Source organism: Semicossyphus pulcher, unplaced genomic scaffold (assembly GCF_022749685.1).
Source record: "Semicossyphus pulcher isolate SPU_LCO1_2020_fin unplaced genomic scaffold, fSemPul1.0.p SCAF_18, whole genome shotgun sequence".
NCBI classification, from domain to species: Eukaryota; Metazoa; Chordata; class Actinopteri; order Labriformes; family Labridae; genus Semicossyphus; species Semicossyphus pulcher.
Genome location: NW_027211691.1, coordinates 13,867,821 through 14,152,028, shown reverse-complemented (window position 1 = coordinate 14,152,028; position 284,208 = coordinate 13,867,821). Strand labels below are relative to the sequence as shown.

The window sequence follows — 284,208 nt, the reverse complement described above, 5'->3', positions numbered from 1 at the left end:
GTGAATGGGTGAATGTGACTTGTAGTGTAAAAGCAGCTTTGAGTGGTCGCAAAGACTAGAAAAGCACTATGTAAGTACAGTCCATTTACTATTTCAGCTTCCTTTTCCGTGCCTTGAATTGTTTGCAGTCCGACCAGCAACTTGAGAAGCAAGAAGCAATGTGGAGTTAAGACACAAATTGTTACCGTGGCTTCACACTGCTTGCGTGAGCAGTGCCTGACAGCTGCAGAGCGTCTTTATTTTCATTCAAATGCATGAAAACAGGTTAGAGGCTTCAGACTGTGGGCATGAGTCGTGTGTAGAAACTTTTAAAAAGGTTAAACAGTTCCATTAGGTTTCCCTGTTAACTGACAAGTGTGACATCTTTAAGAAGGCAGAGCCTAGGTCAGTAAAAATACTGTAGCATTCAATTGTAAGTCTTCTGCACTCCTAAGTGACCAGCAACACTATCATGGGCTGTTTGTAAAACATCTTTCCTCAACTTTTCTGGTAAAACAATTTGGCATATTGCCTCTGGCTGCAGTGGTCATTTATTGGCATGGCAAACCTATGACAGAGGCTCCTGCAACGAAGGATCCACTTGCTGCCGCTTGGCAGACACACTACGAGAGACAGCCAGTGGGAAAATAAGGCAACAAAAATTTAGCCTCCTGTACTTTAAAGATGTGTCCTTGTGTCACTGCACAGGATGAAAATACCTCTGTTAGACTCTGCTTAGGGTTAGTTCCCTCACCACTGGTTAAGAGGACACCTCTGGTATGCACTTCAGGCCATACACATACAGTGAAGGTCAGACTCCCATGGACACCTGCCCCTGCATTAAATCAGAAAACACCAACCAATGCAAAGGGGTAGTAGTGGGGTAATACTTGCATTCCAATTCCCCTAAACAGCATGTGGCACCCAGTGTCAGAAAAAAGGGAGAGGATCCTCTTGTTGTTTTCAATCAAAGACACAAAACCCTTACAAATGTATGGTGTGTATCACTCACATTACTTTGAGCTCAAAGGGGGCTGAGGCTGCACCTCCTGTACTGCAGACTTAACCTCGAGATAGTCCTTTGCTGTAACCAACATCAGATGAAGTTGGGGAAACCCCATGAGAAAGTGAGGAAAACTTACCATCTTTAATCAGGTCTAACCTGTAATGCTCCTGTTGAAAATCAGCTTCCCGCAAACTGGTCGTTACCTTTTACTGTTCAGTTCTTCTTCCTGGAAAAAAACCCGCTCCTCATGGGCACGGGCACTCTTTACATTCAGACTATTTCTTGTTCTGAAAAGACAAATCAAAAGACAAATCACTAATGCAGAACTTGACCTCCCCTGTATCAATTGACTGGCAGCTGCTTCCTCAGAGGCCATTACACTCCTTTTTGATATAATTGGAACTGATAAGACTGACAACACATCAAGCTGCCCTAACTGGGCCCTTAAGATGGTTCTCATAATCTACTTGAGGCTTCATCAATCCTTTATGCACAACCTGCCAACACTGTTCCAGACTGATAACTAATATCAGAAAACTTCTTAAATTGGAGGTAGTCAGCCAGGATAGTTTGGGGCATACATTTTTGCACAAGATAAACTTATCTTAGCACCAATGTCATATGACATTATTAATCAATTAAAAACTTAGGAAAAAAATAGGATCTTGCAATGTGACAGGGACTTGTTCCCCCATCCCAACTCGGTAAAACAAAATGGTGTTACTCTTGGCGCCATATTGTATTTTTTAATGGCAAGACATTCAATGCAGTATTATGACTGCTAGGGATGTAGTTGCTATCAGAATAAGTGTCAACTTGCTGGAATTTGACAAGCCAAAATGAGTTTCAATCAGGGAGAAGAAGAGGGGAAATAATGGACAATGTGCCACTCAAGTCCAATGGCGTAATTTGTTTTCTTTTATAGAGAAGTTTCCCACCCCTATTGGCTGATAGATATTCAGCTCTGCTTGGCAGTTTTTCCTTGCCCATGTGCTGAATGTTGCTTAGTGCTACTCATGGTGATTCATGTTGGGTCTCTCCCTAAATAACAAAGAGTACGGTCTAGACCTACTTTTTTTGTGTTTCGAGATAACTTTGGTTGTGATTTGGCGCCATACAAATAAAATTTGATTTGATACTTGCCTTTTCTCTTTTGGTAGAGAGACAGAATTAAAAAAAAGATGAGTCGAGAAGGAAGACGGAAATGTTTGGAGGATATATGCTGTCGCAGTCTTTGTAATGATAGAGGTCGCGTTAATGTCAGAAAGCCAAGGTTCCTTGTGGCTTGTTCACTCTCGTCTTTCTTGTCTCTCCTTTTTGTATCTTCTTTTCCAACCTTTCCACCCATTCATTTTCTTTTCTCCTTATTCTCATAGCTTTCTCTATATCTGCAGATATTGGTCGGAGGGCTTCCATAAATGTCACACTGTATCATTCATCCTGACCAGCGGCATATTCGGCAGGCATACAACTCAGAGATGGCAGAGAGGCCATCCATACTACCAAGGCCCTCCCTGTTTTACGTGGGCTTTTTATCCATTGCATTTACTCATTCTTTTACCTTGTCCATGTTACCTACTTTTCATTTTATCTCTTCTTGCCCGATGTCCTTTTCCTGTAAACTAGCTAATTACCACATATTTATCTTATTTTGCCTGTTCCATTGTTATTTCTCCACTGTCAACATTTACAGCAGCAATGTCCCTTCAAAGCATTTTGCTTCTGCAGGGCTTACTCTCCAGCCTGGGGCAAGAGGTGGCAGAAATGGTAATATTTCCAGCATGTGTGAGGGACTCACCAGGAAAGACGGAAGATATACTCCTTTGGCTTTGGGGTGATTGATGCTGAATGAATGAAGATGTCCTTGGCTTTAAAATTGCCTTTAAAATTGCACATAGTATATCATTAAGGTTGAGTGATACTTTTCTGTGCCGGCTGCAAAAAGAGTAACTACAACAGGAGTAAATGTAAAGTTAGCAGCCCCTCAAGACTGCAGTGTTCATAACACAACAGATCATTTTGTTATTCAAGCATGATAGTAGATGATCCAAAACATGCAATTTCTCTTGCAGATTTTGCAGGTCTTTTTAACAATTTGCCATGGAAGAAAGTAGTTAGATTACTGTGAGTGTGCTGATGTGAGCAATTGGCTGGACACAAAAGCTGTTCAATCTTACCTCGTCAAATGGTTTGACATACCTGGCCGTAAAAATCTGAAATTTAATTCAAAAGCAGCCAATTTATAATCAGGGATGCATTTACAGGGATGAGAAAGGTAAATGGTCTATATTGCTAGTCTTCAGACCTCTCAAAACGCTTTTTACACTACATGTCATATTCACCCTCTCACACACACATTCATACACTGATGGCAGAGGCTGATAGCAAAGTACCAAACAGCTCATCAGGATCTAACTTACAACATTCACACACACACACACACACACACAAACACATACACACGCTGATGGCTATGCCTTCCAGAGCAATTTTCGATAGACTGCAGTAGCTCGGGATCAAACCCAGTAATAATTATGTATATATTAAATGTATACTCACAATTTTCCAGCCCACATTGACATTGTGGCAACTTGCATTGAACTGACCATAGCTCACACTCCCTGCCACCCCATCACAACCTAAGCTTCAGCCTCCTCCATCTTGTTGCAAAGTTCTCATCTGTTGATACCGTTTTTTTAATGTTTCTCTGTGAAAACAAACTATAAACCAATAAAGAATGAATTGTCTTTTGTCAAAGGTTTAGACCAATGTACCCACTTGGGTTCCCTTTAACCTTCTGTCTGCTCAGTCTCACTGCTCCCCCCCCCCCTTTCTCTATCTGTCACTGAGTTGACAGGGGCCGGCCATGTTGGATGAGCACAGAATCCAGCTGTGACAACCATTTATGTGTGATTAATGGGCAAGCTATAGCCCAGTGTGAGCTGCTAGAGGGCAAAGTGACATCAAAACCCATGTAAATCACAGCAGTTATCCATGACTGATAAGACTTCCATTCATATGCCATCAATTTCCTGATGGGTCCAGGGATCATGTGCACCTACCTAGTTATGCTGGCATTTACATATGTTTTACATAGGACCTGATTTTGTGTGGGGGGTTGACACTGGCTGCACGTTTAACCCTCTTTGGACACATTTGTTGTTACAATAAGAAGTTTCTTTCCCTCTCACCTTACTCCTTCTTGATAGAACTTGATTATTTGTTGTAATATGTTTCTTATAGGAGATGGGGATAATCCTCGGTTTAATATCTTACCTTAGATGTTTGCAATAGGCTGCTGGTTGTTTAATTTTAGTTGATGTAAAAAAGTGTATTTTTCCTGCATTTTAGTTTTCAGCAAAAAAGTTTTTTTCATGTATTTATTCATGTTTTCATGTGTTGTAGTTATTTTCTTTCTTTCATTTTTTTTGTCCTTTTTCTCCATCATACATTATCCTTATAAAGCGACTTCAGCTTAAATAAATCCCATTTGTCAGCAAGAAGATGTTTATGATGTTGAAAGAAAAATATAGAGATTACTTGATGGAGAATTATTAAGTGTTAGCTCCAAACTCAGAAGAGATTGGAAAAAACAAGAGCACTACTTTTGCTTAATGTCTTTGGTGGGCTAATCGTTGCTAAGTGAAGGACGCTGAATGTGAATTTTCTGGGTATGACAACTGCACACCTCATTTGTAATTTCTGTGCTCTGATCAGTAGGCAAGTGGCTTGTTTGCTATTATGCCAATTAATATGGCAAATGTAGTGACTTTCCCAACATGTATTAACTTAAAAGCTGCAACTTTACTAAAGTCTTTGACCTTTAAAACAGGCTTTAAAAGGGATGGTTCAGCGTTGATTTTGCATAATCCTCTTCAGAAAAATGATCGGTACAGGCATGAAGCTGTCTCAGTGCTGCGCGTGGAGTGTTGATGTTTACATTTAGCTGAGCTAGCCATCGCTATCTAGCATCATTATCACTCAGCAGATCTCTGTATAATCTATAAAACAACCAGGACACTCTTTGAACAAACCGGGAGATAACAAGGAAGCACCAACGGTGATATCTTCAGAAAAGTGAAGTTTGATATCAGTCTGTGCTAGATGCGGCACTTTCTGACCCAAACAGCTGACATACACTTCACGGCATTGTGTAACAATGTCCTCTCAACCCTACTGTGAACAGCACTCCATCCTTTCCATAATCTTGTATTTTAGTGTTATCTCTTGTACAAACTGCTGACCCAAACAGCTGATCTGATGCCGTGTGCATGCGTAGGAATACAGGGCCGTTGTGCAGAGTGTGACATAGTGCCGAAGGAAAGGGCTGTCTGACGTCAATGTGAAGCAGTGACGAAAAATAAACACTGTGTACACAAAATCCTGCATATGAACAAACAACAACAACAAAGTACGTGGTACTCTTAACCCCGTCTGCAGCGGCGTTTAGCTTAGCTTCAGTGTAGAAACAGGGCTAGCTTCTCCTAATAGGGGCCGTGCTGACTGTTATCTACTGTACGTTGTACACTTACTATTGATAAGAACCTCATACAACCCCACTTCAAAAAAACTGAACTGTCCCTTTAAGGTAAAAGCTCAAGGATTGTTCACATATGCAATTTGTTTGTAAGTGCCTTTCAGTGTTCACCTCCCTCCCCTCATTTCCAAAACCTCTTAACCAGGCCCTGCCGCAAATCCAGCCCTCTTTCATGTGAGGGGGAATTACAATAATTTGTCATTGTAATCTGCTCAGTGGCAAGGGGGGGGGGGCAGTAGGGGATATGAAGACGTAATCAAATAAGAGGAGGGACTTTGGAAAGACAACAAGTGAAGGATTTTGATTCATTGCTCTGTCACAACCACAGAGATTAATATTTGAATGTAATTATTATTTCCTTGGCTATTACTGACCATACCAAATGAAATCATCTGTGCCAGGGCGAAAGATTGAGTAAGACACAGGCATTCCATTAAAGCTTCGACAGAACTGGTGGAGGTGATATCAGTTACTGGCCGAATGAAAGAATGATTTGATATGTTAAGCTGGTGAGGATAAGGAGGTACTGAGCATTCTAATGAGGACAAATATAATTATCCTGAGCAGGTGCTTTGTCTATGATTCATTTGGCCACTCTGCTGTCATTTGCCTAACATCAAAGAGGCATAAAGTAATGGCACAGTGCAAGATTGTTTCTGTGATTGAATCGGATTTTGTATAATCACATAAATCAGTTTCCCAAGATAAAAACAAATCAAAGTGATGAAAAGTGAAATATGTGTCCGTTTATCAGTCTCTCTAGAGTAACTGACAATGAGAAAAACTTAGCTATTCAGGTTTGCCATAAAAGTCAGTCATAACATACACTTCACATCTGGGGACACTGCATGTGATTATCTTGGCCTTTAAAATGAGTAAGTTCCCATTCTTGGATAATCCACAGACCACCCAAGATTCACACCCTCCAAGTGGCCCTGTTATTTTCTCTGATGAAGCTCACCAGTAGTTCTGGAAACAGTACATACTCTCCAGACCTCACTTTTTTTCTCCAAGTGTAACGTTACACTTACATGACCTTCCTATTGTTATTTGTCTCATTAAATCATTAAGGAAAAATGGCTCGTCTTGCGACTACTCAAAGCTGCTTTTACACTACAGGTCACATTCACTCTTTCACACACACTATCACACACTGATGGCAGAGGCTGCTCCGTAAAGTACCCAACTGTCACACACACACACTGTTGGCTATGTCACCGGGAGCAATTTGGGTATTAATGTCTTACCCAAGGACTCTATGACATGTGGACTGAGGGAGCTGGGGATGGAACCACCAACCTTCAGATTGAAAGATGACCGACTCTACCAACAATGACGCTTTCTTTCTAAAATGTAGAAGAACAATTGATTCACGTTTTTGTTTTGTTTTGTAACCCTAGCTACTATTGTAGTGTTAAGTGCACAAGTTCTTCATCTGCCATATTTGGCAGTTACTAAACAGCCTTAGGTGTCCTTACATTACCTTGTGGACTAAAGGAGGGACAACCCTGATTTGTTTGTAGTCTGGAAAAAACAATACAGATTGCATATTCTTCATAAGTTTACCTGTTGGATTCTGAAACTCAACTCAGAATATTGCCATAATGTCCATTGAGTGATGCAATGCTGTTGTTGCTATAATAGAGATTTGAAGTGATAATCTCGAATATTCATTTATATAAATGTCTGTTAAGTCACTATCTTTAACACAATGGTGATTGAGCTTGTGGCCCGCTGATGAAAGCCTTTGCATTTGCAGTATTACAGACTGGGTGCCTGGTGTGACTTTCACGGGAAAAATCACAAGATGCGCCTAGTTAGTGAAGCGTTTTCCATCTGCGAGAGAGGGTAGGCGGAGCTAAGTGGCTGCTTTTCAAGTCTCTGCAAGTGTTGTGCGTAAACAGTAATCTACTATGGCTGAACAAACAAAGAAAAGATCTATGACTACAGATACAACTTCAAAAATAGGTGAAAAAAAAGAAACAAATTCGATGCTCAGATTAATGCAAAAAGTCTAAAAAGGAAAGCAAACGTCAGTGAGGAGAATCAAGAATTACAACCGGAGCCAACAGTGTTTGGATATCTGGGAAGTGTGCTCCCGCAATTACCATTTATCACCACAGGTGCCGCCATAAAGAACGAAACTGAGATCTTCAAGATTACAACTTTAAGGAAGTCTGTGTTTAGAGAGTTGCAGCTACTGCAGTTGCAGAAGGGAAGCTTATGCAGAATGACAGAATAAAGACACATGTTGGGATTGTCTTTTTACTTCATGTGAAGCACAACTCACTGATGCAGAAATGTTGCATATGAAACTAATTCATAGAGGTAGACGTCACTGGGTAATGGGTTGTGTGTGTGCTTGTTTCAGGGGATGCAAGTGATGGCTGGTTGTGGTGATGACACGGTTTATGGTGGGTACTGGACACTTGAGATTAGAGCATACATGTCAGAATCAAGGCACACCAGTATTAAGAACTCGCACCTCTGATACTACAAATCTTAGAGTGCACTGCAACAGCTGACGTGCCAATCAAGACCTGCAAGCACCAGATGTGTGAGTCAGCATTTGTGTGCGTCATAACGAAGCATCTCACTGCACTTATCCTCCAGCTTCAGGGATGGGACCATGAGATCACAGATATGTATGATGCAGTGAGAGCAATCCAAGCCAAGCTGCACCTGTTGAAGACTCAGATGCAGCAAGGAAACTTGGGTCACTTTTCATGTTGTCAAACAATGACAGGAAAAGTATCCACTGCTGTGTTTCCAACTGCGGATTTGCTGGTAAACTGTGCACACATGGCACTGAGTTAACACAGCGATTTGCCGACTTTGGAGCAAGAAAAGATGCCAAGCATCTGGCTCAGGCAAATGGGCAAAAGAGGGTGTTTTCTTTTTGCACTTTTTTCTGTAATCACAATTTAGATTGTTTGTGGTAGAAATGTCATCATTTTTATCACATTGATCACATTTAAAATATTGCTTGATGGTGTTGTTAATGAAACACAGAACATTTTTTTTATTTTCTTGAGAAAAATGATAGTTTCCTGGCTGTTTGGATTGTCTGATGAAACTTTTTCTTTAGAAATGACAGTAAAAACTGCTGAAAGAGAGAGATACATAATGAAACTAATGATGATGACGTCTTTAATTTTAAATCTCACACTTGTTTTTGTTTTTTCTCTCGATACTCTTGGATTGTTCTGGATTCTGTACGATGTCTTGGGAGCAGTTAAGTTCATATTTCTGTATGAATAATACGTCCTAACAACTGAATAAAAACCAATGTCTTCAAAGCAAACATGCTGCACAACAGCCATACAGCCTCATTGAAAACTTTCCCTGCATTTGAGGAGATGAGATGTCTCACCATGACTAGAGACAACCTAGGGTGTTAAGTGCTTGAAAGGTTTAAGGATGACGATAAACCAGGGCTATCCATAGATAAAAAAAGATTTCCTTACCATCATGGAGGTGGAGGTCTGTTAAGATAAAGGAAACAGCTGGTTGGCCATTCCAGCTGGGTTTGCCATTCCACTCTCCTTGACAGCACCTATCAAGCAATAGAGAGAAAGCTTTGAAACGTCTCTGTTCACTACTTTAAAGAAAAAGACAATATGTCAATGAAGGACTACGGAGGGCTTATATGTGACTAATATGTGAAGTTCATGCAACAGATGCTGGATAATGATCAAGCTGAGCCTGCTCCAACTTAAGACAAAGATAAAGAAGACTGGTATCTGCCAATGTTTGGTGTGTACCAACCACAGCAGCCATAAGAGATTTTTGTTTTGTTTGATACAAGCTCTGAATGTGACGGAATATCCCTCATAACACTCCTTAGTGGACCAGAACAGTACCCTGTTGGGGGTTGTTTTGTAAATCAAAAAAAGAACCTGTAGCCCTTACAGCAGATGTGAAGAAATGTTTTATTGCTTTGTTGTTGAAAAAGACCACAAGGATTATCGACAGTACCTCTAGTATGAGGAGAATGACATTACCAAGAATGTGGTTGAATGCAGGATGAAGGTCCACGCATTTGGAAATAGCCCTGATGAACAAGAAAACGATTCTGATGCTAGACAGTTCACTGGGAGATTTTATGTATGGTTTTATGTAGACAAGGCACTGTAGAAGAGGCAACAGATCAAGATGTGAGAGAGGTCAAGAGAGATGTTAGCAGAATCCAACATGTGACTGCATAAAGTGGCATCAAATAGTAGAAGGATGCATACCCTGAAGTGGATCCTCTTCCTCTTCAGAGTAGCCTGGGGCTCTTCTGGAACTTAGACACTGGCATCTTTACTTACCTTGTTTCCTGCAAAGAGAAGCCAATCACAAGAAGAGCTATGTTGTCAGCACTCAACAGTTTTTATGACTCCTAAGGTTTTTTTTTAGTTCTCATAACAATGCAAGGAAAATCACTAGTCCGAGAACTGTCATCTGAACAAAGCAAATGCATTCTCTTCTCCTTTCTAAAAAGGAAGCAGAAACTATTTAAAGGCTCTTTAAAGGCTCTTGAAGACCTGCCCATATGGAGGTGCTTCATTCCAGTCCTTGAAAAGTGGTAATGTTGTGGAGGCACTGCGTACATGTGTAACAGTCGTCCAAAATGAATATTCCTGTTTCTACCACAGAAAAGGTATTCCCCAATCCTTGGCCTTCTCAGTCTGGTTATAAAAAACATCCATCCATCCAGTCTTATTATTTTGGTCACTACCCAAAGCTCATGACCGTAGTTGAGGGTGAGAACCTGCATTAACTCAGGGTCAGCTCCCTCTTCACCACATTGGTTCTGTACAAAGCCTGCTTCACTGCTGACCAGCCCCTCTCTAAAACTCACCATTAATTCTACACCTTCTCTTGAACAAGATACTAAGATACTCCTTCTCTTGAGGTGGTGACTCCATGAGAATGAAATAATCTGGCAGAGAAGCATGTTTTCAGACTTGGAGGGTTCTAACTCTCCCACAAAGGTCCCCCAACTCTCCTCCCTAACAGGATCCTGTCACTGAAAATCAAAATCAGAATCAAAAGTAAACGTGGCATAGGTCAGCATGAACTGGTAATTTGACCTGACAGCTTTACCACTGTTTTATTCAATGTTATGAAACAGACACAAGTATGAGCAGCAGACAGTGGTACTTCTGTATTACTGTAACATAATACGGAGAATAGACTGAAATCTTTCTCTACCACCTTACCCCACTCTACCCTCTAAATTGCTTTTGACCAGGTTTTGTTGGTCAATGATGCAGTCGCTTTCTAATACCCTCATAATGCCTCACCTTTTATTCATCCAGAGGTGCTGGAAGTGTAAATAGCAGCTCTGTTAGTTGGATATAGCATGGCACTTGTGCTGCGTATAAGATAGGACCCAGAGACTTTTAACTGTGTTTAAGACTGTTCTTGTGTGTTTGGCTTATGATAAATTAATGTGTGTATGCGTGCAACATCAAACGTTTTCAAGTAGAACAAACTGACAAAAGTTTATTTGGTTGTCTTGGCATCCAAATACATAACTACTGTCACTTAGAAAGACACACAAACAATGACCGTATTCACCTAACTGCTTTTAACACCTCCGCATTGCTGTGTTATAGTGGAACTGCATCCCCCTCTTCCTGCCCTTCCCGGCTAAACTCAAGTTCTGTCAGGATTAATGAGCTTGCTGAGGGTTGACTGATGGATCAGAGCAGAGCTGCAGGGAGCCTGCTAGATCTAGCTCCACTGCTTACCAGCCACTAAAGGACCTCTAAATAATGAGTTGAAACTCTCACATTTTTGTTTTATTTATGCTGAAAAACAAACCGTATGTAAATTCAAAAGAACTGTTTTGAGAAATGCGTCGATCTCAGAGTCGGTATCATACAATGTTGGAATATGTTGCTAAATATTTAGCTCTTGCCATTTGTTGTGAATGTGATTCAATAGCTTAAAGCTTCCTTGCGGTTAGCATACAATGTATTTATGTTACAGTATAAACCGTTATGTTTGTAATGCCACAGATGAAAGCACAAAATGAATGCATACCAATGCAGTTTAATTCCACAGGAACCTACATGCATTTAGTTGACCATGAAGGAAATCCCCAGATCCCCTTGTTACAATGTAAATGAAAGTAGGACCCTTGACAAACACAAAACACACGCTGGAAAAATGCAGGTATGAAATTTATTTCATTGGCTCGATGTTGAGCAGGGCGAGGCAGACCAGAGCGGCTTGAGGGCAAGAGTTGGGCATGGAGACGTTGGAGAGGCAGGAGGGGGAGGATCTGAGCACAAGAAGACAGAATGAGCAAGACAATAAAACATCAAAAAGGTTTCAAAGAAGGTTTCAAAAACTTGAGCCAAATCGATACCACACGTGGTGAACAGACGAACTGGCAAAGAGTGACTGTCTCAACCAGGCTTTTATGCAGAGCAGCGTGTAGGTGGCTTGATTGGCTGATCAGCTGCAGGTGTAAAGGCTTGCTCAGGGAATGAGGTCAACGAGGCCACACCCAGCTCCAACTGACATACACACACAAAGAGAGACAGAACATACAGACACATAAGGGAGGGGAAACACAGAGAAACAAGAGGACTAGGACCCTGACACCCCTCTGCAGTCTTTCAAACTCCCCCTTCTACGGGAACCCAAACAGAGATTAAAAAAGTAAACCTGGGTTAAAAAAAAAAACTTATATGGGTTGATGTTTTGTCCAGCCAGCTAACACAAGGAAGCCTCAGTATGTCAAACTTGCTTCATGTTACACCACTCAGACACACTGTATAGAGTATTTGTAGCAAGAGTTTAATTTGCAAATACCTGGTTCGAAGTCAAAGGTAAGTCAAAGGATTTGTAAACAGGGAGTTATGACTTAGGACTTGCTCAGATTTAGTTGCCTTTGTCAGTTCTTCTTAACTATTGTGTACCATGCATAAGCAGGCTATATTCAAACGAAAAATGTCTGTTTTGTTTGTGTTTATCATTGTTATTTTCCACTTCCTTGTAGGCTACAAACAAACTTACTTATACAACTTACCTATACCTTTTAGTAGGCTGAGAATTGCATTTATCTCCATCTCCATCTTCTGTCTCAACTCCAGATGAGAGGGAGATCTCAGAGGTTGCTACACAGGCATGTACTGACTTTACTTTCCGGTTGCCTCTGGGCTTCTTCCTGGCATGGCCTCTTCTTGGGCCAACCGTCCTATGAGCCCACAAATGTCAAACTATGGGGCAGTCTTGCCATATCAGTACTGGCACTGGTAAAGCCACAACCTCAAAGGTGCCTCTTGTGGTCTGTACCTTAATGTGGGTGGCGGGATAACTCTGTGACTCTCCAAGGACACAGGATACTGGGATAGGGGGCCCCTGGAAGCCAGTCATCACTTCCAGTCCAGTAGGGCTTCTGCATCCCGGTCTCCTATTTTAACGGGGAGCTTGGTGGCCTCCAGCCAGCCTTCTGTGGTGATTCGGTTGACTCAGCCGTAGGCATCGGCTCCTCATTAACTGGGCAGTTCCAAGCCAAATGGCTCTCTTGGCCACAGGTAAAGCACTATGACGGTCCTGATTTACCAAAGGTCGACGCTGGGGGGGTGACCTGGGCTGCCCCACCTGGGTTGCCTAGAGTTCGGTGGGTGCCTCCAGGTCACACTTCCTCAGCCTCAGCTTGTTTCCCCTGGCTTCAGAATGGCTTGGTCGTGGGCCCTCCACTGATCCGACTGCTTCGCATCAGCTCCATTGTGACCTGATGATTTTCCAACAGCATCACCAGCTCATCCACAGTCCGGGGCCCCTTTGGGAAGCACGTCGTTTGGCATCTGCCGGTAAAGTTCTAATACACTGGTCCATTACAATTCTATCAAGGGCTTGGGGTCCATCCCCTGTGGTTAGCCAGGCGCGGGTCAGACTCATTAGGGCAGCAACCTGTGGACGGTCTGGGGCGATGGAATCATAGGTCCAGGAGTGGAACCCTTTGGCCTTGTTTGGAGGTTCTGGCCATAATGAGCTAAAATGGCTGCCTTCAGTGCTTCATAATTGTTCACATCTGCAAGGGCGAGGTCCTGATAGGCTTTTTGAGCTTCCCTATTAAAAAAGGGGTGAGGATGCTGGCCAACTCTGCTTTAGGCCACTGCTCTCTCTCTGCTGTTCTCTATAGCACTGCATCTCTGTCTCTGAGTACGTTTTATTGTGAATCTGGGGATCTGTCCCCTGTGCTGGGTTGGCCTGGCTGTTTCCCCTGGTTTGCCACAGTGTGCGCGTCCATGAATATGTAAGTTAGTTTTGCACTGATGTCCGGTAAAATGACAAAACAAGGAAGAAAACCGGAAGTAAAAATCCTTGTATGTGCCCACATACTTGGCCAATAAAGCTGATACTGATTCTGAGAATGTGAGCTAACTGTTAGCTAGTTAAGAGTTGTGAAAGTTGTTTAACTTCTATTCATTGGCTATAGTTTCTGTGACTATATTTTTTCCCCAGAAAATCTACAATATTTCTGTTTCTCATCAAGCTAAATGAGAATATTTGAATTGTGAACAATCAGTCCATTGAGCCAGATGCTTGTCATCTTTTCTAGGTTGCAGGTTCATTCATGTTTATGGTCACTGGTTTCTTCGGAGATTTGTTTTTTGTGTGTTTAATAGGCATCTTATCATACACAATTTTGTGAACTTGCATGCTTGTGACTATCTTTGTATTTTTTAATGTTTTGTTTCCTGTTCCCTAAACCAGCCACAATTCTCGTCTCCCCATATCCAACAAGTCAATGTCTATTCACTGTTCCAGTGCTGATTTATGGCCTGCTATTGTTGTTCCTCTGTGATATTGTTGAATAGTGTAGACTGATTGCCTCTTCAGACCCCTTGCCACTCCGTACCCTGTACTGTCACCGCAGGCCCCCCCTGAGGACCTTACATACACTCTAATTGGTTTGGGAAGGATTTGGCAGCCTTTGAACTAAAGAGAGACAGAGAGGAAAGTGGAGAGGGGGGAGAGATGGTAAGGGAGAGAGAGAGAGAGAAAGAAACAAGGGGAGAGGTGGGGACAGTGTTTGTGTGGATGGGTGTGTATTTTCTAGTTCTTTGTCCTCAAACAAGAAAACATGCAGCGATAACACTGACATATTAAAACAGTATGCAATTTACTCTTGAATAAACAATATTGACATGCGCAGTAATGCACGTCGCATGCAAAGCAGCCCTCAAATTGGACAGACCGGGGTGGAGTGAAATGCATTCATATGCGGACACAGAAGGGGCAGATAAAATGTGTCAGCCAGTCAGAAAACTGTCAATTAAAAATGATCTGTGAAAGCCAAAGCTATTTTGAAGTCAAACCTACTACTGCCCTCTCCCAATGTGAGTCTGATGAGCAGAGTTAGTTATGAGACACAAATCTGTTTTATCAATGAAACCTTTTAAATTAATATAAAGTAACAGCATATAATAAGAACATTTGTGGAACTCAGTTACATAATAGTCTTTAGCAGTATCTAGATGAGTTCTGAATTTGAATGTAATTTCAAAGACAGGGGCGCCAACAGACAATTTGAGGGACAAAGCTGATGAAATGCCACACGGTTAAGCTCTCGCTGGGTGTGTCTCAGACAGCTCCCTGCTCCACTGAACAGTGAACTGACCATTTCTTGAATGATCCAGTGCGTAAATGCATACTGGATGTTCAGCATCTGAGAGTATTTCCACACTGCAGCCAAACTCTCTGGATGAGAACATGTTGGAGCCAGCAAGCACAGCGAGCACTTGTGCTGTAGTACAAATGAAACTGATCCTGTCACAGTCAGAATAAGTATGACTTATGTACAAAAGTTTACAATGTTGGCCGTTAGTATGAAAAGGAGAATGTACTGGGGATTTCTGTATTTGTACTAAATTACACAAGGCCACAGAGGTCAGTAACAGAGTAACTCTTGAACAGCTCTACAATGTATAATGTGAAAAGAGACATATGTTGGCCCGTCGACACCATAATGAGAGACTTACTAATTTAGTTTGCATTCGAGCATTTTTAGTAACATTAAAACTCTTATTTTGAACAGTGCTGGTACACAATACCAAGTTTGCATTTGGATTGCAACTTAAGTATTCCCACCTGATCCCTTCAACCTATTATGATTTGTTGTTACAGGAGTGATGTAATTTGCTGTGTTGGTCCTTAACTGTGTACTCTTTATATCGTTATCTCCTTAAAGCTCTCACCACAAACCCTAAATTTGGACTAAGTGGTTCAAGTACTTGTCCTTGGAGAAGAAGGTGGGATCAAGTATTAAAAAAGATATAGCATTCACAGTCTTGTGTTTGGAAACAACTAAAAGAAAAGAAAAGGCGACTGTGACCTTTCCTCTGCTTTATAGTTCCAACACGGAGCAACAACAACACTGCTTATGCCCCATCGTAACAGCTGTGCACAAAAGCAATAGGGGCTCCTTTTGGTCAATGTCATGGAACACATCCTGGAATTTGACAGTTAAGGGGGCAAAAATTCAAACATGCTCGAGATTAGATTTAAACCAGAATCAAACATAAGGCAAACATAACATTCTGTTTGCAGTAAAGATTAAAATATTATTTATAGTAATTGTACACTTACATTTAGAGGTTACAACACAATAAAACTACAAATCACGTGGCATTTTCAATAGTAGTAATAATACAAATAATACATATTGTGCTGAGCATGAAAAACTATTTTGTCCTGATTTGTAAAATGTATTTAAATACAGGATACAATATACGTTTCATTGTGCATCACATAACATATAATGTCGCCTTACAGGCATTCTCTTATGACACAGTGCAGGTTGTTTAGGTTGTTACAGGTGCCTGCCAGTCAGTTGCTCAGCCCTGAGGAAAAGGCACACTGAAGTCCACAATGCTCCAGCCACAATGTGAGGGGGGGCAGGTCTTAATGATGGATGGCAAAGCCCGGCTGAGCATATTGCTCCCTTAATAAAAGCTGCCCTGCAATCCACACGCAGCTAAAGGTGTATTTTCTCTCTTTGTCTCCCTCCACCCTCCTTACTCCACCATCATTTTTAAGAGCGAAAACTGGTTAAGGTGTCAGAAAGAATGATGCCCCTCGTCAGACTGTGACTCACCTCTGAGCAGTATCCACCACTATATTCCCACCAAGTGGCTCTCTGTTGGTGTGTGCACTTTTCTTTTTTTGTATTTTTGTTTTTACCAAGGGCCCAGAACAAACAAGAAAGACGGAAGACATCATCAAACTTCCACCGGGTGACTTCGAATCCAGAATGATGTTTCAATCTTTATTTGGCTTTTATGAGACAGACTAAAGCAACAGCACTGTCCTGAAAATAATACACAGACAGGTGTTGGTCATGGAACATGAACAAGCTGCTGTTCATAACCGTTCTTTAATGTAAATGTAGCTTTTCTGGTGTTATGTTTAAATGCTTACTGTGGTGGTTGCTATTTTTCTTGTCACCGACGGTGTTTTAAATATCAACATTGCTTGTTATTGAAAGGTTGACATTGTTACAGCTGACTTATTGGCTAACCTGATTGTGACAATACTTACACTTAAGCTTGGCTCAGACTAAAGGAGTTTAAAAATCCTTTGTGATTGAAATCAAATCAAATCAAAATCAAATCAAATCTTATTTGTATAGCGCCAAATCATAACCAGAGTTATCTCGAGACACTTAACAGAAAGAGCAGGTCTAGACCGACTCTTTGTTATGTTATTTAAAGAGAGGCCCAACATGAATCACCATGAGTAGCATTTAGCAATATTCGGCACATTGGCAAGGAAAAACTTCCTTTCAACAGGCAGAAACCTCGAGCAGAACCAGACTCATGTTGAACAGCTGTCTGCCTCGACTGGATGGGCCGAAAATGGGATAGAAGGAGATGCAGGATAGAGACAGGCAAAGAGAGCAACAACAACATAAGTCCTTGTTACATACATACTATGACATAAGAACTGCTCAAATTGCTACTAATGATGATTGAATGCACTTAAACCATTTCTCAGAATACCTTATGATTTATAAAAGTGAATGTTTTCAGTTGTTTAATTAGATATACACTTAAATCGTATGAACTTTGTACTTTTCGTGCACTATACTGTTATTCTAAATCTGGATTGGTCTTTATTAAATCTACTCAGATTTTATTTGACTGTATGTTTTACCTTATAATGGTATTTTACTCTTGTATTAAATAAATGGTGATGTCAAGGTTTGAGGTTAAACCAAAAAGGTGGAGAACCCAGGTGCAGACTAAAATGATTTATAAAACAAAAAGCAAAATCCAAAAAGCCAGAGCAAATGAAAGTACAAACCAAAAGGCAAACTCCAACAAACACTTACTCAGGGGAAACACGAAAATAATCCAAATGTAGACACACGAGGAACAACTTCACAGCAGGAAGGTCAAAGACTCAAATGAACTGGCAAAGAAGGGTAGGAACACAGAGACTTAATACACACAGGGTAATCAGGACAGGTGAGATGAATTAATACAGGTGAACACAATTAGGGCAGGGCACACAATCTGTAAAGTGTCTCGAGATAACCCTGGTTATTATTTGGCGCTATACAAATAAAATTTGTTTTTTTTTGATAGTTTGAAAAACTACTCCTGTAGTTTGAAGTTAACCACTGAAAAGCTGTAAAATCTTAAATTATCAGCCAAAAATGTGTACAATCATGAGATTGCTGATCTTTGGTTTTGAGTCTGGATTCACAATGACTTTAAGACTGCATCCCATCAGTTGCACTTAAAGACCCATGAACCAAACCATGAACAAATAGAAAATAATAATAGTTAAAGTAGTAAAAACCGGGACATCACCCGTCAAAGGATATGATTGAGAATGTATGTTTTTTTGTATGGTATGTATGACCTCAAACTAAGAACACATTAAAACTCACTAAACTTAACAATATAATATCTATCTAATATATTGACTGTGCATTTACTGCATATGGGAAAAAGTAAGACATGGATCCCATAAACACAGCAATAGCAAAACCATGCAAAAAAGTAGAAAATAACAACTTCAAAGTGACTACTCTTTATATGTTCCATCTCTCTAATCAGCCTTATATTCATCCAGTTGACACGTCAGTAGACAGTGCAGTTAGCGGAGGAGCGTTGGGTGCACAGGAAGTCACTGGTGACCTCTTTATAACCTCTGGCTTCAGTAAGACCACTTCCTGTTGAGCAAATGACAAGAGAAACAGGTGTGAGGAGCATCTGTCCACACATAAAACAGGAAGACACAGCACAGGCTTGGACAAACACAGCCCGCAAGAACAATGAAATTAGGGAACACCGTATTGAGGTGGTTGTTTTGCCTCCTCGCATCCGGGGCTGACATCTCCAAAACCCCAGTCAGGGCTCCACAAATCGGCATTAACTGAGTCCAACATTCCTCTCAGTATCCTGGTCGGAGCCGCTGTACATCTCCTGGCTTGGCTACTGAACCGTTAATGTCACTCCCTGTCACCAGACTCCAACAGCATTCCCTGCAGTCACCCTCTTCCCTGGACCAAACATCTTTGACCTCCCAGTGTTCCCAAGTTTTTGTGCTAGTAAAAATCAATCCATCGTAATTCATTTTAATGCAACCTCTGCATTAGCACTGCATTATTTGTTTTACAACACAGTAATTTTACCCAGGAGATTTCTATTCGTGTCCTGTGTGAGACCAACTGTCTTACTAGACCTAATATACTGTATAAACCATGGTTTCCTAAACCTTATAAAGTAGTTTTGGTGGCAAAACTCAGCAAAGGTTTAGGTACCAACAGTACTTGGTTAAGTTTAGGAAACGATCATGGTTTGCGTGAACACAATAAGTCAATTTTACACTAACAGTGCTGTAGGCTACATCCTGGAAAATAGTTTCCCAGCAGAAAGTAGCTTTAGCTTTGGTTACAAAGCAATGCAACGTCAACTGGCATTATGCGTAAGCCAATCAAAGCTAAATATGTACATATCAGGGAGAGTACCTTAAATAACAGTGTAATTCTACTGATTGTAAATGATTGTAATAACTCCAGTCTCACGGTGAACTACTGTGCAGTTTTTTTGACATTATACATCTTAAAACTAACTGACAGGGGCATCCTTATCCATTTCATTAGGCTTCAGGAGAAACCTATCAGTGGGAACTCAAACAGTTTGCAATAGAGTGCCACATGTTTTACCTCTACACATTTGTTAAATCTTACCTTCCATGAGGTTGTAGAGGTTGCAGTAGTTTGTGCCGTGGTCTTTGATAGCATACCAGGTTTCAGAGATGGACATGGCCTATGGAGGAACAATTATATGTGTTCATAAAAAAAGTCTACACAGAATCAGAGAGAGAGAGAGACAGTAACATGAATACGGACAGATTCCCCTTGAGGAAAAACTTCAGAGAGGAAATGGATGGTGACAGAAATAGAGAGATGAAGAAAGTAAATGAGGTGAAAAGAAAGTGGTACAGAGAGGACAGAGATTCAGACTGTGAGTATTCACTATCTGTAGCTAGTTCAGTTTTTCAGCATCTCTGAGATCATAAATTAGAGCAATGTGAAAACCCACCGAAACGTGACAGCAAGTGAAGAAGTGATAGGAGACCAGCCGGAAATTGATGTCGTCGACATATCTCTTGAAGGGAGTGGTGTGTTTGGCCGCTATGAAGTGGACAGAGGCAGACTGCAGCTGCAGAGAAACCAAATGTTTGATTAAAAGCAAAGCACAGAATACTAATTATGTTAACTTTTGGTTGTTTTTTGTTAAACTCCTTAATCAAGTAGGCCTCTTTATCATATCAAGTCATGCCCTCAGTTCTGAAATCAGCTATAGAAAATACTTATTGTATATATATATATATATGTGTGTATATATATAAGTGGGAGAGGCGCTAAATAACATTTAAAATATATCTGATAAAAATACAAATAATACACATAAATGTTGCGTAAAATTGCACATGGGTAAAAAAAAGTCAATCACATCACACATGTTCGATGATTTCAATTCGTGAGCCTGGGTTAGGGTGACCCTTGACTGCAGTTGGTTAGTTTTGGCGGAGGGAGCTCAATTTCCGCCAAGGTGTATTATGTTCTACATGTGTTGACAGTTTGATATTGTTTATGCCGTTTTAAAAAACAAAACTACACAATAAGGTGAAAGAAAAGATCATGGTATGGGCTAAGTCTAAGTCGAAAATGTAAATATATTTACATACTTATATTTTTGGTTTGTAGTTTTGCGAGCATGAAAGTGCTTTACACTACATGTCAGTATTTACCCATTCATAGGATGGCTGAGGGTGCCATGCATAATTCCAACCTGCTCATCAACCCTAAACTGTTAACATTTTTATACTAAAGCATTGGCCTTTTGTCGCAATTTGGTGTTCAGTTTGTTGTTCAAGGAAACATTGACATGGTATTTAAAGGAGCCGGGGATAAAACGACAACCGTCTCCATCTTCTTCGCAACAGCTGACCTTTAACAGTTTTGATTTTGAGTAAGACAGGTGGCAGTCTCCAAAAGCATGTCAAACCCAGTGAGTCCACACCAGACTTGTTTGCACAAGAGCAAGTTTCCTATATTCAACAACCTCTTTTAGCTTCTTCAGGCCTCATTGAGTGGGAGACACTTAATAAATATTTGATTGCCAGCAATTGCATTAGCAATTGGCATTGAATAAAGAGCTTTTGAAACGAAGTGTTTGCCAACCCCTTGATAATCTCCAGCTCCAACGCTTGTCCAAATATGGTCGCATCTTGCTCTTAAAAAAACAATGGGTGATGGCTATGATGCCAAAACTGAGGCTTCAAAATGGCAAATCACAAACCAAAGCGTGACAACATCACAGTGGCAACGTCCAGAGTGTATTTGCAAATATCATGTAAACACCCAGGTTCTTGTCTCAAGCTTTACACAATAGAGTCCCATTGGACCAAACCTCCAGTCCTGGTCCATGGGTTCAAGCCCTACGGCCCTATCGTCCATCCGGCGCAAAGTGTGCAGCGCAAGTATCATTGCTATCTTTCATCCGGCGCAGTCGTCATTTTCACGACCAGCACCTACATTGTGTAGATGGCAAATGATCTTGCGCCACGGTTAGCGCCCATGGGCGTGTTAGTTTTGAAATGAGTTGTTGTCAGGCAAACAGGTGGTGCATTGCAATCTGTGTTTGCTATTTAAAGGGTGCATTATGAGCATACATCGGAGAGTTCACAACACAAGTCTCTGCTTAAGGGACAGGCTGCAAGCTTTTGTTTTCCTGATCTCCTTAAATCGTGATACTGCTTTATAATTGTTACCGATTTGCTGTTTGAACATTACAACCTGTGGCACCGACAATCGTGCCCACAGATATTAAAACATTGTCCAGAGTCAATTACGCACGCAGGAGACAACAGCAACAATAAGGAAATAAACATTTAAAGCCTACCTTTCTTTGATGGTCAGTATGCAGAACTTTAGTAAATAAGATCCTGTCCTTCTGGAGATTTAAAAAATTAATGCTGTGCCTCGTGCGTAAATGTACACAGCATAAATGTACGTCTCTCTTCATTTTCGTTTCTGTTGGTCAGTGGGATCTTTTCACTGGCTTTTACATCAATCCGTGCTTCAACATCTATCGTACAGTGACCTGTGTTTTTTTCTGAGTGTTCAAGGACACAGTGGAAAGAAATAAGTTAAATATGCCGGTCGGGGTCTGGTTTATATAAGAAGAATGACTGAAATCCGCTGTGTAAATAGCAACACGCCTGCCTGCAGGTGCACCTGGCTCTTAAAGGGAATGACAGCCAGACAGACACTCTGATTGGTTTGATTCATGTTTTGCCGAAAACACGCCTATGAATAATCAAGGGACTTAAACCAACCTTTTTGCGCTTTGCGCCTCGGTTTGTGCCCAGATTGTGTGCCGTCTAACTAGCAAAAGTGCGTCAGACACGTCCTAATCACTTAGCGGCATGCACTTGCACTTGTGCGCCTTCCACGGTCTAAATAGGGCCCAATTTTTCAGCCTGACCCATACCCTGTTTTTCTGATGCCCATGATGACATACAAACATACAGACACACAGACAAAAACACATACACAGAACATTTAGATTTTTACTATTAGGCTTAAACATACCTACCTACCTTTTTGTTGACAAGGAGGTGGGCATTTGTTGGCTGATGGTTGAGATGCTCACAAACACACATATCTAATGTGTTGTTACCATAGTTGAACCAATGTAAGAACACTTCAACACTCTGTATATTTCTGTATAAGCTAGCTGGTGGAATAAGTGAGGTAGAATGCAACAATTTAGCGTCACCAATTAACCCGACGAGCATGTCTTTGGACTGTGGGAGGAAGCCGGAGTACTGGGGTTCAAACAAAGAACCTTCTAGCTGTGAGGCAACAGTGCTAACCTCTGTATGACCATGCAGCCCTAGGGGAAACTTATTCACATAACACAGCTCAAATTTTGGTGCATATACGAGGCACAGACAGACACAGCTTTGATTATTGTGAGGAAACAAAAAATTGTAGGAATACAGAATCCAATCCAATTGTCGACAGCAAACTGTGTGACTGCCATCAGCACTGTGTAGATAGCGCGCCCTGAAGACTTCTTAATTGTTGCTGGGCACTTTAACCAGGTTAATGTTTTGTCTCTCATCCTAAAAATTCCATCAACCAGAGGAGAACATATACTTAACCTGGTTTACATACAACACACAACTAATTTGCCAGCTAAAGAGGGTCCACATATGTCCTGACTACAAAGTGAGGTTATCACATGGACAAACATTTTTAAAAATATGTTGTACCAAAGCTCGGAAACAGATCAGTGTGGCTGGAGGGGGCCTCTGAGTTACTTTTAAACCGTTTTTTATAATACAAACTGGAGGAGGCCCAAGGAAGCAGCAATTGGTGATTAGCTTATAAATCTATGAGGTGTATTCATCTTCTGAGACAGGATACATCAGTAAATATTGATGATATAACCATTTCGTAGAAGATTAGAGGATTCTGCAACCAAAACCTTTGGTAGAACAGTGAGGTCCACAAGCTTTGTAATTCACAGAATGGTGCTTTTAAATCTGAAATCTAAACTAAGCTAATTAAGAAAAAAAACATCATGTGCACTAAGAGATGCATGGTGAAGGTAAACACAAAAAAATGTAGGTTAATTTCAGTGATGACGGCTACCAGATGTGGAAAGGCCGTTCAGAATGTTACCGACAACAAGCCCACCCCTCTATTCCACCCTGTAACAGCAATAAACAGTTTGAGGTACATAACAATGTGCCTAAAAAGATGTGGGGTTGTTTCGGGAGGTTGTTCTCCAGCACAAACCGAGGGGGCCAATAAGAAATCAGGTCTTGTGTTAAGCAACTGCGCTGACTAGCTGACAGAGGTCTTTACTTCTTTAACATCCCCCTAAGCCAGGCAGTTGTTTCAATCCATTTTAAAACCATGATTCAGCATCATCCAGGCCAGAGCCAAAAGACTGACCAACAACTTTTACCTTTAGGCTTTGAAGCTACTGAATCCTTTATTCCCCTCCTGAGCCCTTCAGAGACACAGATAAGCAGACACCCACTTGAACAACAAACTTGTGAAATGTGTGGGTTTGCCTTCTCCTAACACACTCATTTTCTTTCTGTCCCCACAGGAACCTGTTTGGTTATGTTGTAACTCTAATTCTTCTTTTGTTCTTACTTTCAATTTGACTAATAAGACCACACCATTGTGTGGTATAGAAGGTAGTTTATTCTGAATATGCAGAAGAGAGGGTAAACTGGGATGGGATGATGGGGGTTGAGAAAAAACAGGCCATCTGGTTGGTTTTATTTTGCTTGAGGTTAAACCTAGGGTGTCTTGGGAAAGGCTATGATAAGTTGAAGGTGGATGAGGTGGGGATGAACATTACTACCTTAAAATATTGTAAGCCTTTAAGTGTGGGTTGGGGTACTGCCTTCATAGGCGTTTGTCTTACAAGTTGACAGAGAGGTGAGAAATGGAAGGGCCTTCTCCTCTGGAAAGCAGTTGTTTGTTTTAGTGAGTGATTGTATTTGATGAAGCTAGTCAACACTGCACTGTTAATAAAAAAGAAAACGAAAGGCTGTGTAAAAGGTTTTAAAACTGCACCATCCAGAATAGTACATGAATGGTTTTACAGGAGCAAGACTACTCAGATATTAATGGTTGCTAAAAAGGAGGGACCAGGATAGGTGAGGGTCTAGGGCCAAAGATTGGAGTATCTGAAACAAGTAACAGTAGAGGGTGCTGCATGTGAGAGAATCTAGGTGTCATCTGGCTGATTACTGCATTCATCATAGAAAAAGCAAGTAGCAAGTAGAAAGTAGAAAGAAAGTTTCTCCACAGTCTTAGCTTCATTATGCAGATACCATCCAAGACGGTATAATCTTGGAATAGTGTGCAGACGGTGTGACGGAAAGTACAGATCTTAGGGAAATTTGCAGGAGGTGAAATTAGTTGTCCAGCTGTAGGTGAAAGAATTGAGGGTGATGCTGAGGATTTCAAGGTATGTACAAGGTCCTGCTTTTTCCCCAGCGGAAAGGGAAACACCAAGCTGGGGGAAGAAATACTTAAAGGTAGAGAGGCCATGCGATAGATGTGAGGATAATGGTATGATCTTGAGTTTGTGGTTGTTGAATAAGATCCAGTTTTGTGCTTTGAAAAGAGAATCAAAAAATTTGGGGCTGCTCTTGCACCTGAAAGTAAGATGGTCAGCAAGTAGTGTGAAGAAACGTCAAGTCGTGTGAGTACTGATAGTCGATTGAAGTGTATTATGAGTTTCTTTCCTGAGTTTTACTAAGTGATGCGGCTGATATGGTGGACCATGGTGGACTTTTGCAAGGAGTCTGTCAACTGCATCAAGATCGTCAGGGACCATGGTTAAGGAAGTGGATGAACTGGCATTTGAAAGGTGACTATAAGAGAGGCTTTCTCTCGTAGGATGGGGAATGAGGACGGCAACTTTTTTGTAGAGATGGTATCTGGTCAGAGCTACTAGAGGAGAAGTTATGGATGATGTTTCACTCTGGAAGTTTATGACGGGGCAGCGTGTAAAGTGGGGAAACTATGAACAGGAGAGATTCAAGAAAAAAACTCATACTACTACTCTCTATTCTTAAGGCGCTATTCACCCTTTCACACACACATTCATACCCTGATGGCAGAGGCTGCTTTGCAAAGTGTCAGGATGCCCATCAAGATTTAATTTAACTATTCACAGACATTCCTAAGCATAGCAATCTGTCTTTCAGTGTCTTGCCCAAGGACACTGACATGTGGACTGCACAAATTGGTAGATCGAACAACCAATCTATCGACTGGAAGAAGACCTGCTCTGTGTCTGAGCCACAGCCACCAAAATCTGGTCACTTTGGCTACTTTCAGGCTTGGGGTCAACGTGACCTAGTGCATTCAAAGCAATCTTGGAGCAACAGAAAGGAATGCAACCCCATGCTGCACATACCTCAGGCTTCAAAGATATCAAGGTGATCTTGAGCTGCACTCAGGTAACTGGCCCTATTTACATTATGGTCAACATTACCTCAATAAGAGCATATAAGCAATATTATAAGCTTACCTATAATAGGTGGCAATTCATTTTTTCAGCTATGTATTTTTGTGTCTAGTTCTCAGTTTTCATAGTCAAACCCACTGCACTGCAACCTGGTATAGTATGGATTACATTCAATAGGTCTGTCTTTGTCTTGCCACTTTGTTTGGAAGACTACTCTCTGCCACACCCCCTTAAAAATAAATAAGGACTTGTTCATGTGGTCTACTTGCCAGACTCACATTCCTCATCTTTGTTTAGCACTTGTCAATTAAATACCTGTTTGCTTGTCATAAAAAATGTCACAATGAAGTCACCCCTTATTGAGCACACCTTAAGTTCAAGCAGGAAATCTGTCAACATGCCTTGTTTATACACATCAATCTCTTTCTACTTTTCTAATCTGCTGATAAGGAGCGTTTACTTGAGTTTTGACCAACAAGATATCTCCACGATGTACATCAGCCAATTGCAGCAGTGCAAGCTTTAAATCTGCTCTCCTCTCTGCTGCTGACAGCTGTCATATCAGTGCAGGATCGTTGTGAACCTCCTCCACCCCATTCACCTCCAGTTCATATAATTCACTGTTCGGGTGCAGCTTTTCAGAAGTCCACTCTTCATTACATCCGACATCCTCCTTCAAAGCACCACAAGTGTCAAGACTCCATTCAGGGGTTTCCTATAGGCTAATCACCAAAGACTTGTCTCATTTCTTATTTTTATTATGCACTGGTCAATCTCAGAACCCATCAGCTATTGTCTGACAACGATATATCTGAGAACGATGGTCAACTTCTTGTTATTGTAGCGATAAATGGCTTTCATCCAAGACTTACTTTTCCGTGTGGTTCATTGTTTACAGTCTAATTAGCAACTTGAGAAGCGACAGATCAAAACAGAAGCGAAATGTGCCTCTCCATATACACTCACCGGTCACTTCATTAGGTACACCTGAAAAATCTAATGCAATTTACGACAACAGCAGTGTCATCGTTTCTGCTTTTATGAAGTTTAGTTTTTGTTGACCTTTGTTTTGTTGAGTCGGAAGTGTGTCAATTTAATTGTTTATTACTGAGGTCATAGTTTAAGGTGGTGTTGTACTGAACTGAATGATAATGAGAGATATACTTAAGGCTTTGTCCTATAGGTTTAAGAATTTACTGTTTCCAACTTATGAGTATTCATTTGTTACTTTCATGAGTATTTGAGTTTAGTTGGAAATGACTAATATTCAGAGAGCCATATAACTGTAGTATCTCTTATCAGTTAAAGCAATGGCAGGGGGGATGAAAGGGAGACTGGACAGATAGCCAGAAATCAAGGAAAGTCGTCCTCCTACAAGAGCCATAATTTAGCTGGCTTAATTTTTCCAAGCTGGCTCTCAAACTTGTTTGTCCTTCTCTGGGTGAGTGATCCAGGCCTAGCTGAAAAAAACACTAGTCACTTGGTTTCACATTATTGACCCAGAGGTCATGTGAACAGATTCTGGAAGAAGATTCAGTTTTGGTTAAGGAGTTAATGATTTTAATTCTTTATCATTGGATCATCAGCTACAGATGAGTCCCAGTTTCACTAGAAGGATTAAGTTTGCCAGGAGCTGACGGCAACACAGGCAGCAGAATGCCCCACACTGAAGGCGGCAGTCTTGAGCCGGTATGGTTTCAGTCTGCCAACACGTCCACTCCTGGTACTATGACCCCGCCCAGGCGGTATCGGCCCCAGGTAGCTGAACTGATTAGCCTCACTACAAACTGGCCGAAGGGGATGGACTGCTGCTACTGGAACGAGTGGAACTGGACCAATGCATCCGGGTGCTGCCTGTCGACGCTAAAAAAGTATGCTGCTCAGACTTTACCGAAGAATGTTGAAACACTAGTTGCAATACTGGAGAATCATCAGGTTGCCCAGCAGATGATGCAGTCCAGCCAAGCCGGTGCTTCCTCAGAGGGGAGGCCCAGGTGGAGCCGCAGAGACAGAGCCCCAGCCACGCCAACCCTGCAAGAGAGGCCAACCCCTCTGCTGAGGTGACGCCCCCCACTTAGCCCCAATGACCCGCAGTGCTACAACTGCGGATGGGAGGGACATCTTGCCTGTGAATGCCCTGAGAGAATCACTTCCATGCCCACAGCTGCCTCGGGCTACAGTTCATCCTGCCTTTGGGTCACGTCGTGTTGGGCCCACGAGGAGAATGAAGCCCATCGCATCCCTGTTTGAGTCGAGGGAAAAGACACAGTAGCCCTGCTGGGAAGCAATGTAAGCCTGGTGAGGCCAGAGTATGCCGGGGAGCGTGCCCCAGACCCCATGCATATGTCCTGTGTGCATGGCGACTCACTACCTTATCCCACCACCCTTGTAGAGATACAGACCCCCCGGGGACGTACCTTATTGAGAGCTGGACTTGCAGAGAATCTGTCCGTGCCAGTCCTGATAGGAAGAGACTGCCCCTTGTTTGTACTGGGGCTGGGGGGCGCAGCTCCCAGACCCCCCAGCGGACAAGAACCCATGTCCCCAAGGTCCTGTTAGGTGCCCATCTTGGGATGGAAAAGACACTGGAGAGGCTGGTCACAAGGTTCTTTTGGCCGGGCATAAGTAGAGCAGTATAGGACTACTGTCGCCACTGTGCAGAATGTCCTAAACAGAACATCAGGAGCCCACTAGTCCCACTCCCCGTTATAGACACGCCCTTTCAGTGGGTGGCCATGGATATTGTTGAACCCCAGCCAAAGACCAGCCGAGGACACTGCTTCATTCTGGTCATGGTCGACTGGGTTAAGAACTGTCCAACACATTATTAAAACCTGGAAGGATAGTGGTAAACCATCATATTCAAGGAAGAAATGTGGTTGGAAAAAATCTTGATTGATCGTGATCAGAGATCACTTAAACGTTTGGTGAAATTAAATCATAAAAAAGTTAACAGTAAAACTCATGGCTTTGTTTAATAGTGAAAGTATGAGGATTTCCACACGCACAATGCGAAGAGAACTCAAGGGATTGGGACTTAACAGCTGTGTAGCCTTAAGTAAACCACTCATCAGTGAGGCTAGTCGGAAGAATAGGCTTCAGTTTGCTAGGGAGCATAAAGATTGGACTCTGGAGCAATGGAAAAAGGTCATGTGGTCTGATGAGTCCAGATTTACCCTGTTCCAGAGTGATTGGTGTATCAGGGTAAGAAGAGAGGTGGATGCAGTGATCATGCCTAGTGCCTAGCGTACAAGCCTGTGGGGGCAGTGTTATGATCTGGGGTTGCTTTAGTTGCTCAGGTTTAAGTTCAGCAATGTTATATGCCCCAGAAATGAGGACTGATAACCCGAATGACCAGGTTTTTCCATTAATGGATTTTTTCTTCCCTGATGGCACAGGCATAATCCAAGATGACAATGCCACGATTCATCGGGCTGAAAATGGTTAAAGAGTGGTTCAGGGAGCACAAGACATCATTTTCACACATGGATGTGGACTGTGGCCACCACAGTCTAGACCTCACATCTTTGGAATGTGCTGGAGAAGACTTAACTCAGCGGCCCGACTCTGCCATCATCAATACAAGATCTTGGCAAAAATTAATGCAACTCAGGATGCAAATAAATGTTTTGACATTGCATAAGCTTATCAAAATGATGCCACAGCGAATGCGCGCCGTAATCAAAGCTAAGAAGAACCACAGGCAGCTGTGGCCCCTGAGGAACTAAAGGTTGCTATGGCAACAGAAGAACAGGTAGCTGTTGCACTCGAGGAACCGAAGCTGGACTTACCACCTGACAAACCACAGGTAGCTGTGGCAAGAAAAAAAACAACTAGCTGTGGCCCCTGAAGAACCAAAGGCAGGTGTGGAACCAGAGGAACCACAGTGTGAAATGAGGCTTCCTTTTCACCTTTATCCTCCAGAGAGAGCCTGACACAACAACACAGCAGGCTCTGAAGACGAAGGCCATGAATCCAGGGGAGGCTTTCTATCAGCAAACAGGATTGAAGATGGTAGAAGTTGCTGAGCTCAACTTTATGAGAGACAAAGATGAGCTCACAATCAAGCTGGAAAGTGAGCAGGTAGCTTTGATTACTGAGGTGAAGCATCTTAAAGAAAAGCTCCAAACTCAGACAGCTCTGGCTGATGAGGCCCACATGAAAGATAAGGATCAAGCTTCTCCAGCTGGAGTTAATTGACAGGGAGACCACCGAAAAGGAGGTTCTTCGCAAAGTCAGGAAGCTGGAGGAAGCTCTTGAAAAGGAAAAAGATTGTCAGAAAGAAGTAGAGACTTCCCTGGCCCAACAGAGGGAGGAAAACTCCAGACTTGAGGCTGCACTGGCCCAGGCAGAGGACAACCTAAAGAAGGAAGAGCTGCAGTGGCAGGAGGAACAGACCCGTCTCCAGCCAGAGATGAACATCTTGTTATGGCATCAGAAGAACAGGTGGCTGTGGCCCCTGAGGAACCACCGGCAGTGGAGGAACAAGAATAACCACAGATAGATGTGGCACAAGAAGAACCACAGGCAGCTGTGGCCCAAGAGGAGTCAATTACTGTCATACCATGTGAAGAACCACAAGCAGCTGTGGCCCAAGAGGAGTCAAATACTGTCATACCATGTGAAGAACCACAGGCAGCTGTGGCCCCAGAGGAGTCAAATACTGTCATACCATGTGAAGAACCACAGGCAGCTGTGGCCCCAGAGAAGTCAAATACTGTCATATCATGTGAAGAACCACAGGCAGCTGTGGCCCCAGAGGAGTCAAATACTGTCATACCATGTGAAGAACCACAGGCAGCTGTGGCCCCAGAGGAGTCAAATACTGTCATACCATGTGAAGAACCACAGGCAGCTGTTGCCCCAGAGAAGTCAAATACTGTCATACCATGTGAAGAACCACAGGCAGCTGTGGACAGAATGGACAATCTCACGCAGCAGAAAGCAGAGATGGAGAAGAAACCCCCCAAAAAACTCTCTCTTCAAATGACCTGGACGGAAGTCTTAAAACAAAAAATAAATAAATACATAAAATAATATATTTATTGGAAATAAAATAATAATATATTATAAAATAACATACTGTGTATATATAAACACACACACACCTATAATTGTTTAAATGTTAAGGTCGTGTGGCTGAATCTAATTTAAAACAATCCCATTTTTCTTTTTTTACTTTGAAGTCTAAATTAAGTAGCCTGTTTTATGGCATGTTAGGCTTTAAGCTTCAATAAAATCTTTAAAATGATTTTTATTTTTTACTTAAAGTGCAACACAGTTTTCCTCCACATTTTTCAGGTATTTTGTTGTTTCAACAGTACCTTTTTTTATTAAACACAAAGAAATTTACAAAACAAGTTAGTTAAACACGCACCTTGTACAGGCACCTCTGTCCTCCCATGGTGCAGCCAGCCATGGTTCTCCACTTCTTAATCTGTGAGACAAGGGATTCATAAACCACTTGGCATGGTATCCCAAAGTACCTGCAGAAAAACAAGCACACGTCACTGAAAGAGCTTTTGGGTCTGTGTTAGTACCCTGGTTGCTTTAAAACAGCACAAGTTGCTATTGAAGATGAAATGGTGCCATCTAGTGGTCATCTGCTCTAGCTGTGAGTTCCTCTCTTTGACATTTTGATCGTATTCTGTTGACTTTGAATTTAAGTCTTTTACAGACTAACTTTACATGACTTGTTACAGAAGTATTTAGGTAGCTACATAACTTATCTTTTTGTAATTTTTCCAGTGTCATCATTCATTGTTTTTTGTATCTTATTTAATTGAACTCAAAGAATAAAGTAAAGATAGAATACATCATGAGTTTGCCTGTTTTCTCTTAAGCAGGTGATACAAAAGGTTGTGAGAAGATGGCCTTAGCCAATTGAAAACACTGAAAAAGTAAGACCATGGCACTTCATTATGAAAAATACTGTCCCAGTCCAGTCCATGTTCAGGGCCTGTTGTAGCTCAGCTGAAGGAGAGAAATGACATCCCAGTTGATACTATTGTCAAGGCTGATACTATTATCAAACCACGTTCTTTCCATAGAAATTTACCAAAATATACATTGTTAGACTGACAGGAAACATCATAAATGTCTAGTTATATATTTTTTGTTTCATATGGAAATAAAATCATGTGTAAAATATGCTGCTATCCAATGCAATGGCAAGAAATTATTATTTGTGAGTACATTTAATTTTCTGTAACAGATACTTCCAGTACAGGGACATTCAGTCAAACACAAAACTTGAAGTTTTACTATAATACCCTATTAATTTTCCTCGACAGTTTTTGTTTTGAAAACCAAAGGATATTAAACAGATCTTATATCAAAGTATGTATAAAAGAAGTAAAGCATACCATTCTACTTTGCACTGGGCATGGAGCGGTCCACTACAACAAAGCTCAAAGGTACCAACAGCCAGGATTACTGCAAAGACCCAACCGGTTGGATGCATTCTGTTCCAAACTGCCTCAATAAATTTAACTATGGACTTAATACTAACGCTGACAACAGCTTCAGTGACTGAGAGACATGAAAGAAAAAAAATGAGGCAAAAAATCACAGGATGATCATGTGCTTTTCTGACAAGGAAACAGCCTAAATTCAATTTAGTCGTTTGGAGGCAACAGTAAGGAGAAGCTGCACAGATATCTGTTTAACAGAGACATCTAGCGGCAGTCTGTGATAGAGCAGAAGAAACGCACACTCCTCTCTGCCTGTCTGTTTCACCAGTGCTGCAACTATTGCTGCAACTAACTCTAAAGAGGCCCCATCAGCATGACCATGTGGGTCCAGTTCAATCCATATAGTGGCCGGACTTTTGTTATTCTGTAAATTTTGTTGTTGTAGTGTAAAGTCATTTTAAACACAATCATCCACAGTTAATCAACAATGGAAGTATAAAGAATGAAAAACTTTATTCAAATAGTCCATTAGCCCGTTTCACCCACTATGCTACCAACAGACCCTACAGCTTTATTTCTGCTTGGTTGTTCAACACTCTTGGCAGTCATGTCCCGACATAAGATGATGTGTCACTCCCCGTCTCACATTTAGCAATGGAGAAGTTACACAACATTATAGCAGAATGACCACACAATGCGCCTTTTCCAACAATACAAATCAAGACACACACTGCTGTATTTCTCTCATAGATGAACACAGACAAAATGTTCAATTTTGTATCTACATTTTCATGATGATCATATCTGTAACAGTGTTTTCCTACTTCTTCCCACCTGCTAATTACCTTTACAAAAACTAACCAATCACACTGTTATTCTTAACTGCTCTCATGAAAGTTAATGATTACACTATTTTGTACCACCCACTTGATTCATTAATAAATGTAAAATAGGTATGCAGAGGGTTTATAATCATGCAGTCAGGCTTAAAACTGGGTGAGGAACAGCCAAACTCTGCTACCAAGGTGAGGTTGTGGAAGTGAGTTTTATGTCACAGGTCATACACCGTGGCAAGACTGAGCACAGCAACAGGACACAAGGTAGTTATACTGCATCAGCAAAGTCTCTCCCAGACAAAGATTTCAAAGCAGACTGGGGTTTCAAGGTGTGCTGTTCAAGCTCTTTTGAAGAAGCACAAAGAAACGTGCAACGTTGAGGATCGTAGAAGCAGTGGTCGGCCAAGGAAACTTAGTGCAGCAGATGAAAAACAAATCAAGCTTATTTCCCTTCGAAATCGGAAGATATCCAGCAGTGCCATCAGCTCAGAACTGGCAGAAACCAGTGGGACCCAGGTACACCCATCTACTGTCTGGAGAAGTCTGGCCAGAAGTGGTCTTCATGGAAAAGTTGCAGCCAAATAGCTATACCTTCGACATGGAAACAAGGCCAAGCGACTCAACTATGCATGAAAACATAGGAACTGGGGTGCAGAAAAATGGCAGCAGGTGCTCTGGACTGATGAATCAAAATGTGAAATATTTGGCTGTAGCAGAAGGCAGTTTGTTTGCTGAAGGGCTGGAGAGCGGTACAATAATGAGTGTCTGCAGGCAACAGTGAAGCATGGTGGAGATTCCTTGCAAGTTTGGGGCTGCATTTCTGCAAATGGAGTTGGAGATTTGGTCAGGATTAATGGTGTCCTCAATGCTCAGAAATACAGGCAGATACTTATCCATCATGCAATACCATCAGGGAGGCGTATGATTGGCCCAAAATTTCTTCTTCAGCAGGACAACAACCCCAAACATACAGCCAATGTCATAAGTGTAAAGAAGAACAAGAAGTCCTGGAAGTGATGTCTGTCTGGGATTACATGAAGAGACAGAAGGCTTTGAGGAAGTCTACATCCATAGAAGATCTGTGGTTAGTTCTCCAAGATGTTTGGAACAACCTACCAGCCGAGTTCCTTCACAAACTGTGTGAAAGTGTACCTAGAAGAATTGATGCTATTTTGAAGGCAAAGGGTGGTCACACCAAATATTTCTATTCTGTTCATTCACTGCATTTTGTTAATTGATGAAAATAAACTATTAACACTTCAATTTTGGAAAGCGTTCTTAGTTTCTTAGTATTCTTATTATTATTCACACCTGCCTAAAACTTTTGCACAGTACTGTATGTGTATACCAGTTGATAGCAAAATGTATGTCATTTATTCAATCAAAGTATGGAACACGAGCCAAAGTATACCCAGCTAAGGGTGTACATGACATTGACTTTGTTATCTGGCCATGTCTCTGCGGACAAAGGGAATGTATTGTATTTGTTTTCTGCCTCTCTCTTCAGAGGATCCCTCCCTGCTCTCATTGCCTCCACCTCAATATCCATAGCCCTACACTAATGAGGGCTACACTCATCTTCTACACCGGGCTTCTTAGGCATCTCATATTCTTTTCCACCCTATCCGATGACCCTCCACTACCTTAACCTTGTGTTCTTCTATAATTTGACCCCTCTGAATGCAATAATGCCCGTGAGTCATCTGTTGTGGCTCAATCAGGCATACAGTGTGTGTCCTTGAATCATTCATCCTTAACAATGATTTCCATCATCTTAACTCCCAATCAGCCCTGTTGAGGATGTTTTTCATTTCATTATGCTTTCTCTTGTAATTGTGTCCATTCTACTGAAATCTTTATTGTGTTGAGCGGGGCAGACACCTGCATGCAAAATTCTAAACCTTAACTGAAATTCAGCCTGAGTTATGGTGACCAAGTACTGGTGGGCGATGTCTTGTAAGAAACATTAGCTAAAAAGACATAACATACATGACCTACAGCGATAATTATTTTAAGTCAGTTTTGATTTAATTTAATTTGATGTTAAATTTGAAACATATGCCTACAGACATAGGTGGAAAATGGATGAAAACAGAGCTCCAAACTCAACTGTCTTTGGGGCCATAAAGCTTTGCCATACTTTTTGCGAAGAACGATGATTAAAAGTTGAAACAGGGGACTTGATTAGCCTGAATAGGCCTTTTGATAGCTGGCATGTTTTTCATGAAATCACAGTTAATAACTGCTTTAGGCAGGTTTACTATAGTAGAGAGGAGCTTTAAAATATCTTAAAAATCTTAACATGTCATCTGTAGTTCACAGTTTTTACTTCACACTCATCATTTTACTCAGAAAATGAAGGAAAATTAGTGCTGCTGCTTATATATGATTTTGAAGCAATACAGATTCACAGTTTGGGCATTAGGAGCTTCAAAGCAACAAGAGCACCGATCAACTGCCCACTTAAAATAAATGAGACAAGGAATTTCCTAAGGATACCACCAGGGAGCACTGTTCTAAACTTATCTTACCACATTTTCCAGGACATACCAATGTAACCCCTTTTTTACACTGAAATGATTAAACTTAAGCTGGGCTACTATTAAAATTTTCTTAACAGGATTCTGAGTACTTAGCTTTTGATGTTGAACTGACTAAATTTCCCTTTACCATTAATGGTTATCAGTACAGGCTAGAATATGAATAATAAGCATATATAATATAAACAATAGATATAATAACTATATATAACATAATAACTTGTGCGGTGCCTCCACTGTGGAAGTACTTAACTCTGAGCTATACTTATATTTCCCCAGAAACAATAGCAAGTATTTTTAATACTATATTCTCAACTCAAAATCCTTACCAATCTAGTAAACCCAGACAGTTCAAAATTAATAAATAAAAATAAACAAAATATTAGGTAAGTGTTCCTATAACCTTTTAAGCTCAAATATGAATTTCACCTAGGTACCCTTTAAACTTAAACTGACCATTTGTAAAGCAAAATATTTAGGCCATATACAATGTACCTTTTAAACTTTTATACTTTGCATTCATTCTTTTAAACACAATAGGAGAGTCTCACTAAAATTATTTTTCTAATCGGTGGGGCCAAGAAATTGGTGAACATATGAAGAACGCGAGCTTTTATATCCTTTCTCAATAGAAATATTTCCCATTAGCTTATAGCAGTTACAGTTTGAACTAAAAATAAGCACTCTCTATAAGCAAATGATAGTTTTCAGCTTTTTCTCCCCTGTTTTATGACTGCTTGTAAATCTCCTCTACTGGCCCTTCTATGATCCCTAGGAGACCCAATCACCACAGCAACCGTGTGTGTGTGTGTGTGTGTGTGTGTGTGTGTGTGTCCTTCTGGCCTATGATCCTTAAATATAGAGATTGTAGGAGTTTTGCAACAGGTCTGACTGTTTGTTGCGGCTAAGATATACAAACCCCAATCAACCTTCTACAACCAAGTCCAGTGTTTGTATATTCATTCTAACTCTGAAACAACAAAGAGCACACAGGGTGCACACAGTGCACAATATAATCAAACAGTTAAAAACATCTAAAAAACAACAACTTGTTGAATAGTAATATGGTTTGTGGAGTTATTGAATATGTTGTATTTTACATTTAACAGAAAAGTACAGTGCACAATGCACAAATTGAAAAACAGAATATTAGAAAAAATGAGTTGCTTTCACACACAGAAATATACTGTCACACAATCAGCTTAATAGTGTACTTATGTTGACATTCTTGCAATAAATATTACACAAAATATGTATTATGTTTCATAGTGGTGTGCTTGCTGTTGTGTGTTGTTGTTAAGGGGCTGCTGTCTCAGCTGATGATGGAGCTCAGCTGTGCCAACTTTCCATTCAAGGGCCAGAGCAGAATAATCAGCAGCCAGTTGAGAGAGGGTCCTCCAGCTAAATGTGAGAGTCGATTTGCACTAGTGCTTACCCATTCTTTGGAAGGAGGGTGTCTTCTTCTCAGCTTTAGTGTTCCTTTAGAGTTACTTTGCTGTTTGTACTTTTGGTTAATACTGTTTCAACTCGAAAGATAGGTCAGCTTCTCTTGTTTTTTTGTGTTGTAAGCAGCCATCAACTGGGGATGTAACAGTATGTAAAGCTTAAACATTTTTTAAGTTGGGACTGTTTACGAAAACTATATATAAGATAACAGTTTTTAATTGTTCAGTTTTTACTCAATACTAAAACTACTAATGTTAACAATGTAGTTGAGTTTTTTTTTTTGTCTTCCAACAGTTTTTCTACAGAAAAATAGTCAGCTGCAGCCCGTTGAAAGGTGAGTAGTCAGTCACAATTGTCACTGTCAAAGATAAACACCATATAAACTAATTCATTGTTCTATAAAGTAAACATACACCATGTATTCATGGTATTTCAAATGCGTGTGTGTACATGTTAAATTTGTAATGAATTCATTGTTGCTGGAAAGCATGAGGGCACTTTGTGCCTGTGTAAGGCTGGGTCAATGTTCTATTAAATGAACAGCAATGGATTGTGAATGTGATTTGTAGATGGATGACCAATTCAACTGCATGTCAACATCACCATAGACGTATACCCATAAATAAAGAAATCTATCAGAAGTGTGATTTAAAAAAAGATGTACATTAAGTGTAGAGTTGTCTTAAATTAAACATAAAGGTGGAAATATATAGGGTTCTATGGAGAGTCAAATAAAGGCAGGGAGGTAGAGAGGGCTGAACAAAGGGGCCGTTTGGATGGAGGATAGTCAACAGGTTTCAGCATGGAGTGAGAATGGCCATATAGCAGACGACAGGGGAGACGGAGACACATCTGCTGCTGCTTTAGCTGTAAATGATGGAGGTAAGAGAGAAGCAGAGAGAGACAGAGTGAGAGAGCTGCAATTGTGTGTTCTCCTGCAGGATCACTATGGCCTTGAGGGATGAAGAGCACGGAGGAGGACGCAAGCATTTTTCCTGAACACAGCTGCCGAACCTCCACAGCACCTCCAGCCTCCAGCGGGAGTAAAAGCACTGCCAGGGTAACAGCCACTCAGGGGGGGGGAACAGCCTCTGGGTTCACGCCTCTCCTGGGAAACAGTGCTCTGCTCTCTACACTCATCCACAGACAGACAGACAGCAGAGGAGTGCACATCACGAGCCATGATGTCAGAACCGACATCTAAAAAACAGGGATTTAAAAAGTGTCGGAGTGCTACTTTTAGCATTGATGGCTTTAGCTTCACAATCGGTAAGAGAACCTTTGTTACAGTGTGATATGATGTGTGTGTGTGTTTGTATGTGCCTGCATCAAGAGAGGGAGGATATTGCTTGGTCCTATTGTGTTGCTGAACAGATGGTCGTCTTTACTTAAGATTTATTATGTTTAAATTGTAGGTGCTCCCTCTAGTGATACATGTTCCTTCATATGTGGCATGTAATAAGTCCTAATAAAATTTTGTGTATTTTGCAGTGTGGACAGCTTACAGCATATCAGTATTAATAACTATTTCTTTTATGTACTTTAGTAATTCTCTTCATTCACTCCATGCTGCCACGCCCATTTTTTCACTTCTGCTCCTGCTTCAATTCTGTTCATTTTTCCAGGTGTAGTCATAGTTTGCTAGCTAATGGCCCTATTAACAATGACTAAGTTTTGAGAACATTCAGCAGCTACACTGGGGCAAGTGTATGGCGTAACATTACAACAGTCATCACTGATTGTGAGGACAACATATAAAAATGACCTAAAAGTATTCTGTGGTGATGTTGGCAGCTACTTTGTTGCCCAGAACCTTTTTATATAAAGATGGTTTGCTTGTTTGATTGTTTCCCATCACCAAAGTGAAACATTATGGCCATATTAGTTGTATATTCCATTTTAATGTTTTTAGCTAGATGTTCAAAAACTATCCTGATTTCAAAAGTCACCTCTTCTTCCAGTTATGTCTTTCCTTACAGAGCAAGCTGTGATTCCTGTGGCAATTAAAGGGTGGTATGACACTAAACACTACTATCTTGCTTGTGTTCTGAATCACAAGTAAGCTTAAAAAATGTTTGCCTCTTGGCAGATCTGCATTTTCAGAGTGTTTTTTATTCTCTAGCCAAAAACATAAAAGCAAGTCTGATTTTAGTCTTGTCTTCAAAGTCCAAACAACAGTCACAACTATCTGTTTAGTTAACTTGTTAAATTGGCCAAATGTCTGTTTCTTTCAGTTCATTTGCTTCCTTGGTTTACTTCTACTCTCTGTGGCATCCGCTTCCCAGGATAGAGGAAATGAAACAGCAAGCACAAGGTTAATAAAGTTGCGTGTCCTGTGGTCCTAAGGCTGTTGTGGTGGCTTCAGTTGGTTAGGTGACATTACAGTTGATCACTTGGAAATCTTTGTCGCTATTTAGCTCTGGCCAAGGACAAATGGTTGAGGAAGTTTTAAATGTTATTAAACTCTCTTTGGTTTGAAAGGTCCATCAAGATTGGGTATATCAAATTCCCTGTGTAATGCGCTAGATGAGCATCTTAGTTGCGGAAGTCTTCAGGGAATTTAAAAATTGTAACAGCTGTGGGGAAGAGGACTCTATGTTTTTGGAGTAATACCTTAAACATGTAAAGAACATACACTTTACAATAAAAACAACTAAATTTCAATGATTAATTAATTAAAAGGTTTTTTTTATTTTTAGAAAAGCTAATTAACAAATGTTTGACCAGAAATAACCTAAAAAACATTATAACACCACCAGTGGAAAATACTAGAACTAATAAAGAGAATAAAGAAATAGAGGCGACTTGTGTAATATCCTGACTGTTTATGACAACAGGGCTGTTATCTACAGCTGGCAACCAGTTTTACACACACCTCTGCTTAATAATGTCAGGTTAGTAAAATTCTAGGTTGTACGTTTGGAGCCTTTGAAATACACTATGGTCAGAAGTGCTAAAATGGCCCCTGGCTGTGCATGTGTAGTCGTCCTTGATGTTACCTAAGCACTTGTGAACAAGATTGTTATTCCCTGTGTTGCATCTTACACTTACACACTTGGTGAGAACATCAGTGATTATAGTTCCCTCAAATTCTCTGTCAAAGAGTTCCATATAGGTTATTGTCTTGAACATGCAAAATTATGGGACCAGTTGTCTCGCACATAAACACAAATGCTTCACTCGCTTGTTTCTTCACTATATAAGAACAATGTGGGAGAACCAAACATTTTTGGATATTTGTGCAAAATTGTTGTAAGAAATGTTACACAGTAACATTAGAAAGCAATTGTAGTTTGTTGGTCACCTGGAAAAATCTACTCACTCCACTCCTGCTGCTCTTCTTACCAAGCAAGCAGCCTGTCAGAGTAACCATAGTAGCTCCCTGGTGATGTCATTCAACAGGTAAACTGCAACAAAGAGTACAGCCAAGACCTGCTCTATATGTAAAGATTTATCAGATAGCTTTTGTTGTTATTTGGTGCTATATTAATACAAATTGATTGATTAACCACAAACTAACACGACCTAATGCATCCATATGAGTCACAAAAAGATACCTTGTGCGTCTGCATGAGAAATCTAATCCTCACCCTAGTCTACCACTATTATTGGCATTGTAACCATAAGTATGTGTCTGTTGTTTTTCATGTAACAAGAACATATGTTGTTGTTGCTCTCTTTGCCTGTCTCTATCCTGCATCTCCTTCTATCCAATTTTCGGCCCATCCAGTCGAGGCAGATGGCTGTTCAACATGAGTCTGGTTCTGCTCGGGGTTTCTGCCCGTTAAAAGGAAGTTTTTCTGCCAATGTGCTGAATATTGCTAAGTGCTACTCATGGTGATTCATGTTGGGCCTCTCTTTAAATAACATTACAAAGAGTCGGTCTAGACCTGCTCTTTCTGTAAAGTGTCTCGAGATAACTCTGGTTATGATTTGGCGCTATACAAATAAAATTTGATTGATTGATTGATTGATTGAGACACTAAAGAGCTGTGACATAGAGTCTGAATTTGACAACTGGGAAAAGAATGTGTCGGTCTTTCCTTCCGTTTGCGCTGCTGTCAAGCACATTTAAACCACAGATGTACCATTGCTTAGTGTGACACAGAAATATAAATGCAATATATAGGATAGAAACAAACAATTTTTCTTCTGGAATATTTTTTTCAGAATACATGATTGTGAATAGGTTGCTCTGTATTAGTAGAATAGAAGGCCATGTACTTTTTGTGTGCATGTATCTAAGTGTTTACGGACTGCTGTCTCTATGGGAACTAGAAGAGAAGGGAAATGACTGTGACATCATTTTGACTGGTGCAAATAAATGTGTGTGTGTGTGTGTGTGTGTTGTCAGTTGTTAGGGAGCTTAGCTCAGGGAGTCATTATCACTAATGAAGTGTCCTCTGTCACAGAGCGTAATCTGGCTGCACTTTATCTCATCCTTCTCTGTCTGATTCCAGCTGTACCCCCCCCCCCCCAATTCTTGTGCGCTGAGCCCTTTTAAAATTGAGACTTACATTACCAGTGTTAATCAAAATGCATTCCAAATCTTTTCTTTACAGTTGCAAACGAGGCTGGCGAAAGCAAGCGCCGTCCACTGGCCCGCTTTGCACGTGAGTTCACCACAATTCAGCCTTTACACCAAGTTTAACTCTGAAATTTCAGGAATTATCATATGGTTGATGATACATGTAAAAGTAAGCAAAATATGTTTGTTCCTGTGAATACTCCCCAGGCTCACGGTCCCAAAATGCATTATGCACCACTGTCACAGCACATGCTGGCATCACTGAACACAAAGGGATTCTGTCTGACCCGCGCAGCAATGAGGAGATCCTGGCTGATGAGCTGCCAATCCTTGACGCACCTGACGCCATGGAGAAGACTGCTATCAGGTCATACATGCACGCAGAGATGACACACATGATTACAAACACAATTACAAATATTTACAAGACTTGTTACTTCAATCTGTTATTTAAACGCAACATTAAACCCATCATCCGTGGTTGCCATATGAAGTTGTGATAAGGGGAAATTTGCAGGAACAGACAGCTGTGAGTAAGGAAAAATGTGTGGGCTCGTGTCTTCACAATTCCCCTGTGAACTGGAATTACTACACATAAGCAAAAATCCAGTCTTATAAAGGTTATGCCTTTCTTCCATCACAAAGGAAATATATTTTCTGGATGACTACAAGCTGTTCAAAAATGGCTATACAATGACAATCCCTTCAGTGATGATCAAACATCACATTTAATCTGCTCTCAACATGGGTCTGTCTCACAACGGTATAAAAAATATATATTATAATACTAAATTTTTAATCGCTTTGCTTCTAAGGGAAATTACAGACTTTTGCTTTCCTGTGCCAACTGATTGTTGGCATTATTGGCAGGCCATTCAATCAGTCTTTTCCATTGTGTGTATTTGTGCTTCAGTCACAGTGAATAAAGTTATATTAATAATTCATATAGCATAAAACTTGAGACTACAACCGCTATTGCTGCAGGTTCTGGGTTTCATTGACCAAAGGGATGATGCATGTTACAACATTGGAATCTTATCGGAATAAAAGAGCATGTCCACATCTGCGGCATATGCTTTAGATGTTTGTCCACTTTTAACATTCAGAGGCCTGTAATATGAAGTGAGTTCAATCCAGGGTATCTTTTAGTTATCTGGCTTCAGGAACCTTGACAAAGAAGGTCACGCTAAGCGATCACGCGGGTTTCTATGAACAACTTTGGGATCAGAGCTTACAACACAATACTAACAGCTCTTGCAAAACATTAAGCACATACTTAGACCCTTGCAGAAAGCACTTTTTTATGACTGGTTCAAAAACTTTCCCTTAGTTGATACTGGATATATGGAAACCATTAAATCACTGCTCATCAGTGAACTGCGAGCCCTGGGCAGTTGACAGGCATTCACCAGTGAACCCTTTGTCACTGCATCAACAGCAACTGTAAGGAATGGTGCAGATTGTTCACCATCCAAGGGAGGTTTGACACACAGGTAATGGCTTTTAAGCAGAATATAGGCAAAACCTTATTCATTCATTGTAATGCACAGATAAATGGAACTAAACGTTATCCCAAAGTTATCCCAATCATTATAATTCCAATTTTTTTGGGGGGGTGTGTGGCATCGGGCTACATAATTTATAGGCAAGTTCTCAGAGAAACTGGTTATTAGAATTTTAGAATTAAAAATATGCCTTTAAAAAATACAGTAATGACACCTTGCTCAAAATCAGAAGATTTGTCAAAATCTTGTGATTACGTTTTTGTTTTTTTTCCTCCCTGACTTTTAATCTGCCTGCATAATCAAGCAGTTGTCATAGTTTCAATGAAGTTGTGATGCTGATGTTGGTGTGGTGGCTTTGTGTTGCAGGTTGCGATGTCTTGTAAAGCAGCTGGAGAGGGGGGAAGCATCCGTGGTAGACCTGAAGAAAAACCTGGAGTATGCAGCCTCAGTCCTGGAATCTCTATATGTTGAGGAAACGAGGCAAGGAGCTTTCATGTACTGTATGATAACAGAGAAGTTAACCTTTGTCCTACACAGATTGGAGATTTTAAATTCTGCTCTTGAATGATGCTTGGTCAAGTACAAGTCCTGCATTCCAAATTTTAGTTAAATTAAAAATCTTGTCATGCATTGTTTTAACAATCTTATTTTCTACTCTCTGTATCATTTTGCCAAGGAACATGTATAAAGGGCTCTTCCGTATGGGAAGAAATATGTGTCAGTAGAAACTGAAGTTGAATTATTCATATTTGAATTTGAAATGCTCAGCCTGAATAGTTAAAGTAATTTTAATTTCAATCACATAATCTGAAATTGAATTTATTATTTTGAAACTGAATTTCAATAAACTTGAAACTGAATGTAATAATCTGAAATTGAATTCAGATCCTGTCCGGAACTTTTCAGTTTCTTATTAAAGATGAGTTCAATCTTCAATCTGCATCAATCAATGTGCGAAGAGAAAGTGTGATAAATACAACGTACAACAGCCTGAATATGATCATTTGTTTGTTCATACATTAAGATGCCTGCAGAAGATGTACATTGTATGGCTTTTTATTTATGTGTATGTGCGCATCCTTGCAGGCGGGTGGCAGATCCTGAAGATGAGCTGAGTGACATCCAGTCAGACTCAGTGCCGTCTGAAGTTCGTGACTGGCTGGCTTCGACTTTTACGCGGCAGAGAGGTCTGATGCTGCGCCGTAACGAAGACAAGCCCCGCTTCCGCAGCATCGTCCATGCAGTACAGGCTGGCATCTTTGTTGAGAGGTTTTGTTTTTATACATTATTTCATGTTGGCTTTATTTGGTCTAATGGGGTTCTGTTTACTTGTGACAGTGCTGTAACACATTTGGCTCTTAGTATGAATCCTGAATTATTTTTGCATTAATGTAATTTTTACATTAAGAAACGGTGAAATAATATTTTTTTTAATAAGAATTCAATTATATTTATTTCTATATACTGTATATGAGAGATTATTTTAAAATATTCAGTTTCAGTAACGGTCAACATTTAGTGTTGAAAACTGGTAAATGCTACTGGAGCAAGTATTGGCGCATAATTTGCAGTACCAACAGTGATACTGCTGCTGGCCTGGGTTGCTTATTCTACCAGAACCAGGTAACGAATGTCCACTGGTGCTTGCTGATCAAACACCAGCATAACTGTCACATGCAGAATCAGAAACTAGACAATATTTTAAAGCAATCACTGCACATGAGAAAGCAAATGATTTATTTCATAGAAAAAAAATCTTTATATTATAGTCATCATAAAATTTAATTGTAGTTTCATAATATGTTTTGAAAGAGTCATACTTACTATGATAGACATTTGTCTCCCTATTTTAAGGTTAATTAACTGACATGGTACCATTTGTTAATCTAATTAAGGACACAACTTGCACATCTTTTTATTCATGGTATAGCCATCATTTAATATATTTGCATTAGGGAGGGGCTTGTACCTGCTCTGCCCTGGAGGCCTGTGCGCTCATAGATTTTTATTCAGAATTTAACTAAATATTTATTCAATCATAGAGCACCCTTTTCTGTGATATATCAGCAAGATATCCTTCTCGAATTCCCTTTTAAGGGGAAAAACGTATCACCCGTGAGAAATAGTGTGTCATGTCTTCCCTTTTAAATTGTTGTGATATTCACCAGACTTAGTGGATAATAATATTTTTAGTTTAGAAACAGGAGAGAGGAAAAGGTGGGTTGACTTTGCTCAACAGAAGTTTTTGAGTTATGTAAATAGATTTTACACACTTATAAGATTACATGAAGGATGCCAAAACCACACAACAACAAAAAAAAATTAAGTTTTCTTAGAATTGATTCTAAGTGTACTATTCCGTATGTGTTGACTTTTTGTTTGACATTTTATTGTGGTATTTTGTGTGTGTGCGTGTTTTTGTGTATTGTACTTCTGTCACAGGATGTACAGACGAACTTCCAACATGGCTGGTCTCAATTATCCTCCAAATGTTATCACTGTGCTCAAGGTATTTATGCGTGTTACTGTTTGTGTTTGATAGAAAGCTTGAAAAAGATTTTTAAGAAAATAGAATATTACGTCTGTACTTGTAAAATCTTTGTACGAAACAAACAAAGTTGAGGGATGTGATGATATGACTGTATAAGGGATTGGATAGCAAGATATGACACTGACCCCAGGTAAGCTAAATCACAAAAACATAATTTAACCGAAAAAAGTTGTCTACCCCATTACTGATGGCCAAGGTTCACAATTATACCATTTACAACATCAACTTTTCAAGTGAACGTTAAATAACAAATTCAGTGACATTAAAAAACAAACATCTGTGAAGAGTACGATAAAATCATGTCAAAGCATGTCGTAAAAAACTATAAAAAGCTTAATCTCTTGTTTTCATAAACCCTGACAGTACTGTGACAGAACAATATTCAGGAGGGCAAGCATTATAATCCTCATGATGAAATTGTATTACAATGAACCTGAGCATGGAGCTTGGACAATGCTGCGACTACGAGCTCAGATCAGTCTGAAACCCAAGGAAAGTAGTTCACAAATTCTAGTAGCAGCTTCCCGTAGCCAAGTTTCGTATTTGCATATGCTGAGAACTGCAGGTGCAGAACGCTGTATGGGCCGCAACTGCAGGTAATTCCAAAGAGCAAAACAATCCAGATTGCCCAAATCCATCCATGGCCCAAAAAGTAAGCAAAAACATATACATTCCAATAAATAAAAGCGTAGTCCTCCAAGATTCTCTAAATTCATATTCATATTCATAATTCAATATGACATGCTTTACGTAATTAAAAAAACTAGCATCAATGACCCTCTCCAGGAATCGCCACCTTAACGTGGTGGAGGGGTTTGCGTGTCCCTGTGAACCTGGGAGCTGTGTTGTCGGGGGCACTAGCCCCTGGTAGGGTCTCCCAAGGCAAATTGGTCCCAGGTGAGGGTCCAGACTAAGAGCGATTCAAAAGACCCTTATTTAACAGCCAAATCGGAAGACATGCAACATGGAGCCACTGCCCTGTGGGCTTATCACCTGCAAGGACAGGCATGGGGGTAGGGTGCAATGCAAGCCAGGTGGCAGGCAAAGGGTGTGACCTAGAAGTGCTGATCGCTAGCAGCATATACTGGCCCTAGGGACATGGAACATCACCTCCCAGATGAGGAAGGAACCAGAGCTGATACAGGAGGTGGAGCATTATCACCCAGATAATGTTGGGCTCATGTCCACACACAGCACTGGTTCTGGAACCAATCTCCTAGAGAGGGGCTGGACTATCTTCTTTTCTGGAGTTGTCCAGGGTGAGGTGCCAGACAGTTATGGGGATACTCATGAATGCTGAACCCAAGTGGTGCTTTGTTATTGGACTGTGTGCCAGTCATGGATTGTCCATAACAAACACCATGGTTAAGCATAGGTTGACTCATAAGTGTACTAAGAGCACCCTGGCCCAAAGATCGATGATCAAGTTTGTTGGTGTGTTGTTGACTTGGCCAGGAGGGCTGAGGCGTCAGTGATTGAGGAAGCAAAAACCCAAGTGTGGGATGAGTACGGGGAGGCTATGGAGAAGGACTTCAGGTTGGCCTCAAGGAAGTTCTTACAAAACCATTAGACGACTCAGGGGGGGAAAGCAGGACTTCACTCAGGCTGGATTCAGCAGGGGAATGGAACTGCTGACCTAGACTGGGGATATTGTTGCGCTATGGAAAGAACACTTTGAGGAACTCCTGAACCCAACCAATATGTCTTTCGATGTGGAGTCAGAAGAACCAGGGCAAGTATGCTCATTCAGTGTACATGCATTTTGAAGACTTGGAGAGGGCATATGATCATGTCCCCCTGGGGGTCCCGTGGGGGGTACTGCAGGAATATGTGGTTCCGAGTCTGCTACTAGGGGCCATCAGGACCCTGCATAACCAAAGTGAGAGCTGTGTCCACATCCTTGGCACATAGTCAAACATGTTTCCATTGGGTGTTGGCCCCCACCAAAGTTGCCCCTTGTCACTGATTCTGTTTGATTTTCATGGACAGGATCTCAAGGAGCAGCTGGTGGGAGGAGAGTATCCAGTTTGGGGACCTCAGAATTGCATCTTTGCTTTTTGCAGCTGATGTGGTTCCATTGGTGTCATCAAGCTGTGACCTCCTGCAGTCACTGGGGCGGTTTGCAGCCGAGCGTGAAGCAGTTGGGATGAGAGTCAGCACCTCCAAGTCTGAGGCCATGGTTCTCTGCCATAAATGGTGGATTGCACTCTTCGGGTGGGAAGAGGAGTACTGCCCCAAGCGAAGGAGTTAAAGTATCTCGGGGTCTTGTTCAATAATGAGGGTAAAATAGATTGAGATTGATGGGTTGGTGCAACGTTACCAGTATTGCAGGCATTGTACTGGACCATAGTGGGGAAGAGGGAACTGACCCATAAGGGGAAGCTCTGGGTTTACCGCTCAATCTACGTTCCAACCCTGAGCTATGGTCATGAGTTTTGGGTAGTGACCGAAAGAGTGAGATCGTGGATACAAGCGGCCCAAAATGAGTTTCCTCTGCAGGGTGGCTGGGCTCAGCCTTAGAGATGGGGTAAGGAGCTCGGACATCCAGAGGGAGCTCGTAGAAGAGCCAGCACTCCTTCGCATTGAAAGGAGGCAGTTGAGGTTGTTCGGGCATCTAATTAGGATGTCTCCTGGTCATCTCCCTGTTGAGGTTTTTAGGGCATGCTGGAGGGATTATACTGTATATCCCATCAGGCCTGGGAACGCCTCGTCATCCCCGGGAACGCCTCGTCATCGCCCAGCTAGAAAATGTTGCTAGAGAGAGGGACATCTGGGCTAACTTGCTTAGCTTGCTGCCATTGCTACCTGACCCCAATAAGCTGTCATTGATGTTCCATCCATTTTCTTCAATCACTGAACAGAGACACAGGACAACACAATGCTTCTTCTGCCATCTTGTAAAATCCATATTAAAACCAAATGCCGTAAGCCATGTAGACACTTCCTGAAGAGCACTACTTTACCCAACAATCCGGAATTATAGCACTAAATATATATTTGAAACAACTAACTCATTAAAGTATCCTCTTGAATCCACCTTGAACAGATTTTTTGTTGCTCACTTCAGAGGTAATTTTCATTTACTTTTTTTTTGTTGCTTCATTTGAAAACCACTGACTTGGAAAGCTGATCTGCAGCGTAGAACACTGTGTGGCATGCATGGAAACACAGATCTAAGTTTGAAAAATCTAGTGCCAAAGGTTGTCTGACATGAAGATGAAGCTATAAAAATATTCTCAATATAGCGTACACTCAAGCTGATATAATTTTTAATTTGGATTAAAATGTGTAATATGGCTTAAATATGTTTTGCTACAGTTACAACCATACACTGCTTAGCTTCATGTTGGTGCTGTACTTTAGCCGGATTCACGCACTGGAGGCAAAGTTGACATCAACAGTTATTGTGTTAACTGCAGTTATTGGCTAAGTACCTAAACAACCCATTTCACAACATTAAAATATCCCTTTATGAGCTGTAGTCCTTGAATGCAGGCAAGGTGCACCTGATTATTATAGACTCATGGTAACACAAATCTGCACAGAAAATTACAGACAGACTGCTATCTAATCCCAGTTCTCCTATTTGAATGTACATGGCAATATTTCAACTATAATGTCATGGGTACTTATTATGTTTACTTATCTGATACCTATAAAAAGTGACGTTCCATTTTAATGAACAGATAAAAAGGAATGCTTATAGTCTTATGCTTATGTTGTTTATATCTACCTGTTCTAGCATGTGGACACATGGTCCTTTGATGTGTTCACACTGAATGATGCTAGTGGAGACCATGCTCTGAAATTTGTCTTCTATGAGCTGCTCACAAGATATGACCTGATTAATCGTTTCAAGGTATGCCATAAAATTCTGTTTTTATTATTCAATAAATATACTTGTTTTTGTGTAATCATGCATTTGTTTGTGGATGTAGTCTATCCAATGTAGTGTTCCAGATCTTGACACAGTTCTGCACCACTGCTCACATGCTCTCACCCATTCCCTCTCACCCCTCCTCTTCTTCACTTTGCCTTCCAGCCACTCCCACCTCATCAGCCAACTCTGCTCACCTTTGCACAGAGCTGTTTTTCATCAGTAATCAAGCAGTACTTAGCCTCTTCTTCTCACACACTCTTTTCCAGATTGTTTTTTGCCAACTCCTACAAGACTCTCCAGTTCTCATTTTTGGACTGTTTGCTTGTTGCCGACCCTGTCTTGCCCCGACCTGTCTTCCTTGTTGCCGACCCTGCCTTCCCCTGACCTGCCTTCCTTGTTGTCACCTCACCTCAGCCTTCTATCCCTGACCATGAGTTCTGCCTCAGCTTTCCTGGTTTCTGCCTGCTTGTCCCCTCGGCTGTCTGGTGTTTTCCTGTGATGATGCTTATGAGCTTTCCTGTCTGCCTACCTGTGGATTACTGTAGCTCAGACTCTGAGCGTGTTGCCACACTCATCATTGTGTGTGCATTCTGGTAACTCTTACCTGCTGGCTCTTCCAATCTCTACCTGGCCCCGATTTACCTTCACCCTACCCCCTACTGGTTCATCGGCTTCTTTTGAGTGCTTAACAGGTTCTAGACCCTGACCGCGTCTCCTGCCTACTTCTTCTTGGTACTGTTACCCTGTTTTGAACTGTTGTTTAATTGTGTGTCAGCCACCACCTCTCCGCAATCACCTGTCTCCTGGTTTGGCTCACCCGGCCTGAGCCCCCAGCCTCATCCATAGACTGTTAAGACTGTTAGTCAGGTATCTGTACCTGCTGAATCCAAAAGTAAAGTTACTTACAAACCCTGCTCTGAAGTGTGCTGTATTTGAGTCTAAACCCCATTACAATACACTGCATCATAGCAGGCCTGTCTTGGGACTGTTGTAGCCATGGAGTGTCTTTTGCTGCTGGAGGACTTTCTCAGAGTTCTATCAGGTGACTGCTTCTCGGGGATCTCGTTAGGTCCAAAGTCGTGGGTCCCAGCCACTGTCTCTCTTCAGGTCCAGAGCAAAGTCAGGGGTCCCAGCCACCATCTATTGAGGTCCAGAGTCACTGTCCCAGCCACCGTATCAAGAAAACCCCATCTTCTTCCGGTCTGGCCTGACCCAGTTCCCAATCTTGGGACAGTCGAGCCTAATCCAGTTACTGATCTTATTCCTGCCTGGTCTGATCCAGTTCCAGATCTTGTTTCGGTCCGGCCTGATCAGTTCCCATGCCTGTTCTGGTCCGATCTAGTTGGCGACCCTGTTCCGATCCGATCCGGTTCCCGACAATGTTCCAGCCTGATCCAGTCCGGAGAGCAGCCGTCAGAGTCGGTGGTCCAAGCCACCACCTCTTCAGGTCCAAAATCGGGGGTGTCATGTTCCTTCCTCTCCCTTCCATTGTGTTTGTGTTTTCCCTGCTCTCTTGTTTTCCTGTGTTCTCCCTGTGTGTCAGTCTGTGTTTGTGGGCGTGGCCTATCCTGCTCCTGAGCTCTGGAAGCTGGCACAGCTGAACCTGATCCCCTAAACAACTCCTGCAGTATATCTACCCTGGCTTTCCATCCATTCTATCCCACATCGTTCCTTCTACTCCTGTGGTAGATATCCATCTCGGCTCCTGAACTTTTGAAGTTTTCAGTGTTTTTGCTAATTGGTCATTTTTGCTGTTATCTTTTAGTGCTCAGAATTCTGACTTGCCTGTCAGTCTGCCATTTTTGGATTCAACTCACCTGCCTGCTCACTCTCAGCCTGCCAGTTTGGATCATCTCAAAGAAATCTCATCCCCTGCCTTGCCCTTCTGCCACAAAATAATTCTCAAAACTTTACAATAAATCTTCTACATCTGATTTCACAATCTCTGTTATTTTTGGTTTTAAGTGAACCCAGAACACAGGACAGGGGGTCCCAGCCACCATCTCGTCAGGTCCAAAGTTGGGGGTCCCAGCTGCCATCTCTTTATGTCCAGAGTCAGGGGTCCCAGCTGCTGTCTCTTGAAGTGCAAAATCGGAGGTCCCAGTCGCCGTCTCTTCAGGTCAAGAGTCGCTGTCCCAGCAGCTGTATCATCAGATCCCGATCTTCTTCCAGTCTGGCCCAATCCAGTTCTTGGGACAGTCCAGCATGATCCAGTCACTGATCTGGTTCCAGAATTTATTCCGGTCTGGCCTGATCTAGTTCCCAAGTCAGTTCCCGATCTTGTTCCGGTCTGGCCTGATCTAGTTCCCGATCAAGTTCCTTATCTTGTTCCAGTTGACCTGATCAGTTCCTGTTCCGGTCTTACCTGATCCAGTTCCCGACCCTGTTCCCGTGTTGTCTTCCAAATTCTGTTCAGGTCCGGCCTGTTTCCAAGGCTGTTCCGGTTACTCCTGTGGCAGGTATTCTCAGGCAAGGACGAAGCGCTCCTGAAGCTGTGGCGGAGTAGGCTCACATCCAAATCTGAGTATTAGGCTCATCCAGCCTGAGCCCCAGCCTAGTCCATTGACAGTTACTGTTCTGAGCCTCATTATTTAACTCAACTGTACTATCACCTGACTGTTTGTACCTGCTGAAGCCAAAGTAATTACTTATGATCTATGCTCTGAAGTGTGCTGCATTTGAGTCCACACACCCCTCATTGCACACCTCTGCTCAGTTGAAAATCAACAATCAATAAAATCAGGTAAATCAAACATTAGACGAGCTCTACTTATTTTACACAACAAACTGTTACTTAAACAGGTCTTAGTCTTCTCCATATGTGATGAAAAGTTTTTTGAGCGTAATGCAAAGAATCTCTGACTGAACTATCAGTGGTTGATGAGGACTAAGAATGCAAATGATACAAAATATTTCTGCTGCGTCAGATTTGATCAATCAAGTAATAAAGTAATATTTAGATATATTTTCAATAGTTATTGTATTATTGTAGTTTGGGGTTTTGTTGGATTTAACAGACATATTATCCAAACTGTTATTATCTGGAGTTATCCTATCAGGTGATATAACAATGGTTAATTCATGTTTATGCTACTGTATTTGTCAAAATTATTCTTTTCTGTGTTACTTCTATTCAAGGTCCCAATATCTGCTCTGATATCATTTGTGGACTCTTTGGAGGTGGGTTACAGCAAACACAAGAACCCCTACCACAACCTGATGCATGCTGCTGATGTGACACAGACCATCCATTACTTGCTCCTTAAGACTGGCATGGTGGTAAGTTTTGGGTTGTGTTAATGCAAAACAGTGCTGTAAAAGTGTAGGTTCTCATGGGGAATAGGTGGGCAGCCTGATTGGTAGACTGGTAGGCCACATATAAGGGAAGTGGACTAGTATCCCGAAGGATGCAGGTTTAAATTCCTGGCTAGATGGCACTAAATCTGGCAACTCTTCAGTTGCTGTAATATTGCCCGAGTCTATGAAAGCTACTGCAATTGTGGCTCTCTGTACCTTGGGCGGTGTGGGAGGTTAAACTGGATAATTCACATGGAATGAATGAAGAAAAACCTAAGGGTTCAAGAATTGTTGATAAGCATTTCCTAAAGAACCACAGCAGTGAAATGGAGCAGACCCACTCTGGGCAGTCGTCGGGTCTTCAGGCTCTCATGGGATTCTGTTTTCACAGCAGTGTGGAAGAGGCTTCTTCTTTTTTATGTTTTTGGTTGTGGACCCAAATTAGGGCCACTATTAACAGACGAGATAGATACCTCTGCCTGTGCCACTCAGGTTGTGATTATTCTTTTAACTTTCATTTTCACACTGTGGGGATGCCTCAGCCCCAAGAACAGAGAAGAGTTAGTCCGTAAAAAATTTAAAATCATTGCAAAAACAAAGGTTTTGATAAAGCTTAAATCTATTTGAGATTTATTTGTAGAGTATTTAATGATTTTTAACGATTTGTCTTTTTTTTATTTTTCAAAAAAATGTCCCACTCTCTCTTTCTCTCTCTTAGCACTGGCTTACTGAATTGGAGATTTTTGCAATCATTTTTGCAGCTGCCATCCATGACTTCGAACATACAGGGACAACCAATAACTTTCATATTCAGACCAGGTAATTTCCATCCTGCATTTGTGTGATATTAATCACTGCTGTTGCTGAGAACATATAGGGCAGCTTAGAATTCTAGATTCCATGAATAAAAAAGTGCAGATGCATATTGAGGACAAATAAAAAACTTCAGAAGCTGTAGAATATTCATCACATTAATCAAGTCAAAACATCTACAAACAGTATGACCCTGGGGGTTGTTGGATATTTTTATTAATCTTATTGCATCAGTGGTCATTTCTGATAGTAACATATTGTTATGATTGTAATTCCATAGCTTTTAAAAATTTCATTCTCAGAAAAAAATTAGCTTTACAATAAATGTTTATGTGTGTGTTTTGCAGATCGGACACGGCCATGTTGTACAACGATCGCGCTGTACTAGAGAACCACCATGTCAGTGCTGCCTATCGTCTTTTACAGGATGAGGATGAAATGAACATTTTCTTAAATCTTTCCAAAGATGACTGGAGGTGAGAGAAGACTCTTTTCATTGTTTTTACAATCCACAAACAACAAGACATAAGTGTTTGAATTGCAGCCCTGTGAGGGAGCCACACTCAAATTTAAAGTTACGTCACTGCTGATGTTCAGAGAATAACAAAAAAAATCTGTGCTCTTGAATAAGTAATTTTGCCCTCCAGTTAAAGATTTGGGTGCACAATTGACCTAATTATTCAGTAACAAACAAAGCTCTAATGCCACTCCTTATCAACACCGGGCTTTTTTCTCCCACATTCCATGTTTCAGACTGTTACATAAACATTCCAATCAGGAGAAGGTTTTTTCGTGAACAGTCCTGTCCACCTCACGGGAAATTCAAATAATTGGTCTAAATCCACTATTCTCCCATTCAGTCCTAATAGCTGGAATGTGGCAGCCTACACATTAACTCACTCTCTGTGCACTGCTGAACTTCAATCCCCTCAATTGAAGACGACCTTCAAGCCTGGATGAACCTACCATTATCATTCATAGGCAGAATCACTACAATCAAAATAACTACACTACCCAAGATTAACTACCTTTTCTCAATGATTACAATCAAGCCCCTACCCTCCTCACTTGACCTCCACATCATAAAATTCTAGTGAGGAAAAAAGACACTCTGAATAAGTTTAGCAACCTTACAAAAATCCAAAAACCAAGGAGCTCTTTAAACACCAAACTTTCTCCACTTAATCTCCTCTTAATCAACATAATAATCCAGGAGAAGTGTGAGATGGTGTCTGTATCTGCAGATGATCTGCCCTTGTCTGTGTTTCTATTCTTATTATTCTGCTCTGTTTGGGGCATTCTGGACTATCTATGGACGGATCTATGGTAGCGGACTGGAGCTCAGCCAGCAGTCGGCAGGTCGGAACTCAACCAAAACGTAACATGACGGTGACATGTCTGTCTCTCTGCTCTGCTCTCTGTCTGTCTGTAGCGCTGTAACAACGTAACTTTAACATCTTTATGAGACCTGAAAGGGACTTCACAAAACGTTTTCATTTGCCGTTCTGTGAATGAGAGCAGTCCGCGCGTGTGTGTGTGTCTCACTGCTGTAAGGAGCTGCAGGTGTGACGGAGGGCGGAGTAGACAGTCGTACACACCTGGCAGCAGCGCGACGATGGCTTATTAAAACAAAACCCTGCATCTTCCTGCGGGGTTGTACGGAGGTGTAGACATGTAAGCTTGTTGTTTAGAGCGTAACCGCTGTGAAACTAGCAGACAATAAAGCTTAAAGCTCCTGTGCCTTCGTTATTATCGAACTTTACACTAACTGAGAGCCAGACTGTACACACGGGCTCTCGTCTGCGCAGTTTAGAGCTTTCTTTGGCTGATTACTGTGATTTTAATATGAGTTTGTTGTTCACAATGTTTCGTTCTGTATTGGAAAGATAATGCTTCCTAATGCTTCCCTTCGCTGTGTGTGCTGCTCCGCCCAGCTGTGACGCGCACTCTGGCAGCGATAGGGACATCCTCATTTCCCAGCATGCCTGCCGCATAGTGCTGACTGAGTAGTTTAAGTTGTTAAGTTAGCTATTTATGTTCCAAAATGCAAAAAAACATTGTGTTAGTGTTTTTAATTTGTCTGTTTAGAACATATGTTCTGCATATGTTGGTAATTGTCATTTTTGTGCTGGTTTATAGTTGTAATTAGAGATGTTTCGGTCCTGAACGATTCGTTCAAAAAGAACGAATCTTTTCAGTGAAAGGAATGATCCATTCACTTTCATGCATCAAAGTCGTTCCTTTCGTTCACTTGGCTCCGCTTGCGGCTCCCCACTTCTTGTTTTAGGAAACCAGACTGATTGATGTTAGCACGAGCCAATTGCGTTTCAGAGGAGGGCTGTTTGTATCACATCTAATGTATCAAATCACCATCATTGGTTAGGAGAACGACTGAACGTATCGCTTGACCGATCGTCTCTCTCTCTCTCTGTCTCTCCCTCGCTCTCGTTCACTGAACGAAGACCATTCTCGTTCACTGAACGAAGCGAGCGACCCGATTAGGTGCATCTGTGTATACAGGTCAATTCACAGATGTGTAAACCACTGACAGATGAACACAAACTAAACTTATTTTTCGTGAACGAGTGAGAGTGAGTGAGTTACGGGTAAACCGGAAATGTCACTGAACGACCTGGTGAACGAATGTAATGAACGAATCGTTCAGCTGAACGAGATCCGAAGATCCGGGTCACTGAAGTGAACGAGAGTTGACATCTCTAGTTGTAATGAGTGAGGTGGCGGTTTCATTTCTTGACTTGTGCTGTATTTTATGAAAAATACAGAGAGCCTGGCTCTCACATTGTCCACTGTAAAACAGCGCCCTCTGCTTGACGGGAGGTGCGACGGCTTATTCCCCGCAGCAAGAAATTACATCAAATAATATTGAGTACATTGGAGGACATATACGTCGATACTGACACATCTGCGAAGTGATTGGCCGATAAAATCGGTCGGGCTTTACTTCACAGCCTACCAACTCAAAGTTATATTCACAAATGGATCAATACCAATGAATGTGGCAACTCCTAAACAGACAGAGCAAACATTAGACACAGAAATCCATATTTCAGACCTACCATTCATGAGCCCAACCATTGCACACCATCCTTATTTTAAAAACCCTACCATAGCAACAAGTTTGACAGCCTGGGGGATATTTCACAAAATAACTAACTACTTCTTTCACCAAACACACTCCCATCTGAGAGAAAAAACCCTGACTCCTAATGATCAGAAAACCACTTCACTTCTCATCATTAGTCACTAAATGTATCATACACCTCATGCATATTCTCCATAACACGTTGTCCTTATTTGGTCTTAAGGTTTGGCATTGGGGGAACCACTTTTTAGAACATAAGCAAATACAATCTACAAAAAGACCAAAATCAACATAAACTCTTCAAATGTAGAACTTCCTCAATTAACCTTAAAACTGATCAAATCTATATCAGAAAAAATTCCAAAGGTACAAGGTAACAACTTAGTCCAAAACAACAACATGCCATTCCTTCGCAGGGGGACGGATGTTAAAAATGGTGTTCACTGATTCTGAAACATATCCGCACTGCACACACAACACTTTAGACAGCTATTTACATCCACATGAGACAGTAAAACTCAAACTTTAAAATGCACTTGCGTTGACTGATGGCAGGCATTCCCCCATAACAGCATCAGAGGACACTTCTAAATTGCACAAAGCCATGTACCGATTTTGAATTTTAACAATCCTGTGTCAGGGTTTCGAGTTAAACAAAAAGGTGGGGACCCAGATGCAGACTTAGATAGATAGGTTTAATAAACAAAAGGCAAAAACAAAATCTAAAATCCAACAAAAGACAAAAAAGGAAAATCAAAAGGCAGAGCCAAAGACTTACCACAAAACCAGGAACAGGTAATCCAAGGGACATGAGGGGTCAGGGGAAGCACAAAGAATATCCAGGGGAAACACATAAGGATCCAAACCGAGGTCAGGGACATAGACTTAACTCCAGAGAAGGACGACACAGGATAGACGCCAATGAACTGGCAACAAGACAGGGGAGCACAGAGACTAAATAAACTTAGGAGGTGAGGCTAATCAGACACAGGTGAGACAATCAAGGGGCAGGTGAAAACAATCAGGGCAGGGCACATAATCAAACAAGCGGGAAACACAAAGGCAGGAAGTGGATCAACACGAGAGACAAGGTGACAAAGTAAAACAGGAAATGATCTAACCAAAGAGACACAAGTGAAATACTTAACTAAACAAGACTAAACACTGACAAGAACACAGAATAAACTAAATACAAAACTAAATGATGAAAAACTCATGACAAGGGACAAAGTGACAAGGTAAATCAAGAAATAATAAAACAAAAACATAACTAAATTAGAATGACTCATGACATCCTGTCCCCTGCACAAGTGTGGCTCTAATGTGGAGCATGCAGTATGTAGTTAGGATCAGTGCTCACTGTGGGGAGGGCAGATCGCTGTGTAGAGTGTATAATACTGTGCCACCGGGTAAGTTCTGGTGTTATACACAAGGTGGTTTGGTTTTTATGTGTAAACTGTTAAGTAGACTGAGCCCTCAGTGTCTTGGCTCGATTTAGCAAACTATTATCATACAAGTGTAAAAAGTCATTTTCAATAAGTCCCACCCACATAAAATTTCTGCTCTGATGTTGCTGATATCATGCTGTGATTTTTAGTTACGTGTTTTTTGTAGTGAAATACAAAAAACAGTTTGAGTTCCCAGATAGACAGAGCTTGAAGGTGTAATTGGTGCATTAAGAATTATGAAATAGAAGACACAAACACTTTACCTCAGTAGAACATCCCTGTTATGAACCAAAGTATTAGACGACGTGAAACTGTGATTGTTCTAGATGAAAGCTAACAACCAAAGTTATTTAATAAAGGGAACATGAATATAAAAACAATCAATCCAATAGCTGTTCAGATATTTAACTTGTGTTTCACTGTCTTTCAGAGAACTGCGAGCTCTGGTAGTCGAGATGGTTTTGGCTACTGACATGTCCTGCCACTTCCAGCAGATCAAAGCTATGAAAAGCCTTCTGCAGCAGCCTGAAGCGTGAGTGGTGGATTTAAACGTTTTGTTGACGTCTACCCAAGTTGTAAACATGCCTTTGGTTCTTGACAAAAGGGCTGCTAATACTATTAAATCATGAGGAAAAGATGTGGTTTGGAGTTCCTTGTTGATTCAATGATGAGGAAAATGTTGTGCAGTTCACTCTACTGTCTCCCTGTGCAGACACCCTACCACTACAGTTTTTTCCCCCACCTATACTCCTATTGCAAAGATGTAAGATATAAATGTGTCATTGCTGTTTTGTTTTACTCCTTGGATTTTAAAAAACACTTTCCTGAAAACATATTTTGCATTCTGTGTCCTCTGCAGGGAAGTGTTGAGGGTTCCTTTTTATAACTCTACATTTCTTTGTAGACTGCAGAGCTACAGAATTTAGGCACTGTTTCCCTTAAGCAGCAGGTTGTGTCATTGACAGATGACTGGAATGTGTTTGCAGGATTGACAAACCAAAGGCCTTATCCCTGCTTCTGCACACTGCTGACATCAGCCATCCTGCCAAACGCTGGGAGCTCCATCACTCCTGGACGTCATCTCTGCTGGAGGAGTTCTTCAGACAGGTAGTCACTAAAGTTCTCTTCACCTACTTCCTCCTTCACTGGTCAGGGTCCTGTTAACAGAGGAGATTAGAAGGAAAGCAAGCTAACTCTTGAATTTACACAGGCTTCAAACTAACATTTTCAACCAGTGAGTGGGCTTTACTTACTGCTATGGGGTAACTAGCTTTGCATCGAGGATCAGATCAAAACATATAAACTGACAAATCAACAAAGGACAAAAAAGGTGATTATTTCCACTCCCATCTTTTACTCTATTTACAGTAATGTTAAATGTTTTTAGATCAGTTACATGGTATTCAAAAACAGAGTTATGACATAATAACATATAGAGTTGCATACTTTTCCATGTATTTCATGAGCAAAACTGGCTTGATTTACAGTCTCTGCTAGCTTTTTTTATGGGCACTCTTTGTTTAAACAAACCCAATCCTGTGTTTTTCAGTTGTTCAATGTGCAACAAAGCGGTACATTTGTTTGGTTTTAATCATCAGGTTAAGGGGTTAGTGTTATGTGCAAGTAAACCTGCCCAAGTAAACTAAGACTAACAGTACCTTGTAATGTTGATTATGTTTGTAGGGTGATAAAGAGGCCGAGTTGGGTCTACCTTTCTCCCCTCTCTGTGATCGCAAATCCACTATGGTGGCCCAGTCTCAGATCGGTAAGGTAATAATGCTGCTCAGGATGGGTTCACTAGGATTTCCTTTTAGTATATTAAGCCCAATAAATCTATTTAATTTATATGTAATCCTCCAAGTGTCTTTGTATGACACTGAACCTTACTGATTTAACAATTGCATATATTCATGCAGTCATGCTTAGGTACAGTTATCATGTTTGAGGGTTGACTGAAAATGTATCTCTTTTCTGTGGCTTGACACGATGTAGAGTGGTAAATCTCACTTAGGGCTTCTAGCCCCATGTAAATAAAACCCCACCTTTAGTATTGTTCCTGAACTGAACAGTGTATTTAAGATTTTAATGCACTCAGCAGCTGCTTGGAGCAAAGTAAAGGGAGATGTGTTAGAGACAAGCACCTGACTAACCTTCAGCAAAATGCAAACTGTAATAGTCAATGCCTTTGCTTTAAACTCAGCTGCCAGTGTTCATCCCATGGCACAGCAGATCATCATTGGAGAGATCAACATAGGCTTCTTTTTTAGAGGCGTTTTTGGTAGTAGAGAAAGTGGCACTAGCCTGTAAATCAATCAAAATCAATGGTGTAAAAAAATATGTGGCTTTTACCCTCAATCACTAAGTATGAACCAGATTTCTCTTGTTATATTTTCTGTGTGACATATTTTAACAATTAAATATATTTTAGAGGCTGTTGGCTTATCTCGTATGATTGTAATATATACCTCTTAACATTAGGAGTACCAGGGAGCACATCTGGATTTCTAACAAATGTGTAATGAAAAAAGAAAAATAGGGAGGATGGTGCATGTGAGAGAAAACAAGAAACGATCTGGTTTTACCTGGTTTTGCTTTCATTTTATATAACTGCATCATCCTCAAAATCTCATATAATGTCCTGGGTTTAACAGGAACAATCAGAGGGGAAAAAAGTGAATTTATCATGGCTCCTGTGTCCTGCAGGATTCATTGACTTCATTGTGGAGCCAACATTCACTGTGTTGACAGGAATGATTGAGAAGATTGTGACACCACTTATTGATGAGGCATCTCGCTCAGGACTGTCTGGCTTCAGGCGCTCAAGGTGACACACACCCTCATGTTCTGTGTGACACTCCTGACACTTTGCTGGATAAATCTGACATCATCTAAAAAATACAAAAAAATGACTCATTGAATTGATGATGGCTTAGACTCACATAGTCCATATATAATTTTAATTTTAATTTTTTAAGTTATCTATAGAATTGTAATATTGATAAAAACACAAAGGCATACATGCAAAGTATTATATAGTTCATACTAGTAGTATCCGCTTAAAGTATGTAGCATGGACCTGCAACTGTTACTAAGGTTCTTTTCCTTCTGACTCTTCAACATATAATATATATAATAACATATAATCTTAACACGTGTTTATCCTAACATGAGGAGGCTGGAATAGGAGACACTCACTTTATTAAAGAATTTATGCGAGTCCTGCCTTGAAACATAAACACTGCCTTGTTTTTGTGATCATGCAGTTCCTCAAAGACTATCTTGTAGAAAAGAAATCACTGATCAGATCTGGTGATATAACATGACACCTTTGTAGCTGAAAGGGTGAGAGGCCAGATTGAGGTACATTAAGACTACCAAGACTGTGTTTTTGAAGTCCTCACAGAAACAGTATAAGTTGGTCCTAATTTTAAGTATAGTAGATCTAAATATATATTCTGGCCCATTATTTTCTCTCGGTGCTCAAAATAGCATCAAAGGAGAAAAAACATCACGCCCTGCATCACAACAAACTGTCACGTTCAGACAGACAACAGGACCCAACAGAGCAGACCTGAGGCAGAGCAGATTCGTTTAACCGTTTATTGGCAGAGTTCGATACACGGGAGATCAGTCAATGGCAGCAGAACAAAATCGGCAGGCAAAGTCGTAGTCCAAAAAACAGACAAAAGTCAAATCCAAGGTAGCAAACTAGACAGGCAGAAGTACAAAATCACTGGGCAAAAGGAGAACACGCGGAAAACTGATCATACACTGAGAAACAAACACGAGGAATAAACGCCGGAAAACTACTCACAAAGGATGCAGACAATCTGACAAAGACACACTGGGGGGGAAGACAGGCTAATATACACAAGAGGGGAGGAGACAACGAGACATAGGTGAAAACAATAAGCAATCACACACACACAGGGAGTAAAGAAACCTCAAACGAATGCAAACAGGAAGTGGGGAGATTAACAGAATAAAACAGGAAGTACAGACAAAAACTCAGGACCTGACACAAACTGAGAGTGCACGTACATATGTGAAGGAATTCATCTGCTCAGTAATGACTTCAAGGCAAAAAAAAGCTTGATTTACATTTTAAATTAAATACAATTTTTGACAAATAAGTTAAACTGGTGGAGAGCACGAGAAGACTTGCTATCTTAAAGGACCAATATGTAACATGTATGTATATGTAACTAAAAACGGTACTGCAGTCCAAATTAAAAATATGTATTAATTAATAAAATATTTAAAGCATATCTGAGCAAAAATCTAACAGATTTTTTTGGCCCCTCCGCTGCACAAGCTAAAAGTATTTTCATATGATCTCTTTTAACTCTTTTTAAGGTGTTTTAATATGCAATCAGCCAATAATTAGTAATGTCATCTTTAATAATACTACATAAATATGTGTTTTTTGTTTGTTTGTTTGTTTGTTTGAATGTCTACACTTTTCCAGTGACATCAGTATTACTGGAAGTGAGGGGAAAAATTCCAGTGTGAAGAGTACAGGCTCAGAGGGCTGCTGCTCTTTGACCTCAGTGGACTTCAAGAGCTTCAAGGTCACATGGAACCAAGAAATTCGTCACAACAGGGACACGTGGAAGGCCCAGGCAGCCAAAGGTAGCCATACTGACTTCTTAATGTCTCAGTAAAATAATTCAATATTTACAATGCTCCTTCCCATCTTTACCTGGAATCAACATAAACAGATCTGAGAACTTGAGGCTAAGCGACATGCAGAGCAGAGGGACATCAGCAGACAGGTTGTACATGTCAGGGCTAAATGGAGAGGGAACTCCAACAACGCCTCTTCTCTTAGTCACTCTCTAACTCTCTCGACCACAGCTGCTCTCTAGTATTGCTAGCTACTGTTAAGCATGGCAGCAGGTGCCTTTTTAGAGTTCTTTTAGTACTCATTTTCTTTAACCTTCTGGCTTTGATAGGCCTTTTTTGCTCATCAAGTGCAAGGTCAATCATATGTGTACTGATGGACTTTTCGTGCTTAGACAAAACCGTGGACAGACTGTTAAGATCTCAGTTTCTGGCTTTTGTCTAAAACATTGTGGCTTCTCAAAAAAGGCTGGGAGGGATAGCAGTGCAGTCGCTGAAAGCTGCAGTTCTGAGACGTCCTCGTCTGCAGCCATGACAATGTTGGTGACTAGAATTCCTTCAGCTGCAAAGAAATGGGTTGTTACTTTTTTTCTGCTGCATTCACAGTTAAAGCTTAAAGCCTAGACTTATCTCCCTATCTCCTATAATTTAATATTTATTGATGCATAGTTGCTACATTTGCCTTATACCATCTAAACTAATGAAATAAACAATGCATAAAATACTTAAATAAAGAAAAAATTACAATAAACGGTTTATTTTCAATTACATTTTTATTATATGAAATATTATTATATTTAAAAAAACGTATAATATGGGATTTACAAGGAACCGTACCTGGACTGCATGTCACTACATGGATTAAAATCACTCAGCAGATTAAAAAAAAAATGGTCCTAGCGAGAGGAAAGCAGGAGCCAACTGACAGTTTGAGTGTTCAGTTCAGTCTGAACAGTCTCTGACTGAACTCTGTCCCTTTCATCAATGAAGACAAAAAAATGAATACCTTATTTATTTGTATTAGAAGACCTATTTTAACAGAGGTCAGCACCTCTGCAGCTCATGCTGCAGACAGGTGAGAGTGAACATAAATCCAGTTTTTAGTTAAGTTTTAAAGATTTTCTAAATAGCACTTTGGGGTTCTGAGTCTTGCCCAAGGACACGTCGCTGCCCTGACTCTGGATTAATACATTAAAGGCTTTTTGAACAGGGGGAAGTTATTCAACTAAATTCAAAGAAAAAACAAGGCAAACTCACTAAAGGCTTACTGTCTCCGAAACTGAAGCTACTTTCACTTAATTGGTCACTGCAAGTCTGCAGCGTCTACTCTTGTGTCTTTTTGCTATAACACTAATAAAAGAATGTTTCCAAACTTCACATCATGTGTTGAAACGATTGACTCCAACATATCATCAATCTCAAAGATATTTTTTGCTTGGGCACATTTTTGTTTTTAGTTGCAATAAGATGATTTAATTTTAGTTAAGTAAAACATCCTTGACATGGCAATAGTTAATCTATTTTTCTACACAGGACAATAACTATTCTTGAGACATATAACCCCACAGAATGATTTCCCTCCATTATCTCCTGCCCAAAAAGAACACGGTTATAAGGATATCTCCATAGCCACTTAAGTTTTAAGTACACATTAGCTATGGCAAAGTAGGATGTCAAAAAGCAGTAATTTTATCACATTCGCTTCCTGGCTCAGGGCATCCCGACTACTGTACGTCAACTTCCTCTTCTGACATACGACTCATTCTGTGTGCGCCACATTGAGTGACACACATCAAATGAAGCAATATTATTAAGAATATTTGCTTTTTACTAATTGTGTGTGTTTTTGTATGTGTGTGTATGTGTGTGTGTGTGTGTGTGTGTGTGTGTGTGTGTGTGTGTGTGTTTTTGCATGCTGGTAGACCTGGAGAAAAATGCCAAGAAGGAGGCAGAGGAGGGAAGCCAGGAAGAGAATAAAAAAGAAGTGGAGAAAGAATCTGACAAAACAGTTGACGTACCCAAAACAGCACAGGAGGAGATAAAAACAGACATGGAGGGACAAGAGGAGGTGGAGAACACGAGGCCACAGCACGAGCTACAGCCTAAAGAGGGAAAAGGAGACAGTAATTCAGGAGGGGCTGCAGGCTCACTGCCTGGGTCACGCCCAAACACAGACACGACGAAGGCTGAGGGTCACACAGAGAAGCAGCAGCGGCAGAATGGTACATACTTCAACATTTTTTTCCCATGATTACATTTCCTCAAGTACTGTAATTAGGTACTTTTCATGTACTTGTAGAATGATTGTGCTCCCTAGCACTTGTATGACAGTCACTTTTAGACACATGCACAGTCACACAGCAAATGTGAATTCATTCTAACTTTTTACTTCCTTTGCAGACCGGCAGCCTGAATGCCCCCTGATCCATTACTGCAAGAGACCCAGCTATTGTGCCAGCTCCTACCGGCTGGTCAGGTCAAAGGTCACTGAAATGCGACCCATTGATGCAAGGGGAAAAGCCAGGAGACTGCAGCGCATCTCCCTGCGTCGCCGAAAGTGACCTTAGATGGAGTTCTGATGGGTTGGAAACTACAGTACATCATGAGATACTATGACATGACAGTCAGTCTTTTCTTTATAGTTGCATATAGCAGCCTTGTGTTTCAGCTTCTTCTGCTTTGTTTTTGTCCTGTAAATGTCACTGTTACTGCCTCATCACTGCCCTCTACTGGTGATGTCTCTACTCTTTACCTCTGCCAATGGTTCCTTTATGTTGATCAGCTCTTTTAAATCTCATCTTCAACATTTTTTTGCAGAAAATTATGTTTGAATAATTTTCTCAATTGTATTTTTCTTTTAAATAACTAAAGGTATATCTATTAATTTAATTGATTGATTGAGCCTTGTGGACCCGGCACCTGCAGGGATAGGCGTAGGGGTCGGGTGTGTTGCAAACTGGGCGGCAGGCAAAGGAGGGGGCCTTGGAGTGCTGATCTCCAGCAGCGTAGACTGGTTTTTGGTATGCGGAATGTCACCTCTCTGGCGGGGAAAGGACCAGAGCTAGTGCGGAGTTGGAGTGCCAACTATATCTAGAATAGTTAGGCTCATGTCCACGCACAGCTCCGGTTCTGGAACTGATCTCCTGGAGAGGGGCTGGACTCTCGACCTTTTATTTTTGTAATTTTTTTCCAGTCAAGGAAAGGCAAAGACGAGGGGCCTTGGCGTGCTGATCTCCCTGGTTCTTGACATGTGGAACATCACCTTTCTGGCGGGGAAGGAACTAAAGTTGGTGTGGGAGGTGGAGTGCTACCAACTAGATATGGCTGGGCTCACATCCACACAGTTGCCCAGGGTGAGAGGCGCTGGGCGGGTGTGGGGAGACTCACAAGCCCTCGGCTGTGCGCTGCTGTGTTGGAGTTTTCCCCGGTGAACAAAAAGGTTGCTTCTCTGCGACTGCAAGTGGTGGAGAGGCAGGCTCTGACTGTGGTTTGTGCCTTTGCCCCAAACAGCAGTCCAGAATATAGCAGCAGAGTGTGACACTGTTGGGATGAGAGTCAGCACCTCCAAGTCTGAGGCCATTGTTCTCTGCTGGAAAACGGTGGATTGCCCCCTCCGAGTGGCGAGGGAGTCTCTGCCTCAAGTGGAGGAGTTTAAGTATCTCGGGGTCTTGTTCACGATTGAGGGTAAAATGAATCGTGAGATTGACAAGTGGATCAGTGCAGCATCAGCAGCAATGCAGGCGATGTACTGGACCGTCATGGTGAAGAGGGAGCTGAGCCTGAAGGCAATACCAGTCAATCTACGTCCCAACCCTCACCTATGGTCATGAGCTTTGGGTTGTAACCAAAAGAATGAGATCACGGATACAAGCGGCCGAAATGAGTTTCCTTTGGAGGGTATCTGGGCTCAGCCTTAGAGATAGGGTAAGGAGCTTGGATATCCTGGGGGAGCTCGGAGTAGAGCCAACACTCCTTCACATTGAAAGGAGCAAGTTGAAGTTGTTCGGGCAACTGATAAGGATGCCTCCTGAGCACCTCCCTTTGGAGGTTTTCCAGGTACATCAAAGTGGGAGGGGGCAGACCCAGAGCTCGCTAGAGGGATTGTATATCCCGTCTGGTCTGGGAACGCCTTGGAATCCCCCAGGAAGAACTGGAAAACGTTGCTGGGGAGGGACGCCTGGGTCACCTTGCTTAGCCTGCTGCCACCTTGACCCGGCCCTGGATAAGCGGAAGATAATGGATGGATGGATAGATGGATGGATGATTTATTGATTTTTTGGTGGCTTCTTCCACTGCATGTGGTCTTCTTCTGTCCGGCTATGAACATTTATGTTTTTAATGTAGTTTGATTAATGTTTAGTGTGTTTCTGCCTATTTGTTACCTTTATGGCTGACAAGACTGTCAAAACATTGCTGAATTGTCCCTACAGATACCAAAAAAAACTGTGCTCTTTTGTTATTTTTTTTATTAAAAATCATGTTATTGTTTGCACAGTTGAAAGGTTTGTGGATAAAGTTGTTTGTGTCAAAAAAAAGAAGGAAAGGCTGAGATATGGGGGTTAACTAATAACCCAGTAACCTAATGAACTGAGAATTGTCTTTTAATCGCAACACGGAATTAATGGTATTTTCCGAATGTTGATAAATGAACACAGTTTGAATCAGTAACTTTTGGGACACCTTAGCTTTTCTACTACAAATCTATTAATTTATTATCTTTGACGTAAACATGTAGAATTCATATTTTTTAATAAACACATACCGATTCGTTCACATTGTAACGTGTAGATTACGAGTACAGTTATTATTTTATAGACATTACAAACTAAATAACTTGTTAGTTTATATGTGAATGGCATGCATAATTTCATCAGGAGAATCCTGGCAACAGCCAGCGTTTCAGGTCACATCTGAAGATATAGTTATCAGTATAGTCTGGTTGTGAGTGAGATTAAAACATTTGTGAAGTGATTTTTAACTGCACACAACTTGTTAAAAGAAGTAACACATTACCTACAGATTATTATGCATTATTGCATATATTACATTTATTGTGAAAAGTATTACTATTATTTGATGTGGCAATTCAGTTCAGACCACTCACATTCTCCCACACAAAACTAGACTATTTCTTTACACTGCTACCTTATTGTAAGGAGGAGGAGTTATGTTGAAATGGGAAAGGAAAACATGAAGTTGGTAGAACATTATTGCCGAAACATTACTTTATGCTTGAATATTATCATTTCCCTTTGTAAGAATGAGAGGCCCCTTTTGAGCCCATTCTGTAGCTTTTAGTATTTCTGTTATCCCAACATTTAGAATCACCATCAGAGGAAAGCATCATCAAATTGAAAATATCAAGAACTGAAGTCCTGTATAATCTCCTCCAGGAACTTAATGTACAACCAGCGTCTTGTAGAGTGTCTCGCCCATGCTGTCTGGACTTCCTTTTTCCAATTGAGGTGCAGTAACCATACATTTCCAGCAGAGGTCCTGCTATACAGCCTTAAAACAATACTTGTCATACTTAGAATTCTGGGGACAATTATTTTTTTTAAATATAAGACTGTTGAATGTGGTATTAATTAAAGCAACTGATGTCATTGACTTGAATTGACTACTTTTATATTCAAAACTGAAAAGGTTCCTTTGTTTAAAGTTTATAAATCAATGTTGCTGAAAATAGCATAATTATACACTTTTGATCCCATTTAGTCATGTAATGCCTTAAAGAGGTCCTCATTAGTATTATGCCCCACACATATTAAGTCCACACATTTCAGTATTTGTGCTATTATTGTGAGATGTGTGTATGGCCAGTGAGCTATGGTACCATCTAATGTTAACATTTGTTTTCAACATTTCTTTCATAGTCCTGTCGCAGTGACAAAAAGACATTGTGATAATTAAATGTTTGCTCAAAGAATCATTTAATTAGACTATGAACATAAAACATTTATTGTCAACAAATTATGTTAAATAAAGGCTTTACTCCTTCACATCCTTTTCCTCATCCTCTAAATGCACCATCTGCTTCTCGGCCTTCAGTAGTCTCACTCCTAAAGAGAAGGGAAACACAGGATGTCAGCTGTAAACCAAGAAGCAGAGACACTTTAATACTCAAAGAGGCCTCCTTGTGTAGTTCAATGCAGAAGGAGATGGCTGAGAGACTAGTTGAGTTGTAAGTAACTATATATTAATGCTAACATACAAAGTAAAAAGCTTAGAAATGGAAATGTGGTCATTCAAAAGATGATTGACAGCTCAAAGAAAAGGACAATGAACTAGTAGGAAACAAATCCCCGTGTTAGTACAACTCTTCTGAAAAAGAAAATGTAGGTTAATGGTAAATTTATTCCCCAAGCTATATTGTCCACACATCGGTTTTTAAAGCCACATCCAATTTAAACTGACAGACTGTACTTGTTACAGGTGTCTGCTGACAGTTCCACCTGTAATAAAGTTTTAGTAACAAAATTTGGGCAGCAATCACTTTTAAGGTGGTGATATACGTATCTACTTTTACATCAACATCAACAGCATAGGCGCCGATCCCGTGGGTGCTTTGGGGCCTGAGCACCCACGGAGATTGCCAAGCACCCACTGGCGCCAAACTCTACCAGGGTTTCCCGCACAGGCTCGGGCCCCAAAGCACACATGGGATTGGCGCCTATGGTCGTAGTAGAGGCTATTTGGCGACCCATTTCCGCCTTTCGCAATCGATTATGGCACTGGGCAATCTCGCTCACTTTAGCCCCTCCCCACATGTCTGTCTGATATTGCGGGGAAGCTTCACCTAGCCTACTGAAAGTCACACATGCTCTTCAAACTTGAAATGGAGAGAGATGCACATGCGCCTCTCATGTTGAAGACTGCTTAGGGCTGACCCGATTGTAACTGTAAGGATTGTTTTAACGCCAGTTACTATAAGGTACCTCTCCGTGCTGTGAATGACACGAGCAGGAGCTGTAACCTGCGATCAGTTCATTATAGTATATAATAATGCTCTCATATACTGTATTTCACACAGAGCTGTAGAGGATCATCAGGCTTCATGATCAAACTAAGTTGTATATCTCATCACTTGAGTCCCTCTGTGCCTGTGCTCTCCCCCTCTCAGTGCTGCGAGTCTGCAGCAGTTTGTTATATGATGTTTTTTTAAATCTAATGAGGTGAATGAGGCTCCTTGTATATTCACAGGGCATAAGGCTGTAATATATTAATCTGTGTGTGCCCGGCATCGCTGTTCGTTTCCTATGGTTACTGACTGCAGTTAGGATTAGGATTAAAGGAAAACTTCCTGTTAACACACACTAAATTTCACTTCAGAGTAATAGTACACCACCCAAGGGTGTCACTCACACACAAAATATCAGGTCATTCTGATGTGGAATTTCAAAATGAATCCCTCTCAAATGTCAAAAATAAGCACCTTTTCCTCTGATTTCAGATTAGGATTAAAAAGAAGCTACCTAATTTAACTTCAGAGTGATAGTGCACCACCCCAGGGTGTCACTCAGAAAATATCTAAATAATATATAATATATAAATAAATAACATCATGTTACAGACGTAATTTAAGGTCCTGTTTTTAATGTAAATAAGATTGTTTTCTGTTAACACCAACCCATGGAAACCTTTAAAACAAAGACCCGACACTAGCCCTGGATATGGCAAACAGCCAGGTAAAGTGAAGAGTGATTCATGTATATTTTTATTAGCCTAATTATTATTTACAGTTGCACATACACCTCTTCAGTCGTTCCTGTATATAATAAATCTAAATGACATTTAAAACGAACATATTCAAATTGTTCATGGCCTTTATTAAGGTAAAACTCATGTAAAACATGTAAAACTCATGTACTTGACACTTTAGAGGGCTTTCATTTTGAAATACCACATCAGAATGACCTGATATTTTCTGAGTGACACCCTAGGGTGGTGTACTATCACTCTGAAGTTAAATTAGTGTCTGATAACAGAGGAAAATTAGTTTATGTAGGCAACAAGGCAGATTCATTCTAATATGTATTCAAAGCAATAATCTCAAGATTTTTATTTAAATAAATGTCTTTAAAGTCACCGACAGAAACATAAATTGGGGCCTATGATCAACAGACAATGTAAACATCAACAAGCAGCATGAGACACAGGGCACTAGTCCATGGGCAACAAGGCTCTTCGTACTCCTCCGCTCCAGTCACAACTACTGCGTTACCATAGCAACTCCAAAAAAAAATTCAAGCCAGAGACATCACATGAGCCCAAATCTGGGCTGTGATTGGAGCATTTGTGATGTAATTCTTTATGGTGACCACAAGAGGTCGCTGCTAATCTGACATTTCCAGATCCGAGGATGTTGACCTTTATCAATGTAAAAGTAAACAGTCTGTTGATGTTGATGTAAAAGTTGATAGGTGTATCGCCACCTTTAGCTTGACCTATTAATAAAGCGGTTGGTATTTCAGTGGTTGGTGGTAAAGCTGATGTAAACTGTTTTTTCTTCATTTTATGCATTTTTAATTAAGATGTGCTATTTCAAACATATTAGCAATTAATTTGATGAGTTTCAGGGTCATAAAACTGATCGCATGTCTGAGTGATGTATCATAGCATCACATGCGACAGCTGTGTGGAACACAGGAAGGATCCTGCACCAGAGACCGATGCTGTGATTTGAAATCGGATACTATACTATATACTGCATACTACATACTAGACCTTGGCCAAATCAGTACATACTGTTAGTATAGTATGGCATTTCGAACACAGCATGAGTGAACATAGGAAATAACAACATCAGCTGCCTAAAATCAGTCAAAAATCACTCACAGCCTAACCTGGGCAGAGGTTATCGACCACAAGTCAATGGAGAGGCAGGGAAAGGATAAAGATTACTGTTCTAATGATTATGTCTGAAACCAGAGTTCTCTCCATATATAACACCATCTGTTATTAAGTGACCAAGGTTCCATACAAAGGTCACCTGATAACAACTAAACCACTGTCATTAGCAGATGACAACCATAACATGTGGCTTCTAGAAAGAAGTGGGTGTTTTTTTTAAACATGAATTTATCCTTTTACTATACCCAATGGTCAAAAATGTTAGGTCAACCTTTGGTGAAGAAGCTTAAATACACTTATATACATTTTGTATTATTTCACTCACTTATTTCACACACTTCGTATTAAGTTCCAGGTCATCAGCTCAGAAAATTATGGTCAGGCCTGTGGGTGTATGTGTGTGCATTAACCTGGTATGTGCGGAGGAGAATTGAGGACAGGTGTGTCTTTTCTGCGAGGTTTCTTCAGCAGGTCTTCCTCCTGATTCTCTGCACAGAGAGCCTCCTCCGCCTCCTTTTCATCATCCCTCATCTCTGACTTCCTGTCCACTAGGCTCTCCAGAAGCCCGTCTGTGACACAGCCAGAAAAACTGTTACATATTCACCCTTTCTGTCTTCACTGAATAGCTGGACTTTAAAAAAACAGACACTTTAAGAATAAGACCTTAAATAACTTCATTTACGTAAACCCATTACATGACCATCCAAAACGTCCTACTACTACTCATTACTTAGATTTCTTACTCTCTTTTTTTTTCTTCTTTGAAAGCCTTTGCATTTGCATTGTATTGTATTTTTATGGACTGGGTGTCAGTGGCGACATTCGCGGAAAAATCACAAGCAGCGCCCAGTTAGTGACACTTTTTGCATCACCAAGCAGTGGTTGGTCTGCCAGACAGCATAGTCGGAGCTAAGTGGCTGCACTTCCGGTTTCTGTAAGTATTGCGAGGAAACAGTAAACTACTATGGCTGAACAAACAACTTCAAAAATAAGTGAAAATCAAGGAAAAAGCGAGGAAAATCAAGAGTTAGAACCATGACAAAGGGAGCCCACTGTAAACGTCTGGTTAAATCGGGAAGGGTGCTTTCCATGTCAACAATTATTGCAAGTGGGAGGCGCTCAAGAGCAGAACATTTTTATCTTTGAGATTGTATCTTAAAGCTTCTTGAATAATAATAATTATTATAATTATTATAATTACTTGAATGAATAAAGCTTTTTTTATATATATATATGTATATTATAATATGAAAAAGAGCTCTGTGCTTACAGGGTCTGCTCTCCTGTGTCATCAGTCGATGTTCAGGCTCCAGGGTCGACCTCATACAGCCTGTCGTCATCTGTCAGGCCCTCTGGGCTTTCTGCACAGATCACATAACACACAACCACGCACGCACACACACACACGCACACACACAGACAGTCACATATCCATTATTTATAAGTGGACAGCAACAAAGGATAAAGCACTTCAGGGCTGTGTGTGTGTATGTGTGTCTGCGTCTGTCTCACTGACACATCTGCTTCACTCTGTACAAAACAAAACACAACCTTTCACCAAATTAAAACGGCACTTCTTTCTCTGTAAAACCTTAATAATCACCTTCTGTACCTTTGATACCTTTATATCTGTATACCGGTCATACCTTGTCTTCTCCATCCTTTTAAATTGTCCAGTTGTAATTAAAAATGTGCGTTTTGACATTTGGTCAATGAGCAATGGAAGAGTTTCATTGTTAATCTAACCTTATTTTCCTAACGGACAAGAGGAAAGACATCACGGTACATAGAAAGAAATTAAGGACACCAAAGAATTGTTAAGAAAAAAAGTGCTAAAGATTTCGTTGCATATAAAAAACACAGAAGCAATTAAAAATAAAACAAAAGGTTAGAAAGCCTCTAATCAAAGAGAAGAAAAATAAGATAAAGACAAAAACCAAGCAGCTATGATGAATAAAGACTCAAAGCGTGTTCTTACCTCAGTCTCAGCAGTGTGACAAAGACAGATTGGAGCAGTGTGGCTCTGGGTTATGAAGCTCGGAGGAGGAGCATTCTCTCTCCTCTGCACGCCTTTTATTGCCAATACACCATGTTATATGTTGCTGTAGTTTATTATGAGGCACTTGTGATTTGTGATCAAGAAATATAAATATATAAATAAAATAGTTAATGAAGAATCTTAAAGAAATAATGTGTTTTTTAAAAAAAACTTTTGTGTGAAAGTGTGCTGCTTGGTTAAAGGAAAAATGTGTGACAAGAATCCTTCCTGGGGAACCAACATGGCATCCTCTGAGGATTTGTTCAGTCTTGGTTAGTACCAGCTGTGGTTCAGAGGAAGTGTGGGTTGCCCTACAATTGGGAGTACGGCGGTCAGATCCCAAGCTCCTCCAGTCTATATGTTGAAATATCCAAGATACTGAACCCTAAATTGCTCCTGGAAACATGGCCTGTGGTGTATGAATGTGTGTGAATGACTAGTTTAGCAGTAGCCTTGTATGGCACAACATTTTTTTATAAAAGGGGGGTGACATGTGGTGTGAAAGTGCCTTTAGTGGTCTGAAGACTAGAAAAGTGTTATACAAGTGCAGACCCTTTACCATTTACTTGATTTACCTTATTGGACAAATTATGATGATTATGGGTTAGGACCCAAGACGTGTCTTAATGGACAAGTCTAGTGCCCTGAGACTGAGATAAGTTAAAGCTACTACAAACTCCAGGCCAAAGAGACTACAAATACCAAATAAATGTACAGTCCTTGTTTATGAACTTAAAATTCATGTGCGTCATGACAACCCTCTTTGTCTAGTTTTTACACCAGTTAAAACATGAACAGTTTCAATTCAGGAACATATGACATATTTGTTTAACATTCAATGTATTAAGATGATGTAATAATAGAAAATTGTATTTAATAATTTAATTGCCCAAGTATGTAGATTTTTAATATGCAGTGACATTGTTTATGTAAGGGAACATGGCAATGTTCTTTATATATCATGGGAGTTATATAAGCTCTGTTTCCAACAAATAAAACACTTCTGATGCTCCAATCACACCGAAGCCCTTTGAAGTCCTGATGAGAGATTATAATGTGGTGATTGGTACATCCTGTTCTGAAGTGCGTGCTGTACTTTGTCGCCAATGTTCCAAACCTCCTCTGCAGCACAAAAGGCTTGATGTGTTTTTACAATAAAACAAAGACTCATAGAGAAGACGAACATACAAAGAACAAAGAATGCCTCACGGTTCTGTTTATTGTAGTGGTCGTATTCATATGAAGCATCGTGCATTCACTGAGCAAAGCATCGTATTATCTTCACTAAATAACCTATATTTATATTAACATATTTTCTTGAAAAAATAATTTAAAACATTTTTTTATAAAGCCTTTTCTATCCTGTTACTATCGCTTATGTTTAAGAGTTTGTTTTAGGTTATAGGATTATATTAGGATTATAATCTCATGCAGCTTGTAGTGGTTTTAGTCATAGCATTAGTAAAAAGCCTGTCTATCGAGTAAATTATAGAACATATATCACAATATTTGCTGGATACCCCGGAAAAGCTAAAACTGTAAATGTGAGAAGACGAGACGTGTCCCTCAGGGGATGGAAGACTTCAGGAAATGTTAGGTTCAAAACACTTAGAGGCAGTCCAATGCAGCGCTGCTGAAACCTGAAAGAAAGGACGACATGACTTAGACTTATCTAAAAGTAAAATTAAGACTGGCTTGTAGGAGTCACGGTGTATTACTGGCCATTTATTAGTGGATTTACAGTATAACATAGATGTACCATGACAGAGCATCAATGATCTAGCCAGTCAAAATCAAGTATGGTTGGAGGCCATAAAAGATTTATTGGAAAAAAAACATCATCTAACATTTATCTACACTTCAACTTACAAAAAGCTGTTTTAAATCAGTAAAAATGTCCAACTTTGTCATCAGCTGCTCTCAATGGTATTAAGTGCTATAAAGCTACTTCCCGAACCAACATCCTGAGCAGGGAGATGTGGAACAGTGATTTATTTTTAGCCTTTTTTCCTCAGAATGTCTTTCAGTGAATCTTAAATAACTAAATTAACTATTATTATATTATAGAAAAATAAGTTGCTGCTAACTCACCTTTTATTCTAATGAGTCTGTGTTCACAGAATGACGCAAGGTCTCCTTCAACTGGAAAGCAAGACGCATTATATTTAGTATTTAGGAAGTAGAATGCTTCACAGACGTTTTATATTCATTATATAACAATATATTATATAAAATATATAATGATAAGATCTTATTCTTCACATCCTTACAATGACACAAGATTAACCAGTTTAATGAGTATAATTTCAGTTAAAATAGTCAATTACTTCTAAACAATTTATACATGTTCAAATAAATGTGAGTTTGAGTCCTAAGCCTCAAAGGTAGCAGGCAGCAATCAATGACTGCTTTCTCTCCTTGTTTCTTCACAGATAATGAGATGTTCCTCTTACCCTCTGTAGGAAGCTCACTATGTCCACCTTGTCCACCTTAGTAGAAGAACAGTTCAGGCCCTCACAGATGCTATCTGACCCAGGAGGAGACTGTCTGGGAGAATTTTCGTTCCAGGTGTTCCAGGAGGAGACATGATCACCCTGCACGTCAACTGAAGGCATCCGGTGCAGCAGGCTGCACTGAGTGGAGACTGTCCTGTTGGGGACGGGGCACAATGATGTGGGCACCTTTCCAGGTAGAGGGACTCTGAGTTGAGTGCAGAGCAGAGACTGCTCATCCAACAGTCTGTGCATCTTCTATTTAAAAAAAGAGAATTGTAATCAGACAAAAAAAACATAAATAAAACTCCTTCAGGATAGAAAATCTGAACTAGGATCCAGGATTCAGTATCACCCCATCCTGTTAATCACCCAAATGTACCCTCTGGGGATCAATAAATCATCTTATCTTAACAAAAGTAACAACTGATTTGGAATATGTTCTAAAATGCAAAGGTGGGATGTCCTGTGGAGCCAGGTCCTGGTTAAGAGTATTCTTTAAAGTTTGGTCTTTGATGGAGCTTATATTTCATTTTCTGGATCACATTTTGCTTTGTTTAATGTTTTGGTTACCTCCGGACCTTTCACACAATGCTTCCATCAGGAAAAAAATATCTTACTCTAAAAATACTAAAATCTTAGGTGGAAATCAGCATATTTTGTTCCCAAGAGAATGAATCATTTTCATTTGAATTATTGCACTAGCTTTTAGACAAAGAACAATTCCAGGGTGGAGGTGGAACGAAGCCTGTTGGCTTTTTGCACAATTAAATATTAATAATGATGGTGAAAAGGCTTCACAATGATTTATTTTGTGCTTTTAAATGTTTACACTTATATAGGATGATGTGCTCGAGCCTCATCTTAGATCAGAAACAAAACGATCCTATTCCTCTCCTCCTCATCTCACTGCAAGTAATCACCACTCTCATTCCTGGCTACTTAGACGATCCACAGAGAGACGGGCATACCGGTTATGTTTTAGTAATTTCCCCCCCTAATTTCACATTTTAAATAGGGTTAAAAAAATGTTGCCATAGATTGTACGAGCACACATCAGGCACCATCTGCAAGTCCCTCCCCTTCCTCAATAGAACACCTTCAAGTCAACATCCAATTAATATGTGATGCACTTGATTACGTCTTGAAAATGGGGGCACTGATCAGTTTGGAGGGTATGTGGTTGGATTACGATGCATCTGGAAATCAGTGGCTTATTGGTAAGTTTATGATATTAACATTTTTTAAATGTCTGCAATAATACCTTTAAACATAAATCCACCTCCAGGGCATAAACATCATTTGGTCATAGGTGTTAACAGTGATCAATACATTTTGTGCTGATGTCATTCATTCTCTATGCACCTATCTTTTGGGTACTTCTCTCCCAGCAGACAGCTATGACTGTGTCAGTGAAGAAGTGTATTACCATTTTCAAGCTGTCGTCATAGTGATGGGCCAATTCATTCAACTGCATCTCCAGCTCTCCTGCCTCCTTTTTCACCGCTTGCCTCAGCTCCTCTATGTCCCGAACCTTCTCTCTGCACACATACACATGCAAACATACACACATAAACACACAAGCACAATACTGTTATGATGACCGCTTGGTGTGCAGATTTTTTGTTTCAGTGAAAGTAGCAGAGAGAACATACACAGACAGTAACTTTCCAGCTCAGTGGTGGTATTTACGGTCACATGAGAGAACACTGTTCTGTCAAACAAAGTCATTGTTTAACTTGCAGGTTAGATTAGACACACATTTTAAACCACAGAGTTTGCTATAGGTGTTTCGTCTGGGCTGGTTGTTTGTTTTGCTTCTGAGGAAAGAGACAGAGTGTAGCATCCTCCTGCTCCTTATATTCCATGTCAGGATCAGAATTATTCATACACTAGAGCCCAATGTTGTCCAAGTGTATTATAAAATAATGTGGTAACTTTTTCAAGCTGACATTTTAAATGGAAGATGCAGTCTGTACATGTCATGGACCGAACTGCATGAACCCAAGTGTGTACCTGTCCTGATCAGATAGAGCACTGTACACTGAAGCCTGGTCTTCAGACAGCTGCTCCTCCATGTTGCAGAGCACAGAACGAAACTGCTGCAGACACAACACCATCTCCTCCAACTCATCCAGAGAGTACTGTGGAGTAAAAGTACAAGAGTTACCATGTATCCAATGAAAAATATGAAAACTCAAGAATAATACATAAATTCCATTCTAATATAACACAGATCAAAAGGTTTGGTTCCTGAAATGTAAGAAGATCAAGATCGAGTCGTCTCCTTCTGCTCTCATTGCACGAAATTGAAACCAAAATAGCCCCTGTGATAGGCGCTGCCTCCTTGCAATGATGTAATTTGGAGCCAGCAACTGCGTAGTAGAGATTGGCGGGTGGATTTGCCGTAGCCACTTCTGCTAACCAAAACACACATTTAACTTACCGGAAAAAAACAGCAAAGATCCCGCACATCGTCGTATTTAACAGCATAACAGCTTCTTTGAGATCTGAAGCAGACGTTCACAGATATGGGAACTTCACTGACTGTAGTGATTGTTTTAGTTACGTTTCCTCCCGCCGTTCGTCCTCTACTCTGCTAATCCGGAACAGATCGGCTGTATGAGCAGTATTTGTCAACAGAGCTGTCAATCATCCTTTTTACAGCATCAAATAACTAATTAAAAATAAACTTGTCAATAAATGAACACTTGGACGTGAATCAGCATGATAATAGCTAGCTATAATGACAGAAACTATGTTTGAGAAAAATATATTTGACGTGTGTTTTGATTTTCTAGTTTGACCCATGTCCCTTCTGTTAACATGGAGGAGACGGGCTTTATGACCTATACTGCAGCCAGTCAGCAGGGGGCGCTCGAAATGTTTTGGCTTCACTTTTAGGGAGCTGTCATGTCGCCCATCTTTTTATACAATCTATGGTCTAAACCTACACTGCAACTAAAAGGAGCAAATATTTCATGTGTTTTCACGTATTATTAACACATAACATTATTAAACAAGTAGTCAGAGAAAAGTGATGATTGTAGTTCATAAGTTAATTGCTTTTGCCAATCCACTCCCTTAACGTCCTTAGAGTATGAACCTCACACTTCGAAAATATATTGACACTGGAAACACTCAAAAAAAAAACCATTTTACACAACAACAAATAAGTGCTTTGCAGTGTTTCCACACACTCCTTTCATTGCATTAATTGATTTTTTTTTTTAGAGTTGGATACTCTCGCCTGAGGTTTGAATCAGTTCTTTCAGCTTTGCATTCTGGGACAAGGTATATGTGCATTAAGAAGATTTGCATGCCATATTCAAATATGGTGCCCTTTTTATTCCCATTCTGGGCCAGTGTGCATCATGTAACAAACGTTGAAACCACGCGGCAACCTCCGGTGTTGAAAAATGAAGCCAATGTGGAAGTGCAAAAAACTGCAGTTCCTCGAGTAGCCACTTGAGGCTGGCTCCAGAAAACAAGAAATAACATTACAGCAGATGGGAAAATGCCAATTTTTACAGCAGAAATAAAAATGTTTACAGCCTGGTACAAAAAACGGTTTTGTTATAAATAGCTAATATTATTGTATTGTCAAGATAACTTAACGGGGGGTAAAGATCCTGGAGGAAGATCCTGCTGGCTGTCTGCTAGACATCAACACAGACACAGATGCTGTGTTCAAAATGCCATACGTACTGATTCGGCCAAAATGTAGTATGTAGTATGCAGTATGCAAACAAAAGTAAAATGTGCAGTATGCCAAAAATGCCCGATGTTGTACTGATTCGGAAAAAAATCTGGCGCTGGAATGTCACAGCAGCAGTTGAAATAACAGACAGCAGCAGCATTCCAGCAGAAGGGGGTGCAGTCACTGTCACAAACAGAATCTCCTCCTGGGAAAGTTAAACTAGCTCATTCATTATTTATGTCTGTCTATTAACCGCTAGCTCTACTGAGAAGCATATAGCGTAGCTCCTTAGCTGTAGCTGGCTGATTCATGCAGCCCGCCCATAGTCCTCAGTCATAGGCTGTAGCTCGGTCGTGCTCCGCCTCTTTGCCTGCCTCTGGATTAGCCGGCTCTGGCATTTCCAATATGTCGACCCCCAGCGCCAGCGCAATTTGGCCTTCAAAACGCTTCTTCAGAAAACCAATGGGTGACATCACTGAGACTACGTCCATTATTTATACAGTCTATGCTTGAAACCCATGCTGCCATTGGTGCTGTGTGCTACTGATGCTGCTACCACTACGAAAAATCCACTAGATCCAAATATGACCTCATAACAGAATCTAATTGGGGGCCTCATGTCTGGTAAACCTCAGCAATAAATAATGACAAACGTTACAAACTGGCTATTAAACATATTACATACAAACATATAGCCTAGTTAATGGTAGGAGTTAAAAAATACCAGAGAAATACATTATTTTGATTTCTCAGTATGAGTTAAGGCAAACAAGGTTTCTGTTGCAGTTTGTTATCAAAAGCTTATGTTACAATCTGTTAGCATTACAGGGCTAAAAAAGGATGTTAGCTTGTTCAGCAGGCTAATGACACCTATAATAACATTGTTTTTCTTTTTCTTCAAAGCCATGAAAGAATTACTATGTAGAAAAACATTGTTCCTGTGTATCCTCTGAAGAAACATTCCTCTCCTTGAAAATAAAGTGAGTCATGTGCTGGGGGCCTTTGCAGTCATAAGATCTTAACCCAATTAAACTGAGAGCATTGTCTAAAACATCAGTCCAAAATAAAACAAACACCTCCAAATCTGAGAATATGTTTTGGAAGGATGTTTTTTCATGACTCCACTAAGGTTGCAGAGACTTGTAGAATCCATCCAGAGTCGCATTGAAGCTGCTGATTATATGTCACATGTCACCTGTCTGTACTACTTCTGGTTTATGCAGTACTGAATGTTTTAGGGCCAAAATAAATCATTGATCTGCTGCTACATTATAAACCGGGGACAGGTCTACTCACTGTCCCCAGGGTAAAACTAAACCTAGAGATGCATCATTATGCTTATGACACCAGAGTCTGTACGTTGTTTATACAACTGAGGAGGCACCCCTGAAACATTTCAGTAACAAACAGATATAAATAAGCCTTTGTGCTTTCTTAGTTTTAATAGAAATTCAGCACACAATTAATTTGGGATGTTACTGAATTACAATTCAGAAACAAGAATGGAGTGTAGAAGAAAGAATTAAGAGAGACCTCCACAAGCTCTGCATGCAAATGAGGCATTCACATGTTAATATGGTCCTGGCTTTGAAAGGCCGCCATCTCAAGAACTACGGTAACATGACAACAATTATACTGTTATATCAAAGTGCAAACATCGTGACTCATTGGAAAATGGACACACAGCTCACTACTCACAACTGTTTCTAAAAATTGGTGAATACAAAAAAAAAGTAAGATCAGTAGTTAAAAAAAAACTGTCAATGAGCAAAACGATAATGTCGTTTAGTACTGGGCCACAAAACCCAACTGATGTCTGTGACATTCCAAACATACTTTTTCTCAAAAGTGACATTGCTCCTTCTCTGCCAACTGGCTTAACTAACAGGAGGCTAACGTCAAGCCGTAAAGTAGTATTGTGGTGCGGTACTCGTCATAGTTTAATGAGTACGAGTATGAGTACTTAAGCTCCGATACAGCCTGATCGCAGATACTGGTATCGGTATCGGTGCATCCCTAATTTACAGTATATGGTATTATTACGGACTGGTTGTCTGTGGCGACATTAGCAGAAAAAATCAGTGCGTCCAGTTAGTGACCAGCAGTGGTTGGTCTGCTAGAGAGGGTAGGCGGAGCTAAGCAGCTGCTTTTCCAGTCTCTGCAAGTGTTGCGCATTAATAGTAATTTACTATGGCTGAACAAACAAAAAAAAGATCGATGACTACAGATACAACTTCAGAAATAAGTGAAAATCCAAAGAAAAAGAAACAAATTAAACGCTCAGATGAAGGCAAACAGTCTAAAAAGGAAAGCGACCGTCAGCGAGGGAAGTCAAGAGTTACAACCGTTACAAAGGGAGCCAACTGTGGACATCTGGTTATCTGGGACATACGTACCCACTATTGCCAAAATTATGTCTTTAAGAGTCATACTATAAACAATAGAAATGGATAGAAATCAAAGACTTGACCCAGAAATCTGGCCTTCGCTCATGGCCAGTTCCGTTGAAAGACAAAAGGATGTTGGGTTTCATAAAGCTGGAGAATACTGTGCACTTGCAACACTGTATGCTGCAACTAAACCATGGTTAAAAAGTGCTATAGTTTATAGATAAATACAATGTTGACCAGATGCTGAGGGAAAGATAAAATTATTATTTTAAGATTTGAACAATACAAAAAATACAGGTAAATGACAACAGCTGCCCTGTTCAGCTTTCACATGTAAAGCAAATGAGCAGAGAAAAAATAAGCCACTCAGGTTGCCATATTTGAAAACAGTGACGGACCTGTGAACGTGTTTGATTGAACAGATAAAGTGAATTCAGGACACATTATGGAGAGTGTGGTGTTACTCACAGGAATGTTTCCCATAGTCTGTTGCATGTTGTAACAGCTGTTTCCATGATCGTCACAGGAGCAACAGCATGCCATGGTTGCAGTCTGATTGCCCTCCCAAAGGTTCTTCTCATCTTCATTTCCATTCCTGTCTACCTCTTCCTCGTCATCAGACCACAGCCCTTTGTCTAAAGAGACTGACACAGTAGGGCAATCTCTATCCATTCCATGGAGAGAGTCATAAGACTGCCAGTCTTTAGAAAGCAAAGGCAGAGACGGAGAGGAAGAGAAGATCATGGTAGGCCTTTGCATTGTTTCTAAGGAACTTGTGGATACATTTGCTTCATTTTGGACCATATCAGGAGCCCCATGGATCTTGGAGAGATTGTTTCGTTGAATATGCAAGTCTGTCCAAGACTGAACAGCCCGAAAAGGGGTGGAGGTGTCCAAAGGGAGAACAGTAGGGAAAAAGGTGCGTTTTGAATCAGTCATGTAGGGAACATCCTTCCTGTGGATGATGTGAGACGATGGAGATGACGACATCTGGACAGAAACAGAGCGGCTTAATGGCTTTAGGTCTGGGGTGGCTGGGACAGTGTCAATTGCTGTTGATGACAAAGATAAAAACATAGCTCTGCCTGTGTATGACGATGAATCTAAAACATCTTGTCCTTTAGTCGACAAAGATGTCTCAGGAGATCTATCTGAGGATTCAAAGCTTCCTGATTCTTCCAGTGAAGGGTTAGTATTGGAAACCTGGATAGGTTCTGCCCAATAGACTTGCCTTTCAGTATCAAGCTGTTGAAAAAAGGCATCCAAATCTCCATTTTCACCTTCCGAGCCATCCACTGAGGTTTGAAATATCACATCTAAACTCTCAATCTCAAATAGGCCCTTTGGTTTCACTTCATCCCCGATGTGTGCTTCTGGAACTTCATCACATATAAGTAAGGAACATCTGGGTGATACACTTTCTGTGCCACTAATTTCCGTTTGACAGACTTTTCTTGAATCTTCTGGTTTGGTTTCATTGGAAAGCTCACCGTACAAACTACAGGAGGGGACCTGTTGATCATTTTCTTTTTGGTTGCATACTTCCTTATAGGCTAATCTAGAATCTTCTGACAGACCGCCAGAGCTCTTAGAATCTGAGACATAAACAGTCTTTTGAGTCTGTACTGTGTCAAAATGTCTCTCACCCTCCATCTCTCCTTTTCCATTCCTCTGAGGGGTATCCTGTAAGTCCAAAGGGAGGTGATATATCTCAGCAGGAAACACTTCTTGAACAGGAAAGGCTGAATCAATGTCTGTGTTATCATCGTTAGAACATGGTCTGTCTTGGTCTGGCTTCACTGTGAAGTCTGAAATTCTTCCAACAGTTGGATTGATGAGACGTTCTTGATCATGTAATTTTGATGACAAGGCAGATTGGCAATCTGGAATGGAATGATTAGGAGAAAGGCAGGGCTGTGGCGCTTCCTCCCCATTGCTAGAGGAGTCCAGAATGAAAGCAGGTGGAGCTAAAGGACTGTCTTGGTCCAAAAGAGATGGGAGAAAGTAGGGCATTTCTGTCTCTTCTTTTTGTTGTGTAAAGGAAGGTGGATCAGAGAGGACCTTCCCTCCTGAGTCTTGAAAAACGGGGTCTTTTGGATTGATTTGTAATTCTGGTGAAAAGGGATTCAGAGATGATAATCCGCTGGAAGCAGAGGGGGAGTTTTTATGAGTCTGTTGTGACTGTGTGTTCCCTGGACCCCCAGAGGAGGAGATGGAAGAAAATGCTAAATCCAAATTTGGAGTGGAAGGAGGAGGTAAGGCAGGAGGTGGAACACAAGAAAAGTCAGAGTACGCTGTGCCATCAGGGTCATAAGAAAGAGTAGAGAGGTGGAGGGCTGGACTATTCTTCTCCTCAGTTTTAATCTCCTCTGACACTTTCATTAATGAGGCGGGTTCTATGAGAGAAGTTGAAGGTGAAAGGGAGGTGAAGGAGACAGGAGAAGGGGGAATTTCAGATGTGTTCTGTAAGTCAAGGGAAAGGGAACAAGAGGGAAGGTACTCATGCACTGATGGAGGCCCTGAAGCAGATTGAGACTCATCCTGATCTGGTGTTGCCTCAGTCTCTGAAACTTCATTGTCAGACTTTTGGGGACACAATGAGACAGGAGATGGTGAATGGTCGATGACTAATGATTGCTCTAGTGAAGGACAAGATGAGGAAAGGAGAGATTTGTCAACACCAGGAGATTTCAGAGATGAGCAGAGCAGGAGAGATGAGGAGCTAAGAGGTGAAGAAGGAGAGGGAGAGCCTGGCCTCTCACTGCTATGGCTGTCAGTGCTCCCTCCTGACAGACATGACAGAGCCTGAAAACAAGAAGACAATGCAGACAGTTAACAGCCAGACACATTAACTGTTCTACATTTGAATATATTATATACATGAATTGAAGAGCATATGCATGATTGTGAAGACCTTGATAAGATCAGGGGCTGGTGACTCCTGTTGAGAATGAGCGGGGATGAATGGCTCCTCCAGGAAACCACTGCTGTCTGATTGGCAGCTGTTGGTTCGTGCAACACATCGCACTGCTCACACAAGGGAGCAAAGAGAAAAAAAGGAGAGGAGGCACAGTGCATTAGAATCATACCTTAAAAACAACTAGTGTAACCAGTCCAAAATAACAATGTGTAAAGCAAGGAGAAGCAAGGTATTTTGGGAAATGCAGTTGTATCTCATCTTTGCTTGAGGCACTTCAAAGGATATAATTTACATTTCTATGTGACCTGTCCAAAGATACTGTAAAAAAAAAAAAAAGACTGGAAACTGCTGGCCTCCTCTTAAGTGTCATCGTCCTTTGGGATGTGAACAATGTTCTAATGAAGGCTCTTTCATGCTATATTTCTAATTTTGTTTTTGTTGATCCTACTTTGTAATAAATATACTTTAGTCTGCACCCAGAGACACGAAGGCCAGAAAGCTAAGTGATTTATTCATTAACACATTAGTACTGCATTCCATGATGTCATAGGGACTGATGTAATGACAGGAAACCGTGGCATGCAGTATTACCAGCATTGATGCTGATATGAAAATGACCAAAGCCTCTGATGTCTTTGCATTTTTGCATCATGCTCGCTTGTCCCTTGATGTTGAAGCTTTATTCAAATGATGATAGAGTTTTGTAATGGAAAATTTAGCTTATACTTTAAAGTGATGACAGAGTAAGAGAGAGTGGAAATGTGAAAACAAACCAAAATGTTCTGCTGCTCCCGTGAAGCTCCCTGTTACATTACTTTCATCAAAACTGTGGATCTAGAATGAAATATGAAATATGACAAAATTATTAAACTTGGAAGTGGGTGTTACTATGACTACAGCTAGGAAAATATAACGGCAAACACTATATAATGTAGTGTAGTATATTAAAACAATACATTACGTTAACATAAACCCCTTTCCCACTGGTGAAAAAACCCCACTAATACCCAGCTTTTTTGCTTAGTGGGAAAGGTTACAATCGGCATTCAGATCCAGGTCAAATGACTCTGCAGTAGACCCGGGTAATTATCACCTTGGCTCCGATCGGCAATGATGGGAACACAAAACCCGGGTCAACATGCCCCCTTTTCAGTGTGATGCTTTGCTCCGTCGTTAACTTCTGCTACTCCTCGTCATCTCAGCTACAAATTCCACCCATCTCATTCCAAGCAGCGCTCGATAACCGTTCCAAATTTGTCGCCGCAGAGTTTGATAAACTGACTGAATAAGTAATAGATACAATAAAGACAAACCACCGTAACATCTTCACTGTTTACTAACCCTGTTTCTGGCATGTTTGTGACGTCAGACGGTGACGCTGCAGAAAAGAGACCGAAAGGAGTAAACTTCACTGGCAATGGGAAAAGAGACAATCTGCATTTATTAGGGGGTCTTCCTGGGTCTGAAAACCCTGCATCAACCAGCTAATTTTGGTGGGAAAGGGGTAATATATAATGTGCATGGGCCTCCAGTGGTATTACCTTTGATGAACTTTTCAAATGCAGTTAGACTTGCCTCTTCCATTTCAAATGATTCCCTGGCCTGCCCTGGGCTCTTCTTCCTCTGTAAAAAAGGGTTGGCTGTCAGGGGGCGACCCTCCCTCATGGGCCAGGATCTGAGTGCTCCATCTTGTACTATCATAGAAGCCTCTTGAGGCTCGAGCTGAGCATCTGGACCAACTCCTTGCTCTTCTGCCAGAGGACTCAGATTCGAAGTCTCCAGAAGTCCAGTTTTTATTCTTTTTAAGGGGATTCTGTTGTCCCCGAGACTGGATGGGGGATGATGTGAATCAGGTGCAGCACAAGGAAGAAATGTAGTTGAGGCGGTTAGGTCCTTTGTTGTATGGCTCTTCACGTGACTCAGCGACTTCTTTGATGCTCGTCTAAACAGCATGCCCATGCGCTTCCTCCTCTCCCGGGCCTCAGGAAGTAGGTCTTTTCCCCGAGGTGCACTGAGAGGAGATGCAGACCCCACCAAGGATGAGAACGCTGTGGTTACCTGCTGAAGAACCTCAAGCTGTCGAAAACGATCTGACGGAGAAAGAGAGAGAAGTTTGACAATGAATTTGAAACAGGTACAGAAGACATGTAATGAATGTCATGGAACAAGACCTCTTCAAAACACACCACCACAACAGCAAATTGTATTATTATTGCTATAGCAGTTAATACTTGTAGTAGTTATGACAACCATTACGCATACAATCATTGCATAACTTGGAGCTTGAGGTGGACAACCCCCCAATTGGTAGCAATGATTGATTGATTGGTAGCAAATCCCACACAGCTTCCAAATTGTGCAGAATCACAAGGGAGAGCATTATGACTTTCCACACACTTATAGCACGGATCATAGTGCGAGAAGTTAGACTTACTGCTGACATCTGGATTCTCCAGGTCCAGCCGACTCTTCTGAGCCTCCAGAAACACCTGGAGGTTTATTCCTCTCGCCTGAGACTGATAATTAATGAATCGAGCCGGGATGCGTCCAGAGAGGTCAGGTTCATCACAGCCAAAGCCCATTTCCAAGAGAACCTCCTCTGGGTCATCATTCCACAGGTTAAGTATGTCCATCACACTGGCAACAAGAGATCATTGGTCATTGTACATTAAATGTGTCACTACTGTGCACTAATAAACATTTGAGAGTATGAGAGTTAAAGTGTGTGAGAGAGAGAGAGAAAGAGAGAGTTAGTGTCTAACCTCAGGGGTCCAGAGTGATCGGAAGCTGTTGAATTTAAACTGTTCCACCTGCTGACAGCCGGACTCGACCTGCTCCACCTGAACAGATATTATACACGACAAAGAGTCACACATTTTTATATTCACCTTTTTTTTATGGATGGCTGACATTGTCTTTCTACAGGTGCAGGACATATTTGTATTGATACACTAACTTAAATTTTCAGTTAAAGGTGCTCTTGTTTAAGTTCAATTCATGATCTGCCAAAGTATATTGTGATTAAAGGATTTTTTTTTTTAACATCAAAAAATCTAAACATCACACCCAAATATGCCTCTGTGCCATAGAGCCTCATTGTTGTCCAAAAACAATTTCAATCTGGAGAAACTTATTAAAAAGTTGAAGAAATAAATCTTAGACATAGGAGCTGATTGTAATGTTATATTTTAAGCGAGTAGTGAGGCCATGATCTGTACAGGAATATCCCAACAATAGAAAATATTCCTCCGTACCTTCCAAATTAGCAGCAAATCTCTAGATAAAATGGGTAACATGAAATAATTGTATTTTTCTTTATCTGCTAACAAGCAGATCATGAAAACAAAAATATGCAACTAAAACAAATTAGATGAAAAACCAGTTAAAAAACAAGTATAATCAGGAAAATCTAAATAAGGCAAGCTTATCTTATAATAGATAAGATCATTATGTCTAATGATGCAGATGAGATATGGTGATTGAATGACAACTTGAAGCTGGACCAAGTTCTAACAGTTAAGAAGTAGACCATAGTGGCTCGGGTGAAACGGCCGGTGAAGAAAAGAAATATCTCTTTCTTGGTAAATTTAATGAAGCTTCTGGGTTTTTGTTGTGCTTGATGGATGATAACAAGATTCTACACCTAACAGGCATGCTGTCTTTCACCTTTAATTGATGACGCTGACAACTGTTTGTAGTGTATGTATCCAATACTGACCCCAGAAATGTATGCTACAGCCATCAGGTAAATGTCATACAGCTCAGAATACATTAAGAAGCAAGAGAAAGAGAGAGGCCAGCAAGCCACTATGAAAAAGGGTGATTTGACATCTCTGTCAAAGTAATCTCTATTTACAGTTTTTACATAGTAGAATCTGTAGACAGGGATGTGGATTTCCGGGAAGGGTTCTGGTTTCTCATGAACTGCGCTTGTAGTCTGAGTAATATTGACCAATCACGTATCAGCAGGCTGCAGCGTATGCAAGAAAAACAGTCCGTGAGGAGAGCAAAAGCAGGCGGAACGTAATCAGCCCTAATCCCATCCCGGCTCAGCATTCAGATTTCCCGACATCCCCGAATGCATCAGATCAATCCGACCTCCGTTCAACAAACGAGCATTTAAAAAGTTTTCTTCTCCTCTTGAAGACAGACCTGACAAAGCTTGAATTTTGACTTCTTACAATTCTGCATCATGATGTTGAAATTTTGGCAAAGGTAAGACCCGTTAATAACAAGTTTCTCCTTCAGTAACAATGCAGCACGCGGAAAAGGAAGTCTTGACATGAAGTCGTTTATCGCTTACCACCCGACACGTTCACCGGTGTCCCCAGAGGCTATGTCGTCTCAGACTATAGCCAATGGGATCAGAGATTGCTGTCGAAGTGACAGAGATGAGACTATGCACTGGAAATGGACAATGCCAAGACCAATCAACTATTGTTAAACTCTGAAGGCACCAATCCATGCCAAATAACATTCAAGTGCCCTCTGTAAAAGTGAGGAGATCATGTCAAAGTTGAGAAAGCACATCTTGAAAATGGATAAGAGATGTTTGGCGGGATTGGGCCAGCAGAGGCCAGAGACTGTTGAGCTGCGTTAGTCTGAATGGATCTAAAAGGTTGGTAGAACACGGAGGGAGGCTGCATCTTGGAGGCCTGGTCAGTGGTTGCTGTGGGTTGCTAATGATGAGGCAGAGGGTGAGACAACTTCCAAAGACTAAAGGCATTGATAGCTCGCCTTAAATGAACCCGACACCAACTTAGCTACTAACAAGAAGAAACTGAAAAGGGTGGAGTGAGAGTTTGTCATCTCAATGGCAGTCGGATGCAAATGGCAGCTGATAAGAGACGATAAAGGAATTTCACAGCAATGAGTCTATAACACATGGTTGGTTTGGGTCTTTGGATAGAATTTGTTAACAATAAGAAATCTGTATTTTAATCAATCATTGTTGGATGAACATACTTCTATATATATGCACTTTGACACTGTAAGAATTTTGAACATCAAACTGTCATATTAAGAATGTTTTCTGTTACTGTAACTGTTACATCGGTTATATCCATTTATGTGTACATAAATAATGTCCTTTCACTAAGGAGTAAAACACTTGTTTGATAATCAATAGCCAAATTCTTACTTCGTGATGCCAATTTTAACCAACTTCTTTGGACATGTCGAGTGTTGTTGTATGGTTCAAAGTCAACCTTCAGAGAAGCTTCTCCATACACATGAACAAAAATGCCAAACACATTTTCAACACAATTTCAATGCTGTAACATCTGAAATTAGATCAATCTTACATTTAAAACATAATACATACAAACAGCTGTGCTTTACTTACATGTTGCTCCTGGTCTTTGTTGATCAGAACCATGTCTAACCTGCTGTCCTGGATCTTATATACTTTTACCGCCTGTTCTTAGATGATTCATATTTTCTGTGCAGCTGTCAAACATTGTAATAACTACGCAATGATCCCTTCGCTTTCTATGCAAACTGTGCTGCATACTGTGCAGATAGAGGAGGAGAGGCTTATTTGCCAGGTAAATATGACCTGTAGTTCCATATCTAACTATCTGTTAAGGTCCAGAAGCTGATGGTAGGTGGTGTTCTTAAAGTCTTCAAATCATGACAGACAGTTTTTCCTTCGCCACAGATGAGAATGAGTAGGTCACTGTGTCTTACAGTTTCTGTGAAGTTCAGTTTTATAACATTACAGAAACAACTATTTAAATGTCTTATCACTTTTTTTGCATAAACACTATATATGACAGTCTGCCTCAAGTGAAGTGTTGCATAATATGACTTTTACCCCCTCTCTCTCTCTCTTTCTGATTGATAGAGCACATAGTGTTCTATCCATCCTTTAATTCCTGGCCATAAAACAGCTTTTGCAATATGTTCCATATATCTGCCTCTGATCTATTTTATTTTTCAAGACGGCTTAAAAATTTCGCAACCTTTTAAGGTGCAGTATAAAAGTTTTTAGATCTGGGCTTCATAGAAAGACACAGTCACAGCACAACAGGCTTTTAACAGTGACAGCTATGTTAAAGTGAATGTTTTGTTAAGGCCCCATCACAGGGATAACTTTCCTTTAACATAGAAACTGAAGTATAAGTATAAGTTTGTCACAAAGATCTTTGTGTAAGAACATAAACTTAAGTTAGACCTGACGCTCTGTGTTTTTCGAAGGTTCCAACGATACTGTTTTTACATAAGCTATTGGGTGGAGGACATGAGAGTTTCACATGTCTCTATAACATTGCCCTCTTTGCAGAATAACTGTTAAATGAAATGTGTAACAGGCTGAAAATTTGGGATTTAAGATCCAATACAACTAGAATGTTGAAACAGCCTCACTACATTTCAGTAGAAGTTTAAACTGCAACAGAAACCTTAAAATAAATGTTTTCAAATGTTATGCACTGTCTACTGTCTTATTACTTTCATTGTGACTCACTGTAAATATCCATACATAATTTACTTTTCTATATCGATAACAATCTGAAGATTGTGAGTCAGCAGTGAGATCGAGGCCAACCTTACTCTACACTTGTGGCTCTGTGGCTCTTTACCTCAGATAGGAGATGAAAGCAAGGATGGGTCCTTACCGGAGAAAATCCTGCACTGTTCTCACTCCCGGGTTACCGTATAAAGACGCTGCAGGAGAAAAAAGTCATGTTAGCAGGGCAAGGAAGAAAAGAGGACATGTGGAGCAGAGAGGGGAAACATCAGGAAAGGAGGAATGCAGAACACATGAAAAAAAATTTAAGTCAGTACATCCTGTCCAGGTCTGGTGTCAGGGCTCTTCCAGCTATATTAGGAAAGTTTCTAACTGTCTCTGTCTCTCCCCTCCCTCCCTCCCTCCCTCCTTCTCTCCTTACTCCTTCAGAGGGTGTTTCGGTTTTGGCAGTCCCCCTACCTCCCCTTCCCAGACTGGGACTCCTTTTGACACTGGCATGGCTTCAAGAGCTAAGTAGTCTTTCTCCCTCTCTATTTTCATACTTTGTGTGTCCTTTTTAGAACATCAAATAAAGTACTCCTACATCCACTTCACTTACAGGCATTTAAGTGTTTCCTTTAAAGGCTAGAATAAAACAAAATTAAGGAAAAGTTATGTGTAGTGGCAGGCCACAGTGTTCTGTGTCATCTCATTTGCTCTTATGAAAAGCAGACACAGATGCAAAGGTATTGTGAGACAGGAGGACCCAAAGGGAGAGATAATGCCGGCATTTGATGGAGGAGGTTTACACTGAGGTCTCCACTTCATTATTCACTTGAATGAAACCTCCACATTCTCCCCCGGTGGATGTTCCTGCTGTTCCTGTCATCTACATGTTTGTTTTTAGTTACATGCCATTCATCATAAAGAACCCTCCAGAAATGTTTTATGACATAAACAGATATTCAGCTTTAAATTTCACCTTTAATGGATAAAATGGGGCAACACCTGCAGGCTACTTCAGGCAGGCAACTGGACTGCACTGATTTCACACTTGACATGCAGTATTTTCCCCAATCACCTGACAAACACTTCCTCCCAATTTGGCAGTCTATTTAAGCTGCACGATTTCTGGTCTCACAGCTGGTATAGGCTCCAGCCCCCCCGCGACTCTGCACAGGATAAGCGGTATAGATAATGGATGGATGGATGGATGGATATCCGGTCTCTCCCTCTGCTCTGTCATTGCCACTACTGCCCTGCAGTACTGCTGCAGGGCAGTAGTGGCTGCAGCTCATACTTTCAGCTTCACCACCACCCCAGCATCCACCTGCACACTCTGGCTGGGGGGGGTTAAGATATTATCTCATCACTTCTCAAATTTCTGCATGTAAAAGAAATCTGCGAGGAGTGATGAGCTCAGAGCCTAGACGCCGGACACAAGCGACGTTCTGCTGCTGCAACATTTCAAACTATCACAAATGTGAGTCGTCTTACTAAAATGACTTACACTCCTGCATTCTCAATAACAATCCATTAGCTTTGAATATGCAAATACTGTTCATGTCTTAAGTGTCAGACAGAAGATGTATCCCACTTTACTAAATGTCCATGAACTCTATATGACCGGGATGTTTCAAGGTTAAATATTACACTTTAGTAAGGTGCATACTGGATCACAATGGACTTCAAACTCTATATCAGCTACATAGACTGTATAAAAAGATCGACGACATAACAGCTCCCTAAAAGTGAAGCCAAAACATTTCGAGCGCCCCGTGCTGACTGCTGCAGTATAGGTGATAAAGCCCGCCTCCTCCATGATAACAGATGGGACATTAGTCAAACTATAAAACTACATGTCAAATACTCTGTTCTGTTGACAAATACGACTCCTGCAGCCGATCTGTCCCAGATTAGCAGAGCAGAGGAGAATTGGCGAGAGGAAATAACTAAAACAAGTTTCCATATCTGTGAACGTTATCTTCAGACCAACACAAAGAAGCTGCTCTGATGTTAAATACGCCCATGTGCGGGGTCTTTGAAGGCTCCTCCCCCCCAAAAAATGCTTTGTGAAGCCTATGTCTTAATATGTTGAGGATACTATATTTCATTATGATTATAACTTTGCACTACTCCATGCACATAGAGGTTCAGACCAAAGTACACTAAAGCAACACAGCACAGACCACTAGTGCTTCACCACACCTCTTCACTCCCTCCTCGGCATAAATTAACAAGATTCTGGCAACTGTCCTTCCCTCTCTGCTTGTTTTGTAAGATACACACTGATGAGATAGATCACTGGCTTGTTTTTCTAAATGGCAGAGTCTGTTTTCCAGAGTGTGCCTGTAAAGATTCCCTGCTGAGAATGGCACCTTAAATGTCCTGGTTAGGAGGCTGTTTACCTTCTACACCCAGGGCCAGGTCATCGTCACTGCTGGTGTTCCTCCTCAGAAGCTCTGCAAGGGACACAGCGACTTGAGAATCAGATAATGCAATGACTGACAGAAACACAACTTTTCAGGTTGATGTCTGTAGGTACAGCTGTTTATGTACAGGATGAAGAGGAAAACTATTGTGTTCAAAATAGTAAACCTTCTTTTTCTATACTGTTGCTGCCTTTACAAAGTACGTACTTTGCATGTCTTGGGTTAAAGTCATTAGGTGTTAAGCTCTGCCTGTCTGTTCAATTTGTAAAAAAGTATGTTGAGGCTGAGGCTTCCCCTGCGGCTGTAACAGCTTGGACTGAATAAAGCAGCAGTCATAATTTTATGCATCATCATCACAAATCATCAGCTCTTGCAACAATAATAAAAGGATTGGTTCACTTTGTGTTAATATTTGATTGGCCTTTTCAATATGAGGTTTCTGTCTATGCAAATGTCTATACCTACATATTACACAAAATGAAACATTTAAAATACGCAAAATCCTTTTTCCCCTTTTGGTTTCTGTTAACTTGTGCTGTTGAGACTTCCGTGTCATTTCCTTTTCTGCTGCCGTGAGGTTCACTTGTTACGGTGTACAGCCTCACATTGCTGCTGGGGTCTGTGGAGTCCTGATACAGCCAGCTCTTGTTTCCTTTCCCTGTGTTTCTGTGTGCATTCATGTCCCATTAAAGCATGTTACTACCTATCTTCCAGGGAGTTTTGTGCTCTCTTGTCTCGCAGATTCTGGATCATAGTTGTAGACTGCCTGCTGCAGTGGACCGGCTCGACTCCAACTGCTACAATTCGTATTATCAGTCATTGTTATATTATCATTATTATAGTTAATATCAATAATATTAAACATATTTCTTCTATTGTCGGCCATAATTGTAATATTGTAACCATAAGTCTGTAATATTTGTTGTTGTTTTTGTTGCTTTGATAAGTCCCCCAGTCTGTCTGTCCCCCTGTCTGTCACTATCCATCTCTCTCTGCCTCTCCCTCTATCCCACTTTCTCTGCCCATCCAGTCGAGGCAGATGTCTGTTCACCAGAGAATCTGGTTATGCTCAAGGTTTCTGCCTGTCAAAGGAAGTTTTTCCTTGCCACTGTTGCCAAGTACTTCAACATGATGGATTCATGTCGCGTCTCTCTAAAGAAAATAACAAAGACAACAGTCTCGACCTGTTCTTTTTGGAAAGTGTCCTGAGATAACTTTTATGATTTGACGCTACATAAATAAAAATTGATTGATTGAATTGATTGTGTCCCAAAATATTCACATATCATTGAAAATGAGTTAATTGTAAAACAAGGAGATTATGGTCTGAAAATATCACCATTATTGGATTATTCAGGCACAGGCTCATAGAGTAACATTGGTGACATTTGATTTAGTTGTAAATCTTATTCACTTGAGGGTTTATTGCAGCAGAACGTCCAGCCCCCCTTACTTCCTCCTGAGCCTTTATGTCATTGTCGAACACTTAGACTGTGTTGCCTGTAAATATTTATCCTGTAGGTATTACATCCAAGGGATTTGTAATTGTATCTCAGTACAACCCACCATTGCTTCAGTCTGGGTGACACAGAATTATTTTTGGAAAGTCTAAATCTCCATTTCTGCTGCAAGTAAACCCAACACAGAGGACATAGACCGTCTTAGCGTCTGAGTGACAAACAGCCAAGCAGGGCTGCTCTACTTGAAGGTGAGGGAGGAGGAGCAGGCAGAGGCATAAAGAGCAATTTGCCGTTCCCATGGTTTTCTTAACCACCATTTGCATGGTGTTTGAATGGGCCGACCTCAGGGCAGGGTGCTGGAAGATGAGTAGGTTAGATAATACACACCCTCAACAGCAACATGCGTAAATTAACCATAGTGTGGTGTTTGATTTCATGCCGCAACAATCGTTTTCAGTCTAATTGATATAAGGAGAACATTTAACTTACAGTTTTATAAAAAGGAAACACACATTTACCGATAATAACCATAGCAACACATATGATAAATATCAAAGTTAAGAGAAAAGGGTTAAAAGCGGTTTGATCAAAAAAGAAGTACATACAGCAGCAGGAACAAAACATGCCAACCAGAGAGTTATGCAGCCTTGTTCCCTGCGCAGCAGCAACACTGTGCGTCTGCATTTTCTCTTTCTCACTAATGACCTGTGTGATATAATAAATACATGCATTCTCTACTCCACAGCAGGCCGAGCTCTCAGCCAGTGATAACTCGACTAGCACTACTCGCCTCATTGTATTACAGTCAATTAAAAGATTACTAGAGGTGCTAAGAACCAAACACTGTACTCACCATCATGCACCACAGAGTGACACAAGGAGGAAGACAATAAAACGTTTTCACGCACACAAACATCCCTCTACAGTTCAAACAGAAAGAGAAAGATTTCCATTGGTCGTACCTGAAGCTTTCCACAGAGGCTCATGCTTTGCATCTTCCCTGCAAACACAGATCAGATCTTATTAGAAGGAGGGACAGACTACAGAGAAGCGCGCACACACGAGCACAAGCACACAACCACACACTTAAACCTCTCAAAGCTTGATCTTTTTAGTCTTTTAGAGTTTTTTTGCTGGTTATGAAACAGACTGAAATTAATTCTGATTACTTTCTATGACCTACAAATGCGAACCAGACCATCAGCAACAAGATTGATTACTTCAGTATAGTTATTTTTAAAGCCTAAAACTGGCGGCCCGAGGTAGGTGTCAGAAGAAGTGATTAACTGCACGCTGCCTTTGTTTACATTTTCCAGGGCAAAACTTTAGAGTGAGTGATACATATGACTGTTAAAGAAAGCAGGATGAGATTTTTTGTTAAAAACAACCACTTAAGCACGTAGGACAAAATCAGCAAAGGGATAAGAGGAATGGCTTTCTCTACAGGAGGCGCCAAAATCAACACAAACAGAGTTCCTCACAGGAGCTTTAAGAAAACCCCAAACAGGTATAAAGAACTACAGTCAGCATATGTACAGTACTGTACAAAAGTTTTAGGCAGGTGTGAAAAAATGTTGTAAACTAAGAATGCTTTCAAAAGTTTTAATAGATTACTTTTGTCAATGAATAAAATGCAGTGAATGAACACAAGAGAAATCAAATCAATATTTAGTGTGACCACCCTTTGCCTTAAAAACAGCATAAATTCTTCTAGGTACACTGGCACACAAATTTTGAAGGAACTTGGCTGGTAGGTTGTTCCAAACATATTGGATAACTAACCTAAGATCTTCTATGGATGTAGGCTTCCTCAAATCCTTCTGTCTCTTCATGTAATCCCAGACAGACTTGATGATGTTGAGATCAGGGCTCTGTGGGGGCCATACCATCACTTCCAGGACTTCTTCTTCTTCTTTACGCTGACGATAGTTCTTAATGACATTGGCTGTATTTTTGGGGTCGTTGTCCCGCTGCAGCAGAAATTTGGGGCCAATCATACGCCGCCCTGATGGTATTTCATGATGGATAAGTATCTACCTGTATTTCTCAGCATTGAGGACACCATTAATCTTGACCAAATCGCCAACTCTATTTCCAGAAATGCAGCCCCAAACTTGCAAGGAACCTCCACCATGTTGCCTGCAGACACTCATTATTGGACCGCTCTCCAGCCCTTCGGCGTACAAACTGCCTTCTGCTACAGCCAAATATTTCTATTATATATATATATATATATATATATATATCTTCTTTTGACTCATCAGTCCAGAGCACCTGCTGCCATTTTTCTGCACCCCAGTTCCTATGTTTTCGTGTATAATTGAGTCGCTTGGCCTTGTTTCCATGTCGGAGGCTTTTTGGCTGCAACTCTTCTATGAAGACCACTTCTGGCCAGACTTCTCCAGACAGTAGATGAGTGTCCCTGGGTGCCACTGGTTTCTGCCAGTTCTGAGCTGATGGCACTGCTGGATATCTTCCGATTTCGAAGGGAAATAAGCTTGATGTGTTTTTCATCTGCTGCATTACATTTACTTGGCCGACCACTGCGTCTACGATCCTCAACGTTGGTCGTTTCTTTGTGCTTCTTCAAAAGAGCTTGAACAGCACATCTTGAAACCCCAGTCTGCTTTGAAATCTTTGTCTGGGAGAGACCTTGCTGATGCAGTATAACCACCTAGTGTCTTGTTGCTGGGCTCAGTCTTGCCATGGTGTCTGACCTGTGACATGAATGACAATCTCATCTTGGTAGCAGAGTTTGGCTGTTCCTCACCCAGTTTTAAGCCTCCTACACAGCTGTTTCTGTTTCAGTTAATGACTGTGTTTCAACCTAAATGTGAAATTGATGATCATTAGCACCTGTTTGGTATAATTGGTTGATCATACACCTGACTATAATCCTAAAAAATCCCTAACTTTGTACAAGTGTACCTATAAGAATTGATGCTGGTTTGAAAGCAATGGGTAGTAGCAAATATTGATTGGATTTAGATTTTTCTTCTGTTCGCTCTCTTATCATTTTGTAAATTGATAAAAATAAACAATTAATATTTATATTTTTGAAAGCATTCTTAGTTTACAGCATTTTTTCACACCTGCCTTAAGCCTTTGCACAGTACTGTACATGGTAATATATATTTTATAACTCAATTTTCATCAGTCAACACATGTCTTAGGGAATGTCATGGAATTGTCTTGGAAAACATTTGCTTCTCGTTAATCCCCTCCGGAGTCCAGCTCATCTCCTTTTCCAATGTTTTCTTTTAAACTTTTCATATTAAATCATTTGGTTTTGGTTGTGCCCACACATGGTAATATGAGTATAAAAATAGAGGCGACTTTCAGTGCTCTAGAGTCACATGTCAATGGAGCCTTTGTTGGTGGAGTCGTTAATGTGGCCATCAGGTCAGTAAATTAGTTTTGTCCTGGTTCTAAACCTGGGAGCATTTAAGAAAAAATAATATCACATGGATTGAAAAATGGGCATTTATTAATAAAAAGAGTCAGACCGATGTCTGTGTGTAAAATTCTGCGTGTAAAATTCTGTGAATAAATAGTGAAATCACAAAGGAATTTCAACAGGCTACTTTAGGACAAAAAGAGGGTATTGAGGTCAAAAATGTCCCAAGTGCTATTAAATAGATCAATTACTTTTTAACACAGCTTTCCAAACATACTAGTTTTATGTTGGATGCCTACATTAATTTACTTTGCACACAGAAACAAATTTACCAAAAACTATCAGGGTCAAAATTATTAGCCCCCTTAAGAACTAACCTTTTTATTGAGCCAAAGCACAAACCACTGTTGTGCAATCATGTGCTTTAACTTTGTAATGTTCACAGCTTGTAATTAATCTGAGGGTTGTCCTACACTTTACACACAGTACAAAAACCTCATTAAGGGTTTGAGCTGTCACTTGAGAAAGCATCATGCCAAAAACAAAAGAACTCAGTTTAGACGTGAGAAAAAGAATTGCTGATGCTTACAAAGCAGGAGAAGGATATACAAAATGATCACAGCGTTTCCAAGTGTCAAGAAGTGGAGTGAGAAGTATCATCAAGAAATTCAAAGAGAGCCACACAGCACAGAACAAGTCTGGCAGAGGTAGGAAGCGAAATATTTCAAAGACTCTGGAAAGAAAACTAGTGAGAGATGTATCTAAAGACCCTAGAACAACGACCAAAACATGAGTTAATGACTTCGCCAAGTCAGGAATTGTAGTGTCAAACAAGACAGTCACTCGAGCCCTGCACAGAAATGGACTGCGAGGATGCAGGCCAAGAAAAACTCCACTTCTACAGAAGAGACACCTTCAAACCAGACTGAAGTATGCTAAGGACAATCTGCAGAAAGATTATGCATACTGGAGGCGTGTTCTTTGGTCAGATGAGACCAAACTAAAGCTCTTTGGCCATAGAGACGTTGCTTATGTGTGGAGAAAGAAGGGAGAGGCGTATAACCCAAAGAACACCGTCCCCACAGTTAAACGCGGGGGTATCATGCTGTGTGGATGCTTCAGTGCGTCTGGAACTGGGAATCTCGTCAAGGTTGAAGGAATCATGAAGAAAGAAGGATATGTGACCAGCAGCCAGCAGCAAAACTGGGTCTGGGTCACCGCTTTGTCTTCCGACATGACAATGACCCAAAACACACGTCACTCCTGGTGAGGAATTACCTCCAGAAAAACCAAAGTGAACATTACTGACTGGCCTGCACAAAGCCCTGACTTGAATCCCATTGAAAATCTCTGGCATGAACTGAAGACCATGGTCCATGCCAGAAGACCATCAAATCTGGAGGAGCTTGAAAGATTTGCCAAAGAAGAATGGGCTGGGATTCCTCAGGAGATCTGTCAGACACAAACTACAACAAACGACTGCATGCTGCTATCAAGCAAAAAGGATACACAATTGACTATTAGCATCAGGGGGGCTAATAAGTTTGACCCTGGTAGTTTTTGGTTTTTGTGAAATACTTTTGTTTCTGTGTGCAAAGTAAAGTAATGTAAGCATCCAAAATAAAACTAGTATGTTTGGAAAGCTGTGTTAAAAAGTCATTGATCTATTTAATAGCACTTGGGACATTTTGGGAAAAAAAACTTTCATAGGGGGGCTAATCATTTTGACCTCAACTGTAGATCACAGGGCTGTACTTTGGCTTTCATCCCACCAGTGGAAGCTATGTCCTGTTTTTTTGTTGGGGGGAAAGTAATTTAAATAAATGTCCCTGCAGTTCCTAACAAATAAGCTTTATCACTTAGATTGACTTAGACAGCAGCCTGTATTCCCATGTTGATACTCACTCAGTGACGGTAGTGGTGAGCCATCTCGTCACACTGTCCTTCCTTGAACTTCCTGTGGTTAACATGATGCAACAAATTATAATGAGGCCTTAATCAAGCAACCACTGATAGCAAACACATGAAGTGAAGCAGGAAAGAAAAAGATCCACTAACAGCTGAAAGCTAAACAGCAACAGGTCATCTGATAGAACAATACAAATTAGTTAAAGGTTGTACTAAACCTAAAAAGGAAACAAGTGCTCTGTCCATCATGACATCTTATGTAGTACAATAGTTCAGGTTTTATAATCGCTCCATCACTTCTCGCGGTGCTGCTTTTAATAAAATGGACTGATTGGGACGGTTTTTATAACTTTATATGAGTAGTAGGTGATTTCAAGTCAATAGCGTTACACCTGCAAATCCTTGGTGGCATTAAGGGGTCGGCTGTGGCTATATATAGTATATGTCTCACGGCCTGACAAAGTATATTTGAATAGCGTCCCTACCTTGAGTCTCTTGGTCCCTGGTGGGCTCACATAGGTCCATGTGGCTCCAGTGAACCCTGGATGCAACCAGATTGGCCCTCCTGTCCTCAGCATCTTTGGAGGCCATTGAAGAAACTGCGCTCCTGCACAACAAGAGGATCAACAGCTCATCACAGCTCATCAAATGATAAAAACAAAAAACACAACAGGAAAGCATAGACACCATTGACCACAGCACTTACCCGTATAATGAGACTGCTTTCTTCCTGGTTTTACATTGTTTTAAGCTGCAGCAGCTGAGTCTGTGTGAAGATGCAGCAGAGTGAGGTGGAATTCTGTCAGAGCAGTACTTCTCAGACGGAGCAACGCAGACAGCAGTTCTTATTCAGCTCCTCTCCCACTTCTGTAAACAGGTCAGAGGAATGGTGCCGCATGCAAATGACTAGGACAAACCTCTCGGCCCTACAAGGAAATTCTGCTTTCTGGCTGACTTGTTGATGCCCTACATTGCTTCCTGATGCTCTCTTATCAGTTTCTGCATGAAACCATTTTTTCCAGGAAATGTCTTCGTGTTCCTGGACTTCAACTTTAAAAGATAATATTCTGTAGGAGGAAATAGAGAAGAATATAGAGGTTGTTCAAAAGAAACACAAAGATATGTTTTCTCTCTGTGTGGTTGCTGTGAGTCAAGTCATTTGATAGCTTCTATTACCGTATATCAAAGGTAGGAACAGAGGTTAAGATATGTTTAATTGTATTTTCCAGGTAGTTAATGTTGCTCTCCTCTATGTTTTGTACTTTTCATTATTTCCATATTCCTGCGATAACACAAATAACACATATTTATATCATTATGCAAATTGTGTGGTTTTATGATGCACAACTACGCCACACACACCTGCTTATTGTCACTGTTATTTCTGACATGCCTGTTGAAAAAATTTTATATAAATACTTAAATATAAATAAATAAAATGCTTTCTGTTTAAGGGGCCCACAGTTTTGATCTGATGATTGCCATCTTGTCTGCTGTAGAAGTGTATTTAATGAAAAAAATACATGCATGACAAAGTTACCTTTAATTTAGCCGACCTTCAAAGTTAGAGCAGGCCTCTGCAGGAAGCAGGAGCTGATAGGCAAAAATGATGATATGCAAAGCTTGTAATGGTTTTATGACACAAAGTCATTTGAGTCCTAAAAAGAGGGAGCACTAAAGAAATTCATGATCAGAAAAGGGAAGAAATAGGGGCTGCACGGTGTTTCAGTGGTTAGCGCTAGGAGGTTCCTGTTTCAACACCCGGTCCGTACGAAGTGGGCCTTTCTGTGTGGAGATTGCATGTTCTCCCCGTGCATGCATGGCTTCCTCTCAAAGTCCGAAGACATGCTCGTTAGGTTAACTGGTAACTCTTAAATTGCCCATAGATGTGGTTGTGAGCGTGAAAGGTTGTCTTTCTCTATGTGTCAGCCCTGTGGTTGACTGGTGATCAGTCCAGGGTGTAACCCTGCCTCTGGCCCTGTCGTGGACCAAACAGTCAAGGCACAAAGGAACACAGGTTTGCAACTCAAAAATCAGGATTTGTATTCCAAAGGGTTTAACAAAAGCAATATTGCTTAAACAAGCAAATTAAAAGGAGGTCAACAGAACAGAACTCTACTGAAAAATAACAAAACTAGATGTGAACTCAACCAACAGACCTAACGATTCGTTAGTAACGAAATGAGAACTGAGGGGGACATTTATACAAGCTGACCAAACCAAGACTAAACGTGCAGGGGAGGACAACATACAACATAACTAAACCTGAATACAACGAAACCCTATTCCCCCCCCATGCTGTCTCATGACTTGGTATGGTCCTCCTCCATAAAGCCAGACTCCACCCACAGACACATCTTTTGGCCAAACCAGGAAGGAGACCCAGCAGCCAGGTAACTCAAAGAAAGGAAAAATGAATTAGTATAACTTAATCAAACCAATAACAAAGCTTTGTAAATTTTGTGTTTACTTAATAAAGAAACCATGTAATATATAGAATGCTATTAAACAAATTCTAAACCAAATAATTTGAGGGTGTTTTATGTGTAACTGACTGCAAATGAAAAATAAAGATTAAGTTAACATGTGATAATGATGTGTGTGTGTGTGTGTAAGACAACCTTTCACTGTGGGGCTGTGGTCATCACAGGCCCAATGACAGCTGGGATAGGCTGCAGCCTCCCAGTAACCCTGAACAGGATAAGTGGAATAGATAATGAATTGATGGATGGCTGGATTGGAAGAAATAGCCACAGTGTGTGTTGTGTACTTTTGTTGTCTTTTTTGTTTGTACCACCGTGAGGTGCCAAAACATTTCAAATCCTACACACAGTAAGTAACCCAGTAGCAATTTTCTGTGCTCTTCTATCTTATTTACTAGAAAACCTGGCCCTACTGAGTGTGTCTTTAGGAGAACAGTCCGCTTGAGAGAACTGAAAAGATGGAAACCTGAGGCCTGCTAACATCTTAAAGTTTATGCAGGCAGATGGCTTGTCCTGGTGTCCACAGTCAAGAATGAAATTCCAGTTTGTCACAGAAAATGAATGGGCTGTCTACTTAACATGGAAGAAAGTTACTTTATACCATTTTGGGGAAGAAATGTGCCCAATGTGTTCTGTCAAACTGGGGCAACTTGTGCCACCTTGCCTCATGAGAAACTTTCAAGGTATGAAGTGTATACTGTCTATATGGATTTATATTAATGCCACCAAGTGAACGTTACAGGTGGTCTAAAATGACACCATTAGTAGCCAAAAGTGTACTTAATTTAAACTGATACACACTCATCCACCCAGTTACAGATTGTTTGAGGATCAGTTTTACATCTTTGGGTAATCTGGAGCATCTTTTGTTAGTCAAAATCTGTTTGAGCTGGGCCCATAACAGCAGCCCCTATAATGGACTAAACTGCAAAGTCTTAATAACTTAAGAAAAAAAAATTATTTTGGCTTTAAAAATATGTTAAACCTGTCTGTCAAATGGCAGATTTGATTAATTCCCTAAGATTTTGTACTTAGGAAAACCTTTGAATAGCGTGGTCTTAAAATAAGAAAGCAAACCAAAGGGTCTACAGAGTCAGTGCTTCATATGCCCAAAATGTTGGTTCCATTATAGGACGTTTGGTGGTCATTTTAGCATTCAGCTAAGTAAAAGTCAATCATATTTTATTTATATAGCTAATAACCAAAGTTATCAGACACTTTACAAAAAGAGCAGGTCTAGACCGACTCTTTGTTATGTTATTTAAAGAGAGGCCCAACATGAATCACCATGAGTAGCACTTAGCAATATTCGGAACATTGGCGAGGAAAAACTTCCTTTTAACAGGCAGAAACCTCGAGCAGAACCAGACTCATGTTGAACAGCCATCTGCCTCGACTGGATGGGCCGAAAAATGGGATAGAAGGAGATGCAGGATAGAGACAGGCAAAGAGAGCAGCAGCAACATATGTTCTTGTCACAACAACAGCCTACTACTACTACTACTACTACTACTACTACTACTACACCAACTTGTTTCTTTTTCTTCTTACTAGGAGAGAAGCCTTTGCTATGATGGGGAATCCTGCATCTCCCTCTATCCCATTTGTTGGCCCATCCAGTCGAGGCAGATGGCTGTTCAATATGAGTGTGGTTCTGCTCGAGGTTTCTGCCTGTTAAAAACCTTTTTCCTTGCTACTGTGCCAAATGTTGCCAAGTACTTCTCATGGTGGACTCATGTTGGGTCTCTTGGGTGTCTCGAGATAACTTTGGTTATGGTTTGGCGTGATACAAATACAATTTGTGATTGATTGTCACGGCATCAAATTTAAACAAAAGGTTGAGGACCCAGATGCAGACTGAAATAATAATATATTTTAAACAAAAAGGCACAAGGTGAAACAAAAGGCTTACTCTTATGAGGAATCCAAAGGGGCAGGAAAACAAAATCCAATGGTAAAAAGGTCCAAACAAAACAGGCAATAAGTCATCCAAATAAAACAGAAAGTGAAAAATCCAGGGAAGACTGAGAGTACTGACAACAAGATGCATGGACATGGACCAACGACAAAACTCCAGAGAAGGACGACACAGGATGGACGACAACGAACTAGCACAGGGACAAGGGAAGACAAAGACTAAATACACTGTGGAGGTGAAACTAATCGGGCACAGGTGAGACAATCAAAGGAGCAGGTGAAAACAATAAGGGCAGGGCACATTATCAAACAGGAAGGCAGGAAATAAAACAAGACAAAACATACATAGGGCAAGAACTACAAAATAAAACAGGAAACACTAAAAACCAAACTCAGGACTGTGAAAGCAGAACTCAAGCAGAAAATCTCTAGACAATGAAACACAAATGAATTACATAACTAAACAAGACTAAATCAAGACAAGAACACAATATATTAAATACAAAATTAAACAATAAGAACTCATGACAGTCATGATGAAAGGCTGATTGGAATTAATTAGTCGGAGAAGCACAGTAATGATAAAAGGCTGACAATAGTAATTGTAACAGTTGAAGTCAGCAGGTCTTTTATTAGCATTAGCAACAATAATAATGATACAAGCAAATTATCTTTCTTTCCAAAAGTGGGGGTGTCATTGACGGCTTGTATCATGCACCAGAGACCCTGCATTTGCCAAATCTGGGTTCTGTTCTGGCCATAGCACTATGAGAAAAACCATTATAGACCTATATTGAAACCAGTACAGATATTTAGAACACTTTCTCAGTTCATGAAACCTGACACCAGAAGGTACCAATACGTGTTTCTCAGATTTAACTGCTAATACTACTTAATGGTGAACTCATAACTGCATCAGGGCATACATTATGAACTAAGGAGATTAAATATATTTAATAATATAATAAAAAACTTAACATTGTGTTGTATGTATTTTTGTTTTGTTTAAAAATAATAATACTTTTGGTTATGTATTCATTTTTAAGTACTTTATAATATCTAATATTCTTATTGATATCTACCTTTAATATAACCTGAAACTTTCTGGCAAGCAGTTTGGGAACAATGTTTATACAGCCTTCGGATCAGAACCTTTGTGTCTTTTGGGGGTATTGATACTTTGTTGAGGAACACTTGCTCAGAAAAGGCCTTTTCCTCTATCTCTTCAATGTTGCCGGGCAAAGGAGGGTTTGCAGGCTGGAATCTTCTGTTTCAAGCTTTCTTTCTTTTTCTGTCTCTCTTGTGATTAAAGTCTATCTTCTCTTCTGCAAGGGTTTCTAGAATAACCCCCCATAACAGAACAAGTTTGCATTTGCCCCCACTGTGAGAAACACAGTGCACTGAAGAAACATTAATTTAGTCTTTGGAGTATATCAACATGGCTTAAAGTGGGTCAGAAACAGTGTCAGAAAAAAGAAATGAAGGTGTCCCAGACCACCTCCGTATGAGGCCTGAGTGATCGGATGTGAATGTGTCCTCTATCCGTCCAGGGGGTGTTAACAGCTGTATTTAATGCTGTGTACTTGTGATCCGATCACAAAAACCACCTGCTAATACCAGGTCTGTCCAGGATCTTTGACGTGGAGACTTAGTATAACCTGAGAGAAGATTTTTTTCTTTTCGAGGTGGAAATACAAAATTTGCTGTGTAAACTGTTGGAAACTGTTTTGTGTGGCTGCACAAAACAAAATGTAAAAAAACAAATGTAATATTTATCATGCCTTTATTGGTAGACCAAGTTGTGTTTTGTTTTTAAAAAAAAAAAGGTAAATATCACTTATATCAGTACGCTCAATATCAACACACTGAATCAATGCATAAATTATTAATGTAAGTTGTCCTGAATCTAATGATACCAAGCATTTTAATTAACTCCTGTTGTGCATTTCAAAGTGTCCTTCACAGCTTCGCTGTGACTGTACATGTTTAGCATGTGACTGCAGTAAGTGGCAGGTAGTGTGAGGCTCTTTCTGTGAACGGAAGACATGAAAAGTGCAATACTATTGAAGTGAATTCAATTGAACATTTTTGGTAAATATTATTTTGGTATATAATATTGCTACTGAGCGGGTACTTGGTGACCCAGGAACTGTTAAGAAAAAGTTTGTTATTGTTTCGGTTTACCTCCGACAGAAGGGACACGGTGAAAGGAGCAAACATGCTTTGGTGGATTATTTAAGTTTAGAGCTTTCGTGGATGCAAGTCGTGTTGGGTCCCACAGCATTGAGAGTGAATCAGACTCTTTTTTTCCTCCAGAGCAAGCTTTGCCACCAATAGTTATTATGTCATTGTTAACAGGACAGGGCATAAGACCTAACATACTTCTTTTTGCATATCATGATCTTTATAATCATGCATATTTTTCTCCACATTATGTTAATCTAATGATTAAACTAATGAAACTAATGTTTGGTTTCAGGTGCTGTGGCCTTTTGTCCTGTATGGTCAAACCTCTTCGTGACTACACCTCAGAAGATGGAAGCGCTGAGTGGATGTAACTTTAGCGCTAGATATAGAGATGAGTTTGACGAAAGGAAAACCTTTGGAGTGTGGATTAAAGGTGATCCCAAATTGGCTCAAAACAATGTGATTTTCAACAGCAGGGGGACAGTAAACACCTATCCAGTGAAGATCACTGGAAACCTGAGTCAGAAAAACTGCACCACTCTGTTTTTCCATTTACCGACAATTTATACAGACACATACGTCTTCAGAGTTGAGAAATGTTTCATGTGAGACAACCAGAGTTTGTTATTGGATCCTGTCAGCACATGATGATTTATGCAATGTCAGCTGTTTTTAATGAATAAAGTTAATCTCTCTTTTTCCTCAGATGCTCCTAAAAACACCTCAGTGTCCATCAGTCCATCAGGTTTGGTGTCAGCAGGTGAGCAGGTGAACCTGACCTGCTCCAGCAGAGCAAAGCCTCCTGTCAGTCACTTCATCTGGTTCAAGATCAGCAAAGATGGACCCATGAACGTATCTGAAGGAGAGTTTTACAGCTTCACTGTGACTGATGGAGGAGTTTATTACTGTGTGGCCATAATAGTGGAGCAGATAAGTTACATAATCATGCATTTGGTGATACAAGCATGAAAATTGGCATGAGCAGTCTCCATGGGTCACTTGACAAGAAAATTGTCCCAGCCACTTGAAATTTCAAGTTGGTGGCCATTTTTCAAGATGGCCACCACCTTGGTCGAACAATTAAGTGGTGTTATTGTTTGGTTGGTGATATAGGAATGACAATTGGCATGGGCAGTCTCCATGAGTCACTTGACAAGAAAATTGTTCCAGCCAATTGAGATTTCAAGATGGCGGACATTTTTCAAGATGGCTGCCACCTTATTGGATCATTTAGGCTAATACAAGCATGGAAACTGGCGTGAGCCGCCTTATGGATCTTCAAAATGTCCATTTTCTCATATAAATATTGGGGTTTTTTTCAGTAAAAAGGATTTAGAGTCATTTTATGACCTCTGACACTGATGCATAAAAATACACTTGTGTTGATTTGGTGATTACAGGCAATTTAGACTAGAGTGAATATCTGCACTACCAGGGCACACTGGTGATATATCACTGTTGTTAAACTCAGAGTGGGGTTCAATGTCAGCTAATTGAAAGTTAGTATCCCAAATGTTATCTAATTTACCCCAAATCAGTTAGATAGCCGCACCTGAATTGACAGGTTGTGCCAGCGCGCTAGAGCTGAGCCAAGGTTAACAGGGTTTTAGTTAACCGGATGGTGTACAGATCGCACTGGATTTAAATGGCATTGGATGACTATTTTCACATACCTTAGTGCACCAAAATCTACAGACAGTGCCTTTAACAAAACAGTGGCAAGTTGTGGTAAAGACAAAACACCACAGAGAGATGAAGATTTTTGTCACGCTTTATACTTTATTTAGCTAAGTTACAGTTTTAAGGCACCTTAGTGCTGATTTTTTGAAGGTTCCAGAGCTTCATTTTTCATCATGTCCTTTCTGTGTGTGAGACAATAAATGAGAATCATTCAGTGTGCAAAAATGTCATAAACAGTATTCTTGTTGTATGGAAAATACATATACTACGTATTTACACTTTGTGCTAAAAAAACACATTGTCCAGACACTGTTTTATCACTGACCTTGGATCCAGCATCCCTGCTCTTGGTTCTCATCTTGTTGACCTGCGACTCAGCAATGTCTGCCCTCTCCTCCGCCTCATCCATCTCATGTTGCAGTTTACGGAGCTTAGTCAGGTTGCCGTTGGCTTGTTCCTCCTGTTTAATAATTGTTTTTGTGTTGGTAAGTATTTAAAGAAGATGGAAGTAAGTTATCCGTAAACACCTGTACTTACAGCCTCCTCTGCAGCTCTCTTGTAAGATTTGACCTTCAGCTGCAGTTTGTCGACCAGGTCCTGCAAACGGGCCAGATTCTTGCGGTCCTCTTCAGCCTTCAGAGTACAATTAGCAGAGCATTGCATTGCTTTTTACATCGGACAAAGGGAATTAATATGGAAGTACTGAAGTAGTACAAGGTATTATTTACAGCTTACCTGATAGGTAAGCTCCTTCACTCTTCTCTCATATTTCCGAACACCTTTCACAGAGTCACCGCCCCTCTTTTGTTCAGCTTCCACTTCAGCTTCCAGCTCCCTCACCTGTGACAGAGACATCACAGTGTCAAAGAAGCCCAGTACCATATCTGCTCTTAACAAATACCCCTGGTGTACTCACCCTGGCCTCCAACTTCTGGATCTGCTTTTTGCCACCTTTCATGGCGATTTGTTCAGCTTCGTCCAGGCGGTGCTGCAGGTCCTTGATGGTTTGTTCCATGTTTTTCTTCATGCGCTCCAGGTGAGCGCTGGTGTCCTGCTCCTTCTTCAGCTCCTCCGCCATCATAGCAGCATCAGTAATGGCCTTCTTTGCCTTCTCCTCAGCATTTCTGCACTCCTGCACCGCCTCCTCCACCTCATTCTGAAGCTGAGCTGTGTCTCCCTCCAGTTTCTTCTTCTGGTTTAGCAGGCTGGTGTTCTGCACAAAATTAGTATACAGGAAAAACTTGTAGAAACATGAATCACTTGGATATATTGTTTTGACAATATTTAGTGATTTCAAATTTGAACATACCTGGGAGTGCAGCAGCTGAACTCTCTCACTGACATCCAGCAGTTCCTGCTCTGCCAGTTTACGGCCTCTCTCAGTCTGCTCCACCAGAGACCTCAACTCATCCAGTTCAGCCTGCAGCAGGTTGTTACGTCTCTCCACAATGGCAATGTTCTCCTTCAGATCATCATTGGCACGGAGAGCATTGTCCAGCTGCAGCTGCGATTCCTGTTAAGAAAGACACAATTTTTCTATGATAAAAGCGACAAAGAAAACATTTCACAGTCATAGGTAAGACTCACTGACTCACCTTCAGATGAGCATGGACTCCCTTCAGCTGCTTCTGAGCCTCTGCTGCCTGCCTGTTTGCCTGGCTCAGCTGGATCTCCATCTCATTGAGATCTCCCTCCATCTTCTTCTTCACCCTGAGAGCCTCATTTCTGCTGCGAGTCTCAGACTCCAGGGAGCTCTGCAGAGTGTCCACCACTCTCTGATGGTTACGTTTCGCCTGCTCCATCTCTTCATCCTTCTCAGCAAGCTTCCGCTCGATTTCAGCCTTCACCTGGTTTAACTCGAGCTGAGATCGAAGAATCTTACCCTCTTCATGCTCCAGAGAGCCCTGAAAGAGCACTTCCATTTGTTAATATTTATGTTCTTTAAGAAATGTAAAAGCAATATGAAGTCCTACCTCAGCTTCTTCCAGAGCAGATTGTATCTCAGCCTTCTCCTGCTCCAGCTGTTTGCGGGACTTCTCCAGCTCATGGATGTTCTTTCCTCCCTCACCAAGTTGCTCAGTCAGGTCAGAAATTTCCTCTGTGATTAAAAAGACAATAAATTAAGTTGTGCCCATAATGAAAAGATCACTAAATCCAAAATAACCATGTTTTTTTCCCAGACCTTGGAGATTCTTGTTTTCTCGTTTCATGGTCTCCAGATGATCCAGAGATTCTTCATAAGAGTTCTTCAGTTTGAAGAGGTCAGTGCTGAGAGAACGAGCCTCTTTCTGGGAACTTTCCAGCTCAGTTTGGGACTCTTCATACTTCTGCTTCCACTCAGCCAGGACCTGGTTAAATAATATTCAGTGTTAGGAAAAAATCATGAATGCTTTCACAATTCCTCAAGCTATGTGTTTCTTTCTTTAATTACCTTGTCAAAGTTTTTTTGTTTCTTGTCCAGAGCTGCTGCAGCAGCGTTGGATCTCTCAACATCTACCATGAGATCTTCAATCTCACCCTGAAGCCTGTGCTTGGTTTTCTCCAGGGAGGAACATTTAGCATTAACAGCTTCGACAGCTTCTTCTGCGTCCTGCAGACGCTGGGCCAGCTTCTTTCTATTTGATAAGAACATATTACATGAATTCTCAGTTCTTTTCACAATCATGTCAGTGCTGTTGAAGGAGGCACCTGTGCTTACTTTGCTTCCTCCAGCTCCTCCGTCCTCTGGATCGCATCAGTTTCGTACTTGGTTCTCCACTGAGCCACCTCGCAGTTTGCCTTCGACATGCTGCGCTGGAGCTCGGCTTTGGCCTCCTGCTCCTCCTCAAATTGCTCCCTCAACAAATCACAGTCATGGCGAGCTGACTGCACTGCATGAGCGAGCGCATTTTTGGCCTTTAATGTAAAGACAAAAGTTGTAATAAAGAAAATGCAAAATTATGGAAATATCAGTGGAAACTGCATCAACAGAAACTTACCTTGATCTCCTCCTCCAGTTGTCTCTTGAGGTCTTCGATCTGCTGAGTGAAGGACTGCTTTCCTCTGGTCAGCTGGGACACCAAGGAGCCTTTCTCCTCCAGCTGCCTGCCAAGCTCACCTTGTGTTTGGGAAGAAAGTTTTCCACTTATCTTTCATGTTATGTATTTAACTTCAAAGATTTATAGATCCCTCTTACCATTTTCAGTTTGAAGCTTTGCTTTCTGCATAGTAAAATCATTGATGGCACGCTGGCTTTCATCACTTTTAGTCTTCAGTTCACTCACTTGATCTTCAAGTGCACGACACATTTTCTCAGAGTTAGACTGAAAATGAAACACAAGTTGTTTGCATGGTTATAAACTCTATTCCACGTCTTTAACCATGGGATAAAGCAGCACCCGAATGTTATGCTATGGTAGTACTCACTTTGGACTTGACAATCTGCTCCATGTTGGAGACGACATCATCCAGCTCCAGTCTGAGCTCACTCTTCTCTTTCTCCAGCTTCTGTTTGACTCTCTGCAGGTTGTCAATCTGCTCTCCCAGGTCAGCCACGCTGTCCGCGTTCTTCTTTCTGAGTGTAGCAGCAGTGGCTTCATGCTGCAGAGTGGCCTCTTCAAGGTCTCTCCGCATCTTCTGAAACTCTGCCTCCCTCTTCTTGTTCATCTCAATCTGGGCAGCAGTGGCTCCTCCGGCCTCCTCCAGCCTCTCACTGATCTCCTCCAGCTCTCTGGCCAAGTCAGCCCTCTGCTTCTCCACTTTGGCTCGAGCAGCTCGTTCTGCCTCCAACTCTTCCTCCAGTTCTTCAATTCGGGCCTAAGATGTACAAGTCCCATTAAGGACACCAAATAAAAGGCAGAACAAAGTCTGAGTATTAAATTAACTGATGAAGTCTGTGTTAATGCCAGCAGACCTGTAACTCCTTTAGTTTCTTCTGAAGTTGAGCCCCGAGCGCTTGTTCATCCTCTATCTTGCTCAGAAGTTGGCTTGTCTCGAAGTCCTTCCTGTTAAGAGAAAAGTAAACCTTTGGTACGTCTTTTTCCCTCAGTGAGACTTTTACATTCTTGCTTCCAACAGGAAACTTACTTCTTAAGCTTTTCTTCAAGTTGCTGCTTGTCGTTCTCCAGGTCCATGAGGCTCTCCTGGCTCAACTTCAGATCTCCTTCCAGCTTTCTTTTTGCTCTCTCAAGATCCATCCTGACTTTCTTCTCTTGTTCTAGAGAACCCTCAAGCTAAATCAAAGCATAGAGAAACAGATATATTGCATAATACTGTAGACAAAAGTTTGTATGTCTATTTTCTGGATATAAAGTTGTACTCACATCATCAACTTGCTGCTCCAACTTGGCCTTTGCCTTGGTCAGAGTGTTGACTTTGTCCTCCTCACTCTGCAGGTCATCCAGCGTTTGCTGATGAGCCTCCTGAAGAGCTTTCTTCTCTTTGGTCAGTTTAGCAATGATTTCATCCAAAGCTGCCATCTCTTCAGTCAAGTTTTTAACCTAAATTAATATATAGTTAGTTAACTGTATCTTGTGAAGCATATACCGTATCAACACAGGCGAGAATACTTACTTACCTTGTTCTCTGTGGCATGCTTTTCTTTTTCCACTTTTGCCAGAGTGAGCTCCAGGTCATCGATGTCCTTTTTAAGCTCCGAACACTCGTCCTCCAGCTTCCTCTTCTTGGCAGTCAGCTCTGAATTCATCTCCTCCTCGTCTTCAAGCCTCTCTGTCAGCTCTTTGGTTTTGGCCTCAAGCTGGATCTTACTCTTTATGAGACCCTCACAGCGCTCCTCAGCGTCTGTAAGATTGTCTTGTTCCTACAAAAAAAACAATGTTGGAATAAAAAGACAGAAAAAGTCAGAAAAAATCTTTTAAAAGTTTCAGGTGAACTGAGTGACTGCTCTTACGGATTGGACTTGGAGCTGCAGGTCATTCTTCTCTTGGAGAAGTGTGACCATTTTCTCCTCCAGCTCTTTCTTGCGAGCCTCAGATTTGGCAAAAGCTTCCTTTAGCTTTGTGAACTCCTCCTTCATGTTTGCCATCTCCTTCTCAGTCTCAGCTGATTTCAGCAGAGGTTTTATCTTAAAGTACATCTTCATCCAGGGCCAATTCTTGACACCCATGAAGGCGCGAATGTTCCACTGGATTACCAGTAAGGCATCCCTGCAGACAGAAACATGAAGCTTGAGTTTAAGCTGTGCTTTTTTTCCCAGGTCTTGAGAGGGCAATGTTAGTATGTTGTTCAGTCCAGACGAATATCTTCACAACTATTGGACGGATTTTGATTACATTTGTTCAGACATTCATCGTAATCAGAGGATGCAGCCTACTGACTTTGGTGATCCATTGTCTTTTCCTCTAATTCCATCATGAAGCACTGTGGTTAAGGTGAAATAGATCATCCACTGGTTGTTAATCTACAACCTTTATGAGGTCAAAATTTTATTATGTCCAAACCTGCTTAACAAAGGACATTTCTCTCCCAGTACTGCAAAGAAGCAAATATTAACATTTAAAGTAATATATATGAAACAGAAATATGTACCTGGTAAACATCACTATATTAGCTTTGTCACTGTTAGAGTGTTATCATGCTGAATTCAAAGCCCTGCTGTACATCACAGTGAGCAGAGAGCTGCTAGCATAGCTGTGAACTCCTACAGTAAATGTTAAACATAATGGACCAACCGGCGCTCAACAATTTTCTGGAACTCAATCCTGGCAAGAAGCCCTCTGGCTCTGGCTTGAATTCCAGTGATGATGAGAGCGAGACGATCGTCTCTCATCTCCTCGAGAACACCCAGCAGACCGGCTTTGAAGAACACCTGGTAAAGTTACAGGAAACATTCATATTATTGCCTTTAAACTATTTTGTTCAAACGTACAGTATATATTAATACTTCACCTTTGTGTGTCCCAGTTTGTACTGCTCGTGGTCTATATCCAGCGAGCCCAGCAGTTTTTCTGCTCCTTTCTTGTTGTCGATGAACTGTCCCTCAGGGATAGCATTAGGGTTCAGGATACGATATCTGAATTAAAGAAAAGTATACAAATACCATAAGAACACCTTTACCATGACGGTATGTTCATGTAGAAGAGGTTTTTCATTTACAACACCTTTGTTTGAAGTCTCCATACTGAATCCTGTTAGGAAATCCCTTCCTGCAGATCCTGATGCCTTCCAGCACACCATTACAGCGCAGCTGGTGCATGACAAGAGGATTCTCCATTGCCCCGGGAGTCTTGGTCTCATTGGGGATGAGGCAACGTACAAAGTGGGGGTGAGTTGACCGGAGGTTGGTCATCAATTTGTTTAAGTTTTCCTGTAAAAGCCGTAAAAACATGAACTATATGCAAAGATGTTTTGACAGTAGTAGTCCTTTTTAAAGACAAACCAATACCAGAAGTGTAAAGTTCATTCACCCTGTGCAATGCAGACACAGTCTGAAAGGAAGAACCTTTCTTCTTTCCGCCTCCCTTTCCTCCCTTGCCTCCTGCCTCCTGGGCTGTATAAAAAGGTTTAAAGATCATATTTCCATACCAGATGCATCTACAGGTTTAATGTGTTTTACAGGTTATCATATTACAAACGCTACGGTTAAATTTACCTGAATCTGCTCCAGCATAGCCAATGAAAAGATTGGACAACACTTTGAGAGTGGACTTCTGGAAAAGTCCCACCACAGTTTCATTCAGTGGGTCCTTGTTCTTCACCAGCCAGTTAGTGATGTTGTAATCCACGATGCCAGCATAGTGAACCAGGGAGAAATGAGCCTCTGGTTTCCCCTTAACGACCCTGGGCTTCTGGAAGTTGGAACTTTTACCCAGATGGTTGTCATATAATTTGGATTTAAAAGTTGCGTCACTGGCTTTGGGGAACATGCACTCCTCTTCAAGGATGGACATGATGCCCATTGGCTGGACGGACAGACAGATGACATCATGATAAACACAAACAGAGGCTGTATTATAGTTCTGAAAATTGATTTCATCTACAAGTTTCGAAAACACCGACCTTCTCTATGAGTTCAATGCAGGCTGCCAGGTCCATACCAAAGTCAATGAATTCCCAAACAATCCCCTCTTTCTTGTACTCTTCTTGTTCCAGGACAAACATGTGGTGGTTGAAGAACTGCTGCAACTTCTCATTCGTATAGTTGATGCAGAGCTGCTCAAAGGTGTTATACTGCATTTGACAAAACATTTAAAAGAGAAAAGAAGAGTTCTCGTTTGGGATTCTTTCTTTCATAGTTACTTTCATGAAGTGTGGCCATTTCATGTCTGACACTCACATCAAAGATCTCAAATCCAGCAATGTCCAACACACCGATAAAGTGTTGGCGAGGCTGCTTGGTATCTAGCGAGTGGTTGATTCTCACCACCATCCACAGGAACATTTTCTCGTACACTGACTTGGACAGCGCACCAATAGAGTAGTACACCTGTTATCAGGAACAGAAGCAAAGAATTGATCATGTTAAGCGTTGGCATTTGCTTTCTACTTTGCCAGTAATCCACCAGAAAAACAAGCCTTGGTGTGGAGACTCACTTGCTGGACACTCTGACCTTTGGTCACCCACTCATTTCCCACTTTGACCCTTGGGTGGCAAAGGCCCTTGAGCATGTCAGCAGAGTTTAAGCCCATCAGATATGCAACTTTGTCCACATCTGCAACAGTGTAATTGTATTATCTATATGCAATAAAGCTTTAATAACTTGCAGGGGATCGTAGAAGAATATTAACCTTCAGTGCCATCAGCCTCTGCTTGTTCCTCTCTCTGCTTCTGCTTGAACTTCATGTTACCAAAGTGCATGATAGCTCCAGTCAGCTTGTAGATGCTGTTCTTCTCCTCTTGGGTGAAGCCCAGGACATCAAAAGCTTCCTTTAACAAAATTGTACATCACAAAGATTGAATTCAAGGCAATGTGGTTACCTCAAAGTATGATAAATTCAGCTCTTTATAAATACTCCTTACATCAGTTGCCATTAACTCATCAGCATCATCAATCGATGTAACAGTGATCTCTCCCTGGGAGATGAATGAGTAGTCATAGGGGTTGGTTGTAATGAGCAGCATCTCTAAGAATGAAAACATACACAATTATAATATAGCCCATTAGCCATTTGCATTTACAGAATGATTGAATGGGCTGTGGCTCAGTGGTGGAGTCGGTCGTCTTTCCATCGGAAGATTGGAGGTTCGATCCCCAGCTCCCTCCGGCTACATGTCGAAGTGTCCCAAATTGCTCCCGGTGGCATAGCCAACGGGTATGAATGTGATAACTGACAGTTGGGGACTTTACGTAGCAGCCTCTGCCATCAGTGTGTGAATGTGTGAAAGTGACATGTAGTGTAAAAGCGGCTTTGAGTGGTCGCAAAGACTAGAAAGGCGCTGTATAAGTACAGTCCTTTTACCTTTTACCATTGTCTTACCCAGCAGCTCTGGTTTCCTTTGGGACAGAATCTGGTAGAAGATGTGGTAGTCTCTCTCAGCCTTAAGCTGGTAAGTGACACGTGATTTCTCCAGCAGATCTGACAACATAACATACAGTTTATGACCATTTATGACCTATGAGAACTATTTCCTCTTCCTCCATCTCTAATTGTTTTATATTGTGTACTTACATGTTTCAATATCAGCAGAAGACAGTTTCCCACTGACTCCAAAATGGATACGAATAAATTTACCCTGTAATTATAAAATGTTTAGATGTTTTCAACATAACACATCTGCACAAGTATTTATTTTAATAACTTACAAATCTGGAGGAATTGTCATTTCTGATGGTTTTAGCGTTCCCGAAAGCCTCCAGGGCAGGATTGGCCTGGATGATTTGATCCTCCAAGGTGCCCTGTAGATTTAACAGATTCACAATTTAGCCAACAAACGTGGAAACCTGATTTATTATTGACTTAATATCATAATAAACTCCAAATTAAACAGTTTCAAACCAACCTTTTTCTCCTGAGCAGCATCCTTCTTGCCAGAAACAGCTGCGATGCTGGCAAAGTACTGGATGACTCTTTTGGTATTCACAGTCTTTCCTGCACCAGATTCTCCACTGCCAAGGAAATAAACATGAACTGAACATAGTATGACATAAACACTGCTCTGGAAACTGTATATGACTTTATTGAATTACTTACGTGATGAGGACAGACTGGTTTTCTCTGTCTGTAAGATTTTACACAATGTTCAGTGTAAAGACATGTTTCTTTAAACCTTTTGATGGTGTCAAATAACAGCTCTGAATAAGAGACGATGAATACAAAGAGGTGAACGCACCTGACAGCATGTACTGGTAAGCATTGTCAGAGATGGAGTAGATGTGAGGAGGAGCTTCACTCCTCTTCTTTCCTCTGTAGGCGTTGACCACGGCCTGATCGTACACTGGCAGCCACTTGTAGGGATTGACAGTCACACAGAACAGCCCTGAGTAGGTCTGTGGAAACAAATGTGTCAAACAAGCGTTTGTATTGGACTGGAGAGGTCATTTGATCTGTGGTCATCACTCACATAGATCATCCATGCTGCGTAGCGCTCTTTGAGGTTAAACAGCACGGCAGGTTCGTGGAGGAAGGTGAACATCGCCATGTCCTCGATTTTATCGAACTTTGGGGGGTTCTGAGGGTGGACATCAACCTCCTTCACAGTCACCGTCTATAAGACACATTTAAAGGATAATATTGTGCTTTATATAAAATTCACAACAATCACTTCAGGTAACAATATGACAGATATGGGATTTGTGCCTTTAACACATTGAGTTTGAACCATACCTTCCCATTTTCAGTGTTAACGGTGGCTTTGTCACCATCTCTGGAGGTGACTGTGGCTTTAACATACTCTTCCTCAGGGTCAGGCACAAAACACTGCCTCTTTATGTCGAAAGGTCGAGTCTGGGCCTCCAGACGCTCCTTGTCTGACTTTCTCAGGAAGGAGGCAGCGGGCCCGAACTCCGCCATCACAGACTCGCTGCTCATCTCGGAACCTGTGCAGCACAAATGAATGACTTCATACTCTGCTATTATGTGCACAAAAGCCAGCTTTATTTATTCAAAAGATAAGCTATTTGTATAAATGATAAGATTCATTGTCAGTGTCATCTTACCTTTGTTTTCACCCCTTTGACAAGATGATCTTTTATTTGTACCTGTTGAAAATGATACAGGAGAAACATTGTTAAGAAACCTCCCAACAATTCATGAATATTTCGTTTAACCAACAAGACGTCTTGGAGAATAGATTCTTCAATAAACAATATGTGGACAAACAATACTCACCCTCAGGCTGTCTGATAACCTGCCCTCTGTCACCAGTCCTCTTTATAAAGGGTACAGTCCATCCTTAAATGGCAGAGAAATTAATTATTCAGATCTTCCAGTTGACATTTAGGATGGAGGTGTTTACATCTGTGACTTATAAGGCTTATCACCATTTGGTCTCACACTCCTGTTAAGGAAAACCTTCTAGTGGGATGACATCAGGTCAGCAATTGAACAACTTAAGCCTTTGTTCTATTTTAGCCCTCCCCTTCCGATTATATTGACTGCATAGGAACATTGTTAGGGTCGCTGAATTGTCTATATGGATTCATTTGCACCAATGCGTACAGTAAGTGAAAAATGTTAATGTCCTTGGTGTTGACTACATTCCACTAAAAAAAGCCATGGAACATATGACCATAATGGTCAAATCAATCATGTGACTTTAGCACATTCACCTGTCTCGTGTTGACAAAGGCAAGGTCACAATGCTCCATTGTCACAAGTAAGAGTAACAGCTATGTCCAACTGTTCCTTCCCTTTATCCTTGAGAACAAAGATAAACTTGTGAAATACTTCTTGAATGCTTTCTGACACTTGTGAGGTTGGTTTGATTGCCAGGCCTTGCCCTGTCATTGTTCTGTGGCAGGTGCTTGATATTTGTATTGGCCTCAGTAGACAAAAATAAACTCTTAAAGGACATACACAGGGAAGCAATAACCTCTGATGGTATTGTTTGAACTGTTGGCAACCAAAAGTTATAAAAAGATGGTTGGATTATTTTTATTATACAAAAAAAGATGATCAATACCAGTCAATAGCTAATAGGAAATATGTTATGACATGAGTTATTAACTCCCTCACACAACACAGTTTTCAAAGGCATAAGGAAGTCAGAGTTTATCACTAAAACAATCAGGATTAAAAAAACTGTTGATAGAATAATTCATTCTAATAAAAATGTGCAAACAAGATTGAACATGTTGAGTCAAAAGGTTTTGATCCTCTGAACCTTTAAGATGCCTGTGAGAATTTACTGCCCAAGGAAAGTGACGAGGTGCTAACGGGGCTAATGGTAAGAGAGTTCTCATTCCTTTAGAGGATCTCAACACGGCACTTGAGAACCTCTTTGAATGTCATGAATTCACACCTCCTGATTAGCTGTGATCTCCTTGGACAGGAGGTCAACTTCCAATGGTGTCCCTTGCTTCTTGACTCTCTGCAGTCAGTCTGACACATGACAAGACAGGGCTTCTGTTTGTTTGAGAGCAGGCTGTGGATGACTGGGAAGGAGTATGTTTACCTTTTTTTCGTTTGCTTTTTTGTGCAAAGTTAGAGAAGACTGAGGTAACAACATTTCCTGAAGCTCACTTAGCGGTTGTGTCTCATTTCTTTAATCTGTAAAAAAAGAAACAACACAGACAAACTGCTCATTTCTTTTTTACAATGGCTTAAGGAGCCATTGTCAGGCAACTAGAGACGCCTCCATAAAGTTATTTTTCCAAAGAGAAGTAACTTTACACTGTGACCCAAATCCACAATTACAAGATAACTGCAAGGTCTAAAATGTAGTGAGACAGTAGTGGGCAGAAGCAGAGAAAAGATAGTAGACGTTAGCAAACTGTCTCAGTACCCTTACATAAGGTTCAGCAAATGTCTATTAAAGACTTGCTGTTATTAGACACCACAAGCTACTTGTATAAGCACACCATGAAAGGCTGTTGCTGAAAAGTGGACTGAAATGAGTAGATGTGGGTCCTATTCAAGCAGCTACCTCAGGGGCTGTAAAAGGTTAACACTCTGAAGTTCCTCAAATTGCCACTTGATGTTAGCTCCAAAAGCCTTTCAGTCCCTAAGCTCCTCCATGTGAAATGTTCAGTTTACAGCATGAATGAATTATTTGTGCAAATATCAAACAATAACTATGCTTTTGTGTGCAGCTTACTGTAGTAACTGATAGACCAAGAAGTATGTGCTCTGTTTGTTTGTTTTTAGCGTAGCTTGTTAGCATACTAATTATCGAGCTAATGAATTAGCCTTGGTCCTACACTGTATACCTGTTGACGACTTAGCATTTGCTTACCCCTTGCAACCATTCAGCTCCTTCCTCTTGTCCAAATAGGGTTCTGGAAATAGGAAAACGCGTCGCTTCTTTGCGCAAAAGTTGCCACAGACATCCAGTCCATCCATAATAATACTATATACTGCAAATGCGAAGGCTTTCATCAGTGGGCCACAGGCTCAATCACCATTGTGTTACCCCATTTGGGTAAAATGACTTAACAGACATTTATTTACATGAAAACCTTCGAGATTATCACTTTATCGTTTGCAATTCTGCAACATGAACAGAAACTATTTAAACATGATATCACAACTAAACATTAAACACACTCATGCCTGTGTTTTGTCTTTGTCTGTTTTTACATTCTAGAAGTGAAAATAAGATTACATTTCAGTCTTTGAGACAGTTAGAGTGGCAGATCAACTTGATGTACCGACCGCACATTCAAGAGTGATTCTCACCACACGTATCGAGCGTATTGTAGCTGGTAACATACTTAACGGTGACAATGAGATGTTACCCGACCCGTAATTTTTACTGCCATTGTCTCCTTCCTTTTGTCCTTGAGGACAAAGAGAACATGTGACATTCACACTCAGTGCCTTTGTCTGATTTGGGTGGATAGCTCACACACACACACACACACACACACACAAGCACAACAAAAAATGCCCATATCTTGTTGTTTAACCAGTTTTATTTTACATTAAATCAGGCTATAGAGTTAACTGCATTACACTCATCACTTAACAGATCATCAGTGTTGTCAGAGATAATACTACTGTAGTCAACTTAATCATAGTCATAATAATCAGTGTAAGTGCAAAATACAGAGGAAATTAAAAACTACCAGGCTGATGGAGGAAGGTTCCACCAGCAAAGGTAAGTGTCCATCATTTTTTTTTAAAGTCTCCTCAGTACCAGAGTCCAAATTAAATACTCCTGCTTCCTCTTTATATCACGCACCCATGAAAACATGAGAAAAAGAATTACCCAAGCACTCTGACATACCCTGGGAATTTTCTTGAAGTATTATAATCAACATGCTTTAGTAATTCTCTATCAAGATTAACTTGTGCCACACGCAACCTGGAATCAGCCAACACATTCAAAATAAAGAAGCTCTAAAGAAAATTAGAACCTGTGTGCGCGGTGGAGGAGTCAGGGGTTAATTTGGAGCTCTGGGGCCCTCTTCAGCTCCCTCTCAAACTTCATGGAGCGTAGTCATCATCGGGCCCTTTTCCAGCATCAATACACATTCAGGCAAAATAACAGATGACCTTTTTCAAAACCTGCACATTTAATACCTGACAAAAAATATATGTGCCTGGTTATACAACTTCTACTGTAGTTTGTTCGTACCCGTCTATTCTCTTACAGCTGAGACTGGTCATCTAGAGAGGTATTGAGTAACTATTAGCTTTCTGAGGAAATACAGAAAAAACAAGCCCTTCAGTGCTTCCATACATGCAGATAGGAATGTCGTGACAGTGAACACTTTCACTGTTATTTGATCAGAGACATCATCAAATGGAAAGTTTGTTCCATGCTGCCTCATCTAAACCCAATTGAACAATATTTACCCTAATATATGAAAATGCCAAGCCTCTGGATAATTTACTTTGTCTGCTTAATAACAACATAAATAAAACATAAATAGGTCTGGCTCCAGGCCAGATTCAGTTCCTGGATTTACAGAGCTTGAACACTTTTCTATTTGAAGGCCTGTTTTTGTTTTGTGTTTAGCCTCTGATCACAATATTGATATATAATAGTTAATTTTCAGTAAAAAAAAAAAAAAAAAAGGGTAATTTGTAGATTTAGGTCATATTAACCGCCATCGTCTTCAAAAACAAAAGATACAAAGTGCTCCGCACCACTTCTCCACTGCATAGCATACTGTACTGTACAGTCTCCAGCCACAGGGTCTGCTTCAGCAAAACTCAGATGCCCCAAAAAGTTAAAGAAACTAAGTCTAGAGTATGTACAAGGCATTTAACACCAGTAACTCCTACAGTCTACAACACGTCAGAGAACTGTTGTACATCCCTTTTTGCAGTGCCAGATGGGAGAGACGGGAGCACTTATTGTTGCAACATGTTCTATGCATGTTTTATGACAAACTGTAGGAGTAATTGCTACTACTCTCAGGTTCATGCCTGGTCTGGAGTGTCGGTGTTCCCTCTCTGACAGACACACAGGAGGACCGCGTGCAGCAGTGTATGCTGGTGTGTCACATAGTGCAGCACTGCCTACTGTGTTGTAAGGAGGAGAGGGTATGGAAAATGACGACTTCCCTTTATGTTTGCATGAACATTGTGTGTCATACCTACACACATCTAAATAGCTGGAAATAGAGTGATGAAGAAGAATGACAGCTCAACCCAACCGCCTGCGTTTGGAATGACAAGAAGATGATATGTTAGGAAGCTTAGTGTGTGATCACGTTCATCAGGTGAACTCCGTTCTCTCCACTAAGTCTCTATATTGCTCTATATTGTCTTTCTCCTCCCCTGCATGAACATGATCGATGTAAATGTTCTGCCTACAAAGTGAGTGATTAGAGCACAGTCCATCCAGCTCTCCATCCACGGTCTCTTAGGTCTCTGGGTTGGGCGTGGCCAGAAGTGGCACATTGTCCCTCCTCCTCCTGCCCAGCGGGGGGCGTCTGTACTGCTCTCCGTCCGCCAGTGTCTGGGGCAGTGGCTTCCTCTTGCTCTCTGGCAGCAACAGTATGGATAGCACGGCCAGCAGGGCCAGAGAGGAGTAGACTACATGATGCAGGAAGTAACCATAGTGGTTCCTCAGGTCCATGAGTGGAGAGCTAAGGCGGCCCACACAGCCCAGAGCGAGCACTATGCCCACACCGCTGCCCCTGGAAACACACACAGCGTCAGACTCAATACATATATGCTCGGGTTAGATTTCAGATTCAGTCCAACTTTATAAAAAAATAAAATAAAAAAAATATTTATGAATCATAATTTGTATTTCTTTGAAAGATATATCAATATTTGAGAATTTGACAATGATTTGTGTTAAATATGAAACCAGATTAATGTAAGTTAAGCTTAGCACAAAGATCACAGGGTTAAATGGGGATTTCTGATGAACCTCTAAAGCTTTACATTATTACATTTCACATTATACCTTGTATAGAATTATAGAAGCATTGTGTACTTCTTTTTTTACCTGAGGACTAAGCTTGCTGTTTTACCCTTTCTAGACTTTTTGCTAAGCTAAACTAAACATCTGTAATTTCATATTTAGCATGCAGGCTCATCAAACTCTCGGCTTCAAAGTGTCAAAATAACAAAATATGAATTAATGATTATTAGAGAAATATAAGGTCATACACATTTCTCTTCATGAATAATATAAGTTAATGGGAATTTCCTATTTCCTCCCCCACGACTCTCTGCATTTTTCATTTCCTGTTTTATTTTGGTGGCGCTAACGGGCTCAGTAGAATTGATTTTAAGAAAAACCATGAACATTTTCTATACAGTAATACATTTTCACTGAGTTTTGCTGTATTTGTGCTACCTGATAATGGTGGGCATGATCTCTCCAGTGAAGAGGATGCAGAGGGAGGCGGTGGCCTGAGAGGAGAAGAGACCGAGCACTGAGAAAACCGTGATGGCCGTCTCACTCAGATCTAAAGGAAGGAGGAAGGACAAGCTTCAGTAATTATGGAATGCATTTCATACTTAACACACTTAATTAACCTTATTCATCTTTACCCTAACACTTTTCCAGCATTCTGTCATGACCATTAGACATAGAAAGCAGAGAATAGCCTCTCAGTGGAGGTCAGTGCTGCTGCCCCCCACTGCCTCTGATGCATGATTAAAGCACAGCACCTGACACAGTGTTGACTTTGCTGCCACTGCAGTGTCCTATATTAAATGAAAGTCATGCTCATTTTCAACCACAAGGGGGAGACTGAGACTGAGGAAACTCTGTGAAGCACGCTAGGAAAAGACAAAGGCACAAAGGACGTAATTTTCCATGAACAGAGCCGACTTGTTTGCATACATGAAACAAAAGCCCACCATGAAGTTAGTGTTTATTGGATCTAATATGACCACAAACCTGAGCTTAGCATCATGTTAACTAACTTTTAACCTCATTCCAGCCAGGATTGATAAAAGCAAGTAATTCAATCCTTAAAAAAAAAGTCTAAATGAATGGTTCTCCAACAACAGTGGGGATTTCGGTGGAGGTGAAGAGAACTCTACGTCCACCTCATAAGCAAAGACAATTACTAGCTTTCTTCTTCCGACCTTATGTTTACTTGGAGAAAACAATATCCTGCAAAAGCCCGCTTACACTCCATGAGTCCCAGGAGAATCAAAGAGGCCAGCCCCGTCATCGTCATGGAGAGAAGCAGGATGCCACGGCGACCGCACCTGTCCACAGTCGCCCAGAGCAACAGCCAGGCCCCACCCCCTGCACACACAGACAGCAGGTATGTCCAATAGAAGCTCGGGGCTGTGCCTCTGACGTCACCTCGGAAAGAGCTGTAACAGTGACTAATGCCGTGAGAGATGAACCTGATGGAGAGAGGACAGAAGGACAAAGGGTAAACAGTAATTTCTAAACAGGTTTTGAATTGAGACGTGGTTAAGAGTGGAAGAATCATAATGAAAGAGGGGACTGCAGCAATGATCAGGCCTGGATAAAGAGGGCTGATTAAAGACTGCAGTGTTGCGAACTTAATGCCAAGCGTGGGGGATGACTTACGAGGTGAAGCCCAGCACACATATGTTCTTCCAGATGTTCTTGCTGTGGAAGAGCTCAGGGAAGGACAGGTGGGGGCGTGAGGAGGGGGCCGGCTCTGAATCCAGCTCTGCAGCAAACAAGACAGAACATGCTTTCTGTTTTCAACTCAGTTCCACAACACAAGAAATGACCTCGTTTCTCTTTTAATCATAAGCAAACTGTCAATTTGTTTTATCCAAGAAGAGACCTGCACTTTTATTCATTCAAGTAAATGATATACACTTGCTAACACTTTGTTAGCCCGTAGATTTATTTAGCATTTATTACCAGTATATGGGCAATCAATAAGCACACTACAATAAGATGATTTTTTGGTTTACTACTGTATTTATCAACATCTATAACACCTCTTAAGAAGTATCCACAAATAATTATGATTGATAAATCATATACAGTAACTCTGATGGCATCTGAAATGTTTTATAAATTGTATTTATCAATAATGTTTATAAATATAGTATAAGTATTTATTGATGTATAAAAAAAATATATATTTGACAAGAGAGCAAAATCCATCCAGTGAAGAAGACAGTGAGATGCTGCTGAAAGCTTTGTGTAAGGCCCATGTTAATGATCAAGAATAAACTTGACATTTATATTGAAAAAAATTGTTATATCCTCTATGAAAACAAAAACGCATAACATAGTTTTATCACTTTGCTACTCATGAATAACATTCCTGACTTTATGGCAAAACATGACCATAAACAGGATTTTGTAAGGCTGACGTTTTTCAGAAGTTTACAGCAGAAATATGTCCTGCAGCGTTAAAACATAATTAAATACAATGAATGTTTATATGCCTGTACATATTATTGGTGTTGAGACATAAAATCCAAAACAAGATTACTCAGTGGTTCTCAAAGTGGGGTCCTGGGACTCCTGGGGGTCCGCGAACCATAGCCTGGAGGTCCGCAAAATAATTGAAATAAATTTGTAATCAATTATAAAATTGTGCTGTATTATTAAAAACTGCATGTCTACAAATGAGGACCATTTAGAACCACAGTATAAATGCTGTCAAGTTGAGTGCACAAGAATGTTGAATAAAATGATCCTTTGGTTTAAAGTTTATTAGTGCTATTAACATGATTGAAATTGAAATGTTCTGTTTATCACTATGAAACAGGTCTGCAGTGTTTAGGTTGATCAGTTTTACAATACAAATAGTCACTATGTAGGATAAGGTCATGTTGTTTCCTCTCTCTGTCTGTGGTACACGTTTTGGCAAACAAAGTGATTCGATTTTTGCTGAGGGCAAGATTTCTATGCTTATTGAGACCGCAATGCTTTACGGTAATTTCTTTCATTCTCGCAAAGAAAGGGTTTATCATCAAAATGTTTGCAAATACAGCGGGGAAATCCATGAACCCAGAAAAACAAGGTACAGCCAAGGTCAACAAATGTAACTTCCTCTCTTCCTAGAAGACATATTTAAATGTGTTGCCTAGCCCAGTGAATATCCGGCTCACTTTTTAGCTGCAAGCCACTATGCTACATTATAATATGATCTTAGCTGCGATGATGATAGGTACTCATGTTGTGAAATGCACTGCAATAAGTAACCCATTAATAATGCAGGCCTCATAAACTGAATATCCATTCAATCCACCCCGAATGCAAAAAAACACGAGCTGCATAAAAGAATCTTTAAACCCACGACGCACCTGTGAAGCTCTCATCGTCCCTCAGCTCCCTGTTGGAGTTTCTTCTCTCACTGAACGAGTTCATGTCAGCAGATCTCTCCGACAGAAGGAGCCAGCGAGGAGACTCCGGAAACACCCCTGGAATGCTGCAATAGAGCAAAGATTAGTCTGCCTCACTCTTACATATTTGCCGACCTTTATCCAACACCAACACTAACAATTGGAGATTATGTTGCTGTAAGCCAGATTTGCTCTTTCAGCATGGAAAATCAGCAACATGGGTCACAAAGTAGCAAAATTGTTTATTTCTTAATCCAGCTTTTCTTCCATTCTCATTAAATACCTCCTATCAAATGCCAGTAATATCACTTTAATCTCTGTTAATTTGCTTTTCAAACGGCTAAAGGGGCTTATCTGGTAACAGAGGTCTTAGATGGACTGCCGACCTTAAACAAAGTGGCCTTAATGCATTCTGACATGAGCTGAGAGGCTCAATGTGGCAAGGGGATTGAGATCAATACGATCCAACAAAGCTTTCAGTATGTCAGGTGGCATCAAGACATTTTATCAAGGATATGAGGGTACTTCCTTCTGTTGTTCCTGCTTCTCAGGATAATACATTGTTCAAATATGTGCTTATACATGAACAACACAAATCTAAATGTGAACGAAAACTCTGATGATGAAGTCTTAAAAAATCTAAATATCAAAAACTGAAAATATGCCTGAGGCACACCTGTGCAGTAATCATGCTGTCTAATCAGCTTGATAGGCCACACCTGTGAGAGGTTTTAGAGAGAAATAGGCCTTTTGTGTACATAGAAATCTCTTAGATCTTTGAGTTCAGCTCATGAAAAATGGGAGCAAAAACAAAAGTGTTGCGTTTATATTTTTGTTCAGTGTAATTCACACACACACACACACACACACACACACACACACAGTCATACCCGTAACTAAGAAATAGTGTTAAGGGGGCAGCGCCAGCTCCCAGCAGGCCCCTCCAGGACTGGCAGCCCAGAGCGACGGCCAGCAGCAGCAGTTCTCCAGCTACAGTCATCAGCCCGGACAGCATGGTGCCCACCAGCCTCAAAGATGGTTCACACAGCTCCAGACCTTACAGTCAAACACACACAGACATGAAAAACAACTCAATTTCTACTACAGCCAGATCTGTTGCATAACGGAGAACAAAAACATCCTCCCGATAAAAAGGAAAATAGCTGCCATCAACTATCAGATTCATATCCTGTATTTATGGATTATTATTATATAACATCAGCATGTAAGCATTAGTACAGTAAACATGCTATTAAGACATTTACATTCAGCTTAAGCATAGAAACTACTTTCTCACAGAGCTGCTAGTAATGCTGTGGACTCTTAAGTCTTGTTCAACAGATATTTGTACAATAAACAAACAATATGGGGGGAATTCACTAAAGGATAGCACAGCTTTTGCGCCCGCTTAACCTATGCAAAATGACACAAAAAGGATCCGCCTTAGTCTTGAAGCACACGCAGGGGGCTGAATGCACCCCAAAGTGCGCTGCAGAGCAAACATCGCCTCTGTGCACCGGTGCCGTTTGCGCGTATTTAAATCAAATGATCCTCGTGGCAAAAAGCATCTAATTCACAAACGCCAGCGCTAACAGCACCACATAGTCAGAGTGAAAATATTGGGAATAGTGGGAACTGCGGTGCAGTATTATATGCTGAGTTTCCACTGATCATGATGACAATTTCCCCTTTTGGGTGATCAAATATAATTGGGAGACCAATCAGTTCGGGACTGTACGAGGCTCAACCCCACCAGCATATGAGCATTATTTGTCCACATGTGTGGAGACGGTCTGGAGCCATTGTGCGGAACGGGTATTATTATATGGACGAGCTGCTGTTGCACGCTCGTTCAAAAAAATGAAGATGCGTTACAGACAGTTAAACTAATAACACCTGTCGAGTCTGGGCTTTACAATAAAGTGTTTAAAGAGCTGCCCCCTTCCCTGCTCATCATCGATGGAGGTGAGATCCGTCTGTGTGCGCTGAATGAATTCATGCTTAGTGAATGCCCCCCTACTAAAATACTCACGGGTGATGTACAGAGTGAGGTAAACTCCCGCACTAGCTGCTGCCAAACAGAAACGCATGACAATGAAGATGGAGGGGTATGGAGAGACACACACCAGCACCCCAAACACCACAGACAGGGTCAGAGAGGTCAGCAGAGTCTTGGCCCTGCCCAGCCTGAAACAGAGAAATACAGATATGAACACATCAGTGCACCTATTTTATCACACAGAAAAAAGTACTGATTGGGGCGGCTGTGGCTCAGCGGTAGAGTCGGTCGTCTCTCAATCAGAAGGTTGGTGGTTTGATCCCTGACTCCTACAGCCACATGTCAAAGTGTCCTTGGGCAAAACACTGAACCCGACATTTTTTAAAATTAAAAAGAAAGAATATGTAGAAGTTTAAATCCACATTAGAGATAGACCGATATGGTTTTTTCAGGGCCGATACCGATACCGATTATTAGTAGTCAAGGAGGCCGATAACCGATATTTGAAGCCGATATTCATTTGCAGTAAAAGTGAAAATATTGGCGTCAAAATTTTTAATAATACAAACTCCAACACTTAACTTTGTTTAAATGCCTTTAAGCATATGCATCAGAGTCAAAATAACCCAGTTTTAAATTGATCTCTTATCGGCCGTCGGATTAAAAAAATTTTAAAAATTTAAAAATTAAAAAAAAAAAAAAAAAAAAAGGCTGATGCCGAATATCGGCGCCGATAATCGGCCGGTCCGATAATCGGTCTATCCCTAATCCACATCAAGGTAAAAGCAAAAAACAAGACTAACAATGACAAATAGAAAACACAACCACACATGCTTAAATATTAAAAGACAGAGGGCTGAGAAAAGAAAATGGGACAATGGTCTACTTTGAATATTAGTTCAGATAAATGGAAGATCAATTCTAAGGACCTGCAGACCACCAGCACAAACTGATCACTGGAAGTGACGATGAGCCAATTTTCTGCTGTGTGTGGATGCGGCAGTTTCGTTTCCAATCTGCAGATAAGCACCGTTACCTCTTTGCACGTTCCCGGGTGGCAGCATTAATTCACTGATCTTAACAAACAGATGCTATGCTCAATTGGTCAGCAAATTAACGAACGCTGTTAAGCTGATTAACTTTGCATCATCTCCCTCCAAATTCCCCCCCAAAAACTACAGCTTCCCCCTGTGTTACTTTCACTCTGACAACACAGGCTGGATCCATTTTGTTAATTATCTGAGGTGCTTAGGGCGTGCCTGAGGCAGACTGCAGGAGCATGAGGTCCACAGAATTAGCAAAAAGCGTTCAGATGTAAAAAAGCTTATATTTGCTCAAACAACTTTTATAACATGTATTTATTATGTGAAGTCATTAGTTGGCGGTATATCCTTTATTAATTATTTTATATTTCTTGCATAAAATTAGAACTCAATTTGATAAAAAGCACAATGAAATAAAAATTTGGGCCCAAGACGGTAAAACCTTCCTCATGCAGCTGGTGGCCAATGACTACTGACCGATAGAGACACCACTGGCAGACTTTGTTTCCAATATTAACTTATGTGTGCGTGTGGGTGTGTGTGTGTGTGCAAGTGCGTGTGTGTGCATGTGTTCGTGTCTATGTCTTATATGTGAGGTAGTGAAACTGCAAAGTGAGACAAAAGACTGCTGAATGGGGAAGAAGGTAATTTAAAAGCACATATGTTTGCAGACACAGAGTTGTGTTTAGTACATATTGATGTGTGCGGGTGTGTGTGTGTGTGTGTGTGTGTGAAGTGGGTGCTGCATGACACATAGATTTTTTGATTGTGCTTTGGTAAAGAAAATCCCCCCAAAAAACGTTCAAACTGAACCATCTGCCGATTAACAGAACGTCTGTACTGCAGTTAATTATCTTAACCACGCTGCCCCTCTGCCAATCAACACAAGATCCTGTAAGAGACACTGGTGTGTGTTTGCGTGTGAGTATGTGTTGATGCATGCGTGAAAGTGTGTCTGAGTATGTGTTACCTGTCAGCGGCGTAGCCCAGGCTGAGACAGCCAGTCAGGACGCCCAGGATGAAACACACCTCCTCCACTGGGACCAGCCAGTACTGAGCACACACAAGATCCCACTGGACAGACACGAGAGGGAAGAAGGGACATCTGTCAGTTATTACCTATTCAGGTTAGTACAGCAATGTGAATGTTAGAAAATGGGTAGGAATCACTGCAGTGGAGCAACAAGAGACGAAATAGTGACTCTCCAAGGACATGCAACATTAAATGTATCAACTGTGAAACTAAATTGTCTTCAAGTATCTTTCTTTCAAACACCCAACTAACTTTCTTTCATAAATAATGCTCACCAAACTATTTAAACAAAGTGCCATCAAGTTACCCAAAGTCAGTATGAGCAGTTACATCACTAGCTACACATTACACACATTTGAAGGTACATTGTGATTGTGAAACATTATAAACTGTCAAAAGAAAGTGTTTCGAAGATAAGAGTCTTTTCACCCTGAATTAATAACTTAATGAGAGATTCTCAGGTAAACTGGTTAATGGTCGGCAGACTCATTAAGGAAATAGGCACACAGAGAAGAAAGCGGTGCTTAGTTTACACCTTGCTGTGAAGATGTATTTCCGACGTACATATTGACATTTGACAACTGGAAGCTCTTTGTTCAAAAAGGTGAGCTCGCACAAATATTGACAGACTTCTTCTCTGCATGTTTCAAAGCCAAGAGTCAAAATGTTTAACCCAGCTCGCTGAGCGTTCACTTTGAATGTAAGCTTGACTGACACATGAAGAAAGAAATGTACTTTTGGCAAACTAAATAAGCTCCTGTGAGGACTTTTTCATTGGTTATGAAACAGACTGAAATTAATTTTGATTACTCTATATGACCTAGAAAAGCAAACCAGACCATCAATGACAGGATTTTTTATTTCTTTATAGTGATTTTTAATGCCTGAAACCGCCGGCAGGGGGTAGGTGTCAGACGGAGCGATAAACTGCACGCTGCCTTTGTATCTTCAAATTTTTGCCCTGGAAAATTTAAACAATCTCGAAGATTTCAATTTAGTTACCATTGAACGCCACCCACTGGCAATAATTGCTAATTATGGGAGCTTTTTAGACAGTTTGCCTTCATCTGAGCGATGATTTTGTTTCTTTTTTTTTTTTTTTTTTCACTTATTTCTGAAGTCGTATCTGTGGTCATCAATCTTTTCTATGTTTGTTCAGCCATAGTAGATTACTGTTTACTTGCAGCAGAGACCGGAAAAGCAGCCGCTTAGCTCCGCCTACCCTCTCTGGCAGACCAACCACTGCTGGGTGATGGAAAACGCAACACTAACTGGGTGCCGCTTGTGTTTTTTTCCGCGAATGTCGCCACTGACACCTAGTCTGTAATAATACAATAATCTGCAAATGCAGGGGGCCATAGACTCAATCACCATTATGGCGATAGATTCAGCGATAGACAGCGACTTAATATTTACGTGAAAATCTTCAAGATTAAACCTTTAAAGTGAGTGATACATATGACGGTTCAAGAAGGCAGGATCAGTTTTTCTGTTTAAAAACAACACTTTAGCATGTTCAGGACAAAATCAACAACGAGATAAGAGGTACGGCTTCGTCCACAGGGGGCGCCAAAATCAACACAAAGCAAAAGTTTCTCACGGCAGCTTTAAGTCAGTAATTAATTTTTTTGATGTATTTACAATGCGTGTAAGAATGGATTCAAACTGCAGTGCAAATACAAAAAAAAAAGACTGTTGGATGAAGTAAGACATCTAACTTCTGCTCATATTAATAAATATTGATGTGTCCCAGGTGTAACCAGGCCTGGATTACTAAGGGAGATCACAGGCTCAGAGAATGACGCAGTATAAACAGATCCATTAGACTCAGAATACCAACACAGGATGATGTAAGCGTATATATTACTGCTCATGTGGTCATGACAGTAGAAATAAAAGTAGTAAATAGAAATAACTGTACTTTTACTGCATTTGATTGTCATAATATTTACGGCTTTAATGGCTTTACATAATAGTGCATCCATATGTCAGCACATCTGTTTAAAAAAAAATACATATCTGCTCTTAGATGTGAGTTTTAATCACATTTAGCTGACCCACTGATTTGCATTAACAGCTGAGCCCTGCTAATGTTGCTGTCTGCTGGCCACTGAGAGCAAAATGATTTTAATGATGAAGAGAGGGAGAGGCCGAGCAGAGGGCCGCTGATAAAAAAAAAAAGGCCTTGCATAATTGGAGCCTGTGCACAGAAACATAAAAGCCTGTCACGGAATATCAGCTGTCCTATCGCTGAGGCACAGAGCCGTGACAGTGCACACCAGCCGGGTAAAGGGCAGCATAGCAACCCATAGTGCTCATGCGGGTGGAATGCGTCGGACAACAGAAGGAGGGAAAACGCACACAAACAAGATCATAAACTGCCCAGACCGGTTTTAGGAATGAGGCTCAGGCAACAACCAGGTATGTTCTGTCGGAACTGAAACCTGCAACCATTCCCTCCTTTCCCTCCTACCCAAAGAGCCCAATACATCGAGATACATCAAAACTTTATAGCTACTCCTGCGCTAATGCTATGACAACAATTTTGGAGGGTTGACTTATTTCTATAATCACGTTGCCTAACAATAATGCCAGCAGGAAGTAACAGTACTTGTCTGCGCATTAGCTCTCAAATTAACAGCACATGAGTGTTGGAGTGGAGTTTGCTTCTAGTGAAGGGACGCAGTATTTATTGATCGGTGGCAGAGAGGAAGCTGATCAGAGGCCGTGTGCTTCCTGCTCACCAGACTGCCAGCTCAGCAAAGCAAAGCAGAACTGGAGGAACACATCATCGTTAAAGCGAGGAGTACTTCTTGAGTTAAACCCGACTGAAGAGCCTTAATCTTTCAGTCGGCTGTGTCATTCTTGGTATGCAAATTTGATTGTAGTGTTGTCTGAAGTAAACTGTAGTCATGATGCTCATAGTATGTCGATAAAAATGCAATTCCTGCTGAATGAATCCCTTGGCAGAGTTTATGTATCATCAGCTTTCTGCAGTGATTTGGGTGGATTACCGGCGAACTGCCCTAATACCACTGGACTAGAGGGCTGGGTGTGGCTGCCACATCAATAGGCATAGAAATGAAAACACACACACACGGGCCTCAGAGCAACTAGCCTGAGTGGAAGACTGCTGAGCAGCCGGCTAAGCTAAGACATTATCAAGGGGAAGCTTGCTTTACTCTAAAGCTCTGAGAGGAAATAAATATATTTTCTCATCATCCTCAACACTGTCAAAAGTCAAAATGTCAAGCCCGCTATAAGCAGTGTGCAAGTAACACATTCATACACTAACATAGCTGAAAGGTTAGAGAGGCAAAGTTGTGCCAGGAGGTTCAAAAGAAAATTAAGCTTTGCTAACACTTATTGTGTTACCCATCAGCAATTCATTTAAATGAGCCTTCTCAATGAACTTCTCAGGTAATGCTACAGCATATATATGAATATACATATATTAGTAGTAGTATATTTTAGTAAGCTGTCACTGTTTCTATCTCAGTGATAATATGGCTGTGAGGAAGCATTCTCCTTCCTAAGTGAGGTTTTTAAGGATACTTTGACCTTTGACATTTCCAACACGCCTCAGAAATCTCTGTAATGTCGTTGTCACGGCCCGTTCAGGACAACGCAGCGACCTACACATTTCTGAGTGGCTCACAGAACGTTATCCAGCCTTCGTTCACAACCCCTCTGCTCATTGTCGGATGGAAGTCTAGCAAACACCTTCAAAGAGTTTTAAAAGCATCAAATTGATGCAGCGGATATTGTGATATTATGGCTTTTTTTCTGGTCGTGTACATTATGCACATACAACTGCCACTTTGGTCAAAGATTCCTGTGTGTTATGTGAAGTAGCCTCTGGCCTCCAGCTGAAAGCGGAGATGAGCAGGAGTCGACAGAGGTCTGGTAACAGCCAGCTGCCATCACAGCCCTTCTCCTAACGTCGAGGGAAACAAAGGTCTGACCATGCTCAGGCTATGGAGTGCTACTAGAGCTTGAGCTCGAGTCTAAATAATATGTTTAAATGATAAACAGCTTCATCAGAAGAAGAAGTAAGCGAACTTTTTAGTTGTTCAATGTAACCATGTGTTAATCTAGCAGTGTTGTGTATAACAGCAGACTGCTTTGAGATTATTTTCTGACATCAGTCGTTGAATGTCTCAGATGCAAAAACTACGCACATTCACTACCTACGTCAAACAGGAAGTTAGTGTGTTTAAATGGTATCAGGTATCTCCCAGAGAGATTTAAGTTTTGCCAACAAGGAAGAGTTTTCACAACAACTTGTACTTACTGCAGTGCCATAACAAAGTCAATGAAATGTTATAGTGGATTAGAAAACCAGCCAGATCCAAGGCTCTACAAGTGGATCTTGTACTAAATGCATGGAAATGATGCAAGGGTTTAATGCTAGTCTAACATAAAAGCTGTTTAAAGTGAATCAGATGAACAATGAATAAAGCTGAAGCTGCTCAGTAACCACCAGAATTCTTTCTGTCCAAATTAATCGGTACAAATATGTGCATCTGTATTCAAGTTTAGCAGAGCGTTGCAAAAAGGGAGGCTGCATGCTCAGCAAGATCCTCCTGTGGAAGATACAGGGTAAAAAAAGAAACCAGTTTTCAGCATATTAAGACCCTAAATCCACACGTAAACAAAAGAGGTAGCCCTTCCCACGAAAGCTAAAACAATGAACACAGCTAGGACCATCATTAGAGAGCCCAGGAGCTTTACCTCTGTAACAATGTTGTTCCTCAGGCCTTCCGTGACGTTGTAGTCCCAGCCAGCCTGGCAGTCCACCACCGCCGACTGGCTGCCGTTGACATACTGCTTACACTGGGACAGGCCCCCGCTGTCCCCTGGCCTCTCCCCCTTCTCCCAGGGCAGGGAGGCATTGAACACCTCGGGCGACGGCGAAGGTCCTGGCAGGTGGCAGTGGTGGGGCGAGGAGAGGGTGATAAGGGGGTCGGAAGACAGCAGGAAGGCCAGGAAGAGGTTGGGCAGGATGGAGAGAGCTATCAGCACCCTCTGCTTCTTCCTGCCCAGAGCCAGCACCATCACTTCCCCCGTGGGAGGCAACGAGGGTGGGGCGGGCAGGGAGGATGAGGAGGGTGCTGGAGATGAGGGCACCGGAGAGGAGGGGAGGGATGGTGGGGGAGCAGGGCACGGAGAAGGGGAGACCAGAGGGGGAGAGTCTGGGGAAGTCATCTTCTGGGATGTTGAAGATAGAGGTAGGGGAGGTGATGGTTGGTCCCGAAGCAGAAGGAAGGAGACGCTTAAGAACTGTGTGAAAGAACAGAAGTAAACAGCATTACATTATATATATAATGTGTAATTATAATATAAGGACAAATAAAGGAGTGGCAGGAGTTTGGTACAATGGCATAATAGAATAAAGATTTACAAAAATGTTGATATAGATCTTTACTTCATTATGGCATCTTGTGACCTGCTCATGTGTGCTAAACATATGCACCAGGTGCAGTCGCTTTGTTGTTATTCCCTGCTGGACCATATGTTGCAGAAAGTTTGAATAGTGTGCACTGATATATGCTGTATATATACAACACTTGCTAATCCATCTGTTGTTGTTTGCTTTACAGGGTTTGCAATGCCGAAAAAAAACTAACTTAACCACAAGATGAAACCCCCCCAACAGAAGGGTACTTACAACCTGACATGTACAAGTAAAATAATTCGTGTTTTCAGGGAAGAGTGTGCCCTTCCTTCCCTCTCTGCATTACAGGCTACTCTCTGTGTGTTCCCAGTTGAGGGCTGGAATGTGGACAGCCTGTGCTTTCCTCAGCAGCCTCCTCTGTCGGTGCACATGGTGCTCCCCTAGCAGCCAGTGTCGCTGTGTTTTCCTAACACAGGGCCAGGAAGTCTCGCAAAAAATAGGAATCCCACAGGGTTACATAACAGCTTTTACACGAAGGGGAGAAGGACGTGGAGGGAATGTAACACACAGGGTCGGGCTGGCCTCTGTTGAAGTGTTAACCATTACAAAAGCCTAACAGCAGTGTGAGGAGAATAAAAATACGTTGGGGGGGTAAAGCAGCTGGGCCAGAGACTGACGAGACTCTCCCACCTGCCCCGGCAGAGTGTCCAAGCACACAGCTGCTGTGCTGCCATGCTTCAAAACCATACGTATACTGTTACTTACCCTTTCAAAATGTTTTAAAATGTGAGCCAAATTCCTACTGTCCGTTGTTTCCTCCAAACATCAAAAACATTGCTGGGTGAAGGGGGAGACCGAGTACAGAGAGTAGTTTCACCGCAGTCACCGTATCTCCTCTGCGCCTCGCAGCCAGTCGGCTTTGTCAGTTACATGGAAAGACATTTCCGTCCCGGAGAAGTGGTGTAGCCTCAGATAAACACCAGTGCTGCCTTTGACACAAGCAAGGACACCGGACTCCAGTTAGTCCCGAGCACAGCTAACCCTCCGCCACTGGAAATGAGATGATGCCCGCCGGGGATGCTAGACTCCTCTCCTACCGTCGCTGCTTATTATCGTGATCGTTTAGTCCGAGTTTCTGCCTGCCGACATTACATGAAATAATTAAATAAGGCATTATTGTGTCCGACATCATCTTAAAGGGAAACGCGTCGTCAGTCAGCCGGCCATGGACAAAGAGCGGGTGTGAAGCTGCATTGGGAGAAGCCTGTTTGAAGGGGCGAGAAGCTCCGCCGGCGGCGGAACACTTCGACAAAAGTCGGCAAAAATCGTTAAAAGCGACGTCCCCTCTTCTCACTGCTGTCAAAGATTGTGTATAATAATGTGATATATCACTCAACAATAAATTCATTCCTCCACTATTGATTTTATTATAGGCTAAAAATCTCGCTGTTTAATCAAAACACTACAATGTAATAAACCTTCCTCTGCTATATTACAGACTTTAGTGATACTTGTGATGCAGATTTAATTATTGTGGGTTTTCTTATTGTATATATATATTAAGAAAGACCCCGGGTGGTTGGCATGCTTTGCCTCTTCTTTATTTCTCTGGCATAAGTTATTTTTGAACAGTCCAACCAGTAGTAAATAAAGTTCAAAAGGTAATCATGTTTTGAAATACACAGATGCATTGTAAAATAAAGTGATTTGAGATTTAAGTCATGATGTGCATTTGTTATGTGCTTGGTTGGCACAATGTCAACAAATGTGTTTACTAAAACTGCAACAGAAAAAACAATATTCAAACATTTAATTCATGCAAGAACCTGTTAACATAAACTTTTGATAGAAAAGAATATCTGCCAACATGTTTAAGAATTTCATCAGTGAAAATATCTTATACATTTTGCCATTTCCCATTCCAACTATAAATACTACACTAAGAATATAAACATTGTTTTAAGACAACAAGAAGTTAGTATAAATGTATATATGACGAGGAAAGTAAAATATGCACAGAAACAGAAACTATGTGAGGTAATAGTTTTCTTCAGACTTATCTTGCTACAGTTAAAAATCTAAATTATACACCTGTCTAATATAAATCAAACATTGCAATGACATTTGGACAGCAGAAGAAGTACACACAATCAGCGGTAGAGTGAGACATCTCATCTTTATTCATCATCTCTACAGAAGGCCTAAATGTGGTTCTCTGCCGCATGGTGGAGCCATAAATCACAGACCACCACTGTAGACAGGTCTACTAAACTGTTCCTTTATGATCTAGCCTGATCCAGATCAAGATACCAATACTTACTTAATCATATGAGAATTACATAAAAATGTTATTTATCCAGATTACACTCTTAACATACTGTAGCTAAATCAAGCAGTATTGTGGATACCATGCCATTGTCTCTGAAGGCAAGAAATCAAAGATCCATACCCTATAATTATTACATTCATAAACCTTGCTAGGACCCTCCACACAATCTCTGACCTGTAGATGTTGGACTCTGTCCTCCTTTTACAAAAGCCTTCACTACTCCTGATCAAAACACATATCTTCACCATGTTTTGGGGCGGGAACATTTTTTTTATGGATGCAAAACCAGAAACCTGAAGAGGCTATGGGCACCATCTTTTTATCGTGGAATTCTACTGGTAACCTGGAAAGAAAATGTAGATTAAACACTGATGTTAAAACTGTTCCTCAGCAAGTTCAAAATACACCTCATTTTGACATAGACAAAGGCCGTTGGTTAAGTTTGGTAATGACTGCTCAGCTACACTTGATGGCACTCACACAGTTTGGTCCTCTGATCATACAGTAGTCAGAAATGGAATGCCCCGCATTTACAGGACAACACAGACATAGCTGTAAGACATTTGAATGTTGTTAGTCATCTAGCCTCTGACCCTGAACAGTCCTTTACACAGGGGGACTGTAATGTTTCACTATGATGATGGCAGTGACACTGCCATTTAACAGAAACTTGTGTCCTGTCATGACTTTGTGTTTTTAGTGTCACCCACACAGCACGGTAGCTGCCACTTCCCCTCTAAATAAAGATAACATCGACATCAATCACCCACATGAAATCGCTGCTGCATCCTCTCCAACAGTGTGTGACATTTTTTTTTAACTTTCTTTATTGATAAGATAATTAACATACAAGCCCATTAAGCAACGTTTGTGAATATCCCTGGTCCATACTTAGAATTATAATCTGACAATACTGCATTCCTGTTTATCCCATGTAAGGGACAGAACGGGGGCTAACTTCTCACAAATTGCTTTACTCTCCGTCAAAGTTAAGTCAGTGGCAAAGATCAAAGAACTTTAAATAGCCACTTATCCTCCGAGCAGCCTACCAAGAAATATCATCCAGGCTTATTTCTTACTACTAAGAAATATCTCCAAGAGAGGACGCATGCCCAATTCTAATGACACACAAGGAGTCTGACATGCTTTCTGTATCATTACGCTCCGACAACTGCAACTTCCTACCTGTTAAAACTTCCCTGCATTCTAACTTTTCAAATGTAACCTGCAGCAGTCAGCTGATTTATTACATCTAAGTGTTTCCCATCATATCAGTTCAATTTAAGCATCACTGCACAAGTTGCCCATTAAGGTTAGAATACATTTTACAATGTTCTAAATTGCCCTCAAGGCCAAACATGGTACATTAAAGAAGTCTTAACACCTAAAGCTCAGCCAGCCCCCGAGAACAGCTGGTGAAAACATTTTAGCTGCTCCCCGACTACACTGAAAACTGAGGGGGCTTCTGTGTTTTCAGCTACAGCTTCTCAGCTTCAGCACAGCCTACCCTTAGTGCGATATTGTCAGACTCCACTGCAGTTTTAAAGTCCCGCTTAAAACAGAAAAGCTAAAACCACTATAATGTCTCTCAGTGAGTTGTTGCTAGTTCTGCTTGCAGGACTGTTTATTGTCACTGGAAAGTTTTCTGATGTTTTGGTGGGAACCTGAAGCTAAGAGCAGAGTTACTGTGCTGCCTCTAGTTGTGAACATGTGTAATAGTAAGAGGGCGTAAGTGCTGAAATACAAGTGGAAAGTTGTTTAAGTTTCCTGTATTTAGACTAATTATTGTGCTTTTTGTGTGTTGAAACATTCAATCATTGTCTGATCTAGAGACAAAAGCGCATCTTCTATCATTAAAGATTATTTAAAAGCTTTGAGATCAGATCTGCTTCTGCGAGGTAGTGCGGTGTTCATATGGTCTTGCTGCTGTTGAGTAACTTGGTAAGGATTAGGTGAAATACAGTCTTTCTTCACTCTGCGGAGATGTTGCAGTCCTGGGACCACAGATTGCCCCACAAGTCAGTGTTGGACATTTCAACAGACACGGTCACACAAGAAGTCATTATAAGCTGCTCAATGCTACAATATTAATAGAGGCTGGAGGTATCCTGTATCACACTTTCACTCTCCTTTGTAAATGGAGAGCGCATTACCAAAATGGCACAAAGCTTTTTTAAGGATAAAGAAGGATAATGTCAGTGTTTGTAGTCTACGTCATAAAAATTTAAATATAGTTTTATATAGGATACAATTTTAGCACTTTGTGGTTACTGTTTTATTAAACATATGTAAATAAATGTGCATGTGTACATACTAATCACTATCTCAATGACCTCTGGAAGAAAATACATCTTAACTTATTATTTCCCTGATTCACATTTTGTGATTTTTTTTTTTACAGTATTGTTAAAAAATGTAATGTACTATCCAAAAAGAGAGTAAGTCAACAAAAGGAAAATGAAGGCATTGCACATTCCAATGCATGTATATATACAATACATAAACATATAATACATTAGATCAGATTTTGCAATGAAGGCCTGTAATTTAATGTGGCAAACCTGTAGCCCACTTATGTTGCATTTATATCTAGCATTAAGGCGTTGACACAAATCATTTGTACTATTGTTTTTGATGAATCCTTTACTTCATGTTTGTAGCAAAATTTCAAAGATATAATGATCTGAGCAGAGATGCACTCTTATAGAATCTAATTAAACAGTGACGGCATGTGATTAGTTTCAGTTACTGTTTAATGATTAAACTGTACAATCAACAGTGTGTGTTAGCTGACTAAAGGAGTTATTATTATCAGTTCACTTGTTTTAAAATCCCATACTAACATAATGTTACAACATGGACAGCTCCACAGTTCTATAAAAGAGAGGTAATCATCTGTAGCCCTGTTGTCTCATTTGGACTATTTTGCCATCCAGCTACATAAAAAAGCAAGGATTAGACTTTTTAAAATCATATTCACCTATAAATTCTTTAATATTATAGTCAACACAAAACCAGCGGACAAAGGGTACCTGGATGTATGCTTCCTTTGTTTTCCTATTACACAAAGTTTATAACTGAAGTGATCCTTGATCTTGGAGCCAGATGCAAAGAAGTCCTGTACTGTTTTATTAAATGATGAAATGTTTCACCACATGTCATACCCATGATTTTAGGCAAAGATTAAAAAAAACAAAAAAACATGTCTGGCTTGTTGCCCCCACCCCCTCCTGTCTGTCTCCTATCTCTATGTCCCTTCACTACCATCACAGCCACAGGAAGGCCCTGGCAGCCCGAAACACTGATACTATCTCTGCGCTCCTCATCTCTGTCCTCCGCTGTGTTGAAATCTTGCCCATCCCACAAAGGGAAACCGCTGGTGTACAACGGTCCATGGCATGACGTCCGTTTCTGTGGGTAGACAGCTTATGGTAAATAATGTTGCAGGTGCACAGCATGATGCCTGATGTAGGACACAGCGGGAGTAATAATGCCTAACTGTAGTTACTGCGGTTATATCACTGCATCTTGATGTGTTGTTTATAGATGTAATGCACTGCAAGCATGTCTTGATGGTTTTTCATCTATAAAGGCTATTTAAAGAAGCACTGGAGCTGCTGTAATATCCAAAAGCATATTTAAATATTCTATATCTTTTTTATATTAAATTAAGATCAATTATTACTCATCCACTTGTATATATAAATGACTAGTTTCATAGCATAAGCAATTATTTGTTTATTCAAAAAATATTTTTCTTGTATGTTTTTCTTTACAAAGTACGACGGTAAAATTATAAAACATATCCAACAACAATACAGGTTACAAAATTTAATCAACATTATTTCAAGTAAGCCCACGCCTATTCAGGGACCAAAGATTGTGTATTAAACAGAGAGAGACACTTAGATTTCAGTGAATGCGCTTCAAACCACAGGCTGTTGTGTAACCTAGTTGGGTAAGAACACTTACAATCATCTCCGACAATGACAAGAAATGTAAGGTAGATGATTAGCCAATGTTTGTCAAATCAAATCGTTTAACAAATCAGTCCAGAGCATAGAGTGGTCTTCTTTTAAAGGGTCTGTGATAAAGACGCCTGTATGTGAAGAGTTTGCCCTTAGAAGCTTTTTGTATTCAGCTTAATTTGGATTTTTTTTTTTTTATTATTTAAGTTTAGGAAGTTTTAGTTTGTTTGGTTTCTGGGTCCATTGATGCAGTATTTTGGATTGTAAAATAAAGAGTACTCACACGCGCACACACGCACGCACACACACACACACACACACACACACACACACAGTTCACAGTATAAAATCAGAGCATTTACATTTAAACCACCATACATCTTCATTTTATTTTGTTGAGACGTCATGGTCTCCTCTCAAAATGTTCAGGTGTTTTCAGGTTCATTACTTCAGAGCCACTGTGTACAGGGCCATAGCCACAATTTCAAAAATGCTGATGTCATGAGTCCCCTCTTACCAAGAAAATTCAGAATAATACACCAAATATTAGATCTGAAATTAGAAAATATTTTGATCTTTGAAAACATTTTATCGATTATACAGTCAATGAATATTGTCTGTAAATGCAATTACTCATCATGATATGTTATTTTAAAGTATTAATCCACCGCCAGGAATTTGAGCATTCTATACCCCTGTCCCAGAACAACCTTTGTCTCCACATGCTGAAGGTGTGCACATAGGGCAGTGGTCATACAATGAGGAGACCAAAAACACAAGAGCAGAAGCTGCAAACATTAGCATGCTGACTAGCTTTGACTTTGAGTCTTGGAGACCGGCCTAGACGCTAAAAGTGAATCTGATGCTTACAGTAAAACTTAAATGGTTCTAAATACTGGACTCCCCTGCTCCCTCCTCAGCTCCTTGCAGGTGCCGCTGTGACAGAATGTGTTTGAGAGTGTCCAGTTCCTGTGTCAGCTGCCCTATCCTCATCTGCAGCTTCTGGTTTTCCTCCTGCAGCTGCAGGGCCCTCTGCTGGGTCAGCATGATCCTCCTGCGGGCCTTGTCCCGGCTCTTCCTCACAGCGATGTTGTTCCTCTCGCGTCGCATGCGGTACTCTGCGCTGTCCTTGCTGATGCTCCTCTTGTTTATCGGGGCTCGCAGAGTTGGCAGGAGGAAGGATGAGAAGTCCTGGAGGTCAGAAACACAAACATGTTACACTTGTGGGGAAGCAGGATAAGAGAGGTGTTTGGTGATGTATCTATTATCCACAAATGAACACACCTGCTGATTGTCGGTGTGGCTCTGATGGGTGTTTGCACTCCCTGTGCTTGAGGTGTTGCTGAGACAGGAAGTGCTGTACGGCAGGTAAGACAGCCCCATCATCTGTTCAGCCACTCTGTCATCACTGCCTCCTCTCAACAGCCCCTGAGACTGGCTGTACATGTCCATCTGAGCCAGGTGATTGGTGGAATCTGCGTGGTTGGAGGTGGTAGGGTTCAGGGTCTGGCTGTGGACCTGACCCGGGTATGAGCTTGCCCACTCCTGGATGACAGAGGACACCCTGGAATCAGACATCTGGAGGGATTTGGGGGCAGAAAAAGAAAAACTTCCTAAGTTAAATATTTCTCTGTATGCTACTTAATGCTTCTTCAGCTTAATTTACTTTTCACTTGTTGTTGAAGGTTCTCAGTCATCCAGGTCACGGTAATTCAAAGGTTTAATCCAAAAGGCAACTAGACAGGTTTCTTGAAGAAGTGTTGTCTATCATCCGAAAGGCTTCTTCAGCTCAAAACCGAAGAAACCATTTACTCCACTACTCTTTTAACCACTACACTTTTTACTCCTTTTTTCACGCCTTCTTTAACATACAGAATATCATGCAGTAACTCCAGTTCGACCAACAACATCACTAAAATGCTGATAATATGTTTTTGTCCTGGTGATAATCATAAAAAAATAATAAATCATTTGTCAACCCAAGAATGCAAAACTTTTAATTAAAAAAAGGGTGTCTCAATACTTCTTCCATAACTGTCCACAAATGCTCACCATCTATATTCTTTTAAAGATAATCACTGCTTATTAGGTGGAAGGTGTTAATTTAAAAAACCCAATACAAAATCAAATGGTGACCGATGCAATACACGGGCAAACAACTCGTGTTAAGTTTGAGTCTTCAGGTTTTGGTTGGACAAAACAAGCAATCTACATTTAGAACCTTTTTACCTGTTATTTTCTGACCAAACAAACAATTAATAATTTGAGAATCTTGTCAAATTAATTTACTATAAAAAATATGGCTATAAAATATTTGCAGAGAAAACAATACAATTTTTAAAGAACAAACTCTAAATAACTACTTACTTTGTTTTGCTGCTTGCTATTTAAAGGGCTTAGATTAAAGATGAAAATCAACCCACCTCTATTTTCAATTCTTCCTGTGGTTTTTTGTTCAAAGGCTCAGTAGCAGAGCATTTTGTGATTGATAAACACTGACTAATAAAGTTATGATCTGACTTACCATGACTTCGCCCTCCTCAAGCTCTCTGAATATTCTTCAGGTTCCTCTTTGACTGAAAATGTTCTGAAAGAGAGGAGAGTGACAGGTATCCCTCTGATTATCTCACCATCACTTCCTCTGTCTTCTCTTCTTCTCTCGCTCTTTTCTCTCTCTCTCTCTCTCTCTCTCTCACACACACACACACACACACACACACACACACACTTTATATTAAAGTCTGTGTAAAGCAAAAATAAATATGTGTTTCTCACGCCACATAAAAATGTGTTCTGATCCACTCAGCCAAATTTGAATGAGTAAAAAAATCGCCAAGTATATGAAATTATGTTTCAAAAGTGTGAAAAAGTAAGCAGTATTCTCTGCCCTGAAACGCTGGGGGCGTGTCCGCTGGAGGCGCTGAAACCACGCTAATTCTGGGCAACGGAAATTCTGAATCCTTGAGCAGCACGTCCCGTAAACTAACCAATACGACTTGTTTGTTATATTTTACCATTATTATATTAATTTGCTTCTTGTCACTTACTGGCTTAAATGTAATAATGTAACAGTACATTAAAAGCTTTAATGTTTTAACACTGCAACAATACCGAGCTCTGTGTAACTTTTTCCCCTTTGCGGCCGCCATAGCCTCCACTGAAATCAAAATGGCTACCACTGTTGACAACGTGAGTAGAACTTTGCTGGCTGCTAGTTAATTGAAACGTGTATTTAATGTTTTACATTTCACATTGGCATTAAAATACGTCATGAATATTGGACGCGTATTCTAAAACGGTCCTTCAAACTTGAAATTGTTCAGTGGTTGTGATTATAGTTGTTTAATGACTTATGCTAAACGGCTAGCCACATGCTAACTAATTTTTAGTAGCCTAATAACACGTTTTACTGTATTGAGATCAGTAGTTTCTGCATTATATTTCTAACGTATAATTTCACCTTATGGCAGGATTTAATTGAAGGTGATTTGCCTAAAGCTGTTCAGTTGCTGAAAAGTCTCACGGAACAGGTAAGAAATGACTATGTGTATTGTAATGGTAATTCATAAGAATACTTGTCATGATGAGATAAGGCACATAGAGACCGTGTTTCCCTTTTTACCATGGTGATTGTATCATGGTTACTGGAATCCCAGAACGTTTTTCTAGATATGAGAAAACCACAGCTGCTGAAACTGTTGTCTTTCTTTTCTTAAGATTGCCTCAGTTACAATTCATGTCCGTGAGCTGCTGACAAAAGTCAAAGATGGGGCATTTAAGACTTCAAAGGTGAGAATAGCAAAGACTTAACATACACATATTTCCTTAAAATGTCTCAAATATGCACACATTTCAATTTGTTTGTCTGCTCTTATGTTTTCCCTCTGTAAATATTTCAGATTTAACAAAATATTATGAAGGCATGTGTAACTTGCAATTAAAAATGATGTTCTCGAATACTATTTGTGTAGATAGAAAACCATCTATTATTCTCTCCTCTCTCTGCAGGGTTTGTCTTTCTTGGACCTTCGGTATCACCTGCTGCTTTTCTACCTTCAAGACCTCACCCACCTGATCAGCATCAAAACCGAAGGAGGGAAAATAAAAGACAGTGAAGCCTTGAACAGAGTGGTTACAATCAGAACGGTGAGATGTAGTTAGAGCCAGGTAAACAATAATGAAAAGTATTAGTTTATCCATCTGACATGGCGTCTTATTGTTTTTCCCATCGGTTTTCAAGGTCCTGGAGAAGATGCGCCCACTGGACCACAAACTTAAGTACCAGATTGATAAACTTGTTCGCACAGCTGTCACTGGCAGTTTAGGTAAGCTTTATGTTGGTTGTAATGAAAGGATCTGGTTTTGTATTTACTACTTTATCTGATTATATGAAAGATGTAATTTAGATGACAAATATCACACTTGACGAGCTGCAAGATTTCCAACATTGCATGTTTCACAGATTTTACAACTTCTCTGCTTTTGTTGATTTCAGCTGAAAATGACCCACTGCAGCTGCGTCCTAATCCTGAGAATCTCATCAGCAAAGTAAGTGCCAAATGTCTTTTAACTAAGGTGGCACAGTTTTTGATGATTAAAAATATGGTATCATTTTTTTTAGTTGTACCATAAAATCTTTACTCCGAGACACTCTGGCTACTATAGTGTTTTTTAAGTAAAGAGGTATTCATTGTAAATACTGACTGACTTTCCTTTTTGCTTCATTGACCAGTTGAGTGAATCTGAGGAGTCTGAAGCTGAGGATAAGACGGCCTCAGAGAAGAAAGCAGCTCACTCTAGTGGCAGAAAATATGTACCACCGAAAATTGCAGCGGTGCATTATGGTAAAGTAATTTGTTGAGTTCTCTGTGGATGTTAATCATCTTGCTTGGCTTGAATCAAGCAGCACACCAGCTGCTATGTTGTTTTTGGTACAGGTCATTTAGAAAACAATAAGGCGCTTGTGTGCATTCAAATAAAGAATCCCACAAATTCTCACCATAACTTGTTTCCTCCAGACGGTGACATGACAGATGCAGACAGAAAGAAGGCTCAGGCAGAGCGTCAGCGGCGAGCTGCTCTCAGAAGCTCTGTCATCCAGGAGCTGAGGCAGCAGTACAGCGACGCTCCAGAGGAAATCAGAGACAGAAGAGACTTCCAGAGTGAGCGGGAGAGCCGCGAGCAGCTACACAGGTCTTACTATGTTTTCTTATCTGGATAGGTAGAGACATGAATGCAAATACAATAGGGATACATTCATTTGCTAAACAATGGGGTTAAATCTATAACAAGAATAACATAACATGCTGAACAGCTTTTACAGTTTCAACAGCAATTTTTTTTTTTTTTTGTTCTCAGAAAAAATTATGAGGAGTCGATGATGGTGCGTCTCAACATGCCGAAACATCAAAAGAACTCCAAAAAGAGAAGCATGATGTCTATGTCCGGCCAGCTGAGTGGGATTACCCACTTCAGTGACATCACAGCACTGACAGGCGGCGAAGGCGTGCAGGTGAGGGATTTCTTAAATGAGTTTCGACTGAACAAAAGATGCAAAATTATTCATATTGACTGTTTCAAAACTTGGACTGCCAATATTACATAAAGCATGTTTGACAGAACATGCCTGTTGTGTTTAGAGGAAGTCATATTTGTGTGTATTTTGGTGACTCAGCTGTCTGTGCTGGCAGTGCTGTTGGCAACAGTAACACACAGGCCGCCCCACTCTGTACGGTTTCCTGTCTCAAACGCACAGTCTGCTGTAATAAAAAGCATTAATGAGCTGGAGTAATGACTGCCATAACTCATGCGGATAGTCTGTTCCACTGCCCGCAGATGTGGAAATTCATTCAGCTAAATGTATCAAAGAGGAATCGGAAAATCAATCGGCTATGTTTAGATTTTGCACTGAACATTAGAGGCCAAAAACAGGTTGTTGCTAACGGGCTCATCTAGGATTATTATGAATGGTAGCATTGTGGCCAGTTTTTATTTACATCACTTTCTTTATTTGGCTGCTAGGACGGGGACAACTCTCGCCCTAAGAAAAAGAAGAAGCTCATGAAGAAGAAAACCAAAAGAAAAGGTGAGGTCATTCTCATATACCAGCAAATAAATTTCCAGTAATTTCAATAAAAAAAAACTTGTTTGAAGTTTGTTATCTTGCGCAAGGACACTTTGAGTTGTGAACTTGAGGAGCAGAGGATACGACAGCAGATTTTCCACTTAGGACGACCTGCTCTACCTCTGAGCCACAGCCTCCACCATTTAAATTTTATGTAAATAATCATTTTTGTCTCTTCCACAGCTTTTAAGAAGCACAGATAGACCTGAAACAGCAATTAAAGAAGACCGAATGCTGACAAAGATGTCTACACACGATCAACAGCATCAAAATATAAAGGATTTTTTTTTTTTACATACAGTACAAGTCAGTTGTACTACAGTTGTATGTTGTATGACACTCATTGTTAAATAAACTTTGATTCAGACTTTTGTATTTGTATGTCATCGTTTATCTCCATTAGAGGGCAGCAACAAACTGACCTTCAATAAGAACATATGTGAATTTCTTTTTCTTCTTCTTGTGCCATCAAATTGACCCAGTACAGTGAGTGCGAGTACAGTCATGATATTGAAGACAAGAGAAGGAATAGGCTATTTCTAAATATTGGTAGAAACCCACTGAGCTCAGCGACAGCTTGAGAAGCAGCCAGACGCAAGGCCTTGTTAAGATCAATAGTTCAAACCTGTAAACATCCATTTGTTCACCATTCCTATAAACCTTGTTCGCAATAACAATCATAGGAGGAAAACAAAGTGAAATGGCTGAATTATATGCATCTTTCTAAGTGTCAGGGTCCCAGCATCTTTACATTACATTTGTAATGTTCAAAGTAAAATGTGCTTTTCTGAAAAGTGTTTAGGGGACCAATAAAATGGTATGCAGATATTAATAAATGTATTGCCTTGCTCTTTGGTCTGGGTTAAATGGTAATAAGAAAAAACTCAGACACAGTCTCATTTTTACACAATTTATTTTTTTTTTTCCCTAATTACATACTCATGGGTTAAAATTAAAAATTAAAAAAGCAAAACATTTGTTCAAACCCACTCCCCCTTTTCAAAAAAAAGAAAAAGAAAAAAAGGAAAAGACTCCACACACCCCCCCGCCCCGGCTTCCCCAACCCTTAAATAACAGCTCCTGCACACTCCATTTATTAAATTAATAATCAATGCCATTAGCTCGTCAGTCTTCCTCAGACAAGCCGTGACTGCACTGCGCGTCGTCAGAGAAAGGGGGCGCCTTGAGGTTCGCACTGTACACCCCGAAAAAACACCCTCGTCTCTGGTCCCGCCTTCCCCACTCACGCAAACTTGCCTGCCTGCCACTCAGCTATGCTGTCTTCTGCTCTCTGTATATAAATCATGTGTTGGGTTGGCTGCCTTTTAAGTGCTGCCTGTACTGCAGTGTTGTGTATGTTGAACAGGTGTGTGTGTGTGTGTGTGTGTGTCTAGATCATGTGTGAGTGAGTTGAGATGTGAAGGGGACTAAAAGCATCATCAGCGTTTGCTGTTGTAGTAAATGCCCCCTGCGGCAGGCCTGTGGTCGCCCTGCCCCCCTCCCCCGCCCCCCCACACGGACAGGATGGGGTGAGTGTGCATAGCGGGAGCAGAGAGAGATAGAGACGCTGCGGAGACAGTGGGGGGGGCCGGCGCCACCTGGGGAGGGGTCGTCAGCCTCCACTGGTCCTGAAACCTGAAACGACAAGAAGTGGTCTAATATACAAAGAGAGGAGAGGGGAGGGAGGGAGGGAGGGGGAGAGACGGGAGACGGGGAGCATGGGGGGGGGGGGTGATGCAATGCAGGGTTGCACAAAATAAAAACATTGATGCCTGTCAAAGGAATAAAAAGGAGCTGTGGCCATGTCTGAGATGCAGGTGACAGGTGTGGACAAGCAGCAGGGAGGTGGCAGCACACAAGGAGGCCCCCACCCAAGAGGAAAAAAAAAACAGTATACATGAACAACCGCACAGAACACTGAACGTCCATCACCGCCTCGAGAGCAGCGGACAGAAAAAAGCAATCCATGGTGTGATGAGCCGAAAGGGAAAAGGGGAGGAAGCATGAGTTATAAAATGCAAGGTGGGGGTGAGGGTTCAGAAAACAGCTGACACAGAAGGGGTTCAGTTGAGGAGGTAATGATAGACTCCAAACGTAAAACACAACAACAAATACTCTGGCTTGCGGAAGTCTCACATATGTACGGTACATTAAAAAAATGAATACAGTATCTTTTCTTTTTGCTGTTTACCCCCCACATTTTTTTTTTCTGGTTTTGGTGGTGGTGGAGGGTGAGTGGGTGGGCTGTGTTGGTGATGGTGTAAAAAGCAGGAGGTCACAGCCAGACCAAAGGAGACACATCTGCAGCCTGAGATACCATCATCTTCTCTTACCCCCCCCCAATGCCCACCCCTCAAAACCAACAAAAAATAAAGAAAGAAATCTGCCACTGTATTCTTCCCCAATGGCCAACGTATACCTTACCAGGGGTGACCGCATCAACCTCCGCACACGCACGCTCACACACAATCGCACACTGCGGCCAGTCAGTCTCTCTGTCCAGGAGAAGTGTTTTTTTTTTTTTTTTTTCCTTTTTTGTCTTTTTTCTCTCTTCTGGGGTTCTCTTCTTTTATTGTTGGGGAAGGGGAGGACTTTTTTCACTGCGTGTGTTTTTGTTTTTTTCTGTTTTTTTTCTTTTCTTTTTTTTTTTTCCAAATGAGAACAGAGAGGGGGAGAGGGTTGATAGTAAGGGGATGTTTGGGAGGGAGGGGTGTTTAGTAAGGGGAATACCACGATGTTGTTCGCCCTCGGCCCCTGGAAAAGAGAGAGAAAAAGAGGGTGAGTTTTTTTCTGGTTGGCTTAAAAAGACGGACACCAATTTCCTGGTGTGATATAATAGAATAGGTGTGTGCGTGTGTGTGTGTGTGTGAGTGTGTGTGTATGTGTGTGTGTGTGTGTGTGTGTGTATGTGTGCGTGTGTGAGTGTGCGTGTGCGTGTGGGCAGAGAAAGGATCTGCTGAAATTTCAGTCCATGATGTAAACTGAAGGGAAAAGAATATACTTATATAATTATGTATATCATAATGAATGACACATTGTTGAGGACAGTGTTCAAAAATCATTAAATAGACATACCATCTTAATGGTATTGTGCCTTTGATCTTACAAGGTTTTGTGTTACAACAAATCAATCTGGATAACAAACTTAAGTGCTGAAAAAAAGCTGAAAGCAGCTTTGTCAAGAGGATAGTGTTTAATTTCCAAATATCAGAATAATGATTCGTGTGTGGGTGTGAGGGGACAGCAAAGGCACTCTCTCTCCCTCTTTCTCTCTCTCTCTCTGTCTCGCTCTGCGCGAGCCGCCTCTGGGGTCACTGTGGGGAAAGACCTTGAGGACAAACAGCACCACACATATACCCCCAGCAAGACACAGTACACATACATACACACACATATTTGACAATTTGGGGGACAGAACTCCGTTATTATACACTCAAACACAGCCTTACACATACACACAAAGGCCAGGCAGCAGCAAAACTATACACACACGTCCTCTTTTCTTCTCATATACACGTCATTCAGTGGCAACAAAATCACAAAAAAGGCTAGATGCTGAGGTCAGGCTGCAGTAATGAACCCTCGTTTCTGGGAGTGAAAGCTGTAAAGGTGAATCTGAGTTCTGAGTTGTAATCTGTGTGTGTGTGTGTGTGTGTGTGTGTGTGTGTGTGTGTGTGTGTGTGATGGTTCATGTACATGCAAGGACACACTCTACATAAGCATAGCAAAAAAAGAGGTTCTTCCACATCATGAGTACAGTGTGTGTATTTCTTGGTTGACATCTAAATCTTAGCTTTCACTGTGATGCTTGGGAAGATGACACGGACAAAGATGTTGATGGGTGTAATGCCAAAGACAATACTTTTTGCAGTTAAGATGCCAATGTCTTGAGAGCATGTAAACGTTCTTTTTTTTCCCCACTGGGTTTCTGGCAGGGTGCGAGGATTAAAAGAAGCTAGACAAATGTTGTCCTTAAATCCTGTTCAGTTCTGCTGCTGCTCTACTTTCGCCTGCACAGACAACACTTGCTTTGATAAATATTCACTTCCAAAGCTAACAAAGCTAATCAACGATACATTCATGAAACATATCTCTTGGATCATAGACCAAGCACTGTGAAATCTTCCCAAAACAATGAGTCAATGCAAAGACTTTGATCTCTATCTATCTCCATGTTTTTCTTCACCGTGGATGTGTTCCCACAACAGAGACAAGGCACCAGTGAAAAGTGTCTTAAGTAGCCTAATGACGAATTCTTGATGTAACAACCAAACAGCCCGTCAGCTCTTCTCTGCAGGACGTGATCAAGGCCAAGTGGAACAACTCTGCATCCCTGCATACTATCCTTCATGGGTGATTATTACATGTTAACAAAGGCTTTTGGATAATGGGACGATGCATTACGTAGTTATCAGTTATACCCTTGAGAATGTTTTCTATGAGTGCAGACATTACAGTTTATTTCTATTGGTAACAAAACAAAACACTTCATGACCTTAGAACTGCCACTGTCAATCTGACTGACAGTAAAAACCATTAACTGTAATGTATGTGTATTTCCTCAGCCTAGCCTTTTCATGTTAATTTCCTCTTTCCTTAAAAGCTTTATAGTCAAATGCACATAATGCTTACAATCCTTCATATTCCAAACTACCCATAAGTATCTGTGCATTCAGTTTCAGGAGCCTTAGCTTCTCCACAAGTCTCAGTGTGCCTTGTCCTGCCGCTTAGGCCAAATCCCAGTGAGTAAACTGGCAGGGTTAGGGTTTCTTGGTATGTGTGGGAGTGGCTGGGGTAAGTACACAGAGTGATTAGAGAGATTCTGACCTTGAAGTTCAGGCACTTTCTCACACAAAGGAATGAAAAGACATGTAAGCTTTTGTAAAAATATATTAAACTGGCCAAAAAGGCATGTATCAAAGGTACTTGGCAACTGGTTACATTATTGAAAGACTTATGTATGAATGTTTTAGACTCCCTCCAAAATAACTGCACAGCATCTTCTGGTGTTTCTTGAACAATAAGTATTAAGCAACAGCCAAGGCCAGCAGGTTCCAGATGCTTTGCAGCGGAGATTAAATCAGAATCTCTCAGTCTCAAAGCTCAGTGCATGTGTGGGGAAGTTGGCATGCTGGATCAACACGTTTGGCACCACACCTCCTTTTTTTTAGTCTCAACAGAGAACACAAGATGGCTCCACAGACAGAGCTCTGTGGGGCTTATATGGAGTTTCCAGTGAAATTCTTTACAGTTTTGATTTCTTACTGCTAACAGGGACTCGCCACAGTTAACATAAAAAAGGTTCTGTGGCATACAAAATATTCTGGGACCATTTTGCCTCAGCTCTTTTATAGAAACTGTGCAGTTATAGTTCAACAATTGAGAAGTAGCCTACATAATTCACATTCTTTTAACAGGAAGATTATTAAATGACTAAAAAGACCCACAGGACTCCACTGCAGAAATAAAGACCATCAAAACACAGTAAGCAAAAAGCCACCAGAATGCTAGTGCACAACACTCATCATCACCAGGCTTTTTCTGTTGTCCAATGTGGACCACAGTAAGGCATACTCGGTGTTTAAAATGTCTATTAAGAAAAAACACCACAAGCACCATCGTCATTCTCGGATGGGACGGTTTTTGGACACCCTACTGATAAGATGATGCAGCAAACACACCTGCTACACTGCTGCAGCAGAGTGAACACTGAACTGATCATGGTTAAATACTGCAGTTTGCCCTTTCTTGTGTCATGAATGACAATCCAATCATTTTTAAAATGATGAATATTTTTTGGGCTTAATTAAGTTGGAGGATTTCACATTGCCACTGACCGAAACGTAGTGTATATACAGCCTGGAGAGAAGAAAGTGATGTGCACCGTTTGCTTCTCGTGAAACGGTGATATTTAAGGCGGCATGCATTGAGCCCCTCAGTTCCACAACTGCTGTGATGGGATTTCTAACCTGACTACATGGAATGTTTGTGCACCCGAGTTCCTAGCACAGTCTGCTACAAAACAATTTCTAATACCAATACTTTTATTTGATTAATTGACTATAGTTATGCTTATACCCTAATATGGCTGTAATATACACTGTACACTGCGAAATTCAGAACAGGGAAAGAGCAAAGACCTCCAGTGACAATGCTCCGATCCCTTCTCTACTTACCTTTTCTACATGACCCACTTATGAAAGAAACTTCTTTTCCTCATCTTCATTAAAAACTTCTTTCCTGAGCATTTATTACCACTATCCTCTACCAGAGATCTTTCCTATCTCATATATGTATATATCAAGGGGAGATGATCACTGGATATCCTGTTCCTCTTGACCTCTTGTCTTAACCTCAAACAATGGGGGCCTCAACAGGCAGTAATTTGTCAAAACTTTGTGTCTCCTCAGCTGAATCCCTTGCCTTCGCAACAAATACCAGTTAAATGCATCACAATTCCAGGTCTTTGTAAACAGAGGTTGCTAATTCTGGCTAGGCATTGGTCTTGTACTGTCCTGTAAGTGTGAGGTGCAGTGCAAGAGTTCTTCTCCCACAGCGTGACCAGTGAGGCACCTCGGCGTCAGCTCACCTGAAGGCCCTTCCTCTGCCTCTGGGTGGTGTGTAGCCACTGTAGTAGCGTGCGCGTGATGAAAAGCTTCCTCCCCGTGACCGGAACCTAGCCCGTGGAAAGCCGCGGTCTGTGGTGCTGATGCCTGGTCTGTTTGTTCTCTTAGCGCCCACCTGAGGAGAAAGAATCAAAAGCAGAAGGTTACATAAACTATCAAACGTTCTGGTGACAAAAAAACGGTAATTAAAATTGGTACAAAAATGCCTAAAATATATATTAATCATGACAAAATGCTGTTCTTACCCATCCTAATGTTTCAAATGTTAAACCTCGTTTCATGTCCATTTTGGTTTTATTGTATTCTATTGTATTGTCATTTATTTTGTCATTGTGCTTGAGCTGCTGCCATGTGCCTGTCTTAACTGAGTTGAATGGTAAAAGTATGCCAAACGTTATACACCGACAGCTTGACTTTTTTGTTGCCTTTGCAGAAAGCAGGCCCAGACAGAAGACGTGCTGCTTTGGCAACTATGTATAAACATATTCCTTCTTTTTCACCATTTACTGTAGAAAGTATCCATCTATCCTCTGCTGTGCTGGAGTCTTAAACAGACAGCATTTGTGCGTTTCTCTCTCTTATTATTGGCACTGATCACAAGTCTATTTTGATCCATCCAAGTTAGAGATAGACCGATATGGTTTTTTCAGGGCCGATACCGATTATTAGCAGTCAAGGAGGCCGATAACCGATATTTGGAGCCGATATTCATTTGCAGTAAAAGTGAAAATATTGGCGTCAACATTTTGAGTAATACAAACTCCAACACTTAACTTTGTTTAAATGCCTTTAAGCATATGTTTATTAAACAAACAAACAAAAAGCGCAGGGGGTTCCCAGGGTCAGCAGCATCTCTTATAAAGTTAACTGAAACTTTAAATAAATAAATAAATAAATAACTTCCTGAAGTTTTATTAAGTAAATAAAACAAAGTTAAATAAAATTTGCAAAGAAATGAACTTTTCTCCTCTCCGCCGTGTGTGTGAGCACTCTGCACTCTTATCGGCCGTCGGATTAAGAAAAAAAATTTTTTTTAAAAAGGCCGATGCCGAATATCGGCCCGGCCGATAACCGGTCGATCCCTAATCCAAGTATTGTATTCATAAGAAATAGATACAGAACCAACAGTAAAGGGTGACCAGGACCTAAATGACCAATAAAAAATTTGGATCCGAGCTTGCATGGGTCCCAGTCCGGGTATCAAATCCTAAGCTCTGGGGGAAGACCTCTACTCCCAACCAATCAGTAAAAAACTGGCCGGAGATGTGTGATTAACAGAAAGTTAATCATTTAATTATCTCGTATTATATCACATTTTATACACTAGTTTATAACAGTTAGTTCCGACCAAGTAATCTGACTGAATAAGATTTAATTTCATGATGTTGGTGTAGAGAACATCACTGGGAATTTTCACTCCGCCTCAGCCAGGTGTTCTAAATAGTGTTAACTAACATTACAGCAGACCATGCATTTCTACATTAATGAAATACATCTGAATCACATAACAGACTCTTCTTTCCTGGATGATGATAAATTAAAACCTACAGACAAATGTACATGATAAACAGCTGATCTGTGGTCAGCTGTAGACAGAGTGCAGGAGAATGTTTGGGTTGCTTGGCAACAGAAGTCTAGTTTCAGTCAAGTTGTGGAACTAGTTGAGCTGGTGGGAAAAAAATCTGTTGTTGATTAATACTTTACTACTATTTGCCGCTTGTATAACTGTTGTGTATAAGCAATACCACACGCGAGGTTGTGATGTACTTAATATCATCACGGCCATGATTATCTGCGGCCTTGATGATATTCAGTAAACCATCAAAACCTCAAGTGGGATTTTGCTAATATAAATTGAATAAAAACTTAAATTAGGGGTGCTGTTTGGCTCGGTTGGTAGAGCGGGCGCCCCCATGTGCGGAGGCTGCAGTCCTCGTTGCACTGGTCGCAGGTTCGACTCCCGATCTGCCGATCATTTGGCGCGTGTCTTCCCCCTCTCTCTACTCCCAGCATTTCCTGTCTATCTTCAGCTGTCCTGTCAATAAAGCCAAAAAAGGCCAAAAATAATCTTGGAAAAAAAAAAGAATTCAATTAAATTAAAATCTTTTACCTTTATCTGCCTTCCTCTGAAAAGGGACTCGTCCAAAGCCATGGCTGTCCTTACAGACTCTTTGTCTGCAAACTCTATGTAGGCAAACCTGAGGAAGCAAAAATATGAGAAATGCTCAACTACAGCAACGAGATATGACAACAGAACCACTATCTTGATGTGATTTCACAATAAGGGGAAGTAAGCCATTTCCATCAAAAATAGTTTTAAAGGGTTTAAAGCCACAGATGGTGGTGACACATCATCACTGTTATTGATGTTTAATAAATATCGTTCACATTGTGATTTTTGTCTTATTTGTCTGCCAGCAGTCTGAATGTGGTATATTTTCCACACAAAACAATGATAACCACCACTCCACTGATTGACCGCTGCAAAGTAAAAGGTAGAATGTTGATGAATTATTACCCTTTGGGATGCCCTGTGTATTTGTCACATAGGATGGTGACTCTGTTTACTGAGCCGCAGCCATGAAAATGAGCCTCAAGCTCTTCTGCCGTGGCACCGTAGTCCACCTGAAAAACAAGATTATAAAGATGAATTAACATTTTTATGTGTGTAAATTAGCCACACATCCTGAACTGTTGAAGAAAGAAATGACACCAGCAAATTGCACCAAAGTTTGAAATAAAGAGACTATAGCATAAAAACAGATAGCAATAGAAACAATTGTTAAATATAGCGACTATGAAAATATTTACCCCCTTGGGATTTCTATATCATGAAATTTAAGTAGACGTATTTAACAGAAATGCAGCAGGTAAGGGGTTAAAAAAGTGAGAACATTGCATGGATAGAGAAAACCTGCCACAACTGAGGCATGCTCCCCTGGGAGAAAGATTTTACATTACATGCTCATTTCTAGTTACTTTTAAGTATATTTGCATCTGCCTGAACGCTAGTTCTAACAGCCATTATGGGGATCCGGGCACTCTCTCTGTGAACAGACCAATTGGTAAACCTGGGCGCCGAAAGTGAGCGGGTAGCACTTCGCGGCTTGTCCGCCTCCTGTGTGTCCCCCGGCATCAGACACGAGACGCCCCTCAAGACGGCTCTCTGGGTTTACATTAGTAGAGGGCTCCAAACCACAGTTATAATGCTGTTCTGGCGATTCTGTGCTCCTAACCAGCTTACTTACTTATCGTATTAGGCTAAAACATGACCCATATTAATTTTTCTATATCTTTTGCCCCTTTTTATGGTGTGGGTGTGTCGGATCCTAACAAGAATGAGATCACCTAGGAGCAAAACCTTAATAATAAAAAAATGAAGGCATTAAAATGAATAATGTATGCCAAACAGATTATACAAATTTCAATATCCTAACAAATAATTAGATCTATTGAATTCTGACAATATCAAGCTGTCCTGAAAAGGCTCTGAGTGAGAAGGGCACCAGTGTAAGAGGCATCATAAGGCAGCACTGAAAAAGTAACAGGGCTCGTGGTGAGAGCAGCAAAGAGAAAGTAATTGTTGGCTCGATGACACCAAGGAGAGAGTAGCAGCAGATGTTGAAATGCTTGTTTCAGATCATACTTAAGTGTTTGACTGTGGTCGTCATGCTACTTGCTATGTTTGGCATAGCACAGACAAACACTTTAGACACATTTTCTTTCAAGACATCATCCCCAGTTATTAATTTAGTCACGTGAAGCATGGTTGAAGTACCTTAAACGGTGCTCTGTGATTTGGTGTCAACATTGTTTCAAGAACTTTATCATAATGCAATAAGATACAAAACAATGTGGTCCCTATGAGACAACAAGAGACTACAAGAGAGATAGGTACTCACATTTCCAACATAAATTGACCTGCCATCTGCCTCCATCTTTTCCTCGATGGACATGATGACAGGGCCGACTGCATGGGGGAGAGAGGCGAGAAAACAAAACATGAGCAACTAAAGGTTTATAAATGATTATTTATAATATTCAATGCCGTTTTTCCTCAAACTATAAGCATTTAAGTGCATCGGTGTATGAATTCATTAACTGGCATCAACAAATGGGTTGTGTATCAAGTGCAGGTCTCTGATGGCCACATTAAAATTCCAGTTTGTTGACGGGCTTTTATATTAGCTGAAATGGGTGTGAGGATTTCATAAACTGAACTTGTATAGCTTTTATCGTTTACAGTCTTTCAATCAACATCACTCAATGCAGTTTATGAGCTTTAATAATTTACATTTGTGCAAAATCTTCAGGAGTTAATGGAATCTAAAGTGGTATGGTATACAACTTGATTTGCCCTTTAGAATGAACTTAAAACAACCCTTCCATTCCCAGCAGTCTCTTACAACTATGCCATTACTCTGTTGTTGCATTTTCAGGAGTGCAGCTATAACACAATGCTTTATTTAACTAACTAAAGTTAGGAATGTTATTGTATGGTTTGTGCATTTAACTAACTTTAAAAGCCATTTTATATTCTTGGCACACCAGCAAAGGACTCAGGAAAGACATGTGGTCGGTTTTCTAATGATTCAATGCACTAAACAGATATCCTTTGTTGGATAAATAGACATAAGAGAGATTAGGGAAATGTTGACAGATGGGAAGACAAAAGCATAAACAAATACCTGGTGGGGGGCTGAGATTCATCTGTTTCTCCACCTCGTTCTGGAGCTCCTTCAGCTTCTCTGCCTCTTCCTCCATCTCTCTCACTCGGGCTTTGATAGCCTCCAGCTCCTGCGAAACAGAAACAAAATTCCTTTAGAGCTGTCAGTTCACAATGAGCATAATACAAGTCACTGACATTATAATCACAAGGGACGTATTAACACAGTGTTGAGATATGCTTAAAGGTGCTGACCAACTACAAAACTTAGCCATGAAAATATAATCATGGACAGCTTGTGTCCTCACTTCCATTTGAGAACCCTAATGACATCTGCAATGTGAACAGATATACAATGTCTAATCGCGGGTTGCCGGTGTGTTTGCGCCCTGTACAGACCTGGGATCTTTTAACCGAAGCTGAAGAGAACCCGGCTGTCCTTCTAAAGTGCAATATAGTAACAGAGCACTTTGATTTATCAAATCACAAGCATTAGTTACAAAAATATGCCTGAGCACCATTCAAAATTGAATGGATACAAATAAATCTAAAATTGAGGGGGGCACATTCAAAGCCTCCATTTACAAGTTATGGAGCAAATTTACAAACCAATACCTAATTACAACAATTTCACATTTCTTTTCAACTTTGAGGGGATCTGGAAACTTTGATGACCGAGACAAAGCTAAAGAAAGTGAAACAGAGTCTAAGGGAAAAAGGCCTCTAGGGCTTTCTCCTTTGTACACCACAGCTCAACTCTCCACTTCAGGCTGCCGCCAACAGTAAACTTGACCTGTCGTTTGTTTGTGAAAATCTTGATGATTTGGGGAATGTGACATGGCCAATTAACTTAGCCATAGATAGCCTTGTTGGTTTACATATTGCCAAATTGTATTTACTTTATGTCAACTGTACGCAATGTTATTGATTTTAAATGTTGCTAGCATACTGTAAGCTTTCCGGCATGAGCTGAGCCATGGACTCCCGTTGTTAAGTTTGAGCAAAGAGCCCTCATTTTTGAATCACATTTAATTCAAAGCCTCTTTAAAAACTTGAAATGTCTTTGGGGGGATGATCATCAGGTCTGAGGAAAAAATTACAACCCACCAAACAATAACCGCCAAAAAATTAAATATTCTTGTGGTGAGCAGAGCGATGGATGTGTCCTCACACAGGGAGCGGACCCTCCTGACAGTGGTGCACTGCAGCATAGTGGGAGTCAGTCCAGCTCTATCCAGGGCTGATGCCTATGCTGACAGGATTTGTAATGTAAAGGCTCTTTGTGCTACTGGGTGCAGTGGTACAGGCGGGCCATATTAAATTCAGGTTGGTTTTTTTTTTTACCGAACTGCACAGTGAAATACTACACGTGATGACAACGGCACCGTTATTCCTCTGCCCCATCTTAATGTTATTTAGCTGCATGACATAACATGTCAACAACAAAACTCCACACATTCACAGTAACAATATTAAAACAAATCATCCTACACTGACACGTTGGAGTTGCTATCTTTTGTCGCATATTCAAAGCCTGATCTTTCATTCCCCTCCCTTCTCTCATTCCCCTTGCCCAAGCAAAACATTGAAGGATGCGAACCCAGCCCATCAAATACCGCAACCCCCTGCTTTTGCGTTGTGTGCCCCGCTATCCCTACCCGTCAGACAGTGAGTGTTATAACAATCCCACCTGGACATGCTACATAGACGTAACTGGCGAATATACATTTGTGTGCCGGTACTGGGAAATGTAGGTCGGCAGACAAACGCTCATTGAGCACCTTGAACTATAATACAGGACACTGCAACTCGCGTGTCCCACAACTAATGGGCGACACAAAAACCATGTCCAAAATAAATAATAAAGACAGCCAGGTGCGTTTCCACCTAAAGCCTAGCTTTGTAAAAACCGGCTAGCTTGATAGCATGTCAGTGTTTTGTTATAGCCCGGTCATAAATCCGCATAGCAGGCTAATGAGAACCTGTCCCTACATCAAACAATGTCCCTCCTCTCTGTGGTTACAGTCGACAGGTCCACTGATCAATTTAGCTTCAACACTTGATGCTGGTGCTTGCAATAAGCTAATGTTAGCCTGCTGACGCTTGATCATTTGCATGCTCACACACCGGCTTCAAATGCGGCAGCCGCCTGCTTGACGGAATAAAAGAAATAAAAATGTAATTACCGTAAGCAGGTCGCCTTCTCGAGCAGGTAGACTCGCACTGCGGCGGCTAATGGCGGCGGCCTGTCCTACCCTCGCCCCTAACTGTCTCCTGCATCTCCTTCTCGCATTTTTTGCCCCCACTCCCCCCACCGGCTCGTGCTGCTCCCTGGCGCAGAGAAACTAGCACCGCCGTTGCGCCAAGATGGCTGCCGACACCACGCATGTTACCACCCTTTTCTACTGCACTGCGTGAACCACAATGGCGGTTAATATAGACCTGGCGATAGCAGTAACGCACACGACATGTGACCCAAGATTTGTGGAAACTAATAACAGCAAATTGGGTTCCTGCTTCTGCTTACTACCGATTTGACCATAGCATGTGTTCAGGTATTCATGTGGGCTATCAAAGCTGAAACAATGCCCTTCACTTACCGGGTCTTCAATTGCGGCCTCTCCCTCTTCTAATCCCGGTTCTTCGTCACCGACGCCCGGGTCTTCCAGCTCGGGATGTCCGGGGTCTGAATCTAGTAGGGATTCCTCCGCCAGTCCGTTACCGAACTCCGCCATCGCCCTGTTCCAACTGTACCGACTCGCCTCGTGGCTAAACCAACGTTGCAGGCCCTTACTCACACACAAGGGGGTAGAGTGAGTGGGGCGGCGAAAAGAAAAAAACGGCGGAAAACGCCGCTTAGTAAAGTTAAAATGGGGATTAAATGGTACCTACAGTTCCAGCCAATATTCTAACAGCATACCACGATAAACAAGAACTTCTATTTTACCCGCTTCCTTAACGCAATGGTCCTGATTTTCGACAGAGAACCTAGTTTATTTACTTAAATGTGTATATAAAAAAGGCGAGGACTACGCGAGAGCGGCAGCGTCCCTCAGTTCAGAAATGGAAGCCAGGGGCGGAGTCATGTAACACTGCAGGCGTAAAACTCTCAATCCTATTCGTCAGCGGATGATTCTAGACAAACCTCTTTGGCGTCTGCCTCATTCCTATTGGATAATCGCACATGACTTTCCGTCTCCCAAAAAGTACGTTTGCCTTTTATTGGATTACGTTTCTGTCGATCATTTCTCGGTCAGTCGTTAGTAGACTGGCAAAGCCAATTGTTCAACTAATTAATTCCAGGCACATTCCAGTGTCATATAAATTGTCTCTCTTAGTGTGACCTCATTGACCTTTGTTGAAATATGCCACTCGGTTGAAACCAAAGATAACGGTAGAATGTTTCTATGAAAGATTTAAACCCTTGCCACACACTAAAAACAAAAGATTTAAACCCTTGCCACACACTAAAAACAAAACAAAAACACATGCCTCAATGGCACTGCAATAAGACAGATATGTGTTGTTATTCAACTGATTTTATTTCTTTTTCTGTATATCAAAGAAAGCATAATGGAGACCAAACACAAAAGGCAGGTACAAGTGAGAGGAAAAAGGCTTAATCAAAAATCTAACAATTTATAACAACACTGCCACTATACCATACTGTTTTTTTTGCAGAGAGGTGGCATTTAAAACCATTATGGATCAATAATAATCAAAAACAGTGATGAGTAGTAATGATAAATTGTATAAGTAGTAGTACAGCAATAACAAGAGTGATAATCAAAGTGACAATGAAACATATGGGAATAAAAAGCAGATCTCCATAAAAACCTAGCTAGTTTGGACAGTGCAACACCATGTCTGTCTGTGGTGTGTGTCTGTGTGTGTGTGTGTGTGTGTGTGTGTGTGTGTGTGTCTGTGTGTCTGTGTGCGTGCATGCGTGTGTGTGTCTGTAATCCCAGTCTTGAAGTTAAAGCACTCCAGTCCTTGCTTTACACACAAGATACAGTTTCCAACAGGAGTACAAATTATTACTCATGAAAGGACATGGTCACCCTCCTTGTTTCAAAAACCACACCAAGTGACTCTCAATATTGTGTTAATGGCTGTGTTCATATGAAATGTCTGTAGCTTGTGCAAAAATTGTGGACTAGTGCAAGTGTCAAGCCGTGGGATGTCCTACAGTTTGCATTTACAAACACCTCTCCTGCTCTCTGTCGACCTCAAGATTGCTTTTTGGTTTTTGAATGACAGAAAGCAAAGGGAGGATTACTTTGGAATATCAGTTATTTTTATATATTTCTTTACAAAAGTTCGTGTTTTAGTTTTGCATTTAGTTAAAACTATCAATAGTAACATGAATATACAACTTAAATCGAAGGAATACATCTTTAGTATGTTATGTGTCCTTCAACACAGCACCATCTTATTAGCTCTCAGTCTACACATTAAATGTTTCCCAATTTGCTGCCAAGATTTGAGTATCTATTTCTCCCTTATGGATGCTAGTAATACCCAACTTGTCTCCCTTGTCATGGTTTCCAAATATAAGATCTAATTTCACAGCACTTACATTACTTGAATTAGTAACTGTATGAAAGCTGAACATAAAGAGGGCAAAAAAGTACAGAAAACAGCCCGTTTCAAGCTTTGAGACTTTTGACCTAAATAAAATCTTTTACACGTTTTAATCGCTTCCATTGTCATTTCTATAAATATTGAAGAAAAGATAAGGATTTCTTAACTATTCTGTCTTATGCACAGTATTCATGGGAGAAAAAAAAAAGTTATTTTATAAAATACATCTGACCCTTTATGCCATTTGAGGAATAAAATAAATTCACTAAGATTATCAGGGATCAACTAGGCTGCAATTTATATACCTATATACCTTTCATCTTAAGGCGGTCATACACACCAACAATAGGTGAAATTATTTATTTTACCTCAACAGTTTTGAAGAGCTGCATTTCAAAATGAGATATACACCATTAGGAGGCAAAGCGAAACCCACAGGTTGAAAGAAATTGTTGTAAAAACAAGATAGTTGGTAATTATAGTCCTTGGCCAGGAGAATGCTGGCAACCTTACAGGCAGGATTTGCTATAACCTAGACATCGAATATGACATTCAGATATTTCCTCCACCGTAGATATTACAGCATTTTGGAACAGAGCTCTTCTTCATTTGTATAACCAGGTCTGCTTCTTGCACATTATTACTCTCAAACCTAAAGCATGTCTCATTAGAATAGCAAAAATCAATTTATTTCACGTGATTTATATTAAGGCATCCAACATGCATGAATGTATCTTTCCTTAAAAAGACACTTGCATTAGAATGCTTAAAAACATTTCAAACAATGTAAAATGTGTCAAAGTGCAGTATGCCAAGATTCTGCTTTCCTCAGCCTCTCTTTATGCCCTGTTTTTGGATTGTCATGAAAATTATCAGCATGTAAATGAGGACAAGTTAACAGCCCTATTCTCTCTAAAGTACCTCTTCTTACATCCCAAATGAGTGGACACAACACTCTTCAGATCACACTTCTGTAGCAAAGTAAAAAGGTGACAGTCAAGACCAGTTCTTCCTCTCTAAATGGTTCAGTCCAGCCATTATTTCCATGCATCCTCTCCCTAAAAGTGAGTAGGCATGAGAAAAACAATTCCACAGGAGCAAACTGGGAGTCATTAATGCAAATATTTCATGGTATTATCCCAAAAAGTGTTTCCGGGCCCATGGTCAAATGGCCACTTCAAAAGAGGAAACACTGATGCATCAGTCTATAGGATAGGACAGTTCAAGCGTGGCAAGTTAAATGCCTTTACAAGTTCTAGGAAGGTCACTGAAGTAAGGTTATATATAACCACAGGCTTAGGACCAAAAATGTTTGGATAAAGTGTGTGAGGCTTGAGGGAGACTAGAGATGTGTTCATCACTTACCAAACAGCAACTGATAAAGTGTGAAGCAGCATGGAAACAGTCTGCTGTTGTATGAGATTCCAGGTGAACTTTATAGAGTAATGTAATTTGAGTCAGTGGAGGTTGAGCAAGGGACAGCGGATGCAGGGGGAGCAAACTTCAAAAACTAAAGAACATTTGTTTTTGAGGATTAGTGCTCATACTTGTTTTTAAAATCTGGACCGAAATGGGTCCAAGAATAGTCAGTGTGCAGACCAATCCTGATCTGAGTCTAACTGTTGCTGGTAGCTGTCGGTGGAGGGGCCTCAGTTACCATCTCCCCTCCGGAACCAGAACCAGTACTGGTTACTGCAGTTGAATGAGAGACCTGTGATCCCAGCACAACACTGCCAGGTCCACCATTACTGCTTCCATTCTTGTTGGCGATCGTTGTTGGTTGGCCAAAATTCGTCGTTCTCAGGGTTGCCAGATGACGTGGGGAGAAGACGTGGGCCCTCGCTGCAGCTCGAGATTCAAAGGAGACATTGCAGGCATCACAGCGGCCTGTCAGGGTCTCCTTTGGCGCTGTCTGGCCTGGCATTGGGGAAGCTGGAGGTTCATTAACTGTCAGCTGAACTGGTTTGGGCAGGATGGGTCGATTAGCTTTGAGAGCGTTGTATTGCAGGTAACTTCCTGAACTCATGTCCACCTTCCCACCTGATAGAGGAGACTGGGAATGGGAAGGTAGAGTGGATAGAATGTTTGGTGGATGGGCAGAACCAGAGGAGAGAGAGAATAAGTTAAATGACTTTCATTACCAAATTTTTGAGAAAAAGAGATTTGACTGAACGTCTGACTAATATTCAAGCCCTCTATGTAACTGCTTTATGCACAATTTACAATTCTGTATTTTTGAGTGTATATTTTCTTTTGATTTTATTTATAAAGACAGATTTAAAAGGTAGAGATTTTCATTCCACTATTGCAAATAAAAGCTAAATTGAAAAAATTGAATTGAAAACAGAACTTTGCTCCAATGCTATGCATTACATTAGATGATACAGGTGTTTGTTAAAACTTAGTTAAGTTAATTTAAATTACAATTTTCTTAAAATCATCAATAACAAAACATTGCAGTAATTTGCATACAAAAAAAAGAAGTTTCCTATCCTCAGTCATCTACCTTGCTTTGAATTTTATTAGTCCTTTTTACAATAATATGATATTGTACAAAAGTCTTTCAGAGGAAATCTAATTGCCCACTTACAATTTTCTCTTGCTGCAGTCTCCAGCGCTTCTCTTTGGCTCTGGTGTTTTGGAACCAGATCTGCACCACCTTGAGCGGCAGGTTGAGCTCAGTGCCAATTGCCTCACACTCCATGGCATTAGGGTGGGCACAGGTCTCATAACAGGACTGCAGAATGGACAGCTGTAGACAGGACAGGTGTGTGCGTGGTCTACGGCTTGATGAATGAGGCAAAAAGCTGCTTTCCGACGGGCTTGATTTAGTTATGACTGGGTTGGGGGGAATGGCCACTTTAGCAGAGCAGGTAGTATTTGGGCTGACTGGGGCAATACTGGGGGTAGGAGGAGGGGGGATGGTACGTGAGGGTGTATGTGTAGGAAGAGCCAGTTGTTCTCTTGAAAGAGTGTTGATCTTTATGGGGACTTTGGACGTCCAGTAGTTGAGCCCATTCTGTTTTTGTGTCACCACATTTGTGGCATTGGGCCTATTGTTGATGGGAGTTGTGGGCAGCTTTGGAACCATGCGGTTAGTGGTTCCAGGTCCAGGACCTATCTCGTCTTCCATGTCTCTCTCCTCATCAGTCTTTTCTTCCTCGCTCTCCTCTTCTGGCTTTTGTTTCTGGGCCGGTCTTGGTGCAATGGGGATTGGCTCCTTGGGTGGTGCTAAAAGGACAGGGGGGTTGACTTTGGGTGCAACTTTGACCAGAGTGATGTTGCTGGGGGTTTCAAGCTTGGTCTTTGGCACAGCAGAGGCACTGCTGCTTACAGGAGAGACTGTGGTTGAAGAGACAACTTCCTTGGGCTTGATCGGAACTGGGGCTATTTTCTTTAGCGCAGCAGGTTTGCCCAGCTCCTTCACAGGTTCTCTTTCAGTCTTAATGAGTGTTCGCACAATTGGTGAAGTCGTGATGCAACCAGTATTATTTTGAGTTGGCTTGTTGGAGAATATGGGTTTGGAAAGAGGCCAGGTAAATTTGATAAGAGGTTTGCCCACCGCTGCCAGGGTCCCGTCACTGATAAATCGCACCTCACCTTTCCGTTCCCTCGCCCTCATGTTCTGAAACCAAATCTGAACAACCTTCTTTGGAAGGTGCACCCACTCTGAAATTTGTTCAAATTCATGTTTCCCAGGATTTGGGTCTTTGAAATAGCAGCCATACAGAATGTCAAGTTGTTCAGCTTGAATGATGGTTCTTGAACGTCGCATATCCCGATACCTTTTTCCTTTGGACTTCCTCTGCTGTTGCTCCTGCTCCCTCTCTTTTTCCTTCTCTCTCTCCTTTTCCAATAGTGTAGCATTCATTTTCTCAGCTGCTCTCATGTAAATACTCGATTTTGTCATGTTATTGCAGTTGACCAGGCTCATACTGCTGTTAGAAGAGGGCATGGCATTAACAGATTCCGGCTTTACCTGGACAACGACCAGTCCTTTGGATGTGGGCCTCAATCCAAGCCCATCCAGCAGCTGTCCCTTCTGTGCTGCAATTTTATCAGCCAGAGATGCTGAGGAAGAAGCATATTTGGAGTTGTTTTTCCCCATGCTGAGATCCAGAGCGGATTCACAGTCACCACCATTAGACAGGTAGTGAGAAGTTGGGTTGTGGGAAGAGAGAGACTGTGAGAGAAGAGAACTGGAGAAGCGCGTGATAGTTGGTGGGTTAGAAAAGATCGGTAATTTGCTCCCATCTCCTACCATTGATGGAGTTAGTGAGAGGACATAGGGACTAAGGAACTGGGTAGAAAAGGGAGCAAGAGACAGAGGAAGTGAGTGGGTAGCACCAATTCGGATCTCAGGCTGGTCCAAAGCGTGGCAGAGTGAATTTGGAGGATCCCCTTGGGCCTCCAACTCTAGATCCACATCTGGGTCTTGTCTCTCCTTCTTTACCTCCAACTCATCATTCTCAAACTCCCCTTTTCGTTTTTTCCTCTGGGACCTCTGATCCCCCTCTCCCTCCTCATCTTCATATTCATCCTCTGCATCAGAGAGAAACACAGTTGTGGAGCGGAGGACCTTTCCTCCAACTGACCCCCTATCACCATGGACCTCCCACTGTGTTTCATCTTTAACAGGGCTCATAGGAGCATCCCTCATAGACCCATTCTGACTTTCCTCATCAGACACAATGACAGAGGTGTATACCTCATTTTCAGAGTCAGAAGTGAGACACGAATCTGCCCGACCCTCCCTTCCCAAATTTCTATGCCTGTGTTTCCCTCGTGTACTGGACAAATCTATTGCCTGACTACCTGATGCTTCAGCATCATCCTCACCTTCTGCTATGATCAGTGACCTTTCTTCGTCGTCATAGTCATTTTCAGAACTCTGGGCATGCCTTGAAAATCCCGTCAAGCCTTTCAGGTGTACTATCTCTGTCTCTCTTTGTTTCTGTTTTGCTTGCCGGGCCTGGCTCAACCACCTACGCACCTCTTCCTCAGACAGTCCTACCTCTCTGCCAAGAGCCTCACAGTCCTCATGGGGCGGACTTGCAGCATCAGCCTCACTACGTGACTCAAAGAACGCCCATAGAACCTCAATCTGGAACTCAGACAGCGCTGGAAGGTTTGGATACATGGATCCCTTTGTAAAACAATGGGCTCGGGTTTGGTTGTTTGTTAAGGCATTTGTACTCGGGCTGGATTTTGGCATGCCAAGAGAGCCACAAGGGCTAGTGCTTGATTGGGATTTTTGAGGAGTAGAATCAGGGCTAAGTGTAAGGTTTAAATGTACAGGACTTAGGCTTGGGTTGCTGGGCACTGATGCAGAAGGGGAGAGGTTCTTATTGCGAAGGCTCCTCTCTGTGCCTGCTGGGGAGAGATTGAGGCAAGCTGCTTTATCACCTTCCAGGTCCAACTGATTAATTGAGCTCTCTCCATCTGTTGTGCTATCTCTGTGTGCCTTCCCATTGTCTTCATCATTCTCAACCTTAACTTTGCTTTCTGTATTAGGACACTGTGCAAATTCTTTATTGTCATCATCCTCAAGTTTCTTTATAGTCCTGTTATTCCTGTCATTCCTGTCCTTGATCTGATCTAAGACTCTCTCTTCAACTGTCCCATCACTGTCCTTTTCTTGTTCTTTCTCAACTTTTACTGTCTGTTTTTGCTCTTCAAGGCAGGGCTGTATGTTTGTTGGAACTCCAGCAGACGGCCACTGGTTCTGTAAGCTGTTAAGTCTTTGGGTTAGGAGAGCTTGCTGGGCTGTGCTGAGACCTACAAGTGGCACACACTGGGTAAGGAGCTGGCCTTGCTGGTTCTCTTGATGCTGCTGGGTTTGGGCCTGGAGCCCATTCAAGATCAAGGGCATGACCATTTGAGGCTGAGGCACGAGCTGAGGCACGGTGGCACCAGGAGCAGCACCAGCCGCAAAGAGGGAAGGGAGGAGGGAGTGTGAAAGAGTGCTGGGACTAGATGTGAGAAGGGTGAGAAAGGCTGAAACCGCCTGAGCTGAGGTCACAGGGGAAGTGAGTAGGGAGGGAGCAACCTGGGAAGTGGGAATCTGCTCTCCGTCTTTTGTAGCAGTCACCATCAATGCCCCAGGAGCAGCACAGTTGGCGGAGGCAACTAACTGGCTAGTTCCTGATGTGGTCACTGCAGTGTTTGGAGCACTGGTGAGGCCACCTCCCAAACTAGCAGTGGCCACTGCACTGTTTGCAGTGTGTGCAACAATTCCAGCATTTCTGCTGCGGGACTGGTGCAAGACAGATTTCATATGGCTCTCAAGGGTGATGGCGTGATTGTAAGAGACACGACATACAGCACACTGGTAGGGTTTGTTTGATATATATGGCCGAGTCAGGACAGGAACGGAGAGTGCTTGAATCTCATTTTCCCCACCTTGTTTTGAAGAGCCTGTTGTCATCCTCTGAATGTGGGCTGCAGAGTTGTAATGCACACTTAAGGCAGTTCTACTGGGAAAAGCATCCAGGCAGGCGTTGCATTTGAACCGAGTGCTATTCTCAGCTGGCACCCCTTTTTTACTAACTGACTTTTCACTGGTGTCTGGGATTTCTGTGTTTTCAGTTGCATTTTGCTGTTTGGCTCCTGTGAGTGGATTTCCCTCCTCTTCTGGCTCTACTTCACCTCCCTCTTGTTGTATTATTTTCTCTTCCTCCATTTCTTTGTCTCCAATCGTCTGGGTAGCGTCTGAACCCTCACTAGCTTGGCAGGGGTCTGAACTGATGTCTTCAGCGTGCTTCAGTTGGGAAGATTCAGCATCTGATAAAATAAATACATATTTAACTTTTATGTTGTAATGAATGGAGGACAGAGTTGTGACAAAAGTACACATTTCCATACTGAATTTCATTCCAACCCACATTTGGGTCAACTTTTCTCCACAAATGCATTTCTTTGATTCGTCTTCAAAAAAAAAAATTTTTTTCCTTTAATGAGTTTTTTTTGTACTATGACAGTACCCAATTCATATAAGTGTTTCAAGGTATGTCACATTCTTTCTATACAATATCATTACTTGGATGGAGGATTTTAGTCATCTATTGAGCTAATATTAGCCACACCTCAAATCGCAGGCTGTTAACTTTTGACATTTCCTTTTTGGCCCTTTCCCCCAGCCTTTGCCTTTTGCCAGGCCACCATTGTAAATAAGAATTTGCTCTCAATGACCTGCCTGGTTAAATAATGGTTAAAGAAATACATTTAATAAAACGGCTTTATTTAGCACTTTGACCTGTTTAAATTACCCGTTCAGTTTTTATTTAGACAGGTGTGGACCAAGTTGCGGTCATCTCTACTGAAGATTTTAAATCAGACTTATAGGGGGCAGTCCATATAAGCACCATTTAGTAGAGTAGTCAAAAGCATAAATACCAAAATAACCTTTTAGATACCAGGTATTAAAACAGGTCAATCTTTAGATAATTTTACATTTCATGTATCAAAAAGTACATCTTCAATCAGACTTTCAACCTAAATCTGCAACAAGCAAAAAACCTACCTACCTTTAGAGTGAGCAACTAGTTTGAACAAAGCGTAGATTCAGAGAAATGTTAAAATGTTACTTACTGATTGTTTCACGGTTAGCCTATGTCATGGACAACAAAACACGTCCACACTTCTGTAAAACCCTTCACGTGCCACTTTTTGTATGAATACAGCTGATTTCTAGGCTTCTCTCTGCCCGCTGTAAGTGGCCTCTCTGCTTTGCCCTTGGTCACACTTAGTTTGTATACAGCCATGATATAGCAGACATTTCTCATTCAAATTAGCAATAACTGATGCTTTGTCAGGACCCTTTAGCATCTAATTCAGAGGTATTATCCTTTAGCATCTGTTGCAGACAGACGGAAAGCAGAGGAGAGAGAAAGGAAAGTCGGATGGTCGTTACATTTTCTTTTAGTCCCAACCTGGGGACTGTTGCTTGTGGGTTACACTCAAGTCTCTAATGATTAATGCCCAAATTAATGTGTGTCCCAAATAACCTTAAATAAGAAATTAATAAAAGAAAGACAGAGGGCAGATTCTCTGTGGGTCATAAGTGTTGATTGATTATTTTTTCAACATTCTATAAGCTAAATTTTAAAGAAAACTCCTATTCATAGTTCCTTTAAGTACTATTAACAGTATTACAAATGGGGTGCCATTTTAGCTCAGTCGGTAGAGCAAGTCCTTGACGCATTGGCCGCAGGTTTGACTCCAATCTCTGCCCTTCGGTACATGTCATCCCTACTCTCTCCTCCCCACATTTCCTCTCTATCTTCACAAAGGCATCAAGGTATCAAAAAAGGTATTGTGGTAAAAGTATTATTTCTATGTGCAAAACCTTTGAATGTTTAAAACTCTGCTTTGATAACCCTACCATTTAGTGCATTATATTTAAGTTCCAGTAAAAGAGCAAAATAATTATCAAGTTAGACTGCAGTTTTATTAGTTTTCCTTTTTCTTTAAATCATTTTTAAAGAAAATGGAAAACTAAAAAACAAGTATTTTTTACACTCACCATCAAACTCGTGAGTATTGTCGTCTTCTTGTCCTCCGCTGGTAGCCTGTTTTAGAACAGCCTGTTAAAAAAAAGTAAAAGAAAATGTCAGCAAAATTCCCATAGCTAACTCTGCACTGGTTACTTTCAGATGAGCTGAATGCTTTGTTGATTTTGAGCTGCTCAACATTTGGGCGTGACACACTAATGTGAGGTTATAGTACACATAGCAACCGTGACTAGCCTTTAATTTGCAAATTACCCTAAAGGCATAAATTAAGGTCTTTGATCAATTCCCTCTTTATATTTACACTTTACATACTAAATTGCAATGACCCCATTAAAGAAAGTGTGTTCACTGAGGTGTTTATTTCTTTCAAATTAGTTCCAACTGGCACATTTGGTAACTTATTGATCCCAACAATTAAATACTCAAAACTGTAAACAATAGAATTCAACAATTTGCAACAACAAATTCCTGCTAAAGTAATTAAAAACAGAAAACATCACCCTCAACAGTCACAATTCAAAATACTCACAGCTAACGTATAAAGAGCTTATTCAATAATGTGTTTGTATTTTGACTGCTTGTATGTAAACTATAAGTAAATGTAATCTTGTTGAGATGAGGTTCTTTAAATAAGAATCTTATTTGAAAATGTATAATACATTTATGTCAGAAATCATTGTATTTAGCTAAAATAACAGCTGAATAAATGTTAAGATATTTCTCTCATTTTGGACTTGACTAAAATATGACCTAGTCCATATGTCTCTTTTCTAGAGATCACATATGACAACATAGAAGAATAAACACTTTTGTAAAAAAAAAAAAAAAAAATGTATCACTACATTCATGTCGTGTCTTACTCGTAGTTGCTATGTTCTTTGTTGTCATTGGTTTTTTAACGAAGGGATTAAGTTATCCATCTCAGAGAAAAATTCTATACGACAGAGTGTGAACAAAGCAAGAAAAACAAACTATAATACAATTGACTAATAGTGTATTCAGATTTCTTGCCGCTGGTGTTTCTATTTCATATTATTTTAGTTGTTTTAAGTGTTGATAAAAGCCTATTTGTGACTACCGTTTCTCTTTGCTAATGCAGTTGATTTGCCACGTCGCATAATTTTGCACTATTTATTGCCAGTGTCCTTGGAGATCTTGCATTAACTCTAAGGCCTTTTTAACCATCACCACCCAAAAAATAGCAATCAAATTGAACTAAAATCAATGAGAGTCGCAAGAAAATAAACTTACTCTAATTTCTATTTACTGCAGGGCTACAGTATGGGTATTATAGTGCATCTCCCCTCGATATTAGCAAGCAAAATGTGGAGTCATTTCACATTAGACTCATTGTAAATCTTTAATCCGGAATAAATATTATTTCAAAGAGTATGGCCTTTTATGGGAAACCCCATTTGAACTCAGTGTATTCAGTACACAGATTATGACATTGGAAATGTTATGTTATGTTGACTTACAATGTCCATTAGTCTGTCGACACAAGATTGAAGTACGCTGTGTTGCTCAGTGAGATGAAGTGACAATGAAGATCTGTCAATTTGTCCTTTTTGGCACAGGGGGCACAGCCATTCTGCCACCCCATTGCTTTTACTGCCTACTGTCTCTCCAGACTCCTCCTAACAAAACAAAACAAACAAAAAAAAAGGATGTTAGAGCATCCTACTTGTTCTGGAGCCGTTCTAATTCAATACAAAGTAAGTGTGATGTTACGAAGTAATTATGTCTGATCAGAATCATGTGGGGAGCTGTAAGAACCAAAATAAAATTGACCTAAATTTGTTGTTGGTGATGAACTTAAGCCAGGTGAGCAATCAGAAGGTTGCTACCATACTATTTTTTCTCACCTGCCAGTTTGGTATTGGACGTTTCTACCCGACCCTCAGTTTATTTGTCTGCAACTTTCTAAACCAATAAAATACTATTTATTGATTTAAGAAAAACCTACTTGCCACTGTTGCAAGTAATCTGAATTTGTATATACCACAGACGATAGTAGCCCAATATTTGGCAGGTCCTTATTCCATATACTGCTTGCAACAGTTCTCTTCATGTCCTGTCAATTATTACAGAAAAACAAATGCCAGAGAAAGTATGTTCTGTGGGGATGTTTCCAACATTTTGTCTGCAAAGTCCAAATGATATTACACAATAATGTAACTTTTAAATTTAGACTTTTGTGTCATAAAAAAGTTTCCATTTAATGCTGTTGCACTGTTGTGCACTCCAAGTGGATTGGAGATAAGAAAGCCGTTGTTTAATACCTCTCTGAATCAAATCTAACTTTAAACAATCCAATCATGCGTCATATGTACACAAACTGTGTAAAATGCATTATATTCTGGAGCAGCACTCAGAACGCATAGCATTCATGCATTGCTGGACAATTAACAATGACTATACTGTCTCTCAAATAACTAATGTGGTCAATATATCATATGTCAATGTCAATATGACCTGAGATCATACTGCATTTGCGCGACATGCTTATCCAATTACTATTACTGCCATGCAGATTTAAGGGAAATCAAAATAGGCTTCTAATTTGGATTTTACCACACAGCTGCATGCATTCATACTACAAGACACAAGCGAGACAGCAAATCATGTCCATGAGGAAAAATACCAACACAGCTAAATCCCCACTTCCTCGTCATGCCAATTAGCAAGCTAGTGAGGTTCTATGACCAGATAATATTTCGACAAGTCTATAACTGCCGAGTGTTTCATGTTAAAAAAGCTTCTGGTCACGACTTCCATAATACTAATGCAAGACAAAACTACATTGTCGTCTCTCTACCCTTAGTTGGCTAATTAATGAACAGTCTAATTAGCTATGCCGACCAGAGATGAATCAATTAGCTAGCAAGCTAGGTTGAGGAGCCCCCCTGTAACGTCGCAATACAGTCGTGTTTCTGGAAATTCTGGTTAGCAGTTAGTTTACAGAAAATAATCCTGCCGTGATAGCCACTCACTTCTCCGCTGCAAAAGACGGGACCAACGGCAGTATATTGTCAGTTGTGGCTAGACGGTCATTAAATTCATAAACAAAAAAGGCTTGAGCTCATCACAATCGTGTCACTTTGCTAGCTAGCCTGTTAGCAGGCAGAGATAATTAACCGCTCCTCAAACTGTCTACAACTGGCTGGTCTCCACTCCCCACAAACTCTGCCAGGTCCAGGTGGGAACTGCAGCTGTAATACAGCGACTGAGTTTACACAAGATAGACAACAGACTCACCAGGCTTAAGATAAAAAAACCTCGGCCTCGAGTTATTTCCTTACCCCTCTGATTGTGGGCTGCCAATCGGGCATCTAGTGTTGCACCGCCCGCCGCCTGCTGCTCAACAGCGCAAATTGAGGCCTAGCCGGACTAAAGCCATTTAATTAATGAACGTGGGCTCCGTTTACAGATGTGTTAGAAAACACTCGCACCCCCTCCTCCCTCGCCGCCCAGTAGACCCCCTTTTGACGCGTCCTAGTGCTCAAATCCATACCTTAAATACTTACGGTGCAACACATGGCCATTTAAACTATCATTTTAACAGCTTTAAACCGTAATTGGCGGAAGAATTAAAAGCTAAAAAGCTACTTGACGCGGAGTACGTGCGCCGTGGTCGCTTCGACGATGGGGGTGGTGTAGGGAGAGCAGGCGAAAGAGACGAGAAGCAGAAAAAGTTTGGGATTTAATGTTGGATTTCTACAAGGGATCGGATTGGTATGGGGCACTATCCGTCGTTAACTCGATCTTCTATCAGTCGCAGGCCACTCTCCTTTCTCAAATCAGCACAATTAACCGATCGCGGATGACGTTTAATTAAGTTCAAAGCAATTAGCTAATGCGTTTTACCTGCATGGTCGACGCTCCAGCACGCACACACACACACGCTTCCTCTGTGGCTCCTCAGAAGTGAAAAGTTTTCTTGCCTGCCCTCCCTCTCTCTCTCTCTCTCTCTCTCTCTCTCTCTCTCCCCTGTTCTCCCCCTCCCTTCATTCGCCCTATCCCTCTCTCCTTCCCCTCTTCCCTCTAGTAAACAGACCACAGCTCCCCCCAAGGCTGATTGCTGACATTCAGAAGGGACAGACACGGCTATCAAATCCCTTATGTAACCCCGCAGATATTAGAGATTATTAATGTATGTTGAAACACCAATTACTTAGTGTGCAATAAATATATGACAAGAAAAATGCACGATAGATCATTAAAAAAAAAGTATAATGATGCCTAGATTACATGGAATCCCCTTTAATGTGAAACCCTTCCTCGTTTTCACGTGAAAGGTGAATAAAAAATGAGTCCCCATTCTGTCAACTTGGAATCTCACAAAGAGTGTGATGAAATAATTAAGGATGAATAACAGAGATATAACCGCAAAAGCTCTGCTTAGCTCCACCCGCACGGATTATGACATGTTTCAATCAAATGATAGGTGTGGTGAAATTCAACAGTCGAGTATGTGGAATAAATATTTATGAAGCAGAGGGGATTAAAACTGCACCATCTGTATGCCCCTGCGTTACTGGGACAGGAAGTGAGGTTCTTGAATACCCAGATAGGTGTCTCAAATTGCGCCTGTGCAAAAAGAAAATAGAAAAAGAAAAAACTTCGCTTACGTGAAGGGGCTGCTCGGTTTCCTCTAGCTCCAAACCCTTGCGGCCAAATCATTTGGATTTCGGGACCTGTCTTGTGGAGGTTTGTTGCAGTTCGCTATGTTCATTCGTTTTTAAAACGCTGTGTTTCAGTTTGGGAGTTTTTTCTTGTGGTTTATGTATGGCTGCGAAAGCAGCAGCAGCCTTTTGGGCTAAACTACTGCAGGTGCGGCGAGAAAAGCTGTTGTTTACTTTATAGAAATTTTGTTACAACAGTTCAGTTTTCAGTTTTGTCCTAGTAATAGCCTACAGAAAATAAAAGTCATATTTATTGGTGAGTGAAGTACGCACATATATTAAAGTTTTTATAAGTAATTCATAAAAAAATGCGCATTGAAAAATTGACATCAGTTAAATTGTAGAAGGATGAATACACAATTATGAAAAGTAACATAGGTGATTTAGATAAGTACTGGTGCATTGCTGTGTCAAATGCAATTTAATGTAGTTGGTAGAACTTTTATAAAAACTGCCTTATATTTTATATTAAAATATGTAATTACATGTAGTTTTCAATAGCCTACATGAATCTGCAGCGGAAGCTGTTACAAATTCTAGTGGAGTAAAAGTTAAATATTTCTCATTAGTACAGTGATATTTCATCTACGTTAAATAAATAAATGGATGATCTCCAGTTAAAATACAAGGACCTAAAATATTCCTTACTTAACAGTATTGGAGTAAATGTATTTCCATGATATTCTAGAATACATTTTAAAAAACAAAACTATAAATGAGCTTTTGAGGTTGACATCTTCACTAGATGCAAGGCTTAGTGATCCTTGTTATTGTTTATGTTTCACAAAAAAAAAAAAAAAAATCTCATATTATGGCTAATACCTTTTTACACAATAAAAAAACATACCCAAAGTACAACTTTCAATGCTCCCAATTTTACTCTGAAAAGGTTAATATCAGCTTAAGGCAGGTTTTAGTGAAATTATTGTAAAAATGTACTATTTTTGGTGCTAATCTTACTATGTCATTTCAGATGAGTGTCGAAGTGGAAAGAAAATTTCTCTGCAAGGCTGACACGCTGAAAACACTGGAAGAGATTGGAGGTATGTTTAACTGCTTTTCCACATATTAGTGCTTGGGTCAATTTGTGAGTCTTCAAACTGATGCTGTGATCCAAGTCTATTCACAGATGGTCACAGAAGGACTTTTACAACATTTACAGACACTGATTGCTGTAGTTTGCACTATAACTGTCACTGACCATCTGTTTCTTGCTAATAATTAAGTTAATAATTTGTATCAGCTTTGTTAGTAATTTTATATATATTTATACTTTTTTAAAATCATCTCTTGTCCTCCCACCTCTTTCACTCAGCAGCATGTGTTGGTCAGCACCAGTTTCAGGACCAGTACTTTGACAGCATCAACTTTGACCTGACTTTGAAAGACATCTGGCTACGTAAACGTAAAGGATGCTGGGAACTCAAGTGCCCGATAACAGAGGAGACAATTGGAGGACAATCAAAAGCAGCAGCCCTGTGTACTCGCTACAAGGAGATAACCAATCTGCCTGAAATTCAACTGAGAGTCAAAGAGGTCCTAAAAGATGTTTGTGAGGACACAGACACAAGCTCCTCACAGGAGAACGAGTCTTGGCTGAGCAAAATGAATCTAGTATGCTTTGCAGAGTATAAAACAGTTCGCCGCTCGTTCATTTTAGAGGAGGGGGTGCAGATAGATCTTGACCAAGCTGACTTTGGCTACGACGTGGGAGAGATAGAGGTCCTCGTTCCAGAGGGAGGAGATGTGCAGTCTGCCTTGGAAAAGATCGAAAGAACTGCTCAAAAGCTTGGTGAGCTCAAAGCCTCTAATTCCTTATTACAAATTATAAAGCATATATTCAGTGTCATTCATAATATAAAACAAACTTTCTGTGACCTGCTTTCTTCAAATGTCATCAATATATTTTCTATTTCTCCTTCATAGGTCTGACTGGAGATCAGCGTGTTGAAGGAAAAATGAGTGTTTACCTCAAGAGGAACAACCCACAGCACTACGCAAAACTACTGAGTGAACATATTTTGTAAAATATATTCTAAATGATCTATAACAGTTGCACATGAATATTTTTTAAGAATTCAGTTTTTATTTGTATAACAGAAATGTTTTTTATTAGAAAGCCTAAATGTATAAAAATCTAAAAATGGTAAATGGCGTTTACTTAGCGCTTACCTAACCTTACCTATACCTAGCGCTTTTCTAGTTGTCCAACCACTCCAAGTCAAAATCACATTCACCCTTTCACACACTCATTCACACATTGATTGCAATAACGTAAGTGCCAGTCTCCAATCAGGAACTATGCCTTCTGGAGCAATTTTTGGTTCAGTGGCTTGCCCAAGGACACTGTAATGTGACTGTAGCAGTCAGGGATTGAACCGCAAACCTTCCGATTGATTCGTCATTTCAGTTTTCAGTCCTATTCACCGCACACACCAGTTACGTTTTGGTCTGACTGTAATATGGAGAGTTTGAGAGGAACTGTAATACTGGAAGTTAAATTGTTTTCTGTTGATTTACAATAAGTGATACTGTGTTGTATTAAATATGTTTGACTTTTAGACACTCCTAGTTGAAGAGGAGTCGACTCATGGCTGTGCCAAGTCTTAAATCATCAATCTTATGTAGTCCACTTGTTTGCAGCTCCTTTAGTCCTAGTTTCTTAATAAAAAGAATATTTACATTCATGTTGTGGTTTCAGCAATTTGTACAATGAAATGAGTTTTGACCCACTGGTCCTTTATATTATATTATCTGTTAGGATTGAAATTGGTTGATGCTCAGTGAATGTATGAAGGATAATGTAACATTGTTATAGAATACTGTTTTAAGTACCAAACAAAAATTAGCCAATGTTTGGGTCACCTTATTTTGATAGATCTTTGATGGTCCGACATCTTTTGGCCATTCATTTTGTATTTAGGATGGTTCATGAAGAAAATTGGAATTATCACCTACTTTCTTCATGATGCTTAAAACAGAATAAAATGTTCTAATTTTCCTCCCATGCTTTGAAAGTTAGGTGCAGCTTTAAAAAAATTATGGTCATGTTTGAATTCTGCAGCCCTATTTACCCACTGTTATATACTTAACTTTTAAAATGTATAATTTATTATTCATTCCTTCAAATTTGACTATGAAATCCGTGTGTTTGTCATCTTTTGTTAGAACCAGAAACCAAAAAGGGGGTTTATGGAAGAGGATTTAACTTAGAACTTCATCCCTTCATCAAATTGAAGCTGAAGAAAGATGTGATGGGCTATCAGAATAATGCAACATCTTGTGTTACTAAAGTAGCTCTGTCTCCTTTGCAAGCACTCTACAGGCTTTAACAGTGTCTGCACAATGTTAAAAGTCTAATACATATTCCTGACAAGAACTAAATTTAACCATCTGCCATACAGTAGCGAAGAAAAGAATACAATAATTTAAATAAATAATAAATAATGCTACAACAAGAGATGTGTCCTGTTACCACAGCATCACATTTGGTTTTAATATAACCCTTGGTGAAGTAACCTTGTTAAAACAACTGAACTTTTCTACAACAGCAGCAGATGTGTTCTGATTAAATCAGATAAGTTGGAAACCTTTTTTTTTATCTAATAACTTGCAGAAATAAACAGAAGCACTTGATCAGTCTCCTTTTTTGCAGCATACTCTTGTTAAGTGAAATACATTGAATTATAATTAGTATAATTAGGTGACCACATTAATTGTTAACTCCATTCTACACACAACAAGAGATTGTATGCAGTTTAAAAGAAGATCCTTCATGGGTTAAGCATTTCCACACAGAGAGCTTTCATCATCATTGGAGAGACACACACGGCTTCTCCTGGACATCAGTCTCTGTTCTGACAGCTGGGACCCCACAGTCCTCATTCAGATCACAGGAAGACAACACTGGATGCCTTCACTTCATGCGTGACCACTGAGTTCCCCCAACAGGCTGTATCTGCTCGTTGTAAACTGACGCAACTGCCACCTTCATCAAAGAAAACACAGAAATATTGAGGTTACATTTGGTTTGTTCAACTGTGCATGAACTGTACAGGAAAAACTATGTAATTACCAGTATTATTCTAAGTATCATTATAAACATAATAATGAATGAACACATCTGTTATAAGATATTTTTTATATTTTCATCTTGTGTGACAACCCCTATAGCCTCTAAACCATGCTCACAAGTTAACCTTTTTAACCAATTTATGGTATATAAAGGACATGTCTGACTTTGAAAGAAACACAGCGCGTCTTCCTATAAAACTCTTCTTATATAAACGATTTAAAGATCATAAATTTCATGTCACTTACTAGAATTAAGTTGATCCTGTGTTTTTAGTGAACAGTGAAACCTTGAGGAAATAAGTTGCTGATTTATTTTCTGACTCAAGCTGTGTGTAAGGTTTCAAGGTTCAGAATGCTATGCCTTGATAAAACTTTTTTTTTTTTTTAATCTTTTGTGGCAGCGTCATCATAACAGACGATGTTTAGAGCCAGATGCAGATACAGTGTGTTGCCTGTTTGTTACACGAGGGTGTTAATCATATGAATGACTAAACAGCCAATGGGCTTGTGTCAGATATTCGTCCTTTGCCCCAGCTACTGGCTTACGCTCCCATGTAATCAAGCCCCTTACACAGCTCACTATAAAACAATAAATTAAAATAACAAAACCGACTGTATCAGAAGTATTTCACTTAAACCACGCTGACAAATGAGACGAATGTCTGTTCGCTTTACATGGCTGAGACACATCATTGATTCCACCAGCCAGCTAGTTGTTACTTCACAGACAGTGACAAGAAGAGACCAAACAATTTCTTTAGAAACTTTGGCCAGTAAAATATATACTTAGATGCCTTCTCGTGTCCCTGGGATAAATTCATGGCATTGCATCAGGCTTAAGCATCACCTTTTTGGCAAAACCAATAGGCTTTTGAAACAAATTTTCAAAACTGTCGTTATGAAAATGTGAGCTGCAAATACGGATGCCAATTGTATGTCAAGGTCTGCTTAACCATTGTCTACAAGTAAAGTCCATCCATTTCTGCTTCAGCACAGGATTCCTTGGCAAATAGTGGATGGAAGCATCTGGCTCTGGTTTGCAAACAGCACAGTCTGGCAACTTCATCAAAGCTCCACCTAAACTGCCTTCACCGAAAGTAACTTTTCTATGACACTTGAGTGATATGAATGTATGCATGCTTAAACAATGATTGGCTACATTAGGACATCCTAAATTATTTAGAGAACAGAGAAACCCCTTCTGCAATTCTAGTGGTGTAAGCGTATCAATCATAATACTAAAATGATTATAAATAGCCAAGTTATTAAGACAAAAATAACACGATGAACATGGCAGTTTGTAATCAAAGGCTTTCTATACAGTGTAGAAGGCTATTTAACCTGTCATAGCTAAATACCCTCTGCAAGTGCACACGAGCTACACGACATCATAAGTCATTAATAGATTTTTTGGGGTTTGTGAATTGTAGGTTCCATCCATGATGTCAATACTCTTAAGTAAACCAAGTAGACTAAACATAATTTTAAATTATACTAAAATGCAAAATGTGGGACGCTCAGAGGCAAATATTAAAAGCTTACATTATACATTTTGTTATACATTTTGCTTTACATTTCAATATGTTCTAACTGTACATCTATACTTTCTATGTTTTCCTATTTTCTGCCTTGTTTTTTTTACTGCACATTTATTTTTATTGTTAGTTTTGTCTACAACATTAGTCGTACATTATTTTGTCTGTTAAGCTGGCATGAGACAACGGTGTGGACGTGACGACAAAAGGACAGGGGCACGCGCAGGGTTTTTTCACACTTTTGTAAACAACATGGCGATTCACGGCTGGCCCTGTTAGCCGACTGTTGTAACACTGTGCTGTCAAACCTTTATTGTTTTGTTTTAGAAACGTTATACGTTAGGCCCGGCGGGAGTTACACATCCGACAGATTGTAAAGACCGCACAGAAACGACAAAGAGCTGGATCGACGAGCTGTCAAGAAGACCGTTTGACAGACAAACGGTAATATTAGTGTTAAGTCGTTAGCATTTTTAGCTAGCTCAACAAAGTAAGCCTATGAATCTAATTCATGAGCTATCGCACAGTAACAATATTCCGGTTACTCTGCAGAACACTTGGTTTGTTAATTTGAAAAAGTAGAAGTACAGTTGCTTGAGCAAATAAGTTGAATTTAGTTACATTAATGCAGGTCTGTGTTTTTGCAGACATCGTTACCTAACTTCTGTTTTCCTATTTCATCTCTGTGTTTTACACAACTTCATATACACATTGTGTTAACCTGGCTGTCCTATATCTAATAACTCTGATAACTGCCAGGCTCCCTTCAGTCTATGGGCTCTCAGTCCAGTTCTGGGATGTCTGGTGGAAGGGGTTCTTCCAGTGGCAACCCAGCTGAGCAGTCTGAAGCAGCAGAATCAAATCAGAGCAGCAGCAGCAGCAGCAGCAGCAGCCGAGTCCGCAGGCCGGCTGAGAGGCAGCAAGGAGACAGACAGACAGCATCTGAGGAGGACGTAGACTTAGCTGAAGTGCTGGCTTACCTACTAAGGAGGTGAAGTGGGATTGTTAAACTCTGACAATGATATTAATATGACAACCAAATTGAGCCTTTCACTACTGGGATGTTTTGTGGTATATTGTTTTATCCATGCAGATAAAGACACAGTGAATGTTAATTTTAGAATAGATCATTCAAATGTGAGACCATAAATAAAGAAAAGAACACCTCTACATTAGCTACGAAGGTGACATAGATCTAGTCTAGTTTGTTGTACTCCTGTCAAATGGCACTGGGTAGAGATGATTAAATTAACAGAATTGGGACATCACATTACACTCCAGTGCTGCTAAAGCTAAATACAGTTTGGGAGTTTCCCATCACTGTTCCAGTTTGTTTTTAATTAACTTATAGTGGCTTGGAAATGTTGTTAATATATTCCTCTTCAACAATCACTTCTAGAATCACATCTAAAAATAGCCACTAATTCCCCATCTGTTACAGTGAAAAACACTCTAAGATTGTATTGTACTCACAGCAAAATAGCTTATGTGCTGGCTGGTGTCTAACCACTGGGCCACAGTAAATACAAATTTCTGTTGGGTTGCATATCAGAATCAGAATCCAGTTTATTGTCAAGTAGGTTTACACATACAAGGAATTTGATTGATCAATAAACACAGAAGTAGAATAAAAATAAGTAAGAAGCTATTTAACAACAATACTCCTACTGTCAGTGAACTTAAGTAGAACAAGATAAAAAATAGACTATAAGAATAAGCTATGATAAAGCAATATAACACAAAATATGTACACCAGGTGTAATTCCATATCACCATTGGGAATGATTGGTTGTTGACCTGATGTGGTGCTTGTGTGTGCAGGGGCCAGGTCAGACTGGTCCATGGCAGCGGAGCCACCGGGCTGCAGCTGGTCCAGTCATACTCCGACTCTGATGAAGACAGTGACGGAGCCTGGGAGGGTCGACTGGGCGACCGCTACAATCCACCAGGTAACCTCCTACTGACACTGTTCACTGTTCAGGCATTAAGATAGAAAACTAATTTGTGTCTTGCATGTTGTCATGGTTCCCTTATCCACCATCTGTCTGCTGTAACATTAGAACCAAAACATGTACTTGCTGTATTAAGTAACAGTGTTTTGGGACAGTTTTTTTGGCTGTCTGTATTCCATGTCATTGGAATCCACCCAATGCCCAGCAGCAGAAGTAGGGTGATTGCATTTCAGTAATATGTAAGATTTCAATTGCAGATATACAGATGTAGAGTAGTGCCATTATCTTGAGTAAGTAAGTATTTAGAATTTTGTTTGATAGAAGATGGAATGAGAAGGATTTCAGAAAACAAATAAGGCTATCAGTGATAACTAATGGACCATAAACAGTGTGAGGCCGTGTGGTTATTTGAGCTTTAGAACAAAACTGCTGCAACAATCAGAAAAAGATTTATTTCTCTAAATAGCGTCTTTGTTCTGGCCGATGCCATTCACTCTCTAGCTCGCTCAATCCCTGCTGCTCTCCCTCTCTCTCTTGAATGTTAAGCCTAGAAGGGGGAGGCAAATTTCAGTGGTTTTAAAAAAAACACAACAACAAATCCTACTCATTCTGTCTTAAAGTACACATGTCAAACAAAACAAAGCGTCTTTAGAGCTATAAAAACCTATTTATCAACTCAGTTTCAATAGTAGCGGTGAATTCCTACATTCCCAGCGCCTTCCTTAGTATCCTCAAAAAATAGATAGCAATTAAATGGTCAGTGGAATGTTAAGAAATCTCCACCAGGGGTTTGAAACTTCATGTAACAACTTCTGAGAGTATGATGCCAGACTGTAATATAAACCGAAACTTTATTGTTTTTTCTCCATGTCTGACTAATCTAGTGGACACCCAACCCGACACAAATGAAGTGGACAGAAGTGAGATTCGAACCCAGATCCTGCTGGCCACAGCCTCCTCTTCCCTGAAAGGCAGACGGAGTTTCACCCACATGCTAACCGAGGTCAGACTGCAGAGATACAAAATGTCTATAAAAGTTGCTTAGGGGTGATCTGCAAATTTGTAGCATTAAGGTTGTTGCAAGATGATGATTTTTTTTGTCAGTATCATCCAAAGTTTCTGAGAAATGTGTTAAATGATATACGAGTTCTTCTTTAACTTAGACTTAGAGGTCGCAACCCCCTTGTCCTATTGTTTCAAAGGATTTTAGTCACTTATTTGTCCGCCAGTAAAGATGCCAACAGATGTTAAACAGTGTGATGTTTTCTTGTCTGATAAACTCTTTTGCTTTTTAGAGGGAGCAAGGCAGATGTAGAGGCTCCAGCTTTTCCCATGGAGAGTGCAGTCGTGTCCGCACACAGTAAGTGTCATGTCAATTTTGCATATTTTGAAATATTTATCGACAAATGACTAGAAGGTGGCACAGAGCAAGAATAACAGTTAATTATTTCGATAAGAGATTGTTTTTATTTTATGTGCTTGATTGGTGTAATTTCTTTTGTGAAAATCAATATACCAGATATGTTGTTTATAAGAGGGCTCCTGCTGTTGTCTGTCGAATGATATTGCCCCTTTTTCCTTCGCAGTTTTCTGCCAAACTATGTTTCCCACAAGGATACATACCAGCAGAAAGCCTTCTGTGGAGTGTACAGTGAGGATGGCAACATGTTTCTCTCTGCCTGCCAAGGTAAATAATCCAAGATCCATCATGAGAACCCAGAGGAGCAAAATCAGATCTGATAGTGATTCTAAGTGTTTGCTTATAGCTTAGAACACATAATCATCAAGGCCATTCATCTGGCATGTACAGAATATGGTCAGTTACACTCATGTATGATTCCATTCACGAACAACCTTTGCCTACGATTGTCGGAAGAGGGGTGGGGTTGGTCCGATTATCTTGTAGTGTGTACCCCTCTTTAGCAGCACCGTTTCATATTCATTTATATTTCAACTGATTTATCACAAGTTTATTTTAATGTAGTTTCTGTTTTCTAAGACAATAACACATGTGAGGGACGACAAGTCTCCAAACCTTCCTGGTTATTTGATTACAACTACACCTGAGAAAATTCTGTTACCCGCTACAGACCAGAACATCCGCTTGTACGACACCAGCAGGGGGCGCTTTCACTTACGGCGAACGGTGAAGGCTCGTGACGTGGGCTGGAGTGTTCTGGACGTCTGCTTCACTCCAGACGCACAGCATGTGCTCTACTCCAGCTGGTCTGACTACAGTAAGGCTAGGGGACTATTCAGTATATATAAACTTTATAATGCTACCAGTAAATCTCAGTTTTGTTGACACGAGTAATGGCTTGGGTAGGCTAAAAAGTTTGGAGAAAGTAGTGGAGTGGAATTGAAAAGTCAAGCAAAGTGAAGTAGCTTTAATTTGTTCTCTAGTAAAAGTTGTCAGTAACATTTCATCACTATACAGTTCACCAAGAAAGTGTTAGTCATTTTATTAAAAATTATATTCATGGTTTTCTCCAAACAATCCCACAATGCAATGCATCACATTTCATAGATGCAAAGGTTATTGTTGTACAACTGCATCTTATATCGGGAGAAGTTAATTACTTGCATTTATATTGTAACCTTGCAGATGATCTTTTTGAATAAAGCTTCAGAAAACACTGCAAGTCAAATCCCTCCATTGTTAACTACATGGCCTCTGCCAGCAGGTGCTGTTACATACTAATACATTCTCTGTCTCTATGTGTTTTTCCCCACAGTTCATTTGTGCAGTATAGATGGAGACAGTGAAAACCACACCGCCCTGGACCTCAAGTTAGTGTTTCCCCTCATAGTAACTTATAACATTACGGAGCAGGTAATCTATCATTCCCGACCAGCCGGCCCTTTCTCTCCCTTCATTACCACCTGGATGAATGATGCTGTCAGAACTCGTCACCTCAACATCCATCCTCTCACTGTGTGTGTGTGTGTGTGTGTGTGTGTGTGTGTGTTTTAATTGGAGAGAGTGTAGTTGTGATTCAAAATTGGTGCTAATGCTGTAGTGTCAACCAGCTTGCGTGTGTGTTTTTGTGCTTTGTAGCCCAGATGAGAGGAGGTTCTGTGTGTTCTCACTGGCTGCGTCCACAGATGGCAATGAGATCCTGGGAGGGTGAGTACAATTTGTTTTTATGTTTCACCGCAGTGACTGACAGAGTTGAAACCAGGACTTAAGTCTCTTTCAGAAGTGTAAATTCCAGCAGCATTTCTTTTCCTATGGTCGTTTGTTCAAAGTGCAAGTTGAAACCTTGACTCAGAATTCACTCAGTTTCTCTCCTCTCTTCTTTCAGAGCAAATGATGGCTGCCTTTACGTTTTTGATCTCGAGCAAAACAAACGAACGTTAAAGGTTAGTGTTTCGGAGTGGGTTTACCTGTATTTACCTTTTTTGAGTCACATCCACCTCTGTCTAAATGTGCCTCGTCCTGCAATCAAGTGCGCTGGCTCACATCAAGTTTTACACCATCCCAGCTATTTGTAATGGAGCAGAGCAGAGTCCAGCTCCTACCTGCGGCGGGGGACGGAGGGTTAAACTGCACTCCCCTCTTCTCTCACAAACCCCCCTCTGCGTAGAAGTCAGTAGCTCGCCCTACCATCTGCTTCATCACTGTCTTACGCACTTTCTCATTCTGTCCCTCCCATTTCCCCTGCATCTGTGTTTCTCTGCTTCTTCTCTGACCTTGTTGCTTTGGCCCATTTTTTTGTCCAAGATGTGCCTGATGATTATGTTTTACTAATTGTTAACAAATTCCATCAGAGGACCAAAACTACTAAATGAATTTACTACCATGTAATGTCTGTGGCCAGAGTTTGATATTTCTCATTCTTCTGTCATAGAGCACTACTGAAAAACACCAATGAGCCACTCCAGCAGACTGGATGACATGTTGTTTTATTACCATATGCATGAGCATTACAGTTTATTAGTTTATTTTGAGTCAAGCCTACATCTGCAGATGTAATTGATCACTAAAGCATTGGTTCTCAAGTGGTCTAGCCTCAGGACCCACCACCACATCCTTAATGACGACTAGCGATCCAAATTTTTCAACCCATCAACTTTATTTAAATAAAATCTTTGCAGTTTGGACCTGAGACGCAACGAAACATCACAGTATGTCAAAATCAAAAAACACAGTATAATAGTTAGTCCATATGACAAGCAGGTGGCAGAGCATAGGAACACATTCTTTCTACAATTCTTACAATTAACGGTCTTTTTTCAGCAGAAGTAAAAGCAAAGGTGTCGAACCAACAGACTGTTTATTAATGCAGGACTGCTGAAACTTAGAGACTCAGTGGAGCTTCACACATCATTAGTTGCAATACTTGCAAATGTGTACTTCAGTGATTGGTATCAAATTGTGGAATTCTTTACACATTGATTTGAAGTTTCTGAAGCAAATATTTTTCAGTTTAAAAGATTTTTTCTTCTCCCTGCTCCTTTTCGCTCATGGAATATGTAAATACAGCTGTGCTGGATTATAATGTTGGAATTGTACAGACCATGAACGGTATAAATATTATGAAATGAAATTTTTTTTATGAAAAAGTGCAACATAAATGCAACTTCATTGGGGTTCATTAAGTTTGAAGAATGTAAGTGTAACTGGAGCTGAGATTACCCAATCAGTGGATACATGGTTTGTAAATAAATTACACTTCTACTGCACGCACGTCATAGGATACCCATGTTCTCTTTAATATTTTTTTTTCAAAGAGAAACTTTTTTTTTTTAAAGAACACATCCGCAACCCACCTAGTTGTGGGTCCAGACCAACCAGTTGAGAGTCAAGGCACTAGACTGCCAACAAATGATGCTTCCAATATGTTTAAGAAAATAGTGTCCAGCAGGAAATATTTTAGCTTTAAAAAATATACTTTTTTATTTTTTTAAGATTCCCCATGGTGTTCCCTCCATCATTCAGACCTCTGTGTCTTTGCATATCTAGCTGTTATCTTTAAAGGTATAATAAGTAGGATTTTTCCTACACATTCAAACGGTGCCCCTCCTCCTGGGCTCTTTGTCACCACAAGCTCACTCTCACTCTCTCTTGCGAGAACACCCCCACCCCAGTTAGCTTGTCCTACCCGGTTTGAGGCACCTACATGTCCAACAGAAAGAAGGCCAACTCTGCATCGCCTTTTCGCCATGTTTGCCAGTCTGAATGGGGCCCAGTTGCTAATTTGAACCACTTCCACACTCACCTATAGGTTGTGATTGGCTCAGGGAACCACAACAGCGCTCCCTCCTGAAAACGTCCCGTGCAAAGCAAAACAACAGAATAGATGCAGAGGGAAGGGTCTCACAAGGGTCTGCACACACTCCCACCAACACACATGTATAGAGGCCCATAAGTGATGATTTATCTTATATTATATTTGTAAAAATCCACAATTTATTTTTCTAGGAAAATCCTACTTATTACACCTTTAGGCAGTTACGGCAGCATTTGTGTTTTTAGTCAGCTGGAAATTATGCAAAACACCACAAATCCTCTGACAGAGGTTTAAACAGTAGCTCAGTTAACGTGTATTTTCTGCATCCACACTTTAAAAGCTTATTTTTCTTATTATCTGAGCATGTAACGTTCTTAGCTTCAATGTACTTCAATCTTGCAGTAAAATCAGTTTGCCATAAAAAAAGAAAAGATCGACGCTCTTCAGCAATGTTTTGTTTCTGTCACGACTTTATCAGTCAAGCACAAGCACGCATACATAGACACTTTAACACAAGCTTGTATACCACACACGGTCTCTCACAAAGCAAATCACACAATCTTACACACCCTCGCTGGCTTGCACGCCCCCCACACAGGCACACAGGCACACTGACTCTTTCTTTTGTGTCTCTTCTCGTCAGATTGATGCCCACGAGGACGACGTGAATGCGGTGGCGTTCGCCGACAGCTCGTCCCAGCTGCTCTTCTCTGGCAGTGACGACGCGGTGTGCAAGGTGTGGGACAGACGGACGCTGCGGGAGGACAGACCGCAGCCTGTCGGACAGCTGGCCGGCCATCGAGACGGCATCACCTTCATCCACAGCAAGGTGGGGGGGCGAGGAGAGTAATGCTGCTGGTGTTTTATCAATCTGTCACTAGAAAGTTCCCCAATTCCTCCTGGGTTGTTGACTGATGATTGGTTGGAAGAAGATTAATTAAAGGCCAATATTAGCCCAGTATATGGGTATAACATTTAAGATAGTTTTCTGCCCTTTTAAATATTCCTTACCTTACCTTCCTTCTTACCTGTTCGTCTGTGCCAGGGTGACGCACGCTATCTTATCAGCAACTCAAAGGACCAGTCCATCAAGCTCTGGGACGTCAGGAAGTTCTCGCCCAAAGAGGGGTTGGCAGCTTCCCGCCTGGCTGTCACCCAACAAAACTGGGATTACCGCTGGCAGCAGGTTCCTCAGAGAGGTGAGGAGGAGGGGAGGAAACTCAGAGGAGGACGGAGGGAGCTACTGGTCATAAAGGAGACAGTAGGGAGGGAGGGAGAAGGGAAGCTGGAGGACAAGAGAAGGAGAGGTCACAAGGAGGGTGGAAAAAGGAGGAGATGAAGATGAAATTACATTATAAAAGAAGGGAGAGGGTGCAAAGGACAGTGTGTTTGTGTTTGTGTTTCTGTGTGTGTTTCTGTGTGTGTATATCTACATACATAATCTGAGCCTGTTATCCCTTCCAGCCCTGAAGAGACACAAGCTGACTGGTGACACCTCGGTGATGACCTACCGCGGCCACGGAGTCCTGCACACCCTCATCCGCTGCCGTTTCTCTCCAGAGTTCAGCACCGGGCAGAGGTTCATCTACTCCGGCTGCTCTACGGGCAAAATCATCAGTGAGTCTCACCATGATCCTGTGTGTGTGTGTCTGTGATGTGTAGTCATGTTATTTTGTATTTGTTATTTAGAAAATCCACACAGTTCTGGCGTGTATGAACGTAATGACAGGGACATGATATTGGAAACATGCCTACAACTTGCTAAATGTGTTGGATTCTGTCTGTCCAGTTTATGATGTTCTGACGGGCGCCGTGGTCTCCAGACTGTCGGGCCATGATGCGTGTGTGAGGGACGTCAGTTGGCACCCTTACGAGGACAACATTGTCAGCAGCTCTGTGAGTGATGAATGAATCATGAATAATCATAATCCGCTTTAATGGCCAGTTGTGTACACTCAGGCAGAAATTTACGTGCACTTAAAACAGGAAAACAAGCTTGAGAAAGAATATATTGAATAAAAAAAAAAAATCAAATACTGTAAAAGGTTTTAAGTTGTTGTGCTATAACAGATAATCAAATAGATCTTTATTAACAGACACTTAAGTGTAATTTTTGTATATATTGCATTCATTTGTACAGTTTAGCAGTTTCTTTCAGCTGTTAACAAAACCAGAGAAATTACTGAGCTGGAAAAATCTGAAGTTTCTTGAAGTTGTTGCCTACCATAGCTGCTAGAAATCAGTTGTTGAAACTGTAAAAAAACTGTCAAAGTTTACTGAGATGCTCTTTTGACATTGTCGTCTTGTCTAGTTCAGTAAGCTCACACTTTATGGCTAATGCAAAATGTTTTACCTTTCCACCCCAGTCCAGAAAGATGTACATCTGTATGAAGACAAAAAGGACAGCTCAGCTCAGATACACAGCTCAGAATATGAAAAATTAATCCGCAACTTAATTCATTTTGTTGATGATTGCAAACATTGATGTGTGCTGCAAAGTCTGGAAGTTTAACCTCATTTTAAAAAAGGGGCTTTAAATGTAACCCTTTTTACTTAAATAAGTGAAGGATTTCAGCTTGAATAATCCAGATAAAATAACTATTGTCAGCCACTGGGCACAAGTTAGGACCAATGACTGTATATAAGGATGGCTGACGCATCTCTATCTGCTCTCGTTGTAGGAAACTGAGGAGCCGTATTTGTCAACAGAGCTGTCAATCATCCTTTTTAAAGCATCAAATAACAAATTAAAACTAAACTTGTCAGAAAAATTAACACTTGGACTTTAATCTGAATGATTAGAACTAACTATAATGACAGAAAAAATTAATTGACACATGTTTTGATTTTATAGTGTGACTCATGTCCCATCTGATAACATGGAGGAGGCGGGCTTTATGACCTATACTGCAGCCAGTCAGCAGGGGGCGCTCAAAATGTTTTGGCTTTACTTTTAGGGAGCCGTCGTGTCGTCCTCTTTTACAGTCTAGGGTTAGGACGGACAATTGTAAACTTTAAATCAGCTACTGTGGAGAGCTAGTAGCAGACTCATCCTTCTGTGTTTCTCCACAGTGGGACGGAGCGGTGCGAATGTGGGAGCACAGACAGACCCATCCTCTAGAGGAGGAACGAGAGAGGGAGAGAGACTGACAGCCGTAGAAAGACCTTTTGAGACGGCGAGAGAAGAGAAACAAAGGAAAAGATGTCAGAGGAAGTGACATCACCACAGTAGGGCCAAGGCGGGCCCTTACAGAGGAAAACAATAAGCTCAAAAGAACTGGGAGAGACTTTAATTTCTTTAAACTCAATGCTGGATATTAATGATTACAATTATAGCGTGGTTGTAAAGTGTTAATTCAGGAGGCATTATAGCCTTACACTGTCAGGGGCAGATTGGGGCAGGGTCGGCCTACCTCTGTTTCTTTTTGCCTCACTGTCTTGCTCGGAGTCAACAGGCCATAGCTTTTGGATTTGGCCTGAAACGCTTCACACAAATGTGCTTAAGCTCCAAACGCTGAGCACTGCACTTACTCTGAGAGCTTTTGAATTGAAAAGGTAATGATATAAAGTTAATGTTGCATATTGCAGGGAGAATCTGGGGATGATTCTGTATAAATGTATAGTATTTTAATGATATGTGTGTTCAGGGAGAGTATTTAGATAGCTGTCAGTATGCTGACTTGGACTCAGTTTTGACTTTGACTGAGTCCTATTTTAACGTCTGTCACATTCAAGATCCACATTTAAACACCAAATATATTCTAATAACCCAGCACATTCTTTGCCACTTGCCTAAAGTCACGACTCCTGAACCTTGCTATGTAGGAAAATTACAGCAAGCCAATATGACCTGGACACCCAGATGTTTTACTGTTCACTCACGAGGATTGTATGCTTAATATAATTCAGACCACCAAGTCTTAAGGCGACCCCTGTATTTAGACACAGAGATGATCTGTGCGATCAACTCTGTAAACACAAGCCCTGAGCTGACTTAAAGACAATAAGAGTAATTTTGTTGGTCATTATAAACTTGTGATCTGTTTAAAACATTTGAATATGTGTGATAAAATGTTTGGTAAAGGGACTGGGGATGTGTGCGTGAATGAAACTTACACACTGATCTGTATATGCAATTTTCAGGGGTTTATATCAAAGCTCATATTTCACTCTCAGACCGTTGTTTTACAGTAACAATAAAACCTCTTTAAATGTATCACCAATGAATGAAAGCTTTGACACCGAGTGTTGCTGCTGTTGATTTCAGTAAGGGCTTTAAATATGCAAATTTACTCAGCAGAGATATGTGTCTTTTTGCACATTTTATTAAATGTTGTCACATTAAACAAACACCACATGAAACAAAATGGGAAATAGTTTAAAACTTTTCCTTTCCTTTTTTCTTTCTCCTAAGGCATTCATTGGCTTAACACTACTGTGACGTGCATTTGCCGGTAGCACACAACAGACAGCTGGCAATTAGCTGCTCCATAGCAAAGTCATGTAAAGGTCATTGTAAGGACAGCAATGTATTTGGTGGTCTAAAATTTGATATTAGTTGGAATATCTGGCTTCATCTACACGTACTGTTTACACTTTTTTTATCATTTGTTAGGGAGAGCAGGTCACAGTTCAGTAGAATTTAGCGGAATCCAGGAAACAAAGTAATCCAGAATGCTTGTCCTACAACTGTGACACACAGAACATCTTTAAACAACAGCTTTTCACAAATGGACTTCAGCAGGATCCCTGGGGCAGCAGGGCTTTAGGAGTGTAGAGTAGTAGTAGGACTGGATGTCCTTGCTTATAAAAACAGCTCCAGCCTGTTTTCTTGAGTCCCACAGAAAGACTAAATTTACTTAATTTGGCTCTGGGAGTTGAAGGGGGTTTAAGAGTCTCTGGCCTGAATAGTGGGCCTGGAAACAAAAAAGACTCAAAGGGCTGAGACAAACGCAGCTGTTCATGGCGCCAAATGCAGACTGGCAACAGTTAATACCTTAAATTAGTCTTGGCTCCAACAGCTGATTCTAAGAGCGGAGAGACTAAAGGAGAACCCAAAAGGTGCCAAATGATCCATTTCATGCAATAAGAATTCTTTCTGCAGGAAAAGACGAGACCTACAAGAAGTTGAATGCAAATGTAAATGAATAATGTTGCATCAGACAAGTAAAACTAATGAGGAAGTAGTTTTTATAGGCCATCATACGTTAGTAGGGTTTATATTTCTGTTTTTGCATCATCACTTCACATCTAATGGGATCAAATTCACAATGCTTTGGAACATGGATTAGAGAATAATGGGGTCAGATACAGCAGCAGCCATTACAATGCCTCACACTAGTCCTTGATTTAGAGGGGGAGGGCTTTAGAGGGGAAAGGGGACAGAGGGGTTGTATTTTTATAAACCATGTGCTCTCCTGCTCGCCTGACAGTGATAAAGTAGAAACGCTCCCAGAGTAGAAGTGGTGTGCCTTTCACAGACAAAAGAAAGTGAGGCAGACTCCAGTACATGAAAACAAAGAGAAAGGAAGAGAGAAACACTGTCAAAAGGAAATCTAAAACTAGTTAGAGGTTTCAACAGGAAGACAAACACAGAAGATAAACATGGACGTAAAGACTGAACGCTCCTCAAATGGCTTCACACCAGATATCAACTTGGAGAAGTTGCACAAGATGGCTGCAGAGCTGACACTGCCAGGGAAGTTCATCCTCAGGCTCCTGAATGCTGCTCTGGTGTTGTTGACAAACTTACTGGCCAGACTTTTTGGAAGCAAGCTGGTCAGAGGACATTTCCATCTGATGCTTTCTGGCTTAGTTCTGTTTGGTCCTTTGTTGAGTTTCTGGGTGTCAAAGTACAGCATCTTTGCTAACAGCAACAACTACCTGTACAGGTGAGAGCTCTGGATAATCTAAAGCGTTATAGTTGCATTTCTTATATTTTTTTGATTATTACTATCATATTACTGTAATAAAATGACAGCATGATTTTCAGTTTGACCTGGATGCTTTAAAACCTGGTCTCTCTTTAGCCCAAAGATCATTTGGGGAACATTTAAATTGGCCACATAATTGGTTATCAAAACGTGTAGTCATTAATGTAACTGATGGCTGAACACTAATTTTTATGTAGTCATGTATGTCACAATACTACATAAATATAAGAAATAGCTTATAGGGTGCTGGCATAGCTCAGTTGAGAGACAACCGACTCTACCACTGAGCCACAGATGGCCCATTTGGTGCATGTCACCCCCCACTCTCTCGTACCTACATTTCCTCTCTCTTCAGCTGTTCTAAATACAATAAAAGGAAAAAAGCCCAAAAATTGTCTTAAAAAAAGAATTATAAATAGCTTCTAAACTATAAATATGACTATTAAATGTAAACAACTAATTGGAAAATGGTGTACACTTTTCTGATTGTAGGATTAGATGCAATTAAAGCATCACTGTACCATATTTTCTGTATAGCTTCATAATTATGCTAGTAATGTCAAGTCACTTTTTAAATGAAATTTAACATACACTTTGTCATATACACGGACAGTTGAATTAATCAGCAATAAAAAAACACCCTTTCTCAATTCAACATACGCAGCAGTTTTGCTGATACAGCCTTACTTGGTCTGTTAATGTTATTGATGCTAAATATTGACGTTTAGCAATATTGTTGTCTTACATTAATGCCAATAAAGCATATTGAATTAAAAATTGTTTTACAACTTTGATACTCCACTGTAACTAAGATTTAGCATAATATTATACTATAATCCCGACACTGTCTTGTCGCCACTGTGCACTTAAAGTTTAAAGGAATAAATAATCCATGTTAGTGGTTATAATGTTGAATTTTTTGTCATAATTTATAATCACAAATATGATTTGCTTGATGATTTGCTGCCATAGAAACCTAGCAACAAGAGTTTTTTCATTATGCATTCTAACACCTTATTGAAGAATGAAAAATAGGCCTACCTAAAATCTATAAATCTGTACAATAGTGCCTTTCCAATCTACACACTTCATCTTCTAGCATCAAATTTGAGTGGTTTAAAAAAAAATCACTGAGCCATGAATTTATAGGTCTTTTTCATTCTCTGTTGGTTACAGTTGGTTTCTTTTTTTTTCACTCTTGTAGGAAGTTTCTAAAGTCCACTTGGGGTTGGACCTGCATCTTCTCAGGTTCCTTCATCCTTCTCCTCTCCACCTCAGCCCGTCACACCCCCTCTCTCCTCCTCCGCCACCTCTCTCGGATAGGGGTCGTCGGTTTGCTCTGGTGGGGCTCGCAGCGTGTCCTGACGCTGCTGGAGGATGCCGCAGGAACGTGTTATGAACCTATGAAATCTGACCAGGATATCCAAGGCACTTCCCCCTCAGTACAGCCGCTGCTGCTTCTGCATGAAGACCAGACAAAGGCCTCCTGCCTCAGAGCCAACATGGTTTGGAGAGGTTACGAAGTATCTCAGGATGTCCTCATCCTATGCCTGTGTTGCCTGCTGCTTGTCGAGGAAATGTCTGTTTTTTGCACTTACCTGGCTCAAGCTAAGTGTCAGAAGAGGTCTCATGGGGGGCCTTTAAGGTTCATCTTCCTTCTGTGTGTAGTTTTACTTGTTGTCTGGATGTTCCTGCTTCTGTGTTTGCTTGCACACTTCCCCAAGTTCCCCTCCCAGCAGCTAGGGGGAGCTCTGGGCTACATGGGCTGGAAAGGACTTTATCAGGGATGGTACAGACTCAAACCAAGCTGGTGCTGTCCTGGTTTGCCAGGAAATGAAGGTTTTACCTCCAAAGACATCAACAAAAATCATCAGTAGTATGAAACCTTCAGTAGATTATGTTTAAGGGATGTAATTGCGACCTTGAAAGCTTTAGAGGAGTCAAAATGACGACAAAGGAGGTAGTGTTTTACTTTTAATACTCTTGAATATGCAGGTTACTTTTATTGCAGGTCCATTTTTTCCTAAAAGGACATTTTATATTACCATTTAGACAAAAGACATGCAGACAGTTTTGTCGGAATCATGTTGCTTTATTTTGTAATCTGAACCAAAATGAATGCACCGTATGAAAACGAAGACATTTTTGTCAAAGTAGGTGTATTGTTACTTGATGCGAGTGTCACACAACACGGATTGTATGTTGTTAGTAAGCGTGACCGTGCTGAAGTCAGTCTCAGTAGATGAGAGCCTTGCCGTCTCCTCTGGGCTTCTTAATCTTGTCATAGTTCTTGGTAATAATGTCAAACAGCACAGCCTGGAGTGAGACACACAGAGAGAGACATCAGAGGAAATGTAGCAGGAAATAGATATGAGAAAGACAGACAGCACGTGAGAGAGACAGAATAGTTAGAAGCTTTAATAAAATAAAGAGATGTCCAGATCCAGAGCTGTAATATTGTCAAACAGCTCCTTTCATCATCACCTGAAACGCCTTGTTCATTAACAGCCTCAAACACAGGAGGACAATAGCCGGAGGAAGGAGACAAACAGTGATTAATGGATGGGAGATGAAGCCCCAATCAATTTAACACAAGCACAGCAATTACTTTAATTACCCTCCTATTAAGAGGGAATGGATTGCATTTAGCCACTGTCCCTGCTGCTGGGACACGGCTGGAATATTTTATAGATATGTGCTTAGTTTTATTTAGAATACAGCATGAATACAACAGATGGTATGGTATTAGATTCATGACATTCAGATGACATGTCTTTAATGCAGTCATTCTTTTTTCTGTATATGACATAAAAGCTTTTTAGAAAGCAACCTAACAGTTAACTGACTGAGTTTTCTTACATATGTGTTGCTGATGTCCAGGATCACAAGGCGGAGCTCCCAGTACTGATACTGGTCCAGCTCATGAACCAGCTGTCTGTAGTCTCCCTGCCACAGAAAGCACACAGAACACAGAGTTTATATGCAGAAACATACAGGACATGGCACATCCAGCATGTACCCAATTTGCATAGAGCAGAACATTGTCATAATAGCTTTTATTTGTAACACAAACAGGGCATACAGTCCGCAGGTGGCACACAAAGAACATCCATATCTTTTGTCTTAATGTATTCTCTCACTGAGTGTGATATTTGAAACACAGAAACGCAAACATTACAATGTACCACTCCGATCAAAATTCAAAACATGCGATACTGACCACATGGGATTGTTTGGCAGCTTTGGCCACAGCATCGCCTCTCTCATTGTAGTATCTAACAATCAAAGAAAGAGAAGTTACTTGTCATTGTTTTAAACACATGTCAACAAGATATATTACTAATTAACCTTAAAATGCATGTTTTAGAAGAGAATGATGTAGCTATTTCACTTCAGCCAATCAGGAAACAGCATAAATTGCCCTGTCTCTGGCACTGCAGTAGCCAAAGACAGCTCCGGATCCTCTGTTTCCTAACTCTCCGTCTTCGCCGTTTATTAAATGTTACAGCTAACCTAATACTAACGTTACAGTATTAATGCAGAAATAGTGGGGTATGTCTGTGTCTTACAGCAGCATTGCTATGAAGACGGCAGCTGAACGGCTCAGTTTTAGAACGTTTACGATCAGATGTCAAGGAATTCTTTTGGCAGTGGCATCCAGTCTCATTGCGAATCATTGATCTGAACTGGCCTTTAGACCAAATGATGCTGTTACAGCAAAAAAGTACTAAATTAAACATTGGTTGTATTTAATAATGCACATGGTGATTTATTGCTTGTAGATTCAACTTTCAATTTGTTAGGGGAAGATTGTATTATTTATTTTTTTAATGTTAAATACAGTAAGATTTTTTATTTCCTGTCTTTACAAACCTTTATTAAGGTGTGTTCAGTTATCATGACATCAACCTCCTTTCAGGACTGTATTTTTGGATACGCTGTGATTGGCTAACAGTTCTCTGACACTTGTGTTTTGCTGCATCTTTTTGGGGTGAATGACACTTCTATCATTGTTAATGTCACTGCATCTGTATTTTTTATTAAAAAAAAGAAATACCACAAATTAGCTGTATTGGTGTGGGCTCTTACTTTGAAAGTTGAGTCTGGAATGCCTCGACCTTGGTGCGCGTGGTGGTCAACAGCTCAAACACTTTCTCCTGTTGGACAAAACATAAGATATCAAAACTAACTGGATACATTTTACACAAGCGATAAATCCCACACAAGAAAAATGTCTATACACATTTTCCAGACACAAAACATGGGAATGATTTTACTGCTTTTATTTATCACCAGTTACCAACCTGTACAGCCACTCCAAAGTTGTTCCCATCTTCAATTTTAGGGATCTGGAGTTGCACCCACATTGACACCTGCCAGGAAAATATTAATGTATTAATCTCTAGTAAAATAAAATAGTTTTATAATAGTGATCGCTGTTATTCATCTCATGTATTATACATTTAAAACAGGTCTTTTCAGTGCTTATAGATGGAGATCAATTTGTGCAAGCTTTGTTACATAAAACCGTATTTACGTAAAGGCATTTTCTTTACACATGCTGTGTACAAGATACATAATGCTAATGAATAATAACATTTACACTAATTTTCCTTGTATAAAATGAAGCTTATCACCTGAAACACTGAAATCATCAGGAAGTTGCAGACTGAAAAGTTTACACTGTAAAAAGAATCTAAATCCATGAAATGGAAGCGAAACTATGAGACGAGTTTCCGTCTTTCCCATGAAGTTTACTTTATTATTATTATTATAGTTTGTTCTGATGTTTGCTGAGTTTGCTATCAAAAGACTGACCGTGTTGAGCTTCTCCTTCAGTGTCTGGATCTGAGGCTTCACCTCACGCAGGAGAATCTCCACTTTCTCGTTGCAGCAGATCGGACCACAAGGAGGCCCTGGCGGACAAAAATTCCCAAAACATTTTCTCTAATGTACAATATAAGAACATTCTGGATCAGTTGGGCTGCTTTCAAAAAAGGATTTGTTTTGTAATTTCGAACTGTGGTTCTCTCTGTGGCCAAAAGTGGGTCGCGGAGCTGTTTTCTGTGGCTGGCAGATGTGTGCTTGGCAAAAAACAGACAAAAAAAGTGGCACAATTTTCATTTTACAATTACCTGAATCTTCCTCCTCTTTATCGCTGTCTTTGTCTTTCTTCCCCTCCTTCGCCTCCTTCTGCATCATGGGAACAGAAGGCAGCAGGTCAAATAGTTTTCACTGCCCATTAATCTAATGTCAAATGTTGGATGTCTTTGTATAAGAAATGTAACCTAGTTGCAGCAGCCCCACAGCTAAACTGAATGTACTCCAAACACCTCAAGTTTGTTCCCAAACGTTGCTGCAAAACATTGATCCAAAACATTCTAAAACTGATGACACTGGCAACGTTACACTCTCTCCTTCTCCAAATCAATGTGTGCAATATGAGAGCAACAGCTGAAATAGAGCAGACACTTGTATAAATAAGGAATATAATACAGGGTTATAAATAAACTGGGTAACATTTCTGCTGCAAACTTCTATCCCATAATCATGTCTTTTGAATACTAGTACCATTACTATTAGTAGTTAGTACTATTAGTCTAATCAAAAGTAAACTGAATATGACTCAATGCCAAATAAACAAAACGAAATAGATATTCCTAAAGCTCACCAATAAAATAAAACGCCCTCTCACTGCAAATTTGTAAAACAGTCGTTGGAAATTGCACGGCGATTGGTTGCCATGGTAACAAGGATAGTTTCTGTGTTGTGTCTTGATAGCTCATAAAACGCTAAATATAAACTCTTGGCTGAGGATCCAATTTGAAAGGCTTAATGCAGCACTCCTGAAAAAATACTCACTTTACTGTGAAACCTCTGTTATACTTTTTCATATATTATGTCTTGTATGAGCGCTGTCGCCTCATAGATAGAAGGTTCCTGGTACGAATCCTACTGTAGACATATGGGGCTTTTCTGTGTGGAGTTTGCATGTATCTCCCAGTGCATGCGTGGGTTCTCTTCTGGTACTCTGGCTTCCTCCCACAGTCCAAAGACATGCTTGTTAGGTTAATTGTAACTTAACAAGAATTATGATGGCGCTTCCTCGGTTCCTGTTTTTATTATTATCCTGATGCACAAAGGGGTTTGCCTTCTGGGCCTTACCCTACCCCTACCCCTACCCCAAACCCTGACCCTGACCCTGCTGGGGGACATGGGTTTCTTTTGGGGGGCTTTCCTCCCACTAGCTATTACAATTTTAATGTTTTATTTACACATTGTTGTATTATGTGAAGCACTTTGTGTTACATTTTATTTGTATGAAAAGTGCTATACAAATAATAATAATAATAATAAAAAGTCTGATTGATTGACTGATTGAATGGGTGAATCTAACATTGCCTGCAGGTGTGAGTATGAAAGGTTGTCTATCTCTATGCACCCTGTGTTTGACTGGCGACCTCTCCAGGGTGTACCCTATATATGCTGTATAGATAATAGAGGGATGGAAGCCAGAAGTGTTTACTTTCCATTCAACCTCTTGAACCCTTACAATTCTTTAAATGGTTATTATCTGTTAGAGCTGAAAAATTAAACTTGAAGTCAGTTACTCTACTCAAACACATGTCTCAACCCTCCAATGCTTTAACATATTGGACCAATAAAGCCTTAACCCTAGTGAGTGTGGGACCCACCTCCTCTTTCTTCTTGCGTTTAGCCTCCTCTTTAGCGGGATCTGGTATCGGGATGTCAAGTGGAGCCTTCAAAGATGCCATGTCATTGCAGCTGAAAGATGTCTGGCGGAAAAAACATGTCAGAAATTTTACTTCTGAAAACTTTTCTGGGATGTCAAGGACTCACATCAGATGCTTCTGTATATCTGAATAATTTTGTCTTAAGAAAAGAGATTTTTTGTTCGAGAAAGGAACAGGGAGTCTTCATGTTTAGGTAAAGACAGATAAAGACCCCTTCGGGACCCCCTGTTTGGCTGATACATTAAAAGATTGATACCTTCAACAAAATCTGCAGCTCTTCGATCTTCTGAGGAAAGAATGTTGAAACCAGCTCTTCTGCCTGTTATCCAAGAAGTTGTAATTATTGAACACTTCTCATGACAATGTCATAAACGTAAATTCACGTGCCAGTTTGGAAAGATATATAAATTAAATTACCTCCTTGGTGAGCTTCTGGCAGAAGTCATCCACCTGCAACAAAAAGACAATGTGATTTAGTTAAATCATGTTCCCTTGTGACACCGTCGATTCATAAAGAATATCCTGTAAAAAAAAAAAGAAAAAAAGAAAAAAGAAAAGTCCTATTCACACTTTACAGGCCGTTTTGCAGCTTATCACATGAAAACTACCTTTCAACCTCGTATGACCCCTGCTGTCTGTTCAGTTCGCAGAACAAACACTTTCCTGAACACCTGCCCACTTGTTAAATGTTTCTGACCCACCGACCCGCACTTGCACTGGTTTAAAATGTTGGTATAGCATTTCTGAGCATGCTAGCATACTAGATAATCCGCGCTCACCTGTTTCTTCGACTCGGGGCGAATATCAACAGAAGCCATGTCGTCTCTGCACCTGAAAAGTTGTTGGGTTGAGTTTATTAAAGCGTTTTGAACTTTAACTAAGCGGTGAGAGAGTATAATCAGCTCGTTATCTGTGTAATTCAATGCCGTGCACAACACAGCAAGATACTCACAGTTACTCAGCATAAAAAACGAAAACGAAAGTAAGTCGTATTTCAGACAGTTCCGTACTTTCCCTAGTTTCAGCGACCGCCCTGTTGCATTGTGGGACACGTAGTTTTAAAAAGGTTTTTGGCATTCACTTTCCTAAAGTAGAGGCCACTTACGGGAAATATTGTAGGCTACAATACTACTCAGAGGAACTAATAATAAAGGCATGGTCTGACAATGTCGAGTTTTTATCATCCAATATGACGTTGTATGAACCCACATTTAACAGTTAACTATTTTAAGTTCAAAACAGGGCTGCTGGATTTCACCAAAAATAAATCGTGTTTGAATGACATTTGTTGCGTTTTGTGCCAAAAAAACCCCATGTTTATTTTAAGATCAAAATTTGTAGGCAAGTTCATCTAGGCAGCAGAACAGTATTAGTAGAGATTTGGATATTACACTTGGTGATATTGTATTTTGGTTAATTGGACAAACTAGGCTATAGAAGATATACACATCATGTATTTCAAAATATAATTTCTAAATTAGATTTGTATCGCTAATAAATCTAAAATGATTATCTGAATATATCTAACACTTCATATTTAAAAGTGTGACTTTTAACTGTTCTTTAACAAAAGTGGAACTTACCCAAATTGCATTTTAATGATATATAAGATTTACATTATTCAATCTTTAAAATCTGTCAAATTAATAAAAACATAGTGTAATGCATTTTTCATATCTTTGCATGAAAAGATTAGAGAAACTTCTGTTTTCTATCTATGATAGCGTTGATTACCACCAGCAGTGCGGCAGTTCAAGAGATTGGAGATTGGCACAGGCATTTGCCATCAGTGTGTGAAAGTGGCATGTAGTGTAAAAGTGCTTTGAGTGGTCAGAAGACTAAAAAAGCTCTAGTCCATTTACAATTGTGAATATGTATGTTTAGATATATATTTATTTATGTGCATGTAATGTGTGTGTGTGTCCACTAGGTGCTGCTGCTGCAGAGTAAATCAAACTGCTCTGTGGCAGATAAAGGAAATACATTCTGATGAACAGCAACAGTGTAGACCTGTGAAGGTACATGTCTTTTTTCTCAATTCTACACTTTTCATTTCATTTTCATATTTCAAAGGATGAATGAATCTGTTAGCCTCTAGAAACACAAAGATTCTTCTGTCACAGCCCGGCTCTTAGACTGCGACAAAAACGGGAAACACATGGGTATACTAATCAAAGAATTAATTTATTTACAACATAAATAATCAAAACCAACAAAAACATATAGATATGAATAATCTGTAAAGTCAGTCGTGTGGGGTGTGGATGGGTGTAAATGTGTTGCATGGATGTTGTTGTGTAAAAACAAAGAAGAACAAACAAAAGAGCAACGCAGAGGTGTGTGGTGATAGGAGGTCTGCCCAGAGACTGGCTGCTGCTGCTGCTCTGGCTTAAATACATGAGACACACCAGGCCCAGGTGTGTCCCATTCACCTGATTAGCCTGCCACCAGGTCTGCAGTCCTGGAGACAGAGAGCAAAACAGCAGTAGAGCCTACCAAGTGGAGGGGCCGTGACACTTCTGTAAACTAATTTAGAATAATGGAGCTTTTCTCTGTTAAAATATTAAAAGTATAATATGGATTTTAAACAAACAAGAAGGATGTCATTACAACCCATGAAGTTACAGAAAGACAAAATTCCACAGGAGAGCACCACTTTCTGGCCCATTATTGAACCATTATTCAAACCATAGGCCAAAGTGTGACCGCTGCTTAGACCAGGGTTCTATCTGCTGTCGAACATCTGCTGTCACATGGTTTCTTTCATCGGGGGCCGTGTGGACAGAGCCGGGGTCCACCCAGTCAGGTTACAGGCTAAAGCAAATACAAGATCCTGAGAGGACAGAACACCGACGTCAGAGCCTCCCATTGTAAACACTATCCAGGTCTTTTGCACTTTATCTTCCTATCATCATGCCAACATGCTCTGTGTTTTGCCAACTTAAGTATTTAACAGGTAAACGCATGATCTCTTTATCACACTAGAAGACTATGTGTAGTATCATACAGTGCAACACTATAATACATCACTAATCAGGCATAAGGTATGATTGGACACTGGATACAAAGTGCAAAGGGCGCACTTGTTTACAGTGCGAGTGCCATTATTTGTTGATTCGTTTATTTGATTAAGTGTTTAAACTGCAGAGCAGTGTGCTTTCAGTGCAGAGAGGCTGTTGAGAAATATTGGGGACAAAGGTCATGAGTCTGAAATTAAGTGGAAGAGAAGGGGGGAGGTAGACAGAAAATGTTTGCGACCATGTCAATAAATTATCTCTTTGTACAGCGTATCTCAATACAAACTTAATTACACAATGGAAATGGCAGTACTTTTTAACATACTGTATGTTTAGTGTGTATCTTTGTATCTTTATTTACATTATGACTCTTTTATATTTAATATTTACTCTAAGGTCGCAATCTCTGCTTTTTCCTTTCTTCTGAAACACAGCAAGGAAATGCAATTAATATCCCAAATTAAGACCTCAATGGTCAAAGCAAGCCACAGTCTTACTTATTAAAGCTTGTACTGCGCATCTGCAACTCACCCATTGTATCAATTTATCCAAATTAAATGCATTTTGGATTTATCATCTCCTGGCATTGACTGGCATTTTAACCACAGTTTTTGGTGCACCATGGAGCTTTTGAGATATCAAAAGCTTTTAAAGAGGAAATTGTCCAGCATTACTCCTTTAAGTTTCTTGCAAATCAGTGTTCTTGCACGAAGGAAATCATCGCCTGTCCACTGAGCCTTTTACAAACATCATCAAGTTGCTTAATTAATCTGATCCTAGATATAGAAATAATGACTCTGAAATCAATCGTCCACCTTTTTCTTTTTTTCCAGTACAAGCAGGGTTTTTTTTTATAGATTATGTAAGCTTAATCCAGCTATAACATTAGAGGAAACCTAAAACTAATGTATTATTGATGAACTTGTAACTCAAAGGTCTCATTAAGGTCAAAACATTAGATTAAGGAGTCCACAGCTTTAAATGGATTCTTTTCCTTTTTGCCAGCTGCTGCATTTCTGAATGTTCCCTTTCATAACCATGGCCTGCGGTTGTGAGATGTACAGCATGTATGCATTCATTCATAGTCAGTGTGTGTGTGTGTGTGTGTTAGTGTGAGTGTGTTGTCCATCTGTTTGGTTGGCTGCTGACTCTGCAGGCCCTATCAGAGAACACGAGACAGGAGGGCTGAAGTTTAACCAGACACGTTGGACTGTTGTACCTCTTTTTATCTCCAATCTACAGTATATTCATCTGTACAACCCCACCCCTTTACTTCCACTCACTCTCACAGCACGTACCAGTGTGCGTGTGTGTGTGTGAGTGTGTGAGACCCCTTCCCCCTCTATCCAGAGAGAGAAACATTATCAGGAAACTCACTATTTCAAACACAGACACAGACACAGACAATCTTAACTGCCCTGTAGTCAAGTCACGATTTTACTGCACCAAATCACAACAAAGGTTATCTCATGAAAATGGATATATGGAGCAGAGGTCTAGACCTCTAGGTCTAGGTCTTTATAATATTGTTACAGGGACCCAAACAATTCCCATCATGAGCAAGCACTTGACAACAACAGAGAAGAAAAAAATTCTATTTAAGAGGCAAAAACTTTGAACAGAACTAGGCTGGTTGGGTTAAGAGAGAAAGAGTGCCAGACAGAGAGATGGACTGAAACAAGAACAAAAATGACTCTAATAATAAAAGAAATAGGATTAATAATGATAATAAATCTACCAGTGGGAGTCCAATGGGGGAAGTGAAGGGAGAGGGGCTCAGTGCATCATGGGAAGGCTATAACACCATTACTAGTGGCTAGTCCAAGACAAGCCTGACCAAGCAGTAGCTAATGACTTTTTTAAAAAGGAAAGTTTAAATTATTATAAATTCGACTAAAAACTATTTCATACACAAAACAGGCTTAATAATGTTATTGAACTCACAACAATATTGTCCTAACTTTACAACAAACCCCGAAATGGCAACTCTGCGGCCTCCAATGGCAGTGAGAAAGAACTGTTTGAAATTTGATATTCAATCAATCAATCAATCAAATTTTATTTGTATAGCGCCAAATCATAACCAGAGTTATCTCGAGACACTTTACAAAAAGAGCAGGTCTAGACCGACTCTTTGTTATGTTATTATTATTCACTACTGATAAGTTATGTAACATGATGTGAAGAATGTCATTCCTTGATTTACATTTATCTCATGGTGATGGAGGAAGGGAAGATTTCCAAGAGCCAGTTTTGAGTTTGACGTTGATTGTTTTATACTGGTACTTAGTTATAACTTGGTCATTTTGACACTGCCCTTTTTCAAATACAACAAAACCTGGTACCTTGCTACCAGCCAACTCCAGTGCTGTTCAAAGGCTGTTTTGTGCACACACAAAATGACTAGATACAATTGTAATAGTAATGGGAATGTATAAAAATAAATCAAATAAAATACACACTGGGGGATTTACTGAAAAGGAATCATTAAAACATTTTCTAATAGCCCTCATGGATTGCATTTTAGATTTGTCTACTTATGATATCAGATAAAACTTGTTCTGGGTAACATGATTAAGTTTACTGACGAGTTAAAACTTAAAAATGCGTTTCTAATCATTTATGTAAAGCGTCCTTAGGGAAGTAAGCATATACTGTAGTAGTGTTCTGATGGGACCTGAACTTATTTCTTAATATATTTTGTTCTTTTGTATCTATTTTTTGCTTTGAGTCACATTTCTTTTAATGTTTTTAATGCTCTGTTTTTAACTGTGTATAAGCACTTTGAATTGCTTTGTTAATGAATGGTGCTCTATAAATTAACTTGCCTGACTTATTAAAAACACTATAGCAGGTCTACAGCTTAAAGGAAGATTTGCTCGTTAAAGTAAATAAATTGTAAGTAGAATTTAAAAAAAGGTTCCCAAAACAAACAATCATGGATCATACCAAATTGCTACTTATTATAACTTAGTATAAGAATAAATGTAAAAAATGTTTCCATTGCTTTCATTTTGTAACATGAAAAAGCACTTTCCCAGAAGTTTGAAAGGGGTAGTTCTATGTGAACACCTATCTGCAGTATCTGTGTCCCTGGTGAAATCTATTTCCGTACCATCGCTCGTACTTCCGGGTTGTAGTTCCACGCTGCTTCATACCATACAGTCATTGGTTCATATGTCTATGTTTGTACTTCATGTGGTGCAGGAACTCCTGAAACTTGCATCATCCGGGAGGAAAGTAGAACCACTCGTTCCTTCGACCCGGAGGACACAAAATACAACGATGTGGACACAACTTGCGGAGAAGTGAAGCTATTTAATTTTTAAAGCACTTCCTCCTCCTCGTCTCCAAGCCGGCGTTAAGTGTAAAAACTTTACTTTATAGCGCAACAAGCTGTGTGAGGACTTTAAAGACTGTCAGTGAAGTTTGATGTTTTGTAGTCGCAACCAGTTGACCGGTGACATCAAGGTGTATCTGTGCAATTGAACACGTTGAGCAAAGTGCAAGGTCCCCTGTGAGCACAGATATGAGCAGCGACCAGCTGTAGCACACTGCTCCCCATTCCCTCGTCAGCTAACTTAAATGTGCATTTTAACACTATTTATTTTTATAAGCTAGCTGTATTTTTGCACCGACGATGTCGTGCCTTTTGCTAGGAGTCATACGAAGGTGAGTAATTGTGACGTTTTGTGTGTATTTTTGCGGTTAAACCGTGTTTTATCTTCGTGAACAATACATTGCTTTGTACTTAAGCTAAAGTTTAGAAAGTATGCTAAGAACACGCGAAATTGCTAAATATTTTTTCAGTCTAAGCTAAGTTAGACTGACAAACATGTAATTTAGCCTTTTTAGACACTTATTGTGAACAACTTTTTGTCCCGTCTATTTGATACGAATCTTTTGGTTAAACGTCCTCTGCTTTTTCTGAAGCAGATAAGATGTTTTTCACGCACAATGGGCTGAAACACAAATACATTTTGACCACTTCAAACAAAATGTGTTAAAAACAAATAATTTATTGTTACTTTTCAATGAGATAAAACATGTTGCACTAACTTAACATTCAACCAGTAGTTTAGTAGTCAAGCAGATGTTTTTTTAGGAGCTACAGTGACTATAGAATGTCAAATCTTATTTTTGAATCCTGATCCTAAACTCAGGCTGCTAGACTTGTCAGACTTGATCTCAGAGTCTGATCAGATGACATTTTCTTTTAATTGTCTCTGTAGATTAATCATGTGACAGTAGCAGGCCTATGTGATTTCTTTTATAAAGGGCCATCTTTCTGCATTCCTTCTCCTCAATACTTTTGTCCCTCCAGGCTTTGTGATGACTCCACATCACACAGAGACCCTGGAGCCTATGTGAGCACTCCATGGCATTGTGTGTTTGCTTTTCATTTTGTCATTTAGGAAGCATGTGAGTGACTGACACTTTGCTAGGGGCATGTGAGTTAGTGCGAGGGAGGTACCATGTTCTTGTGCATCTTGTTTGTATTTCTGCTTGAGAGATTGTAAACGTCTGGAGTCATCGCTCCTCTGTTTGCCTGCACATCCTGGAGCATGTTCTGTGTATTTTTCCTTGTGTACTCGCTGTTCCATTTGTGACGATAATGTATGCAACACATGTGCCTGTTTAAAGTAATACTCAAGCTCGTCTCTGCTTCATATGTAGACTCTCCCCTAAAGAAACTATAGACCAGGAGCTATATAAAGGGGTGTTGTAGGCGTGTCTGGCTGTGGTGTGTGAGGATTGGCTTGCTGTATTTGGGGTGTGTTGGGAGGAAAAGCTAGAAGCTAGGCACAGGCAGTCAAATTGACACCATATTGGTTTAATCTGCTCTTCAACAATCAGGATTGGATTGGAAGCAGGCTTGTCCTCATCAGGTTCGGGGGATGGGGTGTGGAATGGGGAGGCAGAGACAAAGCTATGAAAGGATGAAAGACTGCGTGGGTAACTGGGAGTAAAGGTCATCAGAGTCCATATAGCACTTTTAAAGGAAAGGAGGAACAAGGTTGTTCATCCCATACTTCTCATTTTTTCTGTCTTAATTAAATCACTAGCTAGCGTCCTTTCATTAATTTCTAGCTCAGTCCAGCTCCCTTATTTCCCGTTCACTAATCACATTAGAGATAATATTCTGCATCACTCAAATGGTTGAAGTAATTTGCGGCGTGATAGATTCAATGATTGGAAGCATAGGTAGGACAAATTGATTTACTTTGCGGTGGAAAGAGAATGTAGGGCTGCTTTAAGTAGACTGGTTCAACTAATGCGGCAGATGAGAATAATAGTGTTTAAAACATTTTTGGTCTTCTGTGGCTAAAACTTAATTTAGCGTCCACTATTTAGCCGTTCACTGCACAATTTGCAAATGTCTGGAAGCTTTCACTTAGAGTTGTGTTTCCATGGTTCAACGAGTGCAGACCAAATTTGCACTAGAAGATACAACCAGTAAGAGCCACCAAACGGAAGGTATTTCCTTTCAGGCTGCACACCTCAAAAGCAGTTGATGCTAGATGGACTGTACATTATATAGCGCTTTTTTAGTCTTTGCTCACCGTCACATTCACAATCACATTCATACCCGATGGCTATGCCACAGGGAGCAATTTAAAGGTGCAGTGTCTTGCCCAATGACCACTGAGCCACAGCCGCCCCCAATTGTGAAACTCTGGGCAGACTTGTGTGCATTGTTTCTTCAATATAGGTCAGGGTACATGGAAACCAACACCAAAGGATGCAGACTGAGTCAGTGAGTGACTATAGTGGACAAGAGGGTTAAGTACACAGCAACCAGGTGATGGTAAAGGCTGAGTTATGGTCTATACTCAACGCCAATCTAGCTGCTGTCTAATTAGGGAGTTAGATACAGTTGTTTCCATAGAATGAGTTGCAGAAAGTTTTTTAAACCGTTTTTTCTACCAGGCTATAAACAGATTTTTTTTTTCTTGCTGTAGAGTTTTTTAAGGACAGCCTCAAGAAAGGCTATGTTTTAGCACTTCTGCATTGGCTTAATTTCTTTCCTAATAAGATAAGTCTATAAATAGCATGTAACATTCACCATCTTTTGGCCTGTAACTAGCCTGTGAGATGACACCCAGTGCTAAACGTGCCCAAAAGGACTTGGCAATACTCACTCCTGCTTATGCAGGTCTTTACTTGGATATGTGTGGCATACTTCATGACTACTACCTGAGCTACAGCTATCTCCAAACTGTAGGTGTTATATCCAATACTAGTTCTGTGTGATCATTCAAAAATGATTATGTAGCATTTAGTCTGTGTGTTGATACGTGCTGAGTCTGCTTTTCAGCACTAAATGGAGTCGGTTCATGATTTATTTCTCCCACAACAGTAGTTAAACATTTGGCATGTTAGAGATCATCTGTTCAGAGGGTGTTTGAACCCTGGGGCTGGCATTGGACTGTTCTTAGCCCTTTGTCCTCTCACTGTCGAGTTGTCTTCTTTCCAACTGTCTGAAGCGTGTGTGTGTGTGTGTGTCTTTGTGTACTTGTATAATGACATACTTGGTGCAGCAAATTGGGAGCTGCATGCTTGCAAACTGTCTCAATCTTCACCTAAATAGAAGAGTGTAATTGATATTGCCATATTAGTCTCTGGTTTTCCACTGTAGGAATACTGTGGGTCTATTTCTGGTTGGAACTAGATTTCGAGCACAAAGGCAGAAATCTGTACAAGTTCCTCTTGGCCTCTTGTTTTAGGCTACAGGGTTATGAATGTCACATTTTTTAAAGAGGTCATCTGGGGGCATTCGCACTGTCCACCGACAGGCATAAACCACATAGACATTGTCTATTCCATTGTTAGACCATTGGTGGGCATAGATGTGGTACACACCCTGGCTTGTGTTTTAACAGCAGTCTCTGTTGCTTGTGTTGTTTTAATCTCATGCCTCTCACAAACAATAGGCCGTCCCCCTGCATGCCTCCCGGGGCATTATCAGTGCTGTTACAAAAAGTGTTTGTGCCCTCCCCCACTTGCTTTTCCATAGCAGTTAAGACCCTATCTGATTTCATTGGTATAACTGGACTGGCAGTTAAAGGCTTAATGTGTGACATTTCACACATTAATATATCCAAAACCAAGTATAACCTATGTAAATATTTCCTCAAAAAATTCCTTAAAAGCGACTGAAGTCAAATTCCCTCTGTGTTTGTTGTTCTCAGCTCTGTGTTTACATGGACGGGACGGTTCTGCGTTTCATGGGAGTTCATGTACACATACTAGAGTAACTTTAGGGACAATAGCTAACTCACTGTTTATTTGATTGTTACGCTTGCTTGCTTAGTGTTCTGTAGCGGTATCATATCACAGTCATTCTGTGTAATTAACCATGCTAGCGGGGTGCTGTAGCAACATGCATTGTAAACTGAAGTGTGCTAACATTAGCCCGTAGCAGTACAATGCCGGCGGTGGTCTATTGCAGCTCGAACTGTAACATGTTTGCTCTGTTATAATATATTAGAGCATAACACTTAGAAATGTCTTCGAAACGGTGCAGTAAAATAGGCCGGGCAGAAAAAAGTAGCAGGTTGTTGGTTGGGGGAGGTGGCCGCTGTATGGCGTATGTTTTGGTTTCATGCTGGTTCCCAAGTCTACTGGGCATAAAAGTTGCATATTAAGCCTTTAAAGCTTTGATCTTATCTCCTCACACTTCATAGAGTGTTTGAAAAGTTCTATAACTCATTGTAAATTGAAGCCAGTGTGTAACCTCAACAATGTATAATAGTAAAATGAAAAGTGGCGTCTGTTGAGATGAGATTAAAAGTATTGTATAGGCTACTACGACTAGAATAATGTAGACTGGTAGACTAAGTTAGTATGTATCCCTATTAGGGAGGAATATGAATTTTCGCACAGGAAAATGCCAATGGAAAGTAGACCCTAGATGTGTCAGTCATATCTACTTACATAGAGTTACTATCAACACAACTACAAGACATTTTAAATGTAAATTGTCTCACCGAACACCTAAACAAATCAAGTGTTTACTGCCTCAATAGCAGCTCACATATTTAGATTGGAATCCTCTGGGCATCCAAAAATGGTTGTCTCTGGGGGAAAAGCTGGACAAATCCAAGAAATGCTTTTGTTCATCGACTTGACACAAGTTACTGTATGTTCAGTAAGTTTAGTTTTTGTTGTCTCTCTAAGAAAGTACGCTTTTAAAAAACAAAGTTCATCACTCAGATGCCTGTTCTCTTTCAGACATGGGGGTGTTGGAGCAACCGTTGGGATTCGGTCCCTGGCCTCCATCCCCTCGCTGCCCCCTGCGGTAGCTGAGTTTGTGAAGGGAGCTGTGGATGAGTGTAAGCCCACCAATGTGCATGTGGTGACGGGGACGCCAGAGGAAACGGCCAACATCCTGGCAGGTCTGGAGAAGGAAGGGATGGTCAAGAGGCTTCCCAAATATGACAACTGGTAAGAGCTTGAATTTGTTCCCCTGGATATACACACAAATGCATACATTCAATGGTGTATGGCTTTAAGGCCACTAAGACCTATTCATTAATTCTCTTCTATAAATCCTCAGTTTTTTCTGATCATACTGAATCCTGCTCTCTTTTTCAGTTGGTTGGCACGTACAGACCCCAAGGATGTTGCTCGGGTGGAAAGCAAGACTGTGATCGTGACCAAGAAGCAGAGGGACACCATCCCTATCCCTGCTGGAGGGGTGAAGAGCCAGCTGGGCAGCTGGATGAGTGAGTCTGACTGGCAGAAAGCTAGAGAGGAGCGTTTCCCTGGCTGCATGGCAGGTGAGTGGCCGATTGATAGGAAATGCAATGTTCGCCCCTTGTTGTCGGGGAACATGTTATTAGCTTCCCTTTGAAGATGTGAACGTTTTAAATAGACATATTAAAATCTGAACCAGAATAAAATAAGATGATTTGTCTTGAAAGAGTTACAGTGACAACAAGCTGAAAGCAGCATATAGTGCCCTCTGTAGTTGAATGTTTAAAGCTTGTGTCACTTATAACCACACCCAGCAGTGATGTCATAGGGTCCTGGAGTTCACAGGTAATTTACTGCAGTAAGGTGGAGAGCTAGAGGTCAGCAAAGACGAGATTTGTTGTGATGAAAGTGTCATAAACACTTTGATTGAACATGGATGCTTCCAATATCAGAAGTCCCAACAGTTTATTACTTACTTATGCTTCCTCCTGTCCTTGCATCATTGTATTACCTCCTCCTCCTGCAACTCTGTGACGGTTCCCCTCCACCGTCATGAAGAAAAGGAGTGAGGAGGAGGCTTTTAAAGGATAAGTGTGGAGATGAACTCTACAGTACTAATCCCTTTTTCACAAGTTTATTCACGCTATGCGGATTTCTAAAAATTATTACATGGTTATATTTAATGCCGCATCACTTTAGAATCTATACGATATTTAAATTACAAAGTGCCCTGACATCACACAAAGCAGCATTACAATAAAATCAACAAACACAAGCCGCATGGTGTGTAATTGTGCAGATAGAGATTATGCAATTAAATAAATTAGCTATAAGTTTGGAAAACAAATAACACTCATCTGTACATGAATTTGAAGGAATATTGAATCTTTAAGATCACCAACAGAAATATTATATAAAACATTTACCCTTATAACTGAATAAAGTTCTGACCAGTCCATCCGTCTGTCCATAAAGGCTTTCTATACAGCTGTGCAGCATGTCATTAGCTACTGAGGTGACTTCAGAATGATGCAATTGCACCAAGGATTTCTCAGTTGGCTGGTTCAGCTCCTTCATTCTTGCGCCTCTCTCTTGCATCTCTCTTTCAAAGACCGAGTGGGAGGAGCTACAGTGTGTCTGCTAGGAGTTAATTAATTGATCGCAATTACTCGCATATATCATTGATCACATGTAGACTTCCACACTCTAATTGTACTCTTTTGCATATGATTGTGTGCGGACAGAAGCGGACATCTCCGTCGTTTAATTGCAACTTCAGGACACGTTATAGAAATCTGAAGCAGCGGCGGCGGCAATAAAAATGTATGTAGCTGAAACATTGTGCTAATACACGAGGAAGGGAAGCGAGGAGACATTTTATCATAATGAAAAGTATCCTGTAAAATAGTTAAAATCAACCTGATTTATATTGTAAAAGGTGGACAGCTTAGTTAACTCCTGCATTTTTGTACGTTCCTCGGCCAACTGGAGAGTATCAGGAAACGTGACTGAAATTTGTGCTGTGTTGTCTGTGCCTTTTCTCCTGCAAGGGACTGGCATGTAAAAAACATTGCTCTGTAGCTCTAACAATTGTCTATGACATATATCAATGGTGAAACAATGTTGCATGTAGCAGAAAAACCAACAGAATTAATGTGTTTTATTTTTTTTTTGTCCTCTCTGCAGGTCGCACCATGTATGTGATACCCTTCAGTATGGGTCCTGTTGGCTCGAGTCTTACTAAATATGGTGTCCAGGTAATGACAGTGCTACTCTGAACACTTGATACTATGCTGTAAAGCAATAAACCTGCCAGATGTACTTTACAACACTTTGCTGTAATCTGTTTTCATTTATTATAGTTGTTTATTGCGAAGTACTGTGTGCTCTAATCAACTGCTTTGTGACAGTTTGTAAATAAACTAGGGCTGTCAATTGATTAAAATATTTAATCGCAATTAATTGCATGGTTGTCCATAGTTAACTCATGATTAATCGCAAATTAAATATTTTCTCTCCCAATTCAGTTCTCACAGCACGTGAGCCGCGTGTGCACGAGGGACATTATTAATGACTTAGCGATCAAAACGATCCATCGATCGTTACCGAATGACATCTGCACCTTTTTATAAGCTTTATTAACAGTGCCAATCAATGCATTTACAATAGGGACATACGGTGATACACGGTAGGAATGTTTACATTGCGCAGAACTGCATATGATTGTGTGCGGACAGAGAGCGTCCTGATGTCCTGTGACTCGTGTCACTGTTTCAGTGCGCTTCCTCAACAAGGAGAGCGGGCGAACGACTGGCAAAATAGCAGAAACACTGCCGGTGGTAACTCGGTTCAAATCGACAGTAAAAACGGTCTTGTCCAGAGAACCATCTAGCAGGGCTTTGAGGCTGAATTTGTCATTTAAAAGACCCTTTTCTTTATCCATTTCTGCTCACGTTTGTTTCTGCATGCTATCCACAACATTGCAGCTGCATCGCTTCCTGATTTCTCAAACTACGGGGCGGGCGGAGGGTCAGAATAATAGAACGCGTGTGCGTTAAAATAATTAGTGGTGTTAAAGGGAATGTAACCTTGACAGCCCTAAAATAAACATTTTGTTTTCCTTCCAGGTGACTGACTCGCCATATGTTGTTGCCAGTATGGGGATCATGACGCGCATGGGCACTCCTGTCCTGAATAAACTGGCTGAAGGAACAGAGTTTGTCCGCTGTCAGCATTCTTTGGGAAGACCTTTACCACTTAAAGGTACAAAATCCAAGAGCCTGACACAAGTTGTGTGACTGCTTTGTAATGTCCAAAAAGCTAACATGTTCCCTCTCTCTCTCTGGCCCTACTCTGGTTATACATTATACATCTCTTTATCATCCAACCCCATCTCCCTTCTGTCATCTCTGGCTCTTAACTTGTCTTCTACATTATTTGCGTCATCATCCCTATTCCATTTCACCAACTCTAACTATCCCTCTCATTATACTCTGTCTGTGTCCTCTCTAGCACCGTTGGTAAACTCTTGGCCCTGTAACCCAGAGAAAGTGCTGATATCTCACCTGCCGGACATGAGGCAGATCATGTCCTTCGGCAGTGGCTATGGAGGAAACTCTCTCCTGGGGAAGAAGTGCTTTGCCCTCCGCATCGCCTCCCGCATCGCCAAGGATGAGGGTTGGCTGGCTGAACACATGCTGGTGAGTGTGTGATGATGTCCTGAATGCTTGATACATAATTCTTGATGGTAAAACTTGCAAGATGTTTATTTCTTGCTCTTAAAACTTAAGGTAAATGTTTCGTGTATCTAGTGTAGACTATTGTAGTGGTCCTTCTTTTATTAGTGTTGGTCAAAAGGTTGAGTAAAAATTATAGAATGATTAATAAACATTTTTATTGCCCACTCCTTTTCTTTAGATCCTGGGTATCACTAACCCTCAGGGAGTGAAGCGTTACGTAGCAGCGGCCTTCCCTAGCGCCTGTGGTAAAACCAACTTAGCCATGATGAAACCATCTCTGCCAGGCTGGAAGGTTGAGTGTGTAGGCGATGACATTGCATGGATGAAATTTGACAGCCAAGGTGAGAGGGAGGAGGAGAAGGTTCACACACATGGAATACTTTTTTCATCCATCGGTATCTTAGCAAATCCTAATTTGTTTGTATGATGATTCCGTCTCTGCAGGTAAACTGAGAGCCATCAACCCAGAGAACGGCTTTTTTGGCGTGGCTCCCGGCACCTCAGACAAGACCAACCCCTATGCCATGGCCACCATTGCCAAAAACACTGTGTTCACAAATGTTGGCGAGACCAGCGATGGAGGAGTGTGGTGGGAGGGCCTTGACCTCCCTGCAGCCGGGGTCACCCTCACAGACTGGCACGGCAAAACCTGGAAAAAAGGTAACATCAACCTGGCATTCCAGGCTATATAAAAACAATATAGCCTATAGACTGACAGGCAGGCACTAAACAGTAGTTTTACTGATGTGATTTCAGAGCAGGTTAGTTTTATGTTAAACTTGAAGAATTAGTCACGCTAATCCCCTTCACAACAGACTGTGAATACATCAATCTAACATAAGGAATAAAAGTAACACCCACTGAGTTTTCAGTGCCATCTACAGGTTTGCCAAAACAATGTGTTTCATTTAGTGACCTAAAGATCAGACTAAATATTATCTATGATATTTATATTTGGATGTTCATCGATTGTAAAATAACTATTGTTTCCTCTCTGTTAAAAGGAAACTCGACTCCGTGTGCCCACCCCAATTCCCGCTTCTGTGCTCCAGCGGCTCAGTGTCCTATCATTGACCCCCATTGGGAGAGTGAGGAGGGCGTCCCCATTGATGCCATTATTTTCGGTGGCAGAAGGCCAGAAGGTTGGTGCTCATCTCATTCAATAAGTGTTGAAAAAAGCATTTTCACATGATTTCACATTTTAAACATGTAGTTTTTAGTCATCAGTGGTGTGACTGGCAAAGAGGGAAGGAAGATTAAAAAGGTGAAGTTACCTTGTTATAAAGCAACCAGAAAAGGAAGTCTACAAATATCATGTCTGAGACAGATAAAGGCAAGATATATTATAAACAATTAATTAGGGAAACGGAAAAGGCCTTTTTTTTAATAGAGGAACGGAGGAAAGATATTTTGCAAGTAGTTTCTATAAAGTTTAAGCGATATTACAGTCATGACTGCCATTTCCTTCCACTATTGTATGTTTAATTCAGTACTATCTTATCTTCTTTGAAGGGGCCGTTTCATTTTAATGGATATTCACACATTTTGTATGGGTTTCACATTTTTGGGTAAAAACTCCATAATTCCGTGTTTTTCCAGAATTCCAGAATAGTTTTTATAAAGGTAGCCTCTGAAATAGGCCGTTCATAACAGCTGCAGGTTTCTACGTAGAACCTTGCTTTCACTGAAATCGACCAATCATCATTCACCTCAGGCTGCCTTCTTCACTAGCTTGTTGTCAAGTTGTTGTCAAGATTTCCTCCTGCCAATTCGGGCTCGTACATATAAGGCCGAATAACCGATCCTAGAGCAGCCATGTTTTCTACAACTTCGGAGTGACTGTGCAGTGCGGCCGCTTCCTCACGTGGGATCGCACACGTCGGGGAGGGGCTGTGCTGTCACTCCAAATACTGTCATGGTCAAACCTTTCAATGGCAAAACGACTTGTTCGTTTCAGAAAGACGGAGAGGCTCTGAAGAATAATTAAATTAAAATATGTATATACTTTTAAAAATTAAACAAACTTATCCAATATGATTCAATTAGAATAATAGAAGATTGATGGCATAGCTAAAATATGTCCCCTTTAACATATTACATGTTTGAGTCATTACACCTACAATCTTTATTACATATTGACATGGGGTGTCAACACTTACAACACAAAACTAAGTGTGCAAGAAAATGATAGCATGCTTATGTTTCAGGAGTCCCTCTGGTTTACGAGTCCTTAAACTGGCAGCATGGAGTCTTTGTTGGAGCAGCAATGAGGTCGGAAGCCACAGCAGCTGCTGAGCATCAAGGTACAACCTCACACACATTATTTTCCTGTAGTCTAAATCCTTTACATATATTAGTGCTGATTTACAGATCTGAAAACAGACCTGTTTAAGACATTTTTATGATAATGGGGTGGTAAGGAAGTGACTATTACTACATCTAAAGTGTTTCATATTTCCTTCAGGAAAGGTGATCATGCATGACCCCTTTGCCATGCGCCCGTTCTTCGGTTACAACTTTGGCGACTACCTCGCTCACTGGCTGAGCATGGAGAGCCGAAAGGCCCCCACTCATCTGCCCAAGATCTTCCACGTCAACTGGTTCAGAAAGGACCCTTCCACCGGCTCCTTCCTCTGGCCCGGCTTTGGCGAAAACGCCCGCGTACTGGAGTGGATCTTCAAGCGCTGCAGCCGGGAGAGGGAGGATGAGGCAGCCAAGAAGAGCATTATTGGCTGGCTGCCAGAAGATGGCGCCATCGACACTACAGGTCTGAGCAGCAATGTTGATATGGGTGCTCTGTTTGACGTGCCTGCGCCTTTCTGGCAGAAGGAGACAAAGGAGTTGAGAGCTTACTTCACTCAGCAAGTTGGAGCTGATCTGCCAGCTCAGGTGGAGGCCGAGCTGAAGGCACTGGAGGACAGAGTGCACAATTAAAAACCTACTGACAGGAAGTCCATCAAAAAACAGGGAGGAAGTCTTTAGTAAAACAGGATTCAGATTATTCGGGCGCAATCAGAGTCACTGGCTGAGTTCACATACACTGAGAATTTAGACCTGAACCCGGTCAGTTAGAAAACTGTTTGGGGTTTATTCATAAAAACTGGGATTCTTAATTGTTAATAATTCAGAAAAGCAAGAAAGATGTTATTTCTCTTTGCATGAAAACACAGTCAGTGAGGTTAGAGACGATAATAATCTGAGATGCATTTCCCACCTTTTGATTACTACCTGACAGAGATGCTGCAACACTGAGGGACTGGTGCTGGGTTGGTGGTAGGAGGGAGGTTTGGCTTACAACATGAAGGTTAGATTTCTGTGAAGCTCGAGAAGCACACGTCTCTACCTCTGTTCTTTCACATAACTGGGCATGATACTGAAGCAACATCAACATGGCCCTGTAGTGCCTTTGAGACATTTAACAATACAGTTTCATGGCTGCTAATGTTTACAGGCTGATACCCAAAGATTTTTTTATTTTTGCAAAATTCTGACAAAGAATAGATTAGGTTTTAACATTTTTACTCACAGAAAGATTTAAAATATATTTTAGCGTTAGCTCTTTAATGCACTACTGTCAGAGTCTAATGAAATGCCCCTCATTTTGAGTTAAACTTGGTATTTACATATACATAAACCAGAAGTCCTTTAACTACTCAATATATTGATTTCCCTGAGCCCGAGGATTACTATGCATAATTCATCTTTCCACTTTTGTAATGTTTGTGATTAAATTCTTTGATTTCAGGTGATGTTTACGCACATTATGTAAAAATGTTGGACCAATAAATGCGACTGAGATTATTAGGTATTTTTAGAAGCCAAGGTTTTTATTACTGTGCAATGAATAAATATCTTCAAATACAGAAACTATGTCTCATGTTCATTTTTATAGTAATTAAAATACAAATGAAAATGTGGTTTACAAATTAAGAAAGAAAGTGAATACACAATAGGCACGTAAATGAGACTAAAATGCCTTATTACACATGATAATACTGCAAAACTTTACAGTAAAATTATACATCTAAAATGATTGATAGTCTAGTTTACTATAATTCATTCTCAACAGTCCCTTATAGACGATTCAACTTTCTCTTGCACATATGTGACATGCAGATTACTAAACACAGCAACAAGGTTGGAACACAAATACAAGCTCTGATAATGTGATTAATTATATACTAGATTGTGATTGCTGAATGTCTCCTGTCTTTAATCAAACAAACTCAGCCATGTTATTTTGGTCATAGCATTTTCTAAATAAACATTTAGGCATACCTTTTCCTTGAATTGTTTTTAAAAGTGTATAGTTTCCTGTTTTAGTAATAAACTAACATAAAACATCTTGTGTAAGCAAAGCAAACTGACTGCATATTAGGAAACTAAACTAAATGTGGTGTTAAAACAATACTCATTTTTTCTTCACTTGAGCATAGAGGTCCTCTGGGCTGTCAGCAGTCTGTCTTAAGCTGTTTGTTGCCTCAGACACTTTGACCTCTGCATACAGCGTATCCTGCTGCTGTCCACTGTCCTGCACTGAGACAGAGACGGGTTCAGGTTTACATGCAGAAAAGTTGATCTCTCCGTAGTGGATGTTGTCCTCTGTTATGCTGGCTGACTGTTGAAGAGCCAGCATGCCATCTCTTTGACTCTGAAAAATAAATCAAATACCTTTTCAGGGCATATCTTGAATGCAGGAGTCTTGTTGTTTCCATTAGTGATATTTAATTTGAATGAAGTCCCCCAGGGTTTGATTCTTGGGCCTCTATTATTCAGCCTCTACATGCTCATGCTCATGGTTGCTCTGACTACTTGTTTTCTTCTTACACACTAGTTTTAATTCTAACTTCACACTTGAAAATGAACTAATGCTATGCTAACATATCTGACATTTGGATATTCAGTCAGGACAAAGTTGACGGTATAACCTTTTTTAACTTGATGTGTTATCTTTGTTAAATGTTATTTAGGACTCCCAAGTACTCAAATAACATTTTAATCCAATGCGCCAGCTAGCTGTTCCTTCCAAGTTACTAACGTTACTCTTTTCTCTGAACAGCTAGTATAATCTTTGACTGTTGGTTACACCTGGCAGTCACTTGATGTAAATATTTTATAACAACCTTTTCTCCATTTAAGAAATTGTTAGTTTAGAGCATTATTTTTATGTATTATTTAGACCATATAAACAAGTAAAGTTATGGTAGACTATAACTAGACTAAGTTTGACTTTCTAACTGCTGCTGCACATTCCTCCTTTGCATAAATCTTAACACTGCCTCCAGTTAGCTACAGAATAGAATTTAAAGTTTTGCTCTTTGTTTATAAATCATGTTAAAGTCTGGCCAAAATATCTTTCTGATATGCTTTAAGAATATATCGAGATCCCTTTGACAATAAAGAAACAGCTTCCTCAAGTCAGAACCAAACTTAAGCTGCATTTATCTATAACTTTCTGATTAAATCAAATCTGCTTTATCTTTAGACACTTTCTGAATCAAAACTGAAACGACAAAACAATTGTGTTTGTTTGATAGTTGTGTTAGAGTGATGCTTACAGGCTGTTTTGTCACATTGGTTGTGTTTCCTAATATTTAACCCACCACTAACCGCTAACTTCTTAAATATTGCTGAGTCTAAAGACGGATGCTTTACATATCAGGCCAGAGTCACTGTTGACAGATATACTATAAAATCTCATTACAACACACAGTTCAGCTTATTCTCACCTCAGTCTGTTGAGGAGTTTGATGTTTGGACTTAAACCACCTGGAGGACATTAGAGAGGTCATAATAAGTATACAGTTTCAGGTATAGACTGTTTAAAAAGATGGACGACATGTTAGCTCCTAAAAGGAAAGCCAAAATATTTCCAGCGACCCCTGCTTACTGGCTGCAGTATAGGTCATAAAGCCCGCCTCCTCCATGTTAACAGATGGGACATGAGTGAAACTATAAAATCAAAATACACGATCAATATCACATACGGCTCCTGCAACTGATCTGTTCCAGATTAGCAGAGTAGAGGAGGAACAGCAGCTCCACCCTGAGATCCTTACTGTGCATTCTCTGGCTCCAAAAAACAACACCAGCACTAGATGGCAGTGCCCATCTCGGGGTATTTTGGCTTCAATTTTGTACAATGAGAGCAGATGGAGACGTGTCGACCATCTTTACATACAGTCATTGGTTTCAAGTTTATTAGACCCCCAAAACAAAACAAACAAAGAAATAATAAATAAAAAAAATACTGCAAAATAATAATTAATAATTAATCACGCCAAATCTAGGTTAGAAGCTAGTTGTAGAAGATAGGTAGGTTATACTGACAATAACAAAGAAGCTTTGTCAAACTTGAGTCATGCTAACAGAACAAAGATGTAAAGGTGGAGATTCTGTTGCTGTAGAAACAGAAGATTGCATACTCATACTCATTTCCTTAGGAACGTAGTTTTGCAAAACTTACCAGATAGAGACCGTGAGGCAGATGAGTATGATGACAACAATCCCTCCAAGAGCTAAATCCCAGAGTAGAGAGTTCTCTGTTCCTTAATAAAACAGTACAAGAAACCAACTGACTAAAAAACGTAAAAAAATGTTGCCATTATTTCTATAGAACCGTTTCATACAAATGCTGTAAAAATTACATTATAGTCAAAATATGAACACAATGAACAAGCAAAGCTTCACAGCAGCAGAAACAAGGAAAAGGACGAGATTGCCTCAAAACAGGAGATTCACTACAGTTCTACATTTACCTGCATCATTTAAATTAATCCATGATGACGTCTGATTACCGAGATCATTCAGGGCCACACAGTAATGAACTCCTCCATCAGTCACAGTGAAGCTGTAAAACTCTCCTTCAGATACGATCATGGGTCCATCTTTGCTGATCTTGAACCAGATGAAGCGACTGACAGGAGGCTTTGCTCTGCTGGAGCAGGTCAGGTTCACCTGCTCACCTGCTGACACCAAACCTGATGGACTGATGGACACTGAGGTGTTTTTAGGAGCATCTGAGGAAAAAGAGAGATTAACTTTATTCATTAAAAACAGCTGACATTGCATAAATCATCATGTGCTGACAGGATCCAATAACAAACTCTGGTTGTCTCACATGAAACACTGAGAGTCTTTGTCTCCTCTGCTGTCTTCACATCTTTTCCTTCATTCACAGGATATTTGGCAGAACAGGTGATGTTGTATCCATCATGTTTGTCTGACAGAGTGATGGTCTCCTGGATTTTAGTTGTAAAGTTTCCATCTGTGTTTTCCTCCATGTTGTTGTGAGAGTGTTGTTGGAGATTCCAGGTGAGTTTAGGAGGGGAGTGTGGACAGGGAGTGAAAGCTGAGCAGGTTAAAGTGACAGACGCCTTCTCCTTCAGATCACCTGAGATCTCTATGCTGGGGCTCCGAGGAGAATCTGTGGTTTAAATTAGACATAAGTTTTACACTGAGGCATACATTTAAATTTACTCACTTTGTTCCTGCAGCTGTCACAGACGGCGACACTTCTGTCTTGAAAGTGAACAGTCTAAGTCTGTTCTATTTAGTATTCTTACATTTGACCATTTTAATGTCAAACTGTAACAACAGACTCAGTTTAATATAAACTGATGACAAAGTAAAATAACAATAAAAAGTTTTCTATTCGGACCAAAGAAACTGATTTCACTGTTTATAACAAACAACAACATTATAAAGTGACTGATAAAAACAAATCTCTCTTACCTTCAATTGTTATTTGAAGAGGATCACAAACAGCTGTTGATCTGAATGGCCAGTTTATTATTCTGAAGTAGTATGTGTTTGTATATGTTGTGTTTAAGTTGTAAAACAGAGTGGTGCAGTTTTTCTCTGTCAGGTTTCCAGTGATCTTCATTGGATAGATGTTAACTGTCCCACTGCTGTTATAAATCACATTGTTTAGATTGCTGTCACTTTTAATCCACACTCCAAATGTTTCTCTTGTGCTGATGAAGCCTGTTTCTGGTTCAGCCCTAAAGCTACATGGGATCTGCAAACAAGATCCACTCAGTGCTTTCATCTTCTTCGGTGTCGTAACAAAGAAATGTGACCAATTAGTCCGACAATCAGTCGTAGCATCTGTAAAACCAGACTCATGATTATTATAATGTAGAGCAAAATCTGCACAAAGAAAATGTTGATGATAAACTAAGAGGTAATGTGTTGCATGCTGGTCTTTTTCACTGTGCTGTTAACACATCAGTGTAAAACACTTCACTTTGCAGTCAGAACATGAACAGTTGAAAGTAACTCTGTCTGCTCTTCTTTTCCTGCTTGTTTCTACATAAAGTTCAAACTGTGAACATTAAACATCTTTAAATAAAAGTGAGAGAACAAACAGCTCACCTGAAAGAGAGAAGACACTCAGTAACATGTTGGCTGTCAACATGTTCACACACAGGACTGCAAGGACACCCATCACCTGGATTTGATAATAAGTTACTATTCAATGTCTTAATCAAAGCATCTGTTAAACAAAGCATTTTTCCTTTTGAAGAAATGAAATATGTTTTTTTGTATAGTGTTTCTAAAAAGCAGCTAAATAAAAAGCTCAAACATAAAAAGCAGTAACGTTTGATCTTACCAAACAAGCTGCGAGACGCTAAAGAAGAAAAACAATGTTTTGAAATGTGTGACTTTCAGCAGAACTGCAGCAGACCAGTAACCTCCCTGCTAAGCTGCAGAACTAAAAGGAGTCTTCATCCTTCCTGCTCTCACCCTGTGAATGAGGAAGTTACATTTTGTTGCATCTTCTACTGTAACAGTTTTGGCTTTTTTGGTAGTGACAGAGGCTGCACGAGGGTGCAGTGGTTAGCACTGTTGCCTCACAGCTAGAAGGTTCCTAGTATAAACCCCAGTTCAGACAAAGTGGACCTTTCTGCGTGGAGTTTGCATGTTCCTGTGCATGCCTGGGATCCCTCCAGGTACTCCGGCTTCCTCCCACAGTCCAAAGACATGCTCGTCAGGTTCATTAGTGACTCTAAATTGCCCGTAGGTGTAGGTGTGAGTGTGAAAAGCTGCTGTCAATATGTGCAGAGTAGATAATGTATGGATGGATGGATGGATGGATGGGTAGAGACAGTTAAAGATGGACAGTTAAGGGGGGATAGAGAGAGAATGACGGACAGCAAAGGGACAAGGTTAGAATTGAACTCGGTCCGCTGTGATAAAGACTCAGCTTTAAATGGTACGTGCTCTACCAGATGAGTAACTGGTAGTTTATTTTCATTGTTCAGTAATATAAATATTTAGTTTGTAGCACACACTCATATAGTCATGTATTTAGTGTGAGCCACAGGCCTTATCTTGTCAGTACATATAAAATATATTTTGAAAAAATGAACAACTTCCTCTTTGTACTTAAAGTTCTCAGTATTTTCTCAGCACTCTTCATCAGGTTACTTTCCACCACGTCTCTTTGACTCATTTTGGTTCATTAACCACACAGTGAGAAACCTGAAGCCTTTCACGCTGATGTTTCATTGCACTTACAGCAGCATCTTCAGCATGAGAACGTCAAGTACTGATGGAAACCAGACGAGTCGACTGCATGCTGCAGCTTTTACAGTTGATGTGTCTCACAATGAATGAGAAGTTCTCTTAAAGGACTTTCAGCAAACTGCTGACTGTGTTATAATGTTTGTAATATGTGCACCTGTCAATAAAAGTAGAGATTATTCAACAGATGGATTATATTAATCCTCATGATTATTTACCACAAAAAATACAACCAAATGCATTCAAGGGGAACTTACGAAACATTTTGCAGACTGCTTTCCTCGTCCTGCCGACTCACAAGCTTTTCATATGATGAAATGATAGTGACTGATGAGTTATTCATTAACTCCATGAGAGGAGCAAATAAAAAGACAAATAGCAAATTGTGTGAACAATGACTTTTTCTTTATTATATAATGGAAAACAAACTTTGTAAAAACCCTAAAAAAAGGTTTGTTTTGATGTATCAATAAAACGTTTTCACACTTTCTGCTCCTCCATCATCTCAAATGTCTCATTTCAATCATCCTAATTTCTCTTCTGAAATTAGATATTTTGAATCCAAAGAAAACAGCATGAAGGCAAATAAAGAGAATTACAATAACAAGAACACAAATCAGCACAGACCTACACAGTGTAAAGATGAAGCTGCAGTATATTATATTTGAGTTATCTGCTAAAGAATAAAAACATCTGTCCTATTTACATTCCATCTTTTGTTCATGTCACCAATCTGCTGCAGAGTAATACCATTTAATAATTCAGAATTAGAGGACGAGAAATAGAGAAGTATTCTATTCATGGTGAACATGATGTCGTCCTCTTCTCCTTCATGATGCTTGAATCTCAATGACTCTGTTCACATCGTCTGCTTCTACTGCTTCCTGTGAAAATAACACAACACAGAGGGAGTGGTGTCAGCGCTCGGCTGTGACTTTAATGCAGCTGAAAGAGAAATACCAGCAGCACTGAGAGTTTGTCTCTGTGAACCAATCAGTCAATATAAAGTAAGATCACTTCTCCTTAATGACATTTGGCTCCATTGCATTCTCCTGTCACTAATGTAATGGAGACATGGATATCTAAACATTGTTGTTTCTGAAGGAATTCTTCTGTATGATTATTCAGTGTTAATGACACACACTCAGAAAACGTTGCTCTTTCACAATAAAAGCTTTATTCCTTTATTGTTGAAAGAATGATGAACCTGTCCTCAGCTAGTAGCTCACCTTCTCTGGTTTGTTGCAGCATCTTGATCTAAACCAACTGAAAGAAAGAAGATGGAATTAATAAACAGGAATAAAAGTTTACTTTCAGTGTTTTAAGAACATTGTACAGAGACCAATAAGTCATGAACATATTGTCGGAAAGTTTGTCTCACCACTCAAAGATGATGATTGTACTGCAGAGCATTACAATTCCCAGGATCTTCATTGTGACGCAGACAACAACCCTAAACTCTGGATCACCTGTAACAAGACAGCACGGTCACCTGCTGCTTAATGGAAGGTGTTATGTCTCTGAAAAATCCGTAACTTTAATTCCACCTTTAACTAAAAGTGTAAACTTGTTAATTACATTTATTGTATCACATAATGGTGCAAGAACTTTGTAAAAGTTGCTTTATAGGGTTAAATAAGCAAACAGAAGAGAAAAGAGAGCGTGTTGGATAAAGCAGATTCACTACAGTTCTACATTTACCTGCATCATTTAAATTAATCCATGATGACGTCTGATTACCAAGATCATTCATGGCCACACAGTAATAAACTCCTCCATCAGTCACAGGGAAGCTGTAAAACTCTCCTTCAGATACGTTCATGGGTCCATCTTTGCTGATCTTGAACCAGATGAAGTGACTGACGGGCTTTGCTCTGCTGGAGCAGGTCAGGATCACCTGCTCACCTGCTGACACCAAACCTGATGGACTGATGGACACTGAGGTGTTTTTAGGAGCATCTGAGGAAAAAGAGAGATTAACTTTATTCATTAAAAACAGCTGACATTGCATAAATCATCATGTGCTGACAGGATCCAATAACAAACTCTGGTTGTCTCACATGAAACACTGAGAGTCTTTGTCTCCTCTGCTGTCTTCGGATCTTTTCCTTCATTCACAGGATATTTGGCAGAACAGGTGATGTTGTATCCATCATATTATTATTGCAACATTCGAAAACAATGACAAATACTCTGATCACTTTGCTTTGCTTCAGTCCCCCCAACACACCTGCACCTCTGCTTTCTGCACAGCTTCTGGCCCCGCCCCCTCTTTCTGTCTGTCTCTGTCTGCTTTGTTGACTGTCTTCATCAGCAGTCTGTTTAATTAAGTCACAAAAGTTAAATATTTTCTCTCCCAATTCAGTTCTCACAGCACGTGAGCCGCGTGTGCACGAGGGACATTATTAATGACTTAGCGATCAAAACGATCCATCGATCGTTACCGAATGACATCTGCACCTTTTTATAAGCTTTATTAACAGTGCCAATCAATGCATTTACAATAGGGACATACGGTGATACACGGTAGGAATGTTTACATTGCGCAGAACTGCATATGATTGTGTGCGGACAGAGAGCGTCCTGATGTCCTGTGACTCATGTCACTGTTTCAGTGCGCTTCCTCAACAAGGAGAGCGGGCGAACAACTGGCAAAATAGCAGAAACACTGCCGGTGGTAACTCGGTTCAAATCGACAGTAAAAACGGTCTTGTCCAGAGAACCATCTAGCAGGGCTTTGAGGCTGAATTTGTCATTTAAAAGACCCTTTTCTTTATCCATTTCTGCTCACGTTTGTTTCTGCATGCTATCCACAACATTGCAGCTGCATCGGTTCCTGATTTCTCAAACTACGGGGCGGGCGGAGGGTCAGAATAATAGAACGCGTGTGCGTTAAAATAATTAGTGGCGTTAAAGGGAATGTAACCTTGACAGCCCTAAAATAAACATTTTGTTTTCCTTCAAGGTGACTGACTCGCCATATGTTGTTGCCAGTATGGGGATCATGACGCGCATGGGCACTCCTGTCCTGAATAAACTGGCTGAAGGAACAGAGTTTGTCCGCTGTCAGCATTCTTTGGGACGACCTTTACCACTTAAAGGTACAAAATCCAAGAGCCTGACACAAGTTGTCTGACTGCTTTGTAATGTCCAAAAAGCTAACATGTTCCCTCTCTCTCTCTCTCTCTCTCTCTCTGGCCCTACTCTGGTTATACATTATACATCTCTTTATCATCCAACCCCATCTCCTTTCTGTCATCTCTGGTTCTTAACTCGTCTTCTACATTATTTGCGTCATCATCCCTATTCCATTTCACCAACTCTAACTATCCCTCTCATTATACTCTGTCTGTGTCCTCTCTAGCACCGTTGGTAAACTCTTGGCCCTGTAACCCAGAGAAAGTGCTGATATCTCACCTGCCGGACATGAGGCAGATCATGTCCTTCGGCAGTGGCTATGGAGGAAACTCTCTCCTGGGGAAGAAGTGCTTTGCCCTCCGCATCGCCTCCCGCATCGCCAAGGATGAGGGTTGGCTGGCTGAACACATGCTGGTGAGTGTGTGATGATGTCCTGAATGCTTGACATAATTCTTGATGGTAAAACTTGCAAGATGTTTATTTTGTGCTCTTAAAACTTAAGCTAAATGTTTCGTGTATCTAGTGTAGACTATTGTAGTGGTCCTTCTTTTATTAGTGTTGGTCAAAAGGTTGAGTAAAAATTATAGAATGATTAATAAACATTTTTATTGCCCACTCCTTCTCTTTAGATCCTGGGTATCACTAACCCTCAGGGAGTGAAGCGTTACGTAGCAGCGGCCTTCCCTAGCGCCTGTGGTAAAACCAACTTAGCCATGATGAAACCAGCTCTGCCAGGCTGGAAGGTTGAGTGTGTAGGCAATGACATTGCATGGATGAAATTTGACAGCCAAGGTGAGAGGGAGGAGGAGAAGGTTCACACACATGGAATACTTTTTTCATCCATCGGTATCTTAGCAAATCCTAATTTGTTTGTATGATGATTCCGTCTCTGCAGGTAAACTGAGAGCCATCAACCCAGAGAACGGCTTTTTTGGCGTGGCTCCCGGCACCTCAGACAAGACCAACCCCTACGCCATGGCCACCATTGCCAAAAACACTGTGTTCACAAATGTTGGCGAGACCAGCGATGGAGGAGTGTGGTGGGAGGGCCTTGACCTCCCTGCAGCCGGGGTCACCCTCACAGACTGGCACGGCAAAACCTGGAAGAAAGGTAACATCAACCTGGCATTCCAGGCTATATAAAAACAATATAGCCTATAGACTGACAGGCAGGCACTAAACAGTAGTTTTACTGATGTGATTTCAGAGCAGGTTAGCTTTATGTTAAACTTGAAGAATTAGTCACGCTAATCCCCTTCACAACAGACTGTGAATACATCAATCTAACATAAGGAATAAAAGTAACACCCACTGAGTTTTCAGTGCCATCTACAGGTTTGCCAAAACAATGTGTTTCATTTAGTGACCTAAAGATCAGACTAAATATTATCTATGATATTTATATTTGGATGTTCATCGATTGTAAAATAACTATTGTAGTGATAGGAGTAAGTCCACAGTTTCCCATAGATGGTGTATCTCTCATCCTGGGTAACGATTTGGCTGGGGGTAAAGTTTTATTAAATCCTGAAGTAACTGCTGTTCCTCTTTCTGAACATCTCTATGATTTGGAGCAGAGTTTTCCGGAGGTGTTTACTGTTTGCGCTGTTACACGCGCAATGTCAAAAAGACAGAAGCAGGATCCAACTGATGAAGTAGGCGAGGTAGAATTAGGGGATAGTTTCATGAAGGATGACACTGAATGTTTAGCTTCTTTGCCAGTTGTTTCACCTCCTGCTCCGTCTTCTCCATCCGTTGTCACTTCCATTTCATCCATTTCCGATGAGAAACTTAGCTCTAAAGTGTGTATGTCACGGGAGCTGCTTATCGTTGAACAGAAACGTGATTCGTCACTAACTTCTTCTTTTGATGCTGTTGTTCCAGGGGATGAAGTTGAGAAAATGTCCACACGTTATTTTTTGAAAGACGATGTGCTCGTCCGTAAATGGACACCATCGCATGTGTCCACACAGGATGATTGGAGTGTTGTGACACAAATTGTAAGTCCGCAAACGTATAGACATGAGGTCCTCAAATTGGCTCACGACAATCCGCTTGCTGGCCATTTAGGGGTTAATAAAACCTATGACCGAATCTTGCGGTGTTTTTTCTGGCCAGGACTGAAACGGGATGTGCGGCAGTATTGCAAAACATGTCATTTCTGCCAAGTTTCGGGTAAACCGAATCAGAGTATTCCTTCATATCCTCTTTATCCGATTCCAGTTGTGGGTGAGCCGTTTGAGCGCGTTCTTGTAGACTGTGTTGGTCCCTTTCCACGCACAAAAGCTGGTAATAAGTTTCTTTTGACCGTTATGTGTTCTGCAACTCGGTTTCCTGAAGCCATTCCCATGCGCAAAGTCACGGCCCCTACTGTTGCAAAGGCACTGATAACATTTTTCTCTTTGTTTGGGTTACTTAAAGTAATACAAACTGATCAGGGATCCAATTTCATGTTATGTTTTAAGTTATGAAACAACTTGACATTACTCACTGCTTTCAAGTGCATATCATCCAGAGAGCCAGGGAGCTATTGAACGTTTCCACCAGACTCTAAAATCTATGCTATGCACTTATTGCCTGGAGGTTAACAAAGACTGGGACGAGGGTGTCCATCTCCTCCTCTTTGCTGCTCGTGAGGTGGTTCAGGAGTCCCTGGGCTTTAGTCCGGCAGAGTTGCTCTTTGCGCACACTGTGCGAGGCCCTCTCAAGCTCTTGCAGGAGAAATGGCTGAGTGATAGCAAACCGCAGAATTTGTTTGACTACGTTAGTAATTTTCGTTTCAAACTTCATCGCGCGTGTGAATTGGCAAAGCAAAACATGTCTGCTGCCCAAACAAAAATGAAAACATGGTTTGATAAAGACGCTAAAAGTAGAAGTTTCAGTCCTGGTGATAAAGTGTTGGTGTTGTTGCCCATTCCTGGTTCTGCGCTGCAGGCCCGTTACAGGGGCCCTTACGTAGTACAGAAAAAAGTGAGTGACCGAGACTACATAGTTTCCACTCCGGAGCGGAGACGGCAAAGCAGATTGTGCCATATAAATATGTTGAAGCCGTACCTGGACAGAGACTCTGCCCCTTTGTCTTCTGTGACTGAGGAGGGCAAAACAGTTTTGGCGCTGTCCAGTGCTGAACTTATTGACGAGGCTCAGGTAGAAGCGTTGCTGTCCAGTGCTGATCCCGCTGAGACACCGACTGCTTCAGACATTCCGGATGAGGATGTTTCTGGTCCGTCCTGTGGTGTCGTTCAAGGACGGTTAAATAATTCGGAGATGTTGTCTAAACTTGATGAGTGTTTTCTGCATTTAACTGAGTTACAGCGTGAGGATGTGGTCAGTTTAATAAAAAGTCACGTTTCATTATTTTCAGATGTTCCAACTCAGACTCATGTGCTGCAACACGATATTGATGTGGGGGATTCTCCTCCGATAAAGCAGCATGCCTATAGAGTAAATCCAGATAAGCGTCTACGTCTGCAGAAGCAAGTTGATTACATGCTTGAAAATGGCATTGCAGAGCCCAGCTCGAGTTCTTGGAGTTCACCGTGTCTTCTAGCTGGCAAATCTGATGGCTCTGACCGGTTTTGCACGGATTTTCGTAAAGTGAATGGGGTTACTAAAGCAGACTGTTTTCCTCTTCCCCGGGTTGAGGACTGCGTTGATCATGTCGGCAGTGCCAATTATGTAACAAAACTTGACCTGTTAAAAGGGTATTGGCAGGTGCCCTTGACTCCTCGGGCAAAGGAGATCTCTGTGTTTGTGACCCCTGATGCTTTCCTGCAATATTCTGTTATGCCGTTTGGCGTGCGTAATGCTCCTGCTACGTTTCAGCGTTTAGTTAATACCGTGTTGTCCGGTATTTCAGGTTTTGAAGCGTATCTTGATGATATAGTTGTGTACTCCACTTTGTGGGACGAGCATATTCGGCAGCTTCATATAGTGTTCGGCCGGCTGCGTGATGCTAATCTCACACTGAATCTGGCGAAGTGCGAATTTGGACAAGCTACGGTGACATACTTGGGTAAAGTTGTGGGCCGGGGGCATGTCAAGCCGGTAACTTCAAAGGTGGAAGCTATCCTGTCCTTCCCTGCTCCGACTTCTCGGCGTGAGCTACGCTGTTTTTTTGGGGATGGCAGGATATTACAGAAGCTTCTGTAAAAACTTTTCTGCTGTTGCGGCTCCGCTCACTGACCTGTTGAGCCCTAAGGTTCGGTTTCAGTGGTCAGACAATTGTCAGCGCGCTTTTGAATGTGTTAAGGCTTTGATGACTCACGCTCCTGTCCTTGCTGCGCCTGCGTTCGATCGTCCGTTCAAACTTGCTGTTGATGCGAGTGATGCGGGGGCGGGTGCTGTGCTCCTTCAGGAGGGGAATGATGGAGTAGAGCATCCAGTTTCGTATTTCTCCAGAAAATTTAATCGGCACCAACGCGTGTACTCTACCATTGGAAAAGAGGCGCTTGCTCTCGTATTGTCACTGAAGCATTTTGAGGTTTATGTCGGTTCTGCCAGTACGCCAACTATCATATACACTGACCATAATCCACTCGTGTTCATAAATCAGATGCGAAACACAAATACTCGATTAATGCGCTGGGCTCTTTTCTTGCAGTCCTTCAATGTGGAGGTCAGGCATATTAAGGGCCGAGATAATGTCCTGGCCGACACGTTGTCGCGCGCTTAATGAAAATGTCTACTGTGTCCACATTTATCATCTTAGGGTGGGGGTGTTACGTGTGGCCAGTTCTCTCCCTGTGTCTCTGATTCTCCATCCTCCTTCTGCCTGCTGCGCACCTGAGTGCAATGAGCGCTCAGGGAGGGGGAGGAGATATAGAGGTGCAGGGAGAGCAGAGTGAGGAGGGCAGACACACACACGCAGACAGCAACCTCGTGGTGAGGAGGGTTTTTCTTTTGTTTTTTTTATATTGTTGGGGTTTTGTTGTTTTAGTTTGGGCTGGAGATTTCCGGTAGTCTAGTTATTTCGTCTTTTGTTTTATGATGATTTTCCCAGTTTAGGTAGTTTAGGGGGAGGTGCTGGGAGCGACGGTCCATTGCGTGGCTGGCCCAGTACTTGCCCACTTTTGTTCATTTTGGCCGGGGTCTCCAGCTCCTTTTTTTTCCCTTATCACTTATTTTCGTAGTGATGATTTTCTGATTCTTTATTCAATAAACAAATTAAAACCCTGTGGGTTTTCAAACATTCTTCTGTTGTGTGGCGTCCTTTTTAAATATGTTGCGGTCCTCATTGTGAGCCTTTGTTTTGTCTTATACTTAGTTTGAGAGGCCGTAACATCTGTTAAAAGGAAACTCGACTCCGTGTGCCCACCCCAATTCCCGCTTCTGTGCTCCAGCGGCTCAGTGTCCTATCATTGACCCCCATTGGGAGAGTGAGGAGGGCGTCCCCATCGATGCCATTATTTTCGGTGGCAGAAGGCCAGAAGGTTGGTGCTCATCTCATTCCATAAGTGTTGATAAAAGCATTTTCACATGATTTCACATTTTAAACATGTAGTTTTTAGTCATCAGTGGTGTGACTGGCAAAGAGGGAAGGAAGATTAAAAAGGTGAAGTTACCTTGTTATAAAGCAACCAGAAAAGGAAGTCTACAAATATCATGTCTGGGAGAGATAAAGGCAAGATATATTATAAACAATTAATTAGGGAAACGAAAAGGCAAAACATTTTTTAATAGAGGAACGGAGGAAAGATATTTTGCAAGTAGTTTCTATAAAGTTTAAGCGATATTACAGTCATGACTGCCATTTCCTTCCACTATTGTATGTTTAATTCAGACTGAAACTGAGCCATGAAATAGTGTGCACAAAACAGATCTCAGAGTAAAGCCACGGATATAAATTGAACAACAGAGGATCAAATACAAAGTATACTGTATACGGCCTTCCTCACATAACGGTTGTCATGAGTTTCTAGTTTAGTTCCGGTTTTCTTGTATTTTGGGTGTTCAATTATTATTTCTTGTTTAACCATGTCACTTTGTCTCCCTGTCATGAGTTTTCATTGTTCAATTTTGTATTTAATATATTGTGTTCTTGTCTTGATTTAGTCTTGTTTAGTTATGTAATTCATTTGTGTTTTATTGTCTAGAGATTTTCTGCATGAGTTCTACTATCACAGTCCTGAGTTTGGTTTTTAGTGTTTCCTGTTTTATTTTGTAGCCCTATGTATGTTTTGTCTTGTTTTACTTCCTGCCTTTGTGTGTTTTCCCGCCTGTTGGATTATGTGCCCTGCCCTGATTGTTTTCACCTGCTCCCTTGATTGTCTCACCTGTGTCTGATTAGCCTCACCTCCTAAGTTTATTTAGTCTTTGTGCTCCCTTGTCTCTTGTGCCAGTAAACCAGCTCCGTGCCGTCATCACTTCAGGAATTGTCAGCATTTGCTCCATGCCCGTCTTGTCAGGTTTTGTACTTTTATTTTGATACTTTGTCAAGCCCTTGGTTTTGTCAGTAGGTTTTCCTCCTTGTGAGTGATTTTCTGTTGTTCTTTAATAGTGACCTTTTTCCTCCTTGTGAGTGATTTTCTGTTGCACTTTAATAATTAAAAATTTGTTTATTTTCTACTTTTGCCTCCTGAGTCATGCATTTGGGTTCGAGTCCTTGTTGACAACGGTGTTTGTGCTGACTTCTATTGAATTTCCCCTCTGGGGATCAATAAAGTACGATCTTCTCTTCTTTGAAGGGGCCGTTTCATTTTAATGGATATTCACACATTTTGTATGGGTTTCACATTTTTGGGTGTTTATTGTTCACTGTGAAAAAGTAAAAACTCCATAATTCCGTGTTTTTCCAGAATTCCAGAATAGTTTTTATAAAGGTAGCCTCTGAAATAGGCCGTTCATAACAGCTGCAGGTTTCTACGTAGAACCTTGCTTTCACTGAAATCGACCAATCATCATTCACCTCAGGCTGCCTTCTTCACTAGCTTGTTGTCAAGTTAAGATTTCAACTTCCGATACCTCCTGCCAATTCGGGCTCGTACATATAAGGCCGAATAACCGATCCTAGAGCAGCCATGTTTTCTACAACTTCGGAGTGACTGTGCAGTGCGGCCGCTTCCTCACGTGGGATCGCACACGTTGGGGAGGGGCTATGCTGTCACTCCAAATACTGTCATGGTCAAACCTTTCAATGGCAAAACGACTTGTTCGTTTCAGAAAGACGGAGAGGCTCTGAAGAATAATTAAATTAAAATATGTATATACTTTTAAAAATTAAACAAACTTATCCAATATGATTTAATTAGAATAATAGAAGATTGATGGCATAGCTAAAATATGTCCCTTTTAACATATGTTTGAGTCATTACACCTACAATCTTTATTAGATATTGACATGGGGTGTCAACACTTACAACACAAAACTAAGTGTGCAAGAAAATGATAGCATGCTTATGTTTCAGGAGTCCCTCTGGTTTACGAGTCCTTAAACTGGCAGCATGGAGTCTTTGTTGGAGCAGCAATGAGGTCGCAAGCCACAGCAGCTGCTGAGCATCAAGGTACAACCTCACACACATTATTTTCCTGTAGTCTAAATCCTTTACATATATTAGTGCTGATTTACAGATCTGAAAACAGACTTGATTGTTGCAGCATTCATGGTCAATTTTTTTTGTGACTATCTTTTGTCATCACTTGTTATACATCAAACATTACTGAATTTCCCTGTTTAAGACATTTTTATGATAATGGGGTGGTAAGGAAGTGACTATTACTACATCTAAAGTGTTTCATATTTCCTTCAGGAAAGGTGATCATGCATGACTTCTTTGCCATGCGCCCGTTCTTCGGTTACAACTTTGGCGACTACCTCGCTCACTGGCTGAGCATGGAGAGCCGAAAGGCCCCCACTCATCTGCCCAAGATCTTCCACGTCAACTGGTTCAGAAAGGACCCTTCCACCGGCTCCTTCCTCTGGCCCGGCTTTGGCGAAAACGCCCGCGTACTGGAGTGGATCTTCAAGCGCTGCAGCCGGGAGAGGGAGGATGAGGCAGCCAAGAAGAGCATTATTGGCTGGCTGCCAGAAGATGGCGCCATCGACACTACAGGTCTCAGCAGCAATGTTGATATGGGTGCTCTGTTTGACGTGCCTGCGCCTTTCTGGCAGAAGGAGACAAAGGAGTTAAGAGCTTACTTCACTCAGCAAGTTGGAGCTGATCTGCCAGCTCAGGTGGAGGCTGAGCTGAAGGCACTGGAGGACAGAGTGCACAATTAAAAACCTACTGACAGGAAGTCCATCAAAAAACAGGGAGGAAGTCGTTAGTAAAACAGGATTCAGATTATTTGGGCGCAATCAGAGTCACTGGCTGAGTTCACATACACTGAGAATTTAGACCTGAACCCGGTTAGTTAGAAAACTGTTTGGGGTTTATTCATAAAAACTGGGATTCTTAATCGTTAATAATTCAGAAAAGCAAGAAAGATGTTATTTCTCTTTGCATGAAAACACAGTCAGTGAGGTTAGAGAAGATAATAATCTGAGATGCATTCCCCACCTTTTGATTACTACCTGACAGAGATGCTGCAACACTGAGGGACTGGTGCTGGGTTGGTGGTAGGAGGGAGGTTTGGCTTACAACATGAAGGTTAGATTTCTGTGAAGCTCGAGAAGCACACGTCTCTACCTCTGTTCTTTCACATAACTGGGCATGATACTGAAGCAACATCAACATGGCCCTGTAGTGCCTTTGAGACATTTAACAATACAGTTTCATGGCTGCTAATGTTTACAGGCTGATACCCAAAGATTTTTTTATTTTTGCAAAATTCTGACAAAGAATAGATTAGGTTTTAACATTTTTACTCACAGAAAGATTTAAAATATATTTTAGCGTTAGCTCTTTAATGCACTACTGTCAGAGTCTAATGAAATGCCCCTCATTTTGAGTTAAACTTGGTATTTACATATACATAAACCAGAAGTCCTTAACTATTCAATATATTGATTTCCCTGTGCCCGAGGATTACTATGCATAATTCATCTTTCCACTTTTGTAATGTTTGTGATTAAATTCCTTGATTTCAGGTGATGTTTACGCACATTATGTAAAAATGTTGGACCAATAAATGCGACTGAGATTATTAGGTATTTTTAGAAGCCAAGGTTTTTATTACTGTGCAATGAATAAATATCTTCAAATACAGAAACTATGTCTCATGTTCATTTTTATAGTAATTAAAATACAAATGAAAATGTGGTTTACAAATTAAGAAAGAAAGTGAATACACAATAGGCACGTAAATGAGACTAAAATGCCTTATTACACATGATAATACTGCAAAACTGAAACTAAAATGATTGATAGTCTAGTTTATTATAATTCATTCTCAACAGTCCCTTATAGACGATTCAACTTTCTCTTGCACATATGTGACATGCAGATTACTAAACACAGCAACAAGGTTGGAACGCAAATACAAGCTCTGATAATGTGATTAATTATATACTACATATTACTATATGGATTGTGATTGCTGAATGTCTCCTGTCTTTAATCAAACAAACTTAGCCATGTTATTTTGGTCATAGCATTTTCTAAATGAACATTTAGGCATACCTTTTCCTTGAATTGTTTTTAAAAGTGTATAGTTTCCTGTTTTAGTAATAAACTAACATAAAACATCTTGTGTAAGCAAAGCAAAATGACTGCATATTAGGAAACTAAACTAAATGTGGTGTTAAAACAATACTCATTTTTTCTTCACTTGAGCATAGAGGTCCTCTGGGCTGTCAGCAGTCTGTCTTAAGCTGTTTGTTGCCTCAGACACTTTGACCTCTGCATACAGCGTATCCTGCTGCTGTCCACTGTCCTGCACTGAGACAGAGACGGGTTCAGGTTTACGTGCAGAAAAGTTGATCTCTCCGTAGTGGATGTTGTCCTCTGTTACGCTGGCTGACTGTTGAAGAGCCAGCACGCCATCTCTTTGACTCTGAAAAATAAATCAAATACCTTTTCAGGACATATCTTGAATGCAGGAGTCTTGTTGTTTCCATTAGTGATATTTAATTTGAATGAAGTCCCCCAGGGTTTGATTCTTGGGCCTCTATTATTCAGCCTCTACATGCTCATGCTCATGGTTGCTCTGACTACTTGTTTTCTTCTTACACACTAGTTTTAATTCTAACTTCACACTTGAAAATGAACTAATGCTATGCTAACATATCTGACATTTGGATATTCAGTTAGGACAAAGTTGACGGTATAACCTTTTTTAACTTGATGTGTTATCTTTGTTAAATGTTATTTAGGACTCCCAAGTACTCAAATAACATTTTAATCCAATGCGCCAGCTAGCTGTTCCTTCCAAGTTACTAACGTTACTCTTTACTCTGAACAGCTAGTATAATCTTTGACTGTTGGTTACACCTGGCAGTCACTTGATGTAAATATTTTATAACAACTTTTCTCCATTTAAGAAATTGTTAGTTTAGAGCATTATTTTTATGTATTATTTAGACCATATAAACAAGTAAAGTTATGGTAGACTATAACTAGGCTAAGTTTGACTTTCTAACTGCTGCTGCACATTCCTCCTTTGCATAAATCTTAACACTGCCTCCAGTTAGCTACAGAATAGAATTTAAAGTTTTGCTCTTTGTTTATAAATCATGTTAAAGTCTGGCCAAAATATCTTTCTGATATGCTTTAAGAATATATCGAGATCCCTTTGACAATAAAGAAACAGCTTCCTCAAGTCAAAACCAAACTTAAGCTGCATTTATCTATAACTTTCTGATTAAATCAAATCTGCTTTATCTTTAGACACTTTCTGAATCAAAACTGAAACGACAAAAAAATTGTGTTTGTTTGATAGTTGTGTTAGAGTGATGCTTACAGGCTGTTTTGTCACATTGGTTGTGTTTCCTAATATTTAACCCACCACTAACCGCTAACTTCTTAAATATTGCTGAGTCTAAAGACTGATGCTTTACATATCAGGCCAGAGTCACTGTTGACAGATATACTATAAAATCTCATTACAACACACAGTTCAGCTTATTCTCACCTCAGTCTGTTGAGGAGTTTGATGTTTGGACTTAAACCACCTGGAGGACATTAGAGAGGTCATAATAAGTATACAGTTTCAGGTATAGACTGTTTAAAAAGATGGACGACATGTTAGCTCCTAAAAGGAAAGCCAAAATATTTCCAGCGACCCCTGCTTACTGGCTGCAGTATAGGTCATAAAGCCCGCCTCCTCCATGTTAACAGATGGGACATGAGTGAAACTATAAAATCAAAATACACGATCAATATCACATACGGCTCCTGCAACTGATCTGTTCCAGATTAGCAGAGTAGAGGAGGAACAGCAGCTCCACCCTGAGATCCTTACTGTGCATTCTCTGGCTCCAAAAAACAACACCAGCACTAGATGGCAGTGCCCATCTCGGGGTATTTTGGCTTCAATTTTGTACAATGAGAGCAGATGGAGACCATTTTTACATACAGTCATTGGTTTCAAGTTTATTAGACCGCCAAAATAAAACAAACAAAGAAATAATAAATAAAAAAAATACTGCAAAATAATAATTAATAATTAATCACGCCAAATCTAGGTTAGAAGCTAGTTGTAGAAGATAGGTAGGTTATACTGACAATAACAAAGAAGCTTTGTCAAACTTGAGTCATGCTAACAGAACAAAGATGTAAAGGTGGAGATTCTGTTGCTGTAGAAACAGAAGATTGCATACTCATACTCATTTCTTTAGGAACGTAGTTTTGCAAAACTTACCAGATAGAGACCGTGAGGAAGATGAGTATGATGAGTATGATGACAACAATCCCTCCAAGAGCTGAACCCCAGAGTAGAGAGTTCTCTGTTCCTTAATAAAACAGTACAAGAAACCAAGTGACCAAAAAACGTAAAAAATGTTGCCATTATTTCTATAAAACCGTTTCATACAAATGCTGTAAAAATTACATTATAGTCAAAATATGAACACAATGAACAAGCAAAGCTTCACAGCAGCAGAAACAAGGAAAAGGATGAGATTGCCTCAAAACAGGAGATTCACTACAGTTCTACATTTACCTGCATCATTTAAATTAATCCCTGATGACGTCTGATTACCGAGATCATTCAGGGCCACACAGTAATAAACTCCTCCATCTGTCACAGTGAAGCTGTAAAACTCTCCTTCAGATACGACCATGCTTCCATTTTTGCTGATCTTGAACCAGATGAAGTGACTGACAGGAGGCTTTGCTCTGCTGGAGCAGGTCAGGTTCACCTGCTCACCTGCTGACACCAAACCTGATGGACTGATGGACACTGAGGTGTTTTTAGGAGCATCTGAGGAAAAAGTGAGATTAACTTTATCCATTAAAAACAGCTGACATTGCATAAATCATCATGTGCTGACAGGATCCAATAACAAACTCTGGTTGTCTCACATGAAACACTGAGAGTCTTTGTCTCCTCTGCTGTCTTCACATCTTTTCCTTCATTCACAGGATATTTGGCAGAACAGGTGATGTTGTATCCATCATGTTTGTCTGACAGAGTGATGGTCTCCTGGATTTTAGTTGTTAAGTTTCCATCTGTGTTTTCCTCCATGTTGTTGTGAGAGTGTTGTTGGAGATTCCAGGTGAGTTTAGGAGGGGAGTGTGGACAGGGAGTGAAAGCTGAGCAGGTTATAGTGACAGACTCCCTCTCCTTAACATCACCTGAGATCTCTATGCTGGGGCTCCGAGGAGAATCTGTGGTTTAAATTAGACACAAGTTTTACACTGAGGCATACATTTAAATGTACTCACTTTGTTCCTGCAGCTGTCACAGACGGCGACACTTCTGTCTTGAAAGCGAACAAAGTATAAATAACAGTTTGTTCTGCTTTTCAGTATTCTTACATTTGACCATTTTAATGTCAAACTGTAACAACAGACTCAGTGTTTAACCAGAATTTGAAGTGATGACAAAGTTTTACAATAAAAAAGGAGTACAAAATGGCATCACTTTTTCTGCAGCTGTCACAGACGGCGAGACTTCTGTCTTGAAAGTGAACAGTCTAAGTCTGTTCTATTTAGTATTCTTACATTTGACCATTTTAATGTCAAACTGTAACAACAGACTCAGTTTAATATAAACTGATGACAAAGTAAAATAACAATAAAAAGTTTTCTATTCGGACAAAAGAAACTGATTTCACTGTTTATAACAAACAACAACATTATAAAGTGACTGATAAAAACAAATCTCTCTTACCTTCAATTGTTATTTGAAGAGGATCACAAACAGCTGTTGCTCTGAATGGCCAGTTTATCATTCTGAAGTAGTATGTGTTTGTATATGTTGTGGTTAAGTTGTAAAACAGAGTGGTGCAGTTTTTCTCTTTCAGGTTTCCAGTGATCTTCATTGGATAGGTGTTAACTGTCTCACTGCTGTTATAAATCGCATTGTTTAGATTGCTGTCATTTTTAATCCACACTCCAAATGTTTCTCTTGTGCTGATCAAGTCTGTTTCTGGTTCAGCCCTAAAGCTACATGGGATCTGCAAACAAGATCCACTCAGTGCTTTCATCTTCTTCGGTGTCGTAACAGAGAGGTGTGACCATTTAGTCCGACAATCAGCATCTGTAAAACCAGACTCATGATTATTATAATGTAGAGCAAAATCTGCACAAAGAAAATGTTGATGATAAACTAAGAGGTAATGTGTTGCATGCTGGTCTTTTTCACTGTGCTGTTAACACATCAGTGTAAAACACTTCACTTTGCAGTCAGAACATGAACAGGTGAAAGTAACTCTGTCTGCTCTTCTTTTCCTGCTTGTTTCTACATAAAGTTCAAACTGTGAACATTAAACATCTTTAAATAAAAGTGAGAGAACAAACAGCTCACCTGAAAGAGAGAAGACACTCTGTAACATGTTGGCTGTCAACATGTTCACACACAGGACTGCAAGGACACCCATCACCTGGATTGGATAATAAGTTACTATTCAATGTCTTAATCAAAGCATCTGTTAAACAAAGCATTTTTCCTTTTGAAGAAATGAAATATGTTTTTTTGTATAGTGTTTCTAAAAAGCAGCTAAATAAAAAGCTCAAACATAAAAAGCAGTAACATTTGATCTTACCAAACATGCTGCGAGACGCTAAAGAAGAGAAACAATGTTTTAAAATGTGTGACTTTCAGCAGAACTGCAGCAGACCAGTAACCTCCCTGCTAAGCGGCAGAACTACAAGAAGTCTTCATCCTTCCTGCTCTCACCCTGTGAACGAGGAAGTTGACAGAGGCTGCACGATGGTGCAGTGGTTAGCACTGTTGCCTGACAGCTAGAAGGTTCCTAGTATAAACCCCAGTTCGGACGAAGTGTACCTTTCTGCGTGGAGTTTGCATGTTCCTGTGCATGCCTGGGATCCCTCCAGGTACTCTGGCTTCCTCCCACAGTCCAAAGACATGCTCGTCAGGTTCATTAGTGACTCTAAATTGCCCGTAGGCGTAGGTGTGAGTGTGAAAAGCTGCTGTCAATATGTGCAGAGTAGATAATGTATGGATGGATGGATGGATGGATGGGTAGAGACAGTTAAAGATGGACAGTTAAGGGGGGATAGAGAGAGAATGACGGACAGCAAAGGGACAAGGTCAGAATTGAACTCGGTCCGCTGTGATAAAGACTCAGCTTTAAATGGTACGTGCTCTACCAGATGAGTAACTGGTAGTTTATTTTCATTGTTCAGTAATATAAATATTTAGTTTGTAGCACACACTCATATAGTCATATATTTAGTGTGAGCCACAGGCCTTATCTTGTCAGTACATATAAAATATATTTTGAATAAATGAACAACTTCCTCTTTGTACTTAAAGTTCTCAGTATTTTCTCAGCACTCTTCATCAGGTTACTTTCCACCACTTCTCTTTGACTCATTTTGGTTCATTAACCACACAGTGAGAAACCTGAAGCTTTTCACGCTGATGTTTCATTGCACTTACAGCAGCATCTTCAGCATGAGAACGTCAAGTACTGATGGAAACCAGACGAGTCGACTGCATGCTGCAGCTTTTACAGTTGATGTGCCTCACAATGAATGATAAGTTCTCTTAAAGGACTTTCAGCAAACTGCTGACTGTGTTATAATGTTTGTAATATGTGCACCTGTCAATAAAAGTAGAGATTATTCAACAGCTGGATTATATTAATCCTCATGATTATTTACCACAAAAAATACAACCAAATGCATTCAAGGGGAACTTACGAAACATTTTGCAGACAGCTTTCCTCGTCCTGCCGACTCACAAGCTTTTCATATGATGAAATGATAGTGACTGATGAGTTATTCATTAACTCCATGAGAGGAGCAAATAAAAAGACAAATAGCAAATTGTGTGAACAAAGACTTTTTCTTTATTATATAATGGAAAACAAACTTTGTAAAAACCCTAAAAAAAGGTTTGTTTTGATGTATCAATAAGACGTTTTCACACTTTCTGCTCCTCCATCATCTCAAATGTCTCATTTCAATCATCCTAATTTCTCTTCGAAAATTAGATATTTTGAATCCAAAGAAAACAGCATGAAGGCAAATAAAGAGAATTACAATAACAAGAACACAAATCAGCACAGACCTACACAGTGTAAAGATGAAGCTGCAGTATATTATATTTGAGTTATCTGCTAAAGAATAAAAACATCTGTCCTATTTACATTCCATCTTTTGTTCATGTCACCAATCTGCTGCAGAGTAATACCATTTCATAATTCAGAATTAGAGGACGAGAAATAGAGAAGTATTCTATTCATGGTGAACATGATGTCGTCCTCTTCTCCTTCATGATGCTTGAATCTCAATGACTCTGTTCACATCGTCTGCTTCTACTGCTTCCTGTGAAAATAACACAACACAGAGGGAGTGGTGTCAGCGCTCGGCTGTGACTTGCAGCTGAAAGAGAAATACCAGCAGCACTGAGAGTTTGTCTCTGTGAACCAATCAGTCAATATAAAGTAAGATCACTTCTCCTTAATGACATTTGGCTCCATTGCATTCTCCTGTCACTGATGTAATGGAGACATGGATATCTAAACATTGTTGTTTCTGAAGGAATTCTTCTGTATGATTATTCAGTGTTAATGACACACACTCAGAAAACGTTGCTCTTTCACAATAAAAGCTTTATTCCTTTATTGTTGAAAGAATGATGAACCTGTCCTCAGCTAGTAGCTCACCTTCTCTGGTTTGTTGCAGCATCTTGATCTAAACCAACTGAAAGAAAGAAGATGGAATTAATAAACAGGAATAAAAGTTTACTTTCAGTGTTTTAAGGACATTGTACAGAGACCAATAAGTCATGAACATATTGTCGGAAAGTTTGTCTCACCACTCAAAGATGATGATTGTACTGCAGAGCATTACAATTCCCAGGATCTTCATTGTGACGTAGACAACAACCCCAAACTCTGGATCACCTGTAACAAGACAGCACGGTCACCTGCTGTTTAATGGAAGGTGTTATGTCTCTGAAAAATCTGTAACTTTAATTCCACCTTTAACTAAAAGTGTAAACTTGTTAATTACATTTATTGTATCACATAATGGTGCAAGAACTTTGTAAAAGTTGCTTTATAGGGTTAAATAAGCAAACAGAAGAGAAAAGAGAGCGTGTTGGATAAAGCAGATTCACTACAGTTCTACATTTACCTGCATCATTTAAATTAATCCATGATGACGTCTGATTACCGAGATCATTCATGGCCACACAGTAATAAACTCCTCCATCAGTCACAGTGAAGCTGTAAAACTCTCCTTCAGATACGTTCATGGGTCCATCTTTGCTGATCTTGAACCAGATGAAGTGACTGACAGGAGGCTTTGCTCTGCTGGAGCAGGTCAGGTTCACCTGCTCACCTGCTGACACCAAACCTGATGGACTGATGGACACTGAGGTGTTTTTAGGAGCATCTGAGGAAAAAGAGAGATTAACTTTATTCATTAAAAACAGCTGACATTGCATAAATCATCATGTGCTGACAGGATCCAATAACAAACTCTGGTTGTCTCACATGAAACACTGAGAGTCTTTGTCTCCTCTGCTGTCTTCGGATCTTTTCCTTCATTCACAGGATATTTGGCAGAACAGGTGATGTTGTATCCATCATATTATTATTGCAACATTCGAAAACAATGACAAATACTCTGATCACTTTGCTTTGCTTCAGTCCCCCCCAACACACCTGCACCTCTGCTTTCTGCACAGCTTCTGGCCCCGCCCCCTCTTTCTGTCTGTCTCTGTCTGCTTTGTTGACTGTCTTCATCAGCATTCTGTTTAATTAAGTCACAAAACACTGATTCTTGAGACATGGGACAAAACATGTCCAGCAGTTTTAACTGCTATCAGGTTTAAAAATACAATTATTTTCAATTGTAGATGATATGAGGGATGAATAATAGAAAGTATTCAACACAAGTATATCCCTCAATTTCATTTGATCATTATTATATTTAACTAATGGCCTTTACTGTCTTCTCAATACATCTAAAACAGCGTGTCCCAAGACAAGGGTTCAATCATTCATATGTAATAAAATGGATGAAAATGTTTTTTTAATGGTTAAAAAGAGCTTGTTTCATTAAAAACAACACTTAATAACTTCTCATGTCAGAGCAAAATTGTTTTTCAATGACACATTTATGATTTTTAAGATTTCAAAGTTGTGTCCCCACTTTTTGTCAACACCGTCAGACATTCATTAAAATCTAATAAAATCAGGCAATATTAGGGACAGTTGTCACTTTGAAGGACCCCTTTCCACATTCCATCTCATGCAGAGTGCATCAATGGCAGACAGGCTCTAGTAAGTTGTATAGTTTTAGAGTAGTTTATATTGTAATGTTAATATTTCATGCGTCACAACCATGATGTGTCAACACCGTGTTCCAATTTCTGAAGAAATTGTTTGAAATTTTTAGATCATTATAGTCTCCTGAAGTTGCATCAGCAGCTAGCATCGAGCTAAAATCAAAATGGCTGCTACATGAACTCCATTTGTTTTGTGAAAGAAATGGCTAAGGTCAGCTCCGTCAGATGTCAACTCCGTCAGAATTTCTGTCTGACGGTGGTGACAGGCCGATGACGGAGTTGACATTAAATATGAAGACATCATGTTTTTGTGGTTTCAGGTCATTTTAATTATATTAAATATATAAATAGTGTATTACCTTATCTAATAATGTATAAATACTGTAATAAATATAGGATTCTCTGCTTTTTATGGCTTTTATAGGGTCAATCAGGGTTAAGTTCAGGGAACTTAGGGCTTAAGGAACATTGATGAGGGTACATAGACACACTCCCTATCTAGCAGGCTATGATAGACAACTGTGAAGAAAACAATGTGATCGTGCATGTTGACTTCGCAGAAGCATGGAAATGCAAATGTAGCTCAGAAGTACAATCATGCCATTTTGGTCAAAACCCGCCCCAACTCAATCTGCACACTGGCATGTTTTTCACAAAAAGTGAGAAGGCCGGCTTTTGAACTGTGTCTGAATCCAAGCGTCAGGATGCTGCCTCCATCCGGGCGTACATGGACCCTGTCCTTAAAACCATAAAAGACAAGTTTCCTGGTGCTCACACCATCCACTTCTGGTCTGATGGTCCAAGTAAACAATTTAAAAACAAGAAAAATTTCTCTCTACTATGTGATGTTCCTTCAAGATTTGGTTTTAAAAGAGCCACTTGGAACTTCTTTCCTACTTCTCACGGCAAGGGAGCACCAGACGGAATTGGAGGGACAGTCAAAAGGACTGCACTGAGTTCACACAAAGATAGCAGCAGATCACATGGAGACTGGAGACTGGCTTACAGTAATATATGACAAGAACTGGTGGCTGGCAAAAGTCATCACTACAGATACACAACACCAAGATGTTAAGGTGGAATTCTTCCATCCAAATGGGCCAAGTACTCAGTTTCATCCAAAGCGAGGTCCAAAAGATGTGTGCTTCATTCCATACCAAAACATCCTGGTAAAGCTGACTGAGCCATCATCTCCAAGTCGTGTGAGCAGAACAAGAGATACCTTTCACCTCTCACCCAAGGTGATAGACTATATAGAGAGGGAGCACATTGCGCCTCTGATGTTATAGTAGTCAACAGATAGACATCAGAGCAGCAAGATGTGAAAGTGTCATGAGACAAGGTATATTGCTGCATCTAAATATTTGTTGTTATTTAGATGTTGTTGTTAAATTCAATGTAGAACAACACTAAATTCCTTTTATATCCAGTTCAAAAAGTTTAATATTGTTTTGTTAGCAAATACAGTGGGGCAAAAAAGTATTTAGTCAGCCACCAATTGTGCAAGTTCTCCCACTTAAAAAGATGAGAGGCCTGTAATTTTCATCATAGGTGTACCTCAACTATGAGAGACAAAATGAGAAAAAAAAAATCCAGAAAATCACATTGTCTGGTTTTTAAAGAATTTATTTGCAAATGATGGTGGAAAATAAGTATTTGGTCAATAACAAAAGTTCATCTCAATACTTTGTTATATACCCTTTGTTGGCAATGACAGAGGTCAAACGTTTTCTGTAAGTCTTCACAAGGTTTTCACACACTGTTGCTGGTATTTTGGCCCATTCCTCCATGCAGATCTCCTCTAGAGCAGTGATGTTTTGGGCCTGTCGCTGGGCAACACGGACTTTCAACTCCTTCCACAGATTTTCTATGGGGTTGAGATCTGGAGACTGGCTAGGCCACTCCAGGACCTTGAAATGCTTCTTACGAAGCCACTCCTTCATTGCCCGGGCGGTGTGTTTGGGATCATTGTCATGCTGAAAGACCCAGCCACGTTTTATCTTCAATGCCCTTGCTGATGGAAGGAGGTTTTCACTCAAAATCTCACGATACATGGCCCCATTCATTCTTTCCTTTACACGGATCAGTCGTCCTGGTCCCCTTGCAGAAAAACAGCCCCAAAGCATGATGTTTCCACCCCCATGCTTCACAGTAGGTATGGTGTTCTTTGGATGCAACTCGGCATTCTTTCTCCTCCAAACACGACGAGTTGAGTTTTTACCAAAAAGTTCTATTTTGGTTTTCATCTGACCATATGACATTCTCCCAATCCTCTTCTGGATCATCCAAATGCTCTCTAGCAAACTTCAGACGGGCCTGGACATGTACTGGCTTAAGCAAGGGGACACGTCTGGCACTGCAGGATTTGAGTCCCTGGCGGCGTAGTGTGTTACTGATGGTAGCCTTTGTTACTTTGGTCCCAGCTCTCTGCAGGTCATTCACTAGGTCCCCCCGTGTGGTTCTGGGATTTTTGTTCACCGTTCTTGTGATCATTTTGACCCCACGGGGTGAGATCTTGCGTGGAGCCCCAGATTGAGGGAGATTATCAGTGGTCTTGTATGTCTTCCATTTCTAATAATTGCTCCCACAGTTGATTTCTTCACACCAAGCTGCTTACCTATTGCAGATTCAGTCTTCCCAGCCTGGTGCAGGTCTACAATTTTGTTTCTGGTGTCCTTTGACAGCTCTTTGGTCTTGGCCATAGTGGAGTTTGGAGTGTGACTGTTTGAGGTTGTGGACAGGTGTCTTTTATACTGATAACGAGTTCAAACAGGTGCCATTAATACAGGTAACGAGTGGAGGACAGAGGAGCCTCTTAAAGAAGAAGTTACAGGTCTGTGAGAGCCAGAAATCTTGCTTGTTTGTAGGTGACCAAATACTTATTTTACCGAGGAATTTACCAATTAATTCATTAAAAATCCTACAATGTGATTTCCTGGATTCTTTCCCCCCATTCTGTCTCTCATAGTTGAAGTGTACCTATGATGAAATTTACAGGCATCTCTCATCTTTTTAAGTGGGAGAACTTGCACAATTGGTGGCTGACTAAATACTTTTTTGCCCCACTGTACATGCCTATATGTGGACAACTTTAAGTGAAATATAAACTGTTAAATATAAATTGATAGAGGTAACACCTAACTGTTCTATTTTTTTTTATAAATGTTTTAAAAGTTACTTTGTAAGCAGATGCACTGTCTAAGATTAAATCAAACAGTAATCTCTAGATCATTTGTGTTCCAATGAAATACGCACTTAAAATGTGAATTTTGGATAACATGTTTATAAACAACATACTCATACTCACTGTTTGGTTTGTTTGGTTTAATGCTGAATTGATTGATTTAATGTAAAAGACTACAAATTCAGGTTTTTGTCACCACCGTCAGATATGAGTCAACTCCGTCAGGTCTATGTCACCTCCGTCAGACGAATATTTTCATAATATTTTATAATGATATTTCATATTTTTTGAAGAATTGTTGGTCATATGTGAAAATATACTCTGACTCCTAACATGAGAATATGTTTTGAAATCTTCAAAACATTTTGATTGCTGTTGAAGGTAAAGTTAAAATTCTATTACTCAGTCCATTAAAAAAACACAGACAAAAATCTTCATAATATTAAAAATATATAACATTGAAAGTAGTTTTCTTTTGGGCTCTGTAAGCCTTGATGCAAAAAATGTTTTCATCATAGTTTTTATAGGTGTGGCATAATGTGAGTAAAAATTAATTTGTGTTAATGGTGTCTGACGGTGTTGATATAAAATAAGTGATGGCAAGGGAAAAGGCACATTTTGTTAAAAAAGAGAAAGGTGGGAGGTTGTATCAAAGCATATCTCAGTAGCTTAGAACATGGAAGATACATACATGTAGTTTAATTAGTCTGAGGATAAGGTTTTATTTTTTCAACTTTGAATCCTGTTTTGTCCCACTTCTCAAGAATCAGTGAAAAGTTAAATATTTTCTCTCCCAATTCAGTTCTCACAACACGTGAGCCGCGTGTGCACGAGGGACATTATTAATGACTTAGCGATCAAAACGATCCATCGATCGTTACCGAATGACATCTGCACCTTTTCATAAGCTTTATTAACAGTGCCAATCAATGCATTTACAATAGGGACATACGGTGATACACAGTAGGAATGTTTACATTGCGCAGAACTGCATATGATTGTGTGCGGACAGAGAGCGTCCTGATGTCCTGTGACTCATGTCACTGTTTCAGTGCGCTTCCTGAACAAGGAGAGCGGGCGAACGACTGGCAAAATAGCAGAAACACTGCCGGTGGTAACTCGGTTCAAATCGACAGTAAAAACGGTCTTGTCCAGAGAACCATCTAGCAGGGCTTTGAGGCTGAATTTGTCATTTAAAAGACCCTTTTCTTTATCCATTTCTGCTCACGTTTGTTTCTGCATGCTATCCACAACATTGCAGCTGCATCGCTTCCTGATTTCTCAAACTACGGGGCGGGCGGAGGGTCAGAATAATAGAACGCGTGTGCGTTAAAATAATTAGTGGTGTTAAAGGGAATGTAACCTTGACAGCCCTAAAATAAACATTTTGTTTTCCTTCAAGGTGACTGACTCGCCATATGTTGTTGCCAGTATGGGGATCATGACGCGAATGGGCACTCCTGTCCTGAATAAACTGGCTGAAGGAACAGAGTTTGTCTGCTGTCAGCATTCTTTGGGACGACCTTTACCACTTAAAGGTACAAAATCCAAAAGCCTGACACAAGTTGTGTGACTGCTTTGTAATGTCCAAAAAGCTAACATGTTCCCTCTCTCTCTCTGGCCCTACTCTGGTTATACAATATACATCTCTTTATCATCCAACCCCATCTCCCTTCTGTCATCTCTGGTTCTTAACTCGTCTTCTACATTATTTGCGTCATCATCCCTATTCCATTTCACCAACTCTAACTATCCCTCTCATTATACTCTGTCTGTGTCCTCTCTAGCACCATTGGTAAACTCTTGGCCCTGTAACCCAGAGAAAGTGCTGATATCTCACCTGCCGGACATGAGGCAGATCATGTCCTTCGGCAGTGGCTATGGAGGAAACTCTCTCCTGGGGAAGAAGTGCTTTGCCCTCCGCATCGCCTCCCGCATCGCCAAGGATGAGGGTTGGCTGGCTGAACACATGCTGGTGAGTGTGTAATGATGTCCTGAATGCTTGATACATAATTCTTGATGGTAAAACTTGCAAGATGTTTATTTTGTGCTCTTAAAACTTAAGGTAAATGTTTCGTGTATCTAGTGTAGACTATTGTAGTGGTCCTTCTTTTATTAGTGTTGGTCAAAAGGTTGAGTAAAAATTATAGAATGATTGGTTTGTATAAACATTTTTATTGCCCACTCCTTCTCTTTAGATCCTGGGTATCACTAACCCTCAGGGAGTGAAGCGTTACGTAGCAGCGGCCTTCCCTAGCGCCTGTGGTAAAACCAACTTAGCCATGATGAAACCAGCTCTGCCAGGCTGGAAGGTTGAGTGTGTAGGCGATGACATTGCATGGATGAAATTTGACAGCCAAGGTGAGAGGGAGGAGGAGGAGGTTCACACACATGGAATACTTTTTTCTTCCACCGGTATCTTAGCAAATCCTAATTTGTTTGTATGATGATTCCGTCTCTGCAGGTAAACTGAGAGCCATCAACCCAGAGAACAGCTTTTTTGGCGTGGCTCCCGGCACCTCAGACAAGACCAACCCCTATGCCATGGCCACCATTGCCAAAAACACTGTGTTCACAAATGTTGGCGAGACCAGCGATGGAGGAGTGTGGTGGGAGGGCCTTGACCTCCCTGCAGCCGGGGTCACCCTCACAGACTGGCACGGCAAAACCTGGAAAAAAGGTAACATCAACCTGGCATTCCAGGCTATATAAAAACAATATAGCCTATAGACTGACAGGCAGGCACTAAACAGTAGTTTTACTGATGTGATTTCAGAGCAGGTTAGTTTTATGTTAAACTTGAAGAATTAGACACGCTAATCCCCTTCACAACAGACTGTGAATACATCAATCTAACATAAGGAATAAAAGTAACACCCACTGAGTTTTCAGTGCCATCTACAGGTTTGCCAAAACAATGTGTTTCATTTAGTGACCTAAAGATCAGACTAAATATTATCTATGATATTTATATTTGGATGTTCATCGATTGTAAAATAACTATTGTTTCCTCTCTGTTAAAAGGAAACTCGACTCCGTGTGCCCACCCCAATTCCCGCTTCTGTGCTCCAGCGGCTCAGTGTCCTATCATTGACCCCCATTGGGAGAGTGAGGAGGGCGTCCCCATTGATGCCATTATTTTCGGTGGCAGAAGGCCAGAAGGTTGGTGCTCATCTCATTCAATAAGTGTTGAAAAAAGCATTTTCACATGATTTCACATTTTAAACATGTAGTTTTTAGTCATCAGTGGTGTGACTGGCAAAGAGGGAAGGAAGATTAAAAAGGTGAAGTTACCTTGTTATAAAGCAACCAGAAAAGGAAGTCTACAAATATCATGTCTGAGACAGATAAAGGCAAGATATATTATAAACAATTAATTAGGGAAACAAAAAGGCAAAACATTTTTTAATAGAGGAACGGAGGAAAGATATTTTGCAAGTAGTTTCTATAAAGTTTAAGCGATATTACAGTCATGACTGCCATTTCCTTCCACTATTGTATGTTTAATTCAGTACTATCTTATCTTCTTTGAAGAGGCCGTTTCATTTTAATGGATATTCACACATTTTGAATGGGTTTCACATTTTTGGGTAAAAACTCCATAATTCCGTGTTTTTCCAGAATTCCAGAATAGTTTTTATAAAGGTAGCCTCTGAAATAGGCCGTTCATAACAGCTACAGGTTTCTACGTAGAACCTTGCTTTCACTGAAATCGACCAATCATCATTCACCTCAGGCTGCCTTCTTCACTAGCTTGTTGTCAAGTTGTTGTCAAGCTTTCAACTTCCGATACCTCCTGCCAATTCGGGCTCGTACATATAAGGCCGAATAACCGATCCTAGAGCAGCCATGTTTTCTACAACTTCGGAGTGACTGTGCAGTGCGGCCGCTTCCTCACGTGGGATCGCACACGTTGGGGAGGGGCTGTGCTGTCACTCCAAATACTGTCATGGTCAAACCTTTCAATGGCAAAACGACTTGTTCGTTTCAGAAAGACGGAGAGGCTCTGAAGAATAATTAAATTAAAATATGTATATACTTTTAAAAATTAAACAAACTTATCCAATATGATTCAATTAGAATCATAGAAGATTGATTGCATAGCTAAAATATGTCCCCTTTAACATATTACATGTTTGAGTCATTACACCTACAATCTTTATTACATATTGACATGGGGTGTCAACACTTACAACACAAAACTAAGTGTGCAAGAAAATGATAGCATGCTTATGTTTCAGGAGTCCCTCTGGTTTACGAGTCCTTAAACTGGCAGCATGGAGTCTTTGTTGGAGCAGCAATGAGGTCGGAAGCCACAGCAGCTGCTGAGCATCAAGGTACAACCTCACACACATTATTTTCCTGTAGTCTAAATCCTTTACATATATTAGTGCTGATTTACAGATCTGAAAACAGACTTGATTGTTGTAGCATTCATGGTGAATTTTTTTTGTGACTATCTTTTGTCATCACTTGTTATACATCAAACATTACTGAATTTCCCTGTTTAAGACATTTTTATGATCATGGGGTGGTAAGGAAGTGACTATTACTACATCTAAAGTGTTTCATATTTCCTTCAGGAAAGGTGATCATGCATGACCCCTTTGCCATGCGCCCGTTCTTCGGTTACAACTTTGGCGACTACCTCGCTCACTGGCTGAGCATGGAGAGCCGAAAGGCCCCCACTCATCTGCCCAAGATCTTCCACGTCAACTGGTTCAGAAAGGACCCTTCCACCGGCTCCTTCCTCTGGCCCGGCTTTGGCGAAAACGCCCGCGTACTGGAGTGGATCTTCAAGCGCTGCAGCCGGGAGAGGGAGGATGAGGCAGCCAAGAAGAGCATTATTGGCTGGCTGCCAGAAGATGGCGCCATCGACACTACAGGTCTCAGCAGCAATGTTGATATGGGTGCTCTGTTTGACGTGCCTGCGCCTTTCTGGCAGAAGGAGACAAAGGAGTTGAGAGCTTACTTCACTCAGCAAGTTGGAGCTGATCTGCCAGCTCAGGTGGAGGCTGAGCTGAAGGCACTGGAGGACAGAGTGCACAATTAAAAACCTACTGACAGGAAGTCCATCAAAAAACAGGGAGGAAGTCGTTAGTAAAACAGGATTCAGATTATTTGGGCGCAATCAGAGTCACTGGCTGAGTTCACATACACTGAGAATTTAGACCTGAACCCGGTTAGTTAGAAAACTGTTTGGGGTTTATTCATAAAAACTGGGATTCTTAATCGTTAATAATTCAGAAAAGCAAGAAAGATGTTATTTCTCTTTGCATGAAAACACAGTCAGTGAGGTTAGAGAAGATAATAATCTGAGATGCATTTCCCACCTTTTGATTACTACCTGACAGAGATGCTGCAACACTGAGGGACTGGTGCTGGGTTGGTGGTAGGAGGGAGGTTTGGCTTACAACATGAAGGTTAGATTTCTGTGAAGCTCGAGAAGCACACGTCTCTACCTCTGTTCTTTCACATAACTGGGCATGATACTGAAGCAACATCAACATGGCCCTGTAGTGCCTTTGAGACATTTAACAGTTTCATGGCTGCTAATGTTTACAGGCTGATACCCAAAGATTTTTTTATTTTTGCAAAATTCTGACAAAGAATAGATTAGGTTTTAACATTTTTACTCACAGAAAGATTTAAAATATATTTTAGCGTTAGCTCTTTAATGCACTACTGTCAGAGTCTAATGAAATGCCCCTCATTTTGAGTTAAACTTGGTATTTACATATACATAAACCAGAAGTCCTTTAACTACTCAATATATTGATTTCCCTGTGCCCGAGGATTACTATGCATAATTCATCTTTCCACTTTTGTAATGTTTGTGATTAAATTCTTTGATTTCAGGTGATGTTTACGCACATTATGTAAAAATGTTGGACCAATAAATGCGACTGAGATTATTAGGTATTTTTAGAAGCCAAGGTTTTTATTACTGTGCAATGAATAAATATCTTCAAATACAGAAACTATGTCTCATGTTCATTTTTATAGTAATTAAAATACAAATGAAAATGTGGTTTACAAATTAAGAAAGAAAGTGAATACACAATAGGCACGTAAATGAGACTAAAATGCCTTATTACACATGATAATACTGCAAAACTTTACAGTAAAATTATACATCTAAAATGATTGATAGTCTAGTTTACTATAATTCATTCTCAACAGTCCCTTATAGACGATTCAACTTTCTCTTGCACATATGTGACATGCAGATTACTAAACACAGCAACAAGGTTGGAACACAAATACAAGCTCTGATAATGTGATTAATTATATACTACATATTACTATATGGATTGTGATTGCTGAATGTCTCCTGTCTTTAATCAAACAAATTCAGCCATGTTATTTTGGTGATAGCATTTTCTAAATAAACATTTAGGCATACCTTTTCCTTGAATTGTTTTTAAAAGTGTATAGTTTCCTGTTTTAGTAATAAACTAACATAAAACATCTTGTGTAAGCAAAGCAAACTGACTGCATATTAGGAAACTAAACTAAATGTGGTGTTAAAACAATACTCATTTTTTCTTCACTTGAGCATAGAGGTCGTCTGGGCTGTCAGCAGTCTGTCTTAAGCTGTTTGTTGCCTCAGACACTTTGACCTCTGCATACAGCGTATCCAGCTGCTGTCCACTGTCCTGCACTGAGACAGAGACGGGTTCAGGTTTACATGCAGAAAAGTTGATCTCTCCGTAGTGGATGTTGTCCTCTGTTACGCTGGCTGACTGTTGAAGAGCCAGCATGCCATCTCTTTGACTCTGAAAAATAAATCAAATACCTTTTCAGGGCATATCTTGAATGCAGGAGTCTTGTTGTTTCCATTAGTGATATTTAATTTGAATGAAGTCCCCCAGGGTTTGATTCTTGGGCCTCTATTATTCAGCCTCTACATGCTCATGCTCATGATTGCTCTGACTACTTGTTTTCTTCTTACACACTAGTTTTAATTCTAACTTCACACTTGAAAATGAACTAATGCTATGCTAACATATCTGACATTTGGATATTCAGTCAGGACAAAGTTGACGGTATAACGTCAACTTCCAAGTTACTAACGTTACTCTTTTCTCTGAGCAGCTAGTATAATCTTTGACTGTTGGTTACACCTGGCAGTCACTTGATGTAAATATTTTATAACAACTTTTCTCCATTTAAGAAATTGTTAGTTTAGAGCATTATTTTTATGTATTATTTAGACCATATAAACAAGTAAAGTTATGGTAGACTATAACTAGGCTAAGTTTGACTTTCTAACTGCTGCTGCACATTCCTCCTTTGCATAAATCTTAACACTGCCTCCAGTTAGCTACAGAATAGAATTTAAAGTTTTGCTCTTTGTTTATAAATCATGTTAAAGTCTGGCCAAAATATCTTTCTGATATGCTTTAAGAATATATCGAGATCCCTTTGACAATAAAGAAACAGCTTCCTCAAGTCAGAACCAAACTTAAGCTGCATTTATCTATAACTTTCTGATTAAATCAAATCTGCTTTATCTTTAGCCACTTTCTGAATCAAAACTGAAACGACAAAACAATTGTGTTTGTTTGATAGTTGTGTTAGAGTGATGCTTACAGGCTGTTTTGTCACATTGGTTGTGTTTCCCTAATATTTAACCCACCACTAACCGCTAACTTCTTAAATATTGCTGAGTCTAAAAACTGATGCTTTACATATCAGGCCAGAGTCACTGTTGACAGATATACTATAAAATCTCCTCACAACACACAGTTCAGCTTATTCTCACCTCAGTCTGTTGAGGAGTTTGATGTTTGGACTTAAACCACCTGGAGGACATTAGAGAGGTCATAATAAGTATACAGTTTCAGGTATAGACTGTTTAAAAAGATGGACGACATGTTAGCTCCTAAAAGGAAAGCCAAAATATTTCCAGCGACCCCTGCTTACTGGCTGCAGTATAGGTCATAAAGCCCGCCTCCTCCATGTTAACAGATGGGACATGAGTGAAACTATAAAATCAAAATACACGATCAATATCACATACGGCTCCTGCAACTGATCTGTTCCAGATTAGCAGAGTAGAGGAGGAACAGCAGCTCCACCCTGAGATCCTTACTGTGCATTCTCTGGCTCCAAAAAACGACACCAGCACTAGATGGCAGTGCCCATCTCGGGGTATTTTGGCTTCAACTTTGTACAATGAGAGCAGATGGAGACGTGTCGACCATCTTTACATACAGTCATTGGTTTCAAGTTTATTAGACCGCCAAAACAAAACAAACAAAGAAATAATTTTAAAAAAAAATACTGCAAAATAATAATTAATAATTAATCACGCCAAATCTAGGTTAGAAGCTAGTTGTAGAAGATAGGTAGGTTATACTGACAAGAACAAAGAAGCTTTGTCAAACTTGAGTCATGCTAACAGAACAAAGATGTAAAGGTGGAGATTCTGTTGCTGTAGAAACAGAAGATTGCATACTCATACTCATTTCCTGAGGAACGTAGTTTTGCAAAACTTACCAGATAGAGACCGTGAGGCAGATGAGTATGATGACAACAATCCCTCCAAGAGCTAAATCCCAGAGTAGAGAGTTCTCTGTTCCTTAATAAAACAGTACAAGAAACCAAGTGACTAAAAAACGTAAAAAAATGTTGCCATTATTTCTATAGAACCGTTTCATACAAATGCTGTAAAAATTACATTATAGTCAAAATATGAACACAATGAACAAGCAAAGCTTCACAGCAGCAGAAACAAGGAAAAGGACGAGATTGCCTCAAAACAGCAGATTCACTACAGTTCTACATTTACCTGCATCATTTAAATTAATCCATGATGACGTCTGATTACCGAGATCATTCAGGGCCACACAGTAATGAACTCCTCCATCAGTCACAGTGAAGCTGTAAAACTCTCCTTCAGATACGATCATGCGTCCATCTTTGCTGATCTTGAACCAGATGAAGCGACTGACAGGAGGCTTTGCTCTGCTGGAGCAGGTCAGGTTCACCTGCTCACCTGCTGACACCAAACCTGATGGACTGATGGACACTGAGGTGTTTTTAGGAGCATCTGAGGAAAAAGTGAGATTAACTTTATCCATTAAAAACAGCTGACATTGCATAAATCATCATGTGCTGACAGGATCCAATAACAAACTCTGGTTGTCTCACATGAAACACTGAGAGTCTTTGTCTCCTCTGCGGTCTTCACATCTTTTCCTTCATTCACAGGATATTTGGCAGAACAGGTGATGTTGTATCCATCATGTTTGTCTGACAGAGTGATGGTCTCATGGATTTTAGTTGTAAAGTTTCCATCTGTGTTTTCCTCCATGTTGTTGTGAGAGTGTTGTTGGAGATTCCAGGTGAGTTTAGGAGGGGAGTGTGGACAGGGAGTGAAAGCTGAGCAGGTTATAGTGACAGACTCCCTCTCCTTCAGATCACCTGAGATCTCTATGCTGGGGCTCTGAGGAGAATCTGTGGTTTAAATTAGACACAAGTTTTACACTGAGGCATAAATTTAAATGTACTCACTTTTTTTCTGCAGCTGTCACAGACGGCGACACTTCTGTCTTGAAAGCGAACAAAGTATAAATAACAGTTTGTTCTGCTTTTCAGTATTCTTACATTTGACCATTTTAATGTCAAACTGTAACAACAGACTCAGTTTAATATAAACTGATGACAAAGTAAAGTAACAATAAAAAGTTTTCTATTCGGACCAAAGAAACTGATTTCACTGTTTATAACAAACAACAACATTATAAAGTGACTGATAAAAACAAATCTCTCTTACCTTCAATTGTTATTTGAAGAGGATCACAAACAGCTGTTGATCTGAATGGCCAGTTTATTATTCTGAAGTAGTATGTGTTTGTATATGTTGTGGTTAACTTGTAAAACAGAGTGGTGCAGTTTTTCTCTTTCAGGTTTCCAGTGATCTTCATTGGATAGATGTTAACTGTCCTACTGCTGTTATAAATCACATTGTCTAGTTTGCTGTCACTTTTTGTCCACACTCCAAATGTTTCTCTTGTGCTGATGAAGTCTGTTTCTGGTTCAGCCCTAAAGCTACATGGGATCTGCAAACAAGATCCACTCAGTGCGTCCATCTTCTTCGGTGTCGTAACAACGAGGTGTGATTTATCCGGACAATCAGCCGTAGCATCTGTAAAACCAGACTCATGATTATTATAATGTAGAGCAAAATCTGCACAAAGAAAATGTTGATGATAAACTAAGAGGTATTGTGTTGCATGCTGGTCTTTTTCACTGTCCTGTTAACACATCAGTGTAAAACACTTCACTTTGCAGTCAGAACATGAACAGTTGAAAGTAACTCTGTCTGCTCTTCTTTTCCTGCTTGTTTCTACATAAAGTTCAAACTGTGAACATTAAACATCTTTAAATAAAAGTGAGAGAACAAACAGCTCACCTGAAAGAGAGAAGACACTCAGTAACATGTTGGCTGTCAACATGTTCACACACAGGACTGCAAGGACACCCATCACCTGGATTTGATAATAAGTTACTATTCAATGTCTTAATCAAAGCATCTGTGAAACAAAGCATTTTTCCTTTTGAAGAAATGAAATATGTTTTTTTGTATAGTGTTTCTAAAAAGCAGCTAAATAAAAAGCTCAAACATAAAAAGCAGTAACATTTGATCTTACCAAACAAGCTGCGAGACGCTAAAGAAGAGAAACAATGTTTTAAAATGTGTGACTTTCAGCAGAACTGCAGCAGACCAGTAACCTCCCTGCTAAGCTGCAGAACTAAAAGGAGTCTTCATCCTTCCTGCTCTCACCCTGTGAACGAGGAAGTTGACAGAGGCTGCACGATGGTGCAGTGGTTAGCACTGTTGCCTGACAGCTAGAAGGTTCCTAGTATAAACCCCAGTTCGGACAAAGTGGACCTTTCTGCGTGGAGTTCGCATGTTCCTGTGCATGCCTGGGATCCCTCCAGGTACTCTGGCTTCCTCCCACAGTCCAAAGACATGCTCGTCAGGTTCATTAGTGACTCTAAATTGCCCGTAGGCGTAGGTGTGAGTGTGAAAAGCTGCTGTCAATATGTGTCAGCCCTGTGATGGATTGGCGATCAGCCAAGGGTGTAACCCCACCTCTCGGCCAATGACAGCTGGGATAGGCTCCAGCCCCCTGCCACCCCGAATAGAATAAGCAGAGTAGATAATGTATGGATGGATGGATGGATGGATGGATGGATGGGTAGAGACAGTTAAAGATGGACAGTTAAGGGGGGATAGAGAGAGAATGACGGACAGCAAAGGGACAAGGTTAGAATTGAACTCGGTCCGCTGTGATAAAGACTCAGCTTTAAATGGTACGTGCTCTACCAGATGAGTAACTGGTAGTTTATTTTCATTGTTCAGTAATATTAATATTTAGTTTGTAGCACACACTAATATAGTCATGTATTTAGTGTGAGCCACAGGCCTTATCTTGTCAGTACATATAAAATATATTTTGAATAAATGAACAACTTCCTCTTTGTACTTAAAGTTCTCAGTATTTTCTCAGCACTCTTCATCAGGTTACTTTCCACCACTTCTCTTTGACTCATTTTGGTTCATTAACCACACAGTGAGAAACCTGAAGCTTTTCACGCTGATGTTTCATTGCACTTACAGCAGCATCTTCAGCATGAGAACGTCAAGTACTGATGGAAACCAGACGAGTCGACTGCATGCTGCAGCTTTTACAGTTGATGTGTCTCACAATGAATGAGAAGTTCTCTTAAAGGACTTTCAGCAAACTGCTGACTGTGTTATAATGTTTGTAATATGTGCACCTGTCAATAAAAGTAGAGATTATTCAACAGCTGGATTATATTAATCCTCATGATTATTTACCACAAAAAATACAACCAAATGCATTCAAGGGGAACTTACGAAACATTTTGCAGACTGCTTTCCTCGTCCTGCCGACTCACAAGCTTTTCATATGATGAAATGATAGTGACTGATGAGTTATTCATTAACTCCATGAGAGGAGCAAATAAAAAGACAAATAGCAAATTGTGTGAACAATGACTTTTTCTTTATTATATAATGGAAAACAAACTTTGTAAAAACCCTAAAAAAAGGTTTGTTTTGATGTATCAATAAAAAGTTTTCACACTTTCTGCTCCTCCATCATCTCAAATGTCTCATTTCAATCATCCTAATTTCTCTTCTAAAATTAGATATTTTGAATCCAAAGAAAACAGCATGAAGGCAAATAAAGAGAATTACAATAACAAGAAGACAAATCAGCACAGACCTACACAGTGTAAAGATGAAGCTGCAGTATATTATATTTGAGTTATCTGCTAAAGAATAAAAACATCTGTCCTATTTACATTTCATCTTTTGTTCATGTCACCAATCTGCTGCAGAGTAATACCATTTAATAATTCAGAATTAGAGGACGAGAAATAGAGAAGTATTCTATTCATGGTGAACATGATGTCGTCCTCTTCTCCTTCATGATGCTTGAATCTCAATGACTCTGTTCACATAGTCTGCTTCTACTGCTTCCTGTGAAAATAACACAACACAGAGGGAGTGGTGTCAGCGCTCGGCTGTGACTTTAATGCATCTGAAAGAGAAATACCAGCAGCACTGAGAGTTTGTCTCTGTGAACCAATCAGTCAATATAAAGTAAGATCACTTCTCCTTAATGACATTTGGCTCCATTGCATTCTCCTGTCACTGATGTAATGGAGACATGGATATCTAAACATTGTTGTTTCTGAAGGAATTCTTCTGTATGATTATTCAGTGTTAATGACACACACTCAGAAAACGTTGCTCTTTCAAAATAAAAGCTTTATTCCTTTATTGTTGAAAGAATGATGAACCTGTCCTCAGCTAGTAGCTCACCTTCTCTGGTTTGTTGCAGCATCTTGATCTAAACCAACTGAAAGAAAGAAGATGGAATTAATAAACAAGAATAAAAGTTTACTTTCAGTGTTTTAAGAACATTGTACAGAGACCAATAAGTCATGAACATATTGTCGGAAAGTTTGTCTCACTACTCAAAGATGATGATTGCACTGTAGAGCATTACAATTCCCAGGATATTCATTGTGACGCAGACAACAACCCCAAACTCTGGATCACCTGTAACAAGACAGCACGGTCACCTGCTGCTTAATGGAAGGTGTTATGTCTCTGAAAAATCTGTAACTTTAATTCCACCTTTAACTAAAAGTGTAAACTTGTTAATTACATTTATTGTATCACATAATGGTGCAAGAACTTTGTAAAAGTTGCTTTATAGGGTTAAATAAGCAAACAGAAGAGAAAAGAGAGCGTGTTGGATAAAGCAGATTCACTACAGTTCTACATTTACCTGCATCATTTAAATTAATCCAAAATGACGTCTGATTACCGAGATCATTCAGGGCCACACAGTAATAAACTCCTCCATCAGTCACAGTGAAGCTGTAAAACTCTCCTTCAGATACGATCATGGGTCCATCTTTGCTGATCTTGAACCAGATGAAGTGACTGACAGGAGGCTTTGCTCTGCTGGAGCAGGTCAGGTTCACCTGCTCACCTGCTGACACCAAACCTGATGGACTGATGGACACTGAGGTGTTTTTAGGAGCATCTGAGGAAAAAGAGAGATTAACTTTATTCATTAAAAACAGCTGACATTGCATAAATCATCATGTGCTGACAGGATCCAATAACAAACTCTGGTTGTCTCACATGAAACACTGAGAGTCTTTGTCTCCTCTGCTGTCTTCGGATCTTTTCCTTCATTCACAGGATATTTGGCAGAACAGGTGATGTTGTATCCATCATGTTTGTCTGACAGAGTGATGGTCTCCTGGATTTTAGTTGTAAAGATTCCCTCCGTGTTTTCCTCCATGTTGTTGTGAGAGTGTTGTTGGAGATTCCAGGTGAGTTTAGGAGGGGAGTGTGGACAGGGAGTGAAAGCTGAGCAGGTTATAGTGACAGACTCCTTCTCCTTCAGATCACCTGAGATCTCTATGCTGGGGCTCCGAGGAGAATCTGTGGTTTAAATTAGACACAAGTTTTACACTGAGGCATACATTTAAATTTATTCACTTTGTTCCTGCAGCTGTCACAGACGGCGAGACTTCTGTCTTGAAAGCGAACAAAGTATAAATAACAGTTTGTTCTGCTTTTCAGTATTCTTACATTTGACCATTTTAATGTCAAACTGTAACAACAGACTCAGTTTAATATAAAGTGATGAAAAAGTAAAGTAACAATAAAAAGTTTTCTATTCGGACCAAAGAAACTGATTTCACTGTTTATAACAAACAACAACATTATAAAGTGACTGATAAAAACAAATCTCTCTTACCTTTAATTGTTATTTGAAGAGGATCACAAACAGCTGTTGCTACGAATGGCCAGTTTATTATTCTGAAGTAGTATTTGTCTGTGTATGTTGTGTTTAAGTTGTAAAACAGAGTGGTGCAGTTTTTCTCTTTCAGGTTTCCAGTGATCTTCATTGGATAGGGGTTAACTCTCTCACTGCTGTTATGAATCGCATTGTTTAGATTGCTGTCACTTTTAATCCACACTCCAAATGTTTCTCTTGTGCTGTTGAAGTCTGTTTCTGGTTCAGCCCTAAAGCTACATGGGATCTGCAAACAAGATCCACTCAGTGCTTTCATCTTCTTCGGTGTCGTAACAAAGAAATGTGACCAATTAGTCCGACAATAAGCCGTAGCATCTGTAAAACCAGACTCATGATTATTATAATGTAGAGCAAAATCTGCACAAAGAAAATGTTGATGATAAACTAAGAGGTAATGTGTTGCATGCTGGTCTTTTTCACTGTGCTGTTAACACATCAGTGTAAAACACTTCACTTTGCAGTCAGAACATGAACAGTTGAAAGTAACTCTGTCTGCTCTTCTTTTCCTGCTTGTTTCTACATGAAGTTCAAACTGTGAACATTAAACATCTTTAAATAAAAGTGAGAGAACAAACAGCTCACCTGAAAGAGAGAAGACACTCAGTAACATGTTGGCTGTCAACATGTTCACACACAGGACTGCAAGGACACCCATCACCCGGATTTGATAATAAGTTACTATTCAATGTCTTAATCAAAGCATCTGTTAAACAAAGCATTTTTCCTTTTGAAGAAATGAAATATGTTTTTTTGTATAGTGTTTCTAAAAAGCAGCTAAATAAAAAGCTCAAACATAAAAAGCAGTAACGTTTGATCTTACCAAACAAGCTGCGAGACGCTAAAGAAGAGAAACAATGTTTTAAAATGTGTGACTTTCAGCAGAACTGCAGCAGACCAGTAACCTCCCTGCTAAGCTGCAGAACTACAAGAAGTCTTCATCCTTCCTGCTCTCACCCTGTGAACGAGGAAGTTGACAGAGGCTGCACGATGGTGCAGTGGTTAGCACTGTTGCCTGACAGCTAGAAGGTTCCTAGTATAAACCCCAGTTCGGACAAAGTGGACCTTTCTGCGTGGAGTTTGCATGTTCCTGTGCATGTGTGGCAAGTGGAGGGTGGAAAAAGGTGTGTGTACCAACAACGCCACCTGGGGAGTTGCGCCCCAGGAAATAGTTATAATAATTTTAATATAATAATTTTTGTAAGGTCACGCAAGGTCCAAAATTACCACAGGGCAAGAGACTGTTGTAGAAAATATACAAAAATACTTTATTTTACAAATCAATAAAATTCACAAATTGACAGCTGTTTGCACGTCATGAAAACACTTGGGCCAAGGGAGGGGGAATGGATGGATGAGTGGACGGAGCTGAGGCTTACCACGGCGGCCCAGAACCAAAATCAAGGGAGGAGGAGAAACTAATCAACACACCCGTGGCACTGCACACACACGCAACTGGGGATCGGTGAGAAAAACCCACCACCAGGGGTTGGGTCGCCGCCTTGGGCCCATAGCGCCTGTCCACAAACAGAGAGGGAAAATGAAAACGGCCTCAGTGATCAACAGCTGACACACACACACATACACACACACGCGTGCGCATACACACACACACCCAAACAACAATCAAGTAATAAAAGAAACAGAGACCAAAATACCAGTACACATAATAAACTACAAACATACAAAATAAATCACATTAACAACCTAATTAATAAATCATTAAAATTTTGTGGCAATTCCGAGTCCAGGCGCCAGCTCAATGAAGAGCGCAATGGCCACGGGGAGTCAACCGGGCCACACAGTGCCGCACAAACCCAAAGGCTAAAACAGGGAGAGTCCAGAAGAGGCCACAACGGGTCAAAGAGAAGAGAGCAGAGCCAAAACAGCAGTGCCGTCCAGGAAGCTGCAGCAGCGGGTTAAACTACTTCGGCCTCACCGGCACAGCATCACAGAGGACGAGAGGAGGGATACTCCAGGCTGCAGCATAAAATCATTACAATCAGCCGGGAGCGGAGAAACAGATTATAAAAGAAAAGGCGGACAACGCCAACTTACCACATGGAGGCACAATCACACCCAGAGGGGCTACCAGCGGGACAACCCGGCCTGTGCGCTTTACCTGTGCGCTGCGGGAGGAAACACGCACCGCAACAGCAGATGCGCCAACAGGCACGACAGCACCAAACCACAGCCACGCCACCCAAGCTCCACCACGGCAGGCCACAGCCACCACCAGGGACCAGCGGATCCGGAAAAGGAGAGAGGCGAAGGAAGAGATCAAGTTTCGCTCTGGTGCAGAGCGCAGAGACCCAGCTCGGGTTCTTGCCATCTTAAAGGAGCTGTATGGGTGTAGCCAGTCATACGTCACCCTACAACAGGCTTTCTTTTCTCGGCACCAACAGGAAGGGGAGACACTGCAGGAGTTCTCCTTAGCTCTCATGGCTTTGATGGCGCAGGTTGAGCATCATGCACCGGATGGAATGCCCAATGCTGATGCTCTTCTTAGGGATCAGTTCATAGAGCACGTTCTTGACAGCTCCCTCCGTCGGGAGCTGAAGCAGTTGGTCCGTCGCCAACCCACCATCACCCTGTTGGAGCTGCGGAGCGAGGCAATTAGATGGGAGAGGGAGGGCCTTCCAGGTGGCACTAGAGGTCGTAGCTCGTCATTGCCAAGCTCTTATGGCCTCCAATATGGAGTGCAAGGCCGTCTCCAACCAGTCACTCAGGTTGCTCCCCAAGGGCCAGGCTTGGGCGAGGTAATGGATCTCTTAAAGCGTCAGCAGGAGCAGCTGAATCAGCTTGCCCAGACAGTAGCTTCTTTGCAGGCCCCTCTCCCACCAGGTCCGGTGTCTCGCTCTGTAATTTGCAGGAGGTGCCAGCAGCCTGGCCATTTCGCCCGAGAGTGTGACCGTGAGCGGGCTCACCCTCGTCAGCGTGTTAACTTTGCCACTGGTTTCAACCCAAATGCTGCCATGCCCTCTCATTCTTCCCAGCAGTCGGGAAACTGAAGCCCACTGAGCTGCCGAGCCACAGCTCAGTTGGGGAACCCACAGGCTCAAAGCTGGAGGTGGCAGCTGACTTGATTGCTCCTTGTCCACACGTTAATGTCTCCATTGGAGGAGCCAGTGTTGAGTGCTTGGTGGATACTGGTTCCATGGTGTCCACCATCACCGAAAGTTTCTTTTTGGCACAGTTTGAACCTTAGGGCCATGACCGCCTTCGCTCTTGCCATTGGTTGCAGCTGCGTGCGGCTAATGGCTTAGCCATTCCGTACATTGGCTATTTGGAGTTGGATGTGGAATTGTGTGGTAAGGTGATGCCCGGCTGTGGGATTCTTGTTGTGAGAGACCCCCCTGGTAATGAATCTTTTGTCCCTGGGATCTTGGGGATGAACGTAATTCGCAGGTGCTATCGAGAGCTTTTTGGTGTGTTTGGGTCCTCTCTGTTTGAGTCTTCCCCTGTGTCAGGAGCACCTGGTCCGGTTGTGGCAGCCCTACAAAAGTGCCACCAGTCTGCGATCCAGGTCACACCGAGCCTCACTGGTTCGGTGAGGGTCCGAGGCAAGCGGGTGGTGCGCATACCTGGTGGGGTAATGAAAATGGTCGCTGCCACCTGCTCAGAACAGTTTTCCACTCTGAGCACCCTGTTCGAGCCTCCGGAGTCTGGCCTGCCAGCGGGGCTGTTGGCTTCACCATGTGTGTTAAAGGTTGTGCGGGGTACAGTGCGTGTCCCAGTTGTTAATGTGGGGACAACTGAGGTCCTGCTGTATCCCCGGACTAGTCTTGGTGCATTGAGTGCTGCCCAGGTTGTCAGCCTACCTGCAGGAGTGACTGAAGTGGGGTCAACTGCGGCCACTGTGTCCTCTCAGACAGCCACCCCTTCAGCTCTTGACCGGATGGGGCCACTGGATCTATCTGCCTTAACTGAGCAGGAACAGGCCAGTGTGAGGTCCTTGCTGCATAAGTACAGCTCAGTCTTTGCAGTTCATGATGGGGATTTGGGGTGCACCAATCTCCTCTCGCACGATATACCTCTGCTTGACGATGTGCCTATCCGGCAGAGGTATCGGCGCATCCCTCCCTCGGAGTACGAGGCCGTGAAGGAGCATATTAACCAGCTGCTCGAGTCACAGGTCATTCGTGAGAGCAGTAGTCCATACGCATCCCCCATTGTTCTGGTAAGGAAGAAGGATGGGAGTTTGCGGTTGTGTGTGGACTACCGTCTCCTCAACAGCAAAACCAGAAAGGATGCTTTCCCGCTGCCTCGCATTGAGGAAAGCTTGGACGCCCTTTCTGGGGCCCGCTGGTTCTCTACCATCGACCTCGCCAGTGGGTACAATCAGGTGCCAATGGCTGAGCAGGACCGTCCTAAAACCGCCTTTTGCACCCCCTTTGGTCTTTTTGAGTTCAATCGAATGCCCTTTGGCCTCTGTAATGCCCCAAGCACCTTCCAGCGGCTGATGCAGAGGATGTTTGGCAATCAGCAGGGTCAATCCCTGCTACTTTACCTTGATGACATCATTGTTTTCTCATCCTCTGTCGATCAACATCTGCAGCGGCTGGAGATGGTGCTTGGTCGGCTCCAGAGGGAAGGCCTGAAAGCCAAAGTGGAAAAGTGTGCCTTTTTCCAACAGCAGGTGGCGTACTTGGGACATGTCATCTCAAATCAGGGAGTTTCCACAGATCCCAAGAAGGTTGAGGCTGTGACTAACTGGCAGCGCCCCCATTACATCTCTGAGCTGCGCTCCTTTTTGGGTTTTGCCAGCTACTATCGGCGGTTTGTTGAGGGCTTTGCCAAGCTGGCCAAGCCCTTGCATCGGTTGGTGGCTGACCTTGCAGGCACCAAGTCAAGGAAGGGGTGTAGTCAGGCTTTTGGGGCTGCATGGACACCTCAGTGTGAGGAGGGCTTCAGGGCTTTGAAGTCCAAGCTGGTCTCAGCCCCAGTGCTGGCTTATGCCGATTTTTCGCGCCCTTTTATCCTCGCGATTGATGCTAGCCATAGTGGGCTTGGTGCTGTGCTCTCGCAGCAGACAGACGTTGGTGTGAGACCAGTGGCTTACGCCAGCAGGGGTCTCCGGCCCACTGAGCGAAATATGTCCAACTATAGCTCCATGAAGCTGGAGTTTCTTGCGCTCAAGTGGGCCGTGGCGGAGAAGTTCCGGGAGTATTTGTTAGGGCACAAGTTTATTGTGTATACCGACAATAACCCGTTGAGCCATCTCCAGTCCGCCAAACTTGGAGCTGCAGAGCATAGGTGGGCTGCCGAGCTTGCTGCTTTTGATTTTGAAATCAAGTACCGTTCAGGCCGCAGCAACAGGAACGCAGACGCGTTGTCGCGACAGTACGTACCTGTTGTCAATTTAGCTGCTCCATCCTTGCCTGGCACATTGGTCCCCAGCAGCCTTCATCAAAGTCCACGTCATGATCCTGTTGTGGTGGCCCGTCAATCTCTGGTTTCAGTTCTTCCATCTCACTCTGCATCTGATCTGCATTCGATGCAGGAAGATGATCCTCTGTTGGAGGAGGTGTTGGTCTTTTGGCGCAGAGGGTCCCTCCCTACCTCCATTGAGAGGCAGCGACTTTCAAAGCCCGCCATGGCTCTTCTGCGCCAGTGGGACCGCCTGGTAGAGGAAGATGGCGTGCTCTTCCGTCGGGTGTTCTGCTCAGACGGGGGAGAAGAGTCTCTCCAACTTCTCTTGCCTGCGGCACTTAAACAGGAGACTCTTCACCAGCTCCACCAGGAGCACGGTCACCAAGGCATAGAGAGGACCACAGAGTTGGTCCGTCAGCGTTGTTATTGGCCAGGGATGTCGTCGGACATTAAGAACTGGGTCCAGAAGTGTGAGCGCTGCCAAGTCGCTAAGGACTCAGGGCAGGTGCCACATAGTTATATGGGCCATCTGCTTGCCTCGCGGCCTAACGAGATCCTGGCCCTCGACTTCACGCTGCTTGAGTGGGTTAGAAAATGTCTTGGTCTTAACCGACGTGTTCAGTAAGTTTACAGTGGCTGTCCCCACCCGGGACCAACGGGCCTCAACTGTGGCCCAGGTTTTGGTGTCCGAATGGTTTTATAGGTTTGGTGTTCCAAGCCGCATTCATTCAGACCAAGGCAGGAGTTTTGAGAGTTCCTTGATCCACCAGCTCTGCTCTTTGTACGGTGTTGCAAAGTCCCGTACTACCCCCTACCATCCGGCGGGCAATGGTCAATGCGAGCGGTTCAATCGAACTCTCCATAACCTCCTGCGTACTCTACCAACCTCCCGGAAACGGGACTGGGCTTCCTGTCTGCCTCAGGTGCTCTTTTGTTACAACACCACGGCACATCAGGGCACCGGTGAGTCACCTTTTTATTTGATGTTCGGGCAGGAGCCTCGGCTTCCGGTGGACTTCCTACTGGGTCGAGTCCAGGAACCTGTGCCTGGTGAGGTACAGGACTGGGTGGCTGAACATCAGGCTAGACTTCGAGTGGCATTTGAGGGTGCTCGAGAGCGGCTGTTGGCTGCAGCTGGCCGACGAAAGGAGAGGCATGATCAGCGGGTCCGGGATGCACCTCTTCCTATGGGCCAGCTTGTGTACTTGAGGGACCATGGCGCCAGAGGTCGACACAAGATCCGAGACCTCTGGAGCTCGGTGGTCCACCAGGTTGTGAGGGCCCCTTCTGGTGATGGAGCAGTTTACACCGTGGCCCCGGTGAGTGATCTGTGTAAGACCCGAAATGTGCATCGGGACATGCTGAAGGCTGTAGTCCCGTCTGAGGCTGTAGCTTTCCCACCCCCGGCACCATCCTCTCCTTCTCTAGCTCCCATGGTAGCCACCGCAGATGACTCCTCTGACAGTGAGCTCTGGTTTTTGGTGTCTGAGACTCCCGCACCATCGCCTGCCATGATTCCTGTTGCTTCGCAACCTTCTGCTGCCCCAGTTGCGCCACCGCCGCAGGCCAGGCCCAGCGCAGTGATGCCTCTGAGTCATGGAGGTCCCTCACCTCCAGCTTCCTCGCTGTCCCCCTCTGACCAGCCGAGTACTAGCCAGCAGGCCCTGCGTCGAACCGCTCGTTCTACCGCTGGCTGTCACCCAAATGTCCACCATCTTCCGCAGCCAGCTGGTCCTCAGGGCCATGCGGCTAACAGACCACAAGACCCTGTGTCTAATTCCCAAATAGCAGTCTTTAGACCTTGGTGTTAGCTGGCTGGTTTTCTGTCCATCGTCGGGTCGACGATGCAAAAGGTGGGGGTAGATGTGGCCGGAGCACTGTGTACCCCCTCTCGCAGCAGGGCGCTGTGTTGTGTATCGGGAGCACTGATTGATGGGCCGCACCGCGCCGCTATATAGAGTGTCCATACCTGGCGCGCCTCTCTCCTTTTCCGGATCCCCTGGTCCCTGGTGGTGGCTGTGGCCTGCTGTGGTGGAGCTTGGGTGGCGTGGCTGTGGTTTGGTGCTGTCGTGCCTGTTGGCGCATCTGCTGTTGCGGTGCGTGTTTCCTCCCGCAGCGCACAGGTAAAGCACACAGTTGCTTCTTTCTCCCATTCAATGTGCTGAAATGCGTAATGGTGACAGTCTTCTCTTGATGCAGACTGTGGTGGCGTGGGGCCGGGTTGTCCCGCTGGTAGCCCCTCTGGGTGTGATTGTGCCTCCATGTGGTAAGTTGGCGTTGTCCGCCTTTTCTTTTATAATCTGTTTCTCCGCTCCCGGCTGATTGTAATGATTTTATGCTGCAGCCTGGAGTATCCCTCCTCTCGTCCTCTGTGATGCTGTGCCGGTGATGCCGAAGTAGTTTAACCCACCGCTGCAGCTTCCTGGACGGCACTGCTGTTTTGGCTCTGCTCTCTTCTCTTTGACCCGTTGTGGCCTCTTCTGGACTCTCCCTGTTTTAGCCCTTGGGTTTGTGCGGCGCTGTGTGGCCCGGTTGACTCCCCGTGGCCATTGCGCTCTTCATTGAGCTGGCGTCTGGACTCGGAATTGCCACTAAATTTTATTGATTTATTAATTAGGTTGTTTATGTGATTTTTTTGTATGTTTGTAGTTTATTATGTGTACTGGTATTTTGGTTTCTGTTTCTTTTATTACTTGATTGTTGTTTGGGTGTGTGTGTGTATGCGCGCGCGTGTGCGTGTATGTGTGTGTGTGTCAGCTGTTGATCACTGAGGCCGTTTTCATTTTCCCTCTCTGTTTGTGGACAGGCGCTGTGGGCCCAAGGCGGCGACCCAACCCCTGGTGGTGGGTTTTTCTCACCGATCCCCAGTTGCGTGTGTGTGCAGTGCCACGGGTGTTTTGATTTAGTTTCTCCTCCTCCCTTGATTTTGGTTCTGGGCCGCCGTGGTAAGCCTCAGCTCCGTCCACTCATCCATCCATTCCCCCTCCCTTGGCCCAAGTGTTTTCATGACGTGCAAACAGCTGTCAATTTGTGAATTTTATTGATTTGTAAAATAAAGTATTTTTGTATATTTTCTACAACAGTCTCTTGCCCTGTGGTAATTTTGGACATTGCGTGAGCTTACAAAAATTATTATATATTATTATATTATTATTATAACTATTTCCTGGGGGCAACTCCCCAGGTGGCGTTGTTGGTACACACACCTTTTTCCACCCTCCACTTGCCACATGTGTATGTCACAGGAGCTGCTTATCGTTGAACAGAAACGTGATTCGTCACTAACTTCTTCTTTTGATGCTGTTGTTCCAGGGGATGAAGTTGAGAAAATGTCCACACGTTATTTTTTGAAAGACGATGTGCTCGTCCGTAAATGGACACCATCGCATGTGTCCACACAGGATGATTGGAGTGTTGTGACACAAATTGTAATTCCGCAAACGTATAGACATGAGGTCCTCAAATTGGCTCACGACAATCCGCTTGCTGGCCATTTAGGGGTTAATAAAACCTATGACCGAATCTTGCGGTGTTTTTTCTGGCCAGGACTGAAACGGGATGTACGGCAGTATTGCAAAACATGTCATTTCTGCCAAGTTTCGGGTAAACCGAATCAGAGTATTCCTTCATATCCTCTTTATCCGATTCCAGTTGTGGGTGAGCCGTTTGAGCGCGTTCTTGTAGACTGTGTTGGTCCCTTTCCACGCACAAAAGCTGGTAATAGGTTTTTTTTTACCGTTATGTGTTCTGCAACTCGGTTTCCTGAAGCCATTCCCATGCGCAAAATCACGGCCCCTACTGTTGCAAAGGCACTGATAACATTTTTCTCTTTGTTTGGGTTACCTAAAGTAATACAAACTGATCAGGGATCCAATTTCATGTCGCGAATTTAGTTATGAAACAACTTGACATTACTCACTGCTGTTCAAGTGCATATCATCCAGAGAGCCAGGGAGCTATTGAACGTTTCCACCAGACTCTAAAATCTATGCTATGCACTTATTGCCTGGAGGTTAACAAAGACTGGGACGAGGGTGTCCATCTCCTCCTCTTTGCTGCTCGTGAGGTGGTTCAGGAGTCCCTGGGCTTTAGTCCGGCAGAGTTGGTCTTTGCGCACACTGTGCGAGGCCCTCTCAAGCTCTTGCAGGAGAAATGGCTGAGTGATAGCAAACCGCAGAATTTGTTTGACTACGTTAGTAATTTTCGTTTCAAACTTCATCGCGCGTGTGAATTGGCAAAGCAAAACATGTCTGCTGCCCAAACAAAAATGAAAACATGGTTTGATAAAGACGCTAAAAGTAGAAGTTTCAGTCCTGGTGATAAAGTGTTGGTGTTGTTGCCCATTCCTGGTTCTGCGCTGCAGGCCCGTTACAGGGGCCCTTACGTAGTACAGAAAAAAGTGAGTGACCGAGACTACATAGTTTCCACTCCGGAGCGGAGACGGCAAAGCAGATTGTGCCATATAAATATGTTGAAGCCGTACCTGGACAGAGACTCTGCCCCTTTGTCTTCTGTGACTGAGGAGGGCAAAACAGTTTTGGCGCTGTCCAGTGCTGAACTTATTGACGAGGCTCAGGTAGAAGCGTTGCTGTCCAGTGCTGATCCCGACACCGACTGCTTCAGACATTCCGGATGAGGATGTTTCTGGTCCGTCCTGTGGTGTCGTTCAAGGACGGTTAAATAATTCGGAAATGTTGTCTAAACTTGATGAGTGTTTTCTGCATTTAACTGAGTTACAGCGTGAGGATGTGGTCAGTTTAATAAAAAGTCACGTTTCATTATTTTCAGATGTTCCAACTCAGACTCATGTGCTGCAACACGATATTGATGTGGGGGATTCTCCTCCGATAAAGCAGCATGCCTATAGAGTAAATCCAGATAAGCGTCTACGTCTGCAGAAGCAAGTTGATTACATGCTTGAAAATGGCATCGCAGAGCCCAGCTCGAGTTCTTGGAGTTCACCGTGTCTTCTAGCTGGCAAATCTGATGGCTCTGACCGGTTTTGCACGGATTTTCGTAAAGTGAATGGGGTTACTAAACCAGACTGTTTTCCTCTTCCCCGAGTTGAGGACTGCGTTGATCATGTCGGCAGTGCCAATTATGTAACAAAACTTGACCTGTTAAAAGGGTATTGGCAGGTGCCCTTGACTCCTCGGGCAAAGGAGATCTCTGCGTTTGTGACCCCTGATGCTTTCCTGCAATATTCTGTTATGCCGTTTGGCGTGCGTAATGCTCCTGCTACGTTTCAGCGTTTAGTTAATACCGTGTTGTCCGGTATTTCAGGTTGTGAAGCGTATCTTGATGATATAGTTGTGTACTCCACTTTGTGGGACGAGCATATTCGGCAGCTTCATATAGTGTTCGGCCGGCTGCGTGATGCTAATCTCACACTGAATCTGGCGAAGTGCGAATTTGGACAAGCTACGGTGACATACTTGGGTAAAGTTGTGGGCCGGGGGCATGTCAAGCCGGTAACTTCAAAGGTGGAAGCTATCCTGTCCTTCCCTGCTCCGACTTCTCGGCGTGAGCTACGCCGTTTTTTTGGGGATGGCAGGATATTACAGAAGCTTCTGTAAAAACTTTTCTGCTGTTGCGGCTCCGCTCACTGACCTGTTGAGCCCTAAGGTTCGGTTTCAGTGGTCAGACAATTGTCAGCGCGCTTTTGAATGTGTTAAGGCTTTGATGACTCACGCTCCTGTCCTTGCTGCGCCTGCGTTCGATCGTCCGTTCAAACTTGCTGTTGATGCGAGTGATGCGGGGGCGGGTGCTGTGCTCCTTCAGGAGGGGAATGATGGAGTAGAGCATCCAGTTTCGTATTTCTCCAGAAAATTTAATCTGCACCAACGCGTGTACTCTACCATTGGAAAAGAGGCGCTTGCTCTCGTATTGTCACTGAAGCATTTTGAGGTTTATGTCGGTTCTGCCAGTACGCCAACTATCATATACACTGACCATAATCCACTCGTGTTCATAAATCAGATGCGAAACACAAATACTCGATTAATGCGCTGGGCTCTTTTCTTGCAGTCCTTCAATGGGGAGGTCAGGCATATTAAGGGCCGAGATAATGTCCTGGCCGACACGTTGTCGCGCGCTTAATGAAAATGTCTACTGTGTCCACATTTATCATCTTAGGGTGGGGGTGTTACGTGTGGCCAGTTCTCTCCCTGTGTCTCTGATTCTCCATCCTCCTTCTGCCTGCTGCGCACCTGAGTGCAATGAGCGCTCAGGGAGGGGGAGGAGATATAGAGGTGCAGGGAGAGCAGAGTGAGGAGGGCAGACACACACACGCAGACAGCAACCTCGTGGTGAGGAGGGTTTTTCTTTTGTTCCTCCCAACTTTGGTTGTATTCTTTTCCACAGGTCCTTTTCCCCTCAACATGTATTTATATTGTTGGGGTTTTGTTGTTTTAGTTTGGGCTGGAGATTTCCGGTAGTCTAGTTATTTCGTCTTTTGTTTTATGATGATTTTCCCAGTTTAGGTAGTTTAGGGGGAGGTGCTGGGAGCGACGGTCCATTGCGTGGCTGGCCCAGTACTTGCCCACTTTTGTTCATTTTGGCCGGGGTCTCCAGCTCCTTTTTTTCCCCTTATCACTTATTATTGTAGTGATGATTTTCTGATTCTTTATTCAATAAACAAATTAAAACCCTGTGGGTTTTCAAACATTCTTCTGTTGTGTGGCGTCCTTTTTAAATATGTTGCGGTCCTCATTGTGAGCCTTTGTTTTGTCTTATACTTAGTTTGAGAGGCCGTAACATCTGTTAAAAGGAAACTCGACTCCGTGTGCCCACCCCAATTCCCGCTTCTGTGCTCCAGCGGCTCAGTGTCCTATCATTGACCCCCATTGGGAGAGTGAGGAGGGCGTCCCCATCGATGCCATTATTTTCGGTGGCAGAAGGCCAGAAGGTTGGTGCTCATCTCATTCGATAAGTGTTGATAAAAGCATTTTCACATGATTTCACATTTTAAACATGTAGTTTTTAGTCATCAGTGGTGTGACTGGCAAAGAGGGAAGGAAGATTAAAAAGGTGAAGTTACCTTGTTATAAAGCAACCAGAAAAGGAAGTCTACAAATATCATGTCTGAGACAGATAAAGGCAAGATATATTATAAACAATTAATTAGGGAAACGAAAAGGCAAAACATTTTTTAATAGAGGAACGGAGGAAAGATATTTTGCAAGTAGTTTCTATAAAGTTTAAGCGATATTACAGTCATGACTGCCATTTCCTTCCACTATTGTATGTTTAATTCAGACTGAAACTGAGCCATGAAATAGTGTGCACAAAACAGATCTCAGAGTAAAGCCACTGATATAAATTGAATAACAGAGGATCAAATACAAAGTATACTGTATACGGCCTTCCTCACATAACGGTTGTCATGAGTTTCTAGTTTAGTTCCGGTTTTCTTGTATTTTGGGTGTTCAATTATTATTTCTTGTTTAACCATGTCACTTTGTCTCCCTGTCATGAGTTTTCATTGTTCAATTTTGTATTTAATATATTGTGTTCTTGTCTTGATTTAGTCTTGTTTAGTTATGTAATTCATTTGTGTTTTATTGTCTAGAGATTTTCTGCATGAGTTCTACTATCACAGTCCTGAGTTTGGTTTTTAGTGTTTCCTGTTTTATTTTGTAGCCCTATGTATGTTTTGTCTTGTTTTACTTCCTGCCTTTGTGTGTTTTCCCGCCTGTTGGATTATGTGCCCTGCCCTTATTGTTTTCACCTGCTCCCTTGATTGTCTCACCTGTGTCTGATTAGCCTCACCTCCTAAGTTTATTTAGTCTTTGTGCTCCCTTGTCTCGTGTGCCAGTAAACCAGCTCCGTGCCGTCATCACTTCAGGAATTGTCAGCATTTGCTCCATGCCCGTCTTGTCAGGTTTTGTACTTTTATTTTGATACTTTGTCAAGCCCTTGGTTTTGTCAGTAGGTTTTCCTCCTTGTGAGTGATTTTCTGTTGTTCTTTAATAGTGACCTTTTTCCTCCTTGTGAGTGATTTTCTGTTGCACTTTAATAATTAAAGATTTGTTTATTTTCTACTTTTGCCTCCTGAGTCATGCATTTGGGTTTGAGTCCTTGTTGACAACGGTGTTTGTGCTGACTTCTATTGAATTTCCCCTCTGGGGATCAATAAAGTACGATCTTCTCTTCTTTGAAGGGGCCGTTTCATTTTAATGGATATTCACACATTTTGTATGGGTTTCACATTTTTGGGTGTTTATTGTTCACTGTGAAAAAGTAAAAACTCCATAATTCCGTGTTTTTCCAGAATAGTTTTTATAAAGGTAGCCTCTGAAATAGGCCTTTCATAACAGCTGCAGGTTTCTACGTAGAACCTTGCTTTCACTGAAATCGACCAATCATCATTCACCTCAGGCTGCCTTCTTCACTAGCTTGTTGTCAAGTTGTTGTCAAGATTTCAACTTCCGATACCTCCTGCCAATTCGGGCTCGTACATATAAGGCCGAATAACCGATCCTAGAGCAGCCATGTTTTCTACAACTTCGGAGTGACTGTGCAGTGCGGCCGCTTCCTCACGTGGGATCGCACACGTTGGGGAGGGGCTATGCTGTCACTCCAAATACTGTCATGGTCTAACCTTTCAATGGCAAAACGACTTGTTCGTTTCAGAAAGACAGAGAGGCTCTGAAAAATAATTAAATTAAAATATGTATATACTTTTAAAAATTAAACAAACTTATCCAATATGATTCAATTAGAATAATAGAAGATTGATGGCATAGCTAAAATATGTCCCCTTTAACATATTACATGTTTGAGTCATTACACCTACAATCTTTATTACATATTGACATGGGGTGTCAACACTTGCAACACAAAACTAAGTGTGCAAGAAAATGATAGCATGCTTATGTTTCAGGAGTCCCTCTGGTTTACGAGTCCTTAAACTGGCAGCATGGAGTCTTTGTTGGAGCAGCAATGAGGTCGGAAGCCACAGCAGCTGCTGAGCATCAAGGTACAACCTCACACACATTATTTTCCTGTAGTCTAAATCCTTTACATATATTAGTGCTGATTTACAGATCTGAAAACAGACTTGATTGTTGTAGCATTCATGGTTAATTTTTTTTGTGACTATCTTTTGTCATCACTTGTTATACATCAAACATTACTGAATTTTCCTGTTTAAGACATTTTTATGATAATGGGGTGGTAAGGAAGTGACTATTACTACATCTAAAGTGTTTCATATTTCCTTCAGGAAAGGTGATCATGCATGACCCCTTTGCCATGCGCCCGTTCTTCGGTTACAACTTTGGCGACTACCTCGCTCACTGGCTGAGCATGGAGAGCCGAAAGGCCCCCACTCATCTGCCCAAGATCTTCCACGTCAACTGGTTCAGAAAGGACCCTTCCACCGGCTCCTTCCTCTGGCCCGGCTTTGGCGAAAACGCTCGCGTACTGGAGTGGATCTTCAAGCGCTGCAGCCGGGAGAGGGAGGACGAGGCAGCCAAGAAGAGCATTATTGGCTGGCTGCCAGAAGATGGCGCCATCGACACTACAGGTCTCAGCAGCAATGTTGATATGGGTGCTCTGTTTGACGTGCCTGTGCCTTTCTGGCAGAAGGAGACAAAGGAGTTGAGAGCTTACTTCACTCAGCAAGTTGGAGCTGATCTGCCAGCTCAGGTGGAGGCTGAGCTGAAGGCACTGGAGGACAGAGTGCACAATTAAAAACCTACTGACAGAAGGTCCATCAAAAAACAGGGAAGAAGTCTTTAGTAAAACAGGATTCAGATTATTTGGGCGCAATCAGAGTCACTGGCTGAGTTCACATACACTGAGAATTAAGACCTGAACCCGGTTAGTTAGAAAACTGTTTGGGGTTTATTCATAAAAACTGGGATTCTTAATTGTTAATAATTCAGAAAAGCAAGAAAGATGTTATTTCTCTTTGCATGAAAACACAGTCAGTGAGGTTAGAGAAGATAATAATCTGAGATGCATTTCCCACCTTTTGATTACTACCTGACAGAGATGCTGCAACACTGAGGGACTGGTGCTGGGTTGGTGGTAGGAGGGAGGTTTGGCTTACAACATGAAGGTTAGATTTCTGTGAAGCTCGAGAAGCACACGTCTCTACCTCTGTTCTTTCACATAACTGGGCATGATACTGAAGCAACATCAACATGGCCCTGTAGTGCCTTTGAGACATTTAACAATACAGTTTCATGGCTGCTAATGTTTACAGGCTGATACCCAAAGATTTTTTTATTTTTGCAAAATTCTGACAAAGAATAGATTAGGTTTTAACATTTTTACTCACAGAAAGATTTAAAATATATTTTAGCGTTAGCTCTTTAATGCACTACTGTCAGAGTCTAATGAAATGCCCCTCATTTTGAGTTAAACTTGGTATTTACATATACATAAACCAGAAGTCCTTTAACTACTCAATATATTGATTTCCCTGTGCCCGAGGATTACTATGCATAATTCATCTTTCCACTTTTGTAATGTTTGTGATTAAATTCTTTGATTTCAGGTGATGTTTACGCACATTATGTAAAAATGTTGGACCAATAAATGCGACTGAGATTATTAGGTATTTTTAGAAGCCAAGGTTTTTATTACTGTGCAATGAATAAATATCTTCAAATACAGAAACTATGTCTCATGTTCATTTTTATAGTAATTAAAATACAAGTAAAAATGTGGTTTACAAATTAAGAAAGAAAGTGAATACACAATAGACATGTAAATGAGAATAAAATGCCTTATTACACATGATAATACTGCAAAACTTTACAGTAAAATTATACATCTAAAATGATTGATAGTCTAGTTTACTATAATTCATTCTCAACAGTCCCTTATAGACGATTCAACTTTCTCTTGCACATATGTGACATGCAGATTACTAAACACAGCAACAAGGTTGGAACACAAATACAAGCTCTGATAATGTGATTAATTATATACTAGATTGTGATTGCTGAATGTCTCCTGTCTTTAATCAAACAAACTCAGCCATGTTATTTTGGTCATAGCATTTTCTAAATAAACATTTAGGCATACCTTTTCCTTGAATTGTTTTTAAAAGTGTATAGTTTCCTGTTTTAGTAATAAACTAACATAAAACATCTTGTGTAAGCAAAGCAAACTGACTGCATATTAGGAAACTAAACTAAATGTGGTGTTAAAACAATACTCATTTTTTCTTCACTTGAGCATAGAGGTCCTCTGGGCTGTCAGCAGTCTGTCTTAAGC

The 284,208-nt window shown here is 40.9% G+C and overlaps 21 protein-coding genes and 1 long non-coding RNA gene across 27 annotated transcripts; 9 read left to right on the top strand and 13 right to left on the bottom strand.

Annotated features, from left to right (window-relative positions):
- The first annotated feature begins 38,463 nt into the window (after window positions 1-38,463).
- On the top strand, window positions 38,464-65,606 carry pde1ca (phosphodiesterase 1C, calmodulin-dependent a). Its single transcript, XM_069667895.1, has 17 exons — window positions 38,464-38,566; window positions 41,860-41,910; window positions 42,033-42,192; window positions 43,697-43,810; window positions 44,417-44,599; window positions 45,773-45,839; window positions 49,624-49,740; window positions 52,900-53,040; window positions 53,777-53,877; window positions 54,219-54,347; window positions 58,853-58,954; window positions 59,409-59,529; window positions 60,106-60,187; window positions 61,126-61,246; window positions 62,891-63,054; window positions 64,968-65,267; window positions 65,446-65,606. The coding sequence occupies exons 1-17, from the start codon at window positions 38,479-38,481 to the stop codon at window positions 65,604-65,606; spliced, it is 2,202 nt and encodes a 733-aa protein (XP_069523996.1). The 5' UTR covers window positions 38,464-38,478.
- A 3,353-nt stretch (window positions 65,607-68,959) lies between these two features.
- On the bottom strand, window positions 68,960-73,255 carry ppp1r17 (protein phosphatase 1 regulatory subunit 17). The gene is made up of 3 exons (XM_069666852.1): window positions 73,169-73,255; window positions 72,309-72,467; window positions 68,960-69,107 (listed from the first exon to the last, which is right to left on the bottom strand). Exons 1-3 carry the CDS (start codon window positions 73,236-73,238, stop codon window positions 69,037-69,039), a joined length of 300 nt encoding a protein of 99 aa, XP_069522953.1. The 5' UTR covers window positions 73,239-73,255; the 3' UTR covers window positions 68,960-69,036.
- Window positions 73,256-75,145: 1,890 nt separating this feature from the next.
- On the bottom strand, window positions 75,146-101,674 carry itprid1 (ITPR interacting domain containing 1). The gene is made up of 15 exons (XM_069667894.1): window positions 101,569-101,674; window positions 94,295-94,348; window positions 92,056-92,104; window positions 88,201-88,278; window positions 87,873-88,075; window positions 87,014-87,528; window positions 86,212-86,272; window positions 85,433-85,545; window positions 84,165-85,323; window positions 82,987-83,219; window positions 78,445-78,572; window positions 77,858-77,969; window positions 76,390-76,686; window positions 76,028-76,078; window positions 75,146-75,576 (listed from the first exon to the last, which is right to left on the bottom strand). Exons 1-14 carry the CDS (start codon window positions 101,672-101,674, stop codon window positions 76,031-76,033), a joined length of 3,156 nt encoding a protein of 1,051 aa, XP_069523995.1. The 3' UTR covers window positions 75,146-75,576; window positions 76,028-76,030.
- A 7,837-nt stretch (window positions 101,675-109,511) lies between these two features.
- On the bottom strand, window positions 109,512-119,316 carry LOC138596266 (myosin-6-like). The gene is made up of 37 exons (XM_069667893.1): window positions 119,113-119,316; window positions 118,850-118,993; window positions 118,619-118,775; window positions 118,480-118,507; window positions 118,284-118,394; window positions 118,092-118,194; window positions 117,958-118,021; window positions 117,766-117,864; window positions 117,308-117,411; window positions 117,076-117,214; window positions 116,881-116,999; window positions 116,624-116,773; window positions 116,347-116,517; window positions 115,940-116,249; window positions 115,755-115,825; window positions 115,449-115,654; window positions 115,237-115,360; window positions 115,020-115,156; window positions 114,239-114,494; window positions 113,906-114,148; window positions 113,652-113,828; window positions 113,416-113,561; window positions 113,243-113,333; window positions 112,756-113,145; window positions 112,526-112,652; window positions 112,329-112,447; window positions 112,049-112,245; window positions 111,782-111,965; window positions 111,533-111,698; window positions 111,324-111,448; window positions 110,946-111,254; window positions 110,660-110,863; window positions 110,267-110,563; window positions 110,086-110,190; window positions 109,888-109,983; window positions 109,676-109,810; window positions 109,512-109,532 (listed from the first exon to the last, which is right to left on the bottom strand). Exons 1-37 carry the CDS (start codon window positions 119,314-119,316, stop codon window positions 109,512-109,514), a joined length of 5,829 nt encoding a protein of 1,942 aa, XP_069523994.1.
- A 3,033-nt stretch (window positions 119,317-122,349) lies between these two features.
- On the bottom strand, window positions 122,350-138,861 carry slc22a17 (solute carrier family 22 member 17). Its single transcript, XM_069666950.1, has 10 exons — window positions 138,393-138,861; window positions 136,964-137,512; window positions 132,167-132,270; window positions 130,187-130,341; window positions 129,045-129,210; window positions 128,116-128,240; window positions 126,410-126,515; window positions 125,996-126,219; window positions 125,210-125,321; window positions 122,350-124,538 (listed from the first exon to the last, which is right to left on the bottom strand). The coding sequence occupies exons 2-10, from the start codon at window positions 137,435-137,437 to the stop codon at window positions 124,262-124,264; spliced, it is 1,743 nt and encodes a 580-aa protein (XP_069523051.1). The 5' UTR covers window positions 137,438-137,512; window positions 138,393-138,861; the 3' UTR covers window positions 122,350-124,261.
- A 4,888-nt stretch (window positions 138,862-143,749) lies between these two features.
- cebp1 (CCAAT/enhancer binding protein (C/EBP) 1) lies at window positions 143,750-146,532 on the bottom strand. Its single transcript, XM_069666966.1, has 3 exons — window positions 146,449-146,532; window positions 145,209-145,502; window positions 143,750-145,115 (listed from the first exon to the last, which is right to left on the bottom strand). The coding sequence occupies exons 1-3, from the start codon at window positions 146,449-146,451 to the stop codon at window positions 144,813-144,815; spliced, it is 600 nt and encodes a 199-aa protein (XP_069523067.1). The 5' UTR covers window positions 146,452-146,532; the 3' UTR covers window positions 143,750-144,812.
- A 545-nt stretch (window positions 146,533-147,077) lies between these two features.
- Window positions 147,078-150,407, top strand: ngdn (neuroguidin, EIF4E binding protein). The gene is made up of 11 exons (XM_069666968.1): window positions 147,078-147,113; window positions 147,395-147,454; window positions 147,642-147,713; window positions 147,933-148,070; window positions 148,165-148,249; window positions 148,420-148,472; window positions 148,657-148,768; window positions 148,943-149,117; window positions 149,283-149,436; window positions 149,946-150,009; window positions 150,232-150,407. The coding sequence occupies exons 1-11, from the start codon at window positions 147,093-147,095 to the stop codon at window positions 150,249-150,251; spliced, it is 954 nt and encodes a 317-aa protein (XP_069523069.1). The 5' UTR covers window positions 147,078-147,092; the 3' UTR covers window positions 150,252-150,407.
- Window positions 150,408-150,944: 537 nt separating this feature from the next.
- Window positions 150,945-164,392, bottom strand: pabpn1 (poly(A) binding protein, nuclear 1). Of its 3 annotated transcripts, none has more exons than XM_069666959.1 (7): window positions 163,941-164,392; window positions 161,363-161,471; window positions 160,577-160,644; window positions 159,193-159,299; window positions 158,785-158,872; window positions 156,638-156,789; window positions 150,945-151,683 (listed from the first exon to the last, which is right to left on the bottom strand). In XM_069666959.1, exons 1-7 carry the CDS (start codon window positions 164,073-164,075, stop codon window positions 151,488-151,490), a joined length of 855 nt encoding a protein of 284 aa, XP_069523060.1. In that variant the 5' UTR covers window positions 164,076-164,392; the 3' UTR covers window positions 150,945-151,487. The 3 variants fall into 3 exon arrangements, with proteins under 3 accessions (XP_069523060.1, XP_069523062.1, XP_069523061.1); XM_069666961.1 differs by lacking the exon at window positions 163,941-164,392 and adding an exon at window positions 163,527-163,609; XM_069666960.1 differs by having other exon boundaries at window positions 151,592-152,802.
- Window positions 164,393-164,863: 471 nt separating this feature from the next.
- Window positions 164,864-172,067, bottom strand: zfhx2 (zinc finger homeobox 2). The gene is made up of 2 exons (XM_069666948.1): window positions 168,515-172,067; window positions 164,864-167,977 (listed from the first exon to the last, which is right to left on the bottom strand). Exons 1-2 carry the CDS (start codon window positions 172,016-172,018, stop codon window positions 167,540-167,542), a joined length of 3,942 nt encoding a protein of 1,313 aa, XP_069523049.1. The 5' UTR covers window positions 172,019-172,067; the 3' UTR covers window positions 164,864-167,539.
- Window positions 172,068-179,061: 6,994 nt separating this feature from the next.
- thtpa (thiamine triphosphatase) lies at window positions 179,062-181,809 on the top strand. 3 transcript variants are annotated; one of them, XM_069666965.1, is made up of 4 exons: window positions 179,062-179,147; window positions 180,096-180,165; window positions 180,441-180,914; window positions 181,049-181,809. In XM_069666965.1, exons 2-4 carry the CDS (start codon window positions 180,096-180,098, stop codon window positions 181,147-181,149), a joined length of 645 nt encoding a protein of 214 aa, XP_069523066.1. In that variant the 5' UTR covers window positions 179,062-179,147; the 3' UTR covers window positions 181,150-181,809. The 3 variants fall into 3 exon arrangements, with proteins under 3 accessions (XP_069523066.1, XP_069523064.1, XP_069523063.1); XM_069666963.1 differs by having other exon boundaries at window positions 180,438-180,914; XM_069666962.1 differs by lacking the exon at window positions 179,062-179,147 and having other exon boundaries at window positions 180,084-180,165; window positions 180,438-180,914.
- Window positions 181,810-184,990: 3,181 nt separating this feature from the next.
- dcaf11 (ddb1 and cul4 associated factor 11) lies at window positions 184,991-196,274 on the top strand. Its single transcript, XM_069666951.1, has 15 exons — window positions 184,991-185,175; window positions 185,491-185,722; window positions 186,553-186,680; window positions 187,568-187,686; window positions 187,979-188,043; window positions 188,270-188,370; window positions 188,774-188,920; window positions 189,419-189,473; window positions 189,742-189,810; window positions 189,989-190,046; window positions 192,561-192,746; window positions 192,963-193,116; window positions 193,382-193,534; window positions 193,707-193,813; window positions 194,990-196,274. The coding sequence occupies exons 2-15, from the start codon at window positions 185,505-185,507 to the stop codon at window positions 195,065-195,067; spliced, it is 1,638 nt and encodes a 545-aa protein (XP_069523052.1). The 5' UTR covers window positions 184,991-185,175; window positions 185,491-185,504; the 3' UTR covers window positions 195,068-196,274.
- A 1,145-nt stretch (window positions 196,275-197,419) lies between these two features.
- On the top strand, window positions 197,420-200,084 carry LOC138595626 (fat storage-inducing transmembrane protein 1-like). The gene is made up of 2 exons (XM_069666956.1): window positions 197,420-197,808; window positions 199,055-200,084. Exons 1-2 carry the CDS (start codon window positions 197,522-197,524, stop codon window positions 199,725-199,727), a joined length of 960 nt encoding a protein of 319 aa, XP_069523057.1. The 5' UTR covers window positions 197,420-197,521; the 3' UTR covers window positions 199,728-200,084.
- On the bottom strand, window positions 199,922-205,596 carry psme1 (proteasome activator subunit 1). Of its 2 annotated transcripts, XM_069666958.1 has the most exons (12): window positions 205,558-205,596; window positions 205,385-205,436; window positions 205,023-205,055; window positions 204,862-204,924; window positions 204,546-204,647; window positions 202,986-203,043; window positions 202,669-202,766; window positions 202,155-202,223; window positions 201,940-202,007; window positions 201,071-201,125; window positions 200,710-200,796; window positions 199,922-200,166 (listed from the first exon to the last, which is right to left on the bottom strand). In XM_069666958.1, the coding sequence occupies exons 2-12, from the start codon at window positions 205,421-205,423 to the stop codon at window positions 200,086-200,088; spliced, it is 753 nt and encodes a 250-aa protein (XP_069523059.1). In that variant the 5' UTR covers window positions 205,424-205,436; window positions 205,558-205,596; the 3' UTR covers window positions 199,922-200,085. The 2 variants fall into 2 exon arrangements, with proteins under 2 accessions (XP_069523059.1, XP_069523058.1); XM_069666957.1 differs by having other exon boundaries at window positions 205,385-205,571.
- A 5,261-nt stretch (window positions 205,597-210,857) lies between these two features.
- LOC138595617 (phosphoenolpyruvate carboxykinase, cytosolic [GTP]-like) lies at window positions 210,858-223,420 on the top strand. The gene is made up of 11 exons (XM_069666949.1): window positions 210,858-211,294; window positions 215,858-216,070; window positions 216,221-216,405; window positions 218,009-218,079; window positions 218,950-219,085; window positions 219,335-219,522; window positions 219,740-219,902; window positions 220,006-220,221; window positions 220,566-220,703; window positions 221,769-221,864; window positions 222,026-223,420. Exons 1-11 carry the CDS (start codon window positions 211,263-211,265, stop codon window positions 222,493-222,495), a joined length of 1,908 nt encoding a protein of 635 aa, XP_069523050.1. The 5' UTR covers window positions 210,858-211,262; the 3' UTR covers window positions 222,496-223,420.
- A 2,864-nt stretch (window positions 223,421-226,284) lies between these two features.
- On the bottom strand, window positions 226,285-227,965 carry LOC138596265 (sialoadhesin-like). Its single transcript, XM_069667891.1, has 4 exons — window positions 227,938-227,965; window positions 227,296-227,670; window positions 226,682-226,987; window positions 226,285-226,580 (listed from the first exon to the last, which is right to left on the bottom strand). The coding sequence occupies exons 1-4, from the start codon at window positions 227,963-227,965 to the stop codon at window positions 226,285-226,287; spliced, it is 1,005 nt and encodes a 334-aa protein (XP_069523992.1).
- A 1,507-nt stretch (window positions 227,966-229,472) lies between these two features.
- LOC138595635 (uncharacterized) lies at window positions 229,473-230,460 on the bottom strand. The gene is made up of 2 exons (XR_011308556.1): window positions 230,319-230,460; window positions 229,473-229,973 (listed from the first exon to the last, which is right to left on the bottom strand). It is a non-coding gene; the product is annotated as an uncharacterized lncRNA (long non-coding RNA).
- Window positions 230,461-232,084: 1,624 nt separating this feature from the next.
- LOC138595621 (phosphoenolpyruvate carboxykinase [GTP], mitochondrial-like) lies at window positions 232,085-240,519 on the top strand. The gene is made up of 7 exons (XM_069666952.1): window positions 232,085-232,190; window positions 232,454-232,641; window positions 232,857-233,019; window positions 233,123-233,338; window positions 237,522-237,659; window positions 239,634-239,729; window positions 239,976-240,519. The coding sequence occupies exons 1-7, from the start codon at window positions 232,085-232,087 to the stop codon at window positions 240,443-240,445; spliced, it is 1,377 nt and encodes a 458-aa protein (XP_069523053.1). The 3' UTR covers window positions 240,446-240,519.
- Window positions 240,520-241,430: 911 nt separating this feature from the next.
- Window positions 241,431-246,103, bottom strand: LOC138596264 (sialic acid-binding Ig-like lectin 12). Its single transcript, XM_069667890.1, has 7 exons — window positions 246,076-246,103; window positions 245,440-245,808; window positions 244,629-244,934; window positions 244,267-244,527; window positions 243,967-244,057; window positions 243,238-243,277; window positions 241,431-242,160 (listed from the first exon to the last, which is right to left on the bottom strand). Exons 1-7 carry the CDS (start codon window positions 246,101-246,103, stop codon window positions 241,921-241,923), a joined length of 1,335 nt encoding a protein of 444 aa, XP_069523991.1. The 3' UTR covers window positions 241,431-241,920.
- Window positions 246,104-253,815: 7,712 nt separating this feature from the next.
- LOC138596263 (phosphoenolpyruvate carboxykinase [GTP], mitochondrial-like) lies at window positions 253,816-258,454 on the top strand. The gene is made up of 9 exons (XM_069667889.1): window positions 253,816-253,855; window positions 254,272-254,333; window positions 254,622-254,757; window positions 255,007-255,194; window positions 255,418-255,580; window positions 255,684-255,899; window positions 256,244-256,381; window positions 257,461-257,556; window positions 257,803-258,454. Exons 1-9 carry the CDS (start codon window positions 253,816-253,818, stop codon window positions 258,270-258,272), a joined length of 1,509 nt encoding a protein of 502 aa, XP_069523990.1. The 3' UTR covers window positions 258,273-258,454.
- Window positions 258,455-259,758: 1,304 nt separating this feature from the next.
- Window positions 259,759-263,713, bottom strand: LOC138596262 (sialic acid-binding Ig-like lectin 12). Its single transcript, XM_069667888.1, has 5 exons — window positions 263,643-263,713; window positions 263,004-263,375; window positions 262,379-262,684; window positions 262,017-262,277; window positions 259,759-259,883 (listed from the first exon to the last, which is right to left on the bottom strand). The coding sequence occupies exons 1-5, from the start codon at window positions 263,683-263,685 to the stop codon at window positions 259,759-259,761; spliced, it is 1,107 nt and encodes a 368-aa protein (XP_069523989.1). The 5' UTR covers window positions 263,686-263,713.
- A 2,525-nt stretch (window positions 263,714-266,238) lies between these two features.
- Window positions 266,239-268,216, bottom strand: LOC138596261 (vascular cell adhesion protein 1-like). Its single transcript, XM_069667887.1, has 5 exons — window positions 268,189-268,216; window positions 267,547-267,921; window positions 266,922-267,227; window positions 266,560-266,820; window positions 266,239-266,327 (listed from the first exon to the last, which is right to left on the bottom strand). The coding sequence occupies exons 1-5, from the start codon at window positions 268,214-268,216 to the stop codon at window positions 266,239-266,241; spliced, it is 1,059 nt and encodes a 352-aa protein (XP_069523988.1).
- A 10,978-nt stretch (window positions 268,217-279,194) lies between these two features.
- LOC138596260 (phosphoenolpyruvate carboxykinase [GTP], mitochondrial-like) lies at window positions 279,195-283,405 on the top strand. Its single transcript, XM_069667885.1, has 4 exons — window positions 279,195-279,243; window positions 279,746-279,883; window positions 281,861-281,956; window positions 282,203-283,405. The coding sequence occupies exons 1-4, from the start codon at window positions 279,195-279,197 to the stop codon at window positions 282,670-282,672; spliced, it is 753 nt and encodes a 250-aa protein (XP_069523986.1). The 3' UTR covers window positions 282,673-283,405.
- Window positions 283,406-284,208: the final 803 nt, after the last annotated feature.

Coding starts and splice junctions, on each gene's coding strand:
- psme1 (XM_069666957.1), bottom strand. CDS start 205,570: ATGCTGAGTAACTGTGAGTATCTTGCTGTGTTGTGCACGGCATTGAAT. Junction 202,224..202,668: donor TGAAGGAGAAGCTCAACACG/GTCAGTCTTTTG, acceptor TTTTCCTGGCAG/GTGTCAATGTGGGTGCAACT. Junction 201,126..201,939: donor TTCCAGACTCAACTTTCAAA/GTAAGAGCCCAC, acceptor TTTGATTGTTAG/ATACTACAATGAGAGAGGCG.
- LOC138596260 (XM_069667885.1), top strand. CDS start 279,195: ATGAGCGCTCAGGGAGGGGGAGGAGATATAGAGGTGCAGGGAGAGCAG. Junction 279,884..281,860: donor CGGTGGCAGAAGGCCAGAAG/GTTGGTGCTCAT, acceptor CTTATGTTTCAG/GAGTCCCTCTGGTTTACGAG. Junction 281,957..282,202: donor AGCAGCTGCTGAGCATCAAG/GTACAACCTCAC, acceptor TATTTCCTTCAG/GAAAGGTGATCATGCATGAC.
- LOC138596265 (XM_069667891.1), bottom strand. CDS start 227,965: ATGTTACTGAGTGTCTTCTCTCTTTCAG. Junction 227,671..227,937: donor GAGTGTCTTCTCTCTTTCAG/GTGAGCTGTTTG, acceptor CTGGTTTTACAG/ATGCTACGACTGATTGTCGG. Junction 226,988..227,295: donor TCTTCAAATAACAATTGAAG/GTAAGAGAGATT, acceptor TTTAAACCACAG/ATTCTCCTCGGAGCCCCAGC.
- LOC138596263 (XM_069667889.1), top strand. CDS start 253,816: ATGGCAAGGGAAAAGGCACATTTTGTTAAAAAAGAGAAAG. Junction 254,758..255,006: donor ACGACCTTTACCACTTAAAG/GTACAAAATCCA, acceptor TGTCCTCTCTAG/CACCATTGGTAAACTCTTGG. Junction 255,900..256,243: donor CGGCAAAACCTGGAAAAAAG/GTAACATCAACC, acceptor CTCTGTTAAAAG/GAAACTCGACTCCGTGTGCC.
- LOC138595621 (XM_069666952.1), top strand. CDS start 232,085: ATGGGGATCATGACGCGCATGGGCACTCCTGTCCTGAATAAACTGGCT. Junction 232,191..232,453: donor ACGACCTTTACCACTTAAAG/GTACAAAATCCA, acceptor TGTCCTCTCTAG/CACCGTTGGTAAACTCTTGG. Junction 237,660..239,633: donor CGGTGGCAGAAGGCCAGAAG/GTTGGTGCTCAT, acceptor CTTATGTTTCAG/GAGTCCCTCTGGTTTACGAG.
- LOC138596261 (XM_069667887.1), bottom strand. CDS start 268,216: ATGTTACTGAGTGTCTTCTCTCTTTCAG. Junction 267,228..267,546: donor TCTTCAAATAACAATTAAAG/GTAAGAGAGATT, acceptor TTTAAACCACAG/ATTCTCCTCGGAGCCCCAGC. Junction 266,328..266,559: donor GATTAATTTAAATGATGCAG/GTAAATGTAGAA, acceptor GTCTTGTTACAG/GTGATCCAGAGTTTGGGGTT.
- LOC138595617 (XM_069666949.1), top strand. CDS start 211,263: ATGTCGTGCCTTTTGCTAGGAGTCATACGAAG. Junction 219,903..220,005: donor GATGAAATTTGACAGCCAAG/GTGAGAGGGAGG, acceptor CCGTCTCTGCAG/GTAAACTGAGAGCCATCAAC. Junction 220,222..220,565: donor CGGCAAAACCTGGAAAAAAG/GTAACATCAACC, acceptor CTCTGTTAAAAG/GAAACTCGACTCCGTGTGCC.
- zfhx2 (XM_069666948.1), bottom strand. CDS start 172,018: ATGGTGACTGCTACAAAAGACGGAGAGCAGATTCCCACTTCCCAGGTT. Junction 167,978..168,514: donor GACTGCAGCAAGAGAAAATT/GTAAGTGGGCAA, acceptor TCCCATTCCCAG/TCTCCTCTATCAGGTGGGAA.
- LOC138595626 (XM_069666956.1), top strand. CDS start 197,522: ATGGACGTAAAGACTGAACGCTCCTCAAATGGCTTCACACCAGATATC. Junction 197,809..199,054: donor AGCAACAACTACCTGTACAG/GTGAGAGCTCTG, acceptor TCACTCTTGTAG/GAAGTTTCTAAAGTCCACTT.
- pde1ca (XM_069667895.1), top strand. CDS start 38,479: ATGATGTCAGAACCGACATCTAAAAAACAGGGATTTAAAAAGTGTCGG. Junction 42,193..43,696: donor ATGGAGAAGACTGCTATCAG/GTCATACATGCA, acceptor TTTGTGTTGCAG/GTTGCGATGTCTTGTAAAGC. Junction 63,055..64,967: donor GAAGGCCCAGGCAGCCAAAG/GTAGCCATACTG, acceptor GCATGCTGGTAG/ACCTGGAGAAAAATGCCAAG.
- thtpa (XM_069666962.1), top strand. CDS start 180,084: ATGTCATTTCAGATGAGTGTCGAAGTGGAAAGAAAATTTCTCTGCAAG. Junction 180,166..180,437: donor AACACTGGAAGAGATTGGAG/GTATGTTTAACT, acceptor TCTTTCACTCAG/CAGCATGTGTTGGTCAGCAC. Junction 180,915..181,048: donor AAGAACTGCTCAAAAGCTTG/GTGAGCTCAAAG, acceptor TCTCCTTCATAG/GTCTGACTGGAGATCAGCGT.
- slc22a17 (XM_069666950.1), bottom strand. CDS start 137,437: ATGACTTCCCCAGACTCTCCCCCTCTGGTCTCCCCTTCTCCGTGCCCT. Junction 130,342..132,166: donor CTGGGCTACGCCGCTGACAG/GTAACACATACT, acceptor TCTCTGTTTCAG/GCTGGGCAGGGCCAAGACTC. Junction 124,539..125,209: donor ATCATGCCCACCATTATCAG/GTAGCACAAATA, acceptor GTGTGTTTCCAG/GGGCAGCGGTGTGGGCATAG.
- ngdn (XM_069666968.1), top strand. CDS start 147,093: ATGGCTACCACTGTTGACAAC. Junction 148,769..148,942: donor AATTGCAGCGGTGCATTATG/GTAAAGTAATTT, acceptor TGTTTCCTCCAG/ACGGTGACATGACAGATGCA. Junction 149,118..149,282: donor AGCCGCGAGCAGCTACACAG/GTCTTACTATGT, acceptor TTTTGTTCTCAG/AAAAAATTATGAGGAGTCGA.
- LOC138596266 (XM_069667893.1), bottom strand. CDS start 119,316: ATGAGCAGCGAGTCTGTGATGGCGGAGTTCGGGCCCGCTGCCTCCTTC. Junction 118,508..118,618: donor TTACCAGTACATGCTGTCAG/GTGCGTTCACCT, acceptor AAAATCTTACAG/ACAGAGAAAACCAGTCTGTC. Junction 115,157..115,236: donor ACAAACTGGGACACACAAAG/GTGAAGTATTAA, acceptor TAACTTTACCAG/GTGTTCTTCAAAGCCGGTCT.
- LOC138596264 (XM_069667890.1), bottom strand. CDS start 246,103: ATGTTACAGAGTGTCTTCTCTCTTTCAG. Junction 244,935..245,439: donor TCTTCAAATAACAATTGAAG/GTAAGAGAGATT, acceptor TTTAAACCACAG/ATTCTCCTCGGAGCCCCAGC. Junction 244,058..244,266: donor GATTAATTTAAATGATGCAG/GTAAATGTAGAA, acceptor TGTTTTATTAAG/GAACAGAGAACTCTCTACTC.
- ppp1r17 (XM_069666852.1), bottom strand. CDS start 73,238: ATGACGACAGGCTGTATGAGGTCGACCCTGGAGCCTGAACATCGACTG. Junction 72,468..73,168: donor GACACAGGAGAGCAGACCCT/GTAAGCACAGAG, acceptor GCTGTGTCACAG/ACGGGCTTCTGGAGAGCCTA. Junction 69,108..72,308: donor TTCTCCTCCGCACATACCAG/GTTAATGCACAC, acceptor CCTTCTCTTTAG/GAGTGAGACTACTGAAGGCC.
- dcaf11 (XM_069666951.1), top strand. CDS start 185,505: ATGGGCTCTCAGTCCAGTTCTGGGATGTCTGGTGGAAGGGGTTCTTCC. Junction 189,811..189,988: donor GGCAATGAGATCCTGGGAGG/GTGAGTACAATT, acceptor CTCTTCTTTCAG/AGCAAATGATGGCTGCCTTT. Junction 192,747..192,962: donor TCACCTTCATCCACAGCAAG/GTGGGGGGGCGA, acceptor CGTCTGTGCCAG/GGTGACGCACGCTATCTTAT.
- LOC138596262 (XM_069667888.1), bottom strand. CDS start 263,685: ATGTTGACAGCCAACATGTTACTGAGTGTCTTCTCTCTTTCAG. Junction 262,685..263,003: donor TCTTCAAATAACAATTGAAG/GTAAGAGAGATT, acceptor TTTAAACCACAG/ATTCTCCTCAGAGCCCCAGC. Junction 259,884..262,016: donor GATTAATTTAAATGATGCAG/GTAAATGTAGAA, acceptor TCTCTGTCTCAG/TGCAGGACAGTGGACAGCAG.
- pabpn1 (XM_069666959.1), bottom strand. CDS start 164,075: ATGGCGGAGTTCGGTAACGGACTGGCGGAGGAATCCCTACTAGATTCA. Junction 161,472..163,940: donor AGGCCGCAATTGAAGACCCG/GTAAGTGAAGGG, acceptor TCTGTTTCGCAG/GAGCTGGAGGCTATCAAAGC. Junction 159,300..160,576: donor GGTCAATTTATGTTGGAAAT/GTGAGTACCTAT, acceptor CTTGTTTTTCAG/GTGGACTACGGTGCCACGGC.
- cebp1 (XM_069666966.1), bottom strand. Junction 145,116..145,208: donor GCCACACCGACAATCAGCAG/GTGTGTTCATTT, acceptor TCTGACCTCCAG/GACTTCTCATCCTTCCTCCT.
- itprid1 (XM_069667894.1), bottom strand. CDS start 101,674: ATGGCCTCCAAAGATGCTGAGGACAGGAGGGCCAATCTGGTTGCATCC. Junction 88,279..92,055: donor ACAGTGCAGGATTTTCTCCG/GTAAGGACCCAT, acceptor ATATCTGTTCAG/GTGGAGCAGGTCGAGTCCGG. Junction 76,079..76,389: donor TAGTGAGCTTCCTACAGAGG/GTAAGAGGAACA, acceptor CTTGCTTTCCAG/TTGAAGGAGACCTTGCGTCA.